The 245,516-nt window shown below is 44.6% G+C and overlaps 8 protein-coding genes across 10 annotated transcripts; 5 read left to right on the top strand and 3 right to left on the bottom strand.

The window, feature by feature from the left end:
• Positions 1-6,929: 6,929 nt before the first annotated feature.
• On the bottom strand, positions 6,930-9,672 carry GPR135 (G protein-coupled receptor 135). The gene has a single exon (XM_058850392.1). It carries the CDS (start codon positions 9,497-9,499, stop codon positions 8,216-8,218), a length of 1,284 nt encoding a protein of 427 aa, XP_058706375.1. The 5' UTR covers positions 9,500-9,672; the 3' UTR covers positions 6,930-8,215.
• Positions 9,673-11,030: 1,358 nt separating this feature from the next.
• L3HYPDH (trans-L-3-hydroxyproline dehydratase) lies at positions 11,031-14,207 on the bottom strand. The gene is made up of 5 exons (XM_058847387.1): positions 13,625-14,207; positions 13,235-13,404; positions 12,827-12,949; positions 11,834-11,975; positions 11,031-11,507 (listed from the first exon to the last, which is right to left on the bottom strand). Exons 1-5 carry the CDS (start codon positions 14,166-14,168, stop codon positions 11,386-11,388), a joined length of 1,101 nt encoding a protein of 366 aa, XP_058703370.1. The 5' UTR covers positions 14,169-14,207; the 3' UTR covers positions 11,031-11,385.
• Positions 14,208-14,361: 154 nt separating this feature from the next.
• JKAMP (JNK1/MAPK8 associated membrane protein) lies at positions 14,362-19,697 on the top strand. The gene is made up of 7 exons (XM_058828995.1): positions 14,362-14,473; positions 14,621-14,712; positions 15,304-15,458; positions 16,472-16,678; positions 17,335-17,516; positions 18,185-18,261; positions 18,577-19,697. Exons 1-7 carry the CDS (start codon positions 14,461-14,463, stop codon positions 18,793-18,795), a joined length of 945 nt encoding a protein of 314 aa, XP_058684978.1. The 5' UTR covers positions 14,362-14,460; the 3' UTR covers positions 18,796-19,697.
• A 28,901-nt stretch (positions 19,698-48,598) lies between these two features.
• Positions 48,599-163,960, bottom strand: RTN1 (reticulon 1). 3 transcript variants are annotated; one of them, XM_058860028.1, is made up of 9 exons: positions 163,489-163,960; positions 97,404-98,141; positions 93,513-94,295; positions 52,680-52,887; positions 51,629-51,767; positions 50,710-50,779; positions 50,295-50,341; positions 50,153-50,211; positions 48,599-49,425 (listed from the first exon to the last, which is right to left on the bottom strand). In XM_058860028.1, the coding sequence occupies exons 1-9, from the start codon at positions 163,676-163,678 to the stop codon at positions 49,383-49,385; spliced, it is 2,277 nt and encodes a 758-aa protein (XP_058716011.1). In that variant the 5' UTR covers positions 163,679-163,960; the 3' UTR covers positions 48,599-49,382. The 3 variants fall into 3 exon arrangements, with proteins under 3 accessions (XP_058716011.1, XP_058716026.1, XP_058716019.1); XM_058860036.1 differs by lacking the exon at positions 50,710-50,779 and having other exon boundaries at positions 49,384-49,425; XM_058860043.1 differs by lacking the exons at positions 93,513-94,295; positions 97,404-98,141; positions 163,489-163,960 and adding an exon at positions 64,902-65,199.
• Positions 163,961-166,341: 2,381 nt separating this feature from the next.
• On the top strand, positions 166,342-167,982 carry LOC131587259 (inositol 1,4,5-trisphosphate receptor-interacting protein-like 1). Its single transcript, XM_058854951.1, has one exon. It carries the CDS (start codon positions 166,342-166,344, stop codon positions 167,980-167,982), a length of 1,641 nt encoding a protein of 546 aa, XP_058710934.1.
• A 4,928-nt stretch (positions 167,983-172,910) lies between these two features.
• LOC131587196 (inositol 1,4,5-trisphosphate receptor-interacting protein-like 1) lies at positions 172,911-174,551 on the top strand. Its single transcript, XM_058854819.1, has one exon. The coding sequence runs from the start codon at positions 172,911-172,913 to the stop codon at positions 174,549-174,551; it is 1,641 nt and encodes a 546-aa protein (XP_058710802.1).
• Positions 174,552-179,463: 4,912 nt separating this feature from the next.
• Positions 179,464-181,104, top strand: LOC131587127 (inositol 1,4,5-trisphosphate receptor-interacting protein-like 1). The gene has a single exon (XM_058854707.1). It carries the CDS (start codon positions 179,464-179,466, stop codon positions 181,102-181,104), a length of 1,641 nt encoding a protein of 546 aa, XP_058710690.1.
• Positions 181,105-186,037: 4,933 nt separating this feature from the next.
• LOC131587070 (inositol 1,4,5-trisphosphate receptor-interacting protein-like 1) lies at positions 186,038-187,678 on the top strand. Its single transcript, XM_058854579.1, has one exon. The coding sequence runs from the start codon at positions 186,038-186,040 to the stop codon at positions 187,676-187,678; it is 1,641 nt and encodes a 546-aa protein (XP_058710562.1).
• The last annotated feature ends 57,838 nt before the right edge of the window (positions 187,679-245,516 follow it).

Below are 245,516 nucleotides of genomic sequence, written 5' to 3'. Positions count from 1 at the left end.
GCTGGCTCTGCTGGACTGCCTCAGGAACGGGTACAAGTCTCATGAGGAGCAACTGGGAGAGCTGGGGGGGCTCAGCCTGGAGAAGAGGAGGATCAGGGGGGACCTTCTCACTCTCTACTGCCAGGAGGGGACAGCCAGGTGGGGGTTGATCTGTTCTCCCAAGTAACAAACAACAGGACAAGAGAGAGGAGCCTCAGATTATGCCAGGGCAGGTTAGATTGGATATTGGAGGAAAGTTCTTTGTCCCAAGAGTTACCAAACATTGGAACAAGCTGCTCAGGGCAGTGATGGAGTCACCATCCCTGGAGGTATCTAAAAGCCATGTAGGTATTGCACTTGGGGACATGGTTCATGGTGAGATTGGCAGTGCTGGGGGAATGGCTGGATTCACTGATTTTAGAGATATTTTCTAATCTAAACCATTCTGTAATTCCAAACAATCCTATGATTCTATGATTTCAATTCCCATAAAAGCTGGTTATTTCACCAGCCTGTGCTTTGGGTTAACACACTATTCAAGCTTGGCTTCTGGGGGAAACAGGAGAGGCCATGAGGACACAAAGGTGATGGATGCAGGAGGGAGGGGATGAACCCCATCTCCACTCCATCTCCTGCAGCAAATCCTGCAGACATCTCTCCTGTGAGCTCTGGCACTGTTCAGGGTTCTCCAACAGATGCATGTGAAAAGGAGAGCTCTCCGTTTGAATCAGGAGCGCTCTGACCTGAAACCTTGGAGCATTTTGTGTCATTTTTAGCCTTAAACCAGGCTTGATGAGTATGTGCAGGTAAGCCAGGGAAGAATCTGGTGCTGCCTGGCCCCACTGGAGCCTCAGCACAGGCTGAGGAATGTGCCATCTGCTGGTACTTTCCAACTTCAGCATTTTAGAGCTGTCAAGTACAAAATCAGTTCAGCTTGTTTTCCTCTGTGATCTCTAGTGTGGTCTGAAAAGTTCTCATGCTAATCTTCTATGCAAGTTTCCCCCAGAATGGTTGAGGAGGGCTAATTTTAATTCTTTTTGCTGTAATTCGACTCAAATAGCCAAAGGTCACAGCCTGTGGCCTGTCTGTGACTTTTGGCGATGCCTCACCTTCAGGTGGATGCACAGTGTGTGAACGTGCAGGCTCCAAAAATTCCCATGTGTGTAAGATAAACTAACTCAAAACAGTTTAGTGGGTCATCTGAACTTACTTTCATGGCTTTTGAAATTACCACAGAGTGTCCCACTCCACTACAGTGTCCCCAGGGCTTGCCCCAGTGCCAGGGTTTGTGTTGGGAGCCTGTTTCTACCCAGCTTTCCTTACACTTTGTATGCACTCTGTTGTCACACCACAAAGAACTTGAAATTAAGCTGGAGTTTCCTAGTTCTCAGAGCAATTCTGTGAAGGTAAGTCATTGAAATTGCCATTTTTCCATTACTTTCTTTACTGGCCCATATTCCAGTAGTTGCCCATGTGCTCTCAGCTCAGAGGTGGCTCAGGACACACATGCTTTGGTTTTGGGCAACAGCAAGCAGAGCTGCTCTAAACCAAATTATCCTGGGCACCACCACACCAAGTCTGGAGGACACAACTTCATTCCTGCTGCCTAACCCATGCCTTTGGCCTGCCAGGACACTGCTGTAGGCTGGGCTGGGACAGTGCCCCTGGCTTTATCTGAGCTTTGGGTGCTGAAGAGTATGAGCAGCTTTTCCATCTGCTTGAATTCGTGCCTGTGTACTTTGACATGGCTTTGCTTTGCCAGGCTCTGTGCAGAGCATCCCCTGGGCTCAAGGAAAAGCAAGCAAGTCTCAGATTTGCGCTTTGCCCAGCTCCTGCTCCTTCCCTAAACCCCTTTTTGCTATGAAATCAGTAAGAAGCACTCAGGCAAGACCTAGTTTCTATAGCAAGTCTTTCCAATTTCATAGCAGGAGGAGATCACCATTTGAGTTACATTTTCTGTAAAGACTCCACAATTCAGATGCTGTATTCAGAACTTGACATGACCTCAGGGATGCTATATTACCAAATGTTCTGTAAAATGCACCAGACTGAGCACAGAAGCCACAGGCACAGACCAGGCACAAATGCTGCAGCACATTAGATTCCACTAGAAAAAAAATAAGTGACCTGGTTACTCAGAGCATTTTTTTTATCCCTGATGCTGAGATTAGTTCAGAGTATGTTGCTAAATCAGGTAAGCAAATTACATTTACAGGGTCGTGAGGAAATTGCTGGGAGGGCAAGACGAATTTCAGAGAAATGAATTTTGCTGGTTTTGTCCACACCTGCCCTGAGGGTAGATGAGCCTGGGGGGTGTGTTAATTTGTAGGGCCCATCCAGAGGGGTTTTGAAGCACCAGCATCCTCCCAGCTGCTCTCTGATGGAGTGGGGTGGGCTGGGCCAGCCTGGTGTTTTCCATAACCTCACATAGGAGCCAGCCTGGTGTCCATGTGCAACCTCAACATGGGGACAATTTTCACCTGCTCTGAGTGTGAATCCCTCAGTGAATCCCTCGGGCCAAGCTCCCAAGTGTTTAATTCAAAGTGTTGAAGTGGCAGAAGGAGAAGAAATCCCTGCTGCCTTCAGCCAGACTTGTTATGGCCCCTGGGAGAAACAGGGATGTTCCTCCAGATGTGGAAGGCTGACCAGCACTATTTCCACTCCCAATCTCCATCCCGGGAATTGAGGGATATCATTTTCCTGAGTGACTTCCCCAAAGTCATCACAGCTGCATCTTTCCACTTTTCTTTATGGTGAAAAGGAGGTGTCCCCATGTCTGAAGGGAAAGCAAATGTGTGCAGCACTGCAGTTTGCAAACACCTTTAACTCTTCAGTGCACACAATAAAAGGCCCCTGAGGAAAGGCACAATCCTCTGGTCTAAACAAAGCTTTTAAAAAAACTTTGTTATCTTTATGATTACCTTTCGATGTTCACTTAGTTTCTGAACTGACTATGCAAGAGATAAGATTAAAAATAAAGGTGAGAATAATGGACGTATAAAGTTATGGATCCCAAGTACTTGGAAATTGCTCCCCAGTTGGTTTTGTGGGCTTCTGGCAGTGCTTGCCTTTGTGAAAACAGCTGAACCTGGAGGAGCTCAGTGCCAGCAGGTCAAGAAATAACACAAATAACAAGCAGTTCCTCTCAGGGTGAATTTACTTCCTCTGCTGAATCACAGCTGGATCCTACTCATCTCTTATGATCACCCCAGGAGCCTGTGGGCACATTGGTGTGCTCTGCCACCCAGTACAAACAGCCCCAGCAAACAGCCTCCCTTGTTAAATTTCCTTCTGTCACAGCCTCCTGGGGTCTTCTTGGCTGAGATCATCCATAACTCCCCAGACAAATTAGTGCAGGCCTTGGTGTTGTGCCCTGGGGCTTCTGCTGCTTTCACTTTGATTCCCCTTGTGACTCAACCATTTCATGCTGAGAGGGATTCACAGTCTGTCTCTCTCCACATCACTTTTCCTCCTGCTTCCTGCAGTGATGATTTCCTAGAAAAAAAAAAAAAAAAACAAAAAAAAAAAACCAAACCCAGAAATGCTGAGCTGTTGCCCAAGCACTTTGGCTGTGGCGAGTGTAGATACTTCAGGACTCAGGTAGTGGCCTGGCAGCAGCATGGCATTGAAAACCCATCACTCCTCTGCAAACTGGGAGCAGCAGGAGGGCTGGCCATGCTACAGGAGGAGGGCTGGCCTTGTCCTCCCATGTTCAGCCCCAGAGAAGCCACTGAAACTCAGCCCACTGCTCATGGCAAGCCCAAGGCTTGCAGCAGCAAAGCAGCACTGTGCAGTTGGGCATGAGGTCCCCCAAAACTGGATCTTATTGTGGGTTATTCCTCCTGGAGGACTCGGGACCTTTTCTTCCTAGCACTCTGTGGCTCTGCAATGCTTTGCAAGCAGATCTGGATGAGCAGCCATTTATTATTAATAATCAGAGTCATTATGTGAAGATACAAAAGCAGCCAGAGTGCAGAGGCAGCTGTGCTGCTGAACAAAGCACCCTGCCAGCACTAGGACTGATCTCACCAGCCCTGCAGGCTGCAGGTTTGCAACCCTGGCCTGCATGCACAAAATGCCACTTTTCTGATGTGCTTTCCAAATTATTCATTTCAGCCTGTACAACAAACTTCCCAAAGAGCAGCACGTGTTGAATCTGTCTTTCGAACTAGATTTTGGTGAGGTGCTCTTTGGGCATGGGTCACAACCCCTGCCCTGAGTGCTCGGATTTGGGAATTTGGAAGGGCAGGGGTTGATCTCATTAACAGAAAGAGACTTTTCTCAGGATCACTACGGGGCAGCTGTGCTGGCTGCTTAGGTCTCTGCTGGCATCTGCTGGATACAGGAATCAACACCAGTGCTGAAAGAGAGGCAGCAATGGGGTATTTCGTACTCCTGAGCTCTCCCAGTTCTGGTGATTGATGGCAGCTATTACAGCCCATCTGGCTGTCACTTATAAATACTGCTAATTGGACTGCTAATTGTTCACAGTTCGTAAGTTATGCACACAGCATTTGCTTTGAACGGAGGCTTCATCCACAGATTAGGAAGGGAGTGGAAAATAACTACTTGAATGAATCTGATGATTAAATCAGCAGGAAAACTACCGCTGCATGCAGTTGGAGCAGTATGTTCTAAAATGCTTGTCATTCATCAAGATTTAATGTTTTCCTTCTGAGATATAATGCATTAGTTCAGTCAGGAGCATGTTGTCATCACCAAATAGTAAGGTACTCTTAAACTGAGGGTTTAAGTGTGCTGGAAAGTCAACAAGAGACTAAAGAGCACAAAGACTCATTTTTAATTTGCCTTTGACTGAAGTTGTCTCCAGGATCCAGGGCTGAACTGGCCTTCAAATCACTTGAGCTCCTCTTTCTCTTATGCTGAATATCCTGCACAGAATAATCCACGTGATTTCTGGTGTGCTAAAATATGTCCCACCATCCTTGATCCAATAAGATTTGTGCAAATTGCTTTGTCCAGGCTCTCAAGGGAGGAAAAAGGAAAGAGGCTGGAGGGCTGGAGCCTCAGAGCCAGTTTTGTAGGGTCTAAAACATCAATGTCTTCCTGCCTTCTGAGTTTTTCAGCCCAAAGAAAGGGGACCTCTAAGTGGGGTGACACCAGCATGGGCATGTGGGAGATGTGGGGGTGATGTCCCACAGTGGCTTGGCCAGGAGCCACCTGCTGCAATGTTTTGTCACCTATGAACAAGCAGCTGCAACCACGGGCAGACACTTCAGACCTAGAGTAAAACAGTGGCTTAATCCACTGGTTTCTTTCTCCCAGATGAACTCATGGAGCCATAGTGAGGTGCAGGGACAGAGCTTCTCACCCACTCTGTGGTGCTGGGTGAGAGGCACAACCCTCAGCACAGCTGGGACACAGCAGCATTTCAGGCACTGTTTTGGCAGGCAGCCTGCAGCTTTGTTTGTGCTGTTTGTGGTTTATTTAAGACCATTTGGTTGTATTTCTTAAAACATACTTTTAAAAATGTGGCTGTAGAGACCTGTGTACCTGAGTTGTTCGACAGTGCTGTGATGAGTGGCTGAGGGAGTGTTTAGCCAGGAGAAAAGGAGGTTTGGAAGGGATGTCTCTACAACAACCTGGTCTCTTCTCCCAGGTAACAAATACAAGGGACAGATGAAAATGCCTCAAGCTGCACAGAAGAAATTTAAATTGGATATTGGGGAAAATTCCTTCAGATAAAATGTTGCCAAACACTGGAGCAGGCTGCCCAGGGAAGTGGAAGAGTCTCAATCCCTGGAGGCATTTAAAAGACATGTAGATGTGGCACTGGGGGACATGGGCTAGTGGTGGATTTGGCAGTGCTGGGACTTGATGACTAAAGAGGCCTTTTTCAATGATTCTGTGATTCTGTGATTATGAGGAGCACAGGCCAGGCACAGCTTTGAAACACAAGCTGCTCTCTACTGAAGCTGAACCAGGTCCATGTCAAAAAGGATCAGGTCAAGAATCTCCCCTTGCTACAGTGCAAGTTAGCTTTTCACAGAAATGTGCCAATTTGTGATGCCTCCAAAACCACAGCCAGCTGCCCTCATTCAATTCCTCACATACAAGACTAACATGCACCAGCCTGAGCTTGTTAAAAGTATGTTGAAACCTGTGTTGTAGCAGCTTCACCACCACTTTCCTAGAAAGCTGTGTGACTTCCACTCACAGTGCAGCTCCCTCAGTCCTGACATCCCCAACCCTTCCCTTGCCATGACTGACAGCCACAGAGATGCTTCCCTGGGCTGTGGTACCCTGGTCAGGACATCAAATCAGTAGAAAAGGAAACCAGTATGAAAAAGAGGGAATCAGTGGTTGTTCAGTGCCTGAGTCAGCTGGGGTGGCAGGGACAGAAGGGACAGGGAAGGTGGCCAGAGCCAGGCACTGAGGGGAGCAGGACCACCCTTTTCAGGAGCTTTCTGCCATATGCTCTGCATGATCAATTACCCCACACCAACCTCCTTGTTACCACCTGCAGCTACCCAGGTAAGAGTGAAATCCAATCTCATTATTCTCAACCACCCCTTTCCATTTACACTTAGGCAGCATTGCTGTGGAAGGGCAGGTGTGCCAGAAATTCCTGTCCTGCCTTTCCAACAAGCCAGCCGTGTTCACTCGCTGTCAAACAGCTCCTGTGAAGAGCAGTGGGCTTTCTGCACAGCTGCTTTCTGAAACAGCAAAAAAACACTGCTCAATCTGCAAAATCCAATAGCTGCAGGGCAAATTAGCAGCGCTGTGTAGTCAAGGGTCAGATCTTTTCCTCATGGGTTTCAGGAACATCAGAGAAGAAAGTTACGGTAATGCTTACAGCATTACAGCTCCATTAAAATTTCACAAACAATTAGGTCTCTCTATCATTCATCTGGCAATTTTTTACACGAGTTTCCTTCCCAATGCTGGCCTGAGGATGATGCCAGGCTGAGACACTTTCTTTTCCTGCATAAAAGACAATTTATTTCTTGTTTCACAAAGTAATGATACTGTGTTTACTTGCATCACAAACAGCTGAAAAATAAGGTAAAACCAAAACACTGTATTTTTAAAGCCTGTACAAGGAAAAATACTGTCTCACACTTAACTCTGGCAAAGACAAATGAAGGCCAAATCTTAATTTCTGATTCAAAATACTAATTTAAGGCTTTGGGCCTTTGAACAAGAAGATTGATATTATCAGAACACTGATAAATTCATTCAAATTTATGCTGTGCAATCGCACTTTCATGGTGTTATTTTCAACAGCAAACAGCTGGTTTTTAAATATTGTATTCCAATGGATTGCTGCCATCAATACAACAATATCTGCTCTGTGCATATACACATTTTCACATGCTGCAGAGCACACATGGAGTATGTGGTACTGGTTTACCTCTCCTTTCACACACTTCTCTCACACAGCTCCTCTAATTATGGTAAAACCCTTGGAGATGTGAGACACTTTGGATGAGCTCAAAAAGAAAACATACATCTTGTGCACACCACAGTTTACGCCCACACCCTTTTCAGTCTGTCTGAGGAACTCATGTTTCTCATATTCATAGTATTTTAAGTTGACTGTACCTGCAAAAAAAGAGAAAAGGCTGCTGAGATTCCAACACCTGAGGTATTACCCTCCTTTCCTTCCCATCCAGTACCATACATTTTCCCTTTTACAATTACTTTTTTTGTTATGCTTCAAAGTTTAAATAAAATAACAAATAGATCACTTTTCCAGCCTGTCCTACAGTCTGTGACTTTATGACTGTTGGCACTTCCACATAGAACGGGTAAAAGCAACATTTTCCTGTCACGATGCGGTTTTCACAGTGTGGTGATTTCAGAGCGGCTTCCAGCTGCCAGTGCTCAGCTTTCAATTGCTTTTTTGGCACTTAACAAACAGCTCACACAGTCATTCAGTCAGCTTTGGTGTGTCAGCCTCTGAGCTTCACAGTGGCACTTTCTGCAGGTCTGGAGCAAATGCTGCCCTGTTCCTGCAGCTGAGCTCTTAGGCTGGCTGGGCTTGGTGGCTGTCACCGATGCATCAGGCCTGCTGAGAAGGAAGAATTTCCCTTCCCTGCGGAGCTCTTGCTGCTTGTAGATCGGCTCTCCAAACCAGAGCTCGCACAGTGGAGAAGAAACACAGTCCCATCACAGTTTTCCGGTAATCCGGCTGCACAGGGCTCCAAGCGCCAGGACTTTCTTCAGGGAGACAGCCCCGGGGCCAGATGCCTCCATCGCGGCCCCCATCCCCTCAGAGGCTGGTGTCGATGGCGCCCGCTTTGGCCTTCAGGGTGGCCTCAGACAGAGTGTCCGGCTGTCCATCCCGACAGAAGAGCACCGCGGGAGTCTTGCAGGCCCACATGGCCACCTCTCCGCCGCTGGCCGGGCTGGAGGAGGACAGGCCGCTGCCCGGGGGGCCGCTGTGCCGATTGATGTAGCGCTCCCGGACACGCTCGGCCCGGCTCCGGGGCTCCGGCTGCCGGCCGGGCACCGACAGGTAAGCCACCATGTTGTTCCTAGTCCTGTAGCCGCCCTCCCGGCTGCGCCGCAGCAGCACCGAGATGTTGGGGTTGCGGGCGGCGTAGATGAGGGGGTTGATGGCGCCGTTGGCCCAGGCCATCCCGCTGGCCACGGCGTCCATGGTGGGCGAGAAGGGCAGGCGCCCGGCAGCCGCGGCCAGCCCCAGGATGCAGTAGGGCCCCCAGCAGCAGATGATGGAGACGATCATGATGAGGACGGTGGTGGCCGTGCGCATCTCCCCGTAGGCGCGCAGCAGGTGCCCGTAGGTGGTGAGGGGCCGCACGCGGCTCTCGGCGAGCCGCACCGCCCGGCAGATGTTGAAGTGGCAGAAGCACATGACGGCGAAGGGCAGGAGGTAGCAGAGCACGATGAGGGCAGCGCCGTAGGGCGGCCCGAGCCGCGAGGAGCCCCAGGGCAGCACGTAGACGCAGCGGTAGGCGCCGGGGTTGGCTTCGCGCCGCCCCTCGCCCGCCAGCCCGTACCAGGGCCCGGCCAGCGCCAGCGCCGCCAGCCACACCGCGGCCAGCAGCTGCGCGGCGCGGCGCCGGCCCATCTTGTGCCGCGGCTGGCGGACGATGGCACAGTAGCGGTCGAAGGAGAGCAGGGCCATGGTGAGCGTGGCCGCGATGCCCAGCCCGGCGTGGAGGGCGGCGCTGGCCAGGCACAGGCGCTGCCCGAAGAGCCAAGCGCCGGGCGGGCGGCTGAGCAGGCTGAGGAAAGCCAGCGGCAGGCAGAGCAGGGCGCCCAGCAGCTCCGACAGCGACAGCGACAGCACGAAGGCGTTGGTGACCGTGCGGAGCTGCCGGTGCCGGGCGATCACCAGCACCACCGCCCCGTTGCCCAGCGCCGAGAGGGCGAAGATGAGCAGCAGCGCGGCGGCTTGCGAGGCCAGCGCCGCCGCCGACCACCCCCCCGCCGCCGCCGCCGCCGCCGCCGCCCCGCCGCTCTCGTTGCCGCCGCCGCCGCGGGAGAGGTTGCCCGGCACGGCCGCCGCCGGCTCCATGCGCAGCCTCATGGCCCGGCCCCGCCGCGGCTGCAGAGGCCCCGCCGCTCCCGGCCCCCCCGGCCGCTGACGTCGCTCGGCCGCCGTTGCCCGGGGAACCGGCCCGGCCCGGCCCGGCTGGACCCGGGGGCGGCGGAGCGGAGCCCTTACAGACGAGCGGTGGGGCCGCGGTATCGCACTCCACACCGGCGTCAGCCCCATCCCGGAGTCGGCGATGGGTCCCCACAGATGTGCTCCCCTGGCAGCTCCTCTCCCCATCACGAAGGACCGGCTACCCCCAGACACTCAGGTGGAGGCCGGGATCACCACCCCGCCTCACCGGGCTGGGGTTTGAGGGATCATCACTTGTAGGATTGAGGGATCAGGCCAGGGATCTGCCATGGGCAGCAAGACCCTTTCCCCCCACAGTCATCCGTGCTCTAGCTGCCTGCCCCTAGCTGAAATTTTTCTTAGGGATGGGGGTGGAGAATAGGTAATGCAGGATGCATCCCAATTAATGCCTGAAGAGCCTCCAAACGTCCTGTGCTGGGCTTTGTGACTTTCTGTCCGAGCTCCTTCCCAAGAGCTGGGCTGGGGGGCTGGTCAGAAGAGAGATGCCCAGAAGATGAAAACACAGGTAAGAGTGTGCTCCTGCAAGCTCAGAGGATGTGTGTGTCACTTCTTGTTCTCTTGGACTAGAGGTTGTATGGGACTTACAAGGGGGTTACAGGAAAGCTGGGAGCAAGAGCCCCACATACCATCCTAAAAACCCTCTATTGTCAGCACAGCAGTTGAATAAATGGGGATTTTTGTTTCCTCCTGCTACAAAGTTATTTTCAAGCTGACAGAAATTCCTCCCAGGCTTTTCTGTGCCAACCTTATCTAAGTTCACCAGTATGACTTTCTCCCTTCTGCTGCATGAGCTTCTGTGAGATGATCATTCTCATTTTCATGTCTCATTTTAACAAGTGCCAGTTCCTCCCATGGGTGTCTGCATTTAACAAGCACCATTTTGTCCAGAGACACAGTGGAAGTGACAGACCACCAGAGGTCTGAAGCTCTGCTCCTGCCACTGCAAATGCTTGTTTTTTCCCTGGAGGGACTCTGACAAAACAAGCACTGACTGCACTCTGGTGCACAAGCTGCCCCTGGACTGGGACAAAATCAGTAAATAATTAGCAGTCAAAGGTCTTAATGGCTCAGACCTTCAAACACAGCTGCTCCTGTTGAAAGTTAACCACAGGGTATTTGCAGCCAGTGGTCCAAGATAAGCGAGAGAGGAAGGCTTAGGGAAGCAGCACAGCATGGACACTCAGCAGGAACATAGGAAATTCTGATCAAATAGCTGCATCCAGCCCCTGGGTGCAGGAGAGTCCTGGTGGGGTGAAATGAGTGAGGAAAGGGTTGTCTGGACAGGCTGAGCAGGGAAGCTGGGGCATGAGACAGAGCAGCACAGCTGGCTGAGCAGGAGACAAGAAGAGCTAGCAATTCAAACCCAGTCATGACATACTCAGCAGAATCCTGCAAATGAGCTCTGAGAGTGAAAACAAGGAAAACGGCAGAGTTTTCAGTTGGCATTTAATAGAAATCTAATTTTGAAATTCATAATTTGTAGACATAGAGAAGGCACATAAATTTGAAGGCAGCTCTCCCAAGATCAGCTCCGTTTTCTGTGAATTATTGGGAAGAAAAAGAAGAAAACGACTACAGCTTCTCAGAGCAGCTTGTATATGCTAATCATAGTGCACCCAATATGCTAATCACAACAGGGCAACAAGCCTGTTATCCTGAAATGTGACAAATGCTGTCACACCACCCAAGGCTGTTCCTGTTCCAGAGTGTGGGGAAGCAAACAGAAGTTTATGGGCAGGAGAAGTGCAGCACCATCAGTGAGACTTTGCCACCACCCATGGCTCGGGTCACTTGAAGAAGAAGCCGTGTTTCAGTGGGTCCTCCTCTTCGACAGTGAAGGTGGCTGTACCAGTATAAAAGGCTTCTCCAGAGACTTCCACAATGACAGCGTTGTAGTTCCCAAACTTGGCTTCCTGCAGAGGGATTGGGATGAGGGTAGAGGCAACAGAAGGTTCTCCACTCTCCCAACCCCACAGAATTCCTGTGCTACCTGGCATTTATGCAGACACCCCTTCCCAAGCACTCTGTCTTGCCCTGCTACATCCCAAAGCGTGTAGCAGCCACATAAAACAAGGCCCTAAAATCTTCCAAGTGCCAGGTTGGTGGGAGGGCAAGACCTACAGGCACCTCCCTCCTTCCCTACACCCTTCCCCAGGCACAGAAAGGCTTTTCTGCTTCCCCACTGAGCACATTTCCAGCAGCCCTTGAGACAGGGAAAAGCCCAGCACAAGCCACTTGCCTTCACTGCCTTCCCAGTGAACAAGGAGCCCGTGGTGCTGCTCCGGAAGGTTCTGCTCTGGTCCAGCTGGATGAGTCCCTTATGGTACTGCAAGGCAATGCGAGCTGTCACCCCCGAACCTGTCGGACTTCGGTCAACCTACAGCAGAAGAGATGAACCAGCTCCAGATTTTGGTGTTTAATACAAAATGAGATTGCTCCCTTCAGTTCTCTCTGCCACCTTTACACTGCACTTGGGCGAAGCCACTCCAACCCAGGGTTTTGTAGAGAATTCAGGTATATCAGAGCTGAGAAGGAAAAAAGCAGCAAGTTTGGGGTACTTTTGGACTGTGATTGGCTTTGGCACAGTTAGGGATGGATCATCTACTTTGCACTGAGGCTATTTAGGAACACTTGGAATCTTCCCAGCATCTTAAAAGGACTGAGAGGGGCTAAGGCCACCTGCCCCATTCTCACACCTCAAGGCAAGATTGGTTCTCCTTATGCTGAGGGGATTCCTGGCCAGCATGGTTTTTAAAATCTCCAAAAACACAGCTTCTCAGGTGATCTGTCCCAGTGCTGCATACTCCTCACTGCTGGGAAGTCCAACCAGAACTTCCCCTGCCATTTAGGTCATACCTTATGCTCTGCAAACAAGAACAGAATTTTAACACCCTATTTCTCTCCTGTTGTTCATCCCTAGCAGATGTTCCCTGGATTAGGACTTCAGGGACATGCACTATGCTGGGTTCCTGTCACAGCCCCTGAATCCTGGATTCCAATCAACAGGTTCTGGATATGAAACTTTTTGAAATGTCACCATCTAAGGTGTGAAGAAGGATTTCTGCTATTAGTAGCAAAACCAGAATCGGCACTCGGCTCTCCAGGGACATGACAGCAGCACAAGCAATCACTGCCCAAACTAAGAATCAGAACAGTCTCTCTTCTTTGCAGAGGATCTAAGGGACAATTGTGGTGCCTCTTGTGCCTGAGAAGAGCTCGTTTCTGTACCTGTTCATCTGCAAACACACAGATGTTGGTGGTGGGCTCCTCGCTAAAGGCATCTTTCCCATCTGTCAGTATGGTGCCATAGAGGAAAGCCAGGTCTTCGCTCTCAGGGTGATGAAGTTTGAACTGGGAACAGCACAGAGAGGGTCACAAATGCACACAACAGCAGCAATGTGTGCAGTGCAGCTTCTGTGAGAGACCAAGGAAGGGGACAAGGCCACATTACTGCATTTCCACCTCTGCTTTGCAGGTAACAGAGAGAAGCAGGAAGGCTCCTTCTCACATCCTTGTTACAGACTGAAATTCAACATGGGGCCAGGAGGATGGGACTCTCCCACCATGCTGAGCATCTCAGTCTGGTGCAGTCACCCCAAAGGGAACATGCTGGGATACCACAGTGCTCATCCATACCTGTTTCTTCACGGCTTCTGTCACTGCACTTGCTGCACTGACAAGGTCTCTGGTCTTTGAAGAGCACACATCAAGGCCCAGCTGCTCGGCACTGAGGAAGGCGTAGAAAGTGCCACCATAGCCAATGTCAACCACCACCTTCCCATGGCCAGGGACATCAATGGCCAAGTCTGAGCAGAAAAAGGGAGGAAGGTGAGGAGCTAAAACTGTGCGAAGCCATGGGCTCGCAGAGTGAAGGAACCCAGTGGATGGGGGTGGTAACTTGAGTACTCCTATGGCACCTTATAGAGCTCATCACCCTGGTGACCTCTGCAGAACTAGGGAGATAACTGCCTGATGCCCCTCAGCCAGGCCACCACCAACCACCCCACAAAACCCGGCGGTCCCCACCGGTGGCGGCAGCGAAGGCGGGCACGCTGTGGAAGCGCACGGGGTTGCCGCTGCGGCGGCCGTCCCAGGGCACGAAGGCGGTGACGGGCCCGCAGGGGCAGCGCAGGCGGACGGCGGTCTCGGGCCGGGTGGGCTCCGGGACCAGCCCGTAGTCGAGGGCGAAGCGGCCGAGGGCCATGACGGCGTGGCCGCACATGGCGCTGTAGCCGGCGCAGTGCAGGAACAGGGCCGCCAGGTGCGCGCCTTCCGCCGCCGCCCCGCCGCGCACCACCACGGCCCCGTACATGCCGGCGTGGCCGCGCGGCTCGTGCATCAGCGCCCGCCGCACGTGGTCCTGCCTGGCCGCCACCTCCCGCCGCAGCGACAGCAGCGACAGCCCCGCCGCCGCCGCCTGTTCCGCCGCCTCCAGCCGCGGGATGATGCGCAGCGGCTCCCCGCCCGTGTGCATCTCCACCGTCTGCAGCATCGCGCCCGAGGGAGAGTGCGGCGGCAGCGGCTGTCCCGTTCCGCCACTGTCCCCGTCACCGCCGCCCTGCGCCGCCATCGCACCCGCTCCGCCGGGGCGGCGACACAGGCCACACCCCGAGAGGCCACGCCCACGAACAGGAGACCACGCCCCGCTCTGCCCTCTCTGCATGACGTCACGCTCACGTCACGCCCACATAATGCAGTCCCGCCTCATGGCCACGCCCACACCGTAACCACGCCCCCAGACCGCACCCCCGGAGGCCCCGCCCCTTGCGTGTTCCCGCGCCCACATTCCCGGGGCGCCGGCCCGCGGCGGAAGCGGAAGCGCCGTGCCGGAAGTGCCGGGGAGGCGTTGCTGGGTTACCGCGATGTTCCGCGCCGGTAGGACCGGCGGGGATGGGGCACCGGGACGGGGCTGGGAATGACGGTGGGGGTGTGGATGGGGCTGAGGTGTTGTCAGCGGCTGGAGCGGGCCGGGGCTGGCGTTCGGTGCCTCTTCCGGTAACGCGGCCCGCGCTCTCCCCACAGCTGTGGACATCCAGCCCGCCTGCCTCGGGCTGTACTGCGGCAGGACCGTGCTGTCGGTGAACGGCTCCGTGGAGACGTACGGGGACTGCGGGGTGAGTGCGAGGCTCGGGCCGGTGCGGGGGGCTCGGCGGGTCCCAGCCCTGCGGCTCGGGGTGACCGGGGCTGCGGGGGCGACAGCAGCAAACGGGACACCAACAGGAGCTGCACCGGGACACGCTTCACGAAGAACGTGCTGGAGGCTCGGTGCTGAACCCGAGCTGAGTGGAAAAGCTGGAACAGAACGGGATGGTGTTGGAGAACTGTGCTGAAATAAATCGCTGTGCTCTCCGATTTTATTGGAGTGCTAAGGGAGAGCGAGATTCAGGAAGGGTGGGATGAAAGGGGGGCAAGAAACTGGGGAACAGTGGTTGTGAGCAGCCTGGTGAGGGAGCTGAGATGAAAAGGAGTGGTGTGACAGCAGGAGAGGAAAATGGAGGCTTGCATGAAGGCTTTTAATCATGCCTCACCCTTGTTTATATTAAAATGAAGAACCAGAGAGAGAGCAAGTCTCAGTTGAGAAATTACTGGGGTTTTGTCTTTTTGAAATCTGGTCTATGTCTTGCCCTGTACTGCTTCAAGCTGTTTTTCCATTAGCTGCAGTGATTTGCTTTTGGGATTCTAAATACAACCTCTGCTTTCTGTAGGTGTGTCCTAGAGGCCAAAGAACTGATGACAACAAAATCTGCCGGGAATGTGTGGGGTCTCCAGACCGCTATGACTGGCTGTACCTCGGCTTCATGGCCATGTTGCCCCTGGTTTTACACTGGTTCTTTATTGAGTGGTATTCTGGAAAAAAGAGGTTTGTATACCCTTTCTCTAGATGAGTTGTTTAAAACTGGAAGTCTTTTATCCATGAGTGATCAGTCTGAGATACTGAACTGTCCAGCAGTTCCTAGACTGGTTTGGGTTGTGGGGAACATTAAAGATCATCCAGTTCCAATTCTCTCTCATGGGCAGGGACACTTTCCAGTAGACCAGGTTGCCCAGAGCCCCATCCACCCTTGTTGTTGATTGAGCTGATACGGTTCACAGAAGTTTAGAGCAGCTGTAGGAGGGTTTATTTACAAATGTAAGTGTCCTGCAGGACACCCTTTCCAGTCACTGCCCTCAGGGCATGGTCCATACCTCTTTAATGTGGCGGTGCACAGTCCATCTGGCAGTTTGGGCTGGATTTGGTTTCCCAGCAGACAGAAGCAGCAGGCTGCATCATCCCCACTCTCGTGACTCAGTGTCAGCAGGGCTGCACAAGTGCACTGAGAGGATGGGTTTGAGTTTTCTCTTTAGGAATATGTATTCTGGGTTTAGGTCTTGATAGCAGAGCTACTGTGGCCTTAACAGCAGAGAAGTTCTGTAAAAAAGTTTAAATCCATAGCTGCATGTGGCCATTAGCTGTCAGACTGGAGTTTTTTAATGATGGTTCCGGAGTATACTGAACTGTGCCTGTCCATGGCAGGGGGTTAGAGCTGCATAGTCTTTAAACTCCCTTCTAACCCAAGTCATTGTGTGATTCTATGAGGACTGAAAAGATAGGGGACTGGGAATGTTTAATATATGAATATTTACCATCTTCAACAAGAACTTGCAACTTTGGAAGTTCTGCTTATATCACATGCAGCAATGTCACCCCTTCTGAGACATGTGGCGCGTTACCCTCACTGCTCTTCTCTTTTGCACCCTAAATCATCTGAGATTGTCAAAGTGGCTTTTAACTCTGCAGAAGGCTCTGCCCAGCCCAGGCCCCCCATTTCCAGCGGGTGTTGGGCTTTGGCAGGAGCTGGCAGCGGGGCAGTGCCGGTGTGTGTTGTCCCGCAGCTCCAGCGCGGTGCTGCAGCACCTGACGGCGTTGCTGGAGTGCAGCGTGGCGGCCGTGGTGACGCTGCTGCTCAGCGACCCCGTGGGCTCCCTGCACATCCGCTCCTGCCGCGTGAAGAAGCTCTCGGACTGGTACACCATGCTCTACAACCCCAGCCCCGACTACATCACCACAGTGCACTGCACCCACGAGGCCGTCTACCCACTGTGAGTGTCAAGGGTTTGTGCTCCCTGCCCTTTGTACAGCTGGCTTTCTGTCCCTGCCTCTCCTCAAAGCTGCCAGAAGTGTTCAGGTGGAGCTGGGATCAATGAAGTCAATTCCTATAATCCTTGGTGCATTGAGCTGTTTTTCGTAGATTTAGCGACACTTAATGACTTTCTGAGTAATCAAAGAAAGTGGCATAGCCCAGCCTGTCGCACAATCAATTTAGTTGGAAAAGATCTCTGGGATCATTGAATCCAACCTATGGCCCAACACCACCATGGCACTGAGTGCCAATTCCAATCTTTCCTTAAGCAACTCTAGGGATGGTGACTCTGTCACCTCCCTGGACAGCCCATTCCAGTGTCTGATCACCCTTCCTGTGAATAAATTCCTGCTGATGTCCAACCTGAACCTCCCCATGTGCAGTTTGAGAATGTCCTCTCGTCCTGTCACTAAGTAGCTTAAAAATTTTCTTTTTGTTTTCCTTTTCTTGAAAAAGAAATGTCTTGACTGTTTCCCCTAGGGAAAAGTGAGCCCATCATTTACACCTTTTGCCTATAAAGTCTTTAGAGCTCACTGACTAACCCTAAGTTCCTTGGTTGTGACTCAAATCAACATGAGAAAAGTGCATATTTTAAGGATGTTTTTTTTCTTCCAGGTACACCATTGTGTTTATCTATTATGCCTTCTGTCTCGTGTTGATGATGCTGCTTCGACCTCTCCTGGTTAAGAAGATTGCCTGTGGCTTGGGAAGGTCTGACCGATTTAAAAGCATTTATGCAGCACTCTACTTCTTCCCCATCCTCACCGTGCTGCAGGCCGTGGGAGGAGGCCTCCTCTGTGAGTTCTCTCCTAAAAACACTCCTGAACACACCTATAAATGCACACTGAGGACTTCAGGGAGAGTAGGGAGGGACACTTTTTGCTTTGGGAATAAGGATATTGTTTAGGGTTATTTGGAGGGGTTTCACCTGAAAAGGTTGCTCATTAGGAGCTCTGTCCTCACCAGGCTCCTGCCCAACACTGCTTTGCCTCAGGCAGTGCTGCTAGAGATTGTCCCTTTCCCAAAGAAGGAATAGAGGGGGTGTGAGAGGAAAGTACTTCTGAGTGAGCTAGTGCCATTTTTTGCTAAGGCAGAGTTTGTCTGATTTTGGAGATGGATTTCAGTGTAAATTTGGGGAGATTGACTATTTTTGGTTTAGCTTCCAGCATTCTTGTCACATTTGGAGAAGTGCCACAAAATCTCCACTCAGCCTACTTCTCTCATTATGTGCCTTTTTCAATTTGTGGTGTAAGTGTTGAGTAACTCCACTGAGAAACAGCAGAAAACCTCAGAGGGAACAGCTGAAGGGCTGTGCTTGGCTGACCCTCACTGCTGTGCATGTGTGGTGCCGTGCTAAGAGGCAGCTAGAGCAGCTCAGTTTGCTTCACACCTGTGGAAAAACTCTCTGCTGAAGGATAAACCATGCCATTTTTCATCTGCTAATGTGTTGCATGTTTGCCTTTAGATTATGCCTTCCCATACATCATCCTGGTGCTCTCTTTGGTTACACTGGCTGTGTACATGTCTGCTTCTGAAGTGGAGGTGGGTAAACATGTTTCCTGTGTTAAAACTCAGAGTAAAAAAAGACTTGAGTGAGCAGAGACCACTTTGTCTCTTGCCTTTTCTCAGTGGTGTATTTTACATTTAAGCCTCTTCCTTTATCCCTTCCCCTCTTGGCTGGAGGAGTCTCACATGAGAATTCCCTCTGATGGTGCACTGAGAAGCTGTGTGTGTGCTGGAAGGGCTCAAACCCAGGAGGCTTCACGTGGTTTTTGTGCTCTAGCTGTCACACCTCTTAAATTTCAGGAGCTGGGTAACAGGCTGAATGCTAAGAGGATATTTTGTTTATTTTGCAAGTTTTTCAAGGATTTGCTCGTGAGGAAGAAAAGGCTCGTTGTCCTCTTCAGCCACTGGTTACTTCATGCCTATGGAATCATCTCCATTTCCAAACTGGATAAGCTTGAGCAGGACCTGCCTTTGCTTGCCTTGGTACCTGCCCCTGCCCTCTTCTACTTGATGACAGCAAAGTACACAGAGCCCTCACGCATCCTCTCCGAAGGTGGGAATGGACATTAAAAGGAGCCTGTGCCAACAACTCTGTCCCAGTGATCTGGATGAAGCAGTTTTAGTGCTTGTCACGCTTTGGAAACTTCTGTTTCTAAAAAAGAAGTTGTTTATGTGCCAGACTTCTGGTGAAACACCTCTGGGTGAGACTGTATAATGTTAAAAAGCTGCACTTTGTATTCTTCCTAAGTATCTGGTATAGATCAAAAGCAATGTCTTTTTATCTGTTTATCACTGTGAATCTGTATAAAAAGCTTGTGACACGTCCTAGTACAATGGTTTGCTTGTGTATTGTGCATTTCCTAACATGATATTTGAATAAAACAATAGAGCCTGGTTTTCAATAGACTTTAATAAAAAAAAAAATAAAAAAATAGAGCTTGAATATACCAGAGAACTTGATTTTTTCATCACATACTCTAGCTTCTATCCCCCACCAGTGGATACAGACTATTTTCTTCCTTCCAGCAAAAGATAAAACATGCATGATTCTTCATGATATTTGAGTCTGACTGCTGGAGAAGAAATGCACTGTAAAAGGAGAAGAAATACCCTGTAAAATTCTCCATAAGGTAGAGTTTATGCTCTGTGTGCCTCATATATGGAGACCTTCCTGGAGAGCATTAAATAGATCAAAGATTTTCTTTTTGTGGTAGTTGGGTTAATATTGGTCAGCACAAGTTGATGCTGTAGAGGTTCTAGAGGAAGAGGCAGAGCAGTGCTGAAGGGCCAAAAACAGAGCCAAGAGTAAGAAGATCCTCTCAAATTAAACTCCTTCCACTGTGTGGATCTTTGGCTGTAACAGTGCAGATATCTATATGTTTGTGACAACAATGCTTTTTTCATTCTAGCACCTGCCACCACTGCTAAGGACAGAGTCTGCCAGCAGCTCAGAGGCTTTGAAAGGTGTCACCTCAGCCAGGCTGCCTTGAGCTGTCACTCTCCTCCATAGAAGGGTTGTTTTTGTTTTGTCTGATATGCCCTTCCTCATAGCTTTATGTGTTTTTTTTATTTTAATGTGAAATGCCACTTGGCAGGCTCACTGCACCTAAAAATTGTGTGCAGACAAACTCACTCTTGCATGCAGAAGCGAGGTTTTATTTAGGGATTGAGGTAGTAATTGATCTTAAATCAAATACTGTCTGTATTGCTGTGTACAATGTGTAATTTGCAGACACAGTGATCTAGAGGAGAGTTCTAAAAGTATGGGATTAAAATTGGTGTTAAATACCACATCTAAGGACTTTACTCTTTCATGTATATTTCTGTGTGGACTGTGTATTGGGTTTAAATGTTGTGTTAGATCTTGTTTTTAAAAGGAAAGTAACAAGCCCCAGGTGAAGAGTACATATTTTGTTAGGTCTGGAAAAACACTGTGTTGATTTTGAAAGCAGATTGAGGGATTCTGTTAAAAGCAAAGCTTATAGGAAGGGAGTGCACCCCATGGACCTTGCCTGGCACCCCAACCACTGACCTTTCAGCTGGACTCCAGTGCTTTAGCCTTCAGCAAAACCTGGAATGTGAAATACAAATTCATAAAGTCTTTTATCATCTTCTCTCAGTAGCATTAAAAGAATAATATATATATATATATATATATTTATATACATAATGGCAGCCACAGAAGCAGCAGTACAAATTGTTCACATGAAAATTCTAAAGAGCACAAACATTAATTAACCACATAGTCCTGAAGCAATAACCACCCAGCCACAAGCTGCAGGAGCTGGGGTCTGATAGTTTTATTTATCCTTTGTGGAAAAGCAAACACACAGTTCTGGGAAGATCAGACTGTTTTACAGCCCCCTCACTGCTATTCCCACAGCTCTTCAGGAAGTGGAAGTTAAGGATGATTAAGGAAGTTAAGGAATGCCTTAAAGCATTTCTGGTTCTTCTAATAAATGGTCTCAGTGTGCAGCTGAAGGATTGGACACACTGCTCGTGTTTCAGAGATTCAGAGAATCACAGAAGAGTTTGGATTGAAAGGGACTAAAAATCCATCCAGTTTCAAGCCCCTGCCATGAGTAGGGACAGCTTCCACTATCCCAGGTTGTTCCAAACCCTGTCCAGCCTGTCCTGGACCACTCCCAGGGATGGAGCAGCCACAGCTGCTCTGGGCACCCTGAGCCAGGGCCTGACCACCCTCACAGGGGAGAATTCCTTCCTAAACTTAATCCAATCTAAACCTCTTTTTCAGTTTGAAGCCATTCCTCCTTTTCTATCACTACAGTGCCTGATGAAACCAGCTAAGAATTAATATACTGTGGGATTTAGAAGGAAAGAAGGAAGTGTGGAAAAATAAAGAAGTTCGGTATATCTTACAGTGATCACACATTCTGGATTTTTTGACAGAGTATCCAGTCCTTCCAGCTTGTATTGTAGCCTGCTATAAAAAACACTGATCTTTTCCTCTAATTGCTGAACTTCTGTTCTTAGAGCTGGCACTGTGTTCAGTATTTCCCACTCATTTTCCAGAAATCTGTGTAGTGATACAGAGTAAAATTTATTTATTTTTTTTCTTAATATGAAAAACCCACAAAATGTTAAGAAACTTGTTTTGCTTATCTTGTTTTCCCACAGCTTGACTACCAGACCTACAGCTCTGCAGGAACTTTTTCAAGTACCCAATCTTTGTATAAAAAAAACCCAAAGTTTGGTTTTCTTACAGGAAAACTGGTGAAAAAACTTACTTCATCATTTATTTGAATTTCTGTTAAAAATTAAAGCCACACCCAACCAGAAAAATATTACAAGGCTGATGAGCTGAATGAGAACAGCAAGAACATTATGAGGTACAGACTTAAGAAAAGCTTGAGTATCAGACCAACAAAAGGAATAAGGAAAAATTGTTTTTACACATTGTTGGAAAACACAGATTTAATAATTTGCCTCATATGATTTCAAAGAAGGTAGTGCCTTATTTGCAATATGGAACTTTGTTTTTTACATGGTAAATGAAATAGATTTAGGCAAACCAGTACACCAGAAAATTTAAGTTCATCTTTTGAATAAAGATCTCCTCTGACCATCCCATCAGAAGATTTACAACAGAATTAAGAGATAAAATAGGGTAGATTGCTGTGCCAAAAAAAGTAAAATATAAGGACTGAAAGATATTCTTTAAAATGTCACCTTAAAAAGAAAAAAAAGTAAATTATTTTTTGGTTTTGAAGTAGTTATTAACATGTTACCATGAAGCACTGTCAGATCATTCAGGCTTTTGCATATTGCTGGCTTGAGTTCACTGCAAAAATATCTTCTTTCATTATTGCTCTGTGAAAAAAATAATTACAACTGAGTATTAGCACAGTTTTCTAAATATTTTCCAAAGAGTTTCACTGTTTCTAGAGAGATCAGGAAGAATAAAATGAGTTTTACCTTATGGAAATACAAAGGTTAATGTATTCCTCTGACATTAAAAAGACAGTTTTTCTTTCAACAACATCATCCATTTCACTCCATCAAACAAATTTTAGGAGTTTCCCAAATCAACACAAGCCACTCTTGTCTTTGGCACCAAATAAAATGGGTGAGAAGAGCCAGAGCAGCACAAGCAGGGAAACTCTTCCTCCTTTGCTCCTACAAAATTGTGTTGACTCCATAATGTTGGGTCAGCTCTACCAGGACCCAGCTAAATTTCATCCTGGGGGAAGCCTTCGGTTCCAGACAGACAGGATCAGGTAGAGCTGATAGCCAAGGGCCTGAAAGATGTACAGAATCATTTCAAAGCATAAATTCCAAATTTCACAAGCCTGTTTCTCACCTCACCTGCATCCCAGCCCCCTTCATGTGCCAGGGAAGCCTTTTCCTACAATCCTACAGTGCACCAGACACACAATATTGATTATGCCCCAGGCAGGTGCCCTGCCCTTGGATACTCCTCTTTGTTTCCTTCCAAATTTCACCTCTCTTCTCTGCAAAGCAGAAAAAGGGTTTTTAGACCCTTTAATGACTGCACATTAGATTTAGGCTGTTATGACTAAAAGCAGGGTCTGTCAGTGAATGATTGATTTAAACAGGCTCATTTAATTTATCTATTTATTTTTAATTTTATGTATTTCTCTTTTAATTCTCTCTGGGTTTTCTTCCAAGGTTAGCCTGATGGGGTTTAATTCTTCTCCTTTTTACAGTAGAGGAAAGAATACTGAAAGTAATCTCAAAAGGTCATCTTAGTCCATCTCTGCTGTACAGCAGAATCAATTAGACCTAAGTACCCCAGACAGATGTTTGATTTGTCCTTAAAAACCCTGGTGGCAGAAATACTCTGTCTGCAAAACTCAGACAGCTGATTCCAGTTTGATTCCAGGGGCTTCCTCTGTGTGCTGGCAGTGCTTTCTAAGGGCCTTCTTCTTATGTTAAATCTCTTCTGTTCCCAGTGATTTGTCTGAAGAAGTGGACAAGGAGAAAAGCTTACTGTCTTGCTAGGAATTTTTATTTATTTGGTAGTTCCTTCCATGCCTTCTCTTAGATTTACATGTTTTAAATGGAAAAGTTGCACATTTCTTCAGTCTCTTTTTCATCATCTCTACTGAATTCCTCTTCAATCTCAAAATAATCTGCATCCTCCTCTAAACTCCAGGTCTGTCCTATACCACAGCTACAGGTGAGAACTCACACCTTAAACTTTTCCAGGCCACCTTTTCACACACACTGGTCTGACTGTTTGACTTTTTCACTGCTGCAAATCTGTGTTGACTTATGTTCAACTTTTCAACTTTAATCCTGTTTTTCACTGCTTAAATATCTCCCTCATGATGGATTTGCATGAATAACTGTTCCTACCTAAATGCAAAATAATGGATGTTTAAAAATTATTACGAACCTTTTTTCCCTTAAATTAATTTTCTGCCTTGTTAAAATAATTCTTAATTCTAGTTCTTCCCTGCAGAGGGTGCTCCCACTCTTATCATGTTTGTCATCTGCAGATATGATAAGCATTTGCTCTATCCTATCACCTGAGTCCTTCAGGAAAAAAAAGATTAATTCCAGTATGAGGCCAGACCTCCTGCAAACTAACAGGAATTATTCTTCTATTCAATCAGTAAAGCATGGATAACAATTATCTAGGGTGATTTTTCCAGCTGTTTTTGCTCAGCCTGAAAAAGAGGCAGTTGAAGGGACATAAAGGTGTGTAAAAATAGCACACCCCTTTGCTGGAGCAATTCAGGAGATGAGTTACTGTTTCTCATAACACAAGAACTGCAGGATGCCAATAAACTTCTGAGACAGCAGGTTTAAAACACGAGAATTCTTGTCCTTATTAAATAAATGATATAAGTTATTAGGGAGGATAAATGTCTGTGTGAGCTAAAAGAGTCAATCAGTGATAGGAGAATATTGCACTGAAGATCCAGCATAGCATAAAATTCCATCAAAAGCTATTAAAATGCAGATATCATCCTCACCCAGAGAAGTTCCTGACACTCCATTTGTCATGGAGATTATACAGAAGAAGGGTCATTCTATATTTGACTGTTCTTGCATTACTCCTCCAAGGAGGACTATTGATCACTGCAGAAGACAGGATCCTGGGAGGACCAGCCCTGAGCCTCACCCAGCGTGGCTATTTTGGGAACTGAAGCTGATTTGAACTTCACTCACCTATTCCTGATGAGCACTTAAATATAATCACGAGTAGCTCTGGCCAAAAAAAAGTCTAATTTGATGTATGTGCATCTCTCAGCATAGTGGAATTCATCTTGGTTAAGGCCAAAGAAGCACAAGTCACAAGTTAAATGACTTTTCAGTGGAAAAATACGTCCCTCTTGTTTTGCTGCAGTAGGTAAAAGCACAGAAAGGGAGGGCAGGAACAATCTATGCAGGTTGGGAGACTTGGAGAACAGAGAAACAAGATGATACCCAGGAAATAAAGCCAAACAAAGGAATGAAACTGGGCCCAGGATGTGAAGCAACACAGGATTCTGAACTCACTTCTGTACAGGACTTCAATGTCAAGTGCTGCACTCCCTGTTTTTTGTTCCCTCTGAGACTCTAAAGTTGGGTAAACCTGTCGTATCCACTCCTGTGATCAAAGACCAGAAACATCAGATAAACTCAAAGTATAGATGTTTGGATATTCTCACGAGCTTTACATTTCTTTTTCTTATAAAGGGCTGTAGCAGAAAAATTGGTATAAAAAATGAAAAAAAAAGTAAAACATGGAGAACAGAGGAAATGACTCCCTTGGCAGTAACAGATACGTGAGGAAGGCAGAGAAAGGTGAGCTGAGTCTCATTTCTGTGAACTACTTTGATATTTTGCATCACTGTCATGAGAAGAATGAGCTTGATCTGGCATAGTTCCGACAAAGGAATTTATTCCTCTCACACACATCACCTCCATAACACAGCATGCAGACTGAGGCATTTTGCAAATGAAAATAATGGAGGGCAAGTGCAAGAAATACTGAAAGCCCTGAAAGAAAAATGGAGGAGAAAAGGAAGCAACTTCAGTTGTTTCATCAAAACAGGAGGAAAAAAAGAAAAGCAGAACAAGTTTAAAAAGTAGAGAGTTTTACCAGTGTGTCACTGAGTGAAAATAAACAGTTACAATCACTTTTTATACCTCATTCTGTTAGGACACAAAAGAAAGGGCAATCCTCTGATAGCATTCTCATCAGCATTCTGTTAGGTGAGGGAGGAAGATCTTTTAGGATGGATCATATGAAGGAAAAGATGGAGTAGGAAAGTATCAAGGTATTATTTGGCATCCTTTTTGTACATTCTGCTTAGCTCAGCTGCCAGAAAGAGCATGAGAATGAATCCAGCACAATGGTTTTCTCAGCAGTGACAGCCTCAGCCCTGGTTTTTAGGGAGGCTTGAGGAGGACCACGGTTGTCCTTTGTGATGTGGGAGCCCAACCCCTCCACCAGCAGAATGAGAACAATCCTCAAGGCCAGCTGTAAATCCACTTTTCTAAAGTCAGGCGTGCACAGAGGATCTTTCCTGCACTCCTGGCACCTGGTTTATCCTGTCTCAGATCAGACTGTTGACCAAGAGTCAGACAATTTCCCTGGGGACAGAGCATCTGCTGCAGACCAAAGGAGCTCTTGGAATCTTTGAGAGCTGCACAGTTCATACTCAGCATTTCAGTGCCCTACTTTCTTTGGGAAAGAAGCTGCTCCTTGTTCTAAGGAGCAGTGACAGCCAGTAGCCTTGGGGGATGTCCTGACCACCATCACTCACTCCAGTAGATTTACTGCAATAATTCAGAGAAAACTTCCACCCGTGCCTAAAATGGGGAAGTCTTGACAATGAAGGATGGGGTGGTAGGAATGTGATATCAGTGGGGGAAGGCAGGAGTTGTGGGTCTGGGCTAATGGAGGCAAGAGCAGGAAAATGAAAGAGACACAAGAAATAGGAATGTGGGTGATTGGGGTCACGGCTGTGAATGCTGTAGAAGAGCAGGTGGAGTGGCCATGGGATGGGGAGAATGCAGCTCCCAGCTCGTGCTGCCTAATCCCAGCATGGCAGAGTTTTCAATGGCCCAGCCTCTTGTTTGACATGCACTCTTCTGGAGGAGAGGTTTTGGGCACAGCTAGGGGAGCCCCCGTGTGCAGAGCCCCCAAGAGACTCAGATTCCCCCCCCATAGAGTGAAAGTCAATATTAACACAAAAAAATGCTTGGAGCAAGTCAGCCAGGACAACTCTGAAAACTCCACACTCAGCTTTCCAGACCAGGAACCTCATCCTTGCTGACAAATCTCCCCACAATCCTCCCACGTCCATCTGTCTGCCCCATGCTCTTACTGCACATTTAGTCCCTCCCAAATCAACATCCTAACCTCATCACCCTCTCTTCCATTGCATCCCAGCACAGAAATAGTCTCCTTAAGCTCATCAGACCTCTCAATGCCTCTTGAATCTTTCAACATCAGCCCATGTCCTCAGTTGTAAGAACCTGAGCCAGGATAAATATATCTCTCTTACCTTTACATGTTCCTTATTGAAATCCTTCTTTTCCTGGGCAATTTTTGATTGTAAAAGTAGTTACTGAGAATCAAGCTGAATCCTAATAAACAAAACCAATGCAGACATATTTAAGAGATTGTTAAGAAAAAAATAATTTAAAAAAATTAAAATTAAGAAAAAAAAGAATGCATTCTAATTTTCAGATCTCTTATATGGATATAAGGCATGTCTACATGCTTTTGAGCTCTGTTCCATTCCATCTTTATTCATTAATTCCCACTGACATGTCTGATGAGAATAAAACTGGCAAAGAAAGCAAGGACATCCAGAAGTTGTAGGATTTCTACTACAAGGTCTTAAATTACAAGTCAAGGCAGGCTTGTGGGGAGAGGCAATATTTTCCACAGAAAAATACACAGGGAGAAAACAGGTGCTTTCAGGTGGGTAAGTCCAACCTTCTGGTCTACAGAATAAAAGTTTGAGCACAAATTTCTATTTCTCTCTTGGGTGAGCATTGTGCATTTTTGTGTTTTACAAGATTCACTCAGAACAAGGGATAACTGCTTCCTTTTTTAATTTCTTGTACAAAAAAGGAGTTGTGCAAGAAGCATGAGCCTGCCTAAAGAAGTGTTTGAGGGAAAAAATCTGATACAGAGGAGAAGAGGATAAACCAAAAGGAAAAAAAGAAAAATAAGAAACCCCAGCACCCTAGCAGTCTTATAGCAAAAAATACAGAACCAGAAATCCATCTTGAACAGGCTTGGGGAGCATGTGGCAAAAAATATAAAGGAAAAAATACCTTGACAAGATATTTTCTTCAGTTCAACTCAACTGAGCAGCTGTAAAAATGCAGCACAAAGAAAAAAAAAAGAAAAAGTACAAATGAATGAAAAAAAGAAAGAGGAAGACAATGCTTCTGTTCCACTCAGGCTGTGAAATTCCTGGTCTGCAACTCTCTGGATCATAACTCCCTGGGCCCTCAAAACATCTTGGTCAACTTCCCCAGCAAAGATATTTCTACTGAAGTTAAAGATGAGGAAAGATAAGACATTTATAACTGCCTACAAGATCAAGGGCCATGGCTGGATGCTGGCTGCAGCTCATTTTTTACAGTAATTTCATTGTTAATTAATGGCAACATTCATTTCATGAGGACATTAATGAAATAGTTCTGTCACCAAGAAAAATAGTAGAGTTCTGAGCAATGGTTTAACACAAGTTTCCAGGAACTCGTATTTTCTTCTCTGTAGGGATTCCTAGCTCAGATTGTACAGGGAAGGGGATTCAAAAGTGGGGTTTGGTTCATCAGGAAGAGTCTCAGCTTTACTTTTGTACTACAACCCTTCAAAAGGCACATCAGGAGAGAAACAACATATATATAATAATAATTATAAAATTATTATTATTACAGTGTTAAATTGAGGATATGCACATTGAGCTCCATGAATATAACATGGATAAGTCCACAGAATATTTGGATTATTTTGTTTGTTCACACCTTTTGTGATGCCTTGCAGTTCAGGTGACAGAAGGAGAAACCCTTGTGCCACAGATTCTCTTTTTTGAGGATGCCAAAATGTCTGTCTCTTTAAATTCCATTTTTTCCAGTTGCTTGGTTTTGTTGGTTTTGTTTTTTCAGTTTTGCTATGGGAATTAAATATAGCCTATAAAAATAAAACAGAATATGTCAAAACAAATGAAATTTCCAAACAGCAGATAATGAATCCCTTTACTGCTACTGGTGGGTTTTTTTTTAAAGTTTTCATAATATCTGCATGAGTATCTACTATTTTCTAACCCCTCTGAGATTTCACAGTTAAAATTTCAACAGCCTGCAAAGAAAAAATACTGAAGGAGCAGTGGTTAAGGCAGTATTTTCTGTATTTAAAAGCATTTGATCACAGAAAGAGTTAAAAAAAAATAACCAATGCATCTTGGTAATGAAAATAAACTTTAAAATGTTAACCTGTGAAGTCTACTACTTGAGGGACCCTCAGGATTAATTCAGGTTAAAATTCTGGAGGTGTACAAAGTCTTTCATAATGTCTGAACAGTCTTCTTTTCTCAATTTCCTATTTCACATCAGAGTTTGCATCTACTAAATATCTGTTGATTTTAATTTCTCCTTTTCAGCTGGTCCTCCAAGCAGCTCCACCAGAGGCAGGGGAGGGACTGGGATCCAAATCAGCCTCTCCCTGACTCTTTTTAACATTCCTTATAAAAATGTCCTGACAAATTGACCAAAAGAGTAGCAAACTCTTCCATGATTCTGGTAAAACAGTTTGTACAGACCTGGTGTTTTTGAAAATGACCTTGTAACCAAGTAATTAACAGTTAATAAGGTCAGACATCAAAAAAGCTCATTTTTTTTCTGAAAAGGTAGGGACTGCATTTCTCTATAAATGCCCCTCACTTTGACCAATTATGAAATTGAATTTTGACCTTTGCACTGAATGAACCCAAAGAATTTTGTGTATAATTTAACATTGAATTCTGACTTATCAAAAGCTGTAAATCCAAAAATTTTATATTCAGCTTTTCAAATTCAACCTTTTTCTTGGAAGATTTTCTTGGAAGATGAGCATCAAGGATTTTCTTTTAATTTCTTTCTTCCATATTAAAAAGAATGCAATTAACTGAGCAATGTACTGTGCAGCATTTAACACTTTAAATGAAAACATCTGAAGACTTCCAAAACAAAACAAAACAAAACAAAACAAAAAGACTAGAAGAAAATAATTTTCTGCAAAAACCACAGTTATGCACCAAATGACAAAATTCTGTAAGGTAAAGCAACTATGATTAACTAGTATATCATGCAAATTAGAACCTGGCCAAATTTCATGTGATTTTATTCCACTGTAGGAACCTGATTATACCAGTTTTAGTAAAAAATCTAAATAATTTTTCATCTGGTAATCTGTCTTTATGTTGTCATTCAGAAATTATATCAAATATACACAACAGAAAGTAGGACAGAACATAAAAAACAGTAAAACCTTATCTCACAGCTTGCTGGGAAATGCAGGTACCTTCATTTTAAGCAGTTTGCCTGGAGGGAGTGAATTCCAAGTGTGTGTTTGTTTGTCTCACAGTCTGTCAGAAGCAGATGTGACTTTCTGAAAGGTTCTGATACAGAAAAAAATTCACATTCTGTGTCTGTGAGTGCATACATTTATATAAACCACACACACACAGAAGGCAAAACTGCACATGTGCACCCAAGGCCAAGGGAGTCCCTTTTCTGCCTCTGCCACTGTGGAAACATTTAGCTGAATATGAGAAGGCAAAATTCAACATCTGGAATGATTTCTAAGGAAATTTCATTTTTGGCACAGCAGAACTGGGAGCAGGTGTCAAAGCCTTTACCTTTTTATCACCTCACAGAAGCACAGAATGGTTTGGGTTGGAAGGGACTTTTAAGATGATCTCATTCCAGGTTTCCTTGCCCATGGCAGAGGAACAAAATGGGCTTGAAGGTCCTTTCCAACCCAAACCATTCTGTGCTTCCACTATTTTGTGTTTGTTGGAATGAATCCTTGCTGATCCACACACGAACAAAATGAATATACACACAATAAAGCATGTCATAACCAGTAGCTGGAATAAGACCATCTAGGACTTTGTGTTCCAATGAAACAGATTCCAGTTATTTGTATCTCAGCTTCTAGAAATTCATGTTTTTTCTGATGCAGCTGTTTCCCACCAGTTTCACTGAAAATGGAAGGGCTGCTTGCAAGAAGAACAACGAGAGCAGGAAGAGGCTTCCCCAAAGAAGGGGTATTGTGATTTATTTTTGAACAGCTCTAGCAGAAGGTGACAGTGACGTGAAATCTGGCAGGGAGAAAACAAATATCTCCCAAGTCTCTGCTGGAGCAACTCCTGAAGAAGAAGATGGATCTCTAGCACAGTTACTAGAATTCTTCTTTTATCCCTTTTTTTTTTTTTTAATCTGAAAACTGTGATTTTTGCTGAGGGAACAACCTCAAGAGCTGTGCCAGGCTTAGACTGGATATTAGGAAAAATGTTGTCACTGGAAGGGTGACCAGGCACAGGCTGCCCAGGGAAATGCTGCAGCCACCATCCCTGGAGGGATTTAAAATATGTGATTTAAAAGATGTAAAATTTAGGGCTGTTTTAATGATGGGCTTAACAATGCTGAACTAATGGTTGGACCTGATGATTTTAGAGGGCTTTTCCAAAGTAATGATTCTGTGATTTTTGTCTGCAGCAGTTCTTTAACATTAATTGTAAGAACTCCAGTTTTTCCTCAGCGAGCTCACCAGGGCTGTAGAAGGCAGGCAGCAGCAGGCAGGCTCTGCTGTTCCAGAAAAAAAGATCTTAAAAACCTCTTGCTGCTGCAGCAGAGAGTTGCTTAGGAACATCAGCAGTGAGCTGCAGGGGTGAGGGCCAAGCACTGCTCACCATGTTTTGAGAGTATTTCTATTCCCCTCAATAATCTCTCCAGTGCAATTTTCCACGCATGCCATGGTGCAGCATTCTCTCTTTCCAAAGGTTTTTTTTTGCCTCTCACACAAAAATTCAGTTCCATAAGCACAACAAGCTGCAGCTGATGTGTCTGAGCAGCACCAGACTCATGTGCAGCCATAACAAGGGCTAGAAAATAAATGCAGAACATGCAAAAGCCTCTTAGGTATAAAAAGCTATTTAGATATATAAGATAATGCATTAAGGGATTGATTTATAATCTTCAGTTCTCTCCTATTGATGCTGTCAGCTGGTGAAGGATAGCTGTGATTCCAACATCCCAGAAATCACAGACTTATTCCAGGAGTTTAATCTTACCACATTTTCCCTGAGTCATCTGCATTTATCAACAAGGAGCAGCCTGCTGTGGTCTCACAGAACAAATGCTCTTTTTGATGCTGTTTATCTAAGAAACTCACTAGACATAGAGTGAACTGATACCAATTACTCCTTTCCTCCCCAAAACATCTTCTGCACAATGAGCTCTGGCAGCCAAGGAGAAGGAGTGGGATCACCTGCCTTGAAATTCAGTATTTATCTCCCAGAGGAGCCAAAGCTGTGTGAAAGGGAAGAGTGTGGAGGCACTGGGGGTGAAGCTCCTCTGTGTAGGTCTGTTGTACTACAGCATCTCTTCAGCTTCAGAGATAAGAGACACACCAGAGAACTTCCACCTCTGCAAAAAAAACCCACTTAGGGAGTGCAGGATGGGAGTAAAAAGTACAAACAGCCTTCTGGCCGTCTCATGCTGTGGGCAGAGAGAGGTGAGGCAGGGAACTGGCTATAAAAGAGTAAACAACAAACATCAAACACAGCTGTGGGGGGAAAAAAAGAAAAATAATAAAAAAAGAGAAGGCCTGGTTGCTGTTTCTTGATGAATTTAAAGCTGATCTAACTCAGTAGTGTTCAAAAAAAGCCAGTCCTGCTCTCCCTGATCACCCTGCCACATTCCCATCCCTCCTCCTGTGCCACCACTAACACTTATGTGGCCTCATGGTCAGCTGGATAAAGAACTGCAGCTCCCTTGCTTCTCCCAAGAAAAGGAAACCCTGACTTTCATCTCTACCAGTTCCCTGAACAATTTGTTTTGTGAACACAGAGCAAAGAGAAGGGTGGGAGCAGAATATGATGCTTTGGTCATCCTACAAGTCAAGTCATTCCTGAGGGGAAAAAAAAGAAGTAGAGCTCAAACTTTATTTCATGTGGATATCCAAATGTGAGCTGAAGTTTTAGCCTCCTGTCATAGCCAATGGAGATAAAGAGGAACTTCCAGCTTGTGATGAGCTCCAGCTCCAGCCTGGAGAAGAGGAGGCTCAAAGGGAAACTTCCCACACTCTGGAGCAGCCAGGCAGGGATCAGGCTCTGCTCCCAGGAACCAGGAGCAGGACAAGAGGAAATGGCCTCAAGTTGTGCCAGTGGAGGTTTGGATTGGTTATTAAGGAAAAATCTACTCACTGAAAGGGTTTTCCAGCACTGGCACAGCTGCCCAGGACAGTGCTGGAGTCACCATCATTGGAGGGATTTAAGAAATGTGTGCATGTGGCACTTGGGGACACAGGTTAGTGGCCTTGAGAGTGCTGGCAGAATGGCTGGACTTGATGATCTTAGAAGACTTTTCCAACCTAAATGGTGCTGTGATTCTTCTGATCTGCTTTAAAGCATCTATTCCAGGATGCAGGATGTCTGAAAATGCCTCTTTCTTTTTGCTGTCTGAAAGGGACAGGTGACAAGCATTTGGACAGGTGAACCCCACCCAAAAGCAATGTCACATCTGATTAAGCATCATTATCCCTACTTCACACAGAAGGAAGTTGCTGGAATCAGAATTAAAAGCTGCAGCTCTCCAGTCATTCCTCTAAGTCATTCTGCTTTTGCAGGGTCTTAAAAAAAGTAAAACATGTACTTTAAAAAAGTACTTTAAAAAAAAAAACTTAAAAAAAAATAAAGATGCCTTTCATTTAAACTCTCATGTGAAAAATTAACCCTCACAGTATCACACACCAGCAAACACCCATCTTCTTCCATTAATAACTTATTAACTATAATTATTAATAATAATTTTTAGCAGTAAGATTTATTTTATAGAATACTTCAAATTGTTTAAAGGCATATAAAATTCAGTTCTCTTGCTGGGTTTTTTTGGGGGGGTGTTTTTTTCAGGGCTGGTTAAGCCAAGACTACCTGTCATCTCTGCAATAATCTCTCCTGGAAAATTCTGCATTCTGAAGCAAAGATTGCTGCTATTTATAGTCTCTTCTATACATTCCACCGTATGCCTTCAAATTTCTGACAATTAAAAAAATCCACAGGTGACAGTGAAGTAATACAACTGATGAAAAAGCACCTTTTCCTTACATTTTTTTTTTATTTTAATTATTTGATACTGGATATTTTCCATGTCTAGGTAAATCATTCTGCTTGCTCACTTTGCTCAACAGTTTTCCCAGGGGAGCTTTGGCTGCCCCATCCCTGGCAGTGTCCAAGGCCAGGTTGGATGGGGCTTGGAGCAACCTGGGGTAGTTGAAGATGTCCCTGTCCATGGCAGGGGTGTTGGAACAAGATGGTCTTTAAAGCATCATAATTTATTCATAAATCCAGTTAAATCTTTCTGCTTCTGTTTTTCTGGAAGTTACAATCACCTGCTGAGACCCTATGTAAATAAATTATATTGTTGAACTTTGCTGTCTGCAGAGCCAGTTCTGCATCCATGCATATAAATTACTCTCCTCTCCTTGGCAAGGTGAAATATTTAGAGGTGTGAAATAAATGCATAAAAGGTTTTAATTTACCTGTGAGTTACATCCTCAATTAGCTGAAGTGGCGAAAAAGAAAACAGCTTTATGATTTCATCACCTTGAATAAAACACTCATCTGACAGACTAATGCAGAGCTGGCCTGAAACAGATGATTTAGAGACCCACTGAAGGAGAAAGGGAAATTTTAGAAGTTTTACACCTGCATAGATAAATACATTATGGAGATGTTTTTAAAACACTTTCTGTTTGAAGCCATTCTGGCTTTGTTGGGTTCAGAGGTCTTACAGCAGTTACCTGTGAGCAGCCATCCCCAGCCCATAATTGCTGCCAGGTCTTTTATTATCAATCACCATTCAAGAGATGTTGGGACAGCACTCTCAGTCCCATGGTGGAATTTTTTGGGATGCCCTTTTCAGGGCCAGGAGTTGGACTTGATGACCCTTGTGGTTCCCTTTCAAGTCAAGGTATTGTATGATTCTATGAATCTACACAAAATTTCAAGTAAATATAAATTATTTTTAAAAAAATCCTTTTTGCACCCGGTCCCAGGGCATCTGACAGCAGTGGGGGCATCCCCACAGCAGCACTGAGGGAGGGGAGCAGTGTTTTCCCCCCTGGCACTGACAGTGTTAAGGTCTTTACGATGCACAAAGCCCTGCATGAGCAGATCTTTGCCCCCATGTGATTTTCAAGGTGCTCCTGTCGAGTCAGTGCAGACCCAGCGCCTGCACATGCACAAAAGCAAACAATGAAATCACAACAGATTTGAGATGAGAACTCCAGCCCTGAGTCACAATTTATTTCACTGACCATAAGACCCTTACTCTTTCTACTTTGACAGAAGTATTTCAAATACAAAACACATCCCATTTCCCCAGCTTTTACACTATAATGTATAAATGACATCTTCTGCTCCCCCACTAAAACCCCTCCAGGTGAGCCAAGGCTTGGCTCAGCTGTGTTATCTTCCCTAGTCAGACTGGTTTTTCTGTGACAGCCAAACTTCTGCAGGCAGCAAAGTGCAGGCAAGCACTCCCTGATCACCCCAAAATGCCTTTCTCTCTCTCTCTTAATTCACACCAGAGAACACTCCTAATAGTACAACCGTGAAAGATTAATTCCATGGTTACCAACTAATCTATTCCCAAATGTTTGAGACTTAATATTAAATTTTCCATACCAGTTTCTTATTAGCAGCAATAGTACCTTCAAGACACTGCACCATTTCCCCACTGAATGCAGAGCCTTCATTTTCCAAGTGTTTTCCTAAATGAATAAACACAATGAAATTACAATGTATGGTTTCTAAGTGTCAAATATTGCTCTATTGTTCTGCAAGGATTACTCTGAAAGAAAAGGATTTTTTTTTAAAAAAAAATCATTTGCTAAAGCTGTTTTTCCTTCTTCTAAAGTAGGTCAGCATCTTTCCCACTCCTCCTCCTCCTGGTGCACAGAAGAGGCAGATGCACAAGCAGCATTTGAGGTCCACAGGACCTGGTAAAATTTTCAGTGACAAAATGCTTCCAACTACAATTCTACTGAATTAACCTTTTAAAACACTCATTCAGAGAAATTTACAGAGGTTATTAAACTAAACTGAGAGCTGTGGATCAAAATAATTTCCCCTTAAGCAGGGTGTAGCTAATCTTCAGAATTTTTCCAGGCAGTCATGCCTTCATTACGTCTTTTTCTAACCAAAACTACTAATCCGGATTCGTCAAAGCCTGAAGTGAGATTTACATTAGTCCAGGAGCTATTCTTTGTGTTGCAAATTTTAATTTAGCTTGAGCTAGAATAGTAACTGCAGGGATTTGAATTCATCCAAAATATTATTGTACCTGTTAAATGGCATGAATTTTTTTTTATATCCTGATTTTGTAACAGAGCCTAAATCTTCATAGGAGAGGGAAAAAGAAAAATTGTAATCCATGAATAATTTGTAGTGAAGAAGAGGCACTTGGCCAGCTGAGAGCTCTGGTTGTAATTTCATCTACGAATTTGTTGGAAAGCGAGCCCCATGACCATGGGGTCTTTATCCACAGCTGGGGGGAGCAGAGGCCAGGGAGAAGCTCCTACCTCAGCCTTACCTGCCCATCTTCATCCCTGATGGTGACCAGCCCCTGGCATGGCATTGTCTGTGAAATATCAGCAGGAGAAATGTTGGAAAACAAGTCCATACATGCAGGAAACAGCAGAGTTGCTGTTCTGAAAGGGCAGAATTTGTCTCAGCTTCACCATTTTGTAACAATTCCCTGCAATTCTTTCTAACAACAGCAGTCTGAAATCACAATTTTTTTTTTTTTTTTTTTTTTGCCACCTTCAGATCAATAGAACTGTGAGTTACTTTCCCCAGAAACACCAGAAAATTTAAGGCATATTGTGCATAAATGAAGATACATGATAAAATCTAACTTAAGTTCTGCCTTCTGTCAGTGGGAAGCCACTGGCCCAGTGCTGTCCCTCCAGGTCCTTGTACACAGCCCCTCTGCAGCTCTCTGGTGGCCTCTTCCAGGGCCTCAAAGGCACTAAAAGGTCTCTTTCACTTGCTTTCTCAAAGTATCTGTTTCCTAGATTAAACATCTTATTCAGGAAAAAAAAAAAAAAAAAAGGAAAATTTGAGATAAAGCATTTAGATATTTTCAATTTCTTTCTACGCCTCTTTCTAAACCAAAAATAAATGCCAGCCATAAACTCACATTAGTGAGGCAAAGCTTTTTCAAATATAGGGGTTTTATTAAGGAAAAAGATTCCTCTGGAAAGTGTTGCCATTTTTTCCTACATACTCCTCCAAAATCCAGACAGCCTTTTATCCCAACCTATTCACTGCTGAAGTTTTTCTCCTAATCAAGCCTTTAAGCCTTATAAAAGTGGCTTAAAAATTAAAATGATATGCAAAAAAAATGTCAGCTGACCCTTTTCCATCCTTCCTGGATTCTCTCACTCATTGCCACAGGCACAAACTTTTGGCTTCAGAACAATACCAGCTGATGTTCCCTGCACAGCAGAGCACTGCTTGCGCACCATATTCCCAAAAAACATGGAATTATTTAGGTTGGAAAAGACCTTTAAGATCATCAGTTCCAGCAGTTCCCCCAGCACTGCCAAGGCCACCACTAAACCGTGTCCCCAAGTGCCACATCCTCATGGTTGTTAAACCCCTGCAGGGATTTTGACTCCATCTCTTCCCTGTTCACTGGCATCATGTCATGGACAGGGCACAGTCCCTGCTTTGTCCCTCTTGGAATCCCTCCTGAAGAGCAGCCTGACAGTGGCCAGGAGGGCAGAGTGCTGAGCTCATGGACTGCTACTGGGAAAGTGTTTCCAGACCATCTCACATCTCATCAACCAGCTCATGTGGCCCCAAGCCATTTCTCTGATCTGTGAATGCCTTTTTCTGACCTCCTGGTTAAAAGCTCTTCGAGGGACATTAGAAATGTGCAGCATTTGAAACCAAATCACCCTGAAACTCATCCCAAAGGCAACAGGGCAGCTCAGGCCCCCATCCCATTCTTATTCTGATAGCTGAGGCCTCCAGAAGTGAATATTTTGTGCTGTACATGTTACAAGCACAAGCTGAGCCAAATCCTCACTATTTATAAGAAATCAGTTTTGTTAGACAGGAATAAGTTTCCATTACAGTTGAACACATTTGACAACGATGGAAAGTTCTGAGCATTCTGAAATTGGACAATTTGGAGTGATAACCAGAGGCAGTGTGAAATCCATCCCTGGGGATTGCTCAGCCATGTCTGCCCCTACATCTCAAAGAGGGGCATTTCAGAGACAGATAAAACTTGTTTGAAATGTGTCTCCTGGTACTTAGTTTATTTGGTGCTTTTTTCTCTGGGCAACTTTATTACTCATAGAGCAATTTCCTTGCTTGCACTTGAAGCAATCCTTCTCCTGCATGAGGATTAATCTTGCCTTCTGAAACAAATTTATTCTGTTTTTAGCCATTACTTCATCTCTTTCAGGAAGGCCTTCACACTGAGATGCTGATTGCTGAATTGTTCCAGCTTTGCATCCCTGTAATCCATCCAGGTACCCTGACAGCAGGCTGTATTTCTTACAGCAGTCACCGTGACAAATGGCATTCAATGGGTCACATTTATCTTCCAAGAAAGCCCAACAGCTCCATAACCAGGTTCTTGGGGAAAAAAATATTAACATTCAAGACAGTTCAAGAGCTTCTAACCTCTCAAGACCTGAGAAGAATGAATTTGTGCTCGGAACATATTTTAAATTTCCTTCTGCTTTCAGATCCCAGGCCATGTGGTCACTTCAGAGGCCGAGGGGACAAGGAGCATCTGTCTCTCACCACCTGCCACCGCTCCACCGTGTTCCTTTAACGTGCCACCAGACCTGGCAGGGGAGCAGGGTTTTCCCAGTGCTGCCCTACAACATCAACACTGCTGACAGCCAGCCTTGTCTGACAGGTAGAGACTGAAGCTCTCTGGTTTTTTTTTTTTTTTTTTGAGCAGAGTTTCCAGAAATAAGATGTAATAGAAAGGCTCAAAGAGGAAAAACCCTAGACATCTTCAGGTACGTGCTTGCCAGAAAGTCTTGGGAGTCCCACAGAGGAACCAGATGGCCCCATATGTGAGAATAAAACCAAAAAGATGAGGAGGAAATGCATTAATAACCATGGCAGCCACCTCACCTAGGAAAATGTGGCCTTCACATGGCCCTTCCCCACCAAATGCTTGCTGTGACTCTTCCCTTTGGATTTTATGTCTTTTACATTACCCCAGGAAACAGGAAAAGACAGTCACTGTAGCCATGGGGATAACTAGGTTTTCTTAGGCAGATCTTTAAACAAACAAACAAAACAATTAAAAACAGTAAATTAAAATAAGACCCATTTCCCCTATTAATCCTTGGCTCCAAATAACCCCACATTATTCATGTTAGAAAACATGTACAATACAAGGAGATGGTCATTTCACAAAACACAGGGCATACAGTACTTCTAGCAGTTAAAAGAAATAATCTCTGATTAAAAATTAGACTATTAGAAATAATTTTGGAGACTATGCTGGCATCCCAAATTTTAAAACCATGAAAGTTTAAGAAATATTAGCAGTAAACCTTACACACTTTATTTTCTCTTTGAAACCTGCACATTGCAGTTGAGTTGCATTTTGGGGTTTTTCTGTGGATGTGTTTAAATGCAGCCATCTGTGTTTTACAGTTATCACAGGGGGGTCTAAGGGCAAATATCCTCAGTTCAAAACTGAAGATACTGTTGTGATCATATGAGGGAATATCAGGTGGCACTGCTCACCATTTCTGTGAGAAACAGGCTTGTAAAAACAAAGAACCAGCAGGATAGCCTCACCTCTTTTCAATTACCTAAAAAAGTCTAATAAAAAGTGCTGCATCTTTCCTCTGGAGACAATCAGCTTGATAGGAAATGGCCCCTTTTCCTCCATCATATTTACAGCTGCTGCCACCTTGCCAGGCTGCTCCTGGAGACCTTCCCCACTCCAAATCAGCATCGATTTATGGCTCAGCAAGGGCCCAGCAGCAAAGGTGGGGCCATCCTTCACCTCCAGCACTCTGAGAAATTGCCTTGGAAATTGAACTGTGCAGAGAGCAGCCAGGTGTTAAACGATCTGTGTGTCAGGACCTGATCCCAAGCGAGGTGAGAACCTTCCCATCCCTCCTCCTGATGTTTGCAAGGGATGGGGGAAATCACTGCTCCCCACCTTGTGGGCTAGAGTGATGCTCTTCTGTGATTTGAATGTGCAAAGTGTCTCCAGTTCATCCCAAAAATAGATGGATCCATGTCTTCATTGCCCTGCAGGCAAAATACCATTATCTGGATGAAGACAGTTATCCTGGAATAGCAGAAGACCTATTTTACCTGGCTTTATGGGGGCAAAAAAAGTCATCTGTTCATTGCATGACAGCCAATTGAATAATTAACAATTAAACTTTGCTAGGAAGAAGAGGAGGATTTTTCTGAATATCTTTTCAAGCCTTAAACAGGACTCAGGCCTCAGTGAACTTGGTAGCTGCACTTTTGTACCTGACTGAAATTCAGGCAGCTCTAGGCCAAGTAAATAAATGGATTTAGAGTCACAGAATTGCTGAGGTTGGGAAAGTCCTCTAAGATCATCGAGTCCAACCATTAACCCAGCACTATAATACCAAAGTACTCCATTCTCCTGGTGAGTTTAGCCCCTCAACTAAAAATTATTCTTGAGGAAGAATTATAGGTTGGTTCCTTTTCAAGCAATAAAATATTTCTATGTAGAATATTTACTTATTCTTCACCTTTTTTTTTTCAATATATATTATGGTCCTGCAGTTGTAGTGGCACAGCTTTGTACAAATACATCAGTGGAATTACAGATTTTAATGGAAAAATAATAGTAATGTTACTTTTGCTTTATGAAGTGTATAACCTCTCTTTTTTTTTTTTTTCTGTAAAAACAGCCTTAAAATCAGAACTTCTGATATGAAATAGTAACTTATTTTTTCCAGTAGGTATTTCAAGCCAGGACTTCACTTCAAACAGCTCTGCAGAGTTGCACAGGAATTTCAGTCCTTTAACACTTAAAAGAAGATGTCTGGTGACTCCTACACAAAAGGTCCTCCACAGGGGTGTCTCCTCTCCTAGAGAAATGTCTTTTCCATTGCCATCATGCTGCCTCTGCATGTCCAATAAAACCTTATCTGCAGGTCTTGCTTTCAAACTCTGTCAAAGATGAGGTTGTTAAATAAAGTACAGACACATAAAGTGCAAAAGCTAAGGGTAAGTCATGAATTGGGATGGTTTTACCGCTGCCGCAGGACATTTAAGCTAAATTCTGGTTTTTAGCCCCAGTCTTCTAAGGATTTATTGCTGCCCTACATCTGAAATAAATTCAGCTACTGCAATCATCATCAAATGGGGACAGAAAAATCCCTGCCCAGCCTGAAGGCAAGAGTAGCTGGGAAATGCAGCACCAGCCTACAAGAGCCCAGGGTGCTGGGCCTGAGTTAGCAGAGGTAATTCTGCGTAGGAGGATCTGCTCTGCTCCCTCCTTCCTTACACTACAACTCTCAGTCTGAACAACTGCACCTTCACTGTGAATGGAAATTTCCATCTCTCATAAATCACCTGCGTCCTGACAAGTTTATTAAAATCTAAGAAGGAAATTCTAGTAGATTTTTTCCATTTCTATTTACTTACACCGAACAGAGAACCCCCGTGGGTTTGTTTGCACTCATTTCTATTAACCTATCCATCACAGCCCGAATCTAATCTGGTTACCCTTTTCCCCACCTGCAAAATTATGTCACAGGAAACCAGATTCACCAGTCTGCCTTTACAGCATCTTTCTAACTCCCAGGAAACAAGAGGAGTCATGAAGCACCATCTGCAAATGGAAGAATTGACAAGGCTTTGAAATTTTGTCACAAGCCTAAGGATGGTCTCATGGGTGGCTGGGTGAGTGCCTCCCTCTGTGAGAGCTGAGCCTGAAACACCCTGCTTGGGATCACATAATAACAAATGACCAGAGCAATCTTTTCTTCCCAAGGAGAATGGGCCAAATTTTGAGTTCATGTGATCTGGGGAGAGCTTCTCTGCCTTCAGCAGCTCTGCTTGGTCATATCCACATCCATGCACTGGTCTCCTCCTGATAAATAAACACAGGCACTCTCTAATGGCTAAATGCACTGGTGCAGTAATTGCTGGGGGAAAAAAATGTGTGTGGTTCCCTCCAATCCTCTCTCTTAAACGAATTTATTTTTGTTAATTCACCTTTCACAACAGAAAGCCACATGGGGAATTGCCACCTGCACATGTTATCAACAAGACGCTCTGCATTTTTCATAATCTATTTCCCACCTTGAATGACTCAGAAATTCACAATATTTGTTTCTAACTCTTATTTGGGAGCCAGTGTTAATTTCCCTGAGCAATAATAAATTTGAACTTACAGAACAAAACCATGCAATGCAATTTTTTTTCCTCTACATTGTTATTTAGCACCTTAATTAAGCACCAGCTTAGATTGTAGCCTTCCTGTGTTTTTGCCCAATGTACATGTAAAGAGCAATTCTATTCCCCCTTCCCAGCCTCTGGTTTGCTAAAAGTAACAAAGCTGAACTCTTCTGGACTCCAGTCCTGTAATGGCCCCACATCCCCCTGCATAACCCTAGCAGCACTTCTCTCCCCCACTGAGCATTTCCACACAGTGTTTAACCAGAATTTTTCATCAGTATTTGTTTCTAACTAGCAGCCTTCTAGCCAACAAGGAAACTTTCTGGTTTAAATCCAAGACAAAACTCTGCAATGCAAAACATAATCTTATTTTTTACTGCTCATGGGTGTCAAGATTACCCCTCTCCTCCCCTATGGCATCCCCTCATGACATTCACCACTTCATATCTTTAGCAAAGCTCAGAAGCTTTTTTATTTTCATTTTATGCCACCAATTCCCATCTGCTCCTGGACATCTCCTTAAAAATCTTGCATTAATCAAGGTTATATCTGCTTCACTCATAATTTCTCTCACAGCACCATACCCATGACACCTTGACTCCAGGTACTCTAAGAGCTTCTCTGGATGATTTTTTTCTTTGCAAAATTTAGTTTTGATCATCAGTTCATTCTGCATAACAGAGACAGCCCCATTTCTCCCTAGAATGCCAACTTACTCAAGTCTCTTGTGACTGGGGAGCTGTGGGAGTACCTCTGGCTAAATGGCAGTAGGAAAAATGTTTTCTTTTAATTTGCACTGTTGGTATAGTATGTGAGTCATAGACGTGTGACTGCTGTGGGGAAAGTGGGTGGGAGAAAACACTTGAGACCAAGAGAGATTCTTGATTACATGATGATGTCAGAATTAAAATTCAAGCTGATTTCCTGAAAGTCTGGTGTTCAAAAGAGACAGTAGTACTATCAGAATTTTACATTCCTTCAGGTTTTTTTTAAGCTGGCACGTGAAAGCTCACAGTATAGTTTTTGAGAGTTTTTCTCTCCGCAGTTCACCATATTTCTATATTTTATCTAGGAAAAAGTTGTAAATTGCATAGATTTTGAGGGGAGAGAGGTGTGGAGGTTTCCAGAACTCCAAGGTTTCTAGCTAGAAGGAACACAAGAGGTGCTTCCCCAGGTGGGTTCTTCTAAGAAGGTTACAGCCCACCTCTTCCTAACTAAGTGCCTCAAATTTGCTGAACGCTGAGAAGTCAAGCTGATGTTCTGCTGGTAACTGCTCAGTAATTATGTTTAACCTGTGCCAAAAGTGATACTTTTTCACTCAGTGGAATGATTGTGTGGATGCTGGTTTCTCCAAGCAAGCATCTGTGGAATTAGGAGAAATTAAACTGGACCTCATGTCTAACTTGGCAAATGACGAATATTTTGTGTAAAGACATCTGCTATTGAAGTCACTCCACTGCCTGGATTTTACATGTATTTTTTGTTGTTTTTGGCACATCTATAAAATGTTATAAGAATTTTTGATGATACTGTAGATCAACCTGTTGAAGAGAATCCAGAGGAGGCCACAAAGATGCTTTGAGGGCCAGAGCACCTCTGCTGTGAGGAAAGGCTGAGAGAGCTGGGGCTGTTCAGCTTGGAAAAGGCGCCACAGAGACCTCAGAGTCCCTTCCAGAACCTAAAGGGGATGCAGGAGAGCTGGAGAGGGACTTTGAACAAGAGCCTGGAGTGACAGGACAAGGGGAATGGCTTCCCACTGCCAGAGGGGATGGTTAGATGGGATATTGGGAAGGAATTCTTCCCTGTGAGGGTGCTGAAGCCCTGGCACAGGGTGCCCAGAGAAGCTGTGGCTGCCCCATTCCTGGGAGTGTTCCAGACCAGGTTGGATGGGGCCTGGAGCAACCTGGGATAATGGAAGGTGTCCCTGCCCATGGCAGGGAGTTGAAACTAGATAAGCTTTAAGGTTCCTTCCAACCCAAACTATTCTGTGATTCTATAATTCTGTAATTTTTACACCAGTCTGGGGTACTTTATATCACTGCATCTAAATTAGAGGGCTGTGCAAAAGAAATAAAAACGTAACTAAATTCTCTTTACAGCTCCCTCATAAAGGGAAGTGTGTGCAGAGGGACCTTAGTGTGAATGACAATTAGCTTCGCTGGACTGAATTATTTTTTCAGCTAAAACAAAAAGACTCATGAGGAGGCATAAATTGCAGCCTTGAGGCTGAACCTCTTTAATATTCAATGAACAAGGGAAATGAGTCTGACTTGCTGGTAGAGGGGCAGACAGGAGGGAAAAGTAATGAAAGCATGTCAGCATAGGCATCCTTTGGATTTCTTAGACAGACTCCTTCTGCAGCTCTATCCATCCTCTTACCCTGACACTTGTGCCATCTCCCAGTGCTTTGGCTGGGGCAGAGGGAGTGAAAGGGAAGAGGAGAACAGGGGCACTGCAGAGATGAGCATGTTCCAGCTGAGGAGGGATTGCCAAAATGCTGAACAGAGCAGTAACTGCACAGGTAACTAGCCTGCCTTGCACACACCTGGTGCTGTCCCCAGGTTATAAATCTGGCATTCTTGTTGATTTAGAACTCTTCCTAGGGGAGCTGCAGAAGTGGCAGCCACTTGGATCAGATGCTGACCAGAGGAGAGGTCCAGCACACAGTGGTCTGGCTCTTCCCTTGTATGCAGACACCAAAGACAAGGAAATGAGCAGCTCAGATAAATGAGAGAAGCAGGACAAGCCCATTTACCTGTGTAGAATCCACTCCCATTTCTCTGTGCACCTGTGGAGAGGGGTCCCCACTGCCAGTACCTTTCCCCTGTCGTGTCAGAGAGCAGGGCTCTGCCACTCCCCTGGGCAGGTGCTGAGCACCAAGGAAGCCTGGCAGAAATGAGCAGAGCCCACTGCTCCTTCTGCTTCAGGCACTGCAGCTTTCGACTCCTGTCAGTGGCCATATCTCACCCTGACCCAAATACCACATGTCCTGCGGTGCTGCATGCACCAGCCAGTCTCACCAGGCTCCCTCGTGCCAGCAGCCTCACTCCAACCATTCCTGGCATCCCAGGAAACCCACAGGCACGCTCCCTGATGGAGCATCTCTTAATCCTGTGCCTAAGAGAAGAATATATTGAGAGGAGTCAGGAAGAAATGCATCACACTTGGTCTTCTCAAAGCTGCACTGGGCAAACACACGGGCTTGCCACGTATTTCCCAAGCCCATATGGAGAAGGAAAGGCTGGTGAGCTCACAGCTGACTGACTTGTAACCCACCAGGACAGGGATGGGAGCCAGCTGCCATCTGAAAGCAAGCAGGGAGAGTGCAAAAGCTACGGGGGAGCAGACAGGTTCTCTTTAAATGGATTAGCTGCTCACAGAACATTGTAACATTCTTATCTTCTCCCAGTTCCAGGGCTTTCCTCACACTCATCTGCTTTATGATCCTACTCTCACTAGATAAATATTAAAGAGCAGAAGGAGCATAGAGGAGATCAGTAACAGAGGCAAATACAATGTGTATTGTGGAATTGATGATACTGTGGAATGCTGCTGAAGCACCAAGAACCAGGGAATCAAAACCAGAGAATATTCACATTTCACAGGTAATATCAATGCAGTAATCATTTCAAGGTACGGGAACAGACATTTAAGTGACATAAAGTTCTGACAGAATTTTAAGTAACCATTAAGCCTCTGTTAACAGGGAGCATTTTAGGAGCAGGGTTATAAAGTTTCTGGAAGGTACAAGTGAAACCATGGAGAAGATATTTTAAAGTCAAAGAAGATGAGAAAACTCAGGTAGATGTTCTGACAAAGTTTTGTCACCTGCCAGCAGAGCACTCCTGATTTCATATCCCCAAGTCAGAGTTAAATTACTTTCAGTTCAAATTAGCACAGTCATTTGGGCTGGCTTTCAGAGCTCAGCTCAGCAGGTGGACTTGTTATCTTCCTTGAAAAGCAGCACCATGTTGGGCAGATCAAAAATTGTATTTACATTACCCAGCCAGTTTCCAGCCATGGAAAGGTTTGCTCTGTACCTGTCCCTGCATCTAAACAGCCTCTAACATCTAAAGCCTCTGACATTCACCCTGGAGACTTCTCAGCTTCCTCTCCAGAAAGGGAACATCAGCTTCACAAACTATCCAGAGATGAGGAGGGAGGCAGAGCCCAGGCCGGGTACTTGGCACACACCTACCTCCAACCACCTGAACCACCTCCCTTGGTGAGGTGGGTCCTCAAAACACCCCTCACTGGTTTATCTCATTAAAAGCATTCATTTATCTCATTCAAAGCAGCCTTTGAAACAGGCAGAAGCGCTGACCCCTGAATCACTGGTGATTTGATGTCCAAGTTCCCCCCTCAAGGGACACTTTGAAGAGAAATGAGTGGTTTAACATCTTCCCCTGCATTTTACCCAGGCAGAGTGAGCTACTTCCCAGATTTCACCTGCCTAGAAACACCCACAGGTTTGCTGCTTTTACTAGTCAAGCTTTCCTACCACTGCTTTTTACTTTGCAAATGAAGATCAGAAACAAAAGTGCTTCACAGCCTGTGTATCTCAGAGCACAGCTCGTGAATGTATTATTCTGTTATCTTCAGCCATCTCCTGTAATCACACTAAAACATTTTAACAAGTAGAGCTCAGTGTTGGTTATTTTCCCCCACACTTGTTTGAAAAACAAAAGAATGGATGTCCAACCACTCCACAAGGTGCTGCTCTGTGAGTGAGACTTACCAGGGACACCAAAGGTGCCGCAAATCTTCACTCCCTATATCCACATGGACTCTCTTGTTGCAAGGTGTGTAGCAGGAGCAGGAATTAGCAGAGGCTGCCTTTCTCCAAGCTTCCATGTTCAAAGGTACCACAGAAAGTGCTGCTGTGATCCCAGGAAGAGGATGGTGGCCATGAGCAGCATCAGCAATTCAAACCCTGTCTTTAACCCTCTGCTTCTCCCACATCCCAGCTTGGCCTTCCCAGTTGGTCTCACCCTGCAGGTTAAGGCAGCCCAGCTGCTCAGCAGCACTTGCAGAAGGTTTCTGCCAATATATGGAAAGTCAGAGCTCTGAGGAAGTTGGGAAGTTTTCTTGGCAAGGTGGGATGTGAGAAAAGGATGTGGGTTTGAGAGGTGTGTGCAGGGGTATAGTCAGCATGACTGGGATTGAGGCTTGGGAGGGTGATACTGGAGGAGGCAAGAATGGGAGTCTTGGTCTGTATTGGTTTAGGCTCTTGGGAATAGTTGAACTCTTCCAGAAGGTTTATTTTGCTTTATTTCCAAATAGGCAGGAAATGCAGCTTTTAAATTGTGCTTGGGGTTCAGCATTGCAAAAGGCCAGTCTTGGACATTACTGCAATGGGGGTGTGAGGGAGGAGCACATTTATGGGACCAGGGGGATGGAACATTAAATGGGTTCATTTTCAAAATTAAAATGTTGGGCTTACACACTCATTTTGTAAGTAATAAGAATTCTGGTGGTCAATCTTTATTCTCAAGGATGTTTTCTATGGTCTGCACTCCCTTCCCCAGAGACACAGGGAGCTCCAAGGCAGTTAAAGCTGGGGGTTCATGTTGAATTTTAACTCCTGGCTGCAAACTGCCCATGCTAAAGAAAACATACTTCATTTGATCAAAACCAATATATGGGTTTTTTTAGTACATATATATATAAAAGACATTCAGTTTCTCATAGAGGAAAAATGTTCCTGTCTAGCTGCAAGTGACATTTAAAACCCAACCTAGTATTTTTAACATTTAGATATAGAGCTTAAATGAAAATGAGGATATTTGAGACTTGTCACAAGAATTAACTAGCCCACAGCCATACCAATGTTTCTACCAACTTCTTAATGTGCATTTGGATTTTAGTTTTAGATACAAGCAGAACTGCAGCTTGGCCTTGGACAGGTGTCACTGTGGCAACATGGAACTGAGACAAAGGTGAATTAATGAATGAGTCTAAGGAAAGACTTCAAATTTAAAAAGTTGGGATAAGTATTTAAAAATCTAGTTATTTGTAAAAAAATTAATTCTTCATAAAACCTTTGTGATTGAAAAAGAGAAAACAGGCAATTTGTCTGAAGGTATTTTGATGTTCACATTTTTATACAAAAAAAAAATAAAAATTACACAGGTGTGTTCCACAAATGGATAAATCAAGCACTTAACCAATTGCTTGTTTTGAAGCACTTTGGATAATTTTCAACAACTGTTTCTCTCCTCTGATGGTTCTCAAACACCAAATTCCAATTCTTAAAAACCTTAACCTTTGAACCAGAGTAAACAATTGTTTCAGCTCCCAGTCTCTGGATTTGATACTGATTCTGTTTAAAACAGATTTCAGAGAAAAGCTTTGGGTAAGAGAGCAATTGGTGGTAAGGAAACTGAAATGTCCTTTGTGCTGTGCTGCTCATGGTTTGCACAGGGAGCAAACGGAGGAAGAGACACTTGTTCACTTGACACCTGATATTTGCTACACCACCAACAAAAATAAACAAACTCTGTGCAGAGATCTTCCTTTTATTCAAAGAAAAATCATCAAGATGTAAAAAGATTAGATGAGCTACTTATTCTTAGTTAGATATTACTTGCTGGACTGCACCATGATGTAAGGGCAAGGTGTGTGCAGATGTCCAGAGGAGAGAGAAAGAGGGAAAATGCTCCTTTTTGTACAGTATATGTCCAGCTCACAAATGTCAAGGTAGCCCCAGTGTTGACAAGAAAGAGAACTTTTTACATTTAGTAACATTTATTTCTGCATTCGGTATCAAGTACATAAGTGCAAATATTCAGAGTCCATAATTAAGTCCATTAGGAACTACAGAGAATGTAATACAAATCGTAATAAATTGAACATGCTGGAACTTTCCAGTTACCATACATGTAAATCAGCCTGTCAATCCTTTACGACAAAAGTACTGGGTTTTGTTTTCTTTTTTTCTTTTTATTTTTTGAGTTATACAAAACTGATTACCATAAGTACCGATTACTGTTTATTTTATTTGTGCTGGAAAACACTAAAACATCAGTCTACAATTCTATATAGTTAATAAAGATGAATCCAACCAGCAACCCAGTGACGTAGAAGCAATTTTAACTATTGCATCAAGTGCGCTAAGCAGGAAAGCCCCTAGCCACATGTAACATTAAAAGTTATAGAAGCAATGCCAATAGAAGAAGGAAAAACACTAAAAAAAAAAAGAAAATTAAATAAAGAGGTCAATATTATTTAGGCTCTCACCATCATGCACTTTATAAGCAACACAAAAAACCACATCTAGTACACTTTTCTCTTTACTATACTTTAGTGCTTGACACAAGTGATTGCAAATATTCTAAGTGCAGAAGCAGCAGGGGAAAAGCACTGCTTCCAGATTTCATGTTTCTAAGATTATGGTGTCGAGAAAAAAAAAAAAGAATGATAAATTTGCAGTAAAGTGTAAGAACAGAGCTGTTTTCACTCCAGATTTCCCCATTATGTACTACTGTAGCCAATGAATTCTTGATGTCTGCTTTACTCTGCCTTTCTCTTAGCACCTGGGATTTTAGCTTGAATCCTAAAAAATAAAGAAGAAAAAGAAAAAGGGTTATATGTTGAGGCAGTTATTCCATTCCAGTGGTTCCCCACTTGGACTCTTATAGATAATCTCTAGTCCATGCTCAGCATGTTGTCTCAACAAGTGAATTGAAGTACCACGAGTAATAGAAGTGATGCCCATCTAGGTGTTCTTACAGGCCTGGTTTTTGGTAGTTCATGTAATCTTGGGATAAGTTCAGTGATATTCTCCCCCCAACATTATTTCTCCATGGTCTACTGTCTACAGAAAGTCAGGAATGGAGTCTAAAAATAGAATTTTCAGACCAAAATTTCACCCAGGTCTTCTGCCTGTTTCATAGGGGCTTGAAACACTGAAGATCATGGTGCTTCCAGGTAAGTGCTTTCTGTAAAAGGGTGGCATCCTAATTGTTCAACACTGCTAGTAACTCCCTGAATGCACAAAACCAGGCTTGGAGTGATCAGTGGGGAAGAGAACTCATTCATTGCTGTTTGTCCTGGCCGGGTACCAGTGTGGACACCAGCCCATGAGTGGGCTGCTCTGTCCACAATTCCCCCAAATGGCAGGAGAGGGCCTGAGTTTCTCCAGGGTTCTGCCCTCCCTCAACCTCTCCCAGTCCAGGATCTGGGGAGGACAGCAGTGACAGGACACGGTGTCCCCAGGAGCACCCAGGTCCCAGCCACCCCCAAGGGCACCACAGCCTCGCACAATCGGCCGCTGAACTCACTTTGCCACCACCGTGTTTATGTGGGTCCGCACCAGCCCCAAGTATTGATCAATCTGTGCCTGCAAAGAGCAAGAGGGGACCAAGTCAAAGAGGCAACAACCAGGCAGAGCCACCCAGCCACCCCAAATGCAGACAGACCTACCTGGTACTTGTCATATACAACGGGGAGAGTAAACATAGACACCACAGCTGAGGAGAAAAAGAGCACAGTGTTACCTTCCTGCAGATCAGATTCCTCCAGAGGAGAGACCTACTTCAGTGGCAAACATGTTATGGTGCCACTTGGTCAGCTGATCCACCAGGGAGCTTTGTATTAAAAATGCATTTTGCTCAAGCCTCCCAAATATGGAATTCCCCATTGCTCTGGGACTGGGAGCTGCAGAGTAGCTCTAGCAGGAGGGACAGCATGATAGAACAGTGAATATTTGGGATGGGAAATAAATGTTGATGGTTTAACTGAGGACAAGGCATGTCAGGGATAGGCTGTTTTGTCTAAGCTGAAATCCAAAGGGAGTTCAAGTTAAAAATAGATTTTTAAAAGAAATGTTGATTTTTACCCATTATCAGAAGAGTCAGGCCATTGAAGAGGGCTCCCACGTAAGTCAGCAGCCACATTAGTACTGCAAACTAAATTAAAGATGGATCATTACATCACCTACAGTGCCAGCATAAGAAGAAAATAGTTTGCTTAACTAGTTAAGATAGCAGCACATTAGCCTTTTTAATGTGGAAGGGAGAAGTTAAAGCACATTAGGAATGAGATAGTTTCTCTAGGTGTATAAACCCCATTCTCTGTTCTGCTCCTTGCCCTCTTAGCTCAGCTCTCACGTCTATTTAGGGTTTAAATTGCATCCATATAGGACTCTGCACTGAGAATGGCATAGGCAGATTTCTGCATCCAATTTTTATGATGGCAGAGGTCATCCCAGAGGTTAAACAGAGCCTTGAAGTGATAATCTCAGGGACTGATAGCATTTGAGGCTGGGAGAGGGGTACATTTTCCTAAAATTCTTTACTAATTTAGGAGTCTAACCTATGCCTGCTCTCTTAATGATCTTCTCTTTGCTCTAAAGGACACCGGCTTGAGTGTAAGGATAAAAATCAATAGTTATTTCAGCAGGGAGTGAAAGAAGATCATCCATTGCAGGAAATGCCACCAGAGGAAATCCAGATTAACAGAGGGGAACATTATTTTACAGCAAAGCAATAGAAAGCATAATGCTGGGATGCTTCTAGAACTGAGGTGGAGCTAAGCTGGTTCTGCAAATTTATACATTTTGTATTACCTATCAATACATTCAGATGCCAAACCTCTAAAGTGCTGGAAACATTTTTAAATCAAAAAGCAGAGCAGCTTTCATATTTGAAGCTACACAAAACTAGGTTTCATGACAGCCCTGTCAACATGGGAAGCAGCTCTTTGAAATATAGATTGATCCCCTAGAGAGGGGTTAAAATTACTTAAAGCAATCCTACTTTTAAAGAATCCACGAGGTCCTGAACGAGAAAGAGTCTCCTCAGCTCTTTGACTGTGCTGTTGACGTATAGCTGGAGACAATCTGTGTATTTCTGGATCTGGTCCTGTGAAAGATTCATCTCCATCTCCAAGTAGGCTCTGCCAGAAACACAGGTCCCATTACAAAGCTGGGAAGTTTCCCCTGCTGTTCATGCTTGTACCCATCCAACCCATCATTCCCTCCTTCCCAGACCTCATTTCTTTGTGCTGGAGCAGCCTGCTCCCTTCCCTGCAGGCACAGGGCCACCAGCACACCCTCTTCACCCTGCATGACCCATCTTGCTGAGTGATGCTGAGCTGGGGCTGTTCTCCTCCAGCCTCACCCTCTTCCCACACAGAGCCTGGTCTTGATGGATTTATCTCTTTTTTTCACCCAGAGGGGGATACAAATCTGACCTGGGAGTTTTCCCCAGAAATTTCTGTGCTGTTCTCTGAGCTATGCCCTCCCATCCTGAGTCGCTGCTCAGAACTGACCCAAGTGAAGCAGAAGGAGCAGCACCCCAACAAGATTATTTTTTAGTGTGTGTGTTTGCAAACCACACCAGTTCCATGATCTGGTTTACCAACTGGTTGGCACAGCAGAGGAGAAAGTCCTGTGGAGCAAACCCCCCATACCCTGTGGAGAGTGGGGTGTACTTTGTCACTGGAACCATCACTTTGATATTGGATTTCTGGAGAAAAGGCATAGATAGATTCCTTCCATGCCCAATAGATTGTGCTCAGAAACAATGCTCTTTTTGCTTGCAGGTATGCTGTATTATCACTAGCTCTAAAGAAACTCCTTTTCTCTGTTTGCTTAAAATTTCCTGTATCTTTTTGAGAAGAAAAACCCCATGTCTAAGAAGATGACGATTTGTGTGGTGTGTTTTCCTTTCTCTCTCCAGGATCTAAGCCGATAGAACCTTACAACTCTTGAGACGCTGTGAAAATATCATTATTTCCCTCTTTACGAGCAAGAAGAGAATTTCATCCAGCACAAAAAAAGATGGGCATCACCATGAAGCCACTCACTTGAAGGGGTGGCCCTCGTCCGTCTTCTGCACGGCCTGTAGGACCGATTTGTAGATTCTGAAGCTGATGGTGGCCGAGAGGCCGGCCAGGGCCAGGTAGGCCACGACGCTGACGACGCTGAACTGGGTCAGGGAGAAGAGCAGCAACAGGAGGCTGCCAAACACGATCCCTGTCTGCTTGATGTCACGCCAGTACAACAGGTCGATAGCTGGGGGGAGAAGACCAAATTGTTAAAGGACTGGAAAGGCAGCGGCGGTGGCCGCGGCGCGAGGCCTGCCAGCAGCGATGTCTCTGCTCACAGCAGCATCAACAGGAGCTCCCCAGCAGGAGCAGGGAAGGGACTGGAGCGACACGCTGAGGAAATTGCAACCGATGACCTACTTGAAATCCTTGTTTTCCTTGTGCCTGTGCCTGGGTTAGATAAGATGGATGAATATCTCCAACCGCAGCACGGTGGGTGGGTCCCTTGCAGCAGCAAGGCAAGTGCAAGCTGGGGTTGCTTGTTGTGTTGTTGCTAGGGCTGTTTGGAAGATTTCAACCTACCTCGCTTGTATTGAATCTGAAAATTCCAATTTTTCATTTTTTTTTTTTTTTCCCCCCACAAGTTCAAATGCTGAATGCTTGATCAAAGCGTTTTCCAGTTTTGGTTGTTGATAAATGAATGAGAAAGTTTGGGGCTAGCCATGATAAACCACTTTCCCATTCAAAGTTTTGACAATTTAATTTTGTTATTTCATAAGTTTTGAGAAAGGAAAAGACTCCTGTCTTTACCACTGCTTAATAGTTCCATGACTAGGACCATTTTTCAGATAAGGCCTTCAAATACAGAAAAAATCTCTCTTGCTACTCAACCCAACTGTCTCAGAAATACTAAAAAAAAAAAAAAAAAAAAAAAAGCCGTTTGCTTGTTATATAACTTCCCCTGTCCATGGGAGGTGCTGGTTAGACCAAAAAAATGTGCATAAACCCATTTTCAACTAGTGCATTTTTACATTTGTAAAGCAAGTAACTTTTACAGTGTTTTCCCACCCACTTTGCAAATTTTACTTCAACCTCTCCAGAAGAAATTTTCACATTGGAACAGCCACTAAAATAACACAATGTTATAAAAGGATTGTGGAATATCCAGTCCACAAAGGTGAATTTAATCTGTTTACACCCACAACCTGTTTCTGAGAGGACTCTTCATCCAGCCGGAGAATATGCTCATAACAACCTAAACAAAACAGCTTTAATTTCACACACTGCACAAGTCCTCAAGAACAGTTTGAACACACCACCAGCCAAACAGATTTGAGAGATGGCACTTGTCAAATCATTCTGAACAAAGAGTAAATTCAGGAAAACTGCAATCTGTCAAGGAAAAAAAAAAAAAGTGACTGATACTAAAAGAAACAAAATTAATCCAGCATCTTAGTCCTTATCATCTAATCTCTAAAAATTGTGAGTCATCACTGCATGTTTGCCTTGAGTCAATGAGTTATATTACTCATTACTATTACACATATTAGCCTTGCTTTACAGTGATGGGCTTGAATGCAAAAATTGCTGTTATATTGCTGAGCTCTCCTCTCTTCATGCATCATTCACATCCAATTATATTCTCCATCAATATACACTATAAAAAAACCTTTTACTATTTTTGAGCGTTCAGCACTGGACCTGTGATCATGAACACACATGACTGGATCCTATGGGCTGCATGGAAACCACAGGACAAGGGACTTTGGTGCCTGTTTAGGGATCCTGGGTGCTGACTCCATGAAACAGGGATTTTACAGATACATGCCCATGCCTGATTCCTGCACAAGCCCCTGGGCAGGGGGTATGGAACGCTCCAAAATGCAGTTCCAGCATGGTCAGAGCACCTGGATGAGGAGGTTTAGCAGCAGGCACAGCTGTATTGCAGGACACAACTGGAACTCCACAGATTGCTCAGGTGATGAGGGGCTGGAGCACGCAGCTCCATCCTTGCAAACCATCCTTTCAAAATGGCAACCAGAACACAAGCATGCAGGTTTGGCCATTTTTCATTTATTCAGTAAAAGTACTTCAAAATCCTGCAGCCCAACAACTGGGTGCTGTCACCAGGGAACATTTGGTGTCATTTGGACATATATTTTCTGTGAGGGTGGTGAGGCCCTGGCACAGGGTGCCCAGAGAAGCTGTGGCTGCCCTACCTGAAAGTGTTCTAGACCAGGCTGGATGGGGCTTGGAACAAGTGGAAAATATCCCTGCCCATGGCAGGAGGGATGGGATGAGATGATTTTTTAAGATTCCTTCCAACCCAACCCATTCTAAGATTCTGTGATTATTCACAACCTGATACTTTTTGTGCTCAAAAATTACTCTGTCAGAGGACAGTACTGGAAATTTATGCAAATCTGGCTTTGAGATATTTAAGTTTTCTATCACACAAAACCTCAACATTAAATTAAATAAGCACAGGTAAGCTGGTGTATGTAGTACATCATCTGCCGATGGCAGAAAAAGAACATGTGCCAGGGGAAAACACTCCCTGGGACACAGGCAGTAGAGAGGCAAACAAATGAGAACTGAGCCAAAAAATACAAACCAAACTCCAACAGAGTTCCCTGAGTCAATCCATATTAATTTTAAGATCCAAAATGACCAACTAAGCCTTCTTCTTCCTATGATCTTCAAACTGCAGACTGGCAGTGGGCTGCATTCTCATGCAGAGAGATGCCAAACTGCATTTCCTCATTCCCTTTAAAAGGGAAGATGCTGAGTTACTCAGGACAGACTTGTCCAGGTATGTGTATATCCTGAAAGTCATCTGTTCCTGCCATGGAATGACTGGGATATTTACTCAGCTGTATCAGGTAAGGAAAGGATCAGAGCGAGATGGACTGAGGCCAAGTGACACAGTTCTGGGAACAAGTGCATGCACCAGGGAGGAGATGAAAAAGCATCTGGTTTCTTTCTCCAGCCAAAGGAGACCTGGGAGAGAGGGATCCTGTGTCTTTTAGGCCTGAGGCAAATATTCCAATGTGCATGAAAAAAAAAGTGCCAACTGCTAGTTGGAAAATCTCAGCATAGGAAAGAGAGATACGAGTTCAATGATTTTTAAATGGCTCTCCCAGTGCCCAGGTCCAGCCTGGGAGCACATTCCCCTCGCCCATGGCCTGCCAGGTCTCTCAGGATTCTCAAGGGCAGGAAGAACATCTGCCTTCTCCTCATCTCCCTTGAAGGGACAGAGAGCTGCAGCACTGCTACCCTGTCCAGCTGTTTGGGTGGGATTTGATGCTCCTGTAGCCATTCCTCCTCCTCTCCCTTAAGGAGAATGGACTGAGCCAAACCTCTTTGAAAAAGATGACACAGGAGGGAGGTGAACCTCACAGCTCCTTGGGCAGGGAAGGGGAAGAAGGAGAATCCAGAACTAGAAATCAGTGAAGACTTGGGAAGACTTTGGCTGACAGGCCTCAGGGATTTGAGCTCTATCAGTTCCCCTGGAATTTAGATGCTGCTAAAAACACCTGAGCTATGCCTGTCAGAGCCATTTTTCTCTTTCAGTTGCAGCTTCAGTCACTTCAAAGGCTTTTTACATTATTGGAATGGAGAGAATAGAATAGAATAGAATAGAATAGAATAGAATAGAATAGAATAGAATAGAATATAGAAAATAACAGACTATTTCAGCTGGGAGGCACTTACAACCATCACCTCCTCTAACAGCCTGACCAATTTGGGGCTGACAAAAAGCTAAAGCATGTTTTTGAGGGCATTTTCCAAATAATTCTGAAACACAGGTTTGGAGCATTGACCCTTTCTCTAGAAGCCAGTTCCAGTTTGGCCACCCTCTGGGCAAAGAAATGCTTCCTTGCTGAGACAGTAGTCAAACACATTTTTCTCCTACGTTTCCTTACCTAAACAAATACCTCTTAAAATCAGGGAGAGGTGCTCTGGGTGCAGAATGCCCCAGCTGGAATCCTTTGCCTGGCTTCCTCAGAGTGCCATTTTCTCCTGTAACCATTTACATCAGAGCCAAAGCACCTGTCACCTCCGTGGCTGGTGCTGTAAATAGAGACCAAGGGGAAAACAAATGAGAAATTTTCTCATTGGCCATCAGGTGAAACCAGACTTTTACATCAACCCTCATCACACCCCTTCTTTTTTTTTCTAAACTGGAATTAAAACTAAAGATGAGTGTGTCCACCACATTTATATGTCTGCTTTGAGTTTTCTCTCAGCCTTTATTCATGTAAAAATGATTAAGATACCAAATAACTCTGACCCCATGGGTTTAATGTCTTCCAACAGGTCACTAAGCATAACCAGTGCCTTTGCTGAAGGGCAGCTCCCTGTTCCTGCCTGTACCCCTGGCTTGGCATACTGAAGAGACACCCAGGCAGGCTCAGAGGAGCCTCCCCAGCACATGGAGATGCAGTGGGGATGAGGATGACAGGGCCAGGAGCCGAGCTGGAAGCGCAGCTTTCACACACACCCTCCTCTGCAGAGCCACTCGCCAGCACACGCCAGCCCCACGCTTGGTCAGGCTGAGACAGCTTCCAGCCCAGCTCTAAGGTGGGTACAGCATTCCCCAGATAAACTAAAGCACAGAGGATACCTCACAGCATGAATTAACCACTCAATAATTGAGTGCTTTGGTCAATCAGAAGGGAAAGAATCAAAGGTCCTAGCATGGTGCAGCGTCCTGCAAGTTTACTGGGAAGGGGTGTGTGTGTGCAGGGCACTGCCCAGACCCCACCACAATGGCACAATTCTGAGCAATGCACACTGAATATTCATGAGGCAGGAGGCTGGTGCCACGTGAGGCTGTTGATGTGTGATGTGCATGCAATTGGACAGGGGCTCAGTCTGTTTGGCTAAGCAAGATCCACTTCCGAGAGCCAAAACGCCAACTTCGAACCACCCAGTTTGCAGCGAGGATTTGCAAAAGGGGTTTGGGCACTGAAATCAGCCTTGGCTTCACTTGAGGGTCAGGCTCCTTCTGTTTTGAAAATCACTACTGTAAAATCCTGCCCATGCCCATTAACATGCAGAAGCTGTTATGCTGTAGCTTTCCATGGTCTCCCTTTAGCCTCCTGGAAGGAGGGAAGCAACATCACTCACTTTGCACTCTTAACAGTATAACTCATCAGAGGTCTGAATCATTTGTGGAGGTATAAAAGGACTCTGGGTTTTGCCAGAACTGCCTTAGACTCAAAACTATTTGTATTTATTAAGGAAGACTTTCCAGCCATCTTTAAGACAGCAGTGCTGCAGGTCACTGCCACTGCCTTTGAAGAATTTTTCTGGAGAAGCGTGTCTGATGAGCTGTTTATCTGCAAGTATCGCCTGCTTGTGCTTTTTAACTCACAGCAGAACTTGCAAAATGTTACTCAAGTAATCTTCCAGTTGCAAGATATTTTCCAAGGGTACTAAAACAGTGCTTCAAGGAGATACTTTATGGCAGAACCTCATCTGGCTAAACTGGTGGGATGCTGCACTCGGGGCCAAGTCACAGTCTAGCAAAGGTGAACTCCATGGTACAAGAAACCACCTGTTAATATGAACAGCTGGTAAATACCCATGTTTGTGGGGCAAGTTAAAACTAACCTCACAAATAGAAGAAACAGCAGCAGCAGGCAGAGCTTGTGGCAGCAAGTAATGGCTCTGCAGTGCCTAAAAACTCCCACAGCTCTTTCCATGGCTTGAAGCAGAAAATGTTTCTGCTTCTCAGTAATTGGTATCAAAAATGCCAGAAGACAGATGTGGGGGCTGGAAAGGGCAGTGTCAAGGCAGAATGATTAAAAATGCTCCTGAATCCATCCTTGTTTGGATATGGAAGCACAAGGGCTGGGCTTTGGGGGTTTTTGTGGTCCCCAGAAGCCTCGTGGTGCAGGGCAGCTGCAGGCCCAGCAGAGATCCCAGAGGATCAAAACCAACTTGTAGCTAAAATGTCCTCCTGCATTGGTTATTTTCCCAAAAATACTTTTGTAGGAAAAATGGGGATCTTCCCATTCCCATCTCAAAGAAAGCATTTTAGTATGAAAATTAATGATCAACCATGCAGAGACTGGACAATTCAAATCTTCCACAGCTTCTCCTCTGAAAATCTCTGTTCTCTCCTTCTGACTTTGCAAGTTTTTCTCCTACTTCAACAAATGTGTGAAAAATGATCACACAGAAAACAGCATTTCCATGGAAGTTAGTACAAAATGTGTGAGAAAAGCCTTGGTACCCAGCCTTCAAATGAAGCCCATGGGCCTTGATGATTCTATAAAAGGTTGCATTCTCTCTAGTACACTACTAACACCTTTGGAAGTGATCAAGCTGTCCTTCCCACTGTGGAGATACCACCAGACCTGCTTAGGAGGTAAAATCAATGGGCTGTACTGCTTCACTCCCTATCTAATAATAGTTTTTAAGAGAAGTGAGAAAAACCTCTCTGTGCACAGCATTTACTTCTGTACACAGTGTAGCATTACAACTTCATAAATATAAATGACTTCATAAGGCATTTATCAGACCTTCTGGGAGTGAAAAAAACAAGAAACACAATTTAAGAAGGACAATCTTGTTTATAGCGCTGCCACAAAAGTATTTGACAACAAATGAGACAATGCTGTAGGTTCTGAGTAAAAATAAATACTGCTGGCACTCAAAGCAAGGCTGGCTTGCAGGTTTAACCACAGGCTGCAGGACCAGCCTTTCCCTCTCCCCTCCAATGAAAGATCCAATGTGGACACTGCTCCCCTCCCCACAACAGATTTGATTCTAACCTAATACAGATGGATACACAGCTTAATGAGCAGTCTGGTGCCTTCAGGAGACTGCTGTGATGAACAGCAGAGCCAAGAGAGAGTATCTCTGCTGTTTCATGAGGCATATCTCCTGATCCTTCATCTCCAGCCTTGTGGAATCTCTCCATACCTCTACCTTTGTACACACTGACCATTAACTTCTTAAGTTTAGCTTTGTAACTTTATCATCCACCTGTTTCAAGGTTTAACTTGAAAGTTCAGACCTTCTTAGTCCCCAGAGTTTGATGAGAGAAGACCTGGAACAAAAATAAGATGAGGGAAAAGGAAAACCTTGATACAAGACACCCTCCATGTTATATCCTATAACATCTGCAAGATCAAGATGTGAGCAAAAAAATATTGATGGATTATGTGAGGCACCAGAGTAGGCTTGGGGAGACAGGAGAGGACTGGCAGTAAAAGAGGATTGTCAATAAAAAAATCAACCCTACAACCACACCACACATGAGTCTATTGTAGCATTTACTGTCATTAATTATTAATTATTATGTGATTGGTGCTGCTATTAACAATCACGCCGTTGTTACTTTCATGCTCACATGAGAGATGCTCTAAGACCAAGACTGAGAACAGCAGCAGGAGAAACACACAATTCCTGCTCATCAAACTGTATCACTGCCTGCCTTGGGCAGTTTCTGTGGAGAATGTTATGGTTCTCACCTTAATTGGGCACAAACCAAGGAGACCAAGCAGAGCCCTTGAATGCAGGCTCTGAGTGCACATAACGCTATGGAAATGTTAAGATTTTCCTGAGCTCCTGGACCAAAGGAATAGACCTGGACTCTCTTTTAGACTCTATCCAAACATTTGAAAATCTGCAGATTTTCAAAATGAGTGGTTCAGACCTATGTTATTTATAATTAAACACGATGTGGAGAAAATACACCTTCTGATATCATAAAAGCCTCACCAGAATTCACTTCCCAGAGAGCTAATGAAAACAAAAAACCCTCCAACATTGCCTTCAGCTATTGCCCCCCATCACCCCCTTGATGGAGTTTAAATTAATCCTCAGGGAATACTCAATATACTCTTATTTTGGGGGAATTTTCCCCTTTTTCTGGCAATGAAAGAATATTGTCCATCAGTTCTTGAAAGACATGGCTCTGAGCAACCTGATTTGGTGGAAGATGTCCCTGGCCATAGAAGGGAGGTTGGAACTGGGTGGTCTTTAGGGTCCCTTCCATCCCAAACCATTCTGTGATTCTGTGCTGGCACAGCAGATGTGCAGAGCACATTTTCTCACTGATTATTTTTTGCCATCAACAGGAACATGCTGGAAGAAGAATTGATACTAATTCTGCATGAGTGAAAAGAAAAGATCTGAAAGTGGTAAATAATCTTGACAAATTTCCTTCAAACTTCACAGGAAATCTTCTGTGAAATTAGGAAATAAGCTCCCCATAAACTGGTATAGTTTTATGAAACTATGAGCTAAATTGGTTACAGCAGGTGTTGAGTTGGTACCAGGGTTTTATTCCTACCAAGATCCAACATAAGAACCAAACAGTGGGGCAGATCTTTATCAAGTGGGTCCCATCTGAGAGATCAGCCCACAGTATTTTCAGTAAAGCATTGAAGGTACCAACTGGCTGAAGTTTCATTCTCATTATAAAGCTGTAATTAGGCAGACTTCACAACTGTCAACAAGATTACAGATTACCAGCATGCAACCATATTACTGCCATCGAAATTCTTTATCAGTCTTAAAGTGAGGAACATCACCATGGACAGTTGCTGCAGCTTCCCATCACCCTTTGGAAACCAATGGATGTATCAGTCAAGCAAGGCAGCTGGCTCTCTGAAAACAGCTGCCAAGAAAATGATAATCAATAACTGCAGTCCCAGCACAGTTATGTCAACTAGATGAATTTGATAAAGTCGGCAGTTCTTTTCAATGTTAAGTTATAATTATAATATGGGTAATATTTAGGATCATTTCTATGACCATTTCACCAGCCTGTATCTCTAGATCTTTACTTTTTTTTTAAATAAGTCTTGCAGCAGGTGGAAGCTGCAGGAGCAAGCCTGACACTTGTGACCATCCAAGAGCTGGCATGTAGAAGGAAGAGTGGAAAAGGGAATATTCATGAGGATGAGGGTACTGACACCAAACAACTCCTCCAGGCTGGGGTGCAAACTTGGGCACTGAGCTCCTGATTTCTTCTGTCTGGTGCCTCAGCAGGTCTCAGGTCCTCAGCAACAGGACCTGAGGGAATGGCTGGAGCTGTGTCAGGGGAAGTTTAGGTTGGATAGAAGGGAAAAGGTTCCTCACCCAAAGGGTGGTTGGGCACTGAGCAGGGTCCTCAGGGCACTGGTTCCAGCACCAAACCTGGCAGAATCCAAGGAGTGTTTGGACAATGTTCTCAGGCACAGGGTGGGATTGTTGGGGTGTCCTGTGCAGGACCAGAACTTGGACTTACACAAAACTTGTGAGTCCCTCCCAGCTCAGGATATTCCATGGTTTTACGTCCTTCCTAATCCAGAGAACATCTCTAGCAGGGTGTGAAGCTGTGCTGTGCTGAGCTGAGTCCCTGGGGAAGGCACAGGGATCTGCTCCTTCACCTGAGGCTGAAGGCTGCCCTGGCCCAGCAGCTCTGGTGGGAAGCTGCGCACTCTGTCACACCCTGTGTCACACCCTGTGTCACACCCCGTGTCACACCCCGTGTCACACCCCGTGTCACACACACGGCTGGCACAGGCTGTGGGCTGCTCCTCCAAGGCCCACAGCCACCAGCACACCCAGGGGGGACATTTCTCCTCACACTCATGCATTATGCATGGCTCCATCCCAGCCTGCTTCAAATGCATCACCTTCCAGCACGGAGATGACTTGGGCATGGAAGTCACTGCAATTCCCCAAAGCCACCCATGTTAATATTTTGAATGAAGCAGACGCCCAGCAAGGGTGAATTATTGTCCTGCTCACCCAAGGGCTGGGTCATGATCTACCTTTGCTTTAATCCTGCTGTACCTGCAGGATGGGCAGGTAAAAACCAATATTTCTAACTGTGTGCAGCAGCAGCAGTTGATTCACTGCAAGGGAAATAAATAACAGTACCTTGACTGAGCAGGAAAAAGTCAAAGCTTCACCAAGAGTCTTTGCAGCTTCTCACAATCCCCACCTGATTTTACATCAATTACAAGTGCTAGAGGATCAATTCAATGGTACAGACAGTTGCAGGCTTGCTTGTTTAGTACTCAAAACTTTTGTTAACCTCATTGTTGAATCTCCATAATTTCCATAAAAATATGCTCTGTATTTACTGAGATTTCTCTCTGCATCTGTTACACTCACAGACACATTCCAGACTTTTCAGGGAGGAACCACAATTCCATTGACAATCAAGCTGGCAAAATTATACAACTCCAGATTTGCACAAAATTGGTATTCCAGGTTGAGACAGAGACAACATGAATAATAGATATTAAAGGAATCAATGAATCGTCTTTAGTCTTCATTCTCCTGAATTTTAAATTTCCTCTATTTTATCTGGGACTGATCAAAGAATTTTGATGACAGAAATAATATTCTATGGCTATTTCATGTTTTCTGCAGGATCATTTTGGAATCATAAAGCACCACCCAAGGAAAATAAAAAATATGCAAATGCTGTGGAAGTGAGGCAAGTGATTTATTTTAACTGCGTTGATTTTTTCAGACCTGGGATTTGTTTTCAAATCAGCATGGGACATATTGTGTCATTCAATTTTCATCAAATCTACCCCACTTTCAAAAAGGAAAGCACTGAAGGAGAGAAACCCCCACTATTATTATTAATTACTAATTAAACAACAGCAGCATGCCCTTCATTATTCCACTTTCATAATCTGTGATTTTTTTTTTTTTTTTTCTGATGAGAAGGAAAATTCTCAGTTTGGTTCTAAAAACAGGTGGTTCAGCAATCTGACTCAGCAAGCCAATGTTTTTATAAGAATCAGCAAAATACTGAGCATTTTCGAAGACCCAAACCCCACCCTACAAGGAAGTTCATCTGCAAAGCTCAGATGAAAAGACCCTGAAGTTTGGTTGTGACTCTCTCAAATAAGCTTAATGAATCCCACAAATGCATGGAAAACCCTTGCCCTTCATTTCAGTGTGGAAAGCCGGAGCTGCTGGAGCCTGGCATTTAACAGGTGCATCTGTTTACTTTCCAGCTACTCATCTTCCTTTAAAAACCCTCAGTTCCTAAATACAATTAAATGCTGAATTGAGATTGCAAAAATATCAAGCTCCCTAGAGACAAGCTTCTGAAAGGTCTCTCCATCCCCACCCCTCCCCAAAAAAAACACTTAGAATCGGTTTTGCAGCTTCTGTTGCACCAAGCTGCGTTTATGAAACTGTCTGCAAGCATCCTGGAGCCTTTAATGAGATGATGCTATGGAGTAATCTCTCTCTCAGGGACCCTGCTGTGAGCATCAGCATCATGAACTGACTATTCAGAGTAAACATGCACCTTAAAATTAAAAAAAAAAATAAAAAATACATCCAAACAAAGCTTGCCCGAAGCAGCCCCAGCCTGCCCGGCAGGATCAGCCGCTAGCTTTTCTCCCTCTAATCTGCCCACCGAGCAGCGTCACAGAGACTGTCTTTTATCAAAACAAAGGCTGGATGCCGGCTGGGAAGTGTGAAGCCGACTAAAAATGGCTGAAAAGCTGTCCAAGGCACCCGGGAAGGTGGCCAGCCCCACCCAGCGCAGACACCGACCCGCTCAAAATACACTGAAAATCAGCCCAAAAGGGAGATGCCATTGTTCCCTTCGCCTACGCGGCAGCGACACAACATCATCGCAATATTTTACCCCCCGAACGAGTGCTAGGGAACGTAATGAAAGGATTATTGTGTTTGTTTTTTTTTTTTTTAAAAAAACAACCCTAGAACAAAGTAGGGAGCGGGGGGCCATCCTGCGGTGCCCCGGCTCTGTCGCCCTCCCTGCCGAAGCTGCGTTTTCTTTGTGTGACACGGGCTGAGCCCGGCTCTGGGTGTGTCCGTGGGCAGGAGGCACCCAGGAGCCCAAAGCCACCACCTCCAACCCCGGCGGGCACCAGGGCACCGTCACCCGGCCTCCCTAAAGCCCGAAAGGTGGGAAATCATGCCAGCGATATCCCGACGGAGAGAGCCGAGGATGAGGAATGACGCCGCTAAAGGCAAGGGCGGATGCTGTGGGAATGAGCTGTAAGGTGGGAAGGGAGGACCTGTATCCTGGATGCTTTCAGGGTGAGACACCTGGGGATGGGAGAAATGCATTCCGAGAGCAGAAATAGGGGCTTTTAATCTTCCTTTCTTAAATTACCCCCAAAGAAAAGCTCGGCGGGGAGGGAGAGGAAACAGCATGCAAAGGCCCACAGGTGAACAATGCAAAAATGGATGGATCCTGCCTTTGCCTCCTCTGCCATGCAGTCCTAGCATGCAACACCAGAATAGATAGAATACCCTGACATTTCCAGTTGCTCCAAAGACAGTCCATCTTGGTGGAATCGGCACTGGCTTGCATCTCGGAGAGCTGAGGGATTGGCGGTCCTTTTGGTCGGAGGCACTGCGTTAGCAGTCAGGCATTCCCGAGCATGGGTGGGTTCCTGGGTACCGCTGCCTCTCCCCGCTCGGCTCCGGACTGATGCTGTAAGCAGCACAGGCGGAGGGGGAGGGCATATTGTACGCGCTGCGGTCTCCACTGCAGCAAATCAGCAGTGTGATGTGGCTGCCCTAGGGAGCAGGCTCCTTTGAAAAGGGGATGCGGTCCCTTTTCAAATCAAAAGCTTGCGCTCCGGCGGCTTAGCCTCCTAAGCCGTGGAAATGGTTAAGGCAACCTGATGGCAAAGAAATAAAAACAAATTGGGTGTGGGGAAAGGGGGGGGGCGGTGAGGGGTGAGCAGTGTTTCCTATGTGTCAGTACGGCTGTGACTGTTCGTGTTCCAGAAATTTCTTGACAGTGATGGAATCTGGTATATTTTTTTTTTCTTTTTTCCTTTTCTTTTCTCTTTTTTTTTTTTTTTTCTTTTTTTTTTTTTTTTTTTTGGTGAAGGCCAAATTTCACACAGCTCCAGGTTTTCATGCCTCCCTCTCCTTTGGCCGGCTGGGTGGGGTCGGAGAGCAGACAGGAAAATAAACAAGGTCAGGATGCAAGCCCTGCAGAGAAACCCCTATTTTGCTATTTTTTTTGGAAAACCCTGCGGGCACGGGGTGACTCGTGTGGCCCCCCATGCCAAGCCCTGCCACACCAGGATGCTGAGGACTCCCAGCTGCACCAGGTTTGGGTGTGCAGGGAACGAGTGCTGCCTTCTCTCATGGCCCAAAATGCTGCATAAATCAGGATTTGAGGTGTAAGAGTGCAGGAATGCAGGACAGTTCGTGAAATGCCCACTGATAGCTGAATTTTAACATGGCCCCCACCACTCCTTTCCTAGGAGGACACAGCCTCTGCCTCAGTTTCCCCACCAATAAACAATTTTGAATAGCCTTGCAGAGACATCATAACCATGCAATGGTCATACTTGGCAAACACTGGGAAAGAAAATTCTTTGCCACTCAACCTGCTTGCATTTTCAGATTTTGGGGTGCCTAGTAATATTAATGAACTCCCCAAAAAGTCACCCCATTTCACTGAAGAGTGACCAGTATGTCAGACTATATCCAGTCATTTTGGGCAGAATGACCCCAGCTGGGCACCTCTCAGCTCTGTGGCTGGATTTAAACATTTAAATCATGACAGTTTGTGAAATAATTTCACTTTAGCTGTGTTTAACTGAATTTTGGTTTTTTTTTATGTGGAACACAGACATTTAAATCATGACAGTTTGTGAAATAATTTCACTTTAGCTGTGTTTTACTGAATTTTGGTTTTTTTATGTGGAACACAGACGCAGTGGGTCACATGCTCATCAGCATGGGGAATAAAGTTTGAACCCTTCTGCTCTTTTGGCTCCAAACATAAAAAGTCTTTAAAACCTGAGTTAACAGATATCTCCTCCAACTGGCAGTAGTACTGCACTTATCCTTCCCTCAGGTAACTCACAGAAAAAAACCAAAAATTAAGGAGATTCACCATTGTATTATCTTACTCTTTACCTAGGAAACTCTGCTGGAATTATGAGGGCCAACAGCTGATTATTCATGTTTATAAACCATCCTTGAGATCCCCAAAAATACTTGCTTAGGCTTGAACTCAGCATCTTCATTGCCCTAGCAGGGAAATCCTTAGCTAATTGGGGCAGAACTGGCTTCAGCTGCCTTTGCATTGTAGTAAGATTAAACCATCTAGAATGCTACAAATCTGGATTTTGTCTTCTTCCTGGCTTTGTTTAAAAAAAAACAAAAAAGAAAAGGAGGAAAGAGGTTGGCAAGGGACAATTTGCATGGACTGATTGGTTTAGACCCTTTGCAAGAGCAGAAAATATCTCTATTGATATGTTTTTCCCTGCAAATGTTGCAGCTCTGCAATGGGGGTTCCCAGCACCATGCCATACTATGAAGTATTTTCAAGCAGTGTGTATAAAACAGAGACATAATTCACATAAATGTTCTGTGTGCTTGTCCCTGGAATAGCCATAGACACCCCAAACATGGTGCATAGGTCAAATTCATGGCTACTGGCTGAATACCACCAGCAACACAGCAGTGAGAAGGCAAAAGATCTCTGTTGGGTCTCACTAACCCAAATTTCTCAGTCAAGTGTGAGGAACAAATTCTCTTTGGACAGAAGAGTAGTCCATGCACATTTAACATCCCACTAATTATTTCTCCTTGCCTTCATTGCTGGTGGAAATTTTTCTTGCCTCAGACTTCATGTCTCCATTCCTTCTTCCAGGCTACCAAAACGAACGCACCATCAGGCTTCCTGTTTAAATTCTTACTCGCCTTTGCACAAGTGTCTCTTCAGACCTGGCCCATGTGATTGGACTCTCCCACACTACTTCCAGAACTATTTTAATCCACAGGCACCAGAACCCATCGCTTTACCAGCAGTAACAAGAACACTGCATTTGTGTCAGAAACAGAGCTGAACTGGAACAGTGAGATGAAGACTCTTTGAAAATGTACATGGGCTAAGAAGAGCTTCCAGTGTGCACTCACTTGTCCCAGGACCTGGGGCAGGTGGGGGACAGAAGCAACTCTATGTGTGACTACAGAAATTGCACAAAATCCCAGTCAGTGCTGGGTGGGTCCAGGACTAAAATGGCCATTGATAAAAAAATGCATTTCCATAATGAGATTTTAAATTATGCATTCAGTAAGTAGTGAGACAGAATTAGGACTAAACACTTGGCCATCACTCCTGAGGTTAAGAACTTCTTCTTTGACACAGAACTAAACCAGGAGCAGGCTGGAAGGCACAAATAAACATTGCACTGCCTGGATCTTGAAAGGGTGAGACATGCACAGAGATCATGGCATCAGCTGCAGGAAAGCTCAGTGTTGGGAGAAAGCTTTCCTGTGATCATGAACAGGAGCAGGATGAAAAGTACTGAGTGGAATTTGCTCCCCTTCAGAGCACTGTTCATTGGAAGCCTCCTGTGGGTATTACTGAAATCATTACAGATCTTAAAATGTGTTAGTGAGGTCACATGAAGCTCAGTGTTGATGGCACAGCCACAAGCCAAGAGGGCTTATCAATATTTGCCTGCTACATAGCTCTGCTAGAGATAATGATCTGGGTGTGCAGGACGTGTGGGGTAAGCACTCAGTAAAATAAAGTTACCTGGTTGCTTTCAGCCCATCCTGCAGTGGGATCATTTCAGGAAACCACTGGCCAAGCAGACACAGGAGTAGAGTATTGCTGTCTGCCTCATTTCTTCCTGTCCCTCCAACAGAGATCACAGGATCACAGAATGATTTGGAAGGGACCTTAAGGGGCATCTAGTTCCAAACCCTTTGCCCATGGGCAGGGATGCCATTCATTAGACAAGGTTTCATAAAGCCCTGTCCAACGTGGCCTTTAACAGTTCCAGACATGGGGCACCCACCTCTGGATGGCCAAATGAGGTGCAGACTGTAATTCTGCCGAGGACAGGGCCACCCTGCCATAGTGTGTGACCACCAGGGTTGTGCTCCTTGCAGGGCCACAGGAAATCCTGCAGCAGGGACCGGTGCTCCAGCCCTACCCTGCCTCCCTCCAAAGGTCCTTCCACGGTCACCCAGCCCACCTGTGAACCACTGATGAGCTCTGATGAGGTCAGAGTTAGCAACATTTAAGGCTTTTTAGGTAAATATACTTGAATGGACCATATATCAATCCATAAGAGCTCAGAAGCACCCACTGTTCTACCACAGGAGGTAAATGTCAGGGCACCCCTTAGCAACCCAGCTGGAGGGCAGGGGTGGAGGTCAGCTGGTTTCAGTTGGTTTCAAAGATTAGTTAATGATTAAAAACCCAAAGACAGAGCTGAAACCACTGTCTGGAGTGCAGTGACTTTGAAGGCACTTTGGACTGATGGCGTTTTCCTGCATCACTCCTCGCCAAGGCTCCGTGGGACACATTGAGGGCAGCGCCAGATCTGCAACGTGGTGCTGAAAGATCCTGACACTTAGCACTTTAGGAGAACAATAGCATTAAGGGAGATCATTTGGGTTATTTTTCTAAGCTAATTTGTTCTTAGCATTAGCAACAAAAATAGAGAGGATGCTATTTTAAAAGTTGCATTAATATGTCTCGAAGCTCTAAAGAGCAACGGGGAATTTTTGCCTGAGCACTCCAAGCAAGGGCAGCCAGCAATTACATTTCTGTCAGGAGGCTGTCAATAGCAGAAGGATGGGCCAAATCCTGGCTCTGCTCTCATCCTTTTCACTGTCTTGTGCTCATTCTTGCACATTTTCTGGTCTGCAGAGCTGCTCAGAGGCAGCTCAAATGGCAAGGCCATGAGCTGGGAGATGCTGATGGCTGTTTCAGGTCCATCCCTTCTCACAGTACAGGAAGCACATAGATAGTTCTGTCCTTGCTGTCTTTTGCCCCAGGTCTTTGCTATTTTCTCTTAGAAGATGTAATGCAGTGATGAATTACCTTTTTTCTCAGATCTTCAAACCACAAAAGGAATCAATAAGCTGGTAAAAAAAAGACAATATGGTCTTAAATTGGCACAATTAAAGCCTGAAACTGAACAATCATAACAAAGGAAGCCCTATGTCCTGGCACATCACATAATGTTCCAGTCTCCCTGCGATTTCTTTTAAAGTCTTGAAATGCCTGGATATATAGGGGTGTTTTTTAATCATCAGTCAAAATATTTGGGTTGTTCACAAGGACAAGAAGTGTGATTTTGAGATGTGCTAAGTTTCTGCTCTGCTGCCTCTGTTTCTGCTCAGCAAAACTGTTCTTCATACCCATCTTTGCTCAAAGGCTGAGATTATGGATGTATATCTATATATATATATAGATATATATGGACATATCTAATCATAGAAGTGTAAATTTGAAGGGACTTTAAAGATTATCCAGTTCCCAACCCCTGCCATGGGCAGGGTCATCTTCTACTATCCCAGGTTGGTCAGAGCCCCATCCAACCTGGCCTGGAACACTTCAGGGATGGGACATCCACACCTTTCCTGGGCAGCGAGGGTCAGGGCCTCACCACCCTCACAGGGAAGATTTTGTTCCCAACATTTAATCCAAATGTGCTTTCTGCCAGATGAAGCCATTCCCTTTTCTCCTATCACTCCATGCCCATTCCAAAATCCCTCTCCAGCTCTCTTGTCAGCCCCCTTTAGGCGCTGGAAGGGGCTCTGAGGTCTCCCCTTCTCCAGGTTCAAGAGCCCCAACTGTATAAGAAGACTGTATAATAACTATATATAACTGTAAACAACCATATATAACTGTATAATAACTGTATATAACTGTATAGGACGACCTTTTTATAATAAGATTTTCAGCAGCAAGCCAGTGACACAAGCCAAATGAGTTGGTGAAAGACCCAGCTGAGACAAGCTTTGTGCTTGCTTCCTTCCCTGGGAATGAGGTGGCCTTTCCTTGAATCCTAGTAAATGAGCCCTTTGGGGGGAGCTCCTTAGATTCAACATTGTTGATAAGAAACAATTTTGGGTTTTGAGCCTCTGATGCTCCTCAGTGAACACGGCCCAGACCTTCTTCAGCAGCCATCCCAGAGATGGCCGGGACTCCTGTGGTGCCCTGATTACTGCAGGCAGCAGCACAACTAACACATGACAATCAGTTTTGATTTACTCCTGCTTCTTCAGAGGTGGCTAATTTCTCTTGGTTCTTTAATGTTATTTTTGAACTGTGAGGTTCATAGAAATAAAGCCTCTATTCCTGCCATTGACCTAGAAAAGTCTTTTGATTCTTTCCAGTGGGACTACTTTTTTCAGTTGCTGGGAACCTTAAAATCATGAGTTTCTCTCCTCTGTGGGAGGTAGTCACTACATCTTCATTCCTCCTTTAAGATTTGATCAGTAAAGCTGAAGAGACCCTAAAACCCTCTCTGACCTCCTGCACTCCCTCATTACAAAGGGAAGTGCTTGCAGTTTATTACCATTTTCAAGCCTTCTGTTTTTAAGCCTGTGCTGTGAAATTTTGCTCTCCTACAGCATTGCTGGTGCTGCAGCTGGCATTATTAATTCCATTTCATTAACTGATCTTCTTAATGTACTGGAAGACAAAAGAGAAGACAGTCCTGAGACCACAGCGTGGCTGAGCCTCAGGAGATCTCTGTTCAGTCCCCACGTCTGCCACAGGCTAACTGCGTGACCTTGGGAATCCTCTCTCCGAGTTCTCTGGGTCTGCTCAGTCTATTTAAATTTGGGGCATCACCTGCTTTTTGAGCTTTGTTTCTGCAGCACCCAGCACAACATCTGCAGCTCCAACAAAGGAGCCTCGCTCATTTTTGCAACACAACTCACAAGGCTGATGTTACTGGCTGCCATTCTTGGGCCAGGGGACATCAAGTGAGGCTGTAAAGATGAATTTGGATTGCACTGCTCCTGGAAATGGTGAAATCCTGCCTGGTGGTGTGTAAGGGGCACAGGGGTCTCTCCTCTTTGACCAAGCATGCCCCGAAGAGATGATGATGATGATTCATTTTTAGCAAATTCTTGAAGCAAGGTCTGGTATCCAGTGCCTGAGCTGGGGAAATGAGGCAGTGTCACATGCCAGTGCCACATGTCACAAGGTCCTGCCCTTTGCTCCCCTGCACATCCAAGTCCTGAGCTCAGGCAGCTCTGGTGCACCCCAGGAAAGATGTTCCCACAAAAAATGCCAAAGCTTTGCTTCCAGCTTGCAGAGCCACCCTCTGCTCCGGCTCTGCTGGGATCAGACCCAAGGTTTTAAGCTCCAGGTGCTGATTCATGGGCTGGTGTGCTCTGCCCAAGTGCAAAATGCAACTACAAATTTTGCAAATGTGACTGCAAATTAAACCAACAACCTGCAGGCAGAGGCTCAGGATACTGAAGCTACGTTTGCAGCAGTGCCACAAGCCCTTAATTGAGTTTGGGATGTTCAAAAGCAGCCAGGGGTGCTTGAGAATGAGCTGTAGTTTGCAGCATTTCTGCTGGCTCCACAGCTCCTGTACCTGGCACTCTTGCTGCCAGCCCAATTCAGACCAGGGGAGAAGGTGCAGAATAATTTAATGTAGATCAACCCCCTTTCCCCAGCTTCAGATACTCCCCCAAAAAATAATAATCTTTGAGGAAAGGTGCTCCCCAGAAGGGCCTGAGCTTCTCAGCATGCTGGAGAGCTGCTTCAAGCATCTCACCAGAGGCAGTTTTACATCCCCCACCCCACCCTGCAGAGAGGATGAAATGCATTAGTGCTGGAGGTGTGTGGATACTACAGCCATGCACCGGCTCGGCCGGCACACCATTGTCATGGCAACCCCAGCTTTCCCTGGAAAACAGAAGCAAATCACTGCCACACTGCTGGATTCAACAGCCTGCTCCATGGAGGAGAGACACCTGGGTACCAAGATGCTCTCTGCAAAGAGACAGCTCCAGTCATAGCCAGCCTGGGAAGCTGGCTGTTAATATGGGAAAATCCTGGCTGAGGCTGCAGAGGAATGGAGGACAGGTTGGACAAGGAGAGGTGAGGAAGCAGCTGCTCCTGTCCTGAGCAAACACAGCCTACAGCGTTTGGAAAAGCGATGAAGGGGCACTGTGGCTGCTTACTGCAGCAATGCCAACCATGCTGCGTGGCACAAAGTGGGGGAAAACAACCCAAAAGGAACAATGAAGGACATAAAATCCTGGTGTGTAAGGCAGAAGTGGCAGTGCAGGCTGTGAGAAGGGGAAAATAAAGAGAGAACAGGGCAGGGTTCTGCTGAGAGTCTGTGTGGGCACTGGCTGGAGAAATGCTTTGGACGGTGAAGCAGCACTCTGAGTTTTAAATGTTATTATGGGCCTCTGGGGCAATTAGAAGAATTAGATCAGGAAATGATGTGCCAGAAGTGTTGGCTGAAAAGTGGTCAGAGTCGTGTTTGCTGGGGAAACGAGCAGGGAAAATGGTTTTTTGTGGCATTTTAAGACATTGATTGGAAGCGAAGCAACACAGAAAATCAGAAATGGTTTGAGCAGTGGGGAGCTGGCCCTGCCCCAGCACATCCCCTCACATGGGGCAGAGGGAAGAGGAAAAATCATATGTGTATATCTTATGGAAGATACCATCAGCAAGGTGAAGCAAGCTTCCAGCATCCAATCAGCAGAATATGCCATGAAAATCCACACCCTGAAGCCAGCTCATTAGGAACTTAAGATCAGTCATCCCTAAAACTAGTTATCTTATGAAAACAGATGCAAAAGGAGGGAAAAGAGAAGGGAAAAAAAAAAAATCAGAACCCAGCTGAACCCACTGAATTTGTGGAAATGGGTTTCTCTCTGAAGAAGAGATCGTATCTCTGAGCACTTGAGTATCATATAACCTCACTCCTTCTCTGCACAAAATGAGAAACTCCTGATTTGGATGCTGACATCAAGTATCTGAGAAAAGACAATTTAATTTCCCATTCTCAAGGCTAAAGGATTAAAGATAGATCAGCAAAACTATTTCACATTTACAAAACCAAATGAAAAAGTCTGAGGAATTCAGATTTCCCCGATGATATTGCTTAAAACCACAAATCACATTTTCCTGATTGCTGCTGCAGAAGGACTGATAACTCTCTGTCCTGGGATGAGTGTGAGCAAAAGAGAATGTATAGGGTGGATTTGAATATATACATGAAAAATATAATTATTTTTCCATATTTATCAATTAATAAGCAGATTAAAAGCCCATTGGACAAAACTAAACAAGGGAAAATGTTTTCCTTATTGACAGCACGTTTAACGTGCTGTGATAACAGCACGTGGATATGGTAGAAGCACAGGAATTTCAGGAGAAATGCAGATTGCAGAGATCCAGAAATAGCTGTATCCCAGAGCACTGCACACGAGCAGTGTGAGGTGGAAGGAAGCATAGTACATATTCTGCATGAGTAGTGAATTCCCTTGCAATAGGTTTGGCTTTTGCAGAAATGGGGGATTTCCAAAGAGAACAGTAAAATAGGTCTGGGCAAGATTCACAAAAGGTCTAATGGGATTTTAGGGCTACTTTCCTTAAGTGTTTCCCTTCTTGCAAACATTTAAGTACATGGGGCTTTGATAAAACTCCCTGACTGAGACAGGTACCACCAAATACCTCACTGCATGATATCAGTTAGTTCATTCTTAATAAATCCACCCAGGGATCCAAAGCACAATATCCCTTGTGTCCCATGTGAGGTTCTTGAATTTCAAGTGCCAAGTACTTAAAATTAATGTCTTGCTGATGAATCAGAGACAAACCATAATGGCATGACATTAATTTCAAATCATTGTAAATTCAAGAAAACCACAATCTTATTTTGGTTTGCAAACCAAAATAACCCAAACCCCAAACTCAATTGTCTTATTTTGTTTTGGATGAACTGCCTCTTTCACAGGTGCAGTAGATGTGATCAGCCCTGATTACAGGGCAGGACTCTGAGTCCAGCTGGTCCTCAGCACCTGTGGGGCTGGACTTAGGAAACCTCAGCCTCTGAGTATCCCCAGCTTGAAGCTGAGACACCAGCCCCTCAAAATTAGGATCATTAATACTGGGGGAAGAAGAGAAGGACTTCATTTTGGAAGTAGCAGCAGCTCTTACCTTTTCCAAAACTCTTTTTAACTGTGCTTTTTTCCCCCCTCATTCTTTTACCCGACTGCCTGACATTTAAAATGATCAAAGCTCCCTGTGAACCACAGCTTCTAAATTTCAGATAAATATAGGCACGCTGCTCTGTGTTTGTTTTTCTCAAGTTTCAAACCTGCTGTAGAGACCTACTTATTCTGGAGCAGGGGGAGCTGCTGGTTTGTCACCACGCGTTCAGCAGCCGGGAGGGAGCGGAACCCTCTGTGCAGGGTGTGGATCTCCACTGCTCCCAACAGAGGGTCCAGACCTGCTCTGGCAACTCAGAACAAACCCACCAGCAGTCCCTTTGTTGGCTGGAGGAGCCAGAGCAGCCCAGGAGTGAGAGAAGGCACATGGAGACATGATGCAGGGGGACAGACTGCGTGGAGGGGAGGATGGAGATGGCCGTGGCTGAGCGTGGTGACACGTCCAGCCCACACTGACACACAGGGGGACAGTCCTGAGCTCTTTGAGACATTGAGAAGCTCTGTGGGCTCTGGGGTATGGATGGAATCACATGCAAGGGCAGGAAGGTCCTGCCCCTGTCCACACACACACAACCACTCAGCTTGGTACAATTTATTTTGGCCTCCCCGTTAGCTGGGAAGAAAACGTGGCAATTATTTTGTACATCCGAAGTGTCAGAACCCTTTGGCACATTTCCCTGAAGCTAAATAATTAATGAAGGGCTCTGATTTGTGTGAATCTTGTGGAATCATCAGACAGTGTGGAGTGACATTTACTTCTTGATGCCTGGGACGGGGCTTTGTGATGATGTTTCCATCCTTTCCTGCAGCTGAAAGGGCGTGGCCTGAGGTTTGTTCTGTAAAAAAGGTTTCTGCCCTGCTTAGGCTACCACAGCCTTCTAAATATGAATGCTTTGCCAGTGATGGAAGATAAAATACATTCCTTTTCCACGCAGGAAAGACATCCTGCAAATGTAGCACCCAGCAATTCGTCTCAGTGCCTCATTAGAGTCACCACATCTAAAAGCAATTTTTCCCCTCTTACTGACAAATAGGAGTCAAATAGAAGATACCAGGCGTGCATCTGCCAGAGGTGAGGCTCAGATCCTGCAGACTCAGCCCCCACAGCAGGATCTGGCTCCCATGGCACTGGGATTCCAGCTTGGCACTGGGTGGCAGAGCAAGCCGGTGTCCCTGCAGGGTGAGAGCCCTTCTAAAGGAGATTGCTGCATGGGAGGTAAAGGAAGAGCTGGTGGGTGTCACTTTAGGTCCACTTTTTCCTACAGTTTCTTTCTGAATCAATTCCCCACACAAAACACACCAGAGTTGTACTGAGCTATGACACACAGCTCTGTGTGAGCTGCTGCCCTTTTCTCAGCCCTCCCTCTTTTTACCATCAAACTGCAAATAATCTGTTTTTTACCCTGAGGGAGAGAGGTTTTTAGTAAGGAGGAGAGGGGCTGCCCAGAGAACACATGGATCTATTACATGAGCAAATCGGGTATCTTTGGGGTCCTGAAGTGCAGAAGAAGGTACAATCTTCACCTCTCCAGGGAGGAGATGAAAGTAAAGCAGAGTTTACATAAAAACAGAACTCTTCTGATCCCAAATGCCACAGCCAGAGTGACACAAGCTCCAAAAGGCACTGTTCCTGCTCTGTCTCTTGCATTTCACCTCTGAGCAGCACGTTCACATGCTTGGGGATTGGACTTTCAAACCTGTGCATCAACACCAGTCATTCACCTCAAAAAGCTGCCTCTCCCTAGAGAGATTTCCTCCTCACACAGAGTTTTGTAAAAACAGGAGGTAAAGGACTCCTTGTAAGGAAAAGCAAATAGTTTGGAAATCATGTACTTTAAGTCTGTGCCTGGTTCTGCCTCATCCAACACGTGTTTCCATGGAAGCAGAGGAGGAAACGGGCAGCCTGTGGCTGCAAATCACAGCAATTTCAGTGCCTGCTCACAAGCCTGGAAAGACAAATGGATCATTAAAAATAAAATAACACCTGAAATTTTAAACATCCCTTTTGATAGTAGGTAACTGGTATTTAGTGCTGCAACATTCTCTTGAGGGACAGGGGTTCAAGTGCATCACAGCTGAATGAAACCAAACTTGGGCTCATTCTCAGAGGAATCAGAGTATGCGCCAAATAAAATGATTTTTGCTCTTTTGTTGGTCACATTGGTGTAGTGATTGTGTGAGCACAGAGAATGGCAGCACAGCACACAAAGGCAGTTAAACAAATGGAATAAAAACATGTCTTCAGCTTGGTTTGGAGGAGTGAGAGAGACCAAACCAAGGATGGTTTAGGAAATATGAATCGTTTGGGAAAAGGAAAGGTTTATCTGTTGATCAAACCTGTTTCTGATCTCAGGAGTGAGTCTCCTGAAGTCAAACTGACAGTCAGTCGCTTGTCTTATCAACATGTCCTTTGAGCATAAACTTGTTTCTGACTATAACCATGAAGTTTTTAAACGAGCATCTTGGGGCATCACCCCATCCAAAGAAAACACACAGTTCCTAACAGTCCACAAGCCAATCGCAAATACATCTTGCTGCTGAGCCAGGCACATTTCATTGGGAGTAACTGTCATTTATCCCCAGGTAAGAGCTGCCTCTTGGCCAAAATGTGGCACTGGGTGACTTGATTGTAGCTGCTCTCGAGTGGCAAAGCTGGATCTACCTGGTGGCCTTGTGCCAGCTCCCAGCAAGGCACCAGGGCTGATCTGTGTGCAGCCATTACAGGATAAATGCAAAATGTCCTTCCTGCACTCACCCCCCCCTCAGAAAAACATATATCTCTTTTATAGCAGCCTGCCTTGTCCCAAAAGGCTGCAGAATCTCTCACCAGCAGGTTTGGATTGCTTTTCTTTCTTGTTTATCAGGCAAGAAAAATTAGGCACGCTTACAAAAGCTGCCAATTAGAAGACAGAGTTGCAGACTCCTGAGTTTTATAGTGTTTGGGAGATTTCCTCCCCCCAGCTCTGTGTGCAATGGATTTGGAGCTGTTCTCTGTAGCTGCCTGAATGCTGAATTTCTGAATACTGTGGTCAATACTGTATTGAATAACGATAGCTATGATCTAATGACAGCTCTGTGTGCGTCTAGGACTTAAGTTTAGTAGATTGTTTTCAGGCAGATAACAGCAAAAATTGAATGAATGGGTCAAATCTGTTATAAACTACACTCAAACAGGGAAATATGAGAGATGAAAATAAATCTACTGGAGAAAATTAAGAGATTGAGCTTGTACCAGGACTGACCCTATTTTCAGAGCCTGCAAAGGTCCCAGAGAACCCAATACCAGCAAATCCCAGTGAACAGATGGGAGTACCACAGAAGGTATCCCTCTTTCTTTAGAAGTGTGTGAACACATGGCTTAAGGGAGGGTGCACTGGATTGGTTTTCATCTCTGGCTAGTGCTTAATATCCTTCATCTCACCAGTAGAAATTGCCTGGTGATACTGGCTGGTGCCTTGAACTGTGATAATCTGGGATTTTTCCCTTTTTTATTCAAAAATAAGGATGTCAAATCATAATAATGGTTTGTGCATTATTATGATTTGATTGAACTGTAATAGTGATTTATGGGTTGTTTTACCTATGCTGTTGATAAGCCACTGAGTGTCCACTGGGCCCAAAGGCCTGAAGGTGAAAGGTTCCTGTGTCCTATTCCCAACTCCAAGCCCACCAGGACACACCTGGGAGTGTTCAAGTCCAAGCTGAACGGGATTTTGAGCAACCTGGTCTAGTGGAAGGTGTCCCTGGCCATGGCAGGGGGTTGGAACTGGGAAATCTTTAAGGTCACTTCCAAAGCTAAGTATTCTATGATTCTAGGGTTCTGTGAAAAGGCTCTGCAAGTTTTAAAAACATATAAGGAAGAGCACTGCAAATAAATTCTTGGACCAAGTAGGAAGGAAATGAAAGGTGAGCAGAAAGCTGGTGCAGATGAGCCTGCACTAGGAGGATATCAGAAAAGCATTTGCTTCTAGACAGTCAGAGATATTGATCTGCAGTCACACAGCAGCACAGGCTGGACAGGAAGCATCATCAGAAATTGGCTGAGGGAAAAGGAGAAACATGTCAATAAAATCAAGCCGTGTGTCAAAGGGAGGAGGAGGAAGGAGGAGGCCAGCAGGGCAGCCTGTGCTGGAGCCATGGGTGTTTACCTCATGCTGTGTATCAGTGACCTTGAGGGTGATGCCATTATCTAATGATGCCAAATTGTAGGAGGCACAGAACAAATTAATTACAAATGAGAGATTAGGCTTACGGTCTGATAAGCAGCTCACGGAGTTCAATGGAGAGAAGTTTTAATGAGATTAAGTGACAAAGCCATCACTTAGAAGGAAGCATTAAACAGACTACAGACAAGGAGAAAGAACTGGGGGCGAAGGCAGAGAACTATTAAAACCATCTGTGTTATTAAAAGAGGAGTAAACAAGGCCTGTGCCTCTCAGGGAGAAATGGGGATGATAGTAAGGCGTGCTGGCACCGCCGGTGGGAACTGTTCCCGTGAACGTATTGTATGAAGCATCTGAGTCAGACTCGGGGATATTGATGGGAAACCCAGCACAAACTTGGGATTAACACCAGCAGCAAAGCACTCTCTGGCTTGGTATGAATAACTGCAAGCAAGAGCCTGGAGAGGAGGTCCAGGAGATCTGGATGAGTGGGATATGGCAAAGGGTTGGAGACGGCTTGATGGAGAAGAGTTTTGCTTTAGCCCAAGAGAAAAAAAAAAGAGAAGGACAGTGGATGGTAGCAATCAAGGAAAGGAACTGACCAGCTTAAATAATAATAGCTACAGCTAATGATGAATAATTCAAGCAGAGCACTTGGTCCTCAGGCCCTTGCGTAGTTCCGTTCCTCTAATGCACGGCAGGAGCATCATTTATAGTATGTGGCAGGAGGAATCTTGTGATCACAGGGACTGGCTCTGCTTCACCTCCTACCAAACCCACTGCATCCTTCTCCATGAGCTATATTTAAAGCTGAGTTCAAATCAAATGGGAATGGGAGCACCTTCAAATCAGACTGATCAGAGAGCTGGGGTGTGGGGATTGGAAATAATGTCTTGTGTTTATGTTACCTGCAGGCAATGGGCCAAAACAGTTCCTGGAAAGGAGGAGAGACGCATCTCTTCATTCAGCATCAGTGGGCAGACTTCTGTATGGCTGTGTTAGGCACATTTCCTCATCCTTCCTCTCTGAGATGGGACAGATGCTCTTGGGGCACATGGGGCTGACTGGCACTGTCAGGCATGCAGGGACTCACTAACACATGAGTTTGCCAGTTCTCACCTCTCAACTGCCTCTAAGTAGGGAAAAGGTTTGAGAAAAAAGCAGAGCAGACCCCTTGTTTTTCTCCCCTCTCCTTCACCTTTCCACCCACCACTTCACCCAAAGGGTAACACCATTGTGAGGGGCTGGAAAAAAGGAGCAGGCACCAGGCAAAGCAGGGCTGACCCTCAGACAACACAAAAAGGTGGCAATTCCTGCATTAAATAATCCTCCTCACACTGAAATTCATCCTGCAAGCTCTCCAAGGAAAGAGCCTTACTGCTTGCTCTTATCTTGGCTAACAAAAGATCCTGATCTTTACTGGGTCTCTAGGCACTACATCTAAAATAAGATCTAAAACCAATAATCAGCCCAGAGCTTTCTTTTTCCTGAGAAATCAGGGAGCAATTTGTGCATGTTAAGAAACACATCCAGCACTGCGGCCTTTCAAAGTCATCTGCTATTCCCTTGACTTCCCTTGCAATGCAGATTATCCAAATGCAGATCCCTGGGTGCTCTCTGATACACAATCCCAGTAAATATTTACATCCTCTCTCTTCCTATTTTGGGTCGAAAAATGCTAAAAGGATGCATAGGGGATGCCTCAACATTTTACATTATGGTCAGCAAAAGTGGGGATGACAGCTGAAAGTGTGTTGCAATCTCACCTTTGTGGAAAGATCCAAACTCCTACATTTAATCCTGATTTATAAAAACTGCAGGTAGAGGGTTATACATTCAGGTATGATGTGGGTCTATGCCTGACTCAAATCCACAAATAGAGTCTGCAGCTCTGAACTCCAGCCTTGCCCACAGGGCAAAAGCAAAGCTCTCATCTGAATAAATCCTGAAAATCTCATCTGCCAGCATCTCCAACCAGTACAACAACAACAGGAGCTGAAGCCAAGTGCTCTGAATATTTCCTTTCACAATACCCAGGAGAGCACAGCTATATGTAACAGAGATATTTACACAGTGTTTGAGGCAACGTTTCTACTCTTAGCAGACACAGAGGTGCCAGGAAATGATTCTACTCCCCAAGCAGGATTCAAACCACAGCACAGGCAGGCCTGTGAGGCCATGATTATCACACTGACCTTTTTAAACTCTCCTTCCATGTAGCATCAAGCATGAGCTAAGTGACCACTGCTCATCCAGACTCTCCTCTTAGCTGCTGCTGTGGCTTGTAGTGCAGAGAGCACTGCAAAGGCACTGCTCCTGCTCAGACTGTCCCCAAGAAGTGCCAGATCCCAGCTGTGCTAAGGAACAGGCTTCAGTTCCCTCCCTTCTGTAACTTTTATTAAATTCTTTTTCGTTTCTTTTTTCTCTTTCTGATTCTGCTGCACTTCTGTACTTTTTCCAGGTCCCACCTCAGCTTCTCCTTCTCCCTGGCCACTTGGTCAAACCTCTCCATCAAGTGCCTGATCTCTGTTGCTGGGCTGAAGGAGGGGGAGAAGAAGGGGGAAAAGGAAGAGGAAAAGGAGGAGGAAAAGGTCATACCCAGCGTCTAGTTCAGATCACAAACCCTCCAAAACTGATAAGTAACCCCAGAGACACAGGGAACATCCTCTCAGCCACATCACTACACAGTAAAACTCATTTTCCAGAGGTTCCCCCACAGCTTGCCGGCAATGTTACCCCAATTTCTGGGGTATCAGAAACAAGGGCACACACTCTGACTCCAGCATCTTCCTTCACATGTAGTGGTGTAATGCAGAGCAGTGTGATGAGCCATTGCTGCTCTCTTTCTGTGGGATTTGAAGTGAAGAGAGGGAATAGCTGCAGACAGCTGCCCAGATTGGTCAGGGAAAGAGCCTCTCACCTGGAGAAGAAGCACTGAGGGAAGGCACTGATAGAACTGAACAAGGGGTGCAGGAACAGAAGGAAGCAAGACTCCTTGAAAAGGGATAAGAGATGGCATGTTCCCCAGACAGGTGTGCCTGACAAAGCTGAATTTCAGTCTGTGTGGCTCTGCATGCTCCATGAGTTGCCCCATCAGTGCCTCTGACCCTAAGCAGTGCCCTGTTGGCCATTTCCAGCTCTTTGCAATGCCTCCCCTCAAAGGGAAGATCTCACATCCCAGACTGAGCTAATCTGGGCCCACAAACATCACTAAAGCCAGTGCTGTTTGCACAGCCAAAACATCCACTCTCTCCTTTAGAAGAGGCCTGCACCTGACAGCCACTGGCCCTTCAAGGTGGGATCACTGCCCCCATTCCCTGGGAGCTCTGTGACACCAGGACTTTTGGCTAACACACCCTTTAACATTTTTCCTCCAGCACCCTCATTTATTTCCTTTTGCAATGTCAGTTTTCCCAGCCAGCTCAATGAATAATTCAGCAACATCAAACACGTGCCAAAGCTGTTTCAGTTCTTAGTAGGATCAGTTCTTTGGTCGTTTTCTCCATTTAAACTTCATTCCAACATAATCTCCCCTTCATTGCTGCTGGAGGAGCAAGATCTACAAGTAAAAAGCACACTTCCATAGTTATATGGAAATATAACAATATATATGGAAATTCCCTCTTTGATAGGCATGGTGTGCTGCTAATCATTCTGCTGGATGCCTTACTGCTCCTGCTCACTTCTTCTGTTAATGACAGAAAAAACAGCTATATTTTTTTAGAGACATCTATTGGATATAAGGTTCAATAACCATGCAATAAGGATAATATCACAAACCAGAATTCGGAAAAAAACTGAGGTAATTTCCCAGTTTTGTTGTGTGTTCCTGGTGTTACTGCAGTGAAAGCAATTCATCACACCCAACAAATCAATTACTCACACAATAAATTAGCCAATATCAGTCCTTTTCCAGCAGCTTTTCTAGACAAAAGGGGTTGTGCACGTGTAGCGAAGTCAGTGTGAGACATCCAGCTGCAATAATTGTGACCATGAGGGTTAAGGTGAGTGCTCATTTCTAAAGGCACAATTGCTACTACTGCTTTTATTAAATCCCACTCATTTTATCACTCCCTGGCTGGAGCAATCAGCCTTTCACTTTCAGCCAAGGGTGAAATGTGGCTCTGTTTTTGCAGCAGCAAAGCTCCAGTGCAGGAATCCCAGACAGACAGGGCAAACAGCCTGTTCTCCCTCTTTGGGAAGTAACTTCCAATTCCTTGGCACATCTTTTGCACTTAACCCAAGTAAGCACAGCTGTTTGTGTTTCAGTGTTTCAATGCTTCATTAGCTGATGAAGTAACCTTCAGAAATCCTGGCTATTAATCTCTGCTGGCTTTTCTTCAGGCTTCCCTGCTTTGTTCATTGCTCAGATACAGACCTTGTTTTGTGGATGCTATCAGAATTTCATGAGGATGAATGCAAGGACCCCCTCACACACTGCTCTGTAAGGAACTGTCTCTGTTCCTAAAAGAGAGCAGAAAAACCTGTCTGTACAATGCCTGCTTCTGCCAACAGCACACACTGACTGAGCAGAGATCCTGGGCTGCCTTTATGGGAGTTTCTCAGAAAACAATCTGGGATTGTCAGAGGTTGGATTTTGATCTTACACCACTGTGGATCCCAAATAGCACCAAGCAAGGCACAGAGCTTGTACCAGCCAGGCCATGTTGGTACAAAACCTTGGAAATCTGAATCAATTTTATCCCTTGAATTTTGCAGTCTCATTGCACCTTCTATTCAAAAGATAAGAAGCTATTAAAAAAAATTACATTTTTCTCATTTGTATGAAATGTGTTGCTCTCATCCCAGATGGATGATGTAGCAACATCAAAAGCTGTTTCCCTGACAAATTATTTTTTAGGACCCAGTTTGAAGGAGGACAGTCTTTACTGAGATTCCTACACTACCTGGCAGTCTGGATGATCTAATGACAAATCCTTAAGACAAGCTCAATTTGCTACCTTGGAAGCCTTATATCTCCCTTTCTAAGACATGGCTTTTTTGCAAAGGTAATACTGATTATCTGTGTCCTTTTAGTGCCTCTCAAGTTACCCCAGCTCAGAGGACTCCTGAGGTCACCTCTCGCTGTAGCTTGCACTCTCATGAACTGAGTTGTGAATTATTTTGATATGAACTGGGAGAAATCTGGTACATCTTTTCCAGTGATGCTCAGGTGTTGCAGGAGAGTATTGGAGGTTTAATTCCATATAAAATCTCATGGCACCAGCTGGGAAAGGTTTTCTCTGAGCAAGTGATATCAAAGGGCTTTCAGTGCATAGACTCAAACAGAGAGTCAAGTAGAAGCTGCAAGGAAGATAAACCCCAAAACCAGAGGTTCTGGCACCAAAGCAACCCACCTGGGAAGGGATTTCCCCCCCCCAAAAATTCACTTCTATGTAAGGTAGCTGCAAATCCTTCATGGTTTGTTTCTTCTGAGCCCTGAACATGCAGGAAACAGTCGCTCAGCCATCTTGAGTGGAGAAACACCTATTTCAGAAGGGCAAGGAGCTTTGTATCCCAAATTTTCAGAAATAAGGCTCAGCTGGACCCTCCCAGACCCAGAGCACTTGTGAAATTTGTCATCACCACCCAAAAGACAAACCTTCACCTTCATTTCTACAGCTGATTTAAGCAACCCTGACATCCCCATATATCCCCACCACAAGCATGCTTGCATCTGGCAGACCTGTGGTGGGGACAGGAGATTACTGGCAACAAAACCAACCCATCTTCCATGTGCATTAGGGTTTTTTCCACACTTGTTTGTATTCTTCACACACAAATGAAACATAGCAGAGCCAGAACACCAGAATGACCTCTCACCACCACAGTTCCCATCAAACCACAAAGCTGCTCTCAGAGCCAGAGGGGAAAGAGGGTATTTGTGATCTCTCTCTGGAAAAAAAATAGCAGACTAAATTGCCCAGGTTGTGTAAAGGTCAAGAGAGTTAGAAAAAAAATATACTGCAGAGGAATAAAACAAAGGAATGTGGTAACTGAGGTAAGATTAAGAGCTAGTGACAAGATCATGAGACACTTCCTTCAGGGGGGAATTCAAGCCCTTGGATTGAATTTTGGATCATTGCATGCCCCTTAATTTCTATATTGTTCTGAACTGACATGAACTCAACAGCTCCCCAAGGAGAACAAAAAAATAAATCCCCTTTTCAGTCAATATAGCTATTATGTCCCAATCAGCAGTACACCCTCAGAAGCTAAGGAAAAACACCAGGAAAATCAATACCCACCTCCAGGTTTTATTCCCAATGGAAATCTATCACATGCCCACCCTTCACTACAGTCAAATAAATTAATTTTAACTTCATGGTATCTACCAGACACAAATAGCAATACTCAGGGAAGTCATTTTTCAGCTGAACATCTGAGGAATTAGAGCCAACAGGTTCAGAAATTTGTATTCCACCTCTCATTGAGGCCTAGAAGTAAATTTTGTATCACTGGAGCTTAATCTTAAATTTAAATCTGACCTGAAATGAGTCCAAACTCTTCAAATTAATTAATCAATGAAACTGATGAAAAAGCATAATTCCCAGCTCACAGAGCACTGCAGAGGTTAAGAAGCAGCATTTCTAGATCAGAAAACAAAACATTCTAGGAATTCCCTGCAAAACACTAAATTATGAGAAAACTGCATTCATGAGAAAAATATTCTGTGTTAGCAAAATAAATATATTTTGATTTTTCCTTCACCTAATCTGTATTCCATTTTATAAACTTCCCTAAGCACCTTCTGAGCTAAAACATTGACTTGGTATGGATGCTTCATCCCTGGAAGTGTTCAAGGCCAGCTGGTCTAGCGGAAGGTGTTCCTGTCATGGCAGGGGGGTGGAACAAGGTGATCTTCAAGATCCCTTCCAACACAAACCACTCTGATTCTGTGAAAGATCTTTTAATGTGATTTACAGAAAAACCTTACAAGTTGTATAATTTTCACCCCTTCATTATTTATGACTTAGGGTTTGGGTTTTTTCCTGTTTCTGTGTGCCCAGAGTAAACATCACCTCTCACTATATATTGTGTCAGCCATAGAAAAGCTATCATTGCTATCTCATAGGTGCTAGATGATTCTCTGTCCATGACATCTCTCAAATCTGCTGGAATATGCAGGCAAAACATCCATCCATCCATCCAGGCATCTGCAAAATCTGGCCACTGAGATTGCCAGTGTCACAGCCTTGTCTGAAAGCTGAGCCCCTGATCCCTGACATGAAGAGACACCAAAAGGGACTCTGTGTAAAGATTTTGGCTTTTAAAATCTGTTTAAACTATGAGTGATTCTGCACTAGAGGTATACCTGAATTAACAGAAAAATTACTCATGAAAGGAGCAGTTGTCTCCTTGCAGCCTTTCCCAGGAGCAGAACTGAGCCAGCTTTGGGTGCTCAGCTTGGTGTGGCATGGACACAGACATGGATATGGATATAGCAAGCTATGGACTCACAGAGACAAGTGTTTGCACATTAAAACATCTTTTCTCTCCATTCCTCTTGTTAGCAGGTTCTTGTTTGTCTACAGATACCTGCCAACTCTCTGTGCTTGGCCTGGACTTTGCTGTGCATGGCCCTGACACTTGAACATTTGACACAACCATCAGGTCTCTGTGTACAGTTAAACAAGTAGCTTTCTGGGTTTTTTTTGTTTGTTTTTCTACTGGTCACTATGTAACCCTGATCTGGCAGGAAGATTTTATAAACACCATTGTGTTTCATATCTGTCAGAAAGGTACACTTCTGTCTGAGAGCTGGGACTGATGACAGCTCTTCAGAGGCTGTCCCTTGCTCTGAAAAGGGAGATATATAAAAGCGGAAGGATAAAGCCTATAATTTTTTATAGCTCAGTACTTAACACTCACAGGCAGTGGAGTAGACAGCAGTCCCAGGAGAAGACATGTGATCCTCCCACGTTAGAGCTGTACCAATTTTTAAAAGCCCCTCTGAGCATCCAGTCACTGTGTTTAAGATGCTTTGACACACATGCATTAAAAGTTTGACCTTACCAAACAGATGGGGAGTAATTTTCAGCAACAGAGACAAAAATCAGGGAAGGAAAGAGATGCTAGAGGTGAAGCAGGCCAAATACTCAGTCTATGGATAGCACAGGTTGTGGAATGAAGGGGTGAGATTTACTGAGACATTTCTGAAGGTTATATAAAGGTCATGCTCTGGTGTATGTACATGGTGCTCACTGTGAGAGGGATTATTGCAGTAATCACCACTGATCCCAGCCACTGCCCAAGCAAACTGTTATCCAGGGAGAAAATCCCCTGTTCTTTGCTTTGTTCTGATCCTTTCCAGGGTGCAGGTATCTCCTGTAAGTGACCACTCCTCACTTAGGAGACTCTGCTATGCTCCTGTCAAACCAGGACTCCAGGAAGAACTCCCAAGTCAGCATGTGAGTATTTTTCAGCTCTCTGTGTCCCCTCTGCAGAGGGGACAGGTCACACTGCAACCACTCCTGAGGCCAGAAGGAGCCAAATTCAGTCCTTGCTCCCTGAAAAGGAGTGAAGGACAAATCCTGTACAGCACAGACCCTTTGGCATTCACGCTGCTCATTTCCACCACCATGGCCTGCACATGTCCAGCTTTGCCAGCTCAGCTCTGGCTGAGTTGTCACAGCTTGATGGGTGACAATCTGTCAGGTGGCAGCTGAACTGCATGAAATGGCCAGAAGTGGGGAGGTGAGGCAGAAATGTGTACCTGTGAAGTTCTCTCTCCTCCTCCATGGGCAGAGGAAGAGTCAGTGCTGGTATGGGGAAACTTCTTCAGTCATGGTGGCTGGAGGTGATGTCTGGGCCCCAATGGCAGGAAAGAACAGAGGCAGCAAGACAGTTCAGGAAGCTCAAAAACATAACCACAAAGGTAAAAAAATGAAGAAACCAGAACTGCTTAGCCTAAAGTAAAGAAGGATGGAAGAGTGTTAACAGTTTTTGAGAGACACCTGGGAGTGGAGGATCTGCCAACAGAGGCCTTTCAAATGAGTCACAAGCATCTGTCAAGAGTGTTCTACCAGGAATCGTGGCTGTGGGCCAGGAGATGGGCTTTTGGGACCTCATGGAGCTCCTGCCAGCCTGCTCTGTCTGAGCTGCATTGGGTGGCATCTCTCCTTTACCCCGCTCTGCCCGCAGGCAGCGGCACCAAGGTGTCAGCACGGGACTGACCCAGACTTGCAGGCTCCAACTCTCAGCTCCCCAAAACCTCTGCCTTGGCTGAGAGGATGGACAGAGGTGGCAGAGGAGGTCAGAGATGATGAAGATGGCAGAGGAGGCCTCAAGCCACCTGACCAAATTGCTTTGAGAGCAAAGGGTTGGACCAGCGGCCTCCACAGGCCCCTTCCCACCGGAATCGTTCTGTGTGGGAGGAAAGTCCACAGAGGCTCACCAAGCTACTCCAAGATTTCATGGCAAGACCAGGACTAGGTTCACAGGTTTATTTCTCTGGACAGGTTGTCATCCCACTCCTCCTCCAGCATCACAAGGTGCAGACACTCCACCCCCAGGCAGAACTTCCCTCTCCCCTACACCTTTTCCAAGCAGGGGCTTTCCAAAGGATGCAAAGCTGCTGGAGCCCCATAAAAAGCAAACTGAAGCACAGAAAACAGATGGGCCAGAGTGTGGAGGCACTTTCAGCAGATGGCACTAAAATATTAAACTAACATTACCGTATGCTTAAGCCTTGGCCTGGCTTGCTGCTGACTGCAGAGCCAGCCTGGTGAGAGCATGCAGATGAGAAACAAGCCTCAGATTGCTAAAGCACCCAACCAAACATCCCCTTCCCATGGAAAAATGCCTCTCTAGCAGCTCCTCCAACAGCAGGGATGTGCTAACTCAATGCAGACAATGTTTAGCTGAACAAAAAACATTCCAAACAAATTCAGGTCTTTCCCAGATCTCTGCTGGAAAATCATTTCCTTGAGAAACTCTGTATAATCAGCTTTTCTGTGACACCAAATGGAGGAAAAGCCCACACTGCTTAGTGTTTGTCCACTGTGGGATAGCCCTGGACACCATGGGACAGTACAAGAGGCACCAGGAAGGAGGGAAAACACCTTCTTCAATCCAGGGCATTTGACACTGTCACCCCAGAAGTGATTCTGACTGCAGCTTGTGACACTACCTAAGAGACACCAGGATACCACGCAGAGATGGGTGGTCCTGACCCTTGGTGTCCCTCATGGGTGCTTAGAGGCACAGCAGCCACCAAGGGTGTGTGGCAAAGACCTATATTTGCAGGGGACTGACTGGAGTAGTGCTGTGAAAGTTTTTCATAAGGCATCAAAATCAAGATGCTTCATGGCAGGTTGGCACAGGACTATGCTGCAGAATAGTGTACTTGAAACTATTAATTTTATTTGACTGTGTGTCCAGCAGGATCCTGCCTGGAGCCTGGGTCCTGCCCATTGTGTCATCTAACCTGTGAGTGACAGCCCACAGCCCCAGGCCTGGGCTTTTCTTAAGTGAAATTCTGCCATAAAGCAAAAAGAAAATTGAAATAACCATTACTATAAATGTCCACATCTCTTTTCCATCCCGAGGTCAGGCATCTGATCTGAAAGGTGACAGGCTGCTGCATATTTCATTAAATGGATCAAGAAGAAGGAATCTTTTAATACTGTCACTGAAGGAGGGGCTGGGGAGAGACATGATCCTCCAGCATAAGGGAGATCTCCTCCCAGGACCAGGTCCTCAGGCTGTGGGACACCAGCACAAGGTAAGCCAGGCCATCCTGGCAGAGAGTGGCCAAAAGGCACCACAAGACAAGACAGGAAAGGACTCGGCCAAAGAACTCCTTCTCAGCTTGCATTGATCCAGGCTTCTTTTGGGCTTCTTGTAAAATGCCCTGGGCCAAAGGATTCATGTTTCCAGAACAGCAGGTCTTTTCTGAAATTCCCTGTATGCCCAAGCCATGTGCAAGTCCAGCACATAACAATTAAAAAAAAAAGAATAAAAAGGAAGAAGAAACTGAGCTGGCAGCCCAGTTTCTGCAGCGCCACAGTCAGATATGCTCCAAGCCCTGTTGTGTAAGGGCTGTGCCCACCCCTGGGAGGAGATGCCAGGAGTGATGTGAGGGCAGCGACAGGCAAACAGCAGCTGCTTGGCTGCAGCTCTGCCCTCCCCTCGGTGCTCTGCAGGAGGAGTTGGCAGCACCAACACAGGGAGCAACTGCACAACTCTGGCCAAAGCCCGAGGGGTGCATCAAGCAAAGCCATCATCCAGACCATGCAGGGAGAGGCTGCTTGGTGATCAACAGCGTGGGAAGGGCTCCACTCCATCAAATCCTGACAGCTCCAGTAAAATGGAGGTGGGAAGTCACTGCCCATTTTTGCTATTGCCACTGGATGGCAATAGATGTTAAGCAGACATCACTGTGCAAACCACGCATGCAACTGCTGTGCTCCACCTTGTTATTCAGGGGGATGGCTGTGGTGTCTGCACGCCCAGCAGACACACCAGAGCCCACAGGCTGGCAACAACACAACCAGAAAGGCTGTTCCTGGGGTCAGGTTGAATGCTGGGCTTTTCCTTTGCACAGCCTTTCAATGCCTTTCCTGCACCTAAAATCAATTTTTGTCTCGCCAGCTCAGAGCAAGCTCTTCTGATGAGCAATGTAAAATACATCAATGCCATGGATAGGGGTGAAAAAAGACCTGCTGGGATTGCAGTACCACACTGTGAAATAGTTAAGGTTTACATTGAAACTGATGGGGGACTGGTTTTAAATTACATACACCTGGCTATGAGCTGGCCAAGGCCCACAGAAAGATCTACAGCAGGGTGTCAAAAACACAGGCAGGTGTGCTGAACAGCTTCATTTTATCTTGTGGAATAAGCAAGTAATAAGAAACAATCAAGGTTTTTCTGATTTCTGTATTTAACAAATAGTTGCATCTTGTTAGTACTCTCTTAATGATACATAACTATGACTAAGATAATTCTTCTAATTAGTAAATGATGACTGTTCCTGCTTTGGGTGACATCACTCTGCTGCACCTCTGTTGTGTGTCACTGCCACTTCTCCCCCTGTTTTTGTCACTTTGGCTGAGTGTGGCCCGTGCCAAATGCCTGCCAGGTGCCTCTGAGTTGGCACAATGTACAAATGTGATGCTGCGATGTCAAGCTCTGCCAAGACCTCAGGCTGGTGCCATGAAAGCAGTGCCTGAGAAAGTCATGCTCTGCCACATCATTTCCCTGCCAGACAATGTGTCTTGGACCCATGGGAATGCTCTGGTTCCACCAAGCCGGTTAACACATCCCTCAGCTCACCTCTGAGAATTGATAAAGTGCTGGCTTTCATGTGGATTTCCTGTGGGTTTCATGTGGATTCTCCCGGTGAGGGACCAGCTATCCCTTCCCAGGAGAGAAGGAGAGCCCCATATACCACATTTAACATAACAATTTAAATATTTCCCAAATATAGCAACACACCCATGACTAGAAGGCATTGTAAACTGAATCCTGCCATCATCCAGGCTTTCTTATCTTGAACCCACCTCCACATATCTAGAAATAAGCTTTAAAAAAAGGTACACAAGTTTTACCAACAGTACTCTCAAGAGGCTCTATGTTTTTGTTTTCCTTGCCTTAGGCACCAGGGTGTCTTGAGAGCAAAAAAGCACATACTGAATTAGTCCTCTTTGCACCACCAAGCAATAATTAGCTGTCTTGTGAGGAAAAGTTCCTGCCTCTGCTGTCCTAGGGAAATAAAGAAAGGAAACAGGGGTACAGGGGCAAAGTCTCCTCACGTACACAGGGATTTTCTCTGACCACCATATGAGAACAGGAATGTGAGCATCACTTTAGGCAATGACAGAAATAAAGGAAGTCATGAAACTTAGGCCAAAAAAATCTGAATATGATTGAGGGGTACTAAAAATTGTAACAGATCCTGAAACCTCAAAACAGAGGGACAGAACACTAGCTGTCCACATGACAGTCCCCAACTATTTTCCAAATTCCAAGACCAAATTGTTATTGTTCTGTCCAGAACACACACACACACACTGGGATTGCAGAGACCCAGTGCTAAACTGAAGGAGCAGTGTTTAATGTTAATTTAATCAGACCTACAACTTGTAGGATTTGTGGCAGAGGCTTGTCTAGTCCTGAAAAATGGGAATTGGGTAAGAGGGAAAGAGATGGTTTGAGCTCAGACTGTTTGTGAGGGAGATGAGATTCACAGCATGGCATTGGGAGCTCTGAGAGTCTGCCAGGAAAACACACTTACAAGCAATAATCATGTTTCTTATTCAGACTATTAATGTCATTAGTGCATTACCACCCAGAATCAGTATTAACATATTTTGTTTGTGCTGCAGATCTCAGCACAAGTTCAGGCTGTTTCCTGGCCAGAAACACTTGGATTCACAGCACACAGGAAATGGGTTTTAAGTGTGCCACTCACACATACCTGCCTCATCTCTGGGCCATCATGTGGGACATGCCTGCACAAATATGGACAGAGAAAAATGCTCTTTAAGTAGGGTGAGGGGGATTCTTACCCTCCTCCAATCTCTATCCAGCTGTTTGCAGGGAAGCAGCAGTTCTTTGAGCTCCAAAAACACATCTGACAAGAGATGTGGGCACTTCCAGCCCAGGCAGGGGGATGGCAGAGGGGCAGCAGGGCAGGTGTGGGGCAGTGCCAGAGTCCCTCCCTCCCACACCAGCCTACAAAGCCAGGGCACACAAAATGCTACTTAAAGCTGGCATCTTGTAAAGAATAACTTTTTTGTGTGTGGTTTGTGACCCAAGCCCCCTAGAGGCTATAGGGACCCCAGCAGTGCAGTGACCACATGACCTTGATCCTCAGGGTTCAGCTCAGACTAAAACCTGGAGTTGTCTCCAAAAGTTTGGTGGGTCCTGTTAGACCACAGTGCCTGGCACAGCCAGCCTGGACACAGCTGGTCCTGCACTGCCTTGAAGGAATCCTGTGGGGAGACAAGCTCACCTAGAAGTGTCTTACCCTTCCTCCTCACACTGCTGGGTAAAGGAAGGGGATCCCAGAGGAGCACACAGGATGTCCCCTAAGTCCTGCAGAGCTGGGATGAGCCACCCACTTCCCTGCACTGGAATCATCCTCATTATTAAGAATGAAGGGTGTCAGCCACCATGAGAGAGATTTGTTTAAACTTCAGTATCACTGACTGGTTTGGGCTGGAAGTGGCCTTAAATATTACACAGTTCCAACCCCACATCCACAGACAGAGATCCACACACCTGCTACTGGACCAGATTGCTCAAAGCCCCATCAAACCTGGCCTTCAACACTTCCAGAAACACCCAGACTCACCAAAACCAACTCTTCTTCCCCCCCTCCAAAACGTTCTCTTTTTAATTTTTTTTCATAAATGCATCCTGAAAATCTTTATCCTTACACTTCTGAGAGGTGCAGGACCACATCCCTGATTGCACCCCTGCCCTTGGACAAGGCAAGAAGTATTTAACAGGTTAGACGTTCATTTGCTGCTCTTTGTCCTCCAGATGCACAAATCAGCCTTATGGTGCTGGGGTCCTTGCACCATCCTGTATCTACGCTTAAGCCTAAAAATTATTGTTGCTGGTATTTATTTTGAGGATGGGCAGGTCAGTGATAGTGTGTGGAATGTCACAGGCATGCCCAGCTTCCACCTGAGGGTATCCTGTGCCAGCAGCTCCCCCTGCTCTGCACTTCAGACATCTCCCCTGCAAGGAACAGGCACTTCTCCCTCCCTCCCCCTGCTCTCAGCAGCGCTACAAAAACCGACAGAACATCTGCATTTACCTTTCTGCTTATTTAAAAACGGCAGTAGGAACGAGGCCAAAGGACTTTTTTTGCCAAAGTCCTTGGAAGACACTTTACTTTGGTTAACAACAGTTTCTTCAATGGGTTTCTTCAGGATTACTCTTTCTTTCAGCTCCTCGGTGCTGACGGCAGAGGTCGGGGGCTCAGCGCCTATTTTTGGTGCAACAAAGGAGCTTTTCAGGTAGGACGAGGACTCTGCCAGGTTTTCCCTGTTCATCCTGCTCTCCGTCATTTTATTGGCCTCGTAGTCGGAGGCGTCGGTGCGCGAGTTGTTCTCCTCCTTGATAATGTCCATGACCTTGGGCTTCATCAGAGGGGAGTCCTGCTCCCTCTTGGGGCTCTCCTCGGAGGCCGAGGAGGCGTCGCAGGACTCGATGATGAGCTCGCTGTCGAGCTCCGCCTCCCGCTCCTCCCGCAGGATGCTGTACTGGATGGAGGGAGATGCGGGCGACGGAGGCGGCCCCCCGATGTGGCTGAAGGTCATGTAGTTGGAGTGCAGCACCTCCTCGGCAGCCAGGGGGTCCTCCGAGACCAGCTCGATCTCCGAGTCGCCGGACTCGGCGCTGCTGGCTTCGTTGTCGGCGTGCGAGGAGGCGGCGGCGCGGCCGGGCTTGGCTCGCTGCTCCCTCTTCTCCGCCGGAGCTGCCGGCGGCCGCTGAGCCTCCGGGGGCTCGAAGGAAAAGCTCTTTGCTTCCTTGATGGCACTGATGAGTTCGTCCTCCGACAGGCTGCCTTTGCCCTGAGACTCTGAGCCGGACGGTTCTGTCATACAGGAGAAAAAAAAAATTAAAAAAATATTTATTAATCTTATTTTCTAGTAATTTAGGGATCAAACACAATAGATTTCACAGCAGCATGTAGCCCTCTAGCCTGGCTGGGAGCACAGGCACAAAGTCTCCCAGGCTAGAATGACTAACAGGAATAACAGCTTGATCTTATACAGCATTTGCCATGCAGGTACTCCTTATAAAAGAAGCATCACTTACTGAAGAAAAAGCTGAGGTACAAGGCAATGCTGGTCACTGCTTTACCAGTGGCTCAGCAACGTGATTTTCACCAGGAAAATCTTCAGTCAAGAGGAACATGGGCTCAGGATGCACATGACAGCATCAGACTGTCACCAAGAGATGCTCATCTATTCTGGGGACAAATACACACATGGGGCTCATGGGTTCTGCTGATCCTAGCAACCCATGTGTAGTTACCTGCAGTTTTGCCAAGCTTCAACCTTCAGGTGTGGAAAATTTAAGATCAGAAACTTTTATTTTTTATTTTTAATTAATTTTTTAATTTTTAATTAATTTGGGGGTTATTTTTTTTTTCAGGGTGTGGGTGGTGAATTCTCTCTGTTTGCTTTTAGCTCACTTGGGTCCAAGAATGAAACCAATTTTTTCTACTGTAATGCTTAACATCACCATGAACTATATGAAGAAAAATAATGACTGTCTCGTCACCCAAAATTTGAAACAAAACAAAACAAAACAATTAACAACCTAGTCTGCGTTTTCTGACTGCAAATTCCCAGTCACACTGAAGCAGCCATCATGGAAATTTGTCCTCTGGAATCCTGAGCGTTCATTCCCTAATTTAAAATCACTATTAATGTGATGGGGTTGTTAAGTGGTATTGCAAGTTGCAAGGCATCAAGGAAGTCGCCAGGAAAATAAATCCCCAAGTTTCCTGCAGCAGATGCTGCTGAAGAGCTCCATGACAGGACAGTGCCTGCAGGTATCCACGGGGCTGGAGTATCCACAGTGGAGTGGAGGAAGGTTTCTAGCTCTGTGGTTGCAGATGACACAAGAAAGTTCTTCTGCACCCCAGATTGTGGCAGCAGGCAGGATTAAGGTGCTGGCACTGTTACAATGCACTCCTATCTGGAATTTTCTGCTGCACTGGGAGCTTGTGCATCCTCCTCTGGCTGCAGGAAGCTGCGCTGCTCTCCTGCATCACCGCATGTGAGCATCTTCTCCCTGAGCCAGGACAGAATCCGGCACGAATCCAAACAGGCATGTGACTTCCAGCCCTCGTAGCACAGCAACGCGCTGTCCCTGGGCTTCAGCCCGCTCCTCCCTGTGCTGGCAGTGTGTAACTCCCAGCCCTGGCATTCACCTTGTGAATAAAACACTCCTTTGTGGCCAGCAGCAGGGTGTCACATTTACCTCTGGCACTGGGAGGCGGATAAATACCCACGGCCTTTCAGCGCCAGCACAGAGACAGACCATGTCTTCCTTACCCAGAAAGATGAGGGCCAGAGATTAAAAGCAAAATGTTTTCAAAAAGTCTTGGCCCAAGCAGGAGGTGACTGGCAGCTTTGCCAGAATGCTTGAGGGGTATCTAGGAGCCACGACTTAGCTGGGTCACTGCGTGGGAATAGCAAGGGCAGGTTTTAAATTTCTTCATCACTTATGAATGTGGGGTCTGGGAATGGAACATTCCCAGCTACAGGAAAGGGGGGAAATCCAGAGAAAACACCCCTTGTGAGCCAGCCTCTAGAAGGAAATGCCTTCTTCTTTGCCTAATGCGATGGATAAGAAGTTTTGATGGGATACAGATATGGAGTATCCCCAAGGCAGCCTTGAACAGCCACTGGGACTGAATAAGTAACAGTGCCTGAAATCCTTAATTACCTTGTAGCAAAAAGTGTAAATCGATGAACAGTGGCATGTCTTGGAAGCAGTGTGTGATTTCACTCAGTCAAATAAAAGAAGAAAAATGTGGCTCTAAAGTCTATTCATTAAAGTTTCTGGCTGGTGCAGGCAGAATAAATTCAGAGCTGTGGTGGACTCTATCTCCTTTTCCTATGTGGAAATGCACAAATGCTCCCTCACTTTTCTGTAGGAACCAAATATTTCTCCAAGGGGAGGTATTAGTGTGGGTGTCAGACTGCCATTTTAAGGAAATTCTACTTTTTTTTAAACTCTTCAAAATGAAATTGAAGCAATTGAAGTTTCAGCTTGGGGATGTTCTTTGTCAAATGTTCACCATTAAAGGATTTTGATCCAAATGAAATTTAATTTTCAGTCTAAAAAACTCTGTTTCCTGCCACAGAATTTTATCCCTTTTCAAAGCACTCTGCTGCTTTCATACTTTGGCAGTGTATAGTAGAGAAAATGAGGAATAGATATTATGTACTACCACAGTAATCAGACAATAAGAAAACATATAAACACAGGATTTTGGTGCTCTCCAATAGAAAGCAGGAGTCTTTTAGAAAGACTGGCCCTTTGTCCCTCCAGGCCCCTTTGTAAATGAGGTGACAGCATTTCCCTCCTCAGCACTTTATAAAAGCAGCACTTTGGCATGAAAACAGCACTGATTTTTAACAATTTAACCTTATTTTCTGCAGGAGCAAAGAGATGTTAAGCCAGCCATTAAAATTTTAATAATATGAACTCAGTCAGTTGCATTGCCCTGATCCCATACACCTCATTTTTCTTGGGGAATTAGGGCAGAGCAAGAGATCAGGGGGACCAAGAGACCCCCAAACCAAGAGGATCCAGCTCAAGCCATGGCTTAGATGAAGTTACCCCAGTGATGGCCACAGGCACATTGCTTCCCCTCCAGGAGAGATCCCTGAGGACTGGGCTCAGCAGGCCTGGATCCCTTTCCACAGGAGCAGCAAGGGCAGCCCATCCCGAGCAGTGTGTTGTGATGGGGAGCACAGTTTGCCTCCCCCTTTCCCTCTGGCTACACAAACTGGTGCCAGAGCAGAGCACAAACACCTCCAGCCACGGAGACTTGGCAATGCCCTCTCACACCCCATTCCACTCACCCCCAAAATCCATGGTAATTCTCCACTGTGCAGGGTACAATTGCAATCCCTTCTTGAATGGCAAAACCCTCAGTGCCCTGCACCAACACCAGCATTACCTGTGCCAGAGGAGGGTGGTGTGACGGATCCTGGGCTGTCATCCTCCGGCTCCGACACCGTCACCGTTGGCACCACCTCATGGCTCGGCTTCAGGCCGGTGTCCGGCTGAGTCGGGCTCGGCTCTTTGCTGGCAGATTCCTTGGTGCTTTCTGTCTCAGTGAGTGTGATCTTGATGGGGGTTGTAGCCACAGAGGGACTGTGCTGACCCCCAGACTTTCTGTCTTCCAGCAGGTCTTGTTCCTTGGCTGCCTTTGTGCTCTCTGAAGGCGTCCGCGGAGGTTCAGCGACATGGCTGGACCCTGCGGGTGTTCCCCGGTACTTATCACTAAGGTCTGGGCTCTCATCTTCTGAGTCAGAGTCATGTTTTCCTTGGTACTTTATTTCTTCTGATCTACTCATGTCCATGTATTTGTAAGCTTCTACTTTCATGGGATCTGCTAAGGTTTTGTCGACTTCAGTAGACTCTGCAGGAGTCATCTCTATTCCCGAGTCTGAGCTAAACAAGCCACGGGACTCAAACCCAGTCACATCTTGAACAGGATGCCCCAGAGCATTAAAGCCCTCCGTGCTGCCTGAGCAGGGAATGGGGGTGTTTTCCTGCTGGTAGATGCCCGTGAAATAGGTGGAGTCCCGTGGGGTGGTGTAGTGGACATCGGAGATCAGGGAGGTGTAGAAGGAGTTGTCCCCTCCATTGGCAGTGGAGCCGTAGTCAAAGAGATGTGACGAGCCTGTGACACCTGAAGCAAACACACAAAAAGGAGGCACAGTAAGACACAAATTCCTGCATGCTTTCTGCAGAGCCACACTCACCCCTACTGATTTTAGATTTGGTCTGGGAACTAGACTTGACTTTGCTTGCAAGCTCTTGGGGACTGTCTGTTTCTATACCTTTGGGCAATACAGTGGCACATCTGTCACACAAGGCTTCCAGCTGCTGTTCCATCTTCAAATTGCTGTAAGGATCCTGACAGTAACTAACCATTCCTGGCCAATGTTTGCCCAGCCTGTCAGTAAAAACTTCCTGTGATTGCAATCTCACAACATCCCTCACAATCCAACCCAGGGGCTCAGCATCCAATATCCTTAAAATAAATAAATATCCAATACTAAACCAGTATTTAAGTACATAGAACAGGAGGAATTTAATCCTAAGGAAACTTTTTATTATGAAAAGAATTCTGCTGGACAGAAATTGAGAGGGAAAGTTGGCAAGCAGATTTAGATTACATTTTCTCTTAAGTGCAACCACCCTGAATTTGTGACACACCAAGGCAGAGACTCGACACCCTCATTTAGTGATGTCCACATGTTGAGAAAGCTGTAGCCTTTGTGTGTCATCTAGCAATGGTGCTGGCATGAAAGTGGTTAAACCCATGCATCATTTTCATGCACTGCCTCTAAATCCCTCTCTGCCACGCTCTCAGCTCCTGGGGATGATGCTAATTAAATTAGAAACAGCGGCCACTCTTCCTCTGCAGCATTCATACAAAGCACAGCTCGATGATGGAACAGCGAGATCCCCCAGGAGGGAGGTGGGAGAGATGAGGAGGAACAAAGCCGATGTCTGTAGGAGCTGGTGCCTATGGGAGGGAGCAACCTGTTAACCCCTCATGTGCTGAAGCATCACAGGGGCTGGCTGGCTTTCTCCGACCTCTGCTCATCACCTGCAAGGGATGTGAGGTTCCCGACCTGCTCCATGCATGCCAGGGCAACTACACACAGTGCAGACTTCATCATAATAAAGGGACATTGCTGCAGCTGCAAAGCCAGAAGCTGGAAAAGTCCATGCAGAAGCTCCTGAGCTACTTGTTTTTGAGTGTTTCCTTCCTCCTTCACACACAGAGAATGATACCATCTCTAAACACCACCACAACTGCTTTTCCCCACAACCCTCCATGCATCAGGCATGTGCAGTTCATTTAGCAAGCCCTGAAGCAGCATTTTCTGCCCTGTAGTACTTCAGAGTTGTAGCTGAAAGCTTTATTTTACTGTACAACCTCACTGGATTTGACACACACACACCCCCCAAGCCCTGCACAAAGGCAGAGTGATCATTTCCCTCATCATATTTCTGTATTGTTCAGTGTTGTGATGTAGTACAAGTAATCTCTTTTTCCTGGATCACCTCTAGGCTGGGAACAACAAGGCCTGCCTGTTACAAGGGGAGGCCCGGTAGCGTATGGAAAAAAGCAACCCAAAAGTGCCTCTGCTTGCTTTCCAGTGTGTGAAAAATGAGGTTCACATATTTTTTATAGAATTTAAACATTTAATAGAAAGACAATTAAGAGATAAAAATAAAGTGAAGTATACAGATACGGCTGGGTGTCTCTGCATTCAGCCAAGAGAGCACACCTTACTAACAAAGGATTGTCCCTTAAAAACAGAACCCTACTACATATCCATAAATTCTCATACATATTCATATGTTCTTCTTAAGTTTTTTGATGTTCCTTTGTTTAGTTTGTACCTTGTCCCCTTCCCAGTAGATCAATCTCCTTGGTGCCACTGGGTTTTACATCCTCCGATAATAAATCCTTCTCTTGGAGGTCTTGGAGGACAAGATAATCTTTAGAATGCAGGGGAGGGTCTCTGACTATCTTTTCAGTCTCTGGGTTGTTACAGAACTGTGTTATATAAACAAAAAGTAGTTTGTGCTTTAATATAATGTTATAGCCTAACATATATATGTATTATACCACTATTTCTAAATTTCATCAGTAACAGAAATAAAAGAAACTACTTTAGTACAACAAAGTTTTCTAACCTTATACATATTCATTATGATATTTGTGAAAAGCTAACAATACAATATGCACTTATAACAAGAGCTACCTCTCCTGTGTCCCCACCCTCCCTGGCTTTGGGTGCTGCTGCTCCCCAGAAATCCTCCCTGCTAATCTGCTCCTGCACACACCATGCTGCCAGCAGCTCCATCCCCTCAGCCAGGGATTTGTAGCAGCCTTTGCCACAGGAGAGCACAGAGCAAGGGGTGCTGCAGCCAGCAGGTGAGAAATCAGCCATTCCCAGCCTTCAGCTGGGTGTTCTCACTGCTGTGTAGCACTGCATAGAACTTTCCATGGAAACATTTCTCATCAAGGCAAGCTCTTGCCTCAGGGTGCTGAGGGTCACTGTGGAGATGTGAAATTGGGGCTTATATCCCTCCTCTCTGTCTACACACCTTTACCTTCACCTACTCCAAATTTCATCATCTATTTTCCTGCCAGCTCACTCAGGGCTGCAAGATGCTTTTGTAACTTGCTGCAGGCAGCTCCCATCCTCACTGCTCCGAAAAGCTCAGTCCCAGCAGCAAACCTATGTGAGAACAAAGCCTAAGTGGAAAACCACAGCAAAACCAAAGCAGAATAAGGGATAAACTGGGCTGCCCAATACCCACGTTCTACCCGAGGTGATCCAGTGCCTTGCAAGGACAGCTCACACCCAGAACACATTGCTAAATGAGCAGTAAGCAGAAAGGGAATGGTTTTATTCCTTGCAAGTGTTCTTCCTGCTGAACTTGCCTTTTTTGAAAACTATCCATAAACAGGCTTGGATTTTCACAAATGTGTTGGTTAGCTGGAATTATCTGATGCATTGTTTACGCCAACATATTCCAGACTGTGAACTGCTGACTACAGACTATTCATGTCTGTTGCTGCCAGTATCTGCTGTTTGTAATTTACTATTTGTGCTGGGTGAGTGCTGTCTAAATCACAGGGTTTCAGGGCTGCTCTTTCATTAAATGCTTCCTCAGTGCTTCCTGGACCTGATCCAAAGCCCACTGAATTCACTAGAAAAGTCCCACTGACTCGGAGTGGCTGTGGACCAGCTCAAGACGGCTGTGGAATAATTTCTGCTCGTGAGGAATAAGCTGTCACAACACCATCAGAGGCCAAAAATCCATTCTTACAAACACCCCACTATTGCTAGGAGAGAGGGAGCACAAACAGAGTGGAAGGAGATTGGAGCCACCACCAAAGCAATATTCACAGGTGCTGTTCCCAGCTTCCATTTGTGCTTTGTCCACAGTACACGGGAGCCAGATGCACAAGCATTTGCAGCTCTTTGCAATGCTGATCAATAGAGCAGTGAAAGGGTTTCTAATGCACTTTTGTCAGGTGCTTCATAACAGGAGCAGCTCGCAGGAGAGCCACAGTGATAAAGAGAGGTTGAGAAAATACCAACCTATTCTTTAGGTTATTCCTCAGCAGAAAGAAAAATAACCCTGAAATAGTCACTGACACAAATATCACAGTTTCAAGTAGTACAAACTCGGTGCTGTAAGCAGATGTGAACACAGGAGCTGATTTAGAATGGAATCACTGCCCATCATAAACCTTTTTTGTTTTTTCAAATAAAAATGAAACCAGGAAATGCATTTCCTACTGGGGTTGAGGAGGATAGAGAACTGCAGGGTATGTGAGCAAAGGGAGGGTTCACATTAGCAGGACATATGGGGATCCCAACTCTCAAGGCGACAGCCGAGTCAAAAGCACTGAAGCCAGATGAAATTGCCTAATTAATAGGATTTAATGTAACTCCCCATTTCCACTGGGATTGATTTAAAGCCATTGCTGAAACTGCCTCTCATTTGGGAAGTGTGAATCTCTCAGCTATTAGATTGGTTATTAAAGACTTGGAAACTGATAATAGCTGAGCAGATTTTTGCTGAAGAATGGTGTACTCAGAGCCTGGTGATTAAGCAGTGCCCTTTCTGACTTTAAGTTTATTTGGTTCAATATCCGTGGGAAGGAGAAGCCTTGAATAGCACCGGTAACAGATGACAGTATCAGGTCTGAATTTACCCTTGTTACAAAGGTTGGGGGTTTTTTAATCTGGATTTCACTCAAAACTGCCCAAAAACTTGCCTGCCAATTCAGGTGAAGGAAAGCTATTCAGCTCCTGAGAGCAGCAGTTGTGCTCCCTCGTAACACGAGCCCTCGGGAAATAATTTCACTTCCTGCCACCAGCTAAGAAGTAATGGGTCTGATTCAATCACTCCAGCCCAGCTGAGATGCTCAGCAAGTTACATGTGTTTTCATCAACTGCAAAGGAAAAAAAAATAAATATTGGAAAATGACTGTTTTGTTTGCTCAGAATAAGTGAATGCTCCAGAAATCCTCTCCTACAGAACTGGATTTAAAGCTATTTAGCAATTGACACAGGAAATAATTTAGAAATCATCGGTTCCATGCAGAGTAGCTCTTAATTTAAGAAAGGCAGCTGAAGACCAATTTGGATCAAGGCAAGCTGCACTGCTGCACCACACTGGAACAGGGAACAAAAAGTTAGCTGAGGATCACAGCCAAGAAAAAGAGCTAATTTAAATAAAACTAATTCTTTTTTCCCCCAACAATTCTTGGCCTTATTAAAATGGATCACTTCAGAATATTGTGCCCAAGTTTCAATAAAATAACCTTATTTCATGTTAGCCTATCAAGCTTCACATGCAGCTCTGGTGATCTTCACTGGCACAGACAGACATTTGAGGGACCTGGTCTAGCAGAAGGTGTCCCTGACCATAGCAGGAGGGCTGGAACAAGATGATCTTTAAGGTCCCTTTCAAGTCAAACCATTCCATGTTTCTGTGACCTGAAATTTCAGTTCCCCAAAACAGATGGCAACCCCTCAATGCAAGGTTCTGTATTTATTGTGTGTCACTGATCTGCTCAAAATTAATAATTTTTCAGAAGAAGAGAGGGGAGAACTAATCTTTAATTAGGTGATGCAGTTTTTACAGCCTGGAGCGGTGCAGAGAAGACAAAATCCTTTTGGTTGCAATAGGAGGAATCAAGGTTTCAGTGACCTTTTCAGACAAAAGCAGAATAGTGGGAGCAAGCAGCTTCCAGCAAATTCCTGTAAGTCTTTTAAATAGTTGTCTCTGACTTTTTGCTTTGGATACTGAGCTTCAGGAGTCATTACTGGCTGTCCCAGTGCTGCAGGGATGAAAGCTCCCAGGAGCAGAGTCTTCCCAGCTCTCTCCAATGTCTACCCAGGATTTGTCCCATTTCAACAATCCCTGTAACAATTAACCAATTAGAGATATAATTTCATTTCTATCACTCAGCCATGACCATTAGGAAAATGCACTTTCCTGCTTTCTTCCAAATGCACAACAAAAGTAGTTATTAAACAGTCCTGCCTTTTTTTTCTGTACCAAATTTACAACTTTGTCATCAGCCACTAGTAAAAAGCCTTTGCTTGACCTTGGCTTCTTTTTATTCCTCACACTTAAAAAAGGAGGGGAAAAAAGGGAAAGACCTTTTCCTGGTTTTTGACCCTGATACATGATGTCTCATTGTGTCCTTTTAGTTCCCCAACTCAGTTACTTTCATTTCTAAAACTCCCAGTGTCTTACTGCATTCTCATCTGTATCCATGCACATCTTTATGCAGGTGTTCAGTTCAACATCACTTTTCCACTCCTCTTTACCATACCCAGACAGACCAGCAGTCCCAAGTCTGTCTCCAAATTCAAAGCACACCATATTCTTGGATCCAGACCAAGCTGTTTTTCCCTCTCTGCTTGATTTCAAATTCAACCCAAACCTCAGGAAAGCTCCAGATTTCCGAACGCCCTTGACTGGTGCCTTCCTGGCAGTGGCAAGGGCAACCTGCACGAGTGGCAGAGGCATCTCTCAACCCCAACCCGAATCATACACTGCTTCAAAAGAATCCTCCACCCTCAGGGATATTTGTGTTCCACTTGGGAGTCATGCTCTCAGTTCTGCAAGACCCTTCTGTGTGAATTTTCTAACCCCAAACACTTCAATACCCAAACTCCAAAGTACTTTAACAACTGTGTGTCAGCTTGAGTAGAGCTTGAAACCCAAATGGCTGAGAGCTCTCACACCAGGCAGAGGCATCGCTGTGCTGTGGATAACACCACTGGATCAGCTCCCAGGGTGCCCTGGATTAGCTTTTCTCGGTGGCCAGAGCCAGCTGTCAGCCCTGAGCTGTCCCACCTCCAGATGTTCTGGGCTAGACAGAGCCCGCAGGAGAGCTGCAGCATCCCTGCAAGCGGTGCCAGCTATTCCCAGCTGCCAGGAGATGGTGCTCTTTGTTTTAGCTCGGGATTCCCAAACCCACTTCTCAGGTTGGCAACTTTTTCCTCCAGAACTCTCATAATCTTTGTCTGCAACAAAGATATATCCCCAGAAATCGCATTGGCAGGCACGGACTGCCACACCCCGAGAGTCGTTTGGGGATTCATTTGCACAATAGATGCTACGGAAAAACCGGGTGTAAAAACTGGTTCGGAGGGAACCAGTTCCATGATTCCTCCCCGTGGCTCTCTGAGTGGTCCCGAATGTGCTGGGGAAGCACAGAGCAGAGGGAATGCTGCTCCCCGCTGTCCCCAGCAGCTGTGCCTGTGCTCCCGGGGACAGGAGGGACTCAGTGCCCCAGCTCTGCAGGTTACTGCTCCTGCCCCTCCAGATCCTGCAGAAACCAGAGCAAACATTGCCAGGCAGCTGCTGTCTCCTGCACGGGTAGGAGGGCAAGAGGACAGTGTGGAAAAAACAGGCTAAATCCTACTGACACTCTGATTACTCAACTGATTTCATTGGAGTGGCTTCTGATTCATCCCCCCCAAGAAGGAAGCGAGTCCTAAATTCAAACAAGTTAATGATCAGCTTTGATGCACGTAAAACCTCTCCTCCAAGTCATTCTGCAGAGGATATGAGTTACTACAGCCTCCCAGCTGGAGTTGCATCACTTTTCCACAGCTTTAGCTGTCTGTTGTAGACAGGCATTGCAGCTTCCAGATGCAGGGATACACAATCTCAGTCCTGCACATGATAAACGTATGGGGGATGGGGGTCAGCTGGGATCCCAACCCCCAAAAACCTTGGCTGCTGAGGATCAGCAACCTTTATCAATTTCCCACCTTCTTGTACGCATAGAGACTGGAGCAGGGGACAAATCCTTTTCAGCATCCAACAAGTAGAGGCTCTAACACTTTTGGGAGCATCAGTTTGCCTGGTTGAGAAACTCCCCTCAGCAGCTGGGGGCAGGTCATCACCACGTTATGGTTCTCCCCAAGGCCCTGCCTGGGGGATTTTCCTGTTGCCCCAGACAGCTTCTGGTTTCTTCCAGCAGCTGGGCAGGCCTGGATCAGGTCCTGGCTCTGCTGTGGGGTGCTACAGCCTCATCTGTGGCAGGGATGTGTAGGAAACCCTGCTGAGCTCTTAATAAGGTTAAGAAGGTCCACTCCATCCCAGCAGGTTATTAGCAGCATCCTTTTTTTGGCCACAGGTGCTGCACCACAGCAGCTATTTTCTCCCTGTGAGTGCCTCTGAAAAGACACCAGGGTCCATCTTTTTGCTGCTGCTGAGTAGCCCCTGTGGGTGTCATGGTGCACCCCAGACCAAGCCAGGTCATACAGGGGAGCAGAGCTTGGTTTGGTGATGTTGAATATCCTCAGCTCCCATGGGCACCCCCAGGACTCCAGGGCTCACAGAATCCAGCAGGGGATGCTGAGCAGGTGCTCCAAAGCCAACCATGGGTGTGCAAAGCGAACCCATCGAAAATGATTCAGCACTCCCCACCCCCACATGCCCTTGGGGATTTCTGCTTCAATAAATGGTCTCAGGGAGCTCCAATTTGACCTGGCAGTAAAACCCTGGCATAAGATCTGTGACAGCCCTCCACAGTACTCTGGACAGCATGAAAAATATAGAGCATTATAAAAGAAAGCCTGAGAAAGCACACAAATGGTTTGAAATGTGTACAAATTTGTAAATGGTTCTAGACATGCAGCATTATTAAAAAAAAATAAAAATAAATATATATCATTTAGTGAGTTAACAAAAATCTAGTTCTTGTAAAAAGGTTTTCACTCCAGTGATGGTAACATGACTGGTTGATAGGTTTCAATGACACCATGATACTACCTAAAATACCTTCAAATGCAATTTCCTGAGGATAATTAAAGCCCACTTATAAGATTAATTCTTTCTTATTTCACTGTAGTCGCATTTCCCCTGGAATGGTAAAACTTCACTGAGCTCCACGACAAAAATACTCCAAGCACTAAGTGAATTAGCACCTAAATCATGTTTTTCCATTACCTGAAATGGGACCCAACTCCCTTTAGAGCAATAGAGTCCAAAGCACCTCACAAAATCTGGATGTGTTTGGCTAAGCCTCATTCATCTTTTAAGCTTTAGAATACCTAAATCCCACTTCCAGCATGATTCAGGAAATTCAGCTGCTCACCCTAGAGCAGACCAGGTTGTTCTCCAACCTCCCTTGCAGAACCACCTTCTCTCCTGGCCAGATTCCATCCCTGCAGTGCCCTGTCCCAGGCACCTTCAGCCCATCCAGCCCCACCTTTGCTGGGTCCCAGTTCCTTGTAAATTTGGCTTTTCATGATTGCTCCAAGTCAACACCCAGTCATGGAGCTACAGATTCCAACCCAGCCTGGAAAAGGGAGAAATTCCAATGCCAACTGCTTTTGATGCCGAGATAAACCTGGGAGAGAAATCACTGCCCTGCAACTTCAGGATCTTCCACAGGGAGGCAAAACCCAGTGCTGGAGAAGAGCTTTGCTGAAAAAGAAGATTTTTAGTACAAATTTGATACACATCTGGAGAGACTGCTGGGTTCTCTCTATGCCACTTATCCCTGACCACAACAAATCGTGGGAATTGCATGGAAAGCCATGAATAAAAAAATGAGAGAAAAGGCAAAAAGGGCTGTCTTGCACTTGATTCCCCATCCCCCAAGGCTGAAGCCACTCCAGCTGCATGAATCTTCCAGGGAGACAGAGTGACAATTGCAGAGAGGTTCAGCTGAAATCACTGAGGGCTCTCGAGAGGAAAATTAATTTTGTGACAATGCCTAACACCTACAGTGATGTGTCAAGCACAGTAATTCAGGGAGAAAACCAGCTGTCAGGCACTGCAGGCTGGGGTAAATCAGGAGTGACTCCACCAAAGGTACAAGAGCTACACCTGCATAAAACTGTCACCAGGGAAGGAAGTACGAGGCCCTGGGAACCAACAAATAGAGTCTGAAGACAAGGCATTACTGGCCATAAATCAGGATCAAATCTAATGCCCAGGGGACAGCAGGGAAATCTAGGTCAGAGAGGACACAGCAGTGCCAGGCTGATGCAGGCAGACACAGAAAAATATCAAAAATCATCATCAAGCTCTCTTTCCACCCAAGGTTTTCCCACCTCAACATGACTGCTCCAGAAAGGCCAGAGGAGCAGGTGTGCTGGCTCCTGGTGTCTACCTTTACAGGCAGCAGCAGAAACATTAGGACCAAATAGAGCATCGAGCAGGATACAGAATATATAATACCAGAAAATATTTGAAGAAAAAAGGAGAAATGGGGACGTTTTGAAGAGGCAGGTGAGGCAGCAGACTCTGATCCAAGCACTAATGGGGTTTCCTTGCACATTAAATGATTTCTCTCTGTTTCTAGAAGGTGGTGCCACCAAGGATGCACCTGAAAGTCAATCAAAAAGTTTTCAAAAGTGTATTAAGAGTTAAACCTCTCAAAGTAGTGCAGAATGTGGGGCAGAGCCACTGCAGTCATAAATCAGCATCATCCTGCTGGCTCCAGCTTCTGCTTGAGGAGGATTGGACCATGTGTGCTATAACTAATGCTAGAAATGTCCTTCCCTTCAAGGTCTCTCCTTTCTTTACCTGCCACTGTGTCTCTTCTCCTGTCACAGAAGAATTCACTCCAAGCAGAGACAGGAAAATCCTCCCCAGACATCTCATTCCCTTGGAGAACATTTTTTAGACCCATCCCACCCTTTACTCCACCTTCCAGAAGAGCCGATACGAGTCCTTGCCTCTCTTTACTGTAAATACATGACACCAAAACTATTCACCCACTCAGGAAAGCAGCCAGAAACTTTGACCTCTGTGCTCATAATTAAGACATAATTAAGATTTCAAGGTTAGTTTGACTGTCACCCTCCCTGAGAGCCCAGGAGATGCTTCTGCTCCTTTCCTCCTCACAGGGGGACCCAGCTCCCACAGCCGAGGTTGGTGGTTAAATCACAGCTTTCTGCAGAGTTAAGCACAGCAGAGCCTGCACTCCTGAAAGCTTTAGAGGCTGTGGCAGAGCAGGCTCGATCCAAACCAACCATTTGCTGGAATTGTGGTGTGTTATTAAAGCAGGAGGGGGGCAGCAGCTCCGCTGCAGCATCAGGACCAACCTCCCTGTCAGGAGCTTTCCCTGTGCTCAGCAGCACAGCTGGGGTTTGGCTCCATGAGGGAAAGGCTGGGGATAATCACACAGGTCCTGATACCTGGTGCAGCTTTACCAGAGCTGGGTCAGGTGCCAGCATTGCTCTGCCTGTCATCCCATCCATGTGCTGGCAGTGCTGCTGCCTCATCCTCACCCGCTGCAGCATTTCTAGGAAAAGCTGCAATGAAAAAACTTAGATTTTTCAGTCACAGGAAGGTCTGTTTGCCTCCAAAGAATGTCCTTTCCCCCAGTGGAACATCCAAGACTCCCAGCCTGATGCCACCTTGGCACTAGAGGAGGCAGAAGGCACTGAAATAGTTTCCTGTGCAGCCCAGGAAAGTTTCAGATCCTGAGCAACTGCAAGTTACAGAAGGAGCTCTCAGATGCAATCAGTGGAGGTGCTCCTGCTTGAAGAGACAGGGTAAATACATGACCTCCAGGGCAGTTCTCCTGCTTCAGGCTCTGGCATGAGCTACTTTTGGAAAGCAGCCACACAACAGTCAGAATTGCATCTGTGATGACCAACAAGGACCTCTCCATCCCAGCAGATACACCAGGTACACCACTTCAGCTGAGGAGAAAGCAGCTTCCAGAACAAGTTCAGGACAGGACATCTCTGCAGATATTGCTGATTCACCCACAGGTTTGCACCACAATGATAAAAATGTCCAAAGAGAATATGAAAATATGGCAAGCAGGTTTTTCTGCACTGTTTTCAAAGAGATAGGAGATCCAGAAAACTTCAGGGCAAGTGAAGCAGTTTTTCCTCTGGGAAAGGCCCATTTTTAGAGTCTACCACTGTCAGTGAGCCAGAGGGCATTTGGAAGAGCATTCAAATCATAGAATGGGTTGGAAGAGACCTTATAGATCATCCAGTTCCACCCCACTGCCATGGGCAGGGACACCTTCCACTATCCCAGGCTGCTCCAAACCCCTCCAGCCTGGCCTGGAACTCTGACAGGGATCCAGGGGCAGCCACAGCTTCTCTGGGCACCCTGAGCCAGGGCCTCCCCAGCCTCCCAGGGAAGAATTCCCTCCTGATCTCCAATCTAACTTCACCCTCTGTCATTAGAAGCCATTTCCCCTCAGTTTTGTCAGTCCATGCTCTTGGACACAGCCCCTCTCCAGATCTCTTGTAGCCCTTTTAGGTACTGAAGGGCTTCAATTAGGTCACCCCAGAACCTTTTCTTCCTCAGACTGAACATCCCCAGCTCTCTCAGCCTGTCTCCAGAGCAGAGCAGCTCCAGCCCTTGGAGCATCTTGGTGGCCTCCTCTGGACTCACTCCAACAGTTCAATGTCCTTCCTGTGCTGAGGATTCCACAGCTGGATGCAGCTTTCCAGGTGGGGCCTCAGCAGAGCAGAGGAGCAGAATCTCCTTCTTCAACCCAGTGCCCACACTGCTTTTGTTGCAGCCCAGGACAGTTGAATTTTGGTGCTTCCAGCACATACTGCTCAGTCATGTCCAGCCCCTGGCTTGTGCTTTAAAAAAAAAAGTGTTAAAAGATTAAATCTAATAGCCTTCTTGGCTCTAATATTGGCTTTAGGCAGCAGAGGAAAAATACTGAGTGTGGGAAACTTCATTTTCTCTTATAATTTTGACATTTGGTTCCCTCTGGTAATCAACTCCTAACGTACATACAGGATATCAGCCAGATGGATAAAGTGATAACAGGGGGATGAAGATGCTAAGATGTCCAGGAGTGAGGTCTTTACATGCAATATCAGATACTGGTAATCATCCATTACATTAAAAACCTCAGCCAGGGTGGTGTAAATGCCTCAGTGGATGACTCTGTGCTCAGGGATGAGGTGCACTCTGCTCAGGAGTGAGGGTGTGTGTGCAGTGCTGCAGCCTGAGCACCACTGAACACCCAGCAGGACACTAAAGGAGGCCAGAGGCAGCCCATGGACAGAAATAATACAAATAAGAGCTCATGCACTAAACCTGCAATGTCAAACAGAAAGCCCCTGGCAGGAATGGACAGGGCAGGGAGAAGAGACCCCCGTGATTTGTCTGTACCTGGTCCTTTAGCACAGAAGCTGGGCATTTCTGGGGTTTGTTTTCCCTGTTTAGGAGGACAAGAACAGGAAGATGCAGAGAAGCCACAGAAGATGCTGATGGCACAAGCAGTGGAGGGCAGGACACCTGGGACCAGTCTGGAGGAGGGAATAACAGATAAATTTCTATTGCACAGTAGAGGGAAGGGAGGGCAAGAACAGGATCACAGACTATAAATATTCTCCAGGTATAAGTGAAGGGAGGGAATTAGTCACAGTCTTAGAGGATGGGAGAAAAAGTGGCTTGAAGTTAATATATAAAATTAGGCTGCATGTCAAGTTATATTTCTTGCTGGAAAAGGGCAGGGGAGTGGACCAGGGAGCACAGGGGTGCCCATACACCATCTCCCCATCACAGCACATCTGGGTGAGGGAATGAACTCCAGTTCTGCCATTTGACAGGGTTCCAGATGTCCTTTTCTGGCACCACCATAAACAGCCCAATTTTCCTCTTGTAACTTAGCACTGCAGATGAAAACTGGGCAAATAAGAGACTCTTCAGCTTGGCAAGAGAGAAAATTAAAGGGAAGTAATTCTGCTTGGAACTGAGCTGCAACAGATTTTTTTTTTTTTTTAACGATTTTCTTTTTAACATGAAACAAAAACAAACCAATAAAAATCATTCTAGGTCAAATCAATTTAATTTGACCTGAAGCTAAATGTCAGATCTGGTTTACAGCAAACTTCTAATACCAGAAGGGAACTGCTGTGCATCAGGGTCCCTCATGGCTGCACATGCAGACTGGTGCATAGGGAGGATTCTGGAGTGTCCTTAATTTTCACTCTCCCACCCCAGCTAACAGGGTCCAGCTCCCTTCAGAGCCAGAGAAGCACCTTTTATCTTCTAGCCCAACTTTTCCTCAAGTCAAATCATTCCAGCAAGGCACTCACATGACCAAAGTTCTAAATCATGCTCAGACCCATCTTAGCTCCCAGCATTTTGGATTTAAGCCCATGAAATTATTCACCACATCATATAGTTGCTATAGCAACATCCTATTGAGTATTAATATAAATTGCTGTTCCAAAATCCCATCTATTGGAAGGAGTTGTGCAGCAGGGGTAGAAGACATCTTTGCCTGAATGGCTTTCCACTTCCCATTGCTCCCCAGAATAGCTGATCCAGGCACTGGATTAACCATGTCCTGTCTTCCCTCAGTGCTATCAATTGTGCCACAGAGCTGTGGAGGGCAAAAAGCAAAAGGAACCTCACTTCCAAGGGCCCAGCTTGTCCAAAGCTGCCTCTTCACAGCAAAGTTTCCAGAAGTGAACAAAATATGCTCTAACGTAAATGCAGGCAACGAGGAATTTTGGTAGCCCAAGCAAAAACATTAAAATTCAGACTTTTTCCCCTCCTTTTTTTGATAAGAATTTAGAGTATGATGCTGCAGAGGTTTAATTTTTCAGTAGAACTTTATGAACGCTTCCTTTTCACTAAGAATGACAATAAACACTTTTTTTAAAATGTTAAATATTAGAAGAGTGCACATTCCTCAGCACACATGAAATTAAGTTACTACAGAGCTGAGGATGGCCAGAGAGCACTGGATGGAGGAAGAAAAAGGCTGCCCATGCTCTAAAACAGAAGTAATTACATCCTTCCAATAAATTCCTCTTCCAAGAGGAAAAGTGGCTTTGAGTGGTTAAATACAACTTCTTTGTTAGTCAATGGCTTTCCACAATAAGTTGGGGATTTCAAGAAGTTTTAAACAGCATTTGATGCTTTCTTCTCTAAATGCCACATGGCTCAGGCTCTTTCCTTACAGCCCATGAGCCCAGCAGATGCTTACATCAGCCATGAGGTTTGAACACAAAAAGAGCTGCTGAGGCCCACACAGCTCCCAGACTGACCTGAAGTATCAAAAAAAACAACATTTTACTCCTAGAAAAACTAGAAATGGGAGAGATGAGAGAAGCTGAGGATAGGAGACAGCATGAAGAGCATTTCCAGCAGGCTGTCTATACCCTCTCTGGCTCGAATCCACTTACCCTGAAGCCATTTAACACTGTTTGCTAGTGTGAAAGGGTCTTCATGTGGATAAACATTCAGGTCTGTCACTGTAAGACACTCACAACATATGGGCAGACTCTTCATTTCTAACATTTTCCTCCATTTAAATACATCAGATACAGGCCTAAGGATTTTATGTCTGATTCTGACCAAGATGACAAGTGTAAACAGCCATTTCAGAGAGGTATTTCTGTCTGCACAGCCAGGATGCAATAAAACACCTCCCTTTGGCTGCCACATCCCCATCCCTGAGCCAAAGGATGTGCTGGCAACCCAGGTCTGGGCTGTCTTTGGGGATCAAGAGTCTCCAGAGTGAAGAGGAAGATGAGACAAGAGGGAGAACAGGAAGCACTGGCTAAAAACAGGGAGAAGTACTGGGAAAGAAGGAAAAGATGAGGTGTGGAGGAGCAGAGTGGAAAGCAGAGGCAGTGAAGGACCCTGATGGGAAGGGAGAGAAACAGGCAGAGCAGAGTGAGAGTTAAATGAAAAAAAGAATGATGCAGGAGAATTAAAAGCCACGGGAAGAAAGGACAAAGAAAGGTAGAGAAGAAAGAGACTGGAGTATGAAATGGGTGAGAAAAGACATTTTAAAAGCCCTAGGATAGACACACATACCTGTCCCATTTGTAGACTCTGCAGGTTACTACATTTATTCTTCCCTCATTCATATTTATCCAACATACAGTTCTGGGAGGTTATTTTTAACCATGCACAAAAAACACACAAGGAGCTTTTCTCACTTCCATTTTGGAGGAACGGGCCAGGCACTTCCCAGGCACAAGGCAGATCTCTTTTTAGAATAAATTCAGAAAGACTATCAGAGCAAACCCAGCGCCTATGAATAAATAACGCTGTTCCTGCGGAGGAGGCTGTGGCAAGGAGCTATTCTCAGATGAGCACACAGCCCCCAAGAGGAGGATGTTTGGGAGTGAATGATGAGGTGGTGGCCTCCCTGTATGGAATTTTACCTGCCTCCTCAGGCATTTTACCTGTCTTCCTGTGGGGAATGAGCTTTTCCAGTCTGGAGCAGCAAAGAGCACGAGGAGCAACATGTGCACAGAGGAACATGGTGAGCACGTGAGCTGCACCAAGGCAGCAGCTCCTTGCACCATGGCCAGGCCAATCTGCCAGAGGATAGCCTGAAACAGGCTCAGGAGCAGCAGCCTGATGCTATTTTAGTTCCATATCAGGTGTGGGGACCTTGGCTGGAGCGGACAGGCTGCTGGGGGGATGCTCTGTGCATCCTCATCAGCAGGGCTGAATGTTGCTGCAGTGGGAAACACTGGGCAGGGAGGGGATTAGCTTAAGGCAGAAATGTGCTGATTTAAGGCTGAACTTTCCCCCAGGGTAATCTATGTGCTTGAATCAGTCAAATTAGCTGCTGTGTCCTGTTCCCTGCACATTACAGCTGCTCTGCCCCTCACTGTAAGCATCAGCTGGGGATGATTTAAGCACTTACAGGAGGAAGAACCCAGCATTTGTAAAAAAACCACCATCCCTTCTTGAGGAAAAGGTCAAGGAAGGCAGGGATGGAGTCTGAGGAAGCATCACCTCCTGTTTCCTCCACTTAGGGCTGCTGGAGGCTGGCTTAGCCCTGCCTCAATGCTGCTCTAACTCCAGTTGGAGCCACTCTTGTTACCCCACATGAAGAGCGAGCACATGGAGATGCACAAGGCCATTCCCACCCATCTTTTCCCCCCAGCCCCATGCCATTTGGCCATAAGGAACATTTAGCCTGCTTTGAAAAGCATATGTCCCTCTCCCTGGCAGGTGGCTGGGAACACCCATGAGCAGAGATGCAGGAGCTAAACACTGTTTGACAGGACTTGGGCAACAATCTTCCAGCTATCCTTTCATTATTTGAAATGTTCCCTCTCTTTAGCTGCTAGATTTTACTGACTATTTAAACTGTGCAGCCTTATTCATCTGGAAGTTTATGAAGTCAGGCACTGGTGAATTTTATAAAATGGCACTGGAGGCATCACTTTTGTGAGAGGTAAAAACAAAAGACTTTGGTCCACCTGCAATTTGACTTTACTCAGTTGCCTCTTAGAGCAACTGGGATGACAGAGATGCACCCTCCTGAGAGTCCAGACACTAAAAATACCAGTAGTGTGCATCAGAGTCTGAGTGCCTGCACAATTGATCCTCATTAAATTGATGTGCAATTTGAAGAAACATATCCCTGCTTAAAAATCCATATGTTTTCCAATTCTGGTCCATTCCCAAAGTCTTCAGGACTGGAGCTCCAGAAGACCTGGCTGCAGCAGAGATGGCTTTAATGAATTTAACTGAATTTAATGAATTTAATGAATTTAACTGGTTGGGCTGTGTCCTGTGGCCAGAGGAATAAGCCAGAGGTGCAGGGAGATGGCAGGAAGGTAAAGCTGGGTGGAAATAGAGCAGCAGTGCTGAGCTCCTGGCAAGGCTGTGGCTCAGCAGCAGAAGCTGGGAAGATGCAGAAGTGCTGCTTGATGGTTGGAAGCACATTTTCCTGGTGAAATCAATTACCAATGCATATGCAGAAGGTGGAGGATGCACAAATGTTCACATGGGAATCAGTGTCTCCTATGATACTCCTCTGTCATCCCATTCAAAGCCATGCAGAGCACAGGCAAGGCAGGAACAAAACCCTCAAAGGGTTTGAGATATGGGAGAAGCAGCAGAGCTTCAAGCACAGCCTGCCTTGATGCCACACTTAAAGAAGGAGATGGATATCTCAGCTCTCAGGATTGCTGCCAGCCTTGGAAATGGCTGAAAGTCCTTTCTGCTTATCAGCACTTCAACCCTCACAAATAAATCTATTTCCTATCAGTCCTTGGCAGGAGATGCTGCTGGGAGTGAGTGGCAGCCTGTTGAAAGGGGCAAATGGAAGCTGGGAAATGCCTTCCAGATGTGCAAGACAAGGGCTGGCACACAACAAGGTGATACACCTGGAGTTCCTGCCCTTTCTAGCCCCACAAGATCTGGCATCTCCGTGACTCTCTTCTCAACTCCACTTTTTGGGGTCTTCAGATGAAACAAGGCCATCCAATTTATCTCCAGCTACCCCACCCTTAAAGCAAGGAGTCAGATTTCTGTAACCAGCTGCTCCCTCACACAGGCCCCTGCTGCTTTCCAGCACATTTTAAGGACACTCCATGGCCAAGGAACCAGTTTTCCACAAAATTCAAAGCTAAAAGTGGGGAATATTTGGAACACTAGGCAAAGCCATCCCCTTGCCAAAAGACAAACACTGTCACAAGGCCCTTTTCAGGACATCAACCTCTGTCTTAAAAAACAATTTGGCTTTTGATTCCTTACACTCCTTAGAAAGTTGTTACAAAACCTGTCTGATATTTAGGAGTCTCCTAAATTTCCAGCCTGAATTTATTCATCGCCAACCTACATCCATTATTCTGTCAGCATCAGCTCTTGCCCCTTGAAAATATTCATAGGAAGCAATCACTCCCTTGGATCTCTCATTTTGCCAGGCTGAACAAATTACTGTCACCAGTGTCCTCAGGAAAGCTCTCCAGCCTTGGACACTAAATCTCCTGGAGACTCTAGGGTACCTGGTGCTACACCCTAGAAAGTTTCTTTTAATTTTTGTCCTAAATTCTTCTTTAATGCTGTGTATTTTAAGCCACTCTTTAATGATGTTTCTAGACATGGAAATTCATTTTAGTGCAGTGCAGGCAGCCCACACCATTATTTCAGTTGGCTGGAGCAGCATGAAAATCCACTGATAGTAGTAGGGTCATTTCTGAAGCATTATTCTTTCTGGTTCAACCATAATAATTTCTACTTTGGTATCAAGAAAGGAGGAGAAACACTGATAAGGATCAGAAATGGTGCTGAAATTGGAAGCATACAGGATTATCAGGGTCAAGAATGCAGTTATCAGAGTTTCCCTGGCAAGCATGGCCACACAGTAATGCCACATCAAAGAATCAAAACCCAGCTACTCCAAAACACATCCACAGGAAGGCACATCCGTGTGTGCACAAACACCTACGTGCACATCCCCTCTCTCCCAAGCACAGGGATTAACTCTCAGCCTCTGAAACTGCTGGAATCACATTTCAGGATGACCACTACACCCAGTGCCTTTTCCAGTCCTTGCATCACTGTGCTTGAAAAGGGAAGCTCTGTGCAAGTCAGCAGGCTCACACTGAATGTCAGCCAGACTATCCTGGCCCATCTGTTGGAGATTAACACCACAATGGAGCAGAGCATTAATAAATGATCTGCAATTCCTGCCCTCCTCCACTTTAAGACATAGTGGGGAAAAAAATATTCCCAACACCCAAAGGCACCTTTCAGTAACAAATAATGATTTGGCTGAGCATTAAGCACAAAAGAAAAAAGTTTAATGCAGAACCTGAGCACCATCCTATCTCACAGGGCTTTTGTTTCAGCATGAAAAATTATGTATAGCTGAATATTTTTATTAGATTAATTCAATTCTTTGGCTGCTTAGACTGCTCCTGTATATCCTTTCTAAATTAAGCTTGGTTTTCTATACCTGCAGCTATGGCTATCCTGCATATTTTCCTGTGTATTCCACTGTGAAAATCATGATTAAGTTCATTTGTCATAAAACAAACATGATGCCATGAATGATAAATAAGCAGAGTGTGCTGCAGAGACTGGCAGCGCAGCCCGGCTTCCTCGGCGCCTGGGGAGCGGGGAGGGTTTCTGTACTGCTCATGTCTGAGATTAGAAAGCTTCCTAATGAAGAAATCTGCCTAACAAATGATGTCATTTCTGGCAAAGCCACGAGCTAATTTGCAGGGAAGGGCCCAGCGACCCCAGCATCACCTCCCCAGGCGTGTGGAGGAGAAGTTCTCTTTCCTGGCTCTCAGGAAGGCAGGACATGGAGGGAAGGCAGCAGTGGGGGCTGCCTGCCTTGCCCTGCCCCTCACACCCACGAGCTTCATAGCCCCACAAGCGTCCTCAGGAGCTGGGGAGGACATTCAGCCCATGGGGACACAGCCTCTGTCACCCTCACTGCGCCCCTGGAGATGCCAGGAGCCCATCCACTGTCACACACTCCCACACCCCTGCTCCCTTTAATCCCACTTCCAGAGGACAGAGGTGATCAGTGCAACATTCACAGCATATTTTGTTAAACACATCTCAGGATAAACTCTCATGTTAGGCAGTATTTCACCAGCACCCACAAGTCATTCATCCCTGCTCTGAGCCAGCAGCTGGTGGATGGGGAGAACCATGACCAAGGAGCTGTGGGCTGTGTTTCTCACCATCTCTCACATCCCAAATTTCAGGAAGCTCCAAAGCAGCCTGGCCCACATCCAGAAGAGCCACTTCAATGTCCTGATGAGATCCAGGGCACAGGAGATCAGGAAGCAGCTGGGCACCACAAGCTCCCTGACCCACTACCCTCATCCTCTGGGCACTGGCTAATTTATCACCACCCCTGGACTTCACCACTTCATGGAATAAAAGCCCATTTTCCCTATCATGATTATTTAACTCAAGACAGGTTAAATGTTAAGCTCAGATCCCAGAAAGCTTTCAGTGTTTTGTGGCACCCCTGGCTGGAAGAGGAGGTGGATGTGTGCTGCAGTTCTCAGCCTGTGCTGCCCTGCTCTTGCTTCCAATCCTTCTGCTGGAGTTTTTCCCTCTGTTGACTTGATTTGCACCAACTTGTTTCCTTCTGCAGAGCCCACAGGTTCCTACTCAGACCTCTTAATTACATGTTTAACATAAAACACAGGAAGAGACAGAATACAAGCCACTGCTTTGCTAAGTCATAGCAAATACAAAAAGCTGCAAGTCACGAGTTGTAAAGACATCTTCACTGTCTATAATTCAGTCCTACTCTTTCTTCTCCAGCTCCCAGCCCACCCAGAGAATTTTCTTGCTGTTAAGCTCCCTCTTCCTCTGCTGTTTCTTCACCTAGTAAGCCTCACTAAAAACGTTTTTTGGCCATTTTCACTGCCCTCTTGCTCCATAGGTCCCCATGCTCATTGACACGTTTTCCACTTACCTCATGCTCTGAGGCATCCATAGGTCTTTGTGCTGGAAACCACCTCTGGAGCTGGAGTCCTAACCAAAGCCCTAAACCAGTCCTAAACAAAAAGCCAGCCAAATCCTGACCTGCCCAATGCAGGAGCTGCAAACCAGCCAGACACACCAAACACAGCCACTGGGATGTGGACCCAGGGGAGCTGCCTCCAGAAGAGAGGCAGCTTTTCTTCCTTCACAGATAATGGACAAGACAGAGATAGCAATCACCTGCAAAAATTCAGAGCAAATTTGTGACCTCTCCCCGTGGACTTTTAGACCATTCACTCCATCCAGCTGAAGCTAATCCTTTTTCATTTACCTTATTTACAAGTACCACAACTGTGTTTGCTCAATTCCCCAGCCCTGTCTTCTGCTTTCCAGAGTGGATTCAATTTCAGCTTTCCCCATTCCCAGAAATCTCTTTGGTCAATTCTCCTCTTAACTCAATTTAAATAGCTTCAGTTAGCAGCAGTTCAGTACCTTCCCATTAATCCAATATTTTCTCTTCCATGCATAATGAAGACAAGATACAAATACATCCTGCTTCCCTCTCCAAGAACCTTATCTCCTCTTCCTAAAGCCCATCAGACATGTACTTCCTCACCTTTCTGACACACTTTTCAAAAAGGTTGTCCCCCTTCCCTTAATAGCTCTCATTACACGCTGTCTGCTGTGCTGGGAGCAGCTGTAAATAAAAAGCTGAATCCACACTGCCCTCCAAAGCAGCCCACGAGTCCCCATGGCCTCTGCTCTCGGTGCAGACAGGATGGATTTTGTGCAGAACTACCTGCCCAGCAGGTCTCTAATGTGGAAAAGCAAATGCCACAGGCTTGGGTGTGTGTGCAGGGGCTCAGTGTAATATTTAGCTGGTAACAGACAATTCTCCATGTTCTCAGACTGCTCTCCACATCCAGCTGCATGATCACAGCAAACTGAGTCCAGGTCTGCTACAAAGCATATTTTTACCTGTAGAGTTTTGTAGGAATGGATATCCCAGTTTTGCAGCTATTCACATATCTGAGACCCAGCTGAAAACTCAATAAAACCAGTCTGAATTGTTTCTACTTACATAAAGCTTTCAGTCAGGTCACCTCCATCCCCTATAGGAACAAACCAGGGGAGGAATTAATAAGTTTCTACAGAACTTAGCCCAGAACTGGTAAGAAGACACATTCTAGCTGCAAGATCCTTTGGGATCTGAACAGCACACAGGCAGACAGGAAGACTGTGCCAAGTGCTGGGAATTTTCCTATAGACATTATTAAACAAGGAGAGGAACTGCTCCTTGAGAGCAGAGGCTCACTGCTTTTTAAATTTACTCTCAGGAGTGAATCAATGCTGCATTTCTAAGTGCAGAGAAGGAGCTCCCCAATCAGCCAATAATGAGGTTTGTCAGAAGAATTACATTGGAAAACACATTTTTAGGTGTCACCGAGTGACTGGCAATGCTAACAAGAAAGATAAAATAAAACAAACTCAACAAGCTGCTGCTCAACGAGGAAGCTACAGACAAAGCTCTCCATCAGGCTGCCCACAAACAGCTCAGGCCCTGCACAGAGCAGAGAGTGGAATTTCACAGCTCTGCAAGGCGGTGTGCAGGTTTGTATCCCGTTTTCCTAAGGCACAGAGCACTGCAGGCATGGCAGAGCAGGGACAGTGTCCAGCCTGCTTCCTCACCAGTGCTGCACTCACTGGCCAGAACATCCCTGCTGGAGAGAGCCCCTGCACAGGGCCAGCCCAGGAGAGGAGCTGGCCATTCCACAGGTGAGAAATTGTGAGGTTGAGCATTTAAATAATGTGTCCAAAGCCACAATGGGAGGATCAAGGGAGTGAATGGCCACCTCAGGTCACTGCTCACCCCACAGAAGGGGTGGCTGCCATGTGTCCCCTCACTCATGTGCACTCAGTACCTTACACCACACAGCCCTATTGCAGCACCATGGTTAGAACAGACCCAAAGTCTTCAAAAAAAAGCACATTTTCAAATATAAAACCCTCTTTTAGGACATTACTCTCATATTCAGACAAAGAGGCAGTAATGGAGAGGCATTTATTGAGCTTGGTCAAAGATGGATCATAATAGATTTTGGTCCCAAAAGCAAAGCTCCATCATCAGAGCATAAAAGTGGAAGTACACGGGTTCACACTGACATCCAAAGCAGCAAGCTCCTCACTGTAGCCCAGACTCTGTAACCCACTAACCTGACATGTGATGGCAGAATAATATCAAGCTCTTAGAGAGTCCTTTTCATCAACAGATCTAAGGAAACTTTCTAAATGCTGGTTGTGTCGGCGTTTGTGAGTGCCTGGGGAAGAGGGAAAGAGCAGTGAGAGGTGTTTCTGAAGGGAGCTTTGGAGCTCCAGGTTTGATCAGTGCAACTCCACAATGGGAAAAACCGGCTCAAAGGCTGCCAAGATTCAGTGGAGCCATTATTGCAGACTTCAAGGGGCTTTGAAGCAGAACACCAGGGATTACCACAACTTTTACTACAATTACTTTTAAAACAATAAAACCACATGATGACAATACCTTCTGCCTCGTACATCCTCCAATATCCAAGAACTTAAAACAACCTGTCTTTTTCTGTTCCTAAAGGCACATCCACAGTGCTTCTATGTGTCAGGTGTCCTGCTGTAAATGATGCTGAGCAGGCTAAAGACACTCTAGAATAGCAATTTACAAAATGATTTTTCTAAGGTTGAGGCCTTTTCAGTGCTTTGCACGGCATATTCAAGCTTTAAAACAATGCCATCTGTCATTATGTATTTCTTGAACTAACACCAAGAAGGATGGGATAGTTGAAAGCACCATCAGTCCAACTCAGATGTCACACCTCAATATCTGTGCAGCAACAGACCTCAGCAAATAACTTGGGTGAATCGTGATGACCACAAACTGCTTTGAGGGATTTTAGTTTGTTTCATTTTTAAGGTGGCCATCCTACAAGATCACACATTTGTGTAAAATAGATTACTGCCAGAGAATAACAAGTGCACTCATCAGATGCAGCAGGGTTTCCTTCCACATTTTTCCTTTAATTGCATTAGCAGAACAATGATAAAGAACTTTGTTTGCAGGATGCCATAAAAGCAAGGAGGTTGAGAGCAGCAAAATAATTTTAGAGCAGAGGCATCAATATTAGGAAAAACATTTTTCACTGTGAGGGTGATGGGGAACAGGCTGTCCACAGAAACTGTGGATACCCCACCCCTGGCAGTGTTCCAGCCAGGCTGGATGGGGCTCTGAAAAACCTGATCTGGTGGAAGGTGTCCCTGCCCATGCCAGGGGGGGTAGAACAAGATGGGTTTTAATGTCCCTTCTAACCCAAACCATTCTACCAATGTACATCTAACGCTGAAGTTACTGCTCAACCAAAAGTATTTTTAAATTAGTGAGTGTCACTTTCCCACAAAACTGGCAGAGAAGATGGAGCCATGTCCAGCCAGCAGGAGGAATGCAATACCAGAAATTCTGGTGGGAAGTGTCACAAGAAATCCCCTGCACAGAAGGGCTGCTGGTTTACCAGGATCTGCCCAAACCCTGCAAAAGTTCAATTTTTATGCCAGCTGAGAAAGAGCAGTGTCCAATATTGGAGAATCTAACACCAAAAAGAGGACGTGGGAAAGCAAGCAGGAGTCTGTAACCAGTCAATCAGACCATGCACTTGGAAGCAGAGAGGCACAGGCTCCAAAAATCACTTTATGCATCTTTAACAGCTTATAAATAAACCAGCACAAGAACAGGGACTGAAATTGGGTCCTTTGCCTTGGAGGCCTGCCTGTAGCACTGGTACTTTCCATCTCCACTTGGCTGCACAGAGGCTCCTGCACTTACCCTGCTGGGGTAAGTGCTGGGTGCAGCTCATGCCCAGCTCCCCTGAAAATGAGGATAAGGCACTAGGGAAGGGCAGATTCCTTCCCCATCCCTGTTCCTCCACCCAAATCAGCTGCTTTAGCAACTATTTGGGCTTCCCAACCTCTGAACCAATGGCCTGGGTGCCAAAACTCAGACCTGCAGATGGTGAGTTCAGCACCTCCAGACTCCCCTGTTGAGCAGGCCCAGCTGGAGATGCAAGTGACCCCCCCAAAAATGAGGTGTGTGAGGAAAGCAGGGCTGGGACCAGCAGCTCTTTTCTGAAATGGCTTTGCTCCCCATCACATTTATTACTACCTCACTTGTCCAACTTTAAGGGCACGGCAATGATTTAAGTGCTTTTACTAGCCCTGTGCCAAGACTAAATTAATGATGTATATTAATAATATACAGCATTCTTAATGAAGCTGAGGCCATTTTCTGATGCCTAAAACAGTAAGCTAAAAATGACTAATTTTAAAATCAATACAAAATTCACTCCCCAGTACTACTGCTTAAACTGTAACTTTTATGCTGTGTCTTAAATATTAGATGGAAGTGGCTGCAAAACTCTGACTGAGAAAATTCTGCTCCTTCAATCTCAGAGGTGACCTGCAGGTTTACAAGTGATTTTGGACCTCCCTGGAGAACCACTGAATGCAGTGAGACACCCTTCAGAAAACAGATTATTACCTGGTAATTCATGGACAGCACATAAACCCACCAATACCCAGCTCTGTGAAGCAAAGAGCTTTTTAACCAAAATAGAAGCACCTCAGAGAAAGCCACCCTACACCATGGGACAGTTTCTGCCAGGTTTACCAAGTAGATACCTTTGAGTTAAAAGGTCACATTTATGCACCTTTGTCCCTCTTTTTCCCCAGGCCAAAACACTAAAAAAGGTAATCCAGAGAGACCACAAAACACTTGCTCTGGGATTCCTCCTGGCCACCTCTGGACATAGAGGTTTTTGGTGGTTATTGGAAGGTTTTCTTGTTTTGGTGGGTCATTTTGGGGTTTGTTTTGTTTTTTAATCCATGAACACAAGCACCATGGCATGCAGCACAGTGGTATTTGTGCAGCATCACCCAAAACTGCCCACCCAGGGCTGTGGCAGGAGAGCACCCAGAGGTTTCTGAGGGCATAAAACCTTCCAGGATGGGGCAAACACACAGAGAGGATGGAGCCAGACCCCTGGATTCCCATATGGAATTCTTGCTGAGCCACATCACTGCCTAAAGTGGGATTTAGCTAAAACCATGCTATTCAACTCACTGAATTAAACACATGTGGGACACAACAAAGCAGTCAAGATGAAAATGATCCAATGTTTGAGCTGGAGAGTTGTGGACTAGGAGACCTTCATGGGTATAAACATAAGATGTGAAACGTTAAGAAAGGCACCTACTTCCAAATCTTTGAATTTCAGCTATGTGGAAGCATTCTCATGTTTTTCTGACAAACAGAGGGTCTGTCTGTCTGTTTTAATTTTGGAAGAAATTGCCGTAGCCCCCTGACACTTCAATCTGGCCAGACCACAAAAATGAAAATATTTCCATAAGAAAATCTCTACTGGCTTCCCTAAAGACAAACACATCAGAGCAGGAGTAACCCAAAGGAAAAAAGTATTCTTCTTAATGAAATAAATATTAGAAACAAAATAATTTGCATTCTGGGTATGTCTTAGTCTCTGTTATCTGAAAATAGATCTTACAGATCAAGATAAGCCAGAAAGCCATATTTTAAAATACTAAAGCCAGGTGAAATGAGTGCTGTCTCTAAGAGCATAATATCCTGGGCTAGAAATATATTTCATAGTTATAGGCTCCTAGAAATATCCAGTATTTCCTCTTACAACATGAAACCACTACTCCTTCCAGCCATGTCCCCAGCTGGTAGCAGGCAATAGAGCAGAGTCTTAAAATAGATACAGATGTAGGACACACTCTATTTCCCAAGGCAAACTGCAGGCAACATACCATGACCATTATTAAAAAAAGAAAGAAAAAAAGCCACACAGTAAACTCACAGGCAGGAAAGAGGTTGGCAATTGAGGGGCAACTTAGTGCAGGTCCATCCAGCTCCTGCAGTGACCAACAGGGTACCACCAGTGCAAGGACACCCTCACACACCTCCCCAGGGCACAGAAGTGAGCACACACCATGCAAACCTCAGGGAAAATCCTTCACCCACACAAATCCTCAGCTCTGGGGTCTTTACAAGCTCAGGGTGACTGAGGGAGGCACTCCCATTTTGGGGGCTAATTATATGAAGCAGAGCTAATTAGAAAACGCTGGTGTTCAAGTCAGAGTGGAGAGCAGAGGGGTGTAGGAGGGGAAATTCTGTTGTGTGTGTCTGGCTGAGCTCTGCTGGCCACTGAACAGCTCTGTCCTCTGTGTGTGTGTTTATAGAGCTTGCATTAGCCCACTGGAGCGGCTGCTGATGATGCAGGATTGGAGGGGGAAGAGGGCAGGACATGGGATCGAGGAATTCCCTGTGGCTGTGGCTCCAGCAGCAGCTCCAGCAGCTCACACAGCTGCACAGACCAGCAGCACAGCCCTGGCTCTCCCCACACAGCTCCAGAGGCATGAGCAGCTCTGCAAAGCCACAGAAACCAAGCTGGAGGTGTCCTGGTGCTGCAGAGGTGGGAGCAAGGAGCTGTGCCCAAGAAAAGACACCTCTACTTGCAGCACACAGCCCCCAGCTTTGGTTCTTGCTGTTATAGATACATGTTACAGTGTTGGCTTTTTGCAAATATTAAAATGAATGGTATGTGTATAAGATTGGAAATTTTTGTTGTATTAATATAGTTTCCTTTATTTCTGTTATTGATGCAACTTAGAAATAGTGGTATAATACATATATGTTAGGCTATGGCATAGTATTAAAATAAAAACTGCTTTTGTTTGTATAACCCGAAGATTGAAAAAAAAAAAAAAAAAAATAGCTAGAGAACTCCAGAACTCCTGCATTGGTAAACTATCTTATCCAGATGAAGACAGCAGTGACCAGAACTCTGGGGGAGGAATTTATTGCATTTCTGCTATCAGGGAATGAAAATCTCAGTGGTGCCAAGAAGACTGATCTATTGGGAAGGGGGCAAGAGAAAACTAAACAGAAGAACACCAAAGATCCTAAGAAGAATGTCTGAATATGTATGAGAATTTATGGATATGTAGTAGGGTTCTGTTTTTAAGGGACAATCCTTTGTTAGTAAGGTGTGCTCTCTTAGCTGAATGCAGAGACACCTGGCTGTATTTGTAGACTTTATTTTTATCTCCTAATTGTCTTTTTATTAAACTTTTAAATTCTATACAAAAATATGTGAACCTCGTTTTTCACAATGCTAAAGCCTCCCTGTATTAAAACAAGGCACCTGAAGCTTTTTGTGCTCAAACCAGCTTTGGCTGAGCCTCCCTCATGAAGTTATTCTGTACAATAGGCACAAAAAATACATTTTCAGGGTGGCCTCACTGTCACACACACACTTTGTGCTGTGCACAGAGAGCTCTGCCACCTGCACCATGGATACAGCACTGTCACACCAAACAGGACTGTGAAACCTTGGATGTCCAGAGAGAGAATCGAGCACAGCGTGCTTAATGCCAGCAAAATAAATCACATGCACGATGAACCATGTCATGTGAGGTAAGACATAACCACCAGGAAATTGTATCTGTGAGTTACTGAAATCCAAGGGTGGGTTTTGGGTTTTTTTTTTTTTCCTAAAGCAGTATATGGGAACCCTCAGCAGAAATGTCTTGCAAGCCCCACATGGTGGACAAACATTTCACAAGCCCCTCTGCACATCTTATCCTGAGATGGTTTTATTCAAGTATCACGCTGCCAGTCTGCATTAATGCCAGAATGTTAATATCTAGGGAAGCCAATCTGACTAAATACCATGCTGCTCTAATGAGCAATTTTTCTGTATTCACCAGCAGCAAGGCTCTGTTGTCGAATGTGGTTCTCCATAATTAGCACCCACTCGTCGCACTGCTGTGAGCTGGTGTCTGAAGGCAGAAATAAGAAGGGAAGCCCATAAAGTTGGAAACACTCCTTCAGTGGGATTTTTATTAGGGACAAGGATGTTCTAGAGCCCTTTTTAGCACAGAGAAAGGAGAGGGATTGGAGGGAAATGCAGTGGTGTCTTCCAAAGGATAAGGGGCATCTCAACAAAGCAAATATGGGGCTGAAAAAAAACCACAGCTCTGCTTTGAAAGCTGTGTCTGTAGCCCCTGGAACAGGGCACTTCTTCTATTTTCAGCTCACAGGAAAGTTCCCCCTCTGAGCCACGGAATCTCAGTGAGTTTTCCTCTCCTTGTCCAAGGGTTTTGGTGGGAGACAGCAGTAAATAAACGAGCCCCTACATAGCACATTTCACCCACAGACCTTGAAGCAGTCAAAGGTTTCCCAAAGCTTTAGGAAGCAGCAGCATTGAAAGGCTCTGGCTGACTCAGCAGGTGGTTACATGGCTCAGAGGATGGTGTTAACAACCTGGATGGCTTTGATCTTGGGCACTGAATGGAGCACATCTCACACTCCTCAGCTCTGAGCAATTTTAGAGCCACGCTGGAGGGTTACAGAAGTGTTTTTTCTGAGAGACACAGTGAGGAAACAGCATTTTGAGAAACAGAAGTACCTGAATCACCTTTGGCTGGGTGGAAGAGGCTCTGCATTACCTGTTGGCACTAGCAGTGATGTTCTCCCTGCTGTGTGTTAGCTTTCCATATCCTCCCTACCCGTGGTCACTTGATAAAGATACATAAAATGAAAGCAAAAAAAAATATGTTGTCATAGATTCTTCCAATTTTTAAAAAAATATTCATTTTTAGGCTTTTAGAACAGCAGCTACAATAAAATAGGGTACATTTGTGGATCAGTAAGCAAATATTCAACCATTTTAGACATATTTTCCCTCAAATCCCTTACTAATTAATTACTAAAAAGCTCAGGCTGAGGGAAATCATTATATAACCACATGTGGTAATCCTCAATACCACTTAAGAAAGGGGAGGAGGAGGGGGTAAAGGATCTGAGATGCTTTTTCAGTTTCCAGATTTTAGCTATGAAACACCTGTGCTCTGTAATTGTTAGGGGGAAAGGGTGAGATTTGCACTCAGCCATTTCAGGCATCAAAGAAGCTGCTTTTCCTGGTAAATGCAGAAGGCAGGGTGGCTTTGTGGGGCTTGGACCAGCTCAGAGCCCAGTCCTTGCTGCTGGGCATGGATCCACCCTCCAAATTCAGCAAGACTGGAATTGCTAATGCAAGTCTCAGATTCACTGAATTTGATCATTTCATGGCTGAAGCTTCTGTGTTTTAAGACATAAAGGTGTTAGTCTATACTAAAAATATCACCAAGGTACATTGTGCAGTAAGGATATGCAGGAGGGAGCCACTGGAGGCAGGTGAACTCCTTCTGCTTTGGCTCAAAAAGAATGAAATGGATCATCATATCTGCTAAAGTATTTGGCTGTCAGCAGCTCCATTCACAAATAATGCATTGAAAACCTCATCTCCCCATTTATTTTGATGGTTTCAGCATTTGTCCTGTAATAAATCTTCACCCAAACCCACGCTGCCTCGACAGCATCCCCCATCTGCAAACCAGCAATCCAGTGACAGATGAGATGTGAATTCCCTGCCCAGTTGCAGACACGTGTTTTGATAAGTTGTGAGCTTATGGGTGCCATGTGTACCAGCTGAAACAGCAGGTCATGCTAAATCAAATCCCTTTTGAACCCCTGATCTTCCACGTGCATGAGACCAGCTGAGTCACTGCCTGTGCAGGGAGGGGAACACTGGCCTCTGGTAGAGACACTGAGTATTTTCCATATAAAATCTCCCCTTGACACTGGACATTGTAGTCATCCTGGTTTCCTCCTACAGGAACTCCTCTGCTGCAGATTGAGATTATATAGTAGACAAAAAGGTGAAAGAGCATCAGCATCAAAAATCAAATTATTTCTATTTTCCCATCTCCACCCACCTCTGGAAAAAAGACAGCAAAATGGCAAGCTCTAGTAGATGATTTCCTTCCTACAAGAAGTGATGGAGAGAAGGAGAGAGACAGGGGTCCAAGTGAGGCAGGGGACATGCTGGTGGCATGGCCAGCCCCATGGTTGTGCTGAGCTGTGTGGGGCAAGAGGAGCAGCACAGGAGGGGTCAGAGATGCCCTGCTGGCACTGCTGGAATCAGGGTGTGTCATGGAGTGTTTCCATCCACAGGGTAGGCTGTTAAAAAGCCTTTTCCCATTCCATGACTGGATCACCCTGGTGGCTCCACAGAACTTTCCCTGGAGGTTGCCTGTGCTTGCATGCAGCCAAAAATCTTATACTAGGAACTTCTTTTTTTTTTTTTTTTTTTTTTTTTCTCTCTCTCTCTTTCCTTCTCTGCAGATGTCTCCTGAATAAAAACCATGTCCTTGAGTTCAACCATCTCTTGGCTTGATCTTCTCCTTACTCATGTGTGTCATTCAGCAGACATTAATGCTGGTACATTCATAAACTTGTGTTTATAACCTTCAAGTAGACATCAGACTGCAAACAATGCCACCACTCATCTGGCTTCTTTTTATAATGCTGTTGTTTTTGCTGTTCTGCTAGACCTTCTGTTCTTCTGTAACTTCAGTCCTTCAGGATGACACACCAGTGGGGATAGGGAAAATACAGTTCCTGCACACATCACCTACAAGGATTAGTAAAAGCCTAAAGATTGTTAAAACCCCTCTCCTTTCCTTTACTGTAGCAAAACAGGGGGAAAGAGGCAGCTTGTGACTCTGCTCCCAACAGCCATCTGAACCTGATTAGTGTCCTGTTTTGGGAAATCATGTGGAAAGAAAAAAGGTTTGTACCCAGGGATGCAAACAGAATTATAGAATTGCTCATTTATAACAATCACCCTCTGCCTGTGCTGAGCTTGAGGAGCTGGTCCTTTATCCTGGTCAGCAGGAACTTTGTGCCCTGGAGATGCAAATCCTCATTCTGAATGTCCACAATGCTGGAGACAAGAGGGAGCACTCATGCCTGGGAGCTGTCTGTTTTCCCTACCAATATTAGCTGGTCCATTAGAAGTTGTTATCTCTCCTTACCAGTTGTGCCTCATGTGTCCCCAGGCCATCACAGCTGCTGTGCTGCTCTGACTCTGAAAAACAGCTCTGAAGGCCAAGTCTGAGGTGTTATAACACCACAAAGATTGGGCTGAAGGGGGAGGGAGAATGAACACATGAACCCTTCTCCAGATCTCACTGAGCCTGCAGCAGCACCTCCCAGGATGATATCCTGATCACTGGAAACTCCACCAGGCTTCAGGGTGATCAGGATTTGCTGCTCATTTCGTCACCAACAAGAGGGGTTTCACCCTTTTGTTCATTCAGATTGCTCCTTCCTTTCCTAAAAAAAAAAATGAGATGAATATCTTCTCTCCTTTTTTACCTGCCCCTCATTTCAACTAATGAAAAAATAAAATCCTTCTCTTACTCACCTCCCAAAAGCCAGTGAATACCTGCACACACCATGTGCAGTCAAAGAGGCTGAGGGAGGCAGAGTTGGCTGTGTGGGAAAAGTGCTCCTAGCACAGACCTATCCATGGAGACCTGATGGAATCAGGAGAATAAAATTGAAACCTGGGTGTTTGGAAGATAAATACCTTTAACTCCCAATCAATGTCCTCACTGCAAAACGCAATTTCTGCGATGAGGATCGGGGTTTCTAAGCAGAAGCAAAGAACATCCAGTGCATGCAGCAGTGGGCTGGGAAACCTAAAGATAAATGCAGAGTCCTGAGAGGAAGACATCTGGATTCTCTGGGGAGAGAGCTGTGAGCAGTGTTTACTGCAAAGCAATAGTGGCGCTTGCAAATGCAAATGTGTGTGTGAATCCCAAAAAGCAACAGACTGCAGGAGCAACACGAGCGCGTGGGATGCGACACAGCATCAGCTATATCTGCCTGTTTTTCTTTTTTTTTTAAGGGTAGGGAAAGAAAGAGAGAGTTTGTAATGCCAAGGGAATTTAGCACACTAAACCTTGTCACTATAAGGATTGATTTCTGCCTTGGGTGTTTGAAAGAAAGAAAGAAATCTATCACCCAACTAATTCATTTATTCTTCTACTTGAAGTCAGTGGCTGTCATTGCCATCAAGTGTGGTAAATGTCCTTTGATCACTGCATCGAGGGGTCAATGAAACCCCTAATAATCTAGATTTAACAGACAATTACAATGAAATGCCCTTTTAAAAAGCCAGCCTGGAAAGCCTTGCCTGTCTCTTAAGGAGCAACATGGGAATTTCAAGAGCTCTTCAAAGGCTCTGCTGTGCTAACTAGAAGCAGAGGTGGAGCAGTAGCAACTGCTGGTGCTGCTCTGTATGAGGAGATACAACTGCTCCCCACTCATGCTCAGTCACTCTGCATTGCAGGTGGGTTTATTGTCTCCTACAGCGTCTCCACACAGTACTGATCTTAGAATACATAAGTGCAGGGTGCCCAAAATACGTTCAGAACAGGTTCAAGCCTGACTTTCAAGCCATACTTTCCAAAGAGAAATGCTCTTAAAAATGTCACCTGCCTCTCTGGTGCACATCTGAGGCACTGAGGCACATAAAAACCTGTGCTCTTGCACACAAGAACACAATCTATTACTGTTGTGCATGTACTATTATTATCAATTATTTGAGTTTCAATAAATTGAAATAGGAACCCCAGTAGTGATTTATACTCCTATATACTGAAAGCTGAGAAAAGAATATAGTGTTGCCCCAAATGGCTGCAGCCTGAAAAGGCAGAGGCAGAAAGTGAAGGAGAAATGGGGAACACAAAGAAGTCATGTCAGTGGAACTGGGACCATTTACTATTTTGGTTCTGTGCACCTCTGAGAGAGGATCTCTCCTATTACAGACCCGTAGAGTACCAATCTCAATAGTGCCTTGACCTTGATTGATATTATAAGATGGATGTGATAATAAGACAGACATTTTCTGAGTGTGCTCACCTGAGAGCCGTGGTTTTCTGAGGGCTGGAAGTAAGAATCAAGCTCTGCCTTGCTGAAAATAGATTGGCAAGAAATTTTCTTAGGGGGGAACTGTATCACCAGTGCCAGACAAAAAGGCTGGATTGCTTTTAACCAAACACTGAACAGCCACATCTTTCACAGATGTACTCCCACTGCTTTCAATAAAATCTGTAAAAGGTTTGAACTTTTAAAAAGCTAGGAATTACATCTGAGTTCCCAAATGGCATATCTAGGTTTTTAATCTGGATCTCCTTTACAACCACACTGTTAGTTTCAAATAAATGATCCATAAACCTGGGCCCTTTTATTGTCCCTCAGTTCTGCTTTCTATAAATACATTCATTATTTGCATGTTGTCACTGAACACTTACTACTCTCTCCCATGGAGCTATGGAAAATTGTTATATTGGAATATATACACTACTCATTAGATGCTGTGGAACTAAACAATTAACACACATTATGTTGTCTCCTTCAGCTGATGAGGAGAGTAACCAGCAGCAGATTATGAATAACAAATATCCACATTATCAAGGAACAGCCCTGTAGAAATGAGGAGGAGCATTGCTGGATGAGCCACCTAGCACCTGATCAAAACTCAAGCAAACACTTGTGAGCACTGCTTTATCCCACTGTCATAACCCCTTTATTTTTAAACAAAAAAGCTGTCAAAGAAGATTAAAAGAAGTGCTGTGAAATAATTTCCAGCTTTGGAGGAAAAGAGGATGTGTGTTTTCACACTCATGGATGGTACAGAAGAGAGAGATGGGGTCAGGCAGCCTGCACACAGCACAGGGCTGTGAACTCTCATGCTGTGCCTCGTCTGGGGAGAGGTGTGTGCCTTTGAGCACTCCATTTAATTTCCCCATCTGTTTAGTCACTTGGCCTTGGTATTTCCACACCCACTATGGGAAGAGGCAGCAGAATGAATCCATTAAAAGTGTTGAAGAACCACACAATGTAAGGGAATTCACTTATTTCAAATATACCGAAAGCCAGGAAGAAATGAAAAGGCTTCATCTATTTGCCTTCCCTTTCAAATGTGGACATGCACAGAAACACACTCTGACTTCCAAGGTAATTACTGACAGAGTGAGTTTGACCTTGCCATAGCACTGTAAGATAAAATCTTTAAGCATGAGTTCTGCAGGATGTCAGATTAAATGATGCCATTTAAAATTCTGATTCAAATCCAAGGAGGACCATTTCCTTCCACCAGTAACCCTCCATCCATGAAATGCAACTGATCTTTAGCTTTGCTTTCTTTCTTTTTTTCCCTCTTTTCACATTAAGCTGTTCCAGTGAATGGAGAAGGCCACGTGCTCCTCCTCCTGCACTTCCATCTCAACTCTGCTGTATCCCAAGCACCCACACTCATGCACCACAATTCCCTATGTATTTTTAGCCCTTATGGATACTTGAACTCTCCAGGATGGTAACTACAATTTCAAGTTGTGCAACCTCCTGAGCCAAGGAGTAATGCACTAATGCATTAGGGAGTCTCTGTAAGAGACCCAGCACAGCATTTTGCTGATTGCCTCATCAATAATAGATGGATTCAAATCTATTAATGGTTTTTAAGAAAGAAGGCTTTTTACTTGGATATATTACTTTATCATAACATCAGCAACCATTAAGACTGTGAACTTCAGCGTGTCATGGTTCATCTGTAACACAGCACAGGGCCTGATCTTCAGCAGATTATTCCCACTCAGAGCATCTAAACCAGCCCAAGAGCCCCAAACTGTGCCCCTGTGGGCATCACCTTTGCATCTTGCTGCTCTGTGGGCCCTGCCTGACAGCAGATGTGGCACAAGTGTCCCCTGGAGAACCCCTAAAAGTGCCCTGGGGAACAGCAGGGTGCTGATGGCTTGTGTGACTCACAGAGCTCCTGTCAGCAGAACCACAAAGCTAAAGATGCATCAAAAGTCTCAGGCATCAAACAGCTCTTTTTCATTTTCACCTTGAACTTTTAGAGACATCAGAGATGTTTATGCTTTACAGAATTTGCTTCTGTTCCTTTGACCCTGCAGGAGGGACAAGTCACCACTGCACTTCATGCTGAGGGCAGAATCCTGATGCCACATTGCAGGAGGATGGACTGAAGGCACAGAACTAATTCAAATATACATGTGCACAGTGCATCTAGCAAAGGAGATAGCAGCACTGGGCAGGGCACTCAGGCATGTTTTGATGATAAAAGAAAGAAAAATTCCACCCAGGTATCCTACTGAAACTCTCTTTGCAGGTTTAATCTGGTCGCATTTCCCACTTCAGACTTACAAACAATCCCAGAGCTGTCTCCTCCTCCCAAAACTCCCTCCAGAAAAAAAAAAAAACCAAAAAAAAAAAAAAAACCAACAAAAAATCTTGGTCTAACTTATTGGGGAAGTAAATCCTGACCCAGCTTTTGAAAATCGTGTTGAGGTACATCCATGTGAATGACAGTGCGTGAAACAGTCCTTCACTAATTAAGCATGGGCAGTGCAGGGGTGTTTTGCACATGAGAAGAAGAGTCTTGGGCTGTTTCCACACTACAATTTGGTCTGTTTGGGAGCTCCAATGAAATATGTTATTCATCTGGTGTGTGCAGTCAGCACCAGGCACACTCTATTGTTCCTCAGGCTGCTAACACTGCACACCATGAGCAATGGCATGACAGAAACGATGTCTTTTCAGTTTTCCTGCTTACTTTGGTATTCCAGCCTGTGGCAGTGGAAGCTCTGGATGCCCAGAGCACCAGCAGCAGGTGTTTATCTGAACATGCACCACAGACACAGGTACTTCTGGACACCCAGGGACAGAGCTGCTGCTCTAACCTGCTGGGATGCCAGGCCTGTACAAGTGTGTCAAATCCCCTAATTCTCTTTGGAGAACATTTCCAGGTGGTAAAGAAGGCTCAGCTCAATATATAGAAGAGCTCTGCCCTCTGTGCAAGCCGTGCTCCAGCAGCCTCCATCCCCTGGGATCTTGCCCTAATTCTGCCCTAATTACTGAAAGTTGAGTGGTGCCTGGGGTTAGGCAGAGAAAAAAGGCTGGGGGGAACCAGCTGGGCTGCTCTGCCCTACATGGCAAAGGGCTCCTGGGAATGAGGAACTCTGGTTTCTATTCCTGGCTCTAGAAAGCAGTGTAGCCTCTGGGTGATGAACAGCCTGGTGGGGATGGGCAGATGTCCCCTGCTCACTTCACAGGCCAGCTCCCTCGACATTTTATTTAGGGGTTTTTAAACAAGGTACTTTGTTGGAAGAACATCTTAATCCAGGGTTTTATCCTTCTTTCTGAGGCACAAATCTTACACTTAAAATAATGAGTTAATCTTTAAAAGAGCTACAGTAGGAGGCTTTAAAATGACTCAATGCTGTATTTTGAAAAGAACTCGTGGATCGCCTGTGTCTCAGAGCTATTTATACGCTACCTGCCAGGGAAATTCACAGATGAACGAACTAGCAAGAAACATGCTATTCAAGAGAGACATTCTTAGGATCTGGAGTCAAAAAAACACACATAATTGCATAAGGGTTCTGGTTCAGAGGGCTCTACTTGCTGGAGAGAAACTCTCCAACATAATTTCTCCATGTGCTGCTAAAAAGGGGCTCTCCCCTCTGCCAGAGAAGTCCCAAGCAAGCAGGTTTGCAGCCCAACACATTCCAACAAATTGTTATTGCAGCAACATTATCTGTGCTGTAGCTGTCGTGTGAAACCAGGCTGCAAAAAATGGGAGAATGCCTATGCACAAAACTGGTTTATGGCCTGTAGTCCCATGGGTGAATAGTATTAAATACAGGTGAAAATCCAGCCAGCTTCCTTGCCTTCCCCTTAAGTGCACTGTCAAATGTGACATTTGGAGGGCCATGGTGTCTTTGCTCACCACCAAATAACCCCAAGAATTTCTCCAGGGGTGAAAGCTGGATTTGAAGGTGCTTGGTGCAGCCTGCAAGATGCTAGAGAGGGAAATCTGTGAAGAGGGGGGAGAGGCAGCTCTGAGACACCCAGCTCCAGGATTAGGATGCAGACAGAAATCTTGTGTCAGGCTCGGGTACTTACTGGTTTTAACAACACCAGAATGACCGCAGGGCATGTCTCCAAATCCCTCTTTGGGCTGGTCCTGACAGCCTCAGCCTGAGCTCCTAATTAGCAGTTCAGTCCTTCCCAGCTAGTGCAGACAGGGGCTCTCCCACATCCACATCTAGCAGGGGGCAAAGATGAATTTCCTGCTGCTGCAGGGAGCAGCCTGGGACTGAGCTGGTGTGTAACTGGGGTGTCAGGGTGGCAGAGGAAAGGGGAAGTGCCACAGGCACGTTGGCAATCTGGGGACATCCCCCTGGAAAAGGGCTTCCCCACACCTCCCACTACATTGTGCTGAAGTCCTTGGAGACTTTTTCCTCCTTCTCCTTCTTCTTATCCTCTTCCTACTCATCCTCCTCCCTGCTGGGCTGCAGTGGCCTGGGCTTCAGGGGACACCCCAGCCCTGCAGCAGATCATGGCTTGGAGGCAGAGTTTTGTCCTGCTTGCCATACTTTCCTCTTTCCTCAGGTATTTTCCAGGCTTTAGGGGAGGTTTGCCACTGTTCACCACGGATCTCCCCTTCCTTGGTGCTTAAACAGACTCACTGCACAGTTTCATCAAACACTTGTGTCTTTGCCCCCACAGGTTTTATGAGGCCTCAACACTGCTAACCTGTGTGTTCCAAAACTGCATTTATTCATGTGTGAGCTCTCCAGCTTAATTCATCTGCAGAAAGCTGTGGAAATGATGCTGCACAGCCTCTCTCAGGCAGCCACAGAGCTCTCTGGAGGGTCCACAGTGGCTGGGGCAGCTGAGGGGTCACTCATCCACCTGACAGAGAGTAAAACCCACACCATTTAGCAGATCAGCTGCATAAATATTGCACAAGCTGGAGATGCAGAGGCCATCCCTGGGTATCACAGGGGCAGGCAAGCCTGCTGGGCTGATCTCTCCTGATGGGTAAAGGGAGGCTTCACTTCCTGCACCGCTTCACCTCCTGCACCACTGCCCTTGGAGGATGCTCTCCTAACAGCAGAGAGTCCCCTGTGTGTGGCACAGCCCAAAAAACCTTTGTGCTCATGCCTGCCACTGCCCACTCTCCATCTCTGAACAGTTCAGCAACATCCCTGCCCCCTCAGACCTGGGCTATGGTGGTGGTGGGTCAGACTTGAGCCCCTGAGCCTTCTCTGCCCATCCTACAGGAGAGCAATTGAGGGTGTTTGCCACTGGGAAGGTGAATAAAGCGTCTGGCATGTTCAGCTGCTGAGAAGAAGCTGCTAGTTAGGAATGTCAGACTTCTCTGGGAGCCCCCAGCCCACACAGAGCCACACAGACACACGTGTGGGGAGGATGGAGAGGGAGGCAGCACTGGGGCCATAAAGCCCAGCCCTGCTGAGCAGCCCCCGAGCTGCAGTGGAGCTCCCACCTCAACAAGAGTGGTTGTTCAAAGGCACCATGAGGGCAAAACAACAACAAAAGTACAGGATGTACTTCCACTGTTCTCTTTTTTATTACATCTGTTCAGCTCCTTGCAGGTTGCAGGGGATCTGGCAGAACTGCTGCTGGAAAAGGCACCTTTCCTACTGAAAAGAGTGGGAAAAAACCCTCTTCCCTGTACTTCATGATCATCTGTTCTGATTTTGTGATTGATGAAGCCTTTTTTTCACATAACTCCCCCCATTCCTGTCAAACCCCACCATAGGCATGTTTAATAGTCAGCAGGATTATAACCCACAGGGACAGCCTCTCCTATTTACACCTATTTACACTGAATGCCAGGAAACCAGCCCAAAAGACAAACGAAAACCAGTTGATCTAAAACTTTTAAAAAGGTGTTTAAAATTTTCCTTTAAAAGTTCCCATTAACCTTAACAGGGAATAAATGTCAGTGACCAACACTGCAGGCTCATCTCCACAGGCAGGTACCAATTCCTGTCTGTGCTCCCAGAGATCCATTCTCCCAGAGAGGTGCAGCCCTGGACTGTGTTAGTCCTTCTTGCAAGATTTTCATTATCAACACCACTCAAGGCTCCTGAGTGTAACCAGGGGTCAGCCTGATCTCAGGCTCATCAGCATTTTTGTCCTTTTAAAGGACAAAGCAAATGATTCAAATCCAGAGGAGAGGGAAAATAGCAGCATCCCAGCAGGGTTTCCCAGTCTGCTTTAATATGCCTGGTTATTTATAAAGAGACACAAGGCTGAGGGGTTTCCACAGGCTGCTAGAACCTTTTGGCTCCAGAGAAGGGTGGGACAATAAGGGCTGAACCCCAGCAGGCCTGTGAGGTCTGGTTGTTGCTGCTTCCTTCTTGTGTATCCTGGTGATGGAGAAGCAGTTGGACATGGAATGGGCAGACAGACCTGCAGTGGCTGTTCTCAGGTGCTCACAGTCTCACAGGATCAGAATCACAGAACCACAGAATTGTTAAGGCTGGAAATGACCTCTAAGATCATCGAGTCACACACTTAACCCAACACCACCATGATCACCACTGAACCAGGTCCCAAAGTGCCACATGCACACCATTTTTGAACACTTACAGGAATGGCATTTACAACAGTTCCCTGGGCAACCTATTCCAATGCCTGACCACCCCCAGGCATTGGATGGTCATTTTTTCCTATTATCAAAACCAAATTCCCCTGGTATAACTTGAGGCCATTTCTTCTCATCCTGTTGTTTGCTCCTTGGGAGCAAAGCCTGAGCCCCACTTGGCTCTACCCTCCTGTCAGGGAGTTGTAGAGAGTGAGAAAGTCCCTCCTGAGCCTCCTTTTCCCCAGTCTCAGCCCCTCCAGCTCCCTCAGCTGCTCTTATCAGACCTATGCTCCAGTCTCTTGCCCTGCTCCATTGCCCTTCTCTGGACACACGAATGGAGACAAGAACCTATTGACACAGAAAATAAAATAAACTATTCCAGGCTGGACTTTGAGTTTTTCTTGGGTCAAAGCCTTTTGTTTTTCATTCCAAGCATGAAAATGTTGCTCTCTGATGACATGGAAATCTTTCCAAGAAGACTGACCCCCTTCCTGACCCTCCTCCTTCTCCCTGTCCTGCTCTGTCTGTGTTGCTTTGAACAGGCCTTGATCAAAGAATTTCAATTTTTTAGTAGCAACAGCTACCTGGAGATTTTGGCTTCTGGTTGCAAACATGAGAAATGTTCTGGAAAATGTCAAAACAAAGTTATAGCAAATATACAAAGTATATAGCAAATGTTCTTCAAACACCTCCAGGAGCTTTCCCTATTATGGGCAGGGAAAACATTCCCTTGGTGTATTTACTGGGATGTTTTTTGATGCCCTCAAAAATTGCCAGGTGAGTGACCCCGTGTACATGGCAGTACCTTGTAACTCTCCCTGGTTTCACTAAGAGCATCGAGAGGGGAGAAGGTCAGGAAAAATGTTCCTTATCCAGAACTTTGGATTTACCCATGGGAATTTTGCCATGTTGGGATTTTGCCCTCAGTTTCAGATCCCAGAGTGTGCACACCTTTCACAGCTCAGGATCTTCTGAAGGATGCCCCAAGTTTATTTCCAAACACAGAAACAGAAGCTAATTCCTCTTTGGAACAGATCAAAGAAAGAAGCAGAAATATTTCTGAAATTTGCTCATAGCCCTGGAGACACATTTATTTTTCCTAGTTTATCCTGATGATGCATTTAATTGTTTCTTGAGCCCCAGGTGTCTGCCTGGATGGGCCAGAAAGGCCACACAAACCATGTTTACAGCTGCAGAGCAAATCCCACCCAGCAGCACGTGCATTCAGCTGGAGCCACTCCCTTAAGGGAAACACCATCGTACTGGATGATCTGGACGCTTTTTTACCATTCAGGAGAGACAGCATATTATTATTAGCAAATATTACGCTTTTAACAACGTCCCTGAGCTCCTGCATGGGAGTTTTACCAGATTATAACAGCCACAAGTCAAGCCTGTGCATGGTGGTTACCTTTCCATGCCTGGCACATGTGTTCTCCCCACCTGCCCAAAGCACTGGCTGGTCCAGATTTATTTAGCACATCTCCCTGTCCACTCTCAATGGGCCCCATCTGCTTTCCAGGAGGAGCTTTCCTCTGTACAACCCTGCCTGTCAGAGCAGATAAGGCTGTGCCTTGTGCTTTTCCCCATGAGACAGATGGGAAGGAGGGAAGCGGGAGGCATCCCAGACATGCTGTCACGGTGTCGGCAGGGGCCGGCTGTGACGGGTGGTGGAGAGGGCCCTGTCTGACACCAGGGCTGTGCCAGGCAGCAGGGACCACGGGGACCAGCAGGGACCATCAGGGACCACGGGGACCAGCAGGGACCATCAGGGACCATGGGGACCAGCAGGGACCACAGGGACCAACAGGGACCACAGGGACCAACAGGGACCAGCAGGGACCATGGGGACCAGCAGGGACCAGCAGGGACCACGGGGACCAGCAGGGACCACGGGGACCAGCAGGGACCATCAGGGACCACGGGGACCAGCAGGGACCATCAGGGACCACAGGGACCAGCAGGGACCAGCAGGGACCAGGGGGACCAGCAGGGACCAGCAGGGACCAGCAGGGACCATGGGGACCAGCGGGGACCAGCAGGGACCGGCAGGGACCAGCAGGGACCATAGGGACCAGCAGGGACCAGCAGGGACCAGCAGGGACCAGGGGGACCAGCAGGGACCAGCAGGGACCAGGGGGACCAGCAGGGACCACGGGGACCAGCAGGGACCATCAGGGACCACGGGGACCAGCAGGGACCACAGGGACCAACAGGGACCAGCAGGGACCAGCAGGGACCAGCAGGGACCACAGGGACCAGCAGGGACCATGGGGACCAGCAGGGACCAGCAGGGACCATGGGGACCAGCGGGGACCAGCAGAGACCAGCAGGGACCAGCAGGGACCAGGGGGACCAGGGGGACCAGCAGGGACCAGCAGGGACCAGCAGGGACCCTGTGATTTGGCTCCTGCATGGGGAGTTACAGGAGCAAATAAAGGGATGTCCAGCTGGTGCTCAGGAGAGAAAGGGAGGCAAAACCAAGCAGTACGAGGTTAAATTCCCCAGCAGGAGCAGAACTGCTTGGTTGCTTGCAAGTAGGACAAGCTTGGATACTCGGGATGACCTGCAAACATCACATCTCCTTGGAAATGGCCTGGATACCAAACCACATATTAACTCCTACTGTAACAGAGTGCTGTGCCAAGGGCTTCATTTTCCTACTCAGAACATAAACAAAGGACATCCTGGCTTTAGTGTAGCATTTAAAAGAGGTGGAGTACACCCCCCAACAATGCACCCACCCAGCTGGTTTTACAGTAGGGGATATGTATTCCTGCTCCCAGCTAGAGAGAAGCTCAACTAGAGCAGTTGATGGCCTTCTGATTTTATCCATGCTGGAATAATCCCAGTTTCATAACTAAGGGATATAGCTGACAAATTGCTCAATTTACAGATTAGAGGAAATTCAACCCCAGCTTAATCGGCTGCTGCGAGGGGTCAGGAGACAGAGTAACTCATAAACAGTGTGAAATTAATGGAAGTATTTAGCATATTTTGCATGCAGTTTTCCATGCCTGCAATCCAAAGAAAACAGAAAGGGGTGTCCAAAAGCCCTCCAAGCAGTTGCCAAATATGTTCTTGGAAAAATCAAGATAGGAAGGTAGCAGGGAAAATTCAATAAAGTGCAAACTGTGAGGGATTAGGTTCACCCGTCCCAAGGATACTCCTGGGGCAAAGAAGGGTTTTGGAATGGGCTTTTGCAAATCCATGGCCCACCTGAACCCAAAGAACCAGAGAAGGGACCTCAGTGGATTTCTGCTGGCTTGCAGTGGCCAAGGGTCCAGGTGTGCCACCCCACATGTCACCCTTGGCACTCACAGCAGGACAAAGCCCATGCAGGGGTGGCAGAGGTGTTGTGGATGTCATTGCTCTTACTGGAGGAACTCCAGCAGAGATTTTTCAAAGGAACAGCAGAGAGGCAGAATTCTGCAAAAAAGAGGTAGTAAATATCTGTGGTAAATATTTCTTCTTTCTTTAGACCTCCTTTCAAAACACATTTAGGGCTTAACAATAGGCTTCATATTTTTTCAGGATTCAAACTCATGTTTCCATCCACTCCACCCAGTTAAGGGCTGCTGGAGTTTCTGTTGTTGAGAAAAGACTCTATTTTGTGCAGATAAATGGCAGACTATATTTGGGGCAGACTGTATTAGAGTACTTAGCAATGAAGGCTTAGCAGCACAGTTTGACTTCTGGAAAACTACACTTAGGAAATAAATGTTATTCAGCAGGGCTGCACTCTTCACAGCTTCTATAAACCAACAGCAAAGCACAGCAGAGCTTTCTGTCAGTGCCTTCACCCCTCTATCCTACAAACCTCTGTGTGCCATTCCCACCTGACTACAATCTCCATGTAATCCTCTATAACTGGACCTCCTGATGAGTGTCCTCTGGATTCCCAAACCTTCTGTAGACCAGTCACCATCACAAGCTGGAGACTGTTCTCAAACCCATTCACCTTTCACAGCCTGGATGGTGGCAAATGTCCACCTTTGTCCTTGGGCACAGCCGCTCAGTCCTGCTGAAAGGACAATTTTGAGCAGACAGGGAGAGCACTGCAGCTCATGAGGCCAGGATGGCACCTTCACAGAGTGTGGCACTGCCCAGGATGGGTGGAAGGTGGCTCATCCATAGAGAACTGCTGGCTATGGCCTGCTTTCAGCTGCCCACAGCATCTCTCTTAGAAATTTCCCATTTTCTCTGTAACTGAACATGCTGCTTTGCCTCCACGTCATCTGCAGCTCTTGCATCCCCACAGTGCTGTTTCTTCTGGTCTCCCTGGGAATACCCACCCCACATCACACTCTGTCCACATACCACAGCATTCAACAGAGGGAATTTCTCCTGAGGAACTGAGGAATGCAAAATGACCACCACTTTTGGGTTCAGGATGCCCTCAATGCCAACAGCTACTGACTGAAATAGATAATGCAGCTTCTTTTCTCCTTTCCTGCCTTGCTCAAGAGTTGTTACAACCTCAGAGCGAGCAGAACAGCAGGAGAAGTGCACACTGCCCATGGAAATTAGGCCAGAAAATAAACAAGCCAGCCCACAGCAGGAGAGATGTGGCCAGACACTCTTGCTCGCACCCCTCTGCCTTGTCCAAACCAGCTGCTGAGAGTTGGGTCCCACCACTGTGCAACTGGGAGCAGCAGATTCATGGCCAAACACTTTTTCCCCTGGAGAAATCAAGATTTCAAGTGTTAATCAGGTTTTCCACCCATGAGCTGATAGCACAGCACATGAGCAAACATCAGCACTTTTGTCACTACCTTGCCCTTATTCTGTTATCACCACCCCTCCGCACAAAACGCTGCTGGCAAAGACTGCCAGCTCCAGGAGAAAACCATTCCTCATCTCTGAGGATGGGGAAAAGAGGGACAAAGACAGGAAAAGAGATGTGCACAGAAGAGGTGGCTGTCCCCATTCCAGTTGCCCAGTCAAATCACCTCACAGAAAACTCATCCACTGCACCTTCACCTTTCTCCTTAGTTTGAGCCCAGCTTTTCACTCCTACAAGACAAGAAAAAACACTCCATTCGCAGATTATTCCTCCTCAAAACCAGCAGCAGTTTCACCAGTGCAAATCTCTCCTTTACACTGCTAAAAACTGGCCTTTGTAGCACAAATAAGGCATACAGGAATTCCCTGCTGCACTGCCAGAATTGAAGATGGCTGAGATTTGGGGTCTTGATAGATGATTGGGTGAAAAACTCACATTTGATCAACCCCAACGTTTGGAAGTTTCTGCCAAATTCAGGCAATTATTTTAGCTAAAAAGAAATATTTTGTTGCACAGTGGTTGTGGCAGACTGTATTGCAATTTATGTGCAGTGTCTTTTCCCAAGCTGATTTTTCATAAAAGTAATAAGTAGTTTCCAAAGTGAAGTGAAAGGAACTGGCAGGGAGAAAATTGAACACCTGGGATTTAATAAAAACAACTTTTTATTTGGTTTGTTTGTTTGTTTTCCTGAGGAAAGTGAAAATTTCTAGTCTCAGGCAGAAATACTTACAATTTATTTCATTAATTCAGTCTGTGAACCAGAAAGAGTGAAGAGATTTACACAGCAGAGCAACAAGCCACGCAGCTGGGTTTGAGAAGCAACCCAAGCCCTTTGTTGGTGCAGAAGTGTCTCGAGGGCCAGCAGCCAAGTTTTAAAATAGCCCTAATTACCTTTATCTCTATAATGGGAAAACGGGAGGAAGTGGTCAGGAACAGTAGGTAGAAGAAGAGCAGAGAGAAAGGTGATAAAACCAAGTCTTAAAAGTCAGAATTACAGGAAAAATTAGGCTGGAAGGGAACTCTGTAGGGCTCCAACCCAACCCCTGCTCAAAGCAGAGTCATTTCAAAGCTAGCTCAGGTAGCTCAATTCCCCTTCTACCCACCCTTGGCTGAACAGAGGGAATGGAATGACCTCTTCTCTCAACTCCCTGGCTGAGCTCACTCAGCTGCTCATTCCAGCCCAACTTATTGACCACCAGAACCTCTGCACATCATTCAGGCAAGACAATTGCACCATGTGTTTGCAATACACCCAAGTATGTTTGCGTGAATAAATGTGGTTTTCAGATTATGTTAGCAAAGTTCTGATGAGTTTTAAACTACTGAAATCCAATTAAAACTGAAGGAAGACCCTAAAAACTTCTAATGCTATTCACTCCCTGAGTAGGAAATTATTTACTTTCAGTGTCCTGTAATGCAGAGAGTTTTGACTTTTTTTCAGTGACCCACATGGCACCAGGCACCCAGATCAGGACCAAGTATGTGACAGGAGGGTGACTCAGGGCTGGAACTCAACAGCAGAGTCTGGACCCCTCCCAGGTGTGTTCACAACACCCACAGCTGTGCCACGTTCTCTCCTCAGATACCCAAAATGAGGCACTCAGCAGATGGTGCTGCACCTGGGGGTCCCTAAAATGTGGGAGCATCTTGTTTTGCAAAGGTGATGTCCAGCTGGATGGGAGCATCCTCAAGATATCCTCAAGAAATCCCCAGGTAGAAAAAGGCAAAAGAACTTCTCTAAATTCCTCAGAAATCATGTTTTTCCCCATGGGATAATGATGTTAACTGTAGCCCCACTCAAAACCCAGCACTTGAATGTCAAGATGTATGGAGGTTCATCTCAGTACTGCACACAATGAAATGAAAAAATACCCATAATCCAACACCACTTTAACATCAGGTTTTATAAGTTTAAGACCACTGGTCTGTGAAAGGAAGCACAAATATTTTGTAGAAAACATAATAATTTGCTGTTATAGCTACTCAAGGTTACATAAAATGCATATGTTCCCTTCTAAGTGGGGAAAACAATGTTACCTCAAAGCTGCAAACAAAAATCTAGAGATTTATTTTTAAAATTGCTTTTGTCCTTGGCATTTCATAGTGGTTGATGGGGGAAAGTGTATTCCTGCAGTTGAAAATATCTTTGAGGTTACCAAATCTCCAAAGCAAGAACTGTACCACCAGCCACAAGCAGAAATTAAGAAAAATTATTCCAGTCAATGCCACCCTGCTACCAGCTCAACTCGATTTTGCTGTGGTGGGAATATAAGCTAAAATCTTCTAATCATGAAGTGCCCAGAGTTTGCCTCTCTAAATAAAACCCTTTCTGTAACAGGGGTGCAATATTCCCACACCAGCAAGTGGTAAAATATTGGAGCATTCCCAGTACTTCAAAATCTCAGGACACTTAGGCTGAGTCAGCAAAGTGGAAAATATCAAGATTATTTTAAGCATGCACAGAGTTCTATTTGAGACTTTATTTTCCTTCTTACACACAGACTGAGATCTGTAAATATTGAAAAACATGAAATTGGGTCTTCATGTTTTATCAGAAAAATACTGGTCCAATCAAAAAGGAAACAACCATCTAGAATCACTCCTTGCAGATGTTTTCCTAACCATTCTCCATTTCTTCTTCCCAAACATGTGTTTTTTGCATACTGAAAGAACTGCCATGATCCCCTCTTGTTCATCCATGCCCAGCTTCAGATGTCCAAGCCTGTTATTTCTTTCTCTTTTTTCTTCCTTAATCTCTCATTCCTTTGGTCAGTGAATCTATTCAAAAAACAATGTTGTGTTTTGGAAAGAATTTGATTTTGATTGTTTGTTGTTCATGGGTTGTGGCTGGCTTGGCAGTGTGTTAGGACAGTGTGTTAATAATTTAAACCAACACATAGACCAAGGAATTTTTAAAATAACCATGCCACCACAATGAATTTACAACATTCACTTGAGCTGGGAAACAATTGTCAATGTTTGGAATGGTGGAATCACAGCTGGAAGAGAAAATGACTGTATTGTACCAGTGGAGTCACTTTCCAAAAAGATAATCTCATTTTTGTACTCTTTAAAAAAATATCTGTAACTTCAGCAATCAAGTAGGTCAGGTATCCTGGACTGGTGCAACTGTACTGACCTTTACAGTGAAAAAAATGAAGATTATTTTTCAATCTAGGCAGGCCATCGACTCTGTCTTACATCAGCATCAGCCTTCGCTGCTAGGCAGAGGGAAGATCACACATGTCATGTTTTATATTCACAAAACACAGCTTTAAATCCAATGAAAAGGTACTTCAGAGAAGGCTCTCCTGAAATCTGGTGTAGCTGTGTGCTTTAATAGAGTCTTCAGGAAACACAAAGGTGGTTTTTTTCCCCCCAAAACTTAATAAACAAACTACCATGAGAAAATTGTCGCATAGGCAGGGTACCACAAATGGTAAAAACTACCCATCTCCCCCAGCTGGAACTAGATGACCTTTGAAGTCCCTTCCAACCTAAGGCTTTCTATGATTTTTGGAGATCTTTTGAGGACCTTGTAATTCCTCATTAATGCTGGCTGCAGGATGAGACCCAGAGATGGGCAGAAGATGTGGCACTGGAGCAGCTATATCAGAGCTGAAACACCCACTCTTGTTCTGAGGTGAGAATTACAGCCACCCTCATGCCCAGGAGAAACCTAAACATACCAGAAACACAAGAAAAACCCCAAAAAAACCCCAACAAGATCCCAGCTTACAGCAGAGCTAGGAAAGCAAATGGATCAGCCTTTCCTGAAGAGGATTGTGACTTGGCCTAATAAAATTCCCAAAGCTAGACACATGCTGCAGCCACCCAAGTGTATCTCACAAGTGAATCTTAATGTTATTTTCTTAATGTTGTTACAGGGGAGATGATGCAGAAGGGGTGAAGGGAAGGATTTAAAAGAAATGTGAATGTGGCACTTGGGGACAAGGGTTAATGATGGCCTTGGCACTGCTGAGGGAACAGTTGGGCTCAATGATCTTAAAATTCTTTTCCACCCTAAATGATTCCATGATTCTGTGACTTTATTGTTGTTATATTAGCTAAATCCATGTATCATTTTTTGTTGATACTCGAGAAATTAATTTTTTTTCTGTCAAAGGAATGTTTGCCAAGGCCAATGACAAATGTGTTACATATCAGCATCAAGAGAAAATGAGCCCTGAAATTGGCACAATCAAGTGTGTATAAGAGATGTGTTTGCTCATGCCTCCAATCAAGGATCCTCATTAAATAATCATGTGACTCATACAAGAAGCTACAATTAAGCAGCACAGCTCATACTTCTAATATTCATGAGCAGTCCATAGAGCCCAAGTATAAAGGGAATAATTTCCAAATTTGACTCACAAGTTGGTCTGAGGAAATGATGTTTTCTCACCAATATTAGCACAGTTGGGAAGAGGTGCTGCATTTCTCTAAACAATGTTCATTGATTATTTCCTTGCCCCTTCAGAAGCATGGAAAATTTTTACTTAAGAGAATTGGCTAGAAAATGTAATTTCTATAAAACTAGACTTTTTTTTTTTAATTGAATTAAAACTGTTTCAAAGCAAATCAAAAACATTGGAACCACATGTTAGGTATTTAATATTTCAATGATATCTTTTTCTCTGATTTCACAGCTTTATCTCAGGTACCTAAGGGACACCTTTCACTATCCCAGGTTGCTCCAAGCCCAATCCATCCTGTCCTTGAACACTTCCAGGGATGGGACAGCCACAGCTTCTCTGGACAGCCTGTGCCAGGGTCTCATCACTATCACACTGAAGAATTTCTTCTTAGTTTGCACCCATTCCCCCTTGTTCTATCACTATCTGCCCACATTAAAAGTCACTGACCCTGTTTTATATATATACTTCCCAATAAGTACTGGGAGGTCACCATGAGGTCACCCCGGAGTCTTTTCCAGAATGAACAACCACAAATCTCTCAGCCTGTCTCCCCAGCAGAAGTGCTCCAAGCACTAATGGAGTTTACACTTCACTGAAACCCTGTCAGAAAACAATCACTTACTGAAGTAAACTATCAGGTTTGTCTCCACAGTCCATATTCATAAATCAGTGATGCACTTTTGCCATTTTCCCTTTATGTTTGCAACAATACTAATAAAATCAGTTTAATAAGACTGTAGTTGCTGTATCATTTTCCATTTCTTCCTTCCTTGGATGCAGGCACTATGCTCTTAGTATCCAACTATCACTGCACACTTTATCTTCTATAATTTCTCTCTGCCAAGCCTGCATTTATTTAAAATCCTTGTTATTATTTTGTGCTGAAGTTTGCTGTTTGTCCAACTTATTGAATGCTAAATTGAGATTTGTCTAATTCACCCGCTCCCCCTAAGGAAAGCAGGGCTTTCCCCACAAGACATACATAAAGCTATTTTTCTTTTAAAAATAAATAATTACCATAAAAAGACATTGAAATACAAAAACCAGCCAATCAAACATCATAAAGTCACCCAAGAACACCTACTTTTCTGTGACTTATGGTTGATGCACATTTTTGAAGAGTAACAGAAGCTGCTGGTTTGTACCAGTAACCAAACTAATATGGGAAAAGAATAAATTAGTGTATTTCCTGCTGCCATCCCTCACCTCAGCTTATAGATTCACCAAAAAAAAAAAGGCCAGAAAGATCTGAAAGCCCTGATTCCATCGCTGGCCCCAGGCAGCAGCATCCCTTCCTTTGCCACCTGGGTGAAGGCAAAGTGATCTGCACTGCCCACTCCAGCACCTGAGCTGCAGCCAGCACCCACGCAGCAGCCTGTGTCTCTCTGTCCCACCAGCCCACATTCTCCAAAGGCTTTTTCCAAATGTTTAATCTGAATGTTGCAGCTGAAGCCACACCCATTCCTGGAGATCAGGTTGACTCAGGCTTTTTGCTTGGGCTCTCATGAATTCAAAGCTCTTAGAGACTGCTCTTGTCCTGCACCGCAGCACTTCTCATTTTTAGCTTAAACATGCCTGGTTCTTTCCAGACATGTTTAATCTTCCCTCCTAGGTGGTATTTCCCTGACATCTGATCACTCTGGTCCCTCTCCTCTGGGTTTTCTGCATTGCTCCTGAGGTGTTGTGCCCCAGACTGGACACCATGCTCATGCCCAGGCCATTTATTGCACCTTGCACATAAAAAACACATCACCACATCTCAGCCTGGCATCTGCTGTTTAGCAACAGCAAAACAGCACAAGATTTGCAGCCTATGGTGGCTTGGGTTTGCCTTGTGACCCACAACACCCCAGTCCTTCTCTGATGGATTCATCTGCAGTTTCCCACCCCATGTTTAGGAAGCTGGCTCTTCCTGCTGAGGTGCCTTGTCCCTGCAAAACCTCCTCCTGTTTATTCCAGATTTTTATACAGCTGGCCAAGACCATTCTGCTTTTTCACAGTCTTCCTTGTAGTTTCCCAGTGCTAGATGTAGGAGCTGGGAGAGCTCAGCCAACCTCCAGGGGTCTGGAGAGTGAACCCAGCACATGAGGCAGGTCCTGCTGTGGCACAGCACTCCTCCAGGTACTGCTCACATGGTGCAAGGCTCAACAGATCTGTCTCTGCTTTGAAGAATGGGGATTTCATGCCCTTTCAATTGGCTGAAAGAAATAACTAAGAAACAAAAAAGCATTCAAAAGGGTTTTTTTTTTAAATGCAATTATGTTAATTGCTCCAACTGAACAAAGGGTGGAAGGAGATGGTTTTGCAGGCAAACTTTGCCTCCAGATCTTGTGAGCACAGGAGACAGGGACCAAAAAGTATCTGCTGAATTTATAAGCTTAACCCCCATCACTACATCCCTTCATAAACTGGTGAGAAATCCATTGCTTGATAAATCCAGACTCTTGAGAGTAGTTGGGATTTCTTTTCTTGCTATCCATTTTCCCCTCTGTGCTGACTTCCTCTCCTCCCTGGACTGACACTCCTGTGTAATTTACACCATTTTACCCTTCTGCCTACACTGATTTTTAGTGTAGCTCATTTCTCCTGACAGTTTCACCAAGCACCAGGACCAAACAACCCTTTCCCTCCCAACTTTATGTTGGACAAGGTTAGAAACCAGCTTCTTTAACTAATTTTCTCAGAAACTGGCTTGTGCCTAGCACAGCAGAGCAGTTGTAACCAGAAATCTGAGTGAGCAGTTCTGCAGATTCTTTGCTCAACATGTTTTTTTTGCTGACATCTGGCTCTTTGTTTCTAAAAGTTACAAAAGCCTGGGACACCTGGTGCTGGAAGCAGGCAGGAGCAGAGGACTCCTGGTAAGATTCGGATTTTACCTGCTCTAGCAGTTGCTGCAGTCCAGTTGAATGGGACTGAAATTGGTAGAAAACTTCTGGAACAGACCATTTTTTTTTTTTTTTTTTCTGAAAAGCTGACTAAAGCAAGCAGCACAGCAAGTTCAGGGTCAGGAAAGGGAACCTAGTGGCTCCAAAAGGCTTCACTTCCCGCTCATGAGGAGCTGCATTGCTTTCCTGCTCACAGCGTGAGAAGGGAAGGGCTTTTCCAAAAGGAAAGTCTTGTATAGAGACTAAGAAGAAAGAGTTTAATTTGCTGTCTTCCCTCACTTTCCTTCCCTTGCTTGGCATCAACAGGCAAGTCACCTTTTTAAGTGAGTAAAGAAGGAGCACTATATAATGATGTTGACCTGTTGGAATGAGTCCAGCCGAGAGCTACCACAGGTCTGGAATACATCTATAAAGACAGACTGAGGCAGGGGGTGCTCAGACTGGAGAAAAAAAGGCTCCAGGGAGATCTTAGTGCCCCTTACAGTGCCTAAAGGAACTCCAAGAGGGCTGGAGAGAAACTTTGAACACGGGTATGCAGTGATAAGACAAGGGAGAATGGCCTTCAGCTGAAGAAGGGTAGGTTTAGGTTAGATATTATGAAGAAATTCTTCCCTGTGAGGGTGGGGAGTCCCTGGCACAGGGTGCCCAGAGCAGCTGTGGCTGCCCCTGGATCCCTGACAGTGTTCCAGGCCAGGTTGAACAGGGCTTGGAGCACCCTGGGATAGGGGAAGGTGACCCTGCCCACAGCAGGGCAGCTGGAACTGGGTGGTTTTTAACCCATTCCATTCTATGATTTATGATTCTGTGATAATTATTTAAATCCAAGGACCCTGGGCAGCTGCTGGCTTGGGGAACACTTCCTGTCTTCTTCAGCACAGTGCTGGCAAAGTCATCTGCCTCAAAGAGAAAATAACCTGCTTGGTGCTACAGCTTGGCAGCGATGAGATGGGCTGGACCAGGAGGCAATTTCATTTCCAGTGACAGAGAACCAAGGTCACAACCCTGTTGACTGCATTAAAGAAATGCTCACAAATCCTACTTGCTGTTGCAGTAGCTCTCAGTTTTAATGGGTATTTTCAAGCTGAGAGTAAAGTGTGTTCATGTCATTATTCCTCAGACAGAAATGTCAAGGAATAAGTCATAAATGCAGAGTTGAAATTAAGCACACTGATCACAGTGGTTTGTGTTATTCATGACATTACCTAGAAGCTGAGCTATTGCTAAAGAAATTCTGTCCTGTGGGAAAATTTCATATTATTTTCAATTTTCTTTTCATCTCAAATCAAGGGGAAACAGAAAACCATTCTATGGAAGAGAAAGCTCCACAGGAAAAATGTCTGGAAATGTTGAAACACGTTGCTTCAGCAAATCTACCAATATCAGTAGAGCTGGCAAATAGCACATGGTATTCCCTCTATTTTGTTGAGCTGGAAGGGTGAATGCCTTTGTAAAACATAACTGAGGATCCTCAATATTAATTTAAAAGTGATAGCATGTAGGAAAAAAATTAACTATCTTCAGGAACTAAGCAAAAATAACTGCCCTACATTTTTTCAGGGGAGAGGAATGACTTTTTGGAGTCTCAGCTGAGAGGCCCTGTAAACTGAGTCTCTGATGATGAAGCCAAAACCTCTTTGGAGAAGCCTGGCACTGCCTGGACCTCATCAGACCCAGACTGAGCTCAAATGCAGCTCCTGGGTGCTCTTTGTGACTCTTCACCCTCCTGTGGATCAGATGTTCCATCAGGAAATTAGTAATGAAGGTATCTTACGTCTCCCCAGAAAGCAACCTGAGGAACAACAGCTTTGTCTTGCATTCTGTGCTCTTTGCCATCTCTTGGAAAGCAAAGGAAGATGTTGGCAGAGAGCTGGCCAAGGGAAAGCAAATAGCAACACAGACATTATACAGCAAGACTCCAAGTATAAAACATGCCAAACTCCTTGCTCCTGTCAGTGCCAATGACTCAATCAGGGAAGGGGAAAACTTACTCAGAAAGTGCTGGAAGATGTGGCACTTCCATTTCCAACGTGTTGCTGATATGCTGAAAACTCCCCTTTATGCTCATTTAGCACAGCCACAGCTGGAACATTGCAAAAATCAAACCCTCCCTGCAAATTTGTTGGGGTTTTTTTTTTTTTTTTTTTGCAGATCAGCACATTCTACAGCACAATTTTCTTCCCTTGGCGGGGAGGGAGGTGTCAGGAGTTGCCATCCGGCTGTGATGACACCTTGCAGGAACAGTCAGAAGAAATTCCTGAAATCTTTATTGCTGAAGCTCAGGCTTTGGCCAATGTCTCAGAGGAGCTGTGTCCACTCTCTAGCTGCTGCAGGCCGTTGTCTGCAGGCTGAGATGGGAAAACATGCACCAGATTCTATGCAGATGTCAGACAAAGGGAACAAGTAGTAGAAAAGGGAGTGACTGAAGCTGCACTTCTGGGATCAATTTACAGAACCATGTAGAAAACTGTTCACCCAGTGCAGATCACATCAGAAATTATCTTGATGACAAAGAAAAAAAAAAAAAAAAAGCTATTCTGTGCATCTTCCTACTCTTTAGGGTGCAATCAGAGCACAACTTCAGCATTGCTATTAGTATTCCTCCACCAAAGAAATCCCAGCAAAGGACTGAGCTCTCATTTTCAAAGATGATGCTGGAAAGCTTCCCAGATTATATATTTTCCTCTTTAATTTATACCTCTGAGGATAATGCTAATCAAGGATGCAGCGAAAGTGGTGAGACATCCTCGGACCCAGGCTGATTTATTAACAGTGGTTGCATTATTCTCACTTGGAGAACGACGTTAGCATCCCAAGCTTCCATAAAAAAAGATCCTGCTTGCTGGTAGGTTATCAAATACAAGCTGACAATGTACTTGCACAGCAGATATACATAAGTGCATTGCACAGTATGATTCATCTGCAAAACATCCAGCGTGCTAGAAGCTCAATTTAAAGTAGGTTAGAAGAACGATTCATTAAAAAGCAACAGCAGAGAGAGGGGGAAAGAAAAAAAAAAAGCCCAAACTCTAAAATCTCCTCCAGGGAATTGTACATTTACTTCTCAGTCTTTGTTCAGCCCTCTCTCCTCACTTTTGAATAGAGTTTGGATGGCACAGGGAGGGACAAGCATGTAAAAATACATGTAGCTAGACAAATATTAGGAATGCCATCTTCAAGGCCTGGCAGATCTACCAAATATTCCAGGGATTATACATGGTCTGCTTAGCACGTTCAAAGTGGAAGGAGATTGCATATATTTCACACAGCATTAATCCCCAGGCCTGTCTCCTCAGCTCTGACCTGAACTTCTACTACACAGCACCGAATTATAAAGGCTAATGTCAAAAGGACTTGGAGGGGAAAAAAAAAAAAAAAAAATCCCAAAATGGCAACTGGCTTTTACTATGATAACTGCTCAGATAATCCTCCATAATCTCCAGCAGAGTTTGTTAGGGTAGGGGAAATAAATAAATAAATAAAAAACCACAACAGAAAAAACGTACATGACGTGGCAATTCTAAAATAGAATAAAGATCTTTGCAGGCTGGAATTAGTGCTTTTGAAATGGAATTTATGTATATTTGGAATATATGTCTTCTTCTAAAAGCAAAGGTACTTTTCTAAATGCTGCTGCCAGCCAAATGAGGTGAAACATGAATTGATCTGAGAATAATTAGAAAATACATGCCCTTATTTCCAAGATTTCACTATTTTTATTAATAATATTTTAATCTATGTATATCTTGTGGAAAGGTTTTTTTTTGGTCTGATGACAAATTTCTAAAAACATTTAAATTTCAGGAAATTCAGTCCTTTCTCCTGGCAATAGAGGCAGGTATACATTTTCATAGGCAGAGTTCCTATTTCATCCATGTAAAAGTAATCCAGGTTTTACTTAATGACTCCACATCTGCCCATGAAATCAATTAACTGCTTATTTGACTTTTCAGTCCTGTGTGCAACATACCCTCATTAAACACTCATAGAACTTTTTACTAAAAAATATAGATACCACTTAAAACACTAAGAATCTACAAAAACCCTCTCTTGCAAGCAGCAAAGATGCCACTTACCAGCCAATTTACTATAGAGATTTCTTAGTTAAAGTGATAAATAGAGCTACTGCCCAGAGATTCCAAACCCCTTTTATTTTATTTTTTCCCATAAATATTGTGTTCAGAGGAGGTGACTCCTCTGGGATTTTAACTCTCACACATCATCTTGGAGGGTTAACTTTGGACCCAACATCTTTCCTACAAACTAATTATGCTCTGAGAATCACAAATTATGAACAGAGACTTTCAGGATAAGCAGGAAATTCTGAGGAATCAATTCTACATTCCACTCCAGTGATAATTTCCCAGAGCAGTAGAGAAATCAGCAACTACATAAATGCTGCATTATGTCTTTTTTTTAAAGAACTGCAAAAGCTGCAAAAGAGAGGAATCAGCCTCAGCTTTAGGTTAACCCTACATCAAAGGCGACTCTCTCAATTAAAATTTAGTGCACAGCAATATTGCAGTTTAGAACATTTGCTCAATGATGTTTACCAAAGCTATAAACCTTTGTAATAAAAGGAAAAAAAAACCGAAAAAAACCCCAACCCAGCAAACTGACAGGCATGCTACACCCTTAGATAGAGATGAGCACTAAACAGAAGATGAAAAAACTGTGATACACATTTTTGTAACTTTTATAAGGAGCGGGAGAAGATGTTTCCAGTTTTACTAAAATCAGTCTGCGAATAACAAATGACTGCTGCTCATATCACACAGCTGCACCTGCACGGAGCAGCTCAGCTTCCAGTTCAGCTGAAGTGCACATTTAATTTCCAGCGTGTTGCATCGTGCTTCAGTGCTGAAGTCAGTGAAAATATCATGAAATGCAAAACCTCTCCTATGCACGTGAGCAGCAAGTGCATCTCTTGTGCCCCTGCATTAAGGACATCAAGGGAAAGACCCAATTAAACTGATTGGAATTAAAACCCCTCCGTGTTCCAGTAGCCAGCGGAGAGCTGATAACTGCGAATCCTCATTCCCCCTCCCAAAAAGCAAATGGGGATGGTGCTCCACAGATCAGAGCAGAGTTGGGACACTGATTTTCACCTCCCAGCCCTGCCGTGGCCTCGGTGCCTCACACAGGGAGAGGGATGCAGCTGACCTGGGAACAGCTGAACCCTTCAACAGCGGTGGCAGATTTAGAGCAGCCTTTAGGCTGTGCTCAGGATCCAGCCCTTTGGCCTGCCCAGGAGCTTGGCATTAAAAACCTTTCCAAGCAGAGCTGCTCTGCTGGTTATGTGTGCCCCAAAACCTGTGTGGGGTGAGGGAGTCCCCACCTTCCTGAGATGCAAAATGAAGTTTGTGGGGGTAGGCCCCTACTTAGGGGATGGGTTAGGCCTGTGAATGGCAGAAGTCTCTTGCTGATCACAGCCCTTAAATGCAGTTCCTTCACAGGTGGCCCTGAGTGCTTTGGGAGCTGTGTGGAGGGGCTCAGGCTCGTCAGGAGAGCACCAGCACCAACTCAGATGGTTCAGGCTGTCTGCAGCCCTTCTCTGCACAGCTGTGCTGCAGCTCAGCTCACAGCGTGAGGGTTTCTGTTTGATCATGCAGCCACTGACTAATGCAGTGCAGGGAAAGCTGGGGACGTCATCTGGATCTGTAACTTCTGCATTTGTGGCTCTGAAATGTCCATGGGTGCTCTGATGGGGTGAGGGATGGCACACAGGGCTGTGTTTGGGATACCAAGCCCTGGCCAGACTTGGTGTTTCCTCATTCTCAGCCACAGGGCTCACCCAGGGGAACCCACATGTGCACCCAAGACATGGACTGATAATCTGCACAGAAAAAAAACCCTTCAGAGATGAGAAGCACAAAATCCTGAGGGACTGGAAGCAGGAAAGTTTCCAGCCTGACAAAGCTGCCCCATGCATTTGCGTTTTTACTGGCCACAGTTAATAAGTCCTTTCAATGGCTTTAAAGCTACCGGCAATAAATCAGCTGCAGTTAATAAATTCAGCACTGCTGAAAAATAAAACACACCTCATGTCCTGAATGGCACAGAAAAGCCTCGAGCTGACCAAACTCTGCAGGTCTGCAGAAAGCATCTTCCCAGCTCCATCATCTCCTGCACCCAAGCAAACCCCCCGCTGCAGCACTGCATCCGCTGCTCACAGCGAGCCACAGCTGTGTGGGGACATGTTGGGAATGCTGCAGCTGGGAATGGAAATTGTGCTGAAATCATCTCTGAAGAACCAGCTACCTTTTCCCATACAAGATTTCAGGATAGCAGGAGGCTGTATCAAGGGCAGGCAGCTCATAACAGCAGTGAAAGAAATATGCAGGTAACTCTTTCATCAGCTGTTATTTAAATAAAGATGGGAAAGCCCGCTCTTAAGGAATATTAAAGTACAAAGCCAATGTTTATGAGGTAACACCTCAATATTTGAAAGTGACAGGCTTATGAAGGATGTAGTCATTTCTAACAATTTTTATTCTCACCTAGACACACACGACAGATCAAAATAAGCAACAGCAACATGATTATGATTTTCATTCTAAGTTTTCGATCTCTTTAAAGGTTAATTTTCACAGTGATGTAATGAGATGGGTAAGTGCTGGTTCTTCTATTTTACATGCAAATGTCCTGAAGCAGTCTGCTCTAATGGGTAATAAAGCCAATTTATACATGATATATCTTCTACCTCATTTATTCTTAAATTAAACAAAACATGCTCACCTTTATGCATATGCTTAAGACCATCCTAATTTTAATAACAGTTAAGAATGCAGTTATGTTCCATAAAATTAGAATCTTAAATACTTCATTGAAAGAAGGAGGACTGAAATAGGTGATTAAGGTCCTCTCTATTTCAAGTCTTGCAGGTGAATGCCAAGAATTTATTCTTACTGTAGAAGGTATGAGGTTTCTTGGAGGAATAGACTGACCATAAATTAGAAATATCTTAAAAAACAAGAACACTAAATGTGAGGTGTGCTCCTGAGTGCTGAATCATGCCAACTCTACAGCTTCTCCTAAGTTAGAAAGCTAATTACAAATAATGCTTCATTATTTGAAACATGGTTTGCTATGTGGAAGACACCTTCTCTTTGGAAAAAACAAAACAAAACAAAAAACAAACAAGAAAAATAAGAACCCCCAGAATTTTGTAAGCAGTCCTGATTTAGAAGTAAGAGAGTAGCACACAAAGAACAGACATGAGGACATAAATGCTACATTAAAAATGAAAAATCTCAGTGCATACTTGGCCCATTTTACAGGTACCAACTACTAAGGAAGGAGAGTGAGGGAAATTCCAAGAAGTCACCCATTTAAAAAACTCCATTCCCTGTTGATGATGTGGACCTGCAGCACAACTCCTTGGTTGTTTCAGGAACTTTAAGCAAAAACACTTGAGAAGGAAATAATTAGGTCTCAGGGCCAGCTCAGGCCTCAGGACTGAAAGTAGAGCCTCACTCTAATCCTGAGCATCCTGGACCAATCCAGGCCATGCAGCTGGGCCAGGATCCCTTCATGGGATGGTCTGTGAGGACATGATAAACAGACCTGTGGGATCTGCCCTAACTTTTCTGGGAGGATTGAAACAGAGACAACACACAGGCATTTTCCAGACAAACTGAGACCTGCACAATACAGGATTTTTGGTAAAAATAAGGCATAAGACAAGTCATTGAGTGGCATTTCCAGAGCTGAAGTAAAAAAGGAGACAGAGGTGCCTCCTGGGACCCTTGTAGCAGTGAGAGATAATGAACCACTCAGCCCTGGGGAGATCCACAGCCCAGAAAATACTGCAACTCACAAACCCAACACTTGCAGTAACTGGGACATCCAAAGCCTCTCCCCTCCACACCATTCTCCTCCTCACCAAACTCTCCCCCTCTGTTCCTTGCCTATAAATAAAACATTTCATTACTGAGTGATGAAGATTAAAATAAGGCAGGTGAGTCACCCTCCCTGGTACTACTTTGCTCTTTCATCTGCCTCATCCTCTTCCTCAACCCAGTTGCAACTCTGAAGGCTGAAGAAAATTCATCATTGTGGCAGTAAAAGCAGAAAGAACTATCTGCATCCCTGTGAGGAACAAGGGAAAACCTGCTGCATTTTGATCTGTATGGAGTTGAGAACTGCATTGCTGCACAGATTCTATACCAGGAGTTTTAGGCACCTCTGAGAGCACCCCAAATACAGAGAATTTCTGGAGAGGCCCAACAGAAGCCACTGCTCTGACTTTACTCAAGTGAGCATGAAGGATAGTAAAGGATGGTATTTCAACAGAACTTTTTTTTTTTTTTGGGATGGCTAACTGTGGGCTTAGGCTACTTTTTCAAGCTTCATGAGGATTACAAGAATAGAAAGATCTGAGAAGAAATCCGCTTTGTTTCTGTCCCTCTTCAAAATCTGCTTGCACTAACAAAACACCAGGGAATGGGAAGAACCTCCACCAAATGATCCCTGTCCCCTACACTCACAAAAGTAGACCAGAAGTTTTGAGTGGCTAATCCAGAGAGCAGAAAAAAACTAAATTCAGCTCTCTAAATCAGGAAGGACTAAAATGTTGGCAGTAGAATTGGCATGAATATGTACTCTTCATAGTGAGGCTAAATCTGGCCTCAGGTGGTTCAATCTGAGCAGGATTGCCTGGCAGTTCAGGACATATTTCCAAACACCTGCTGAGGCTCCCCTGTGTCATGCTTAGGCCAGTGAATCCACCATACCAAGACATTTCCACAGCAACTTGAAAAATTAGGGTTTGGATCTTGGCCTTTCCAGCGTGGTGGCTTTGAGCAGCACATTGCTATGGATGCCTGGGGAGAGGGAAATCCTCCTAGGGCAACACCTGGGAAGGGTGGGAAGGCCACAAAGAGTCAGTTGTCTTGGGGAATCTGCTGCATATGTCCGGGATCTGACATCCCAAAAAGTGTCAGTGCCAAACCCAAGCAGAGCAGACATTCATGTCCATGCCTGCTTCTCTCAATCCAGGTGAGCCACGGGGCTCTCAGCCTGCCTGAAAACAGAAATCTCTTTCATGCTGAGGTGCAAAGCTGCCAGTAACTGGAGAGAAACCATAAACTGAGATTCACTGGTGCAAAATTATCAATGCAAATTCAGGCTTATGGCAGGAGCACCTCACTGCAGTCCCTTGCAGGCAGAGGGGTGGGTTGGTGGGTTAGTTCATGGTGAGAGCACATGGGTGCACTGCACATCTCTTCAAACCCAGCCTCTACAAATCACGTGGATTAGAAAGGGTTTTAAAAAAGGTCTTTACTTAAAGCACTGACATTAGAGATTGTCCTCATCCAGTGGGAGCCAACACCCCTCACGGTCTTCTGTGTTATATCTGCACCTATCAGAGCATGAAACACTCCTGGGATTTGGTCTCCCACCGCTCCTCAGCAGGCAGAGGCTGTTCCTCAACTCATCTGCCTCATCCAAGCAGCTTTGAGTCCCTCCATCCCTCACTGGCACACACCAAAAGGGTGCTGTTACTCCCACAGGCACAGGGCTTCCACACCACTGAGTGACCCCAGGGGACCCCAGCCAACCCCTGGATCCTGCTCCAGAAGGGTTCCCACAGGTCATATTCACCATCCCATTGCGTCCCCACAGACATGTCCCAGTTATTAATGCCATCCCCATGGCACCCTCTCCTTTGGGCACATGTGACCTGACTTTGGAGGCAGCTGGAAACGGGCCAGGAATGCCAGGGATGTCCTGACTGCTGTGGCCTGTCTGAAGCCTGGAGTGAGCATGAGCTGGCAGCTGCATGGACATGGGGGCATCACACTACTGACTGTATCACCCTACAGACACCCACCTATGTACCAGGCTGCATAAAATCTCCCAGATCCTTACACAGGAATCACTATTTGTATGAATTCCTGTCCTTTCCCTGCTCTTTTTCCCTGAAGAGCACATCCAGTATGGAGGAACAGTCCATTCTTCCATTTTGCCATTTCTTTGGAGGAAACCATATGTATTTACCCTGGGGAACGCCTGTTAGCCTGTGTAATATTTTTGGAAATAATTCCTGTCAAGGGATTTTAATCACTGTTGGTGCATAAAAATAAAATAACAGAATCTGTGACCAGATGGTGTGTTGGGTGACATGGGGCTCTCTTCACCAACATGAAACTGCTCACCAGCCCTTCAGGACCGCTTTGCTCACCAGTCCTTGCAAGAGCTGCCTACAAGGTCCTCTCACCCTGAACCAAAGTCATTTTTGAGAAGGAAGAAAACTGCATTTGAGGAAGAGAGACATTTTCAGCAAAATTCAGGGGCCTAGGATAAAAGATAGGGAAACAGCCTTATCCCTGCCCAGAAGCTACTGGAGTTTATCTTCATTGGAGCCCTGCAAGACGAGAGGCTGATGTGGGATCTGCAGCTCCCTGTTACCCTGACTTTGCTTGAGAAATCTCTCAGCTTTCCACTCCTCGTGGGAATTTTTTTCTGCAGTCTCAATCACCGCTGATTTTGGTTGATCCAAAGAATGGGGAGTGAAATCCATTGCTTTTCATCATTCAGAAACCACTCACCAGGTTTTGACACAAAGCCAGTTTGGCTCACAGCCGGGCCCACAGCCAGCTTGAAAATATTCCTGAACCTTTCAACAATCCCTGGCTGGTTTTCAAACTTAAAACAAAAGCCAAGATCAGGGAAAGTTTGCAAATTTTTAGGTTGTATAAGAAAACATCTGCACAACCTGTGATAAATTCCCACCATTTGTTTTCAGTTATTTTCATGCTGAGAGAATCTCCCAGACTCCAAACCCTGCTCTTGCCTCGGAGAGCATAACCATGATTTTCACCAAAAAAAAATAAAAAAGACTGGTCTGACAGGTGTGGAGGAAGATACAGGGATGTGCTGGGAAGCTACCTGAAAATTATTCTGTCCAGTTCACTCTTGTTTGGATGGATTGCTCCTTGTCTAAAGTGTCCCCAGATGGCCCATTGTGTCAGGAGTGTTTGAGTTTACAGCAGACTATGGCAGTGTTGTGAAAAAGCTGGAGCTGTGTATCTCCTGCTGGGTCCGTTCCTATGCAGGAATCTCTCTCCGAGCAGGAGAAATAAAGAGTTTTCAGAAAAGCTTGACACTTTCAGATATTCAACAATATGACAGTCTTCTTATTCAGAAACTTATGAATACTTAGTCACACAGAGAGAACAAGGAAATTATTTACTTCCCCCGGTGAAGGGGGCGGGAGTCGTGGCTCTCTAGGTAGCGTGGAACAGAAATACAGCTGCTGCAGCCACAAACAGAGGGAGACTGCGTGCGCAGGGCTGCGCTGCTTGGGATGCTGCTCTGTCTGCCATGGTCGGCCAGACACGCACACAGCCACACAACAGGTCTTTATTGAGCAGGGAAAACAAAATGGGAAATGTTTAAAGCACGTTACTACTCTTATGGTACTGCTGATTTGACAGCCTGAGAGTCCACAGCCAGCAAACACCAAAAAAAGGGTCTGTATCACTCACTTTGCCTCCACCTTGCCACAGTTTGACACAAACAAACAAACAAACACATCTAAGCCCCTGTGCAGGGGATTCCAAAAGCTGAAATTTTTCTTTGCATTTCTTTTTCTTTCTTTTGTCTTTCTTTCCTTTTTTCCTCTTTTTTTTTTTTCTTCTTTTTAGTTTCTTTCTGTCTGTCTATTCTGCATTCTCTAAGTGTAAATCTACAGGTATGTCAAGCCTGAAGAAGCCTTCATTAAGTGTAAGGAGTTCCATGGTGATTCCATTAAATGGTGATTTACACAGTTTAAGAGACCACCCCTCTTTGTTCTGTACACTAAGATTTAGCATGGCCATATTTTTATCCATCACTGAACAAAAAATTTTCACAAGACTCTTTTCCCCTCTTCTTTGTGTCATTAAATGGTTGAGGCAGCCCTACCTGGAGACCCCAATCCTGCCCCTCTTCACACACATTCAGGCAGCCTGACATTCCCAGCCAGCTGCCTCTGCCTCCAGCAGAAAGTCACGTTTCACAACCCAACACTCAGCTCAGCGAATGAGCAGCACATCAGCAGCTGAGCTGCCTGCCTAGAGCTACAAAACAACAAAACAGGGGTGTTAGATCCCGTTTTACCCCTGAACTCGGTCACATCGAGCAGACAGACAGGCAGCAGGGAAACATCCATGTCGGGAGCACACACCAGCACCGATGCACACTCAGACCCCGCGCGTGTGGGGATGAGCAGAACAGCACACGTAGCCACAGACTGGGCTGTTCCTGGCCAGCCACTCTTTGTGCTGATTGACTGGAGGGGATTAGAAGGGACTCAGCCCAAAAACGCAGTTCCTAATGCTCCTGCAGCTATTGCATAACAGAGATCGATTCCTGTCCCGAGCCCTGACCCGCAACTTACTCAAGACAAGTTTAATGCTTCAGGCTCTGTAATGGAAATATCTACTTCCCAGTGAGATGGGATGCATCAGCTCCCACAGGACTGGGGCTTCTGCCTGTTTGGGTTTTCTGACAGCAATGGGAAGGAAAGTAGGGCATTATCACCAAGAAGGAAAGAGAAACATTTTACCCCAAACATTTCAATCAGAAGCTATGGGGAGCTGAAGCCTCCTGGGGTTCATTGACAGATATGCACGTGCTATTAATACACCTACTAAAGAAAGAAACCCCAAACCAGGGGAAATTGAACACATCCCAAAAATAAACTGAAAAGCAATGAACCTGTGCACCCTAAACTGAATGCACCCAAAGTGGAACACACCTGAGTGTTCAAAAGGTGGAAAACACAGCAAGCAAGAAGTCCACAAATAAATGAACGAGTCCCAAAAGCATGCACAAAATGTACAAACACTTCAGAATAGGCACTCCATTAAAAGCTGTGTGTTGAAATATCGTAAGGGGCCATGCAAGAATTCCAGGTGCATGGGGAATGGCTGAAGTAACTCCATCGAGATCTGTCACTTCAGATGTGAACAGGTGTGTGACAAATGAGGACAGATCCACATCAAGTCAGGTGAAATCAAATGCCTTTCAACATTTGCCTAAAATCTGGTTGTCTTGTGCCTGACAAACTGCAAAGAGCTTTAGGGAACTTGGCTGGCTCCCGCGTCCCCCCTCCCCCACATCAGCAAAAAATAACTATTTGCAAAGGCCGCAATTCCTCGTTATTTTCTGTTTCCCTACATGCGCTCGCTAACTCCTTAGCAATGTTTCCAAGCAGCCGGGCTGGAAGAAAAACATAGGAAGCGTCAGGAATGAGACAACCGGGAGATGCTGCTGCCAGGGCCCCTTTGTTGAGCATCCCTGGGTACCCCTCGCTTTTTACCTGGGGATGCAGTCGCCATGGTAACGGGCGGGTGTTCCCTGGCGGAGCCGAAACCCAGCTGTTCCCGCTGCTGAGCCCCATCTCCATCCCGCAGCGGAGCCCCGGTCGCGTACTGGTCCGCCCCGTCCGCAGCCCAGTGCACCCCGGTACCCGCCAGCAGCAGGTCCTGGGGGTCCGGCGGGGCTGACATGCTGCCTGCAAGGCGGCCGCTGATCTCCGGCTCTCGGGATGCAGCGGGAGCCACCGGGAGGGCTGCGGTGGCCGCCGGGCTGGCTGGTGCTGCGGCCGCGCTGGGGTCTGGCCGGCTGCGGGGACCGGGAGCCGCCGCCGCCGCCGCTGCTGTATCTCCACTAGCGCGTATTACGCAGGTGAAAATGGCTTGTTAGTTGGAGCCTTCCAGCCCTTGCGTCACCCTGTGGCTGGCATATCACAGGGCAGGAATCTGCCAGCCGGGCTGCTGCTCTCCCCCGTTTAACCGCTTCAGCAGGGTAGGCATCGGCTCGCTTGGCTAAGGGAAGAAATATCCCCTTGCAAGCAGGCACACGCCTCCCTCTCCCCTCCCGCAGTCCTCCTCCTCCGCATCCCTGCGCTCCGGAGCATCCCGCAGGCGCCGCAGCCGGGCACGGCACCGCGCCCGCCGGGAGAGCCGCCGGCTCCTCCCGCACCGCCGGGCTCGGCCGAGAGGGCAGAGAGCTCGCAGCAAACCCACCCGAAAATCGCCCCGTTCCTGCCCCTCTCCCTCTCCGCCAGCCCCTGACCCAGCGAGGGAAGCCACACTGTGCCTCTGGGTTTGTTTACCCAGTTGGCTCCTCTCTGTTTGCAGGCGCGCTGGAGACATGATCGCAGCTTATTGACACTTGTCAAAATAAACTCACAGCAGGTGTTTGTGTGCGGTTTTTTCCTTTTTTTTTTTTTTTTTTTTTTTGTGTGTGTGTGTGCCATTATATTTGCTTGCTTACTGCCTCACAAAAGTAATGTGTGTGTACAGAGGCGATGAGAAATATCAGGGATTTTTGCTGTCAGTGAGAGCAGCAGCAGCATGAGTTACAGCAAAGGTGAAAGCACAGGGCAGGATCTATGCTTTCACAGAAACTGTGCTACTTCTGAGGTGAACTAGGAACAAGTTGCCTTGCTGTCCTTTTACAGATGAGCAAATGGACCCAGGTAAAGGGCATGGGATCGTTCCTCCATTACACAGAGTTCTGGCACTGACAGGTCAAGGAACAAATTCCCTGCCTTGTAGAAGAGCCTCTCTCTTGTCACATGGCAGGTCAAGCTACAAGGTGGAGCACAACTGCCCCAGCCAGGAGACCTCATTCCTATGTGGTTCTCTGCCTGTTGCAGCAGTGGGTCTCCAGCTGTGGTTTGCATGGCACAGCATCCCCAGGCAGGCTCCAGACCCTCTCCAGCTACAGCAAGCTTATGCTTGGGTTTGAAAACTGAATGTTTACACGTTTTTCCAGACAGAGAGGTAGGAAATCCAGGGTAAGGCCACAAGTTGAAAAGATGCAGAAGTAGCCTTGAAGATTTCCATTTGTGTTATCTTCCCAGGGAATTGCCACCCTTACCCTCACTCTGTCTTGCTGCTGCCTAAGAATAATACAATGGTTTGGGATGAAAGGAACGTCAGAGTTCTGAGAACCAGAGCATATGGTTCCAACACACTGCCATGGACAGGGATACATTCCTCTAGGCCAGGGAGCTCCAAGCACCATCCAACCTAGCCTGGAACACCTGAAACTCTTCTCCCCACCCACAGCCCCTTTTGTCCCACTGGGTGATGGGAAGTGCAGTGCAAAAGCACCAGCTTTCTCTCCTCTGCCAGGAGCTGCCTTCACCTCAGCCCAAGCACCTGACACCACGCCCCTGGTTCCTGAAAGGAGGTTGGAGCTCAGTGGGGCTCATGCTATTAGCCCAGGGAACAAACAACAGGAGGAAACCAGAGGAAAATGACCTCAAGTTGCGCCACAGGAGGTTTAGATTTGACCTCTAGGAAATCTTCCCTCAACAAAAAGGCTCTCTAGCTTGGGAACAGGCTGCTGCCTAGGGAAATGGCTGAGCCAGCACCCTCAGAAAGGTTTAAAAGTCATGGGGATGTGGCATTTGGGGACGTGGCTGATTGGTGCAATAGGCAGTGTTAAGGTTGCAGTTGGACTGTGTGATCTTCAGGGACCTTTTCAACCTCACTGAGTCAGAGATTGACGTGTAGCTCAAGCAGTGAGGAGTCAAAAGTTAGTGATCCTCAAGGGTGCCTTCCAACATGGAGATGTGGGAGATTGTCAGTGGAGGGCAGATGAAAACAAACCCAAAAGAAAGAACAGTGGGAGTTCTTGGAAGAAGATTCCCTCCAAGGCAGCCTTAAACAGCACACCAGGGCCACTGTGAGTGGCTGAGTGGGGGTGGGGACAAAGGGTGGGGCTGGCTGGGCTGTGATGTGCTGTGACACCTGTGACATCACAGGGGGACATGTCACAATGGGGGCAGCTCCAAAAGGCCCCAGCAGGTAACGCTGGCCTTCATTGCTTGGGCAAGTGGTGAGTGCACACGTGCTGGGGAGGCTGGGCTGGGGACAAGGGCCAGGGTGGAAACCTGGCTGCACCCGGGGCTGGCTTCTCCCCCTGCGTGCGGGGACAGCCCCTCGTGGGAGAGCCTTGGGAAGGCCACGCTGCTGCTGCAGCTGCTGCTGCTGCTGCTGGGTCAGCAGGACAGGCCTTGCTGCCTGCCAGCTCTCTGGGGCCCTGTCCTTCCTGCCCTCAGATCCCTGAGCAGATCCCTGCTGCCCTCCCTCCCGCAACCAGTAGTTGCCTCCCTCACAGCACCACTCATGGCCTTCTTTCCATCCTCCTGCAGACCATGAATTCCGTCGTGTTCCTTTTCATGCTCTTGAAGAGCCTCACCCTTTACCCACAGCCTGTGGGGGATTGGGATGAGGAAGCTCGGCGGCGCATGGAACTGCGTGCCCAGCAGCTGGAACATGAGAGGCTTCTGCTGGAGCAGGAAGTGGAGCGGCTCATCCGGAAGAGTGAAACCCAACAGTACTTGCAGCTCGTGACTGTTGCTGTGCTCCTGGTCCTTGTCTTGCTCCTATGGTTTCTGGGATGGGAAAGGAGCCTGAGGAGAGAGAGGAATGAAGAAGCAAATGAAGAGGGAGTCAGAAACAGGGATGCAAATGGAGAAGAAACTGTTGGAAATGAAGAAGGCAACGCCAATCGGGAGGAAGACAACAATGATGACGGCAACGTACAGCAAGTGGGCAATGCTGCTGCAAATGAGGCAGATCATGGTGGAAACGAAGCTGTCAATGAGGATACAGCTGCAGAAAACAACTACGAAGATTTAATCCGAGAAGTAGAGGATCTTTTTGGGGAAATCATCGGTGCAGTTTTGATGGAGCGCATCCAGTGGCCTGTCCAGGACCTGGAGAGAGGCTGTGCGTGGATAACTGACCTGATGGACAAGTATGCCACTTTCTTTGGTCGTGTCTTGTCAAACAGTTTCTACCCAGTCCTGCAACGAGCCATCGGGGTGGGCAGCGCCTTTGAAGGTTGGAGTCCCCGCGAGCAGGACGTTGTGTACCGCGTGCTCGTCCCCATGACCCCTCCCCGAGGCCACAGCTTCCACCTGGAGCTGGACACTGCAGGGCACACGCAGGTGAGGAACTTCCGTGTGCGCGTGCAGCTGGAGTGCACCTGCACGAGGGAGCAGCAGGGCGACAACATGCTGTGCTTCCTGCACCACCCCAAGGAGGAGCTGAGGAGGAATCAGGATCCCAGCCTCCTGGACACCCTGTGCACCGGCTCCTACCTGGACGTGCAGAAAACGGCCCGCTGGTTCTGCCAACTGGTGAGAGCAATCTGGCCAGCTTTGCCTCAGTCACACAGTTGGCATTTAACGCTGCTGCCCTCCAGACGCTCCTGCCAGTTCAAGGTGACAGATGGAGATGAGAGCTTCAGGATTGAGATGTTGCTTGGGGTAAGGAGAGGAGACTCAGACATCTTTGTCAGCAGCCAGCCTAGAGAGGCCCACACCCCAAACACAACCTGGCCTGAGACTTACGATGTGGCAGAGACCCAGTTCCTCAAGCACGTTGCCAGCCAGGCTCCCCCCGACAGTTTGCACCTCTACTGCCTGCAGTTCTTCACCCGCCTCCAGCTGGGCTTCTGCTTTTCCACCTACGCCATCAAGACCCTCGTCATGCACCTGCTGGCTGAAACACCCGTGGCATTGTGGTGCAGGAGACATTTCCTGGAGCGACTGCTGCAGATCAGAGATGGCCTGTTTTTATGTGTCAGAGCAAAACGCCTCAACCACTTCATTGTGGGCAACGAGAGGCTTCCTCGTGACATCAAGGTACCCCCAGATGTTCCAACGGCTACGACACACAATCTCTTCCATCGCCTGGCGCAGGACTCGGACGCGTACAGCCAGGCCGTGCTTGAGTACTGGGTTCTGAAGAAGTGGCTCAAAGAATTTATCGAAACGAACCTTGGATGAATGAAGGGGAGGAGTCACGGCTACGAGCACAGAGCCTGTGCTTGGCCTTGTGCTGCTGGCAGCTGGCAGCAAAGATCCACCTCGTCCTACAAATTTGGTCCTTTAAGGAGAAGAGGATGCACGCAAAGGCTCTGGCCAAAGTCCCACAGCCTCTCCTGCTGCCTCAGCAGGTGGAGGGCCACAGCAGGGCTTCTTCTACCTCTTTGAAACCTTGAATTTTTCCAAAAAAAGACACCCAGATCGGCATAAAGCCCGGCTTGCCTTTCCCCACTCCTAAGGGTGCACCTGAAGAGAGAACATGCCTCACGTGCAGCACCAAAGTCACCAAATCCCACTTGCAACATGCACTTGTTGCCAGCCTTTGAGAAGGGCTGAAAGAAGCGGGAATGCGGGTGAGGAAAAGAAGAAAGAAACCAGGGGCAAGAAGGACCAAGAGGAAAAGTCAGCGCTGCTTGCCCGGGATGAGTCCATGGACGGCGTCTCTCCTTGTCTCCGGAAGGGACACCTTTGGGTCGGCTCTGGACCAGCTGTGTTGGAGCTGACCTGAAATTTTATCTATAGAAGAATCTAGATTGTTATTTCATAGCTAGCTAGCTAGCTAGCTATGAAATAACAATCTAGATTCTTCTATAGATGAAATTATTATAGATAAATATTTAATATATAAATATATATATCAATATATATTAACATATATTTATATATATCAATATATAATTAATATATTAATTAATAATAAAAATTAATAATATTTTCATTATTAAAAATTTATAATATTATTATTTTATTATAATATTATGTTATTTTATTTATGATGTTATCATTAATAAAATTAATTATATTAATTAATTATTAATAAAATATAATATATTAATATATATAATTAATATATTAATAAATATTAATATATAAAATTTTATACATAAAATTATTATAGATAAAATAACTAGCTAGCTAGCTAGCTAGTGTTCATGTATTTTATACTTTAATGTTCATAGACATGTAATCATATATAATAGTCATATAATGATTAATATATCATATATGATAGCAAAATGCAACACAAGAAAACAATAGACTAATAGAAATAATACCAAAAATATGAAATAGGTAATTCTTGTGTCATGAAGCAATATTATTCTAAAGAGTTGAATATGTAATTATATTTAAATAATAACAATAGAGGACACATGGAGTGTCACTATCTATTGTGATGCATATTCATGCATTTAGCACATTTTTGTCTGGAGTGAGTTTCATCAAATAGATCTATTGATAGCATATACAATGGGTAGATAGAACACGTAGGATAATATTTTGATATACAAGCAAATCCATATCTAGTGTGGCTCTCAGTTGTGAGCCATATTAATGATCTGTAGTTAGCATGTTTAGGATTGGCAAGCTGGAAACGGCTTCGCTCTTTTTTCAATAAAATACAACATTGCAGAATCTGCATCGTGCAAGACTTTATTGATCTCAGCCAGACCTAGAGCACGGGTAAACGTCACGCGCCGTCAATGTGGGCTCATCAACTGTCTCCCGGAACTCCAGCAGACTCAGAGTGCTGAAGTGGTTCCAATGAGAAATGAGGCCCAGCCGTCCCCAGCCCCTCTGATCCCAGAATCACAGAATGGCTTGGCTGGGAAGGCTCCTTAGAAATTGCCTCCTTCCAGCCCCGCTGCCATGGGCAGGGACACCTTCCGCTAGGCCAGGCTGCTCCAAGCCCCAGCCAAGCTGGCCTGGAACACCGCCAGCTGCTGTGGGCAGCCGCAGCTCCTGTGGGCAGCGTGGGCCGGGCCCTCGCCAGCCTCAGAGGCCAGAATTTCTTGCCCATCTCCAGCCTAAGGCTGCCCTGCGTCACGGGGAAGCCACTGGCCCTGCTGCTGTCCCTGCAGGCCCTTGGACACAGCCCCCGTGCAGGGCTCTGCTGGGCCTCGGGCAGGGACTGAAAGGCCGCAGCAAGGTGGCCCTGCAGAAGCCCTTGGAGAGCCCTGGGGCCACCAGTGGCACCATGAGAGCAGCGAGCGGGGCCTGGCGCCTCCGTGCGGGCGGGCGGGAGGGCAGCGGGCGGGCGCTGAGGCCCTGCCGGCTGCAGCGGGCAGCTCCGCAGTGCGGCCGGCAGAGAGCCCCGGGCTCCCGCAGCTCTGCAGCCCTGACGGCCGAGGCAGCTGCCCAGCCACAGCCGGCTGGAGACACGCGGCCAGCCCGGGGCCTCCCGCAAGGGGGACCCTGCTCTGGGGCCGGGCCAGGCCGCAGCAGGGAGCACCCCATGGGCTGTGCCCGCACAGGGAACTGCTCTGCCCGGGCTCAGGGCCCTGCCAGCAGGGCAGCAGGGCCAGCAGGGCCGGGCACAGCCACAGGGGGACACGTGGCTGCAGTCCCGCTCAGCGTCAGAGAGGAACCTTCTCACTCTCTGCAACTCCCTGACACGAGGCTGGGGCTAGGGTTGGTCAGGCTCTGCTCCCAGGAAACGAGGGACAGGACAAGAGGAAATGGCCTCAAGTCAGCACTCCGCCAGGGGAGGCGGAGATTGCGTTTAGGGAAAAATTTCTCCTCTCCAAGGGTTGTCAAGCACTGGCAAAGGCTCCCCGTGGAGTCCGTGCAATTCTCATTGCTTGATGCACTTGACAAATGTCAAGTGGATGTGGCACCTGGGGACGTGGCTTCCAGGGGGACTTTTGTGCCCTCTGACTGCATGGCAGGACGAATGTGGGGCAGGACACAGTGCAGATGCTGGCAGCTGTGAGCTGACTCAAGCCATAGAGATGAGCCTTCCCCGTTGGCTAGCACCGGTGCTGGCAGCTGAGCCACTGGCTACGTGCCACCTTCCCCTACTGCAGAAACCTTCCAGGGTCAAGCTGGGGCAGGAGAGGATGTCAGCGGCTGACTCAGCTCCTGAGCAAAAGGGGAGAAAAGGGAAACGCTGATGTTACCCATCAACCTCTGGAATTACACATCGTAACCGAGGAAAGAGAGGGGCAAAGGCACATTGGTGAGTTCCATCTAGGCAGCTCCCAGTCAGAGAGCGGACCACTCCAATCCAGCTGTGCAATATGGCAAATGCAACAGGTTTTCCTTTGAGCGACAAAGCTCCAAATAAAACACAACACAAAGGCCAAAGCCAACCAGTAATGTTTGAATTTTCTGTGATTTATGGCGGAGACAAGCTGCTGTGCAGTGCTGATGGTCCCTTCTCCGCACACTGCTCGTCTTTGCTTGTCTCAGGGGTCTACAAAGCCAGGTGAGGGTTTGTTTCTTCCTGCTCTTGCCTGTGCTGAGACCAAAGAGCCTTGGGGTGCCCAGTGCTGTTAGCAGGAGCGCTGGTGAAAGTCACCGCAAGCCACGCAGCCTTCCCCTCCAAGGCTCCAGAGATAACAAGGGCAGAAAGCTGCAGCCTAAGCTGGACTGCACCAGCACGCTGCTGAGCCTGCCTCTCTGTCCTCTGGCGTCCTTCATGCTGGGCACGGCCAATCTGAGCTGCTTTCACAGGGCATTGAGGCTTGGCCCATCCCGGGGCCTTGCTGAAGGCAAAGGCCAAGCAAGGGCTCTCACTTGTGCTGCCATGCCATGGAAGGCCCCCGAGCAAGAGGGCGTTTCTTGGGATCCCCTCCACACAGTCCGGCCTTGCAGGGTAGCAAAATAAACACGGACATCCGGGGACATTGCAGCACTGACTTTCACTCCAAACCTTTCCATTTTCTACAAGGAAAATTCTGATTTTTCCTTCGTCTTGGAAGGGGATGGATTCCCTTGGTTGATGTGTTTGGGACTAAGGTTGTCCTCACACGGAAACGCTTCTGGGCAACCTGAAACTCTTCTCCCCACCCACAGCCCCTTTTGTCCCACTGGGTGATGGGAAGTACAGTGCAAAAGCACCAGCTTTCTCTCCTCTGCCAGGAGCTGCCTTCACCTCAGCCCAAGCACCTGACACCATGCCCCTGGTTCCTGAAAGGAGGTTGGAGCTCAGTGGGGCTCATGCTATTAGCCCAGGGAACAAACAACAGGAGGAAACCAGAGCAAAATGACCTCAAGTTGCACCCCGGGAGGTTTAGATTTGACCTCTAGGAAATCTTCCCTCAACAAAAAGGCTCTCTAGCTTGGGAACAGGCTGCTGCCTAGGGAAATGGCTGAGCCAGCACCTTCAGAAAGGTTTAAAAGTCATGGGGATGTGGCATTTGGGGACGTGGCTGATTGGTGCAGTAGGCAGTGTTAAGGTTGCAGTTGGACTGTGTGATCTTCAGGGACCTTTTCAACCTCGCTGAATCAGAGATTGACGTGTAGCTCAAGCAGTGAGGAGTCAAAAGTTAGTGATCCTCAAGGGTGCCTTCCAACATGGAGATGTGGGAGATTGTCAGTGGAGGGCAGATGAAAACAAACCCAAAAGAAAGAACAGTGGGAGTTCTTGGAAGAAGATTCCCTTCAAGGCAGCCTTAAACAGCACACCAGGGCCACTGTGAGTGGCTGAGTGGGGGTGGGGACAAAGGGTGGGGCTGGCTGGGCTGTGATGTGCTGTGACACCTGTGACATCACAGGGGGACATGTCACAATGGGGGCAGCTCCAAAAGGCCCCAGCAGGTAACGCTGGCCTTCATTGCTTGGGCAAGCGGTGAGTGCACACGTGCTGGGGAGGCTGGGCTGGGGACAAGGGCCAGGGTGGAAACCTGGCTGCACCCGGGGCTGGCTTCTCCCTCTGCGTGCGGGGACAGCCCCTCGTGGGAGAGCCTTGGGAAGGCCACGCTGCTGCTGCAGCTGCTGCTGCTGCTGCTGGGTCAGCAGGACAGGCCTTGCTGCCTGCCAGCTCTCTGGGGCCCTGTCCTTCCTGCCCTCAGATCCCTGAGCAGATCCCTGCTGCCCTCCCTCCCGCAACCAGTAGTTGCCTCCCTCACAGCACCACTCATGGCCTTCTTTCCATCCTCCTGCAGACCATGAATTCCGTCGTGTTCCTTTTCATGCTCTTGAAGAGCCTCACCCTTTACCCACAGCCTGTGGGGGATTGGGATGAGGAAGCTCGGCGGCGCATGGAACTGCGTGCCCAGCAGCTGGAACACGAGAGGCTTCTGCTGGAGCAGGAAGTGGAGCGGCTCATCCGGAAGAGTGAAACCCAACAGTACTTGCAGCTCGTGACTGTTGCTGTGCTCCTGGTCCTTGTCTTGCTCCTATGGTTTATGGGATGGGAAAGGAGCCTGAGGAGAGAGAGGAATGAAGAAGCAAATGAAGAGGGAGTCAGAAACAGGGATGCAAATGGAGAAGAAGCTGTTGGAAATGAAGAAGGCAACGCGAATTGGGAGGAAGACAACAATGATGACGGCAATGTACAGCAAGTGGGCAATGCTGCTGCAAATGAGGCAGATCATGGTGGAAACGAAGCTGTCAATGAGGATACAGCTGTAGAAAACAACTACGAAGATTTAATCCGAGAAGTAGAGGATCTTTTTGGGGAAATCATCGGTGCAGTTTTGATGGAGCGCATCCAGTGGCCTGTCCAGGACCTGCAGAGGGGCTGTGAGTGGATAACTGACCTGATGGACAAGTATGCCACTTTCTTTGGTCGTGTCTTGTCAAACAGTTTCTACCCAGTCCTGCAACGAGCCATCGGGGTGGGCAGCGCCTTTGAAGGTTGGAGTCCCCGAGAGCAGGACGTTGTGTACCGCGTGCTCGTCCCCATGACCCCTCCCCGAGGCCACAGCTTCCACCTGGAGCTGGACACTGCAGGGCACACGCAGGTGAGGAACTTCCGTGTGCGCGTGCAGCTGGAGTGCACCTGCACGAGGGAGCAGCAGGGCGACAACATGCTGTGCTTCCTGCACCACCCCAAGGAGGAGCTGAGGAGGAATCAGGATCCCAGCCTCCTGGACACCCTGTGCACCGGCTCCTACCTGGACGTGCAGAAAACGGCCCGCTGGTTCTGCCAACTGGTGAGAGCAATCTGGCCAGCTTTGCCTCAGTCACACAGTTGGCATTTAACGCTGCTGCCCTCCAGACGCTCCTGCCAGTTCAAGGTGACAGATGGAGATGAGAGCTTCAGGATTGAGATGTTGCTTGGGGTAAGGAGAGGCGACTCAGACATCTTTGTCAGCAGCCAGCCTAGAGAGGCCCACACCCCAAACACAACCTGGCCTGAGACTTATGATGTGGCAGAGACCCAGTTCCTCAAGCACGTTGCCAGCCAGGCCCCCCCCGACAGTTTGCACCTCCACTGCCTGCAGTTCTTCACCCGCCTCCAGCTGGGCTTCTGCTTTTCCACCTACGCCATCAAGACCCTCGTCATGCACCTGCTGGCTGAAACACCCGTGGCATTGTGGTGCAGGAGACATTTCCTGGAGCGACTGCTGCAGATCAGAGATGGCCTGTTTTTATGTGTCAGAGCAAAACGCCTCAACCACTTCATTGTGGGCAACGAGAGGCTTCCTCGTGACATCAGGGTACCCCCAGATGTTCCAACGGCTACGACACACAATCTCTTCCATCGCCTGGCGCAGGACTCGGACGCGTACAGCCAGGCCGTGCTTGAGTACTGGGTTCTGAAGAAGTGGCTCAAAGAATTGATCGAAACGAACCTTGGATGAATGAAGGAGAGGAATCATGGCTACGAGCACAGAGCCTGTGCTTGGCCTTGTGCTGCTGGCAGCTGGCAGCAAAGATCCACCTCGTCCTACAAATTTGGTCCTTTAAGGAGAAGAGGATGCACGCAAAGGCTCTGGCCAAAGTCCCACAGCCTCTCCTGCTGCCTCAGCAGGTGGAGGGCCACAGCAGGGCTTCTTCTACCTCTTTGAAACCTTGAATTTTTCCAAAAAAAGACACCCAGATCGGCATAAAGCCCGGCTTGCCTTTCCCCACTCCTAAGGGTGCACCTGAAGAGAGAACATGCCTCACGTGCAGCACCAAAGTCACCAAATCCCACTTGCAACATGCACTTGTTGCCAGCCTTTGAGAAGGGCTGAAAGAAGCGGGAATGCGGGTGAGGAAAAGAAGAAAGAAACCAGGGGCAAGAAGGACCAAGAGGAAAAGTCAGCGCTGCTTGCCCGGGATGAGTCCATGGACGGCGTCTCTCCTTGTCTCCGGAAGGGACACCTTTGGGTCGGCTCTGGACCAGCTGTGTTGGAGCTGACCTGAAATTTTATCTATAGAAGAATCTAGATTGTTATTTCATAGCTAGCTAGCTAGCTAGCTATGAAATAACAATCTAGATTCTTCTATAGATAAAATTATTATAGATAAATATTTAATATATAAATATATATATCAATATATATTAACATATATTTATATATATCAATATATAATTAATATATTAATTAATAATAAAAATTAATAATATTTTCATTATTAAAAATTTATAATATTATTATTATTTTATTATAATATTATGTTATTTTATTTATGATATTATTATTAATAAAGTTAATAATATTAATTAATTGTTAATAAAATACAATATATTAATATATAATTAATATATTAATAAATATTAATATATAAAATTTTATACATAAAATTATTATAGATAAAATAACTAGCTAGCTAGCTAGCTAGTGTTCATGTATTTTATACTTTAATGTTCATAGACATGTAATCATATATAATAGTCATATAATGATTAATATATCATATATGATAGCAAAATGCAACACAAGAAAACAATAGACTAATAGAAATAATACCAAAAATATGAAATAGGTAATTCTTGTGTCATGAAGCAATATTATTCTAAAGAGTTGAATATGTAATTATATTTAAATAATAACAATAGAGGACACATGGAGTGTCACTATCTATTGTGATGCATATTCATGCATTTAGCACATTTTTGTCTGGAGTGAGTTTCATCAAATAGATCTATTGATAGCATATACAATGGGTAGATAGAACACGTAGGATAATATTTTGATATACAAGCAAATCCATATCTAGTGTGGCTCTCAGTTGTGAGCCATATTAATGATCTGTAGTTAGCATGTTTAGGATTGGCAAGCTGGAAACGGCTTCGCTCTTTTTTCAATAAAATACAACATTGCAGAATCTGCATCGTGCAAGACTTTATTGATCTCAGCCAGACCTAGAGCACGGGTAAACGTCACGCGCCGTCAATGTGGGCTCATCAACTGTCTCCCGGAACTCCAGCAGACTCAGAGTGCTGAAGTGGTTCCAATGAGAAATGAGGCCCAGCCGTCCCCAGCCCCTCTGATCCCAGAATCACAGAATGGCTTGGCTGGGAAGGCTCCTTAGAAATTGCCTCCTTCCAGCCCCGCTGCCATGGGCAGGGACACCTTCCGCTAGGCCAGGCTGCTCCAAGCCCCAGCCAAGCTGGCCTGGAACACCGCCAGCTGCTGTGGGCAGCCGCAGCTCCTGTGGGCAGCGTGGGCCGGGCCCTCGCCAGCCTCAGAGGCCAGAATTTCTTGCCCATCTCCAGCCTAAGGCTGCCCTGCGTCACGGGGAAGCCACTGGCCCTGCTGCTGTCCCTGCAGGCCCTTGGACACAGCCCCCGTGCAGGGCTCTGCTGGGCCTCGGGCAGGGACTGAAAGGCCGCAGCAAGGTGGCCCTGCAGAAGCCCTTGGAGAGCCCTGGGGCCACCAGTGGCACCATGAGAGCAGCGAGCGGGGCCTGGCGCCTCCGTGCGGGCGGGCGGGAGGGCAGCGGGCGGGCGCTGAGGCCCTGCCGGCTGCAGCGGGCAGCTCCGCAGTGCGGCCGGCAGAGAGCCCCGGGCTCCCGCAGCTCTGCAGCCCTGACGGCCGAGGCAGCTGCCCAGCCACAGCCGGCTGGAGACACGCGGCCAGCCCGGGGCCTCCCGCAAGGGGGACCCTGCTCTGGGGCCGGGCCAGGCCGCAGCAGGGAGCACCCCATGGGCTGTGCCCGCACAGGGAACTGCTCTGCCCGGGCTCAGGGCCCTGCCAGCAGGGCCGGGCACAGCCACAGGGGGACACGTGGCTGCAGTCCCGCTCAGCGTCAGAGAGGAACCTTCTCACTCTCTGCAACTCCCTGACACGAGGCTGGGGCTAGGGTTGGTCAGGCTCTGCTCCCAGGAAACGAGGGACAGGACAAGAGGAAATGGCCTCAAGTCAGCACTCCGCCAGGGGAGGCGGAGATTGCGTTTAGGGAAAAATTTCTCCTCTCCAAGGGTTGTCAAGCACTGGCAAAGGCTCCCCGTGGAGTCCGTGCAATTCTCATTGCTTGATGCACTTGACAAATGTCAAGTGGATGTGGCACCTGGGGACGTGGCTTCCAGGGGGACTTTTGTGCCCTCTGACTGCATGGCAGGACGAATGTGGGGCAGGACACAGTGCAGATGCTGGCAGCTGTGAGCTGACTCAAGCCATAGAGATGAGCCTTCCCCGTTGGCTAGCACCGGTGCTGGCAGCTGAGCCACTGGCTACGTGCCACCTTCCCCTACTGCAGAAACCTTCCAGGGTCAAGCTGGGGCAGGAGAGGATGTCAGCAGCTCACCCAGCTCCTGAGCACAAGGGGAGAAAAGGGAAACGCTGATGTTACCCATCAACCTCTGGAATTACACATCGTAACCGAGGAAAGAGAGGGGCAAAGGCACATTGGTGAGTTCCATCTAGGCAGCTCCCAGTCAGAGAGCGGACCACTCCAATCCAGCTGTGCAATATGGCAAATGCAACAGGTTTTCCTTTGAGCGACAAAGCTCCAAATAAAACACAACACAAAGGCCAAAGCCAACCAGTAATGTTTGAATTTTCTGTGATTTATGGCGGAGACAAGCTGCTGTGCAGTGCTGATGGTCCCTTCTCCGCACACTGCTCGTCTTTGCTTGTCTCAGGGGTCTACAAAGCCAGGTGAGGGTTTGTTTCTTCCTGCTCTTGCCTGTGCTGAGACCAAAGAGCCTTGGGGTGCCCAGTGCTGTTAGCAGGAGCGCTGGTGAAAGTCACCGCAAGCCACGCAGCCTTCCCCTCCAAGGCTCCAGAGATAACAAGGGCAGAAAGCTGCAGCCTAAGCTGGACTGCACCAGCACGCTGCTGAGCCTGCCTCTCTGTCCTCTGGCGTCCTTCATGCTGGGCACGGCCAATCTGAGCTGCTTTCACAGGGCATTGAGGCTTGGCCCATCCCGGGGCCTTGCTGAAGGCAAAGGCCAAGCAAGGGCTCTCACTTGTGCTGCCATGCCATGGAAGGCCCCCGAGCAAGAGGGCGTTTCTTGGGATCCCCTCCACACAGTCCGGCCTTGCAGGGTAGCAAAATAAACACGGACATCCGGGGACATTGCAGCACTGACTTTCACTCCAAACCTTTCCATTTTCTACAAGGAAAATTCTGATTTTTCCTTCGTCTTGGAAGGGGATGGATTCCCTTGGTTGATGTGTTTGGGACTAAGGTTGTCCTCACACGGAAACGCTTCTGGGCAACCTGAAACTCTTCTCCCCACCCACAGCCCCTTTTGTCCCACTGGGTGATGGGAAGTACAGTGCAAAAGCACCAGCTTTCTCTCCTCTGCCAGGAGCTGCCTTCACCTCAGCCCAAGCACCTGACACCATGCCCCTGGTTCCTGAAAGGAGGTTGGAGCTCAGTGGGGCTCATGCTATTAGCCCAGGGAACAAACAACAGGAGGAAACCAGAGCAAAATGACCTCAAGTTGCACCCCGGGAGGTTTAGATTTGACCTCTAGGAAATCTTCCCTCAACAAAAAGGCTCTCTAGCTTGGGAACAGGCTGCTGCCTAGGGAAATGGCTGAGCCAGCACCTTCAGAAAGGTTTAAAAGTCATGGGGATGTGGCATTTGGGGACGTGGCTGATTGGTGCAGTAGGCAGTGTTAAGGTTGCAGTTGGACTGTGTGATCTTCAGGGACCTTTTCAACCTCGCTGAATCAGAGATTGACGTGTAGCTCAAGCAGTGAGGAGTCAAAAGTTAGTGATCCTCAAGGGTGCCTTCCAACATGGAGATGTGGGAGATTGTCAGTGGAGGGCAGATGAAAACAAACCCAAAAGAAAGAACAGTGGGAGTTCTTGGAAGAAGATTCCCTTCAAGGCAGCCTTAAACAGCACACCAGGGCCACTGTGAGTGGCTGAGTGGGGGTGGGGACAAAGGGTGGGGCTGGCTGGGCTGTGATGTGCTGTGACACCTGTGACATCACAGGGGGACATGTCACAATGGGGGCAGCTCCAAAAGGCCCCAGCAGGTAACGCTGGCCTTCATTGCTTGGGCAAGCGGTGAGTGCACACGTGCTGGGGAGGCTGGGCTGGGGACAAGGGCCAGGGTGGAAACCTGGCTGCACCCGGGGCTGGCTTCTCCCTCTGCGTGCGGGGACAGCCCCTCGTGGGAGAGCCTTGGGAAGGCCACGCTGCTGCTGCAGCTGCTGCTGCTGCTGCTGGGTCAGCAGGACAGGCCTTGCTGCCTGCCAGCTCTCTGGGGCCCTGTCCTTCCTGCCCTCAGATCCCTGAGCAGATCCCTGCTGCCCTCCCTCCCGCAACCAGTAGTTGCCTCCCTCACAGCACCACTCATGGCCTTCTTTCCATCCTCCTGCAGACCATGAATTCCGTCGTGTTCCTTTTCATGCTCTTGAAGAGCCTCACCCTTTACCCACAGCCTGTGGGGGATTGGGATGAGGAAGCTCGGCGGCGCATGGAACTGCGTGCCCAGCAGCTGGAACACGAGAGGCTTCTGCTGGAGCAGGAAGTGGAGCGGCTCATCCGGAAGAGTGAAACCCAACAGTACTTGCAGCTCGTGACTGTTGCTGTGCTCCTGGTCCTTGTCTTGCTCCTATGGTTTATGGGATGGGAAAGGAGCCTGAGGAGAGAGAGGAATGAAGAAGCAAATGAAGAGGGAGTCAGAAACAGGGATGCAAATGGAGAAGAAGCTGTTGGAAATGAAGAAGGCAACGCGAATTGGGAGGAAGACAACAATGATGACGGCAATGTACAGCAAGTGGGCAATGCTGCTGCAAATGAGGCAGATCATGGTGGAAACGAAGCTGTCAATGAGGATACAGCTGTAGAAAACAACTACGAAGATTTAATCCGAGAAGTAGAGGATCTTTTTGGGGAAATCATCGGTGCAGTTTTGATGGAGCGCATCCAGTGGCCTGTCCAGGACCTGCAGAGAGGCTGTGAGTGGATAACTGACCTGATGGACAAGTATGCCACTTTCTTTGGTCATGTCTTGTCAAACAGTTTCTACCCAGTCCTGCAACGAGCCATCGGGGTGGGCAGCGCCTTTGAAGGTTGGAGTCCCCGAGAGCAGGACGTTGTGTACCGCGTGCTCGTCCCCATGACCCCTCCCCGAGGCCACAGCTTCCACCTGGAGCTGGACACTGCAGGGCACACGCAGGTGAGGAACTTCCGTGTGCGCGTGCAGCTGGAGTGCACCTGCACGAGGGAGCAGCAGGGCGACAACATGCTGTGCTTCCTGCACCACCCCAAGGAGGAGCTGAGGAGGAATCAGGATCCCAGCCTCCTGGACACCCTGTGCACCGGCTCCTACCTGGACGTGCAGAAAACGGCCCGCTGGTTCTGCCAACTGGTGAGAGCAATCTGGCCAGCTTTGCCTCAGTCACACAGTTGGCATTTAACGCTGCTGCCCTCCAGACGCTCCTGCCAGTTCAAGGTGACAGATGGAGATGAGAGCTTCAGGATTGAGATGTTGCTTGGGGTAAGGAGAGGCGACTCAGACATCTTTGTCAGCAGCCAGCCTAGAGAGGCCCACACCCCAAACACAACCTGGCCTGAGACTTATGATGTGGCAGAGACCCAGTTCCTCAAGCACGTTGCCAGCCAGGCCCCCCCCGACAGTTTGCACCTCCACTGCCTGCAGTTCTTCACCCGCCTCCAGCTGGGCTTCTGCTTTTCCACCTACGCCATCAAGACCCTCGTCATGCACCTGCTGGCTGAAACACCCGTGGCATTGTGGTGCAGGAGACATTTCCTGGAGCGACTGCTGCAGATCAGAGATGGCCTGTTTTTATGTGTCAGAGCAAAACGCCTCAACCACTTCATTGTGGGCAACGAGAGGCTTCCTCGTGACATCAGGGTACCCCCAGATGTTCCAACGGCTACGACACACAATCTCTTCCATCGCCTGGCGCAGGACTCGGACGCGTACAGCCAGGCCGTGCTTGAGTACTGGGTTCTGAAGAAGTGGCTCAAAGAATTGATCGAAACGAACCTTGGATGAATGAAGGAGAGGAATCATGGCTACGAGCACAGAGCCTGTGCTTGGCCTTGTGCTGCTGGCAGCTGGCAGCAAAGATCCACCTCGTCCTACAAATTTGGTCCTTTAAGGAGAAGAGGATGCACGCAAAGGCTCTGGCCAAAGTCCCACAGCCTCTCCTGCTGCCTCAGCAGGTGGAGGGCCACAGCAGGGCTTCTTCTACCTCTTTGAAACCTTGAATTTTTCCAAAAAAAGACACCCAGATCGGCATAAAGCCCGGCTTGCCTTTCCCCACTCCTAAGGGTGCACCTGAAGAGAGAACATGCCTCACGTGCAGCACCAAAGTCACCAAATCCCACTTGCAACATGCACTTGTTGCCAGCCTTTGAGAAGGGCTGAAAGAAGCGGGAATGCGGGTGAGGAAAAGAAGAAAGAAACCAGGGGCAAGAAGGACCAAGAGGAAAAGTCAGCGCTGCTTGCCCGGGATGAGTCCATGGACGGCGTCTCTCCTTGTCTCCGGAAGGGACACCTTTGGGTCGGCTCTGGACCAGCTGTGTTGGAGCTGACCTGAAATTTTATCTATAGAAGAATCTAGATTGTTATTTCATAGCTAGCTAGCTAGCTAGCTATGAAATAACAATCTAGATTCTTCTATAGATAAAATTATTATAGATAAATATTTAATATATAAATATATATATCAATATATATTAACATATATTTATATATATCAATATATAATTAATATATTAATTAATAATAAAAATTAATAATATTTTCATTATTAAAAATTTATAATATTATTATTATTTTATTATAATATTATGTTATTTTATTTATGATATTATTATTAATAAAGTTAATAATATTAATTAATTGTTAATAAAATACAATATATTAATATATAATTAATATATTAATAAATATTAATATATAAAATTTTATACATAAAATTATTATAGATAAAATAACTAGCTAGCTAGCTAGCTAGTGTTCATGTATTTTATACTTTAATGTTCATAGACATGTAATCATATATAATAGTCATATAATGATTAATATATCATATATGATAGTAAAATGCAACACAAGAAAACAATAGACTAATAGAAATAATACCAAAAATATGAAATAGGTAATTCTTGTGTCATGAAGCAATATTATTCTAAAGAGTTGAATATGTAATTATATTTAAATAATAACAATAGAGGACACATGGAGTGTCACTATCTATTGTGATGCATATTCATGCATTTAGCACATTTTTGTCTGGAGTGAGTTTCATCAAATAGATCTATTGATAGCATATACAATGGGTAGATAGAACACGTAGGATAATATTTTGATATACAAGCAAATCCATATCTAGTGTGGCTCTCAGTTGTGAGCCATATTAATGATCTGTAGTTAGCATGTTTAGGATTGGCAAGCTGGAAACGGCTTCGCTCTTTTTTCAATAAAATACAACATTGCAGAATCTGCATCGTGCAAGACTTTATTGATCTCAGCCAGACCTAGAGCACGGGTAAACGTCACGCGCCGTCAATGTGGGCTCATCAACTGTCTCCCGGAACTCCAGCAGACTCAGAGTGCTGAAGTGGTTCCAATGAGAAATGAGGCCCAGCCGTCCCCAGCCCCTCTGATCCCAGAATCACAGAATGGCTTGGCTGGGAAGGCTCCTTAGAAATTGCCTCCTTCCAGCCCCGCTGCCATGGGCAGGGACACCTTCCGCTAGGCCAGGCTGCTCCAAGCCCCAGCCAAGCTGGCCTGGAACACCGCCAGCTGCTGTGGGCAGCCGCAGCTCCTGTGGGCAGCGTGGGCCGGGCCCTCGCCAGCCTCAGAGGCCAGAATTTCTTGCCCATCTCCAGCCTAAGGCTGCCCTGCGTCACGGGGAAGCCACTGGCCCTGCTGCTGTCCCTGCAGGCCCTTGGACACAGCCCCCGTGCAGGGCTCTGCTGGGCCTCGGGCAGGGACTGAAAGGCCGCAGCAAGGTGGCCCTGCAGAAGCCCTTGGAGAGCCCTGGGGCCACCAGTGGCACCATGAGAGCAGCGAGCGGGGCCTGGCGCCTCCGTGCGGGCGGGCGGGAGGGCAGCGGGCGGGCGCTGAGGCCCTGCCGGCTGCAGCGGGCAGCTCCGCAGTGCGGCCGGCAGAGAGCCCCGGGCTCCCGCAGCTCTGCAGCCCTGACGGCCGAGGCAGCTGCCCAGCCACAGCCGGCTGGAGACACGCGGCCAGCCCGGGGCCTCCCGCAAGGGGGACCCTGCTCTGGGGCCGGGCCAGGCCGCAGCAGGGAGCACCCCATGGGCTGTGCCCGCACAGGGAACTGCTCTGCCCGGGCTCGGGGCCCTGCCAGCAGGGCAGCAGGGCCAGCAGGGCCGGGCACAGCCACAGGGGGACACGTGGCTGCAGTCCCGCTCAGCATCAGAGAGGAACCTTCTCACTCTCTGCAACTCCCTGACACGAGGCTGGGGCTAGGGTTGGTCAGGCTCTGCTCCCAGGAAACGAGGGACAGGACAAGAGGAAATGGCCTCAAGTCAGCACTCCGCCAGGGGAGGCGGAGATTGCGTTTAGGGAAAAATTTCTCCTCTCCAAGGGTTGTCAAGCACTGGCAAAGGCTCCCCGTGGAGTCCGTGCAATTCTCATTGCTCGATGCACTTGACAAATGTCAAGTGGATGTGGCACCTGGGGACGTGGCTTCCAGGGGGACTTCTGTGCCCTCTGACTGCATGGCAGGACGAATGTGGGGCAGGACACAGTGCAGATGCTGGCAGCTGTGAGCTGACTCAAGCCATAGAGATGAGCCTTCCCCGTTGGCTAGCACCGGTGCTGGCAGCTGAGCCACTGGCTACGTGCCACCTTCCCCTACTGCAGAAACCTTCCAGGGTCAAGCTGGGGCAGGAGAGGATGTCAGCGGCTGACTCAGCTCCTGAGCAAAAGGGGAGAAAAGGGAAACGCTGATGTTACCCATCAACCTCTGGAATTGACACATCGTAACCGAGGGAAAAGAGGGGCAAAGGCACATTGGTGAGTTCCATCTAGGCAGCTCCCAGTCAGAGAGCGGACCACTCCAATCCAGCTGTGCAATATGGCAAATGCAACAGGTTTTCCTTTGAGGGACAAAGCTCCAAATAAAACACAACACAAAGGCCAAAGCCAACCAGTAATGTTTGAATTTTCTGTGATTTATGGCGGAGACAAGCTGCTGTGCAGTGCTGATGGTCCCTTCTCCGCACACTGCTCGTCTTTGCTTGTCTCAGGGGTCTACAAAGCCAGGTGAGGGTTTGTTTCTTCCTGCTCTTGCCTGTGCTGAGACCAAAGAGCCTTGGGGTGCCCAGTGCTGTTAGCAGGAGCGCTGGTGAAAGTCCCCGCAAGCCACGCAGCCTTCCCCTCCAAGGCTCCAGAGATAACAAGGGCAGAAAGCTGCAGCCTAAGCTGGACTGCACCAGCACGCTGCTGAGCCTGCCTCTCTGTCCTCTGGCGTCCTTCATGCTGGGCACGGCCAATCTGAGCTGCTTTCACAGGGCATTGAGGCTTGGCCCATCCCAGGGCCTTGCTGAAGGCAAAGGCCAAGCAAGGGCTCTCACTTGTGCTGCTGTGCCATGGAAGGCCCCCGAGCAAGAGGGCGTTTCTTGGGATCCCCTCCTCACAGTCCGGGCTTGCAGGGTAGCAAAATCCACACGGACATCCGGGGACATTGCAGCACTGACTTTCACTCCAAACCTTTCCATTTTCTACAAGGAAAATTCTGATTTTTCCTTCGTCTTGGAAGGGGATGGATTCCCTTGGTTGATGTGTTTGGGACTAAGGTTGTCCTCACACGGAAACGCTTCCGGGCAACCTGAAACTCTTCTCCCCACCCACAGCCCCTTTTGTCCCACTGGGTGATGGGAAGTACAGTGCAAAAGCACCAGCTTTCTCTCCTCTGCCAGGAGCTGCCTTCACCTCAGCCCAAGCACCTGACACCACGCCCCTGGTTCCTGAAAGGAGGTTGGAGCTCAGTGGGGCTCATGCTATTAGCCCAGGGAACAAACAACAGGAGGAAACCAGAGGAAAATGACCTCAAGTTGTGCCACAGGAGGTTTAGATTTGACCTCTAGGAAATCTTCCTTCAACAAAAAGGCTCTCTAGCTTGGGAGCAGGCTGCTGCCTAGGGAAATGGCTGAGCCAGCACCCTCAGAAAGGTTTAAAAGTCATGGGGATGTGGCATTTGGGGACGTGGCTGATTGGTGCAATAGGCAGTGTTAAGGTTGCAGTTGGACTGTGTGATCTTCAGGGACCTTTTCAACCTCACTGAGTCAGAGATTGACGTGTAGCTCAAGCAGTGAGGAGTCAAAAGTTAGTGATCCTCAAGGGTGCCTTCCAACATGGAGATGTGGGAGATTGTCAGTGGAGGGCAGATGAAAACAAACCCAAAAGAAAGAACAGTGGGAGTTCTTGGAAGAAGATTCCCTCCAAGGCAGCCTTAAACAGCACACCAGGGCCACTGTGAGTGGCTGAGTGGGGGTGGGGACAAAGGGTGGGGCTGGCTGGGCTGTGATGTGCTGTGACACCTGTGACATCACAGGGGGACATGTCACAATGGGGGCACCTCCAAAAGGCCCCAGCAGGTAACGCTGGCCTTCATTGCTTGGGCAAGCGGTGAGTGCACACGTGCTGGGGAGGCTGGGCTGGGGACAAGGGCCAGGGTGGAAACCTGGCTGCACCCGGGGCTGGCTTCTCCCCCTGCATGCGGGGACAGCCCCTCGTGGGAGAGCCTTGGGAAGGCCACGCTGCTGCTGCAGCTGCTGCTGCTGCTGCTGCTGGGTCAGCAGGACAGGCCTTGCTGCCTGCCAGCTCTCTGGGGCCCTGTCCTTCCTGCCCTCAGATCCCTGAGCAGATCCCTGCTGCCCTCCCTCCCGCAACCAGTAGTTGCCTCCCTCACAGCACCACTCATGGCCTTCTTTCCATCCTCCTGCAGACCATGAATTCCGTCGTGTTCCTTTTCATGCTCTTGAAGAGCCTCACCCTTTACCCACAGCCTGTGGGGGATTGGGATGAGGAAGCTCGGCGGCGCATGGAACTGCGTGCCCAGCAGCTGGAACACGAGAGGCTTCTGCTGGAGCAGGAAGTGGAGCGGCTCATCCAGAAGAGTGAAACCCAACAGTACTTGCAGCTCGTGACTGTTGCTGTGCTCCTGGTCCTTGTCTTGCTCCTATGGTTTATGGGATGGGAAAGGAGCCTGAGGAGAGAGAGGAATGAAGAAGCAAATGAAGAGGGAGTCAGAAACAGGGATGCAAATGGAGAAGAAGCTGTTGGAAATGAAGAAGGCAACGCGAATCGGGAGGAAGACAACAATGATGACGGCAATGTACAGCAAGTGGGCAATGCTGCTGCAAATGAGGCAGATCATGGTGGAAACGAAGCTGTCAATGAGGATACAGCTGTAGAAAACAACTACGAAGATTTAATCCGAGAAGTAGAGGATCTTTTTGGGGAAATCATCGGTGCAGTTTTGATGGAGCGCATCCAGTGGCCTGTCCAGGACCTGGAGAGAGGCTGTGCGTGGATAACTGACCTGATGGACAAGTATGCCACTTTCTTTGGTCGTGTCTTGTCAAACAGTTTCTACCCAGTCCTGCAACGAGCCATCGGGGTGGGCAGCGCCTTTGAAGGTTGGAGTCCCCGAGAGCAGGACGTTGTGTACCGCGTGCTCGTCCCCATGACCCCTCCCCGAGGCCACAGCTTCCACCTGGAGCTGGACACTGCAGGGCACGCGCAGGTGAGGAACTTCCGTGTGCGCGTGCAGCTGGAGTGCACCTGCACGAGGGAGCAGCAGGGCGACAACATGCTGTGCTTCCTGCACCACCCCAAGGAGGAGCTGAGGAGGAATCAGGATCCCAGCCTCCTGGACACCCTGTGCACCGGCTCCTACCTCGACGTGCGGAAAACGGCCCGCTGGTTCTGCCAACTGGTGAGAGCAATCTGGCCAGCTTTGCCTCAGTCACACAGTTGGCATTTAACGCTGCTGCCCTCCAGACGCTCCTGCCAGTTCAAGGTGACAGATGGAGATGAGAGCTTCAGGATTGAGATGTTGCTTGGGGTAAGGAGAGGCGACTCAGACATCTTTGTCAGCAGCCAGCCTAGAGAGGCCCACACCCCAAACACAACCTGGCCTGAGACTTATGATGTGGCAGAGACCCAGTTCCTCAAGCACGTTGCCAGCCAGGCCCCCCCCGACAGTTTGCACCTCCACTGCCTGCAGTTCTTCACCCGCCTCCAGCTGGGCTTCTGCTTTTCCACCTACGCCATCAAGACCCTCATCATGCACCTGCTGGCTGAAACACCCGTGGCATTGTGGTGCAGGAGACATTTCCTGGAGCGACTGCTGCAGATCAGAGATGGCCTGTTTTTATGTGTCAGAGCAAAACGCCTCAACCACTTCATTGTGGGCAACGAGAGGCTTCCTCGTGACATCAGGGTACCCCCAGATGTTCCAACGGCTACGACACACAATCTCTTCCATCGCCTGGCGCAGGACTCGGACGCGTACAGCCAGGCCGTGCTTGAGTACTGGGTTCTGAAGAAGTGGCTCAAAGAATTTATCGAAACGAACCTTGGATGAATGAAGGGGAGGAGTCACGGCTACGAGCACAGAGCCTGTGCTTGGCCTTGTGCTGCTGGCAGCTGGCAGCAAAGATCCACCTCGTCCTACAAATTTGGTCCTTTAAGGAGAAGAGGATGCACGCAAAGGCTCTGGCCAAAGTCCCACAGCCTCTCCTGCTGCCTCAGCAGGTGGAGGGCCACAGCAGGGCTTCTTCTACCTCTTTGAAACCTTGAATTTTTCCAAAAAAAGACACCCAGATCGGCATAAAGCCCGGCTTGCCTTTCCCCACTCCTAAGGGTGCACCTGAAGAGAGAACATGCCTCATGTGCAGCACCAAAGTCACCAAATCCCACTTGCAACATGCACTTGTTGCCAGCCTTTGAGAAGGGCTGAAAGAAGCGGGAATGCGGGTGAGGAAAAGAAGAAAGAAACCAGGGGCAAGAAGGACCAAGAGGAAAAGTCAGCGCTGCTCGCCCGGGATGAGTCCATGGACGGCGTCTCTCCTTGTCTCCGGAAGGGACACCTTTGGGTCGGCTCTGGACCAGCTGTGTTGGAGCTGACCTGAAATTTTATCTATAGAAGAATCTAGATTGTTATTTCATAGCTAGCTAGCTAGCTAGCTAGCTATGAAATAACAATCTAGATTCTTCTATAGATAAAATTATTATAGATAAATATTTAATATATAAATATATATTTATTAATATATATATTAATATATATTTATATATAGTAATATATAATGAATATATATTAATTAATAATAAAAATTAATAATATTTTCATTATTAAAAATTTATAATATTATCATTTTATTATAATATTATATTATTTTATTTATAATATTATTATTAATAAAATTAATAATATTAATTAATTATTAATAAAATATAATATATTAATATATAATTGATATATTAATAAATATTAATATATAAAATTTTATACATAAAATTATTATAGATAAAATAACTAGCTAGCTAGCTAGTGTTCATGTATTTTATACTTTAATGTTCATAGACATGTAATCATATATAATAGTCATATAATGATTAATATATCATATATGATAGTAAAATGCAACACAAGAAAACAATAGACTAATAGAAATAATACCAAAAATATGAAATAGGTAATTCTTGTGTCATGAAGCAATATTATTCTAAAGAGTTGAATATGTAATTATATTTAAATAATAACAATAGAGGACACATGGAGTGTCACTATCTATTGTGATGCATATTCATGCATTTAGCACATTTTTGTCTGGAGTGAGTTTCATCAAATAGATCTATTGATAGCATATACAATGGGTAGATAGAACACGTAGGATAATATTTTGATATACAAGCAAATCCATATCTAGTGTGGCTCTCAGTTGTGAGCCGTATTAATGATCTGTAGTTAGCATGTTTAGGATTGGCAAGCTGGAAACGGCTTTGCTCTTTTTTCAATAAAATACAACATTGCAGAATCTGCATCGTGCAAGACTTTATTGATCTCAGCCAGACCTAGAGCACGGGTAAACGTCACACACCGTCAATGTGGGCTCATCAACTGTCTCCTGGAACTCCAGCAGACTCGGAGTGCTGAAGTGGTTCCAATGAGAAATGAGGCCCAGCCGTCCCCAGCCCCTCTGATCCCAGAATCACAGAATGGCTTGGCTGGGAAGGCTCCTTAGAAATTGCCTCCTTCCAGCCCCGCTGCCATGGGCAGGGACACCTTCCGCTAGGCCAGGCTGCTCCAAGCCCCAGCCAAGCTGGCCTGGAACACCGCCAGCTGCTGTGGGCAGCCGCAGCTCCTGTGGGCAGCGTGGGCCGGGCCCTTGACAGCCTCACAGTCAAAAATATGGCCGGGCTAATTAGATTTTCTTTATTTCTAGACAGTACACTTTTGCTGCAGATCAGCAGCAATGATTTTAGTCATCATGGTTGTGATGCCAAATCCCATCCCATACCATCAACATTTACGTCATTAGCAAAGGAGATTAATTTTCAAAATTCATGATTCCCCTTTGACATGTGCAATGTCTGAATATGATTGTAGCAAGATTCAAATGACATCAGTGCTGATATTAATGAAATTATTAATATACAGTATGTTCTGTTTTTAAAAATATATTTTCCCAGTAGTTCTTAATGCACATCTTTGTTTGGGTTTCCCAGTTTTCTTTTGCACCCACCACTGTCTGGGATGAGTCTCTCTGTGCATGTGTGCAATGGACTGAAGCACTCAGGAGAAGCCTTTAAGAGCCCTGAGCCCCTGGCAGCTCTGCTGTGTGAGCAATGGGCCATCACAAAGGTCTTGTTATAACACAGCATCATCAGAATGTGTGCACACTGCCACTAGGAATGATTCATTTCCACAGGCCAAAGGACATGAACACAGGCAGTGCTACTTCAGTAAAAGACTGAGAAAAAAGATTGTGGATGGCATGCTCTGCTTATTGAATAGAAATGGGGACGAGCAGAAGTCAGCAGTGTGCCCAGGTGGTTGAGAAGGTCAATGGCATCCTGGCCTGTATCAAAAATACAAGGTCTTTTCCTACAGCAGCAGAAAGAGGTGTGAGTTTATGTGGCACAAGGAACAAAAAATGAATTCTTTCTGTGGCAGCAGGACCAGGGAGGCGATTGTACCTCTGTGCTGGGCACTGGTGAGGCTGCATCTCAAATCCTGTGATGAGTTTTGAGCCCTTCATGACAAGAAAGACTCTGCGTGTGCAGAGAAGGGAAGGGAGCTGGGAATGGGTCTGGTGTTGCAGTCAGCAACCTCAGGATCTCGTCCAAGTAAGCAGCAGGATTCTGGGGACCAGCATGAAACACCAACTGAGACGGGCTCCCGTTCATGAAACCATTTATTCAGCATGGGAACAAAGTCAGGTCCAGAACAGAGAGCCCTGAACAGAGGCACAGCAGGGGTTTTTGAGGGACAGAACCCAGGGTTTACACCTTTGAGGGTGGAGTTCAGGGTCAGGGACCATTAGAAACACACCAAGGGAGAACCCCCCAGGGACTCAAACCCAATCAGAACTCCTGGGCCGCCCTTCACAAGGGGTTTGGGGTGGAACAATGTTAACTCTTTGTCTCCCTGAGGCCGCTGCCACAGTCTGGAGCACAGGTCTGATGAGAAGCAGCTGAGGGAGCTGAAGAGGCTCAGCCTGGAGAAAAGGAGGCTCAGGAGACCTTTCTCATTCTCCACAACTTCCTGACAGGAAGGCAGAGCCTGGTGGGGGTCAGGCTCTGCTCCCAGGGAACAAGGGACAGGACAAGAAGAAATGGCCACAAGTTGTACCAGGAGAGGTTCAGATTGGACATCAGGAACAGCTTCAAGGAAAGGGTTATCAAGCATTGGAAAGGGCTGCCCAGGGAGGTGGTGGAGTCACCGTGCCTGGAGATGTTCAAGAGATGTCTGGAGGTGGCACTCAGTGCCATGGTTTAATTGACAGGGCATTGATTGGTCAAAGGTTGGACTTGAAGAACTTGGAAGTCTTTTCCAACCCTAATGATTCTACAACTGTATGTAAATAAATAAATAAAAGTGGGGTTTTTTTGCTTCAGGGATCCCTATTATAGTGCAACCCAGGACTTTATTTCACCATTTCCTGTACAGCCCTCAGGTGACCTGGAACAGTCTCATGCAATACAGTCATCTCTGCTCATCACCATTCAATATTGCAAGGGAAAACCAGAGCTCTGCTTTCCAACCTTGGATACAAACCCTGATCTCCTACTGACCATCACAGATGTGGGACATACATTGAAAATGAGTGAAAAAAAAAATCAACAGAAGGAACAAGACAATACTCAAAAATCTTGATTAGTCCATGTTTCATGCTGTAGAGAAAACTTTGAACTTGGCACAACCTGGGCTGTCCTGCGTGAAGTGAATTTACAGGGGTTTTTTAAGGTCCCCACAGGAAGATCAGGCTGGATGAAGATTTAATCAAATATCTCTTTAAGAGAGGTGTGAGTTTAAGTGGCACAAGGAACAAAAATGAATTCTTTCTATTTTCAGCACATTTATAAGAGCTCCTGGTAGTTTGTATTGTATTGTGTAGCAAACTGACCTGCACAGGGCTCATCTATCTCTGCTTATTGGTATTTAATTATCTTGATCTACCCTTTGGACATGATAAACCTCTGAATGTATGAAGTCTGAAAACACAGACACACAAATTGCTTCTCTTTCTATTTTAGCCCTTTGTATTCTGGGGATGCTGCACGATGCTGGGACAAAGTGACTTTGAACCTCGAGGGGATTTGTGGTCTCAGATGTAACATTACCAGCAAAGAGCACAGGACCTGGCAGGGTATATCAAGGGGTTCAGCAATGGAAAAAAAATCATCTCCTCTTCCTTGAAGATTTTATTCTCAAGGTTATAGAATAAATGAATTGCAATAGGAAAAAGGAAAGGGGGGAAAAAAGAGGCTTTTGACATAAATAGGAAAATGAAGATAAGTAAAACAACCTCCCCTACCCCACAGAGAAGATTTCAACACTGAAGCAGCTACAGTCTCTTTTTCAGTTCACCACATCTGCAGTGCAGCCCAGCTACTTTCCATGTGTCTCACATCCTCACCCTCACACAGACAAACCTCTGGCAGTGTGTGACAGCACTGGGCTGGCCAGCATGCATGAATTCCTTCTGCAGCATGCAATCAGATCCCACTGGGACACAGACAGGTAGGAACCCCAGGAGTCCCACTGCTGTGGGGTTAATCTGTCACACCCCTACCTTACAAGGCATAGAGAGGTATTGGAACACCCAAAGGAAGTCTGGAAACCTGGTGAGAATAACAACTCCTCCTGGGCAAACCAAACCACCCCAAACTGTCACTACAGAGAGGCAAAAGGCCTGAGAGAAAAGGCAACCTGTGGGTGCTGCTGGCTCTCCCCACAGCAAAGGCCATTCAGCATCCTTCAGTCCACAGAGATCCTTCCCAGAGAGCCTTTTGGGTCTTTGGTCTTCCACCTTCTCCCTCTCCATCTCCACAAGCTCTGGCAATGAAGCAGGGCCAGGCAGCCTCTCCAAGGTCCTTTTCATCTTTTCCTCCCTCTGCCACAACTGTGGCAATGTTTCAGGTCTTTCTGGAAATAGATACCCCAAACTCCTGAGCTTCAAGGTACCATCCACCTCCCCACCTTCCCCACAGTCCTCCTGGGACCCACCACAGGCTCCTATTCCAGACTCTTTTGGAATCTGGAGTGTCTGCACCAGCCAGTGGGTCTCAGACCCAACTTTGCTCTGAAGGTACAAGCATCTCAGTGCCAGGAAAATGGGCCAAGCCCAGGAAAGACTGAAAGTGGGGATGTGATCACACCTTTCCAGCTTTTCCAGACAAACAGCTGTGTAGGGAATTCTTCCCTTTGTGACGAACAGCTTCAGAGATGAGACAGGTACTGAGTCCAAAACTGCAGCTCTCTAAAATGGTCTCCTGGATAGTCCCACTCTTACCATATGCTGTGAAACAGGGAGACTGGTTCAACTTGGATCTTTAGAAAATGCTATTTCAAAAATACCAGAGTCTCAATAGCAGCATTTTTACTGTGTATTGTGTAATTTAACCTCCCTTCCCTTTCACTGCTCTGAGGTTTGCTGGGTGTATCACAGCAGTGCACAGAGACCCTGCCTGGCCCTTTAATTCCCACATCATGTGAGAGCTTTCAGCTTCTCCAGCCCTCCAGTTGTAATGCAATGTGATTAAAGGTGGTGTTTTCCCTGGGTAAGCCTGACTGACTGCTCCATCCTTCTTCCCCTGCACATCAACAGCCGCTCTAGGAGCGCTGAGGATTACCTCTGTTTCTCTGGGAAGAGGGTTCTGCAAGGAAATCCAGTGACAGGAGCTTAAAGAGCAAAACTGTCCAACCTATGATCTGGCACAGCTGTGGGGTGGGTGTTTGTCAGGTGTCAGAGGGGAGGAAACCCAGCAGGCCTCTGATGAATGTGGCCAGCTCTCCTTTCTTCCCAGCTTCAGCCTCTTTGTAGAGACAGAGAGCTGAGCAGAGTAGACAGGTGAGTAGGTGTGATATCCAAGATACATCCAGTACTGGCCTAATTTCAGCAGTGCTTGGCAGCTGGATTTACCACCCAAGTGTCTGAAAGGCTCTGCACTCCCCTCTAGAACACACATCTGTTGAAATGACTCCTTGTCCTGGAGGGTGCTGGCCCAGGAGTGTGAATCCGAATGCATGGTCTTATCTGAGGATATTATTTGCAAGTACATCCTCCCTGTGGCAGCAGGATCCCTGCATGCCACTGCAAGTGCTGCTCAGGAGCATCTTCAGAACAACAATCTTTTTCTCCTTTTACAGTGCTCATCCTGGGAGCCCAGCCCAGGGGTACTAAAAGAAGAAGCATTAGAATTTGTCCTGTGGAGATTCCCAGCTGCATGGAACACGATTTCCTCCTTTCAGTCCTGGCAGAGCACTTTCAGAGGCCAGTCATCACTGAGGAAATTATTCAGACTGACACCAATGGGTCTGCTGCTATTTAATTGCACTGTTAATGATCCCAGAAATCTGTATGGACAGTGATTTGATACTGGTAAAACAGTGAAAGCAAACAAAAATACAATTACAATAAAAAGTATGCACAAATTTGCTTAGGGAGAAGCTGAAAAAAGTGAGACAAAGGTCTGGCCAGAATTGTGTCAATCATAGGACAGCTAGGCTGGCACTTGAAAGGTACAGCCAGAGATGCAGAAACATTTTAAAATAAATTCTTATTCCCTTGCATTACATCAGAAGGTATTTGTGCACAGAGTGCTCTGTACACTTGCACAGCTCCTCAGCAAGTCCATTAGGGGTTGGCTCCTGAATGCTGCTTTATGCTGATTCAAGCCTTTACCAGGCTCTGAGCGTTGATTATGCACCATTTGCACATCTCCAGATTGCCATAGATACTAAAGATTGCAGCTTGTGAGGTGGGGGATACTCACATGGCTTTCATTTATAATTTGTCATGGCACAGAGGGTACCAGAGACTCAGCCTCTGGAGATAAAACCTACAATCCCTCCCAGAAACCACAAGAGATTGTTCCTTTTAGTGCAACTGAGAGACACAACCTCCATTCCTAGGACCCAGAACTGCTGCAATATGAAAATATTAACAAAACTGCAGTGGAAGGGAACACATGTTTGGTAAAAGCAATGTTTTGTGCTCAGAAATAACCTCAAAGCAATTATCACCTGAGGGTAATCAGCAGTGCTTCCAAGAGCACTGAAGATATTGATGTGCAGGACATTGGATCATCTAAAGATATGATGCTAATAGGTAACCTGAGAGATCAAATTTAATCTAAGTGGTCTGAGGGTAGGGAAAAGCTGAATATTGCAATTGCTGTCTCAGTGTAACCTTGATAGCTGGGAATCATATTCCCCCAACGAGCAATATATTTGTCTTTTCTTCCATTTTTATAGCCCAGGCCTAATTTTCTTGCTTTGTATACAAATGAAAACCAAGAACAGCTTTACAGCATCCATCGGGGCTAATCCATAAATCACAATCTGGGTCAGAACTCCCCATTTCTCACTTTTCAAATAAACACTGCTCATGGGAAGAAGTTATCTGAGGAAGAGACTGATGCCTGCTGCCCAGTCAATCCTGAGCATGGCAACTCCATCCCAAACCAGGAAATTCTTTGTCCAGCTGTCCTTTGGAGCTGAAGGTTGAGTGTGACAGCAGAGGATTTGGGAATACTGAACAGAACCCTTTGTTGGTGCCCACACACTTCATCTCAGAGATGGGAATTGTGGAGCTCTGCAGTGCAAAATTAGAAACTGTCCTGCAGGATTTGGATACCAGAGACCCCACGGATGGCTGAGCCAGGCAGGAATTGTACTTTGTCAGTGGGAAGCCAAGCTGGAGTTGCTCTGAGATCTATTTTTTTATTAAATTCATGAAATTTAACTCCAGTTAACAGAAGTGCTGTACAACCAGGCTCTATTTTACACTTGTAATTAGTCCCATTGACTTCAAAGAAGCTGTTTTTGTACAATATTTGCAGGGTTGGGATTTGTTTTTCATTTAATTGATATATCATTTGGCACTTGACATCAGCCCTTCAAAGGGAACATTAATGTTTTACATTTCAAAATCACTTTGTAGTGCATTCTGTATATCACATTATTCAAACTGGGGAGAACAACCTGCAAATTCTCATCAGCTCTACTCATCTGTGGCTTTATTTTGTATATTAAATGCCTGCAATGAACACAAGCCTCCATTCCCCAAATTCTAGCTGATGTCAGTGCTGAAAAAGCAAAACCAGGCAGGATTAATCCCTGATATAAATAACCTCTAAAATCATCATTTTTTATTCTCTGTGTTTTGCAGTGAAGTGGGTAGACGAGTAAATAAGTCTGGTTACTTGTTTTTATAACTTGTGATATGTTCTTTTATTGTTGCAACTTAACTTTTACCAAAAAAATCAAAACCTGAACTGAAAGCAAGGCTCAGCTGGTTTCCTGTGAACAGCTCCATAGTATAAGTAAAATAATTTTCTGCAAAAATAAATAAATAAATAAATAAAATATATATATAAAAAATGTGAAATCAGATCCAGGGCCCTCTGCTGGATTGTGAGGAAATCCTTTTCTTCCTCAAAATGCTGAAATGAATCGTTGCCCTGGAAAGTTCAGAGTTTGCATCAACACGAAACCTTTGGCCTTTAACATTATCTTCATAAAAACAGAGCTGCAGATTACAGCTCATCTCTGTGACAACTCACAAGCAATGCTACAGGGAAGGTTTCCCAGAGTAAGTAAGTAAGAATTATACAGAATCTGCCCTTTTTGTGTCCAAGAAGAAAGAAAACAACATCCCATCCATTGTCATTTCCTTATCTGAATTCTTATCAACTCATTACAGCTGAACATGATAGAGAAATAGATAAGGAAACAGAGACAGACCAGAACCAGCAAAAGATGTAAAGAAGAAATGAGCTTTTGACCTTCACCCATCTTGGAGAATTGTTGAGAAAAATTCAAGCAAGTGGAAGGAGTTGAATATTTTCTGCACTTTATGCTTGGAAGTCTCAGCAACCCTCTCCCAAGGATTCCCTTCAAGGGATGGGAAGGCCACAGGACTCATAATCCTGTCACCTACCCCAGGCAGCAGGAGCTTTGTGAGGTCTGGGACCTCAGTCAACACAGAAAAATGGAGGTGGACTCTGGGGGGAAAAAGCAGTGAGATAACTGGGCTTGCAGGACAGAAGGGCTAAATCCAGATGGAAGGAGGGTTGTGATGCTAAAAGGAAACATTTCAGGTCAGCAGTGTCTCTGTTCAGCTGTGGGCAGAACAGGTTTCACAAGCTCTTTCTGGACAAAATTAGCCTGGAAGTCACAACTGAGTCCTTCCTCCATGTCACACCACACTATTCCTGTGACATTCCCAAAGAGGCTTCTGAAAAAAGGCAGAATCTTGGCAAGTCTGACTCTTCAGCTAGAGATGATGAATCAAAGTGAGATGAACACATAATAAGTGACTACATGATTCAATACAGAGTTGAAAACTTAAAAGCTGTGTGATGCTGCTTGAGGCATGACTTGTGGAAACAGGGAGGAATTATTTGCCATTCTGTTTTCTATTTTCAGAGTTTTCTTAGCATTTCCTACTTGCAGCTGTATCAAACTATCAGATTGGTTACCTTTGTGCTCATTAATGATGGAAACATGGGGAGTTTTTCCTGCATTTTTAAGCGTTCATTGTTTTATATACAGTGAGTCTGGAAATAATTTTGGTTAATCTGATCACTTCTGTGAAAGTTGAATGACACTATCCCAAAGCAGTGGCTTGGAATCTGGATTTGCATTTCCATCTCTCAGCTGAAGCAGTTTAGCAGAATCAGTAGAAAATAATTAATGATTCTGAACCTATATTTTTGGTGGTTGAAAGTATTGCTGTCAGAGTTTTGTCCAGCTCTGGTATTCTCACTATTGAAAGTTACATCAAGTGAGATCATGAAAAAGAAATGTGAGAACTTGAAGTCTTTTTTTACTTTGATTATTCATCTGTCTGTGTTGGACAGAGCCCAGAATTTCAGTGCTTTTATCAATTTGATTGTATATTAAGAATAAAGTGTAACTGGCTGGCATCTGATGTGTAAGTGGGCATGGTCAGATAATAAATGCTCCCAGAGCATATTTATTTAATCAAGGAATGCAGGTCTCAAGGGGGTAGATTAAAAGATATCTCTGAGAACAATGAAATGACCTTGTACTGATATGCATGGAAATGAGTCTTAAAATGCAAAGAATCAGAACTGCAGTTTTAATTAAAGTCAGAAAACTCATTGGGAGAGCTTAACTTCCCAAGCATGTCTACTTTAACTTTGGCTTATTTTCTATTAAAACAGCTATTCAAATGTTAGATTAGAATTGTTATAAGTTAGAATTTGTGTCTTTATCTTGTTAAAGATCTGTTCTAGTTTGCTAAAAACACCACAGTGAAGTTATTACCTTCTGAGTATTCACCTAAAGCATGCCTTGGCCACAGTGCTGTTACAAAGGATCCAGGTTATCTCTAAAATGCACTAAATCTAATCACCAGAGCCTCCTCTTGTATTCTGACCTGCTCTTCCATCCTATTTTCCACATATTCCAGTCTCCATGCCATCATTTTCACACTGGTCTGGAAAGCCCAGTTCCATGAGCTCTGAACAGAAGCCCTCTCCTGTGTTTGTCGTTCTGATGACAGAACACCCTCCTGTGTGCCTGAGAAAGAGGAGAGGGGATCACTGAACATTTCCAAATGTATATAAAATATACGGATATTTTCCCAAAGTGAAACACAAAGTTAAATGGCAGCTTAATATTTAAAAAAACAAAACAGAAATGACAAGCCATCTTCAGAGAGTAGTAAGCTGTTTAAATATAAAACTAAAATCAGTAGCTAATTTTGCAGTCTGCACTGGCCAATCCTTATACTTGAAGTCTGATCTTTTATATTTTCATGGGTACTGCCTTAGTGTTGTGAACTTTTCAGAAGCCATATGGCCTCAGAATCTGAGGTTCTTCTATGACATTTTGAACTCTGTAGCTGGAATTGGTGGTCCTGAACCTCCTTTTGAAATCATAGAATCAGAGAATAGTTAGGACTGGAAAGGACCCTGCAGATCTTCCAGTCCTGTCCTGCCATGGGCAGTGACATCTTCCTCTACACCAGGCTGCTCCCCCAGGTCCATGAGCATCCCCCACATGAAATGTTTCCTCCTCCATGATCCTCTCTAGGATGCAGATCTTGCTCATGCCAACAAAAAGGAAACCTAACACCACTTGGGGTGAGCAATTAAAAATCCCCAGCCCAACATTCATAATTTTTGGCCACCATCTCCTCCTCTTCAGCAGCTTTCAGAGAATCCACCTCCCTGGGATTTGTACTTTTGCCATTGAGCTCCAGGGTTTGAATCACTAAGGCCCCATGACATGACTCCTGATGAAGGGAAACAATTAAGACTGACTTGTTCATCATGCTGGCACATCTTGAAATTACCTGGATTGCTGCTTTATTCAGCTTTATTTTAGACAACCCAAATGATGAGTCATCCTTGAGTCCCTTTGAGAAAATATTGCATAACCACTCTCAGAAGTTTCTCAAGAAAGTAATTCTCTCCCTGCCCTTCAAATGTTTATGATCTCAAATCTACTTTCATCTTATAATACAGAATTGCTTAAAATATAAAGATATAAGGGACTTCCTGGCTTGCCAGACACAGTCCTTTTCTATTTCAGGCAATAATATCATATAAGCTGCTCACTGTCATTTGAAAATAGAGTGTTCTGTCTCTCTTGTTTCTACTAAAAAGCAGTTCCAAAAACTTACTCCTCTCAGGGCTAGACAAATTCTTCTAATCTCCAGCCTAAATTTATTCATGGCCAGTTTACAGCCATTTGTTCTTGTGCCAACAGTGTACTTCAGCTTAAACGACTTTTCCCCCTCCTCGGTGTTTTCTCTGCTGATGTATTCATGGCTTTGTTAAAGTCATTCCCTATTTTCATTTTGCTGTGGGTTTTAAACTTGGTGCAATTCGTTCTGGTTTTGTTACTAACAGTTTTCTGAAACTAGGTGCAGTGCCACAGATGTGCTTTTACCATGGTTAAATGGAGAGGCTCCATGACATAATGCCCCTGTATATGCAGATCAAATCGACCACCCCCATTTCCATTTCAATCTATCACTGTCATTTCACTTCCCTGCTGCTGCTCACTTAACCTCTGCTTTTCTATGTACCTACTTACATTTCTTCCTCCCCCTGAGAACAGGAATATGGGGAAGAGGAAAGGCAGAGCAATTCCCAGATGTATCAGTTTACAAAAGAGGTAATTTTTTGAAACTAATTTCCAGATTCCATTTCCTAGTTGCTCTAATTTTCCCCCACCCCCGTTAGTGTTTGCATCCTGTTCCAGAGCTGGATTTACACATTTTTTTTAGTTGTGTTTTTAAGTACTCTTTTAGATAATGGAAATTCACTGGATTTTTTTCAGCCCAGCTCAGCTCACCTCAGCAGTCAGAACTGTGCCTTCAGTCCATGGTGTGCCTCAGACATCTGCCCAGTCTTGCCTAGCAGAGTCTTCAAAACATCTCCAGCGTGCATCAAGGAAAATTAATTCTATGGTTCATGTACCCAGGAGTTAATTGAAAATCCTCTCTGCTTTTTCCAGGTGCTGAGCATTAAGACAAGGCACAGGTAAACTGTCCAACAACCCCAGAAGTCAAAAAGGGTTGTGAAGTCTGGTCAGACAGCAGCTGTGCTGCTGAGAGACTTAGTTCATCCAGTGGCTTGGTCATAAAAACTGAAAGCAGATAAAGGGAAAGGAGAAATGAAATAAAGTAAGAACTATAAAGAGTCATAATGAGTCCAGCCAGGGGATTGTTCAGGATCCTGTCTGAGACAGCCCAGTTTCAGCTGTTTAGAGAATGTGCACAGGGGAAAATCAGGAGCAAAAAGGGTCCCTTTCACAAGGACTGAAAATCCTCTGCCCTCCTTCCTCAATATATCCTTGCAGATTTCCTGCAATGTTTGCTGAAAGATTTCCTGAGTCAGATACTGAAACCACATCCTTCTGTTTAACAGCCTTTGATGGAGGTGAATCCATAAATTTGTCTAATCACATTTTTAATTCATTTATGCTTTCAGCTTCCATGGCATCCTGCAGCAATGATTTCCACAATTTAATTATAGACTGCTTGAAGAAATACTTCCTTCTGTTTGTTCAGGACCTGCTGATGATTTCATGATGTGCTTGTACAGTAAGAAATAGTGGCTCTAGTTCCCCATTTACATCTTCCACGCCATGTGCAGAGCATATTTTATATATTTTATATACCTCTGTGACTTAGTCCTCTGCTTTCCAAGGGGAACACTTCTGTTTAGCCTCTTCTTGTATGGAAAATATTCCATGTTGCTGATCATTTTCAGTACTCCTCCCTGGGATTTTTCTAGCTATATATATTTTTATTTTTTTTTAATTGTCAATGGGGAAGTGGGAAGAGGTCAAACTGCTTGACAATATAAGGTGTGGGTACACTGGGGATTTGCTGCTGCAGTGTGATGGTTTTTTGTCTCACCCTTCAGTGGTTATTAAATTTTTGTCTGTTTCTTTGGGGGTCTTTTTTCATTGCTCCCAAATATGGACCTGGTATTTTCATTGAATTATTCACAATGACTCAGATAATTTTTCTTGAGCTGTGATTGCTAATTTGGAGCTCATTGGTGCATATCTACTCATGCCTGTTCCTCCTCCAGCTATCAACGTGGAGTTTGATATCTACAGTTTCATGATCCAGTTACTCAGATTTTATTAGGTCCCTTTTGCAACTCTTTGCAGACAGCTTTAATTCTTACTCACCTAATTCCACATGATTTGTAGTCCTTGTCACATCACTGCTCTCTGTTTCCCACATAATTTATGAGTACGATGAGCAGGACAATGCCAGCACTTTCCCCCCCCCCGATCCTTACTGAGAGGATCCATCCTTTGAACACTCTGCTCCCTCTGCCTCCTCTTTCCAGACATCATTTCCCACTCTTTTGCCCCGAGCCTCCCCCCACTTCCCTCCCTCATTCCCAGCTTGCTGATTCTTCTCACACTTCATCCACCTTCTCCAATCCTGGTGAAATACCAGCCCTAAAAAAACACCACAGGAGCAATAGGATCTAACCCACATAACCATCTTTTGAATCCAAATTCAACCCCAAAACTCTAGAGATCAAAATGGTGCGTAAACTAATGCTAAAAAAAGTTGTCACTTTCTGCCTGGCTTCCACCCAACTCGGACCTCTGGTATCTCCTGTGGTGACAGAGTCTAGAGGAATTAAAATCACACAGAAAGACCAAATTGGTTTTCCAAGAGTATTGTCAATACCATGATGCAGCCAGTGAGAAGGGAGTGCTTTGACCACTGACCCAGAATTCAGAAGCATGTTGCACAGTTTGCCACTTCCCATCCACACATCACCAATTTCTGATTTGGCTCTCACACCATAATCTCATGAATAGTCCTCAGGGACACATGTGGTGCAGGAAGATTAATTTGGCCAGAACTTTGAGTGGAAGAGATCAGGGCAGTGTGGGTTGTGTTTGATGTGTGTGGGTAGGGAAATCAGCGTGGCCATTCCCCTGCAGCAGGAGCAGCAGTGTCTGAACGCCCCTGTGCTCTCTGTCACTGATTTGACTGAGGCAGCACTACACTAGATTTTCACTAACATCTGTAAAGACATCTGAAATGTCATTGTTTTATTGGAAAGCTGAAGAGTTCACTCCATCCTGGCTGGTTTCATAATAGGGTCTCACACAGGTATTACCAGCCCCCTCCTCTAAATATCCTTGAGTGAAGTTTTGAGATGTTTCAAATACAAATACAAATTTGACATTCTGTCAAATACAAGGGAAATTTTGGATTCCCTCTTTCCATTACATTTTATAATTCTATTAAGATTCTATTTATTTTATAATTCTATTATATTTTAATTTTATAATTCTATTTAAAAAGCAATCAGATTTCCCTGGCAAGAGAGAATCAGTCTAACTTGATCCTAGTTCAATATGCAGAGTTTCATTATCATCGCCAAATTTAACATCTTTCTCATTCTTCCTCCTCTATTTTTTTCCAGCATGTCCCTAGAAATGTGAGCTAGTTTTGGAAGGGAAAAGCAGACTCCTGAGTCTGTCTTTATTACCTCTGTGGCAGCACAGTCCTAGATCTGTCACACTGCAAGAGGCTGCTCTTGGGTGGCTTTTTTAAAGTATCCTTTGGGTTTTACCTGTTCCAACACCAAGTAGCAAATTAATTCACCTCAGTCCTCTACTTCTGTAGTCTTGAGGCTCAGAGCTTGTCTTCCAAACATGCCAAGACAGTCAAAAAGGCTTTATTCACTACATGCCACCACCACTGCAGTACAGTACATGCACTTCCTCTGTGGATTTATTCATGGATGTCCTGAATCAGAGAATATTTTACATTCTGTTATTTTTAAATACCTGAGTGTTTCTGAAATCAGACTTAATGCAAAATTTAGTTCAATTTTGGCCCTGGCCTAGCATGTCAGCCTCTTTCATGGTTTCCCTAATTGTTTTCAAACATTGATTAACAATTGCAGCCTGGAAGTTCAGAAGAAATTACTGACCAGTATGGCTTTGAATTTTTAAAATTACATGTTTCATGGTAGTAAATCCAGTGTGCTGGGCTGCAAACAGCAGTGTTACGACTCTATTTCTTCCAGCACAACTATTTATCATGCTTATCTTTCCCCCCCATACCTACAGAACTTTTGTCAGGAGATTATCTTGTCCTTAAAGACAGTTGAACCTAAACAGCTGAGTTATTTTTTCGTATTTTTCCTCTAGATTTCACATTTGCTTCTATCCTTGTTTTCCATTAAATATTTTCTGTTTTCTTCCTTCAACATGTAGGAGAAGCAAATAGATTTTGAGAATTCCTTTTGGCTTTTCTCCTCTTACTGTGGTTCCCTTCAGATTCCTCCTGTTCAGTTCTCCCTCAGTTTATTGTCTCACAACCATGACTGCTCTCCATCACCCTGGTGAAATGCTCTTACCCACAATTTGTAATCCTTTGTGTTCCTCTGCCTTCTCTGTTTTGGAGGAATCTATTGTGCTGTTTAATTCCCCAGAGCTGTAATGAGAGAGGGCTCTCATCATCCAGGTGGTATATAAAAGTTATTATTATGATATACTATTATATAATAGTATATCATATCTAGTATATACTATTATATATCATTATTATATACAATTATATACAATTCATAAATATATAAGTAAGGACTATACAAGTAAATACCCATCAATCCAAAGCATCTCTCTTCAAACACTGGAAAAACAGGAACATAATCCTTACACTGGAGAAACAAACTACAGCCTAAGCTTTATCTAGAAAGCTAATTAGATTCTGAAGTAGAGAAGTGGTTCATAAAAAAAGCTGCTAATTAGCATGTCTTTCCATCTTTTACTCATCTGTTGGAATTAATTTGGTCCGTGGGAAGCACAACCAAGAAAAAAGTCTCATCAGCTGAATTCATTAAGTCTGCTGTTCCTCGTAACCCCAGAGGCATTTTCTGTGCTCACATGCGAGTGCTGCTGTCGATAGCAAACCAGCCTTTGCTTCTGCTGCTCCACTGGGCTTTAGAAAGACCTGAGTTGAGTGAAATAAACAATTTGAAGCACAGCTGGCCCAAGATGTGCTCAAGAATATGATGCTGTACCGCAACCAGAATTCTGGGGAGCCACATTTCCCTTCTGCAGGAAGCCAAGCACCTGATGCTGTCAGCATTTGTGTTTCTTCCAACAGAGAAATTCTCTTCATTGTACTGGCTGGAAATTCCCTACTGAGACACACACCCACAACTCTGGGAATGCATAGAGACTGGCTTTAGGCCATGTGGACCTCATGTGTGGGTTTTGCTTTTTCTGGAAGCTTTTTTTACTTTGTTTTGATTTTTGTGGGGGGTGGGTAATGGTGGTGACAGTGTTTGGTTTCTGCTCTTTTTCCAGTTGCATCTAAAAGAGCACAAAGGATCCAGGTCCAGGTCTGATTCTTGATAGTACAAGGGGAAATGGTCTCAAGCTGCACCCACTGAGGTTCAGGCTGGATATCAGGAAAAATTCTTCACTTGAAGAATGGTTAAGCATTGGAACAGGCTGTCCTGGTAATGATGGAGCCCCCACTGCTGGAAGTGCTCACAGAGTGAGTGTGGTCAAGATATGGTTTAGTAGGATTTGAAGCTTGATGATCTTGAAGGTCTTTCATAATGATTTTATTTTTATTATTTTATTCTATCACTCTATCATATTCTATATTATTAATGAGTTTATTCTATAATTTCTTCTATTTTCTTATAAATAATGGGAGAAGTGGTAAGATGAAGGTCTGGAAAAGGTGTGTGCATGAACTTTTTAACATCAGGTGTCACACAAAGAATAGGAGCATCAGAGAAAAGCATTTTCTTCACTCCAAATATGAAACACTGGAGTGTCCTGAGCCCTGGTATCTAGTTCCTATATTATGCCCAGAAAGAATGGTGTATTATATTGGTAAAATAATTTCCCAGAATGTGAGTGCAGCCTTTCAGCCACACCTTTGAAATCATAACCCCTCTCCCAGAGCAGCTGAAGAGAGTTGTCAGGACTGCTGATACTCAGGGCTCCACTGGCTGACACCTCTCCTGATGGAATCATTCCACATTTCAGATGGCCTCAGTCACTTGGGCTTCTCAAAATTCTCCTTTGCCTTGGCAATATCAGTACATCTGAAATACATCAGAAGCTGTCAGAGCACAGTCACTTCATAACAGAAACTCATACATAATCCTTTTGTCCTGGAACATTTTTACCTATGGCTATACAAGAGGAATCAAAGCCACGTTTTTGCTGCTCCTTTTCAAAAGAAATACATCAATTGTGGTCCTCAGAACTGGGCTGGAATTCTTCACTTTCTTTTTTTTTCTTTTTTTTTTTCCCCCCTTTTTTCCCCTAAATTAACTATAACATGAAGAGAGAGCCTTAATATATATAGAATTCTTTTATTGTAATACAAGCTGACCATTTCTCAGTCTTCCTTTGCCTAAAGTATAACATTGTTTAGCAGCCTACTGGATGCTTCATTAATTTATTCATTCACAGTATTAACTTAGATTGTTAATTCTATGTTTCTAGTAATTCTGAGTTCTTTAGACTGTGTTATAACTATTTTACAGTGGGGACCTGGTGACAGCTAAATATGATTTCCTGTTTATTTTAAAATTGGCCTTATGTTTTGGATGTTTTCAATATTTATATTTTGAAGGGTTTTGTTATATTAAGCTGTTCAAAACTCTAAACTGGGGGGAGTTCTCCTCTAACACAATTGTAAGTCAAAAAGCAAATTCATTCCATTTCCTGCTATGGATCTTCAGCTCATGACTTTGAACAAGAAATGTATTTGTTGGGCAACTTAAAGGAAAAAAAAATTAGCACAATGAATTCAGAGAGCTGACACAGTCAGATGAGACTTTGAAACTTCCAGGCTCTTGCTCTCCCACAGAAAATCTAGGAGTTAATGCAATATCAAAGGGTCATTGAGAATACCACTATTTTCTCTTGTATTCACTAATTTTCTCTGCTCATTGGGATTAAAATTTGCCATTCATCTTTGGTTTTGGAATTTCCACTACCAGAGATTTTTAAAAGCAGGTTACAGAAATAGGACAGGGGGATGGTTTGGAAAAAGTCCATTCTGCCTTTGAGTGAAGGGGTACCTTCCCAAGTGGCTTGCTAGCCTTGTTTCTCTGATGAAGTATTAATGACAAAAAAAAAGAAAAACAAGAGAAATAAAAATATTATTTTAAAAACTTCCTTAAGCTGGTTATGTAGGAGGCCATTACATGCTCAAAAGGATGATTTAAAGTATTCTTATTCTGCAAATCACATCAGCAATTCTCTTCATTAAAAGATACAAATAGCTCAAGGAAGATTTGCTGATATCAGATCTCGGGTGCTTTTCTTATAATCTCTGTCAGAATGAGATGGTAGGGCTTGGGCAGTTTTTTTCCATACAGACAGAACTATTAAGGTATTATTTCATCCTGGAAATCTGAGGGGACTTGTTCCAGTCCTGCAGGTTTTTCATTTCCATTGTGCCTCAGAGAGGCAGAGCTGTTCTGCTCACCGTGGAAAAATGCAGGAAAAGAATTCCTCAGGTGAGAATCCCTCACTGCATTTCTTTGTTGTTCTCAAGTGCCATTTTTTGCCATAAATGGTAGACAAAATATTCAATGCTGCTTTTTTTGAGGTTCACATTTCCTAGAGTCCTCTGGTAGCTGCTGCTGCTGCAGTGTGACTGCAGCATTTGCTCAAGACCTCTCCTGACTATTTCTGTTCACTCCTCTCTGCCACCCTGGAGCAGGGGGTCCTGATCCCAGTGGATCCAGGCTCTGGGAAAGGATTATTCATCAGGATTCCTCATAAGACTGAAATGATTCTTCCACACCTACTCTGACAGTTGGGTTTCGTGTCCTGTGTGTAGATAAAGCCAAAACCAGGGAAGAATATGACCAGAACCCAGCCTTCAGTGGGGACAACACTGGCATCATTCCATGGGATTCAGTGGAGCTACAGGAGTGCCCAGAGACTGCAAATTGGTGCCAAAATTAAAGCCTTTTGTGGCTGCCCCATCCTCGATGTGTCCAAAGCCAGGTGGGATGGGATGTGGAGCAATTTGGTCTAGTGGAAAGTGTCCCTGCCCGTGGCAGGGGGGTGGAATGGGAAGGTCTTCAAAGACCCTTCCAACCCAAACTATTCCATGATTTGAAGACTCACAAGCCTCTAATGACACCATGTCCCATGGAAGATTTGTTTTTGTTCCAGTGAAGCTTGTTCAGGCCTTGGATGAAAAGAAAGACAAAAAGGATGGAGACAAAGACAATGATGTTTTTCAAAGTACTGGTGCAAGCACAGTTTCTTCTTTTATAAAAACTGGAAATATTCTTCACCACCAAGATGAGAAGCACACTCAAATTCCTATGTATGCAATCCTCTTTTGAAAGCTTGGAGAATTATGTTCCCTCCCTCTTGGAGAAATTATTTCCTTTACTGTTCATAGGGTTTGAAATATATAAATTGTAATCTTTAAAGGGTTTAGTACACTGGATATCAGTGATAATTTACCAGGAAGGATGAAGCTGAAATTAGTGAAAAGCATTACTTTGCACTTCTTTTTCCAGACTGTCCATGAAAATATCAGGAAGAAGTTTCACAGGTGCTGATTTCTAAGCTGATCCTGCTGAGATTAATGGTGCAGAAGGATTCAGCACTGACACAGCACAACCCCATTGATGCTGACAATACTTCACATGCATTTTACAGTACATTGGCCAACTTAAAAGTGCAGAGGCTGGACATTGCTGCACCTTTCCTTGACATACTCAAAAGCCCTCAGCTAACAGCTGTAATTGTCTGTAGTTTTTTATATGCTCCTCTTTAATTCATTTCAGCATCCATCAGTGAGGGTCTGTCAGCAGTGCACAATCAGGTTTGGTTTCCAGTTCATAGCTGAGATTGTGGCCTCCTTTTCTGGACCTCAGACAAAATAAGTGAACACACCATCACAGGGGCTGTTTTATGAGTGCTGCACACCAAATAAAAATCCCTTCTTTGGGCCTTTTTTCTGTCTTTATCTACTTGATAAACCCGTGGATCACGTTGGTTAATTTAAGCAGAGCAGTACAACAGGAGCTCAGGCTGAAGCAGTTTGCTGTGGATGGCCCTTTATCCCTCCTCTGAGCCCAAGCATTCCAAGATGGGAATACCCATTGTGCAGCTGTAGCCCAAACACACCTGGTGTGTCAGAGCTTTTGGTTCTATTGAAGCACATATTGCTGGACCATCAGCTTTTAATTAGGTAATTCAAATAATTTTGTGGGTGTAACTTCATTACTTTCTGCTCAACAAGCCTGTGCCACTTGTAGATTTAATTAGCAGGTACCTATGCTCCCATTTGGATAGTCAATAAGATGATTAGAGAGCTTTATTAAATTGATCAATAATCATTAAAATTATTTTTCCCCATTTCGAGCTATGCTTTTAAGTCAATTTCTTATACAATTAACTTGTGCCCTGAAAATTCTATTTTATTCTACACTGCTTATTTTCATACACTTGGGTTCATAATTTGTGTGTGTGAGTTCTTTTCCCCTTGCAGTCTGTTTATAACTACATTCCTCTGTACTACCTAGCTGACAATTTCTGAACAATTCCCTGCCTCCATCGACATTTTCCATTTTCAAGTGACTCTCCCTGTCAAAATTTATGTCAAAAATTGCTGTGAGCTCTGGGACAGTGACCCTAACAAAAAACTGGCACTCATCCATTACTGCATAGTGATATTTTTTGTTTGCATGAAGTGAGCATGCCAAGACCATGAGTCACTAGGCAACTGCTAATTTATAGATCAATGCTGATCTCATTTCTGTCTGTGAGAACAACACCCAGTCCAGAGCTGGCTGAAGAAGTTACTGCAATAATAAAACATTCTAAAAGTGATGTCTTGCCTATTGTTTTTAGAAGCACTGGTGAAGCTTTATTGGTTCATTCAGGGAGGGTTTTAACCTCTTTACAGACTCCCAAAAGCTATGCCCAAAGAAATCTGAGATAACTCAGCCTTCCTATGTGTTTTTGCAGGTACACGAGAAGCAGCCCCATTCCACATGGGCAAGTGACACAAAACACTTTTACCCCTTTGAATCCTGAAGATGAGGCTGTAACTTGGCTGGGATACTGCCACAGTGCTCCCTAAATAATATTTATTTTTGGCAGTGCCAGAACCAACCAAGCTCTCCTTCCCTGATCACATCCATGCCCGTGGCTCATGGGGCTCTTGTGAACATACTCAATGCATCACTCCTCTTCATCACACCCTCAAAGTCTTGTTTTGATGCCTTAGGATTTAGCTTTTATATTTTTCAGATCCTGTACTGCTTAGTTAAAACTCCACAGCCTGTCTGCTGTTCTCCCATTTTACCCACACAAAACAATTCCTCTCTGGGTCTAAAACTCAAGGACACCTTATTGTCTCAGGCACTGAGAGATGCAAACAACAGTGAACTGGGGGAGGGAAAAACTTGGAGTAAATGACTTCATTACCTGAAATTGTAATTGAAGGATTAACCCCTGATATGTAAATGGACCAAACTTGTAACTGTATGAAAACCCCGTGACTCTCATGTCCATCTTGGGTGTAGCCTCTGGAAAGCTTCTGACTGCCCAAGGTGTACCCAGCAAATGCCTTCAATAAATACCCACTTTCATTCCCTTAATTTTGTCCATCCTCTGTTTCAGGTGGCCACTCCAGGGTATCAGATTCAGTAATATTTTTGTTAACCTCAGTGGGAGTAAGGACTCTGCCTTATCAGATGGAGGCATATAAGTAATATAAGTAATATAAGTAATCAGTTTTGCAGCTGCTGCCTGTGCTTATCCTGCTTCTAATCACAGCTGAAGGCTTGACATTACCCAGGTAGTAATGTAAATATCTGTAAATCTATTATTTTAAATGCTTATAAGACATAGCTGCATTTCATATAAAAATATTTCTACTGCAAAAATTATTAGGGAAAAAAACAACCAGTCCAAAAACTGTCTCATATATCTTACTTTTAACAACTAAATTATAACAGTTCTATTAAGGCTGAGGCACAGAGAGCCCAGTTTCTGAAATGTAATCTCTCTTAAACATTTACATGAGCTCTATAATGGCTGCTTCTTGCCATTTAATCTGACATTTCATCTAAACACACACTGGTTTGCAGAGATGATTCCAGAAGCACTTGGATTAATAAATGACACGGTCAGAAACACCCCAGTGATACAAAGCAGACAAAAAGCCACACATAGATTGCAAACAATATTTTTTTAAGGATGGGGGAGCCTTCTGTAAAGAAATGCAAGGATGATTGTTTAGCAATGTCAGTGAAACCATCAAATATCAACAGCAGGAGAAGGCAGAGACAGAAACACATGTCTGTGACACACAGTGATCCATGAGAATCTGGAGAACATCAGTTTCAAAAGTTTCCATGGCAGTCAGCAAAAGCACAAGGACAAGTCTAAAAGTAAATATAGAGCAGCAAAGCACCATCAGCACTTAAACAGTTGCTTTCACTGCTATGAAATGATTTCAAATTATAGTGAAAGGCATTAGGAGAATTAGAGCAGAATGTGCTGCAGCAGAAGGTGAAAGATAACACTCAAAGTGATTAATTCAGTCTGAGATAGGTTTGAAAATCCTTTACATTGAAAAGGAAACCTAGCAACTGCTGCCAGACATTTTAAAAATACTGTACATGAAAATATACATTTTAATGGCTTTATAAACCACCACAAGATTATCTAGCAGTAACATTAGCAAGCTTTTAATGAGCTGGGTTAATGATTAATATTGTAATGCTGCCCTTTATGTTTGCTGCAGCTAAAGATATTAAGAATATTTAGGCACTCAGATTTGAGGCTGCCAGAGCAGGTCACTCTGAGAAGATTCAGTTACCTAGAAAAGGCCAAGGTGTTGATTTGTACAATAATTCCCTTCTGGTAAGACAGGAGCACTTTCCAGTCAAGCAGAAATCCCTCTACCCAAATTAGATAATTTGGCTTTCCTCACTGCCACTACTGAGTCATCCCTCAGACACTCAGAAACAAAAGCAGTTCCAGTTTGCTACTGAGAGCACCAATGGATCTCTGAATTTGGATGCCATGTCCAGTTTTAATGCTTGTTCATTCAACCACTATTTAAAAATATCAAACAGATCACAAAATGGTATCAGTTGGCTTTGTTGCATAAACCAATTTACAGAAAAAGTTGTCCCTAAGGCTCTTTGCCAATGAGAAAGGAAAGAAAAAAGGAGTAAATTGCTGTCAAGGAGAAAGGAAAGAAAAGAATTTGCTAGACAAGATCCCCCTTCTTGCAGGAGGTGGTGTAAAGGGAACAGAACACTTAAGCAAAATTACATAAACATATCTCTAAAAAAAGCTCAGAGTAGACAATTTTTTTGGAGCTTTTTCCTTGAATTAGAAAATGTGCACGATTTTCAGGAGATTGGCATCTTTTTTATTATTATTATTATTTCAAATTGTTCCATTGTGCACTTGCCATGATATGTTAATTTAGGAGAACATATATCTACTCGTAGACTTGTTACAAACTTCTGCTAAAAGAAGCAATAAATATAAATATAAATATAAATATAAATATAAATATAAATATAAATATAAATATAAATATAAATATAAATATAAATATAAATATAAATATAAATATAAATATAAATATAAATATAAATATACATGTATAGAAATGTAGAAATGTAGATATATAGAAATATAGAAATATAGAAATATATAGAAATATAGAAATATAGAAATATAGAAATATAGAAATATAGAAATACAGAAATACAGAAATATAAAAATATATTTGTCTTTGTGTGAGGCACCTATAGATTCAACTCCAAGATTTTTTTAAGGTAAAAATGTGGAAGGTTCTGCTTTATGTGGATTTGGAGGGACATCTTGTGACAGGAAAAAGCAGTGCAAGCAACGAGCTGCAGACAAAGGATCCACCTTGGCAGAACGGCAGAAGCTGCTTGAGTTTTCTCCCTCTCCACTAAAAATGTTTAAAAAAATTAATGCAGAACTTCAACAAAAATCTTTCCAGTTTTAGATAAATTTAACCTCCACATTCACAAACCAGACAGCTCTGATGACATTTGTTTCAGGACTCGATTTTCTGCCGAGCAATCCTACCCCTGGTCTCACTGCAAGAAAATGAGGGGGAAAAAATCCCAACAAAATACAGTGATTTAATTATAATTGATCTTACACTGACAAAATTATTCCAGTGTAAATGGCTCACTTCTTTTTTGGTTTGACAACGCCCTGTTTTAGCTGAGGCTCACATTTGTTACTGATTTCAGCTTCAGTAAACTCCTGCAGCTTGGCACAGTTAATCTCCATTTTTATCATGATTTTATCATGATGTTTCTTATTATTCCCCCCAAGGATAACCTGCCCCATAAACAGGACACCTTCCCATGGCCAAAGACAGAGGAAAACTCCCTAACCCTCTTTTTCTGACACTCCACAGCCCGGTTTATCAGCCCCACACCACTCTAGACACAAACACAGCAAGAGGAGATGTCACTGCAGCTCAAATTTGCAGCCCAGCAAAGGGATGGGGGAGGTCTCCAAGGTGTTTTTGTCAAACATCGGCCAAGCAGGGCTGAGGAGCTCAAAAAAACCCCAATTTCCACTGTCCCATTAGGGCTGGAGCATTGCTCCCATGGAGAGAGGCTGGGAGAACTGGAGCACTTCAGCCTGGAGAAGAGAAGGCTCCAGGGAGAGCAACACGAATTGGCCAATCTGCAAATGCTGGGCAAAACCTGGAGTAACACATCCATGAGGAAAAATTGTAAATTCAGTTCATGATAATGAAGATACAGAGAAGATGTGTCCAGAAATGTGAGACAGGCTTTAATTCTGAATTATTTACTCTGTTATTTAATGAGTCTGATGGAAGGAGAAGTGGGTGCAATTCCTCATCCTTCCTTATGCAGGTGGTCAGAATATCTGATAATATACAAATCTCTGGGTGTTTAGAATCTCCCAACCACCAACCACCATCCTACCCAACTCCAGGGACATCTTAAATAATGTTTCAGTGTCTCAAGGACCTACAACAGAGCTGGGGAGGGGCTTTTGACAAGGGCTTGGAGTGGCAGGACAAGAGGGAAAGGCTTTAAACTGACAGAGGGCAGAGTTAGATTGAATATTGGAAGGAAATTGCTTTTCTGTGAGGGTGGTGAGGTCCTGGCACAGATTACCCAGAGAAGCTGGGGCTGCCCCATCCCTGGGAGTGCTCCAGGCCAGGTTGGACAGGGCTTGGAACAACCTGGGATAGTGGAAGGTTTATTCAGGGTGGAGTTTATGTGTAGTGGGGTTAATACACCGTGTAAGTGGAGCAAAAGGAAAAAAAACCTTCTCAAAGAATCCCTCTCATTGCTAATAAGTGTTAATTCTAAAGATTAATCATAGCAGCTGTGTGATTACTTCAAAACATTCTGGCAGAGGTTTTTTATACTCTCAGTTATATTTTGGTAAATTTTTTCACACATGCAGAGGGGCTTTAATTGAGGTTTGGGGGGGATTATGAGCTCTTTCTGGTTTGTTTTTACTCCATCTTTATGCTTTGTGTAAATACATCTTACTGAGTCCAAGGATAAGTGAGTGCAATTCCTCATCTTTCCTTATGAAGGCAGTCAAAAGAGCTTTTACAATATTCTTTTCTGGACCTCTGGAAACTAAGAAAGAAAAAAAGAAAACTTCATTAGAAAGGCAGTGGAGTATTCCAACCAATTTCAAATTTCTTGTATTGAGATCCCCATTGTAATTCTATTAGAAATACAGATTCTGCAACACAATAATTGAAAAGTAATTTTTGGAAAAAATGTTTCAAAATAATTTTAAAATATTTTATTTTAAGTGGAAGGTGCCTTTTGGGGCGTGGTATAAAGTACTCCTGTGCTACTTTGCAAATGTGCTTTGGGAGCAGGAAAAGAGCTACTTAATTGCTATATACTAAACAGGGCCAAAATTGCAAACACTGCACATTTTAGTGCAGAGAAAGTTTTAAAAGACACATCTGATTTTAATCAGCTCCCTTTGATTGGCTGTAATGGCACTAAGACGTTCTACTGCATAATGCATTTTTTACAGCATGGACATAAATAGAATAATATTTGCATTTCCAGTACAGATGTAATGGATTGTCTTATGAGGACGTTGATCAAGAGGGACTAAAAAAGAAATGGTTTTCTCAGATAATCCCAAATTCGTATGCACAAGACACTCCTCAGATATATACTTTTTTAAAAATAAATATAACATTTTCCTTGGATAAAGTATTCAAAAGGTTTCAGACCTGCCTGTTGCTCAAGGAGCTGTAGATTCCTGTGCTGCTTAATGGGAAGTTAAATATGAGTTTCCTTTCCAGACAAATTTATACAATTTCCAGCACCTTACAACAATAATCAAATTCTTTCACAAGCACTCCTTTCTTCTGTTCCAGGAAGAAGGCACAGTTCAAAGCAATCAGGATCTGGTAATTTTTAACTTCAGCATTGGAAAATCCCATTTTATCTACAGATCAAATATTACCTATTAGAGGGTTCTGTAATTTAGAACCTCTTTTGGGATTTTTTCTCTCTCATTTGAAGCAACATTTTAAAAAATAATTAAATTGAAACTTTCTGCAGGAAATTGGTTAGATAAAAGACACTTAAATGAAAATCATACTTTATTTTAAAACATGCAATCCTTTATCTTGAATTGTTGTAGCTGCTACTACTTTTTTGCCTTGTTTGGAAAGCTTTCCCAGAATTCTGCACAGAGGGTGGGACCCCAAATTATTCGGGACTACCCAACAACTTTCTGTGCTAATTATTAATATTTTTATAAAAAAGGTGACATTTTGTTTTCAGTGCTGCAAAGCAATAGTTTTTCTGAGAAAATAGAAAAGAGATGGTCTTCAAAAATATCTAAATTTGCAAAAGATTTATTGCGATTCCAATGAAATTTCCAGGACTGAAAATCTGGAAGCTTTAAAAAAGTTCAGCCTACTTTGGTTGAAAAATAATTTGATGAAGAATATGGAGGTAAGCCTCATGTCCTTTTTAGGATTTCTTTACTTCTAACTGGTCTAATGTATGATATTTAAATAATATGGTATATAAATGTGTCTAATAAGTAGTGAACTTATAGAACTGTTGAACAGTAACAAGGAAAAATTGTAACTCTAATTTATAAGAATTATGGCTGAAACAAAATTTGGATTTGCTTAGCTGTCAAAGTGTTCTGCATATACATAAGTTGTTCATTTCCAAATATTTTCTGAGATTCTTCCTAATAAAAAGGGTTTTTTACTTTTCTTATACCAGCAGGTTTTTTGTCTCAGTTTCAGTATTATGTGAAAGGATTGCCAGGTGAGGTTTTGTTCTTGCTGTTGTTTTATTTTGTTGTGCTTTTGTTTTGTTTTTGGTTGGTTGGTTGGTTTGTTTGGGGTTTTTTGTTGGGTTTTGGGTGTTTGGAATTTTTTTTTATTCTTGTATAACTTGGAGTCATAAACTCCTTTTCAGAAGGAAGTTTTATCCTGTCTTTTTCTTAGGCTCCTATATATATCAAACTACCTCCTATGAAAAAATATATTCCCCCCATGCTAACCTTTAAATTGGAATCTGGTTCAGGACCAGCAAGAGCTCCATGATGGAAAATTTGGCAGATAAAGGGAGAAAAAATGTGTGAGTGCCATTTTTTAGCAGAAGACCACCTGGCTTTTTGTATTCCTTGACTCTTCATACCCCGAGAGGGAGATGGAACTCCTGCAGCACAGTCCATTTTCCCTTGGGAGAGAATGTGGGAAAAAGGCAGAGGGAGATACTGATACCCAAACAAAGGCAGTCAGAGCTGGAGATGCTGATAAAGGTGAATGAGACCAAATCAAACCCTTCAAACCTGTTAGAAAAAACAAGGGGAGAGAAATTGGAGCATGATGATAAGTAAGGAAATGGAAGACTGAGATATTAGAGCTGACAAAGTACAAGTGGAAAGGCAGCAGAGCATTTCCAGAAATGACTCTTGATTAGCAAGAACACCACAAACAGAAGTGTCACCTCACTGCAAAGAACTGCAGTGTCACGGTGGAGAGAAATGATTGACATCAGTGATTTAGCCCTCATGATTTCCCTCAGGCCAAGACATGGGCTGCAGCCAAAAGCTAATGAGCACTCCTGACACCAGGCATGATCTCTGAGGTTCCTCATGCCCAGCTGTGAAACTGTTTATTTTCATTGCTGTATCATTTACAGAGGCTTTCCAAGCTAATCCCCTCTTGGCAAAATGTATTCTCTCTTTCCATGTCAAAAGGAAGCTATAGTTCACAACAGAGGCCAACATTGTTTAGACTCCAGTCAAATTTGTTTTTACATTTGAATGATCTGCCTGTTAGCCTGCAGGCTCTTCAGCATTTGCAGTGCTATATTAGATTAAAACTGTATTGTTTAAAACATTCACAGAGCTTACATACTCTGCAGGATTTGCAAGAGGTCAGGCTCACCGGGAACTAACTTCAGAAAAATAGGAAGGTGGTACCAGTCTTGCATTTTTATCACAATGATTCTCATTATTGCCAAGGATTTATGTAAATGGTTTCATTTTTCTCTCATTTTAATACCAATTTCCTACCAGCTTGCACGATTTGGAGTCATATCCAAAATACACAACCAGAGGATCCCAAAGTTTGTGTCAAAACTCCCCAGGGCTCATCTTTGAGTACTCCAGACTCCTTCCCACAGATGAAGTCATGTCAAAAAGGACAGAAAGTACATATCAGCAAGATTTGTTCACATATTTATTTTTAATTTTCAGCACCTTTAGTATAAAGGGCACTTAATTTAAATGTAAATCAGAGCCGATCAATTGCAAATGGAAATGTAAATAATGATTAGATTTCTAAGCAGAATTTAGAGAATCTAATGTTTATTTCTTGGTTTATCTTCATCTATAACAAAGAAAAAAAAATCTTCCAAATGCTATCCATACATTTTAAGTGGAAATAGAAAATCATTAATCATGATTACATTTATGATGTCACTGTTCACTATTTTCAGCAAAATCAACAACCAAGTTTCTAGAACATTTCATGTGTTGCAGGGGATCCATTTCCAGTTTCAGTTCTGCTGGGTTCATAACTAATTGAATCAAATACCTCAAGCCCCAGGTAGGAGCTTTGACCAAAGGGCTCTTAAAAGGAACTGCATCAAAACAGGAGTCTTTGCACATATATCAATAAAATAGAACCAGAAAATCTTGCTGATTACACAAATAGGAACCCTAAAAGTGCTTTAATCAAAAGTCAATAGATTTTTTTTTTTGAGTGAGGGTGCTGAAACCAAGGACTCTGTTGGTGCAGGCTCCTGCCATATGTTGATCAGGTAACATCTAGGAAGCAGAAATGTGCTTCAGTCACCTCATATCTTTGTCAGAAGTGCCTATAGAAACTCCATATTCAAACATTTTAAATGATATTCACATTGAGAAGTATAGGCAGAGCGGACGAAGTTCTCTTAAGGAGAATTTTATGGAATTTTTATTCTTTTAAGTGCACATATAGAGAGCTTATTTTTTGGAGATACATAAAAAAAGGCCATTTTCCTTCTGTGTTTTAATGTAAACTCTTGCTTCTGGATCCTAATGGGGCTTTTTATCAGCTGGAATGTGAATTGAGTAAAATGCAAATTTTGGATGAAACATCAAATAATAAATCTCTAAGGAGTAATAATTTAGAAACTGAAAATGGTAAGGAAGACACTGAAAAAGCATTCTTGAAAGGGCAGTCTTACAGAAAAATAAATCCACTAGAGGAAAGGATAACATTCTGGAGCAGAAAACTGAAATAGCATCTTTAGTGAACAGTCATATTGGAGAAATGCTTGGAAGACTGAGTAAGTTTTCTTGGCCTTTAAACAACAGAGATCCAGCAAAGTGCTGTGAGTTTCTGGGGTTTTTTAAATGTTTTTTTAAGGGGAAATGTTGCCTGTAATTCCAATGTGAACTTTACAATTCTTTTTCTCGTCATTCTCAGTTCTGGCTTAGGACTTCCAAATCAAATTCATCTGGAATCAATGGCCAGCACAAAGTCTACACACAGAGAATCCTTCACTGATGGGGCATATGCAGAGTGTCAGGGATGCCACAGATCCAGGGCTGGATACCAGCAAGGCTTGGAAGCTCAAAATCCACATGCTCAAAATGCATCAAAATGAGGCTCAGGGCTGTGGATCAGCATGGGATCAGTATATCCACATTTTAGGATCATTATAACCAGTTACAGTGAAATAATCTATCACTTTCAGACTTATAAAAAATAAAAAACAACAACAATACAGACAACAAACAAGCCTTCCTGTAATTCTTATTTTCCCTGAATTTGTAGTTTACAAAAAAGCAAAGTTACGTCAATTGACCGTTGTTGTTGTTGTTGTTGTTGTTGTTGTTGTTCCAGGAAGAATATTTAAAATATTTCAAAGTGGAAATGAAGAAAAGTTTATTTTGGTAGTACAATTCTTGCTGGCATAATTGGAAACAGTGGGAAACACTCACTTTAAAGAAGAGTTTTTAAATAATCCATGGTAAACTTTTACAGATACTTCAAACTAAGAAGCTGTTTCTTATGATTCCAAGTTAATAACTTTTAACAAGACAAATTTATTACAAGGATCTGGAGTATTTTGAAGCATCACTGCTCCACAGGCTCCATTTGGAGACTGCTGGCAAGAAAGGAAACATTCCCTCCCCTTTCCTTCTCTTGGTGGGAGCTGAAGCTTTGAGCCCACAACGACTGGTTTTTCTGTTGTCTTTTCCTTTTCTTTCTATATATGAAGGTCTTGCTTTTAAAAAGGAAATATAGAAGAACAAGAAAGCTACCCAACTTCTTCATAACAACAGCAATTTGATTATTCTAAGTTCCAACACATCCTTTCTTGTAGGGAAGCGTTGGAAGTCACTTACATAACCTTTGTATGAACAACCTTGACGCTCGGTTGAGGCGAGATTCAAATTTAGACTGGCAGTATTTCAAGGGCTGTTTTCTGCTTGAATACTCCAGGCTTGTCCACCTCAGGTGTGCCTCCTTTCCCTGTTCAGGGATGTTTGTTAGAGCTGCAGGTACTCCTGTACTTACAGCTTGCATTTGAGGTTGTTTATAAATAGAATTCTGCTTGCTTTTAATGCCACTCTGTTGAGCCAAGGAGCTTTTTTGTTCTGGCAAGGAGAAATTAATAAATCAGCCTTGTAGGGATGAAAGGCAAACCAAAGGGTTTGGGATGAGTAATCTTAACACATAGCCATTTTTGAGAAAGAACATTTTTAATAGCTGCAGTAATTATTTTGGCTTTCACAGTTCATTCTTTTCAAGAAAACTTTCCATTAATTGAAGAGCTGGAGAACCTGCTTCCTTTCTAGGGTGGTCCTCTTTTTAAGGTGACTGATTACCACAAATTCTTTAAGGAATCCTATAGAATCAGGTGGAAGTATGGGAGTTTCTTCTCAAGTTTGACTGTAGAAACTATTGTAGGTATTTTCAAACCAAGATTGGTTTAGAAGAATTTAAACAGATTAAAAACAAAAAGAGAAAAGGAACACTATGTGATTAGATATTGGTATTTGGTGCTTAACTTGGAATGCAGCCCCTGAATAAAATAAATAAATTTATTTGGCTCCATTCAAGAGAGCAAAGTTACAATGAAATGAAACAGGCTAGAGGTAATGCTTGTGATTCTTTTTTTCTGGGTGGGAAAAGAACTGCAGAAAGAACTGAAAAAAAATTAGTGCAAAAGGAGAAAAATCACTATTAACTTCTTCTCCATATGCATTTCTGCACATGGGTTGAGTTCATGTTATATTCTTCAATCATGAATCTCTACCAGAGACTTCAGAGTAAACAGTTTCATGGGAGTGAAAATAAAATGCAGATTTAGAGTGTCCAATCAAATTCTGACGCTAAAATTTAAGAAGTTTCAAGCATTTCTGTAAAACCAAGTTTTCAGTGTAGCAAAGTGCCTAAGTTCTACAAGGAATTTAATGTTGGCCTGCTAAACTTTATGACTATAAGAACAGAAACATTTTGCAAAGCAGCAAGTAACTGAAGATTATTAAGAAGTTTCACCTGGACAGAGTTGGCTTGAAGCCCCTAAAGTCCCTATGGTTGGTACTTCTATGGGTCTTGGACTTCAGAAATCAATCAAATCCCATCCAGATACTGCATTTCTTTGTATCACAGGACAGCATGTGCATGTCAGGACAGTCACAAGGTGGAATTTATCCAGGCAAGTAAGTCACAACATCTTCTGGCTATCTCAACTTGGAAATTTTCATGATTGCACTCATTTGTTCAACTGCCTTACAAGAATCATTTTGAGATTGTGATGGAGTCCTAAGCCCTGCCCTGAGCAGCTGACAGAGCTGTGTCACCAATGGTCTGAGGACACCAAGTTGCCCACTTGCACCTCTGAGACAGAACTGGAAAATCCATTTCTTCCATTGCATATTTGATATCTGTGGCTGTATTTTACATTTTTAGTAAAGACGGTGCTTTTCATCTTTTTAAAGTGCATTTACTGTAAGCTTGTAAAAGTTTATTTTATATGTAAGCTGAGAGCTTGAGGGGAGCAAAAAGACCTTTTCAATCTCAAAAGCAAAATCACATCTCCCTGAGGGACAGCAGGTGGTGAACTCAGAACATTTCAGCTGCCAAGATCAAAACAAATTCCCTGGGCACCAGAGCATTCCCATTCGGAGATGCAGTATTTCAGATAATGGCATAATTATGTTTTGAGACTTTTTTAGGGGGTTTTCTTTTGTTTCCTTGGGAATTTGGGGTGGTGAGGCCCTGGCACAGGTTGCCCAGAGAAGGTGTGAATTCTCCATGCCTGGCAGTGTTCCAGGCCAAGCTGGATGGGGCTTGGAGCAACCTGGGATGGTAAAGGTGTCCTGAGGAAAATAACTCAGTTGGGTTTTGTTTGGGGGATATTTTATGGTAATACTGAACATGGAGACTCATCTTACAGAATAAAGAGGCAAGAGAAAAAAAAACATCTTACAAGTGATCTCATGATGACAGTGAAAAACAGTATTGTGGATTTTGTGTTAACCAGTCTGTTGTACTTGGTAAATGCTGTGCTATGTGTAAACTTTCAATGGTCAGAATGTCTATTCTTGTCTTTTTCTCCTCATTATCATCTTTTTCCTACCTTACCCTTTCTCTTTTTGTTGTAAATTGTCTCTTCACACTGACTTCTCCCCAGTGCCCCCCATTAGTGTTTGGGGGGACTGGTGCAGGACTGGTTTGGAAGACCCCACAGTGACATTTGCAGCAGCTGTATTTCCTGCCTGTGGAACAGATTGATTTCATGAGCCATTTTTGAAACCATTTTCATTTGGATTCATTTGAACACAACATCATTTTGCTATTGCTGTGTCCTTCCTAGCAGTGCTGCACAGGTGTTAAGGGCTAAATGAGCATACAGGAAAAAGATCCTGTTGCCCAGTTAATAGTCTGATTTTCTTGCACCTGTCTCTCATTCTGTTGGAATAATGACACCACAAACTGTTTTCTTATTCACTGTTCTTTACTTTCCCTGCATGCCATCCTTTAGTATACATTTTATGGTGTATTTTGTTATTTTACAGTTATATTTTCAGGCTGCTTAAATTTCATTAAATGTTTAAGATGTGGTCTCAGTCAAATAAAGATACCTGGCCCTTGCTTTAATCTTTGCAGGAGTCTGACAGAAAAAAAAGCAAGAAAAACAAAACCAAACTTTTCTTCTCTGTAGCAGTCTAAGCTTATGTGAATATCCCAAAACAGAATTTCTGAAGCAATATGCTAAGGCAGAAGGTAAAACCAACAGGGATCCTGAGAAATCCTTCAAGCACGGTGAGTCAAAGTTTGGAGAGATCTTGTAAAATATGTGCTGTATGGCTGGAATAATTCCTGCTCCAGGAAGGACAGTTTGTAACTACTGTAGATGGCCATGGGGTGGCACATAAAGCCTTGAAAGAAGCTCTCAAGTACTGCTGAATTATTTCCCAGAGGCATTTTGGCATATTGGGAAGCTCCACACAGAGCTTTGGCTACTGGGAGGAATTCCCAGACAGGAGTTTGAAGAGTGAGAAATAACTAGATGTGTCTGATCTTTTCATGACACCAAGTAATTGTTTGTCACTGCAGTGGCTTAGGATTGGTCAGATTTCAACCAAAATTGAAAAAAAAAGTAAGGAAGTCTTAAAGGTAGTGAAGTATTTATGACATGAATCCAAAGGATACCTGGCTTCACAGGTTCCTGTCTTTATGAAATTACTTGTATTTTCGATTTCACAGGTTTTAAATATTAGCCAGGCTACAAATGTCAGATTTCACAGAGCAACCACTTTTTTTTCCTATCAAGGTATATTTTTAAATTAATAAAACTATAAACCCAGGATTATGATATAGATAAAATACTTGTTTTTATTAATATGTACTACATATATATTAGGCTCTTCATTTGCCAGACCAAGATGCAGCCTACCTGTTATTCCACTGACATCACTGTTGTTACCCTATCTGCACTCCCAAGCTAGAATTAGAACCATTAGCTGTATTTTCACCCTCACTTAGGAAAAGTGATAATTGCAAAAGTTTTCCTTGGCCACAGTTCTCCAGCTTGTGCAGTGAATCAAATCTATCAGGCCAACTACCCAGGAACTGATTCAGTATTCAGGCCATGGAAATGCCCAGAAAGTGATCCATCTACTTCTGGCAATGGTGTGTGTTTGTAGGCACTTGTTAGCATAAAGTTAAGGTTAAATTAACATTTGTATTCTAAACTCATCTTTGTCTCTGGGCTGTGTCAGAGTTTTCATTCCTCAGAACACAATCCCTGGGCAGCTGAAGTGCATTTTTTTCCAAGACAATAACTGGCAAGAAGATTCCAAACCTGAGAGGTTTGTGCTTGTTTGGCTGACAGAGTGGATGTGAGAGGGGCCACACTAAAGTAAATTCACACCTACTCCTCATACACTGGGACTGGGTGAGTGTTGGCAATATACAAATATCACAGAGGAAATCTTCACCCTTAAAATTCACAGTCTTTAAGCAAATAAGAATGAGAAATAGAGTTATAAGTAACTAGATTAAATCTCTGTCATATTTATCCTCTGATACATTCTGCTTTACTCTATTTTTTGCAGGAGAACAGAATTCACTTCAATAATAATTTTAATCTCTTCTGATACACCCTCCAAGTTTCTCAATGCTAACAGGGAGCAACATCTCTCTCTAAAGGAACTGGAGTTGTTTCTGGTTTCTCAGAAGGGAGGAGTAAAAGCTAATTTGGAAGGTGATCACACCAGAGTATGGAGTAGTTTTGGACAATGCAGGAGGAGAAGCACTGCAGGAGAGCTGTCCATGCTCTCAGGATCTCAGCCAGACTTTGACAGGCCTTGATCTTCATGCTGGAATCTGACAGTTGTTTATTCTGCACAGGGCATCAGGCAGCCAAGTTAAACCCCTTTATCAGCCTGTGTGAGTCCGTATGGCAAAGAACTCTAATGCTGGAAAGGAATTCAACTGGTGGATTTTCATGGAAAAAATACCTTTGACTCAACATTCTGAAATTATCAGGCTTAGTTAAAAAACATCAATATATTTACCCTGTTTTGCCCACTTTGGCAATGTGGGCTTCCTTGGGATAGGGGAATTGGGACTGCAGCCACAAGCATTGTGAGAGGCTTGTGTTTAACCAAGAGCTGGTCCTGCCAGAATACACTGCTGGATTTTAGTGTCTTACACTGGAATTTGGTACACTTTGATTATGAGAAATTCAACCCAGTTTCTAGAAGATCAATGTTATAGAAAGATGATTTCCTGACTTGATTGCTGCTCATTTCCTAATCAAAATCCTCTCAGCTTACACTCAGTATTACATTTATAATTTAATTAAAAATCAGATAGTTTGCAGATTTCAAATGCCTTTTATTTTATATAGCTCAAAAAACAGTGTCTGTTTTCTATGTTCAATGTAATTGTGGAAGAAGAAAAGAAAAACACAGAAAGATTCATTCTGTCTCATGATTTGTAACGTGATGATGGTGTTTTGAGCATGGAACTGACAGTAAAGGTCAGGCCTCAGACTGCTGAAATGAAAAAAGCTCACAATGTTTACAGTGTTTTAGGCCAATATTTAGTCAGGTACAAGTGAGATATTTTTGTCAAATTCTCAGCACAGTGGATGCATTATGTAATTGTTAATTTGTTATTCAGCTTGGCCCATGACCTAAACCAAACACAATAGTTAAAAATTTATGTTTACATTTGGGCTTGATTCTGATGCTACTTACATTTATTTAACATAACTAGAACTGGTATTTCTCTGCCTATCAGTTATTATGCAATGTGAATTATAATTATTGGGCTGAATCCTAATTACATTTCTTATTGTGTAAGGGAAATAAAATTTCCAAGAAAAATAGTTTAAAAGGAATGTATCTGAAAATAGGACACAACCTAAACTATCAGCCTGTCCTTTGAATTTTATGAAATACATGACTTCATGTCATTATGTCAGTTGTTCCAGAAAATATTTTCTTTTTTGTGAAATCTGACATCACCAGAATGCCGCCTGAGGGAAAAAACCCGAAATTTTAGAGGCAAAACAGAAATTTTAGAGGCAATGGTTGAGAAGAGGACAAAGAGGTGAATAACAATTCTCTCCCTATTTCACCAAAGTGCCACATTTCCAGTGATTCTGTGTTTGCAGTGGGATAATAGCAATTCTCTTCTCTCTTTTCCTTTTCCCAAGGAAAATTAGCAATTATCTTCTCTCTTTTCCTTTTCTGTTGCCTGTCTCTGCTTGGCTCCACTCTCCCTTTGCTGCTCTTTCATAAGGGAAGGGTTGCCAGTTCCTTCGTGTCAGCAGCATCTGTTCCCTTCTCTCTGACTCCCCATCTTACCCAGGTCACTTTTATTTCAAGGAGAAGTTAGAGAATAAACAGTCTTCAAATCACTGAGGAAGAGTCACTATAGCCTTTGTTGGCTTTTCACCATTTCATTCAGTGTGTACTCCCATTTTATACTCTTTTTATGGTTTAGCAGTAGGACAATATTTTATTAGTACTCCATCAGTTGAACTTTTCTCATTTTAAAGGCAGCCATGGAGCATTAGAGAATTTGCCTTTGTGTCTGGCAAAATTGTAATTTCTGATCTACTTTTGGCCTAGGTTCTAAGTCTGAGCACACTGCAGAACATCTCTAGACTTAAAAACACTTCTAATGCTTATCATCAGCCATCATGAATTAACTTCCTTAAATAATATTTAAGATCTGGTGAGAAATTAAACTCTAATTCCTTCATAAGGAATGTTTAGTAGCAGAAATATTCTTGCTTTGTGAGGTGAGCCCAAAGGACAGGGCTGGGCCAGGATGCACAAGGGAAACAGAAATTGGATCTTGAATATTGGGGTATTAGCAGTAGCCAAAAGCTTTGGTACCTATTTACATGACCTCCAATTTGAATCACAGCATCAATGTGGTGTCACTTTATCATCCAGCTGACCTTTATGATGGTCATTTCATTTCAACAAATAAAGAAATATTCCTGGAGCACACTGGGTGTCCCTCAACAGGCCCAATGCTGAGGGAGTCCTGGGCTCTGGATCCAGTGAAGTGTACTTCAAAATTAAATGTGTCTGACTATTTTAACCAAATATTTTGATGTGAATCATAACTGTGTGATCACTTTTGAGGGCAAAAGAGGCTTGAACAAAGTGCAATTCCTCAACCTGAGCTGGAACCAGCTAAAAGGGCCCAGGGAAAATAAAAACATTTTACAAAAACACGTTACTAACATAGCCAGTCTTGGCATCACACACAATTCATGGCACAATTCAGGCAGCAGCACTTGGAATTCCTGGGAAGGAATCCTAACAGTTGTAAAGGCTTAAAGTCTGGTCTTCCACCTTGTTATTTCTGAGGCTTTTGCAGTGTCAGAGGCCTTGTGGTCATTTTATGGCATTTTGTTCCCGCAGGGCCTTCACTTCTTTTTGCAGTCCCAGCCTAACCAAGTGAATAAAATGGAGAATTTTTGCACAGAGACATCTCTGAAGCATAATTCCTTTATATTTTTCACTTCCCTTAGGATTTAAACATATTGGTGGCCTATGTCAGATATCAAAACCAAGCGCTTGTGTTAATTCTCAGCTGCCCTGAAGAAGGGGAGGGAGCAGAGGAATTCCCAGCCCTGGGAAGAGCCATTCCCAACCTTGGGAAGAGCCATTCCCAGCCCTGGGGAGGTTTGTGCACACTGGGAGTCCCTGTTCCTGCCTGGATGTGCCTGCAGCAGCACAGCTGTGCTGGCTGCAGCTTTGGTGCCAGTACTCAGCCCTTTTCTGACTCTCATTCATCCCTGCTGCCCAAGTAGCTTCTGGAACAAATCTTTCTCTCTGTGTTTTATCCCCCTTGAATCAATGCATTTTAGCATTGTTTAAAGGGCTCAGTTAGAATTGGCAGATTTAAACATCAAAAATTTGAAGCATTGAGACACTCTTTAAAAGGTTGGCTGGGTTTTTTTTTTTAATGATCACTTAAATTTAATATTTTGTACTGGTCAGAATCAGGCCAACCATTTGAACAGAATAACTCTGAAATAATTTGAACAACAAGCCGACAGAAAAAACAGAACTTCATTGGGGCACCCAGGAAACATCCAAAAAGATGCTGCCTTGTCTATTTGTCCTGTCAATTAAGCTCCAATTAATCTCATCAACACATGCTAAGATATAAACAAAATATTAAGAGCTACCAGTTCCAGTCTCTGGTTCTTTGTTGTTATTCCTTAATTATTTATCATAATAAACTTCTAATTATGCTGTGCTGTCACCAGCTTTATGTGACAACAACTCTTGAGAATTACAGATCACTAAACCTCATAAATGACCAGGGGACTGGAACTAGATGATCTCTAAGGTCCCTTCCAACCCCAAACACTCTATGGTTGCTTTTGGCTTATTCGGTTGTTAAAATAGATCTGTATTTCATTCACAAAGACATTTTTACTCATGATGTGAGAGGTGTGTATTTCATGTATTATATGTTAAATTAGTGGGCAGTCTAACATATTCTGTGTGTATAAGACAGGTTTGTGGTGATGCTTTGAGGTTCCAGTGTCACATGAAATCTTTCAAGTATTTCTCATGTGTCCTATGATGCTTTCTTTTCCTGGGAGTTTTTGGGTATTATTTCTAGGTCATAAATGAAATCCCAAGATTATAAAAACAAATACTAACACACCTTATATATTAGTGAGTAGTGCAAAATGAGTCAGCTTCTGAGTTAGCCCCTGTGATTCCGGAGCAGTTCATCACCATCAGTGTCACAGAAAATGGGGACAATCAAAACTGGCACAAAGGTACCTTGTCCCATGTGTTTTGAGCAAACAGCATAAGCATGGATGGCACAGCGGCTCTGTTGGAACCAGAGCAAAGCTCTGGCTCTTGTCACCAACGAGGTGACAGTACACCAAACAGAAAGGAAATGCAATTCTCTGTTGTGTATATGCGTTATATTAGAAATTTTAAAATATTTTATCTCCAAGCCAGCCACATTTCAGCTGTCACTGGGCAGTTAAAGGCTCTCACTCACCTGGATCCAATCCTAATTTCTGATTAAGAAGTCATAGAAGCATCACAAAATATTGCAGGATCAAAGATGAATGAGGCTTAATGTTCTGTTTTGTTGTAACTTATACCAGCTGCCACTGAAAAAGAAATCTTCAGGAAAAGTTCTGCACCTGTTTTTGTAATGCAAATTTCATTTTCTGGGTTTTGTAAATGTAGAAGCTTTGCCCTTGCCTCTGGCAGTAGGTTAGAAATTAAATATTAAACACTGATCCTACAAAGATCTTGGCTGGTATCAAAATTTTTGTTCTAGCGTGATCTTGGAAACAGTCATGTTCAGATTCTGCTGAATCCAGAATGCAAGAGTAACTATATTTGACAGACAGAAACAATGGAGTGGAAAATCAGAGAATCATAGAATATTTTGGGTTGGAAGGAATGCTGAAGCTCATCACCTGCCATGGGTGGGACATGTTCCACTAGACCAGGTTGTTCCAAACCACATCCAACCTGGTCTGGAACTGTTCCAGAGATGGGGCAGCCACAGCTTCTCTGGGAAACCTGTGCCAGGGCCTCACCACCCTCACAGGGAAGACCTTTTTCCTAACAACCAATCTAAACCTACTATCTTTCATTTATTCTCAATATTATTATCACTTCATATTGCTCATAACCTTCTACAAGTTCTCAAGCTTACTACCATATATATAAAATGAACTGGAAGTTCTGCCACTGATTCATTAACATCCCTGATCAAAAATGCCTCCTTTAAAAACATTAGCATGTTTAGACTCTTTTTAGTTGGAAATGAAATACAAACTATTTTCCCTTACCCATGCAAATTATAAAGATCTCATCATGGTTCTTCTCAAAGGTGTAGAAAAACATTCATTGGAGCTATCTTTCCCTTCTGTATTCTGACTATTTTTAAATCCTTAGGCTCAATCCTACAGCATTGCTTGAATTTCCTTGGGTCCTGACTGTGATCTGTATGAGCCATCAAATTTTCATTGCCATTGAAAGCTTTTTTTTCATTTGCATTGAAAGCCAGCTTCCATTTTCAGCAATTTGTGTTTCTAACAACTGTCTAATTCTCACTCCTATCACTTTTCCTGTTTTTCATTCACTTCTGCTATAGTGGAATAAAAGGGCCATGGCCTGACAGAGCAGAGCTCATTAATATTTGCTTTTATCGTAAACTCAAGAGGATGAAGATGTTTTTAATGTAAATGAGTGTGTATTGATGAAGTGTTTAGTGTTTCTGCATCTTTAAACATCTTATAAACAGCATTCACATTTTTTAGATCAAGTTTCTATGTCACTCTGGTGACATTTTACTCATGCCTGCTTGCAGCACATGAAAAATTTCCTTTACAGAACATCAAGGTTGTACAATGGATGTGCTTCTGAGACACGCTTGCTCTTTTAAAGCCAAGATCAAGTGCTTAATCTACTTGCTTCATTTAAGGATTCCAGGAATTCTAAATGCTCTGGAAGTATTTCAAAGGAGAGTGTCAATGAAGCCTCAAGACTACTGAGCAATTTTTTAAAGAGTAAGGTGTTAAAGAACCAGAATGACTCAGGAAATTGCAGCCAGCTCCTTTGCATTCTCCCCCTGATCTGTAGGAATTGGCCCTGAGAATTATTCATTAGAATATTCAGCAGCTGTGCTCATATTATTTATTCTGCCAATTTTGAACCCAACCTTTTTCTGATGTCACAGAAGAATAATGTTGAAACATTAATTCTCCTAGAAAATTCTATAAACATAATTCTCTTCTATATATATAGCAAAACAGTTTTCTAATGTTGACCCTTCAAATATACCCTGCCCTAAAATTTAGAGGCTTAGGAATATTTCATGTCTAAAGCCAAATGAGCTTTGTCATGTGCATGTTAAACCCTCCACACTAATCCATTTCTTGTGATCAGGCAGGATTAAAATTTCAGAGTTCTACTGAATACCATTATGAAAAGCAGATTGCAAGGAGAGAGCCACTATATCTAATTTCAAACCAGCAAACACTGAGAATAACCCTCTGAGTATCACCTCACCCCTCGAAAGACCTCCTGAAATTATGAATTAATTGAGTAGTTGGTGATGAGCATCTGGACTGTGGGAAAGTGGTTTGCTTTAGGAGAGAGCCTTGTCTTTGGGCTAGCAGTGCTTAATCAGGTGTGAATTCTCAGGGTTCCTCAGATCAATCACAACAGGTCTCTCCTGGATCCTCCAGTGCCAGGCATTGTATTTGAGCCAATATTGAATATTGAAGCTGTTCCTTCACAGGGACCATCAGTTTACAGCACTCGTTCAGCTGCTCATTTTCACAGAATCTGTAGGAAGGCAAGAAATTCTGGTCTGACAAATTGGTCCAAAACTCATCAATAGGTTTAAAAATCAGCAGTAAGGCCAGCAGATGGATATACAGATAGCATAATCCCATTAGCTTGTTTCCTCAGGAAAGTGACCTAGCAAAAAGCCTCAAGACTCAGTGGAGGAAGATCCAAGGTCATCCCAACCTGTTCTGATCCATCAGCTGAAATCATGTTAATCTGCCCAGTATGAAAGGTTAAAAGCTGCTCTGTCAGTTCAATTTGTTATTAGAATATAGAATTGCTAGAGGAAAACACATTTCTGCTGATAACTGTAGTATTTCATTCTGTGTGCATTAGGGAATTCATGTTTAGAAAAATTGCCAGGAAAATTTAATGCTTTAACATATGTCATGTATGTTTTGTGACATCAGAGAGAAGGGACTCATAAAGGGTACAATAAATACTTAGGAAAATAAAATAGTACAGCCAGAGATGTTTTTTAGTCATTAAAAAGCAGCCTAATGCTACTGATTATTAAAGTGATTGTCTTACAGACAACCTAGATACAATACTCGATGATTTGTGCCTTGAAAATATAATCTGAATTTTTTTTTACTTGGACTCTCTATCTTTTCTCTGTTAAACAATGATTGCTAACACACCATGGCAGTATGGGAAATCATACAAATTGATTATAGGATTCCTGACTGCTTTACCTGTACAGGAAGCTTGCTGCCAGGTGTCCAAAGTCAGATCCTGTCTAAGAAACTCACAACCAGGACAGCAAAATACATGTTTGGTATCAACATTTGTCTTTTTTATCCTCACACTTGTCTTTTTTTTTTTTTGCTTTATTCAGAACTGTGGACACGGTGTTTGCAGAGCAGTTTAGAAATGTCTGCAGTCTGAATTTATAGAACAACAATCTCATGTCTTTCATGTTTAATCTTCCTCCCTAATGCCAAGGGGGATTCATAACACAGTCTTGTCTATTTTTGTGTAATAATACTAATGATAAACTAATTTCCTCTGATTGAAAATAGTCTTTAATCTCCTTTAATACCCTGTTGTTTGTGGGTCTTGTAACAACAGCAATCACTCATCACCAAGCTGATTGCAACGACTCTTTCAGTTTTGTGGCACTGTTGCAGTAATCTGATCCAAAATCAGTGAATTGCACCAAACTTCCTTAAACTGACCAATCATCTCTCTAAAGATCAAATTCCCGAATCAGGAAAGTGTAACTGGCAGTTTTGCTAATGTGTTAGCAGAGGAACATTCTGTTTGATTAACTGTGTTTCCTTTTTACATGGATTATGGCTGAGCTACAGTCAGATTGAATCAATACTGCCTGCACAAAAGCTCCCAAATCTGATAACAAAGAGGGAGCAGCCGTGCCCAGAGGTGGCCTATGGACAGCAAGGACATGCCACAAGAAGCAAGCCCCATCAGCTTTTAAAATATACTTTTACCTCTCCTGTACTCCATGGAGGAGGAAGGAGGTGCCTTCAGTGTCAGTAGCTTTGGATCTCCCTTTTTTTATGTCTTCTGAGCTTGAAGAAACCCAGTTGATTGCTGGTTTAGTTAGTTTTGCACAGATAAAGCACGTGGGGAATCACCTTGTTGTCTTTTCTTAGCTGAGTTCTTAGTGAACAGCTTGCTAGGCCACTTCTTCATCCAACCAACTCTACCAGGCTTCCATCATCTGTATTTTGGACCCTTCTTTGCATAGGGGGCCAGGCATACATTGAATTTTTTCACCTTTTTGTAAAGGATTTCATTCTGAGCAAGTGAACCACCTGCCTCTCTGCTGGTGTGATCTGGGAGGTTGTGTCCATGTATATTCAATCAAATTGATCATTGATACTTTGTTTTCCTTCCTAAATTTGTAACACATCACACAACAAATATTAGAAATATACATTCAGGTGGTGAGAAATATATTGAGATAGTATTTCAGTCCCTTGAGCCTGACCTGTGAAAATTCAGCTGTCTTACACTGTATAATGTTCTGATGGCAGTCACAGCTCCTTGTTAGAATCAATGAGTTCAGTCAGTTCAGATTACTGCACCCTTTATGAGCATAAAGAAGGCTTTTTTTTATATTCCTCCCAAGTTCTTCTGCAGCACTGTGTGTAGTCTGATCAATCCTTCATCCTGCCATTAACCCTCCTTCCCTCTGCTCATTCCATAAGTGAAATTCTTCTCGTCATCCTCTGAAGGAGACGGCCGTGCTGCCTTCATCTTCTTTTTCCCATCAATGCTGGATCTGCCTCTGTCCTAAAAAGCATTTTCAAATCACTTTTCAGTTTGCATTTCTCATCTGTGCACGTTTTCAGGGCTGAAACTTCCGGGACCTGTCAGGATTCATTTACTCATTTCTGCATATATAAAGGCAACATCCACCGTCAAATTCAGCTTCATCAACTCAGACAAGTCTCGCAAAGCCACCACACAGAATTCCCTCTGTACATTGAATTCTCTCTATACATTGCTCAGTTTTATAGAAGTAAGAGAGGCAGAGCATCAGAGAACCCCTCAGAACCCACTTGTATGCATCTTTCTCAAGACTTCACCCAGCTCTTCTTCCTTCATTCTTTTTACATGTTCAGCAACAGGGGGGTGGGAAAACCATGAATTTGTTTTCAGATTTTCTTGGATAAAGGGACCTTGACAGAAGCACACATGGATATTCTCTGGGTATTCATCACAAAATCACAAATTTCTCTGCTCATTTTGTGAGTCTGTTTCCTCATGGGAGATGAACATTCCTTACACAGACTGGTCTTGAAATAATTGTTCAGTAACTGTAGGAATGCCCCTCTTGATGGAAAATATTTTTTTCATTTTAATACCTTCCAGCTTCCTCTCCTTTCCTTTATTAAATAATGAGAAAATGTACCTTTCTTAAATATCCCTGAAACCTGGCTGATGTTCCTAAATTCAGTGTAAGTCAATATAAATGTTCCATGATGCTTCTCAGCCAGCTTCCTCAAATGTGACTTGCTCAGAGTCAATGATTAAGACAGCTTTTAGCTCAGTAGCTGCTATTTAACAACATTTGAGTCAATACTGAAATGGAAATAATTTCATTATTACTGTGTGACATATATAACATTGACATTATTTTCCCCCACAAAAGCAGCACAGAAGTATTTAGTAAACACCTACACTTCATTTCAGATTTACTGATGCTTCTACCATCTTCACTTAATAATAGTACAATAATATTGTCAAGATTACTTTTGTTATGGATATGCACTCAATTTATTCTCCCTCTCCCCTTTTCTGCATTTGCTCTTTCCATCTTTCTGGGTTGTTGTTTGGGTTTTTTTAGGTTTTTACTTCTTACTGTCCATTTCTTTATTTTTCTACTTATTCTATCTGCTTTCAATTTCCCACTGTGTGGATACTCTCACCTTTATGACTGTTGTTTTCTTTCTCAAGTGTGAAGTATTCTAGGGACAAAAACATGTGTTAAAGACTCCCCAGATCCTCTTGACACATTCTCCAGAAATTGAATTAGCCCTTCATTTTTGCAGCCTTGTTGAGATAGGCCTGTGTGGTGAAGTGTGGAGAATACGTATTTACACATCTTAACACAAATCAATATCGCCTATTAACATACATTTTGGATATTGTTTTGTGTGTGATGTATGAATGCCATCATCTCATGTCCTCTACCTGCTCAGTGATCACCAATATTTAGTGGTTTTGTGGAAATTTGGGTTACCAAGCCCAATGTTGCATTAGCTGGGTCATAAGGAAGAAGCAAAGATAAAATGATAACTCTTGTTTTCCCTTCTCTTTCTTATTAATTTATTAGCTCATGTTGCCTAATCACAGATCAGACAGAACATAAAGGAAGTTTTCACAAGCAGATGAGTGGAACACTGCATGTTGACCTATTTTGCCATACTGTCATTCAACTGTTGTGAGAATACACACAGAAGTCACAATATAGGTCCCTTCCAACCTAAACTATTCTATGATTCTGTAAATATTTTACTAAATTAAGCAGCAGTTTACAGCTGATTTCTTTTCATGTCCTCAGACTTCCATGAACAGAAGAGGTTTGTTATTTTATTTGTTTAATTTTCATGGTCTGCATGCAGAAGATTTAACCCATCTTCCACAGAGCTGGAGTGCATACATGTAATATTTACACCTCCAAGAAATAGGTTTAATTTTTCAACACATCTTTTTTATAATATACAGATATAATTCCCACAAAATCTGTGCCAGTGATTAATCAAATTGCAGTCACCCATATATACTCTTCATAATTACATATATAAGCAATGCAAATCATAATGATTGACCTAAGCCTTGTTTCTCAAGATGCCCAGATCTTATTTAGGAAGATATTTTCTTTTAAGTAGAGATGGCAGATAGATGAAATCAAACACATTGTTGTCCACTGTCACTGAAGTGGTTCAAAACAACACATGGGCAATTCAGAAAGGTTATGGGTGGTTTTTTCTGAGGCAGAACTACTGATCATTGCTTGTGTTTTGACAGTCAGCAAATGCACACAAAGGGATGGGAGCTGCCTACCAGCCCCTTGAACAAGTAAAATAAGTGTTACTCAGATACCAAGGACAATATTAATGCAATCTATAATGGGTCCCTAATGCAGTCATCATAGTATTAAAATAGACTTTTTCCCCCTTCTAGATAAAATTTCTATAGCAACCTCAGGGTTGTAAAGTTAAAAAAAAAGAAAAATATATTGGTTCATTTTTGAGGTTTCATTTTTACTCTCTTTTTGTTGTCTCCCTTGCCATTAGAATTATTATAACAATACTATATTTTTTTATTATTTCAATTATTAAAGTGCTCTTATCTCAACCCACAGGTTTTACCTTTTTTCTTATTTCTCCCGAGAATGGGGTGAGGAGATGAGTGGTGGCAACTTAATTGCTGGCTGGGGTTAAACCACAACACAATGCCATGCAATTATATCCACATGGAACAAGAACAGAAGAAGAAATACCCACACTTTCATAGGGTGTCTGATATTTTTTTCATAAAAGTTTCAGATTTAACTTACACTCCTGCCTCATAGTGTTAGTACATAATGCAGTTTAACAGCAATTATGTCTGAATGTTTGAAACTTTAATTTCAAGGTGCAATACTTACCCTTAAAACTTCCCTGTCCATCTTTTCTCATTAACTGAAATTCCAATTTATCTTCTTGATGATGGTCACTTACATAGTTATTTTCAACTTTAATGTGAGAATGCAAGAACATATTGCCTTGTCTTGAAAGATGCTATTTTGTCCCATCTTCTTCCACTGGAAATACTTTAACACAGAAAATAGTCTTTATTTATTGCTTTGACACAAGCCTGTTGGCTTGAGCCAGCTCTCACTGCTCCTCTTCATCAAGCTAATTGTCTCCATCATTGTGATTCAGCCCTGCCTTTGCCCATCCTTGTTGAGAGTGAGGTTGTGTCCTACCTCATGTCTTGAGCATGATCACTGCTACTGGTCATCAACACCCCTTTTTTTTCTGTATTTCAACCTTTGCTGCCCCTTTTGGTGACATGGGGCTGGCTGGACCTTGTTGTTCTCCTCCAGACTTTGCCCTGAAATTCTCTCTGACTGTGAACCTCAAAAGAAAGCTTCCCAACAGTTGTGCATCTGCTGTGATCACTGTCTGTCACACTGACCGATTTCATCGCTCATTATCTTCTCGTGCTCACCCATCTGTCAGTCTGTCTGCGTTCACTGGGTGTGCCTCATCTTATTTTACAGCACAAATTCACTGGAACAGAGACTTTCAGAGGGATTCACTGCTAGGTTTCCTAAATACAGGAACAACAGCAACAGAGAGGAGGCCAGGCCAGCACGTGTCTCCTGCAAACAGAGGGGTCATTGTCTCTGTAGTCCCGTTTATCACTAAGACCCCACTCACTGAAACAGCTCATTGTCCCACAGCAGACCTGTGGTTTTTGTATCACAGCATGAAACTTCACTGGAGATTTGTTTGATGAGTGGAATTCCTTCCTTACAGCTCAAAAGCCTGCAGTTGTCTTTTTAACATTGGTTTACCCAGAAGAATCCACTGAATAATGAGGAGATGTGGACTTTGTGTTCTGCAAGCCAGTTCTCTCCTTTTGTCTCTGTTTTGTATTTATGAATCACAGAAAAAGTTCTTTTACAGATTTGAACACAAGTATTAAGGATGATGAGAAGCATCAGTACAGTTTTATTTTCAGATCCTCATCAACCTGTTCAGCTTTTCCTAACACCTCTTTGCTTTATTGATGAAGCTGATACATCTATACCTGAATTCACAGATGCAAAGAGGGCAGGGTTAGATCAGGTATGAGGAAGGAATTCTTGACTGTGAAGGTGGTGAGGCCCAGGGTATCCAAAGAAGCTGGATCCCATCCTGGAGGTGTTCCAGGCCAGATTGGATGGGGCTCGGAGCAAGCTGGGATAGTGGAAGGTGTCCCTGCCCATGGCAGGGGGTGGAACAAGATGATCTTTAAGGTCCCCTTCAACCCAAACCATTCTTGGATTCCATGCTTCTATGATGAGAAGCTCTAGCAGTATACACCTACAGCACAAGGATATTCTAATCCAATTGTCTCCTTAAATTTTTTACTGCCAGGGTGCTGTCACCATGCTTAGCCATGTCTAAACTGCTGCTGAGCTGCAAATGCTACTTGATGCACTAAATCTCACTCCTTTGTTTCCCACACCTATGTCTTTATTGTATCCTTGTATAAATTTCTTGCCATTAATTCTTTACTGTATAAATAAAGCATTTATTTATACATAAATATAAATAATGCTCTTTAGGAGGATATTGCCTTCTAGGTCCTACCAGAACAAATGCTGTTGTTTGACACTATTTCACTGCTTTGCCAAACCTCAGCATTCACATTGATAGTAGGTTGCTGCTGAAACTAGGTAGGTTAAAATCCATGTACACTCAGGTTCTGTCTCAGAACTTTGCCTGTCAAAAATGTGTCAGCACAGATCTCTGTCTGGCTGCATTAATATCTCTGTTTGCAGATTTGGGGCCTTCATTTTCCCACTTGAATCCACAATGCTTGTATACAGAGTTGAAAGCACTTTTGGAACGAATCATTTCACGTGTAAATGTTCTATTTCAAAACTGACCCGTGCTTTTATTCATTGGACATCACTTAAATAAAAACATGGCAGAATGAATGAGTAAAGCAATAGAAGCATGTTCAGACTATATCTTCAGAGAAGTATCTGGTTTATATTCAGGTTCAGTGAAGATGTTATACCTCATTAGCTACAACAGAACTGAGCCATTTTCTCATTAGATCATCCAAGTGGAACAACACAAAAGATTTTTCGAGTTTGTCAGTTGCATTTTAGTTGTGCTTTTTAAAGTGCTTGCTCAAAAGAAAGAATTGAAACCGTATGGTGTTGCTTAAGCTTAAAAAGTGCTTTTGATCTTAAGCTTCAAAAGAGATTTTTCCCACTATATTTTGTACTGGGTTAGGTAGACACCAGAACACTCTGTACATAATAATATTTTCTTGTTTCATGCTAGTGATTAAATCTCTTTTAATGTTGTCACTGCTGAATTTGAGATGATTTACAGTTCTTTACTCACAAGAAGTTGATCTTTACTGTTTATATTACTGCAAAACCAATATGACATTTCTGTTATAAAGACTATGATACAGAATCTTTGTTGTTTGAGGGAGTTTTTTTCTTTTCTTATGAAGCATTTTCCAGTTGCAAACTCACCAGGGAACTCTGAATTTCCTGGAATGCCAGCAAACTTTACAAGACATAATCCTCTCAGAACAACAAAAGGGAACCTGAATGAAAACATTTACCATTTATTTGGCTCTGATCTTATATTTGGTCATGAACATCAAGGGCATCTTCTCAATAACTCAAGTGAAAGCAAATGTAAATAAACAGGATTACAGACTCCAAAATACTTAACACAGTTACATTCCTTAAGGTTACACTTCTTCATTACCCATTCCCATCCCTGGAAGTGTTTCAGACCACTTTGGACAGGGCTTGGAGCAACCTGGGATAGTGGAATATGTCCCTGCCATAGCAGAGGGTTGGAACAAGATAATCTTTAAGGTCCCTTCCAACCCAAACCATTCAGTGATTCCATGATATTCTGGACACTTAACACAGTTGTACTCCTTCATGCTGCATATTACATGGTCATATAGAGCATTTTTAATAAGTACAATTTAATCTTTCCTGGGTGTTTTGCAAAACCAACTTTTACATAACATTCCCAGAGCTGGAAAATGAGTTTTCTGGAAAAATATATATCTTTCTCAGTTCTTCACCCTTGGATGGATCTTCAGATAGAAGAATTAGCCTTTCAATGCTTTCAAAAGCTTTTAGCATTTCAATGCTTTCAAAAGCTTTGGGGTTTTGGTTTTGGGGTTTTTTTAATTTTTAATTTATTAAACAACTTCAGACTGTAAATTAAAGTTTTAACTATCCTAGGAACTGAAAAGAAATTGTGAAAACATTGTTCTGGTGAGGAAAATTAAGAAGAAAAGAAGAATGAGTGCTGAACTTGGTGACTGGCAGCTGGGGAGGCCGTGCAGGGAGAATATCCGTGTGCATTTTGTGTTACAGATAAGTCTAAGAACCCAGGAATTACAACAAATAATCTTTGAAGCATCCATGTGGAAAGAGTTCTTGGGCAAGCCAAAGGAGCAGCAACTAATCTTCTAAACCATTTGATGCATCACAGTGCTGCAACTCGAACCAGACAACTGCACTGGGGCCACACAGAAAATCCAGGCAGGGGAGGCTCTTACCACTCCCAAACATTCTGGTTTCTTTCCATTCTGGGTTTTTTTTGGATGGGGGGTGCAGCCAAAGCACTTCTCTTCAAACATTACTTTCCTTCCTCTATTTTCTTTATCTCATTTTCCAGACCACCAAAAACACATTTACTCTCTTTCTTCTGATAAAACTTGCAATGCATCTAAGAAAACATTTAAACAATTTAAAATTTTGCAACTAGAATAATGACTGTGATATAACATGGAGCCAGCTGTTTAAGTGAAATAAGCTGGTATCTCTCAAATCCATGCTTAATCCTCTTCTATCCCTAACTTAAGACTTTGCTTTTTTGTCTGTTTGTTTTCTGTCGCATGAAATCTAGTTTTGCTTAGCAATTAAAAATATTAAGTATGGAAGCAGAAATATAAGGGTAGAGCCCTTACTGTGCTTAAATATTTATAGTTAAGATTCTAATATTATAAATACTCTATTAAAGAATATTATGAATAATAATTATGATACAAACAGCAGTATCTTGGTATCATTGACTGCCAGAGGCTGGAACCAGCACATGATTGAATGTTACACCAACACTTCTCATCATGTCAAATGTTTCTCTGCAACAGGAACATGAACAAACCTGCAACTCAGACTTTTACACTTCCATCTTGATTATTAATATTTATTACCTGAAGAGATTCCCTCAAAATCAAGTGTGTAAGTCAGAGAGGTGGTTCCTTCTGCAATCATTCTGTAAAATTGCTTTTCATGTAAGATTAGTCCCAAACAAACAATTTTCTTAGCTGTATTTCATGTATTATTGTATTTATACACCACAGTATAAGCTGTCAGTTTTCTTTGCTAGAAAAGCATTTTAAAATTGTATGTCATGTTTGCCAATGAAAAGGTGATAAGTAAGGGCTTGCTCCCAAAGATGTTTCTCCACAACCATCTTCAGCTGGGATTTACATAAGCCCAGTGGTGCTGGGAGTATTTTCCACAGGAACATTGTCATGGTGACACTGGTGGTTGGGTTTTTCTCCCCAGGACTGAGAGTGATGGGAGACAGAGGCTCTTTTCTCATGTTCAGGCTTGGTTGTTTATTCTTTCTTTATCTGTATTACATATACACAGAGCACAAGATATCTATCACTATCTATCACTAAGACAGAGAGGTGCAAAATGGAGAGTGAAGAATCTCTCCAAGGTCTTTTATGTGTCTATTTGTCCAATAATCAATTGCCAAGTAAGTTATTTTTCTTAGTGACCCAATGACCCAACACCTGTGCCCTGCCCTGCAGATTTCTTTGCCCAATCACTCATTATTACCCAAAAACCCTTAGAAGAAGAAGATGAAGAAGGAAGAAGAAGGAAGAAGAAGGAAGAAGAAGGAAGAAGAAGGAAGAAGAAGGAAGAAGGAAGAAGAAGGAGAAAGGGACAATGCCCCTAAATTCTCCATTTTGTCTCTTATTCTCTAATACAGCTTAAACCCTAAACTCTAACTTTCTCACCCAGTCACTTAAGAAAACTCTGTCTAACTCACACACTCACATTCCCAGTTTCTCTGTTTAACTTTAAAAGCTGTCTCCATGGTGTTATGCTAAACTCGGTGCTCTCTTGGGTGTCAGAGCCAGGCACCACAGTTAAGAGTTTATTTTCTGTGCTTCTGACCCCAACAGAACACGACTGATTCCACCAAACCCCTGGAGAGGAAACACTTTAAATAAACCCCATTTAAACAAAAGAGGGCTGTGCTGACTCAGATGTGGCAGATGAGAAAGCAGTGGTCAGAGGAAGTGACATTACTCAGCATGACTGATTTATACAGAGCTAAATTCCCCCCAGCCTTGACCTCAGCTGGGTTCACAGGGCTGGATTCAACCTTCACTGCACAGGATCCTGTTATAGGTATTTCCCTCAGCTATTTAAAATATGGGCTTTTCTGGTCTAAAGCAGCATCTATGAGGTTTTCCCTGTGATGTAATTGATCCTCACACATTTAAAAAAAAAAATCCAACACGTGGAGACCATGTATTTTTAAGTCATGTACATAAGCTGCTGCAGCAAGCATCCTTTATCAGCAGTTTTGTTTGCATTTCCTCACATGCCACCTCTGCTCTTTGATCTTTTCTCATATCTCTCAGCCTGTTGTACCTTTACAACTCCATGCTCAGTGTCTGGGTGTTTCCAATTTAACAGTGGGTTTTTTTTTAAATCCAACGTGCTAAAATTAGAAGAACACCACAAAGACACCTAGACAGTAGAAAAAAAGAAACAACAAAATGTTTGCCTTTGATTAAGAAACACAAGTCACATCATCCCAGACCAGATGAAGAGATAGTTTAGGGCAATTGAGACTTTTTTTAAATCTTTCCCCTCATGGTATCTCTTCAAGCAGAGATAAAGCTATTCAGGTGTCTTGACAGCCTAAATCTTTCTGTGATTAGATTTCTTTGAAGTATTATCTTCCCTAAATTTATTAACTGACATGATATTTGTAGGATCTTTTAGCACTTTACAGTTGTTACTGATATTTACTTACTAATTTCTATTTACAATTTCTTTTATTGAAAGTGAGAAATCCTGAACACATTTTTAAATAAAATAGAAAGAAGAATGTTGTTAGTCAACACTGTTCATTTTTTCTGTTTACTGGATCTGTCTTTGATCAGCACTTATTTTTTTAAACTTCAAGAAAGATTCACTGATGCATCAAAGCAGGAAGACTAAAGTAATTATTTGAGCTAAATTTATAGAAGTATTCCACCCCCAAAAACGTATGAACCAATGCATTTCTCCCCTATTCTTTGGTGTAGTTTACTGAATTTTTGCCCTCAGTTTGTGTGTCACCTAATTAATCATAACACTTGTGCGTGATTTTTAATTAGAAGCTTAAATTTACTGCAAGATAATTAATGCAAGTTAATTCCATGTATATAATATAGAATTCTCTTGAAAGTTTAAAGTGTATGTTTTCCTTTGCTGTGATCAAAAGAAACAACCCACACAGGAAGGCAAAGCTCTTAAAAGAGAGAATTTCACCTCACTGTACTTCAAAAAATAACAAATGCTTGAATTTTCCAATTCTATTAGAGAGATGGTAATGAGCTCTTTAATATGCAAAGACACACACTGCTTAATGTACAAAAGAAGGAGTCTGGATACTTGCTTAATAATTAAAACAACTTTCTTTTACAACTGGATTCTCCTCTACAGTCCCCAACTTAAGAGGGAGCATCACATTTGTTTGCATTTCCAAATATTAAGAACATCCAGGCTTCATTTTGTTCAGTTTTAAATATTTTAGTTGCAAGTTATATTTCAGTAGAGGGGAAATTCTAGAAAAAAAAATTTAAAAAAAATAAAAAAAAAATAAGAGAGGATTTTTAAGAGGATAATTTGGACTCGAATGGAAACACCTGTGTTTTAAGACTTGGGATTTTATCCTTTGATGGCTTCAGGCAGTAGGTTTGGAGTGAGTCACTCCATCCACCAGCTGCCTGTAGATGAGAGGGATAATGAGATAATTTTAATGAGATAATCTGAGGGGTTCCTTCAGGTCCCTTTCTGGGACACATGTGCCCTAGGACACTGCTGCTTTCATGGCATCACAACTGGAACAGGGCTAAAAGATTCCTTATTAACCAGAAAAATCAACAAGTTGGAGCTAAAAGATGCAACAGGATGCTCAGGAACCACTAATGGCATTCCTCTGCTCTTTATTCCTGAATCACCTGTTTCAGGGAAGCAAATTCAGTATTTCATCTTGTTTGTAAATAATCTCTTCTTTCTAAAACAAATAAAGTTCTAAAGATGCTTGTAGAAGGATGTACTGAAGTAAATGGTGAAACCCTGACTTGTCTGTATTAGCACATTGTATTAGTAGAACTCCAAGTTAATTAACAAATTCCTGCTTTCATCCATGAAGGGAACATAAAAAAGTTATTGTCATGAGGGTACATGATAGGACTGAATGTGATGTTACTAATCCATTAAATAATTACATATAACAATAAATTATTAGAATTATTACTTCTCTAAATTAATAGATATTTTAAAAAAAACAAAGTCTCTGTGGTGTAATGTGCAGCTGTTTCTAGCCTCCCCACCTAAATCAAACCTAAGGGTCAAAAGAACACAAAGAATGAGAGAAATTCTGGGGAAAAAATAAAATTATTCTGAGCATTGCTCCACAGACTTAAGTGGTGTCACCAAAGGGAGAGTTTGGGCATTTGTACTTTCATTTTAATACAGTGATCGTGAATGTATAATGAATATGAAATATCAATTATGCAAAGAAATTATTTAATTCAGTGAAGCAACCATTTGCACATATGCAGAATACCTGTGGGAGGCAGAGATGCCTTTGGTTTGTTCTGTTTTCAGTCACTCTGGTAGAAATCAGCAATAAAATCTAAGAATTTACTTTACAATAAGTCTGATTTAATATGATTTCTTCAGATTTGCACCAGGAAAAAATTGGAGGGGAGAATCTGATCTCTCCCATTTTACTACATTGTGGGTTTTCCAATAGCTTTGTGATCTGACTTAATTACTCTTCTTTTTTACTGACCTGGTTATGATACAATAAACTTTCATGCAAAGGTGAGGAAGAAAATACAACATCAGTACACATCAGCTCAAGGCTTTATGCTGGTACATTCATTGTGTAAGACTTTTTTTTGCTGTTCAGAAATAGTTTAATCAAAAAAAAAAATTGCCACCTTGTTAAAATAAATGGGCTTATTGTGTCTGTAGAGCCTTTCTCACATATATGTGTGTGTGACTCCAAGGATAACAATGAAACTACAGCTGAATGTGATTATGGACTTTATTATTCCATCTATTTTTTAAAAATACATTTCACTTTTCATATTATATATTTTAAAATATGGTGTTTGGGGTACAGCATGTAATATTATATAGGGGTTTAAAATACATATTGGTATACAAAACTGTAAACACATACCTGCTGATTTCTAATAAAATTGTAAGTAGTTTAAAAGCAAATGTGGTAGTAGTTTAAAAGGAAAATTTACCATGTTACTATGAAATTAAAGTTCTTAGAAGACTTTGAAGAACTGTAAAAGCTTACTTCTAGACTTCATAAATCTTTTACAGCATTCACTTTGCATATCAGATCAAATTAAATTATTGAATAGAATTTTTGAGGTTTTTTTTTTTAATCTAATAATTTAAGTTCCTAAGCTTAATTCAGAAGCCAACATCACATTTCTATTGAGTGCATTATTTATTCTTCACAATTAACATAACGTACTCAATTTATTAGTATCATTTCTTGTTTCTCCGAGGTGATTTGAAAGAGGGGTTGGAATTAATTACACTTTTTAAGTAGCTGTCAGGGAATAAGAGTGAAGATTGCCAGCAGAGCTGATGCTCCTGGCTGAATTCTTTGTGTGTGTGTGGTTTGCAGGGCAGCCACGAGGTGTCTTTGTTGTACTGCTGAATTTCCACACCAGGGACACCAGCACATGTTTGGAGGATGTGGCCCTGAAAACTCAGCTTCTGAGCTTGCTGACATGGTTTTCTAAGGACTTTCCCAGGACAGTAACTATAAACACAGATATGTGTACATTCTTTCTGTTACACGTCTTGTGATGGGCATCTCTCATGGCCAGTGCTGTGAGAAAGTGTTATCCTGACCATCCAATCCCTGGCTGTGGTCAGGAGCCTATAAATCCTGGGAGGAAAAATAAACTTTCTCTTCTTTTCACCACACCTTGACCTGTGTCCGTGTGATCTGTTCATCTTCAGTGGCAACAGGAGGGCACTGGGAAACAACAGCTGACCCACTTCAGCCGGCTTCTGGCAGATTTGTACCAGGACTAATCGAAGATTTAGGTCCCATTCTTTGAATTTTGGGTTGGTTTGGGTACAGAAAACTTGAATCTCGCTGGTCAGTGCTTAGCTGGCAGCAGCTTTCAGGCGTTGCTCTGAGCCAGAAGGGTGGGAACAGAGTTTGTAGCTCTAAAGGGAGCCTGAAGGAGTGAGGTACACAAATGCAGCTGAAACAAGCAGAGGAAAAACACAGAACAACAGAAGACACTCCCTTATGAGTGAACTGCATGTGAAAATACCATGTGGAGGAAAAAAGAAGAGTAGAGCTGCTCATACAGCATTTGGTGCCTGTGGCTTTGTGTTACTGATTTGTGTACAAGGGCAGCTCCAGCCCCATAGAGGTAAAACTGGATTTTAAGGCAAGACTTAACAATTGGCCTTAAGTGGGATAAGGGGAGAGGAAAGAGCTCAGTTCTCTGCAGAGATTGCTGCTCTCTCTGTAATTCTGAACCCTACAGAAAGAGCCTTGTATCGTCCTGAGTAGAATTATCCTAAAGCAGCCAAAGTTTCCCAAGATCTTGGAGTTTCAATGGCCTGCTGCCTCCTCCTGAGAGGGAGAGCACTGCCTGCTGCAGGGGAAGAGCTTCCATCTCCTTGGGCTGCAAAAGCACAATATGGTAAATACAAAATCAGAAATATACCTGTACCCCCTGTAGCTTGGCTTCT

This window comes from Poecile atricapillus, chromosome 1 (assembly GCF_030490865.1).
Source record: "Poecile atricapillus isolate bPoeAtr1 chromosome 1, bPoeAtr1.hap1, whole genome shotgun sequence".
Classification (NCBI taxonomy): domain Eukaryota; kingdom Metazoa; phylum Chordata; class Aves; order Passeriformes; family Paridae; genus Poecile; species Poecile atricapillus.
This window is presented reverse-complemented; position numbering and strand designations above follow the sequence as displayed.

Bases quoted from the DNA above. Each gene is read 5' to 3' on its own strand.
- GPR135 (XM_058850392.1), bottom strand. From the start codon at position 9,499: ATGAGGCTGCGCATGGAGCCGGCGGCGGCCGTGCCGGGCAACCTCTCC.
- L3HYPDH (XM_058847387.1), bottom strand. From the start codon at position 14,168: ATGGCGGCGCAGGGCGGCGGTGACGGGGACAGTGGCGGAACGGGACAG. The intron at 13,405-13,624 runs GTGGGGACCGCC...TTTTCTGCTCAG, and splicing joins CGCCTTCGCTGCCGCCACCG to ACTTGGCCATTGATGTCCCT. The intron at 11,976-12,826 runs GTACAGAAACGA...CTTCTGCTGTAG, and splicing joins GTGTGTTTGCAGATGAACAG to GTTGACCGAAGTCCGACAGG.
- JKAMP (XM_058828995.1), top strand. The intron at 14,713-15,303 runs GTGAGTGCGAGG...TGCTTTCTGTAG, and splicing joins AGACGTACGGGGACTGCGGG to GTGTGTCCTAGAGGCCAAAG. The intron at 17,517-18,184 runs GTGAGTTCTCTC...GTTTGCCTTTAG, and splicing joins CGTGGGAGGAGGCCTCCTCT to ATTATGCCTTCCCATACATC.
- RTN1 (XM_058860028.1), bottom strand. From the start codon at position 163,678: ATGTCAGCCCCGCCGGACCCCCAGGACCTGCTGCTGGCGGGTACCGGG. The intron at 98,142-163,488 runs GTAAAAAGCGAG...TGTTTGCTTCAG, and splicing joins CATGGCGACTGCATCCCCAG to GTGTCACAGGCTCGTCACAT. The intron at 49,426-50,152 runs GTGAGTTCAGCG...TTTATTTTTTAG, and splicing joins ATAAACACGGTGGTGGCAAA to GATTCAAGCTAAAATCCCAG.
- LOC131587259 (XM_058854951.1), top strand. From the start codon at position 166,342: ATGAATTCCGTCGTGTTCCTTTTCATGCTCTTGAAGAGCCTCACCCTT.
- LOC131587196 (XM_058854819.1), top strand. From the start codon at position 172,911: ATGAATTCCGTCGTGTTCCTTTTCATGCTCTTGAAGAGCCTCACCCTT.
- LOC131587127 (XM_058854707.1), top strand. From the start codon at position 179,464: ATGAATTCCGTCGTGTTCCTTTTCATGCTCTTGAAGAGCCTCACCCTT.
- LOC131587070 (XM_058854579.1), top strand. From the start codon at position 186,038: ATGAATTCCGTCGTGTTCCTTTTCATGCTCTTGAAGAGCCTCACCCTT.